The 240,279-nt window shown below is 42.7% G+C and overlaps 4 protein-coding genes and 1 long non-coding RNA gene across 17 annotated transcripts; 3 read left to right on the forward strand and 2 right to left on the reverse strand.

Annotated features, from left to right (window-relative positions):
• Positions 1 to 20,533: 20,533 nt before the first annotated feature.
• On the reverse strand, positions 20,534 to 21,387 carry LOC134148311 (uncharacterized). Its single transcript, XR_009960194.1, has 2 exons — positions 21,072 to 21,387; positions 20,534 to 20,853 (listed from the first exon to the last, which is right to left on the reverse strand). It is a non-coding gene; the product is annotated as an uncharacterized LOC134148311 (long non-coding RNA).
• Positions 21,083 to 49,161, forward strand: AMN1 (antagonist of mitotic exit network 1 homolog). The gene is made up of 7 exons (XM_062590258.1): positions 21,083 to 21,296; positions 25,926 to 26,058; positions 29,456 to 29,600; positions 32,868 to 33,085; positions 40,788 to 40,844; positions 41,928 to 42,039; positions 46,104 to 49,161. Exons 1-7 carry the CDS (start codon positions 21,235 to 21,237, stop codon positions 46,175 to 46,177), a joined length of 801 nt encoding a protein of 266 aa, XP_062446242.1. The 5' UTR covers positions 21,083 to 21,234; the 3' UTR covers positions 46,178 to 49,161.
• A 681-nt stretch (positions 49,162 to 49,842) lies between these two features.
• ETFBKMT (electron transfer flavoprotein subunit beta lysine methyltransferase) lies at positions 49,843 to 57,471 on the reverse strand. Its single transcript, XM_062590248.1, is given in 6 exon segments — positions 49,843 to 50,426; positions 50,429 to 50,767; positions 51,481 to 51,611; positions 54,608 to 55,053; positions 55,423 to 55,522; positions 57,422 to 57,471. Coding segments are annotated over 4 exon segments (813 nt in total). The 5' UTR covers positions 54,928 to 55,053; positions 55,423 to 55,522; positions 57,422 to 57,471; the 3' UTR covers positions 49,843 to 50,403.
• Positions 57,472 to 71,141: 13,670 nt separating this feature from the next.
• Positions 71,142 to 188,333, forward strand: DENND5B (DENN domain containing 5B). Of its 9 annotated transcripts, none has more exons than XM_062590278.1 (24): positions 71,142 to 71,263; positions 117,861 to 117,926; positions 126,340 to 126,449; positions 131,591 to 132,257; positions 144,607 to 144,794; positions 148,270 to 148,806; positions 150,209 to 150,440; positions 151,236 to 151,322; positions 152,583 to 152,733; positions 162,097 to 162,190; positions 163,169 to 163,279; positions 165,390 to 165,521; positions 166,348 to 166,500; positions 166,959 to 167,037; positions 168,486 to 168,567; positions 173,665 to 173,793; positions 175,403 to 175,524; positions 177,329 to 177,474; positions 179,148 to 179,266; positions 180,427 to 180,614; positions 182,282 to 182,364; positions 182,530 to 182,656; positions 183,480 to 183,654; positions 184,477 to 188,333. In XM_062590278.1, exons 1-24 carry the CDS (start codon positions 71,152 to 71,154, stop codon positions 184,658 to 184,660), a joined length of 4,074 nt encoding a protein of 1,357 aa, XP_062446262.1. In that variant the 5' UTR covers positions 71,142 to 71,151; the 3' UTR covers positions 184,661 to 188,333. The 9 variants fall into 9 exon arrangements, with proteins under 9 accessions (XP_062446262.1, XP_062446271.1, XP_062446280.1 ...); XM_062590287.1 differs by having other exon boundaries at positions 168,489 to 168,567; XM_062590296.1 differs by having other exon boundaries at positions 151,236 to 151,301.
• Positions 188,334 to 207,334: 19,001 nt separating this feature from the next.
• On the forward strand, positions 207,335 to 225,805 carry SINHCAF (SIN3-HDAC complex associated factor). Of its 5 annotated transcripts, none has more exons than XM_062590361.1 (7): positions 207,948 to 208,054; positions 213,881 to 213,977; positions 217,825 to 217,972; positions 219,826 to 219,925; positions 220,891 to 221,017; positions 222,564 to 222,714; positions 223,520 to 225,805. In XM_062590361.1, the coding sequence occupies exons 2-7, from the start codon at positions 213,950 to 213,952 to the stop codon at positions 223,680 to 223,682; spliced, it is 717 nt and encodes a 238-aa protein (XP_062446345.1). In that variant the 5' UTR covers positions 207,948 to 208,054; positions 213,881 to 213,949; the 3' UTR covers positions 223,683 to 225,805. The 5 variants fall into 5 exon arrangements, with proteins under 5 accessions (XP_062446365.1, XP_062446345.1, XP_062446348.1 ...); XM_062590353.1 differs by lacking the exon at positions 207,948 to 208,054 and adding an exon at positions 210,521 to 210,549; XM_062590381.1 differs by lacking the exons at positions 207,948 to 208,054; positions 213,881 to 213,977 and adding an exon at positions 207,335 to 207,355.
• The last annotated feature ends 14,474 nt before the right edge of the window (positions 225,806 to 240,279 follow it).

Consider the following 240,279-nt stretch of genomic DNA (forward strand, 5'->3'; position numbering starts at 1 on the left):
AATACGCAGATTTTAATGCTTCAAAAACGATACATGTAGCTTTAGTACAAAGCACTTCTGAAACACAGTATGAACTAATGCAAGGCTGTGGTTTCTACCAATCAGAGGGGGTTCACAGGTTTAATGCTGCAGTAGCTAATGCAACGACACAACCAAGGAAAGCTCTAGCAAAGTCTTCTACTATGTTGTCCTCACATAAGTTATGATATATTCTCGCATGGGTATAATATATTGCACATGTCATGAAGCTATCTAGACAGCTGCATTACTGGTATAGATGGCATGGTTATTGAAGAAAGAGGTTTGTCACACTTAAAATCTTGTCATGTACAAAAGAAAATGTCTTACATGTAAAGTCCAGAATGTATTGTTAGTGTAAATTATAACAAGCTAATCAAAATGCAAGTCATTATTAATATTAGTCTAGTTTCAATGATACTCATATTCAAAGTCTAAATTTTTTAGTAATACAGAGTAAGTCTCACTAAGAATACCAGTAAAACTCTTACACAAAAGCTTCCTAGTATCTATCCCCTTTTTTTCGGTGTTATGCTCACCCTTCCATTACCCCTTTGGCTCCTAATGTCGCTGGCTTCAGCCTGGAAGGGGGCTATGAGAGATTGTCAGGCTCCCATGCCCTTCACTGCAAGGAGTAAGATGTTAACAGTGGACAAGAGGTCTGACAAGAGGAGGAGGATTTTCAGGGTTTCTTCTTCCTCCTCGTAGAGTTCATTTGGCACATTTTCTAATATGCACCTTGATCCTTCTCCTTGTTATGCAGCTCCATGTTACATTCAAATTTACTGCATGTGTTACATTTTAGATTTGATGGGTGCTTGCTCCTTTGTCCTCTTTGTCCCCCCTAAAGTTGGTTTTGCGCAGCTCCCAAGTTTCCCCATTCCTTTAACTATCAGTAGCTGGCCACTGGCAAACAGTTTATAGCTCTGTTCTGTGCACCTACTTTCAAGGCACTATCATGCCGTGCCTCCTCTACTCTACAGGATTGTGCTAGGATCATAAATAGTTCACTCCACACAGAATTTGTTACTACTATCTGTCAAAAACTCTATGGTTACACTGCATGAGCATACAAAGCTAAACAAAAATTAAATAAATTGGGAAATGGCCAATTGGTTATTAGAAAACTACTATTACAGCTAAAAAAGCTGAAAGAAAGCTCCAAGCAAGCCATGAAAAGCCCTGAGAGCTGCATGGCTGTCTTAGAACAAAGCCTCTCTCCTGTTGCTTGTGAAGGCAACACCATATTTACTGGGCTACAAAGCTATAGACTCATGCATCAGATAACCTTCAGTGACTTCCACTGACACAGAATCAGAATGACAGCAACACAAAGGTGCAAAAAGAACAAACAATAAGGTAGTCCTGAGCTTCTTCATCTCTTCATTTAGTTCAGGAGATTTGCTTCAAATTAGATCTAATTTGCTATTAGATAGGGTTTGAAACTTTTGAAAAGGAAACCTCAAAACAATCAAATATAAATACGTACCAATAACATTGCTGTAAATAGATGCTAATAACAAAAAGATTAAGATTCATTTTAAAACATATATGTGTGTGTGTGTGTGTGTGTGTGTGTTGTTTCTACCACTGTTGTGTGTGTGTTTTATCATGTGTTGTGTTTTACCATGTCATTGTGTAATATGAATATCCAGGAACCCTGTGAAATCTGGGAAGTCTAAACTAAGAGTGGATACAAGACAAAGAATGTGGTAGGGTTATCTTGAACCACACCTGGAAAAACATCACATAGATGCCACAACCCGAAAGAATCTTAGTCTGCATCTGAAGTAAATAAACCAGGTTATCTTGATTAGCAAATATGCATGAAGGCTGGTAAGTACTTTGATAGGTGGTCTAGAGAAAATAGAATACAAGTTAAAGAGAAAAGCAGCCACTGGGGGAAAATCAGCCATTCTCAGAGCAGACATGGAATCACTCCTAGACACCTTCTGTGAAACTGCAAGAAACACCACTTGGTTTCCTGTCTTCTGCAGAACTGGGTATGCAGAACTGATCCCTCTGGTATCCTCACTGGTGTGACTACATATGTAAGTGTTGTCCTATTATCATTGGAAAGGAAATGCATTAACTGTATTTGGTCACATGTTCTGCTGTTCATGCTTGGTTGGCCTGGTTGTAAAGTTCAAATGCAACACTTTGCTTACTGCACTGTAGACCCTCTCAAGGAGGCAGCACGGTGTCCTACCATGTCATAGAGATGAAGTTGACACACCAATGCCTATGCATTGACCATATAATTCTTACATGCAACATACTATTTCCTTTTTGTTCACCTTCTCTCACATCATGTTCATGTTTGGTGTGATCCTTCCCTTTTTAGTTTCACAACCATCAGTTTGTCCAGCCTATAGCTATTTTCTTGGGTCATAGGGTGCAATTTTTAAACAAAAAGTGATATTTTGATGGGTATGATGTGTTCCTTTGTTATTTCCCCTCCTTTGAGAACTAGTGACACTAGCTTTTGTTTCCCTTTTAACATTCTGTGTTTTCAGCACTTGTGCCCTTGATCCATACTGACAAGTTCCCTCTTCTTGGTTATTCCACACTGAGAAGCATGTACTAACCCATAATAGAATTTTGAATTTCCACATAACCATTTTGGTTGTTTAGTATCACTCTTCCCATGTGTCACAGGCCCACAGGTAAGAATGGACCTCTTGGGTAGCACAGCTCTTACTACTGCAGGATGCAATCGTGTGTCCCACCAGCCAGCAATCACCTGGAGCATATGGTGCCTGAGACATCACACTGCAGCACTGTGTGAAAATACAGAGAGAAGAAATGAGATGACACTGCAGAAACTCTCAGCTCTGGCAGTACCACGTGGGACTATAGTGATAAGAAGTAAAAGCAAAACAGTCGTAAGGGAACACCAGAGCCTGGTTAGATAAAAAGACAATCAAGCTTGTGCTTGGTTTAAAGTGCTGCTTTGGTGGGAAATTCTAAAAGATTAACATCGTTCTACGCAGTGTGGTGGACCTGCTCCAGAGCTGAACTGAGCTCAGGACTCCCACCCAAAGAGGAGGGGATGCTTCCACCCCGATTCCTCTGTGACTGATGGGGCAAATTAGACTGAGCTAAGAGCAAGTAATAATGCTTATTTGCTTGGGGCCGTACCACGCCTATAGTCCTTGCTCTTTTACAGTCCCCCTTTAGTGAACATTCAAAAGAAGTCTTGGAGCAGCACCACTGGTGCAACACCACAGACAGGAAACTACTCACTGTTGGCTCCAAAAATGTAACAAAAAGGCATATCCAAACCCTGCCCATGGTCATCAATCTAAGAAGAAACCTAGAGAAATGAGGAGGATTTGACAGATGGCATTGCTTGTCTTCCCTGTCATTGCAACAGAGCTTGGACCCAACATCTGGACTGATGCGTTGTGGTGCCTGGCTGCTGGTCAGATGGCTCATGCACCCTTGCCCTGGGGCATGATCACTGGGCAGACTCCTTAGCCATCACTCATTCTGGTGCTTGTGACTGTGACAGTGTGCAAAAGTGAAACCTGTTTTGTTTCAGTTTTTATTTTATATAAAAATCACCTTCCCCTCCTATAAGGTCTTGCAAGGGTATTTGCTACATTGTTCATACAGTTTTGCACAAGTATTTCCTATATAATAAAGTCTCTTGAAGTCAACCCAATCTTTCTGCTGTCTTCAACTTAATTGACTTCAGAGGAGCCATTTCCCATCCTGATTACACTACCATTATTCCTATATAATGTTTAACATATTATATAAAACACATTCATATTAGACCAGCCATACTACTTTTCTATGACTTACTAAGCTTCTCAAGTATTTGCAATGATTTAATCACCAACAAGACTGATTAAAGATATATCACTACTCTGACCTTTTCTTCTAAAATCCCATTGTGAGATGATCTCGTATCAAGGACTCTGTTAGTATCCTTTGTATTCAAGATATCAGTACGTTGACTTTAAGCTTTTTTTAGCATTTTGTTAAGAGTTTGAAATGGGTGAGGAGAACATACTACTCAGCTGCACCCTATCAATGTGCCACAGTGACATCTCAATGTGTTGATTTCTCTTTAGGATTGAGAAGGAATAGAGGTATAACAGTCTACAAAACCTCCATAACAGTTCTACCTTCACGTATCTGTATTTCTGACATGCTTTTCTGAGTACTCTTTATGCTAGCCCAGTGTTATATATCCTTAAATACTTCTGACTGTGTTGTTCTTCTCTGTATTTATGCTCAACTGCATGAAATAGCATGTTTGCAAAAAGCCTTTCTGTTTGTGCTTATATGTATAATGGAAATACGCTACTAATAGAACTTATCTGCTCTTGGGATTGCCCTACTTTCTTGATGCCCTGCCCCTGCTGGGCTGTCACCCTTGGTGCCTATGTGGGGCAGGTGTCCCTACTACTCTGTGGCAGTACCCTCGGGCACTGCTCTGGGCGTAGAAGCCACCTGAAAGGAGCAGGCTTTGGGGACTCCAAGCTGTGGCCAAATTTATATTTTTGTATTGTTAACATAAGGAGACATTCACTAGCCAAGTTCAAAGGGAAACAAGGCAAGAAAAGGTATCCTGTAAGTTTATACTTAACCCTTATGAATTCTTGCTTTTAAATGATGGAAAGATGTATATCACATCCATCTATACATCCAGACAGTGGAACTGTCTGATTAAAAAATATGACCTTATCATTTATCCTTGACTTCTATTTTGTACAGCAGGTGCCATCTGTTACTAGTGTTGACTCCTGCTGCTTTACACGACTTGTCAGTTACTATGGTTTAATTGGTGTAAGCACAAGGGATCAGATAATGAGGCCCAACCACTTCCCGAAATTCAGTATGTAGAGGGACTTATCCATTGCACACCTAGCAAACCCTTTTGCACTAGCTGCATTTTCATTCTGTTCCAACCAGTGATCTCGGTTCTGCTCAGACATATGTTCCCCATATTCGCAACAACTGGAAAATTGCACAAATTCCAGTGCATCACCGCAAACCTTACCTACCTTCCTAAAATCTAATTTCATATATTAGCAAAAAAGCATGGAACAGGGAGAAAACAGACCCCAAGAAGACCATAGACCTTGTCTACCTGTGCATTCTGCAATCTTCTGTTGTAAAACATAAGTACAAACATCTTGGGGCCTGTGATGCCAGCCAGCAATATTAAATGAGAAAGTGAAAGAGGCAAGCACATTGCTGGGTCCTGCACTTAGAAATGGGGAGAGGGTACTGAAGAAAAGTCATTTTCTATTAATCTGTATGTGCAGTTTTATTAATAGCTGTTTGAAGCTATAGAGAAAAGCAAAAGAGAACAGGTGTGCCAGTTGTACAACCTTTCTTTCTCCCACGCAACAGAAACAGCATGATCAAATAACGCCCTTCTCAGCCAGAGAAAGAGACTAAGCCAGAAGAATCCATCCCTGATCTTACAGGGAACCCAGTACACAGGACAGTGGCTCCTGGCACTAAATCACTTCAGTTGCTCCTATAGTAAAGTTCAGACACAATCAATAAAACTCATCGATCTTCCTCACACTATCAGATGCCAGTTGTTTGATTCAAGGTGACCCACGAACTATGGAACAGATTGAAAAATGGTTCCCCACTTCTAAGCCATTTTTACTATATGTAATAACGGTTAAAAAGCAGTTAAGAGACTTACAAGTAAAAGAGTAATTCAAATATCCAATAAACTCTGCTCTGCAGTGATTATAGTTCTATTGATCAATCTTCTGACAGTTCATTCAGCAATAGAGAATAACTATTTTAATGGGTGAATAAAATGTATTTAACTTCACTTATTACTTTTATTGCACTCATAATAAGTGTCAGGCAAATCCACTTATAAGTGAGAACTGGCCAGCAAGTCAGGTCCACTTCCCAAACTGTTAAACCTATTTGAAGGCTTCCAATTACTGCAGGGTATATTAGAGAATATTTGTGTGCACTATATTTGTTTTCTCATAGTTTAAGAACACAGTGCATTTGTTCTCTCATAATTTAAGAATGAATGCAATATTTCCTCTAAGTTTTAGACACAAAATAGTGTTCTAAATAGATAAAGCAGCCTTGCATGTGAGAAGACTAGGCAGCAGGTAGCATAGGAAAGTGAGAGAGAGTCTGTGGGTGGGTTCACTGAGTCGTAACACTAGACTCTTCTGAAAAAAGTTTTGCAAAATCTGTTCTAAGATAGAAGTAACCTTTTTCCATTTTGTTTTTGTGGTCAATTTTTGTAAGCTACATTTAGTTCTTTTTTTTTTCCCTCCCACAAAAGAGGAAGGCAACAGATTCTTTTTGTTCCAGTTTCACTACTGTATAACTATGTACTTAAGTGAAGTTGCACTTGATTTAAGCTAAAATAAATCAGCCAATAAATTCTTATAGATCTCATAAGTGTAAAGTATTCTTGAATTGAGACAATCAGGATTAGGAAGAGACTAGAATCATTTATTTGAATAAAATAAATACCATATTTATGTTAGAGTAACCATTTGTAAGTGATGACAAACCTTTGAGCTCTGCTGAGAAACCAACAATTGTCTGAGAAAGATAGGGAAAAGGTTTCCCTATAGGGCAAATTATTTGTGAATTGTTGCAAAGGGATTTCTCCCAAGTGTCCTCTGTAAAAATGAAAATTGACCTGTCAGAGACAAGATCTTGATTAGTTTTAGCCAGTTGCTAAACAGAATAAGTACTCAGGAAACTGCGAAAGGATTTCTTTTCTTTTGCAAAGCACTAAGATGACAAGAAACAGTTGATAGTTTAGAGAGAGACAGAAAGCAACCTTAGAAGTTGTGGTCATGTTTCAGGAATAACAGCAATATCTATTAGTGAAAAAAAAAAGTAGCTGGGGATAACAATAGGTTATTGAATGCCAGGTCGCTAAAAGAAGACCAGAAGCTTGAAGAAGTGCCACAACATGGGGTGCAGTTATGCTTGTAAAGCTGTCAAGGAACAGCAGCTGAGAGCATGCACAATTATAATGTTAAATTTTGATAGTTTAAGATGACAAAACTCATGAAGCAAAAAAAACCCAAACAAAACAATGATTCAGTAAAATATTATTGCTCTTTCAGTTAAGAGCGCTGTGTCATCAAACTCAAACCTGCCAAATGTATGCTCAGCTAGAACTGCATAGTAACTAAGCACTTCTTTACTTTGTATATTTGGTATTCTTGCGTATCCATACTCCAACAGTAAACTGTCAAATATTGGGAGATTTTTTGCTATATCTTACATTTTTCTGAAGACTGTGCTCAGAATTTTACCTCTTCATTAAAGAAAATGAAGATTTATACCAAATTCTCAGATTTACCTAAAACCAAAACTAGAAATAAAATATCACTCCTGAGCATTTTAGTAGTATTAGGCATCCTTTGCATTCCCAGTTGCCAACTATGTTAAGTAGATGAGAGAAAAGCCTTTTAAAGCATCAATTTACGGAGCTAATGATCCTTTTATCTCTGAAACCATAAAAGCCAAAATATGAACAGTGATCACTTGTTGCTTTTCAAACCTTCCCAAGTTTACATACGCCTCTTCTAGACCATCAGGTTTCCCAGTGCTCGCAACATCCATAGTGGGACTGAACACACATGTATAAAGTCCAAAGAATCACATTCTCTGGGTGACAGTTTCTGTATATAGACTTAAAAGCAGATTGCACCTCTATCTCAGATCTTACACATCTGAAATGAGGTGAAATTAATCCTCCCCCATGTATCTGGCAAACCTGGAATTTATGGCATCAAAGATTAACACAGATTGGAAGAGGCCCTAGAAGATCCATTAGAAGATCAGGTCAGAACCTCTCTTGTTTTCATTTATGTCCACCTAAAAGTTCACAGAAAGTAATCCAGAAGACTGCCAAGGAATTTTAGAGAAGTGTCTTCAGAGCATGGGAAAACTAGAGACCAGTGAAGGTGTAAAGCTAGAGAAGAGTGAAGCAGCACTTGTCTGTGATTTAAAAGGCTCAGAAGATCAAGATGACCAACCTCAATTAGTTTATTAATTCTAATGCTAAGCCATCCACAAGACAGATAACATCAGCCTAAGAGAAATGACTGAGCAGTTGTAGCTATCCAAGGAAGCCAATTGACATATTAGTATTGCGATTAACATTATGATTAAAGTGATTAATGTTACTTAGGAGTATTAATAGTTTATGATCCCTTGTCCCTTAACTGATTCGTCACTCTGAATGTTAACCCCAAAGCCACACAATTCACAAGTCTGTTGTAATCTTATAATGGGACCAAAGCACCATCAGCTCCTATCACATGGGGAAAATCAACAGCCTCTGAGGACTTAGGGGTCCATGACCAGTCAAAAGACTTTCTTCTTCAGAGCTCCATCCTCAAGCATCTGGCATCTGTTATTTCTTTCCCTGAGAGAGGCACTACTCTGATGTCTTCTGTCTGATTTAGGATAAGCTACATGGTTGTTGACCAGTATCTCCCAACTGCTTTTCCTACAGCAAACATACTAATGAAATACTCCATGGAAATTGTTTCTGCATAGTTTTTATTTTGCTTTAAACAGAATATTCCAGAAACTCAAAGCTTAGAAATGTATTAAGTTATTTGTATTAAAGCCTGGCACAAGATAGTTACTTCTGTCTGGCATGAATACGTAAGATCATTTAACTGAAATACACAGCAGGAAGAGCTAACAGGGTTTTGAAGAGGACAACAAGGATGTGATATTCACAGACAGGCTGGCAGTCTCAAAGCATTAAGCTTAAGCTAAGCAGAAGAAATGCTGCTTGTGGGATTTGCTTGTCTCAAGTAAAACAGAAGAACTGTGGTGTAAAGACAGATGTGATGGAAATATACAAGTATGAGAACTTCTGGTGACCTTCTTGTGAAACCAAAACAGAAAGTGAAACAGGACATGGAGGAGTTTTCTGGAAGGATAAGCGGCTTTTGATTTGTTTTGATGGACTTTTTATGTACTTGTGAGGAGCACCCATTGTACTCTCCCTGAACTCTTTGGCACCAGATAAGTGCATTGTATTTGATAAACAAATAATCTAATGTAATCAAGAAATGTCAAAATGATTCTTGCCAAATATGCTATTATATGCTCTCACGTGATCTACAAAGACTCTGCAGCTTGATTGCAGCTCGTAAGTACGACCACTTCCGCAATAAAGACAGACGTTCTCTAGCATTCACATTGAATGTGTGGTGATGTCTCATTTTCTTCGCAACAGCTGCTGTGGCAAAGCAGAGAGAACAGGGGAGTGGAGACACAAATGCAATGACTCTTGATTGATGCTGTCCTTAGGGAGGCAGTGAAGTTACAGATCAGGTTTCTCTCCTTCCCATCTGCGTCCATCCATCTTGGTCAGCCGCCAGCAGAACACTTGCCTGTAGTAGCCCTGAAATCACTGGTAGACTCCATGGTATTTGATAAGAATTCAGTTTATTTTAAACAAATAAACTGGAAATATTAGAGAATAGAACTTCATTTGCAAGAATTTTCAATGTCACCTTTGATAAAGTTTCCCAAATGAGGCACAAAGAACAGAACAAAGAAAGGATTCATTGCAGAGTCTTTGGTTGCAAGTGAGTTACTTTGATCAGTAGCAAGTTCTCAAATTTCTCTCTTCAACAATGCTCTTCCATGCTGCTCTATAATTATATCCCTTCATAAGAGATTTGCATTGTTCCAGTTACTCTCCCCTTCCTTCACATACCCATATGCTTTGCATACCCTTCAGATTTTAATTCGAGAGCCTTGGTATTATATATCCAATCATCCTTGCTCCATGTACAGTTCCTAACAGCAACCTGGTATGTCCTTTTCCCAGGAGCTGTTTATGTTACACATGGTCTGAGAAGCATTCTCCTGCTCATCCGTTTTGCAAGGCTTAAAAAACACCCAGAAGAATTATATATGCTTCACAGAAGTTTTCATAACTGCTGCCTCTTCTGCTTACTTATCACTCACAAACACTTTAGCAGCAAGAGCATCTCAGTCAGCCAAAATTACCCACTTCAAAAAACAACGACAAGCACTTACATATTGTGGCTACACTGGCAAAATCAGGAAGCTTCCACAGACATGTCTAAGGCACAAGACTTCAGTTGTTTATTATTCGGCATTGGGACATACATTCACCTCTGGCAAAGCTGCTTCCTACTAACAGGAGGAACAGCACTTCATGGAGCTGGCTTCATACTGGTCCAGGGATGCGATACAAAGCTCCAAGGTTCCCACCACAGCGTGGAGGGTAAGTGATACACGTCACCACAGCCTCAAGCCCTCACTGAACACCCGAAGTCTTTTAAAGCTCGTAGAAATTTACCTCTACCTCCATGTCATCCCTTTTCACCTCTAGCATCCCATTTACACCATTTTTTTTCAAGTTTGCTATCTTTTTACAACATGCAAAATTAAATTGACATTCTCACTGTATAATGAGCATAAATAAAGTCTTAAAGCAATACAGCCTTATTTTTTCTCCACACTTTATTATAATTCGCAAGTTGGAAAATGCTTAAGAGGAGACAAAAGGGGCCATAAATATTGATTGGATCATTACGAGGAGATGAAGCAAAAGGCAACTTGTGTGAGGAATGTCTGTGCAACTCAAAACTGCAGAAAGGAGGCAGGGCACAGCATGTCCGCCTGCCAAGTAGCACTAGGAGAAAAGGGTGAAAATAAAGTGAGAGAAAAGAGCTACTCTGGGAGCCCCCCAACTCCACCTACTCTGAAAACATTCTGCCACTGTGATGCCCCTCACTGCATCAGGATGGCTCATCAGCTCTGCTCAGCAAAGCCTTCACTCACTCCTGCCTTAGACCCCTCTCAGTACCCACTTCTGGGCTGTGCTTGGTCTTGTCTTGCTACCCTTCTCCGCACCAGCCTCAGTTCCTTGGCTTCCTGAGCTACTCCAGCCCTAGCATCATACCTGAACTCTATCTGCAGTCCAAAGTTAGACAGCTCATCACTGAGAGGTCTCCTGTTGTGATGGGACAACTTCACCTATATTTATCACTAGGAATTGCACAGTATCTCGCCACCCCTATCACATCTGCAAAATGGGCAGAAAGAGGAACTCTGAACTTCCGCAAAATGAGTGAGAGAAGGAACTCTGCAATGTCACCAAAACTGGACTAAGTGGAAGGTCTCACACAGTTTGACCACCTGAGTAGCCTTGCTCTTGTGCTATTCTCCAGTCAATTACCAGCTAAGTACTTGACTATGAGGACAAATACTTACACAAACATATAAATGGGAGCCTGAAAGAGAGACCCCTTTGAGTTCTCCTGCACGGCAGCAGGCTGCACAACAGCATTGTCCCTTATGTTGGGATGCCACTTAAGGTTACTCCTCGAGGTTGAGAGATCCCTTACACTTGGTGAATAGAGGTAAGAGACAAGCATAACTTGATTCCTAATCTATACTAAAAGCTAGCTAGATAATGATGAAGTGAGTGCTTGTGTGAATACCTTGCCATCAACAAATCCTACAATGGTAAAGATCCAATGTGTTGAGCGTAACCTATATACTAGCCAAAGATTATAATATTTTGGCCTAAACTACTCTTCTACACAGAGCTACTTTAATTAAGCAAGCTTGTAGAATAAGTACAGACTGTACCTATTATCTAATACCCATTGTTTAAAATTCACAATATGCACGTTTAGCCACACTACCAGGCAACCACAACTTTCAAAACTGTACCTACAAAAAGGTTAAAATCCCACAAGAGCTTCAATGCTAGTGACATTATACTGAGTCTTCAAAGTAAATATTACTTCCTCGCCAATCTGATGGCAATTCTTGCCAGCATAGTGAGTTTCACAAGTAGAATCTTCTATCCACCCTATGCAGCAATCTCTCCAGCTTCAAGCCCTCATCTTAAGGGCTAAAGACTCTAGCATTATAGATCTCTGATACTTGCCAATTAACAAAGCAAAACACATTCCTGACTCTAAGCTTCTCGCTCTGGGTATCAGAGACTTCAAACTGAATCTTGCCAGTCCCATGCAGAACACATCAAGCTTACTAGCAAATCTTGCTTTGCTGCTTTCAACCTTCCAGGAACCTCCTGCTGTTTATCAAAACATACCCATTTGCTAAAGACTCATTCCACTAACAATATGCAGCTGCTCAGGCTGTAGCTGAACAGGGGTTTTTTTCTGTGATGCAAGTAGCCATTAATCATGGTAATAGAAAGCAGGCACAATCCTCAGTAATGCAGTGATCAATCATTCAGACCAATTTCCACGTTAGTCAAATAAAATCACACACAACACACAGCCTACCTTCAACATTGTTACATACCACCCCAAATTTCATATAATCACATTTTCATTCTCCACATTTCCTGTTTATCGGAACTAAAGAGGTTGTGGTATGCTCTTTGATATAATTGTGCCTACTTTGTCTCCTCACATTAGACCATGTCTGAAATTGCTGGAGAGAAATAGCAAGAAAAAACATGTGTTTTAGTTCACTCACACTGTTTCTCACCATTGCTTTTGCCCTCCTAAGCAAATTGCATATCAACTCTACTTGTGAAAGGGGGGCCATAGAAGCCATGTTCCCCTTACCTCTCTGTTACCTGTGATTTGGACCTGCAGTCAACCAAACCAGACTGATGGGTATCACAGATGAGTAATGCACTTCACTCATAAGAGGGAAGCAGCAATAGGTTTTATTGAGATCAACAGTAAATAACAAGGTTTAACAAGATTTGATGGTAAGGTACACTCAGTTATTTACTACATAGAGGACACGGTCAGATGAAATCATCAAGGAGACACTCTCATTGAGTCACGAGGTTCAAAGTGGACCCTCTTGCTTTCCAAACTTTCTCAGAGAAGTCTGCATGTAGCTGGATCCAATCTTAGTCCTAGACTTTGTCAACTGTTTATGTCTAAAGGATTATATGCACAGTCAATCTGAGACGCAACTCAGCAAAGTCTGCAAAGTTTCAGCGTGCTTTTAGTCACTTACCATGGATCTGTTGCAGGTAAGGGATCTCTCGGCATCAACCTTGAGAGGCATCCCTATTCAAGGGGAGATCCTAGCATGCAGCTCACTGCCATACAGGAGAGCTCTGGGCTGTCCCCTATTTATAGGGTAAGATGATTGACTCGTAGACATTTTTGCATACCAGATGTATTTTGATTGGTGCATGCTCAATTACCCCTTGGCTATTGTGCTGTTATCTGTCTCCCCAGAGTACAAATTGAGCCAAATGCAGCCGTCATGACTGGATGCATCCATCATGACTGTCACTGGTGATTATCGCTTGAGCAGCGTTAGGGGTGGAAGGTCAGGCTAGGGTGGGGGAGAAGTACACCATCACAAATGGGAATCAGGGCAAGTATTTTGGAAAGGATTTGACATTTTTAGATTGCCTTAGACTGTGTATCATGTGATAGTTTCTGAACAAGAAGTACAAAGGCTAATGGTCGGGCTAAGAAAACGTTTGAGATGCCTGAGCCCTGCTGGGAGATCCATATAAGCCAGAGTCAATAGAGTGTGCTCTGAATAGATGAAAGGAGCTAGGGACCATGGGCCTGAACTTTTGTTTAAAAAATCATTATATCTCAGTGCCACCATTGTAATAATGGTGAGAGAGTGGCCAGAGAACTGTAAACACTGTTTTTCCTCTTTTTTTTTTTTTAAGGGAAAAAGCTTTACTGAGTTCTCTTTCTTTGAAACCTCTTCATAGCTGAGTGATGCCTCTCTTGAAGCCCAAGTCATAAATGTGCATTCAGCAGATGTAGTGTAATCAGGACAAATGTGATTTTATCTGGACTGGAAATGGTAGGGCTAAAAAGATACAAGAAGTGATAATGGATAGAATTAGGAGACTGATACTTACAGGTACTGAGAGTAGGTTCACAGTAAGCAATTAGGCATAGACTGACTGTATCTATTTTATGTTATAAAAATAAAACTAAACTGCTTATTTCAACTCTTCCTTTAAGCACTGTCTTATAACAGCATTTCTAAGGGTAGTGAAGACTGCCTTATAGAATCATCAGGCCAACAGAGCCACAGCATGTGACAAGCATTAACAAGAACTGTGATGAACTGTGCACAGGAAGCATTATAAATGTTATTTTTGCAATGAAATTATGCAGCGCAGACTACCTTGCTTAAACTCAAAGCACATAACTGAACATGTTAACTAAACACAGTGTACCAGCCTGAAGAACTCGGTGTGGTTTTATATGAAATAGTCAAAGAAAAATCCAAACTTCTAAGGGAAATTAGAATTCCCTTAAGAATCACAGAATTGGTAAGGTTGGAAGGGACCTCTGGAGATCATCTAGTCCAACCTCCCTGCTCAAGCAGGGTCACCTACAGCTTGTTAGACAGGGTTGCATCCAGGTGTGTTTTGAATATCTCCAGAGAAGGAGACTCCACAACCTCTCTGGGCAACCTGGTCCACTGCTCTATCACTCTCACAGTAAAATTCAGATAACAGCATAAAAATTTTCTCCTCATATTCAGGCAGAACTTCCTGTGGTTCTGCTTGTGCCCATTGCTTCTTATCCTGTCACATGGGACAAATGAAAAGAGTTTGGCCCCGTCCCCTTGACACCTTCCTTTATACACATTGATAAGATCCCCCCCTCGGTCTTCTCTTCCCCAGGCTAAACAGGCCCAGCTCTCGCAGCTGTTCCTCGTTGGGCAGAAGCTGCAGCCCTCTGATCATCTTCATAGCCCTACGCTGGGCTCTCTCCAGTAGTTCCATGTCTCTCTTGTACTGGGGAGCCCAGAAGTGGACACAGTACTCGAGATGAGGCCTTCCCAGGGCTGAGTAGAGGGGCAGGATCACCTCCCTCGACCTGCTGGCAACACTCTTCCCAATGCACCCCAGGACACCATTGGCTTTCTTGGCTACAAAGGCACATTGCTGGCTCATGGTCAGCTTGTCATCCACCAGCACTCCCAGGTCCTTCTGTGCAGAGCTGCTCTCCAGCAGGTCAGCCCCCAGCCTGTACTGATGCATGGGGTTATTTTTCCCTAGGTGCAGGATTCTGCACTTGCCCTTACTGAACTTCATGAGGTTCCTCTCTACCCAGCTCTCCGGCCTGTCCAGGTCTCTCTGAATTCCTTCGTATATGCCATGGATTGAAAGGCATTACCTAAAAAAATGCTGTATATGTAGATATGCACTGAGTAGATAGTGAGCAATCACAACCTCTGTAGTATAACTAACAAAATGGAAACAATTCTGAAGATTCAAGTTGAGTATGATGAATAACAAAATGAAATCTGCAGTGTAATAAAAGTCTGCCAGTTGTAAATAAATGATCAACTGAAAATTACTTTGGGATATCCAGATGCACTTTTTGTTACAAGGCTGTTCAGCCAGATGAGCTTATCTGCGTATCTTATTCTGAGACAAGGAAAGATTCCATTCTTTACCATGAAGTCATTAAGGTACTAGCTGTGTCTGAAGCCTATAGTCTCCCATGCAGAATAATTGTATCAATCATTCTGAAGCTCCACAGCCATGCTGGTGTGACTAGAGCACACCTCTTCACACTGCACATATGCTTCATGGGCTCACAAGAGGGAACTGAAACTGTAGCTGTTTTAAGAATCCAGATCACTGCTATAACCTTGCTGTCCTTCTCACCTTTACTGTCCTACTCTAACTGCTGGATACCCTGGCTAAAGATCTGCAGTGCAATATAAAACCTCTGCATTAGAAATCATTGCTGTTTGCTTCCTGCTTCTCCTCACTGTGGAAACACTGCAAGAATGCAGGCACCTAAGTGGGATGACAAAACCAAGGGGATTTGTTGTGTGTTTCTAATTATCATTGCGAGCCAAAGACTCAGCTGCTGCCATTATAGTTTTGAAGCAGTACCAGCTCTTATAATGATCACAGAACAGGGAGAAAGGAATCATGGACTATTTAGTAAAGTGGCTCCTGCATAAGGATGGGAAGGTTCCCTGATAACTCCCTGAGCGTGTGTTCAGTCTTTATTACAGCAGCCACCTCACAGTGCACTACCATGGGTACACACACAATACCACGAGCACCTGATCTAGGTGCTGAATTCCGCCATGAAACAATGATTTGTAAGTGAGAAAAGATACAGTCAGTTGCATGTGGGTGTCAAAAATTTGTTTATCAAGTTAAAAATGAAACTCTGAAAGACTCATCTGTTAATGCACCTAAACATGTCTGAACTCAAACATGTAATTACTTCTACATAATACTTTTACAGGAGAGGCAGTCTCCCTTGCTGCTTCTTATGTCTTTGGAAACCTGTGATGTAGTTGTTACAGTAGCTTTATACAGAATCATTTGTTTTGAGAAAGGAAAAGCAAATGGAATTTACAATTGTTTGCTAAGGTACATGTGACTCCTTGCTAGAGCTATATCAAGAACATATTTTGGGAAACATCCTCTGGTATCTTCCTCTTCACGGAGGAGGTTTCAAAATCTCAAAATTCAAAATTCAGTACTTTCAAACTCATTTAAAATAAAGTCCTCCCTGAGAGAATCCCATCATTCCATATGCTTAGAGAACCAAGTCATGATGCTGTGTTACTCAGTGGAGAGAAACTGCTGTCATAAAACACACAGTTGAAACTATAGATTTTTTCTACTGATATTCAAAGTCATCTGTCAACCTGTTTTCTTACAATTCAGTGACCTCCTGGCTCCTTAAGTACTAGCAACAGTTCTGAAGTGCAAGTGAAGTAAGATTTATGATTACTAACTTCAACACAGGCCCAGCTGGTGTTGTAACTGAAAGGAAATCAAATTCATTTAAGTAAACCATTTTGATTAATGTAACAGTAATGGTGCCATAATTAGACAGATATTAATAACAAACGGTAGCAAAAACATAATGTACTTATATTCTTTTAATGAACCAGTGTTTTGTAGAACATATTTTTAATGGTTCTAAGACAGGAATGTGTGCATGACCTATTCATTGACCCTAGAACAAGAATCTACACTACACAGGAGTAGAATGTGCTACAATTGTCAGGAGGCCACATCTGGGAAATATTAGTTATGTTATCAGAAAACCTTATCTTGAAAGATATTGAAGAAAACCAGGAACAGCCTATTCGAAAATCAACCAACTGCTGTATAAGAGTCGCAATTTTCACACGTATGTAATTATATAGCTGTTACCTATTGAAGCAGAACCATCTTCAGACCATATGCAAGGCTGCAACAAAACTAACTAGCTGTGTGGGTGCCGTTGTTTCAGGATCAAGTATGCAGAATCCATCACCGGTAATCTTTAATGCTACATTTGTAAGTTTATCTTACCATTATTAAAAGAAAAAAGAAAAAAACACACATGCCTCTGTAGGATCTAGTCTCCTACTCTTTAGGCCTCGTTGCAGTATGGATTATGCACTGCAGATGGCAACAACGGATTATGACACCTTGGGACTATTGTCTAGTTTCACAAAGCAAGTAAATATTCTCTTATAGCTATAGTTTATATCTCTTCAGTTTTACCTAAGAAAGTTTTTCAGATGGAGGGACTTTATATTCAGATGTCAGCACAGGCTGCCAATCAGATCAATTCACAATGATATCATGGTATACGTTTAAAGCAGCTTCTGGTATGGTTCTGCAGGGGGAAATTCAGAAATAGCAGGAAGTCATGGACCCATGACATGGGAACCATTGTGCTGAGATGGGATGGTAATCAGATTGTCAAGCCAGCACAAACACATTTCACATTGTTGTGGTGAGATTGAATCATTGATTTAGCATAAATGTATTCAGCATTTGGTAAGATATACAGTAAATAAAGAAGTAACACAACAGTTAAGTGGGCTGCATGAGAAGCGCTAACGAGTTCTGTCAACTGTCTTTAATCAAAGATGCTTGGCATTTTTTGTTTCAGCTGACCCCAACTGGGGGGAGGGGTAGCCAGTGTCTTTTGAGCCCATGCTCAGGAGATGCCTATATACCAGCTCTCAGAACAGCACCTGTTTCCTCAGCAGCGGTAGGCAGCACTATGGGGCATAGTCTCCATTAGCCTTTGAGGTTGCTTTCTCTGCAATATCAAATGTTTCTGCTCAGATTGGCCTCCAGAAGGAGAATGCAGGCTGCAAAGCTGGGGCTGAAGGGGTCCCTGGAGCCCTTTCCTGGGGTAATGGGAGATGATCTTTTAGCCTGCAGAAGATGATTGTTGAAGATCTGTGTCAAGCTTGGGAATGGTCCATGCCAGTGAGCAGAACATTCTGCAAAGGTGGCAGGAGGTTTGCAAGGATGAACAAGGCACTCCTGACTACACTCAAGCATAAAATTAAAGCACGTGCAAGCAGGAACAGGTGATCTAGGAGGAGTATAAAGACACTGTCTGAGCATTTAGGGATGGGGATAGAAAAAACAAAGTCTATTTGGAGATGAACCTAGTAGGGGATGTGAAGAGCAATTAAAAAAAAAGAGGTTCCTGCAATATGTCAGCTGCAAAAGAAAAACTAGGGAAAAAAGTAGGCCTGCTGCTGAATGGGACAGGGATCTGGTGATAAAGGACATAAATGTTGAAGTATTGAATGTGGCCTTCTCCTTGGTCTTTACTGGTAAGATCTGGCTTCAGGAATCTGAAATGGGAAGCACAGTCTAGAGTAAGACTTGCCTTCAACTGTAGGAGCATCTAGCTAGGGAACACTTAGGCACATGAATAAGTTTGTGGAACCTGATGGGCTGTGTAATAAATTGTAACTATTTGTTCATTGTTTAAAAGGAGGAATAAGCCAGTGGAGGGGGAGGATGAGGTTTTACAACAACCTGGGTTGAGACATGGTGTTAGGCAAATAAACTATGGTTAGCACAAAAAGCTTATATGACCCCTTGTGGAACCGGTGTCGGGGCCTTAGCTATCTTGCAGGACTATAAAGAGCTGAAGTAAGCAACAAGCTGCTCAGAGGTCACCAAGAAGGAATTCCTTTGAAGGCAAAAGGATAAAGAAGAAAAGATAAGCAGGCGCCTGTAATTACTCACAGGACAGCATCCCAAAAGGGAGTCAACACAACAGATAAGCAAACACCTGTGATCACTCACAAGGAGACAAGCCAAGATAAAGAGATGGAGGAAGACTACGGCCTTCCTCTCCGTGACCACCAGAGAACTTCAGACGACCCCCCTAGCAACTCACACATGCGCAAAACGCACCAGGATATTACAACGCGTCCCAAAACTAGCAGACTATAAAAGGGGACTGTATGTGAAGGAGGCGCACGCCATTGGCGGAGCTAAGACTCCCCGGCCGCCCAGCGCTGTTTTGCTTGTGGCTGCTTACTTAATTAAATAAATTACTCACATGATTTAACAAACTCTCTGTATGAATTAACCTTCAAGAGAGTAACTTATGACAGGCTGCAGCCATAAGAGTTGAGGGAGCTTGCTAATGTGACTATGAGGCCATTCTTTGATCGTCTTTGAAAGGTCATCGTGATCAAGAGAGGTTCCTGAGAACTAGAGGAAAGCAAGTGTCATCCTTATCTACAAGAAGAAGGAATTAGGGAACTATAGGATGGTCAGCCTCACCTTGATCCCTGGGAAGACAGTGGAGCAAATAATCCTGGAAGCCATTTCCAACCACTTATAGGACAAGAAGGTAACTGGGATCAGTCGTCATGTGTTTATTTAACCACCCTGATGGCATTCTGTGATGAGATAACTGGCTTAGTGATGTGGGGAGAGCAGTGAATGTTGCTTATCTTTGCTTCAGCAAGGCTTTCAACACTGCCCATAACATTCTCAGGCAAGTTGATGAAGCTCATGCTAGCAAACTGAATAGATAAGTGGACCGGAATCTGGTTCAGTGGGTCAGAGGGTTGTAATCAGTACCATGAAGTCCAGCTGGAGGCCAGTCCTTAGTAGTGATATCAACTCCAGAGGTTGATAATAGCTTGAATGCAGTTGAAAATCCTCATTAATGACTTGGATAATGGGACAAAACTCTGAGGAGTGGCTGATACCCCAGAGGATTGTGCTGCCATTCACAGGGACTTCAACAGCTGGATATATGGCCAGGGAAGATACTCATGAAGTTCAGCAGGACTTGCACCTGGGCATAACCCCATGCATCAGTACAGGCTTGCAGCTGACCAGCTAGCTGCAAAGGAACATTGCAAAAAAAGGCCTGGAGGGAGGGTGTCTGTGGGACAAGTTGATTGTGAGGCAAAAATGTTCCCTTTTTGCAAAGAAGGCCGGTAGCATCCTGGGCTCCATTAGGCAGAGTTGGCAGAAGGTCAAGGGAGCTTAGCACTGGTGAGGCTGCATCTGGGATTGCTGGATCAAGTTCTGAGCTTTCCAGCACAAGAGTGACATAGAGCGACTGGAGCAAGTTTAGTGAAGGACTACCAGGGTGATTAAGGAGAGGCTGAGAGACCCAGCACTACTTAGCCTGGAGAAGAGAAGGTTCAGGGGAATATCAATGTGTATAAATACTTGGTGGGAGGGCGTACAGAAGATGCAGCCAGACTCTTTCCAGCTACACCCAGGGACAGAGCAAGAGACAATGGGCACAACTTGCATTTTTAATGGAATTTTTTGTATTTCAACCTTTCTATTTTTCCTCTGTGAGGATGGCGGAATACTGTAACAGGTGACCAAAGAGATGGTGGAGTTTCCATTCCGGGAGATAGATTATCCAGGACCACGTCCAGTCAGGTTTTGACTGCTCCAGTTGACCCTGCTTTGAGCAGGAGGATTGGACTAGAAGGTCCCCAGAGTTTTCTTCAACTTTCAGCTTCCTGTGATTCTGTGTTTTCAAGCTCTTCCAGAATTGCCAGTTAGAGTCTGAGGTTTTACTGGTGCATCTTCTCGTGGTATCTAGGAGGTGCCTGCAGGAGAGCAGCATGTAAGCGCTCCCTGAGGCAACCCGCTGCCGGCTCTAGCTTGGTAGCACAGCACTGATATATGCATGGCTTTGCAGTTCACAAGCTGTTTCAGAGGCAACTCAACTATGTGAACTAGCTGAAGGCAGTAGCCAGGCTAGTGATTACCTGCAGTGCACGAGCTGGGGAGCAGTGAAACCCCATCGACAGGGCCCCAGCCTTACCTCAACCGCTCCCCGCCCGGCGCCCGCCAGGCTCCCGCGATGGCGCCGCGCCTACGGCTCCCGTGATGCCTCCGGCTCGAGGAGGCGCCGCCGCCATTTCGGCGCTGCCTCCCGCCGCGCCCGGGCCGCAGCAGCAGCGGCGGCGGCGCCGCGCTTGGCCGCCATGAGCCGCCTCAGCGGCGGTTGGGACGGCGCCGGCGGCGAGGTCCGGCTCCTCCTGGACCTGTGAGTGCCGCCGCCGCGCGCGGCCTCCGCCGCCCCTCGCCCTCCCGGCGGGGCGGCGCGGCACGGGAGAGGCGGCAGCGGGCCGCAGGGCCTCGCAGCGGGGTGGCGGGAGTAACGGCTCGGCAGAGGACGGGGCGGGGGAGGCGCGACAGGGAGCGGAAGGGGACGGGTCTGGCGGGGGGTCCGGCGGGGAGACGGCGTCTGGGAGGTGGCAGGAGGGGGAGAAGTCTCTTCCGCAGGGGGGTTTTAATCGGCGTGAATTTAATTTGCCGTGATCTGATGGCATTCTGCTTCTAGACAAGGCTCTGCGGCAAAAATAATAGTATATCGCTCTTCGGGGGCTTCCTCCGTGGTTCTTTGGCCGGGCTGCGGCTGAGCCCTGCCCCGGCCGCTTGCGCTGGCACTGCCAGTTCTGTGACTTCGCAGTTTTTATTCGGGTGCGTTTTCATCCAGCTCAGCTGCCCAGTAGCGCTCAGTGTGCGAGTCTGCGGGGTTTAGAGCCGGCACGAGGGAGGCGCAGTAACAAGTGGTTGGGGAGGCGAGGAGGATGGAGGTTCCCTTTTCAGCTTCAGTCCCGGCTTAACATCCAGTTGGAGCGCTTTGCAGTGACAGCTGAACACGCTCACAGAAATTAATTAAAAGGGTTCTGTTTCGGTAATAACTTAGTGCTTTTGCAAAGCTAAAAGAGTGCCCATAGTTTTCTGTTTTACATGATTAATCTGTTAAAATAATGTTTAAGACCTGTATTACACTACATGCACATATTCTCTTGATTAGCCCTAGATCTTAGACTTAGTAATTTTTCATTATGTGTACTTTAGAGCTTGATACTATCAACGTTTTCTACTTCTGATTGGTTACTTACCTTTTTAATACTGCTTGCTTCATTCTGTTGCAGCAATTGTCTGTATTACTCTCTATACCAGTAAGACTACTACTTGAAACTAATAATTACATAGTTTTTAAGAAATGCATGTAATTCTAGTGTACTTTTTCTTGTCTCATACAATTCAGCTGATGGCCGTGTATTTATGCCAAGCTGCACTTTAAGCTTCGTACTTGTGCTCTGAGGCCTGTTACTTAACTACCAACACTTACAGCCAAAACTAAAAACCAAAATGAATGAACTAGTGCATGATGGAGTAGTCCTTTTAATAAGGTAATTATTTTTTTTAAGGTCTCCAAAGTGGAAAGTGAGTTTACAAAGGAGTTTCTCCTGCTGGTTGGTATCTGTAAGGGCCTTTCCCCTCACCCCAAAAGAGCAGTTGACACTCACATGCACAGGAGCATCACATTGGGAACATTTAGAAACTTTGGTTTTTGGTGAGATTATGTCCTATATCAGCTTTTGTTTTCAGAAATTACTGTTCCCAACAGGACAAACGACCAAGTTACGCACGCACTCCCAGATGATGCAGTTTTCAGGCCAGTATGCTAAGCTAGGCCAAAATTGCAATTAGTTTACATAATTATGCTTGGTTGAAAACTGACAGCATAGGAGGTGGAGGGTCTGCTGTGTAGGGAAGATGCCTGGCAACAACAGCAACACTTGCTGGAGTGGTGGTGAAGACAACAGGGCAGGTAACAGCTTTAGCTGACATGCTTTTAGGAGGCTGCTATTACAAGTCTCTCAGAGCTCTGGCAGGTGTTTTAATATGGCTTGTTAATGTCAGAGATGAGCTGGGAACCAAGAGGGTTTTGGTCTTCAAAAATGAGACACTCAGAGCAACACAAATGACCAAACAAATTTGAAGGTGTGTTAACTGCTATTGTAACTACATGGTGAAGACATTTCTGCACATGTAAGTTGTAATAAGTGAATGTAGTTAGATATTGCTGAGGTTTGATTGTTCAGTATGTCACTGATAGCTCCTGTGTTACTGACATCATTAACAGGTGACCAGCCTATTACAGACAGGCTAGCTTAGCCTTAGTGTTGTTGAAAACTAAGGTGCTTCTGTGTGAATTCTGTGTGAATGAAAATTGAGTACAGAAAGAGAGCTTCGGTTTCAGAGGAGAGCTCTCTTTTATGATCTTACTGGGAATATAAATTTATATCTTCCTGCATTCTTTAGGATTGGTATCTATTTTATTATTTGCCATTAAGCTTGTTTTAGTATCTGTTTTTCTGTTTTGTTTCTTCTGACATGTCCCACTTCTAACATCTATTCTGCTACTCTATCTCATGTGATACAACTTAGTGTACATTGTACTTTGGTGTAAGTTAGGCTATTTTTGCACAATTACAAAGATCTAGTTTCTCTAATATATATTAAAAATACGTATTTAGGCCCTGAAGGTTGAAGGTCATAGGCCTCTTCTACTCTGTACCCTTGATGCTTTTGAAACACTTGAATATACAAACAGGTGGTGTAGCAAGTCTGATAAATGAACTGGGGAAAAATCAGCTGGGCATTTGGGGAAAAGAAATAATCTTTTGTGAGGTCATTACAGGAGTAAAGTGTTACTTAGTTTTCTGTGTCCGTGAATAACAGAATTGATAATACCTTTCAGTAAGATAGATTGTCTGTTAGTCTTTCTGCAAGGTGAATACATTTGAGCAATGTTTCTGTATACTGTTTTGTTTACCAGACTTAATTGTTTCTGGATCATAGAAAAACATAGGTGCCAACTACAGTAGAGGGAGTTACCGCGTGGTTACAGTAGCAGCTCTGAAGGTGGGTTCATGGAAAAATACTGATTACACAAATGCAAGATGTTGTGTAGGACTGTAATGTCATCTTTCAAAATTCTGGACTGGATTTAAAAAGAAAGGTTGGGGACAGGGATGTTTGGAATATACTTTGGAAATATAATTCAGGCAGTTATGATCTGTAGACAGTAGAACCTCCAGAGGCAATTCAGAGCTCTCCACTGCTTATATGGACTTCCATGTTAGGTTTCTAAGCAGCAGGGGTGGGAGATATCTTTCCTCCCCCATTTCAACTCCCTCAGTTTTAGCTTTGTTGTGCTGTAAGACTTTTTAAAGTCTTGGCATTTCCTAGAAGACAAAAATGCTGTCTTTTCAGTTACCTCTGGAGGTTGGTTAGATTCACCCTGTTTTATGTTCCTTGCTTACATAGGAACTTTGGTTTTTGATAACAAATCTGCTCTCAGAAGTTGCAATTCCTTCTTTAAGGAACAGCAGTTGTCCTTTACTGTGTAAATGGGTGGTGATTGCTCTGAAGGTCGATAAACTCAAGATGCTTAGAAACTGTAGAGAAGCTTGTCTAGTAGTTGCCTTTGGTGTTTAAATGAGCCTGTGACTGTAATTTCAAATTGTAGAAGTAGGGGCATTAACATTTTTTGTATCCTGTGATAGGTAGCTTAGGAATTTAAAAAGATAGGACTGTTTGATTGTTGTCCCTCTATAGTACTCAGTTGTAGTGAGCTGCTTGACCTAAGTCCTATGTGTTTGGGATTTGTTTGGGGTTTCTCATGCAGCAGTATATAGAAATAGGAATTTTGAGTAAAACAAGCTTGAGTATCTGGAAAAGTGAACAAATATCTCAAAACAGGGAAACAGTTCTGACCTGAGAGACAAAAGGTTCCCAGAGAGCAAGTTGTTTATGATATATAGAAAAAGCAGGTGAAACAGTGTATGTTGGTATTATTGCTGGTTCAAAATCTGTACGCCAGTATGATAACCAGACTGTTTCCTTCAGTTTGATGAATCATTCTGAGGAATAAGCATTTTGGTGGAGGGAGGAGCCTAAAATACTGGTATTAAAAGCAAGAATGGCTGCACTGAGTCAAATCATCCAGTGTTGCTGGTTGCAATAGGATTTCAACCATCTATTCCTCTGTGTGAGACCTTCCTTCTCATCCTAGGGCAGCTTAGTTCCTTCAGCAACTGTTATTGATGGGTCTTGCTGAATGCCTTGTAGAAATCCACATAGATCATATTATTTTGAGTTGTGTTGTTCAGGCTTTGCCGATTTCCTTTACAAAGTGTGTTCACTTTCCCTGGATATGCTGTATTTTCCATGTGTTCACTAATTCTATTCTTTACTAATTTTTTTGGTAAGATCACAGGCTTGTTGATCTGTGATTTGCTGGACCCCACTAAGGCTTAAAAATTCCTAACTCAGATGCCAGTCTTCTGCTATCAGATCTAGTTTTAAGCGGAAGTTTACACAGATTCTTTCATATTAAGACAGTATTACAGACTAGACTGTAAACGAAATATTACATCTGGAAACATCTCCTTAATGTTTTGTACTTAAGTGAGGTGAAAGAGAAGTGTCCCTTCTCTGGAGCCAACTGTCGGAACTGAAGACTTTTACTATCTACCAACTGGAGACTCAGCTGGTGAAAGGGCTCCTCTTAGTGCTCACAAATGAACCACAATCGAAGTTGTTTTGAACTGGATTGGTGATCAGAGGGAATGTGGATGGCTTCCCCCTCACTGCAGTTAACTGGGGAATATGTGCATATGTGCACCAAAGATTGGTTGATTGACCTGAAAGGGCAATAACTGAGCTGGTGGTAGCATGGAACCACTGGAACTGATAAGATTTGGAGTCAGCGATTCTAGCAGTGCAGAAGATGACATCTTATGGCTTGATTGTTCTGTTTTTACTAAGTAATGCCTTTTCTTGACTGTTCTGTAACTTTGCTTTATTTCAGATGCCTTCAGTGTTTGACAAAGAACCTTTCCAGATACAGTGCGGATATTAAGTCATTGCCACCCAACATAAAAGATAAACTGATTAAGTTAATGAGTAGACAAGGGCAAATAACCGATTCAAATATTGGCGAGGTAAGAACCAGTTCATAACTGCTCTCTCTGTGGTAGTTTAATACACAAAGATAAGCTAAACTAAAACTCTGTATATGAGTTAGCAGATGGATTCAGGGCTGCTTACACTGTCCACATCTTTACAGTTCATTCATGTATGTATTTCTAAGCTCCGTAATACTAGTAGTCCTGTATTAGAAATAGTAAGACTATGCTTTTAGTGACAAGTAAATTAAAAACATACTCCAATCAGTGATGACTGACTTCTTTTTAATCAAATGACATACCATCCTTTTTCAGTCTGGGAAACCAGACTGTTGCAGTCTCCTGTTATTTTGTTTAGTCTCAAGGGAGACATGAGAATTGAGGAAAGCGAAGGTTGGCCTTGGTGGAACAGAGGAAATTAATGACTCCCTGTTCATTCCTGCTTTGATCTATAATTCAGAACAGACAACTAATACCAGTTTTTGAGTCATAATAGTAAAGTTGCTTCTGATTCTGCCTATAGCCTTATTGTGGAAAGTCTTATCTTCAGGAAGCTCCATTTCTCTTTTTTAATTAAAACTGTTTATATAAACAATCAGAATCATTGTATTCGTTTGTGTTATTTTGACAAGTTTGAGTTGACACATTTTTTTTTTTTTAGCTATTTTTGCAATATAAGTCTTCCTAAACATCCTGAGGACTCTGTATGAACAAATACATGTGATTGTATATGTACAAACACACAAAAACTAAGTTAGACTATTAGGTTAGATTACCTTTAGTCTGGTGAGAAACTAGAGAGTTTAAGTTACAATCTTTTCCATGGGTGCTCTATAAATCTAATCTTGTTTTCATTCAGCAGTTGATCAGTGCCTTCTCTTGGAGCCTGTTTTCCAACTAATATTTAGATATTCTATTTTTATTCTTTCTTGTGTGTTTCTCTTTTCTGTTTTTTTCATACTTCCTGCAATTTTGTCCTTAGCTGTCATCACTTTTGTTGAACATATCATGCCCTAAATTTTGGTGCTAAGTTTTTGGTTTTGTTTGTTGCGTTTTTTTAACTGGTAGTCACCTTTTAGATTTTGAATACATACCATTTCTCTGCACCATTTCACTATTCAGCTTTCCTATTTCATCTTGCTGATATTCTTCTTACTGGTCAGTGTAGCAGAATGGCATGTGTTGCTTAGCTCTTCTCATTATTCCTTGCCCACATTACGTATAACTAAAGTATTCCACATACTCCACATTTGCAACACGTCATGTTGCAAGACATTTGTCTTCTGTATAGATAATGGATTTTTTTTGTATTTGTTACTGCTTCTGTCCTGCTTTTGTCTTTCAGTCTCCACAGTATTACTGCTGGATCTATTTTCTTCCCAATTTTTTATGCTATGCTATCTCCTTGGTATTTGTGCACATACTTTCTTTGCTGTTGTCCCACTTTTTGCATGAAGTTTAAACTTCTTGCAGTCAAAATTCTATTCATCAGCTTTTATATGAAAGCTTCTATTTCATCTCTTACCTCCCTTTTCTTGTCCAGATTTGTGTAACCATTCATTTTTTTCTCTTTGCTATGCTTTTTGCCAATAGTAGCCTTGCCAATAGTATCTTAAATTCCACCTTCTTTGAGGTATTAGAATTGTATATAAATATTCAATGAATATGATCTCTTAAGGGGGACATAAAACAAACTTTAATAATTTAGTCATTGAAAAATCATTGGCTGGGGAAGCTTAATGCTCAAATTACACTAAATGAACAATATTCTCATAGTACTGTTGCTTGTCATGTAGATTTCCCTTCATCTAAAGCTGTTCCCCTACCCCTTTTTGCAGTCCTAATTTCGCCTAAGATTTCTCATGTAGCTTCAAAATCGGCAGCTTGCTCACTTTTGTTGTGCCCAAGGCAATCAACAGTTGTGAAAGAAAAGCAGTAGTCAGAGAAAGCATCTGCAATAAGGTTAGATGGTCACTTTGGCTTCAAGTAGGTCATCTTTGGTTTTTGATGTATTTTCTTAGATACGAATTCAGAAGTATCAGTGAAATAAGACTCGGGTGTTATTCTTTTGAAAATTGCTCACAAATATAATATGGGATATTTGGGTGATTTAATGGTATAAAGGGACATGTTTGAGGCTTTTGGCTTTGACAGCTCCCCCCCCCCTCCAAGTAATATCTCACATGTCACTTATTTTTGTGGAAAGATTGCAATTGTAATCTACTGGAAGTTGTTGCTTTTTTTTTAGAAGGCTTATTTAACTATTATCAGTAAAGACTTTAGCATTTTGTATATTTGCATAACAGAAGAACAATATCCTGTAATATCTATAGTTCAGAATGTAGTTCAGAATGGTGAACTTGAAAAAGGAATAAGCTTTTAACAAGCCTCAACTATGCTATTATCTCTGCTTGTGTGTGGAAATTTACCATAAACAATTACCTGAGTGAGGTGAGGGAGGGAATGACAGGCTGGAGAGAGATGTTTGGGTAATACGATAACTTGCTCCAACATCTGGTCTAATGTTTGGCCTATTTGTCTGAAGAGCAGGTCAGCAAAGATATGTGATCATTTTCATGTGGTGAGACTTGGACTGGAGAGAGAGGGATATAAGTAGTTTTTATAAAAAGTAACAAGAGTTCTTGAAACTGATATTAGAGGTAAGTTGTGTGGCCTTCCATTGCTTGGTTCTTAATTTCATAAAAGTTTTCTTGGGGAAAATTGTACAAGAACTCCAGCCTATGGTCTTATGGGAGTGAAAGTGCCTATTTAATGAGGATTGGATACCTCTTTATGGTATGATAATGAGACTGCTTGTTTATGAGAGAAGGAGTGTGTGTGTGTGTTGTCTATAGGTGAGAAAAATACTCTGGGGTAAAATATTTTTTCGATCTTACCTGTATCTGTTAAGCAGATTTAAGTTTTGACCAAACGTAGTATTTACACTTGAGACTTCTCCCATCATAGTTGTGCTAGTAGGCTTGAGGGTATGAGCCCTGGTAAACGTGTGCTAGCAGAAACACCAGTGTTAACTGCACCACCAGAGTGGTGTTTTCACTGACTAAATTTGTGACTCTGGTAGTGGTTGATTTTTTTTTTTTTACTGAGGAGGTTACAAAATACAGCTTTGCTCTTATAACTGCATCCAAACTAGGAATGCTTTGTCAAGGTAGTATATCAATATACTGTGGTGTTAATGTGCTTTTATTCTAGATGTGATCACAGAAACTGAACAACATTTACATTGGAGGAGAACTGTTTCTGCAAATATAGCGTATTAGCTTTAGCAATTTTTAGTTGCCAGGTCTGGTAACTCCATGTGCTAGTGAATATTTTTAACTTCTATGTGATGTCTAATGTAACAACTATTTCAAATTAAAATATATATGTTTCATGACATAGGGTTGACTGAAATGCTAGCTTTTCATTACAGGTATTGCACCCTGCTGTAGAGTCTCTAGATCTCCGGGACTGTGATATTTCAGATAATGCATTGTTACAGCTTTGTAACTGCAAGCAATTGAAAAAAATCAACTTAAATTCTTGCAAAGAGAACAGATTGGGAATCACTTCAGAAGGTATGTGATCTGTTTATAGATAACCAGGATCTTATTTCTGGTTTATTTTTCTTGTAAGATAGAGTAAATTGCAAAAATATGTAGGGTAAATATATTGGTATTGCATTGGGGACTTCTTAAAACAATATTGCTGAAGTGACTTATAATTAGTCAATTATAAACACAGAGCACTGATCATCTTACAAAAGAAAGAGAGCTATCAAGTTACTCTCATGTTAGGTTTCTGGTAAAACCGGTACACTTGATCATATTTTCTACTTCATCTTAATTATTCCTTGCTCAAAATTGGTTTCAGAGCCTTGTCAGTACCACTCAGGCTCAAGTTTCTGATTTGGTGTTTCTTAGATCATTTTTTTCCGCCTTTGTCATTTAAATATATTTATTACTCTGCAAGCATCCCCTAACTCAAAGCAAGGAAGTCTTTCAGGACTTCTGACTTCAGGTATTACTCAAACTTTGTTCTAAAGTTGTATCAAGAGTTGTTGGTTTAAGAGTGTTGAGCTTACTGAGACTTATTTCCCATTTAAGTTTTGTTGCATCTTTTCATTACACTTATTCCTTCACTCTGTCATTAACTCATCTTCATTGAAAACTGAGGCGAAATACTAATTTAGTTTTGAGTTAATACATACCTTATTTAGATCAGCCTTGGTCTGTATCGTTTTTGCTCATTGATTTCTGGAAATTTTCACTTCATCCTTACGCTTCTTCCTAATGCATAGATTGCAGTAGTCTTTCCTCTGTGCCTTCATCTGTCCATTGTTTTCTAACATGGTTTATAAGGAGCTAGCTAAGCCTAGAGCTCTCTTGTGTATAGTTTTCTTCTATTTGGATACAGATTCTTGATCACTTTGCAAGTAAAAATGGGAAGTCTAGTTCTTCTTTACTGGCAAGTTTCTATTTGCCAATTCACCTTCACTAACTTTCCTACTGAGCCCCTTTTAATCTGAGAATCTAAACTGAGAAACATCACAAAGCCTTTACTTTTAAGCTGTATCAATTCTTAATCACCCATCTTAATTATATACACACACAAAACCAGGAAGAAAAAAGAGCAGTTTAAATTGGTGTTACCTCCTACTAACTCAGTAACAGTTTCTTCTGGGGGGAGAAAAAAAAATGTTGGCTACTACATCTAAGACTATCTGAGCCCTATCATTACTAGTAAACACTTACTCTGTGGGTTGCTTGTGGGCCATTTATTTTCCTATAATACAATATCCAGTACTATTTATTCTTCCGTCTAAATTATTGCCCAGTACTGTCTTTTCTGCTATTCTTTCCAAAGTGGTTTTGACCCAAACAAGTATTCCTTGTAGATCTTACACAGTAACATATTTTACCATGTTCAACTTTTTATTTCTGTCTTTCCAGAAAGTGATGTAATATTCTGTACTGTTGGAATCATGATGTTTCCTTAATCCTGGCAATAAATTCCTTTCATAACTTATATCTATAGTTCATGTTCTCTTGTTGGCTATCTCCTGACACTTCTGTGCAAATATTTCAGTTGTTACTAACTGTCAGCATTCTGAGGGCATCAGTAGACCTTAATGGCCCTCACCAGCCTCAGCTGGGACCTGCAACCCACAGCTCCTGTCCATGGACTCAGGAGCTCTGTTTAAGCTCAGGCCTGAGCTGTCAGTCCTGGCCTGGCCTGAGCTATGTCATAGATGTACCTGATCCCACTCTTACCTCTGAAATGTTTTGGTTTTTTGGATTGACCTTGGACCTCACCTGTTGTCTTGCTTTTCCTTGCTGATCGCTGGACCATTGTGGGACCTGATGCTAGCACCAGTCTTCTCAGCTTGCCTAGTTCAGGTGCTGTGGGACTGCCAGGTTAGTGAGGGCACTGCCTGGCCTGCATTGTGGCCACCCTAGGTCCCTGGCTCATCTTCCCTTGTGGAAACTCTTCTCTTGCTGCTCCCTGACACTAACCACACCTTCATCCCTTGCTGGTTAGGTATAGTCGTCTTACTAATTGTAGTGCCACACTGAATATTTTTCTTGTCAGACTTAATTCTCATTTTGTCTTCCTATCCGTTGATATTCCCATATACACATCTAAACCTTGTTTACCTGAAATGAGTGACTGCATACATGAAAGCCCAGAGAAAGTGGAAAGGATAGGAATATAGGAATAAGTTAATGCAATAATTAAGGGTAAAGCTTTTAACTTTTGTTTTTCTTTCCTTACTATTCCCAGATGCTCTTTCCCTAGTCACTTGGGCAGGGTCTGTTTTAAGGAAGATTGCTTTTCTGAGGAATGTTTCCCAGTGGTCAAACATTCCAGACCCTACAGCTGGCGTATTCCTTCAGGAGCCAGCAAGACATTGCTTTAGTTTCCCTGAGCCAGTGCTTCTTTCTGTGTCTGCCAATCTAGCATAGTTATCCTTGATTTGTCCCAGTAAGAATTTTGCAGTTTCATTCACCTCAGCTTGAACAGCAGATTTCTCCCTTTAGAGTTGTGTTCTGCTTCACATCCATGTTAAAGGTCCTGGCCTCATTATACATTGTGTGCCTTTCTGTTTTGCAGGTTTTTGTTGGTGACTGCCTTCTCGGTGCTTCTTGGCAAGGGCTTTCCTTGCACATAGAGTACCAAAGATTTTTTTTATTATTATTATTTTCACATCTGTCCCTTCCATTCTGCTTTCTTTAGAAAATTTCCCACAGTTCTTTCGCTGTCTTTTCCCCTTTCTTACTCTTCCTCAGATTCTCCAATCTCTGCCTATCCTATTGGCCGCCTCTTCTTCTGGGGCAGCTCCCTCTGCCCTTCTCACTGTCCCAGGATGTTGTTCCATATTCAGTTTCTGTAAGTTTCACAAGCCCAATCCTAGCACAGCATAGTATTCCTTCACTTCATTTCTCATCTACTAGCTAATCTTTCCCTGACTTGCCGTTATGATCACATGCTTCCACAAATCATGTTAGACCTATTGTCTACATAATCTTACTGACTAGATGCCTGAAATACTTCTGTCAGGTATCCCTCTACACTAAGGAATGGAATTCAGCACTTGGAAACCTTTATCACCTCTGGTATTTTTCAGTAGTACTGTTTTTCATTTCTGGTGTTGTGATTTTCTTTTTTCTTCCCATTAAATTAAAAGAAACCAGCAACAAAACAATTTTTCCCTTGCGGAATCCCAGTGGTTTGGCATGAAATGAAAATTGAGCAGTCAGTAACCAGTGTAGCATATTGGATTCAGCATGGTGGTTAGTTTAAAAAGAAAGGTTAATTTTTTATTTGGTCTGTTTCTTCGACAGGTGTCATAGCTCTGGCTTTATCCTGTCCTTACTTACGTGAAGCGTCTTTCAAAAGGTGCTGCGATATAACTGACAGTGGAGTCCTTGCTCTTGCGCTTAACTGCCAGTTCTTACAAATAGTGAACTTAGGCAGCTGCTCGGGCATCATGGATGCATCCTTGCAGGCACTAGGAGAGAACTGCAGATTTCTTCACAGTGTGGACTTTTCATCTACTCAGGTAAGTAGGGTGGCAATGGGCTAATTGATATTTATTTATTTATTAAGACTAACATAATAGAATTGAAAGAGGATATTTTTAGCTATTTTTGGCAAGTTTTTAGGATCCAGAACCACAGTTCGTTTTCCTGAGAGGAGGAAAATTGGAAGAGAGAGGTTATAGTTTGTATCTTGATAAGAAGAATTTCAGTATTACAATATTTATTGTTGATCAAAGATAAACTTGTCTCATTAGGGACTACCTATTAATGGAAGTGTTTTTTTCAGTGTATTTTATTTAGTTTTATTTTCTTCAAGTTATAAAACATTATGGACTATTTCATATAAAGAAAGTGGAATCTGGGACAAATTATTTTCTGCTTGTGGTTAGGACAAACTTACCTGAATAATAAAAATAAAGCATGTCAAACAAAGTAGATCCACGGAAGAAGTAAACTACATAACTAGTTCTAGTTCCAGAGTGACTGTGCTTTCTGGATGGCCTGTCATAGTCATGTTATGGAGTCAACAGGGAAAGAATGATATTAAAAATATTAGACGCTTTAGCACTAGTTGGTGTTTAGTATGAACAGAGAGGGGCATCAGCTCTAACAGCGATATTACAACAGACTTCATAATTGCAGTAATGTAATGAGGTTGAGGAAGGGAATTCTTGCGATAGTGAAGTATAGCATTCAGTTGACTCTGGTGGTAAAAGATTATTTTGTGTTGAATATGAGTCGGGCGTACAGCATTCATAACAAAGTGTCAGATTTGAAAAACTTGTAACAGAGTCTATATTTTAGATGATGTTGTTCTCTTTTCAGTTTTTTCAGAAGTAGGACATCAAAAGTCATTTCAATCTTTTATTTGCTTTTTTTTATTTATTCAAACTACTTCATGATTTTTGTTCTCTTCCCTTTCCCCCCCACCCCTGTCTGAAATAGATATCTTTTCTACCTGAGTTGAGGACTTCTTGAGTAATTAAATGTTTTGGTATCTTTTATTCCTTTCTGATAATCAGTTGTGTGGTGACAGTATACTAGAGTTCAGAATTCCGTTTGGCTAAAATAAACAGAAATGTGTATTAGATGTCAGTGAGATAAGTTTACAATATATCTCTGACATTGACCATACAGACTCGAACTATGTACTCATACCTGTAGAGATTGTAAGGCCTAACCATATGCTTGTGTTTGAATGCTTTAGAAATATCAAGAGGAACTTGCTAACATGTGTGAAGGAGTGAAGTAAATAAGGAAGTTGGAAATAGATGAACATGCAGAGAAAGGGCATAGCTCACTACAGGAACAAGGAAATAAATTTAACTGAAACTAGAAAGGGGCCAAATACTAAGAGATGATGAAGCCAGTTTTAAAATAGGATGATGTGGTGAATCCAGACAGATGAAATGCAGTTAAGTGGAAGGTATAAGGAGTGATGCAAAATAAACGGAAGAAGGGCAGGGGGAAGGAAAGGGAAGGATTGAACTAAGAAGGAATTACAGTCTTGGGAGCTTGGCCAAAGAATTCTGCTGCATTGGCTCAGAAATGCATAAGAATTTAAGCACATTTATGCTTATGTATCAATATGCTTATGTAACCGCTCTGACAGACGTGTTTTATACGTAAGCCCTGTGCTTATTGCTCTATCTTTAGTCTGTTCCATGTACCTGTAAATACTGATAATGCTGCAGGTGGAAACCCAGGTTTGGTAGTCCGAGAGCTGCACTGGTTAAACAGTAAATTTCCTCTTTAATATCTGTTGACGCAGTATATGGCAAAAAATTGTAAGAACAATGTAGCCTTAACTGGCTGTGCAAGCTACAAAGGTAATTTTATGTAGGGTGTGGGGCACTTCAATGCTCTGTAAAATGTGTTAGCAAAAGCAGGAGGGTTGTGCTTTAGCCGCTGTCTGTCCAGACACACTCCTAGTGTAGAACAGAGCTAGGTTGCTTGAACAGTGAACTGTGGGGACTTGAGTATGTAAGCCTTTGCTAGATGAGCAACGCTGTAGTAACAGTATGGCAATGCCTAATGTGTGCTCCTAGGGGGAAGGGAGATGATTTTGTTTTAATACAAAACTGCTCTCACTCATGCAGTCATAGTCGTATACTCACAAGTGTCAAGACACTGGTATCTAGGTGGCCTGTCCAGTGTTTGGGCACCAACTAGATAGTCTGGTCCAGGTTTGTTTTGCTGACATGGAGGGCAAAGGACACAGGGTATGTCAGATCATCATCACATCACTTGGTTTTTTCATAGGTTGATGGCCATGCACTGGTTTGGGATATGTTTTTTTTTTAATACCCTTTAGGAGCTGACAGTGATTGGTCTCTCCATTCTGTCCCATCTATGGGAATTACCCGAAGTTATTAATTTACTGCCCTTTGTATCACACTTGGGTACCCTGAGGAGTAGATGCACTGGCATCTTGATGACCTGTTAATATAGGTACTGTCAATACCTGCCATTCCCATAGCTCTTCTCTCTCTACGCCCAGGCATTCCCATTCATTTTCCTTCACTCCAATCTTACCATTTCTGTTACACTTTTGTACTGTAGACTTGTAATAGAAGGCCAGTAGGGATAATTTGTGCAATGGAAATAATCATATTGTTAAAGAGAAATGGAATATGTAGTGTATGGATTCTAGCTGTCAAATTTTGCTGAGTATCCCTGTTTGCATACAGCAGTATGCTTGACATATATTATAAGATCTATGAAAGAAACTGTGTAATAGATCTGCTATCTAAGCTAGCTTTTGAAGAGGGGAGTAGGCTTAATGAATTTGGTTGGTGGAAGAGGAAGGATTATAAATAAACAAGCATCTGATTGTGGCCAATGGATAAGCAATTATGCTTTGTACTACCATTAGTGGGTAAGAATCCTTAGAGAGCTACAGGTGGCCAATGAAGCATGTGAATTCCTTGACATGATGCAGGAACTAAAAAGTCCAAAGAATCTGTCTCAAAGTTCAAAAATTTAAATGATTGCATTTAGAAAATATTACTGAAATAGTTAGAATCAGCACTGTACTAAATACTTGGATTATGGTTTGGGGTTTTTTAATAAGTTTAACAGACAAAAATTAGGTTTTATTTGATGTTACAGTGTCTGTTAAAGATAATGCCTTATTCAAAGCTCAGGGATTAAGTTGCAAAGAAGGAAAGGTCAAGTTAGACTTTCAAGGGGGACCTTAACATAGACAGTGTTCCTCTAATACAGAACTTGTCTGAAATGTCCTCCTTTATCATCTGATTATTAGTACTGAAGTGCACACAGATATGCCTGTTTTTTTCCCCACTTAGTCCGAAACAAATAAAATCAGCTTCAGCCTAATTTTTGCTAGTTACCTGAATTTTACTAGTGATAGTTACCTGAATTTGTTCTTTAAACCCTGTAGTTAGTTAATTATCAGAAGTGAAAAGTCCTACTTCCGCTTAAAAAAAAAAAAAAAAAAAAAAAAAGGAATTTTTTTTTTTAAACCTGTGACCACTTTCTCTAATCCTACATCCCCTGGCATTCTAGGCCAGCTAGACTAAAATTACAAAGGTATAGAAGAAGACTATAGGGCTTCCCAAGGCCTGCTGAAAGGTCTAAAACAGCAGCAGTTCCACATCTCTTCTGGCCTTCTATGCATGCGTACAGCTTCCTCTTTGGAAGAGGAGTGCTCTGCCTGTGCAGTATTCAGCACAACAGGGCCTTCGAGCATGACCCTGTAGACTTCTGTGTGGCTCAGAGACCAGACTCAGTGTAGAAGATGACCTAGCATGAAACATCCACTAGGAATTAATTTGGGTGATAGCATTTCTCAGACCTGCCAGAAAGGAGAGTACAAATTTGGTCACATCTTGAATTCTTTATCATGTTTGTAAATTGGAAAATCTGTAAAAATGCAGACTAGAAGAAAAACTCATCTTCTCTTCAGAGTCTTACTATAGGAGGGATAAAATCTGCTTTTCAGTCCTGCTTCAGCTGCAAGTGTCTGTTAGCTTTTCTGCAAAGTTATCTTCACTAACAACTACATGTTCACTTGGGATTTTTTTTCAGAGAAAAACAAAGTTCCAGTGCTAAATAATAAATAACAAGCTCAATTTGTTTGACTAAGAGCTTCCTAGAGATAACTTAAGTCTCTTAAGAAGGTTAGGTTATGTTTTTTTCCTCCCCTGGGTCTTATCTCTGCAAAAAAATTTCAACAGTTTTCCCACTGTTGGACCTACAGTGAGTACATCTTTTCCTGTTTATCAGCAGCAGAAGCACAAGTTGAGGACCATGGCCAACATTTTTATCAGTAGGGCACAAACCTTATATAAACTCTATCATGGTTTGTTCATAGATGTATTTTGGCAAGGCTAGTGGTGAGAGAGACCTGAATGCTTTCAAAATACATGCAGCACTAATACTTCCTCTGGCTAAAATATGTTGCAGAAAATATATCCCATTTCCTACATGCTTTTCTGGCAAAGCATGTTATTTGTGTGCATCAAAACATAGAGTTCCCAGAAGACTCGGATCAGACTCATGCTTTGTCTTCTTCTATCTCAAATTAGCAAAGTATAAAAGCTTTTTCTTCTCTGAAAACTATGGAAGAGAACATCAGCATGAATGCTAATTCTTAAAATGAAAAAAATAGAATGGAAAAGCTTTTTAAAAGTTGTCAGCTCTTGAAAAAGACGCTATTTCAATGTCATCTGTAATGCTAAGCTACAGATGCAAGCTGTGTGGCAAGAGAGTGCTTGAATTACCGCTTTTAATACTGTATTTTCACCCTTTAGTTGCTGTGGGTAAGATTTTGCAAACTCTTAGAGGGTTGCAGGCAGGAAAAACGCTTATCCCACAATTACCAGAGGCTGCAGAATAGATGTTTAAAAGTAGCAATCTCTGTATTCTTTCTCTGTGTTAGAGATGCTGAATTGGTGAACATCTAGCTGTTCGAAACCCCTACCAGATCTGAACACCTAGTCACCTAGGTGTTCAGATCACTGCTGCATCCATATTCCCAATGTGACAAAGCCTAAATAAACAGATTGAGTAAATTAGGCAAATAGCTCAAGAAACCCAGGATCTTCAGAAAAGCACTGAAGATACCTGAATAAACAAGGTTCTAAAGTGATTAGGAGGGATCTCTTTAGCTGGCCTCACTGGTACAAATTGCAGTCTTGATAATTTTGGTAATTATAATTTCTTGTGTAATGGTACAATGCTTACCCTTGCTAATCTCTTATTGTACATATATGGGGAAGAAGTATATATCTGCAAAATAATAACTGGAACCATTACTCAATAAGTATCCTATTAGGTGAGACTCCTGAACTTAAGTTCAGAAGTCTCAAAGGGGGAATTGTTGTGGATAACTAGGCCTTGAAGGAATTGTTGTAGATAACTAGGCCTTGAAGCTTCTCAACCAGAATGTAACTGTTAAGATAACAACAAGAGGTCTCCACTATCAGAACAGACCAGTTTGACCTGAATTGTAAAACCAATAAGCATGACAAAGAAGAGGAAGAGCCAAGTTGAGACTTACATGGAAGTTCCAGCAAAGAATTCAACTGAAGGTCATCCTGGTATGACACTTACCTGCTGCTAGAAACCCCCTGCAACCCCGAAAGACAACCCCTCATAGACTGAATGTGCACACGTAATGATATGTAAATATATAAGCGAATTCCAGAAAAGTAATGAATTCCCAGATTAATTCCAAGAATTGTAATGAATATGTATGAGGAGTATCAGATATAAGCTCAATGACTCATGGTTGCGGGGTGTGGGGGGGAAGGCAGTGTATTAGGTGGAAGGATCCCCTTTGTCCCTGGCACCTATTAAAGGAATGCCTGCTTCTTGATGCTGCATTGGTGTTAAGAAGTTTTATTTCTGGTTTTCAGTAACAGTTTCTGGCATTACAGATGGTATTACAGATGAGTTGGAGAACATCTAGGACTGAACAGTGACTGTGCTTATGCAACAGGTGACATTGATAGATCAACGGAGGTACAATCCATTGCAATACTTATGTGAAATGAGGCCTTGCCTGCACTTAGGCAAGTGGCTAAATACTATTATTTAGTCTTGTATCTGAGAATTCTTGTGGTGGCATAATTCTTACAGCTCCATTATGCAAAATAAGTCTCTCTTTAAAAAGCTCTGTCTTACCCTTAGTCCAAATCTTTTAGGTTAAATTAGTTTTAACTGTCTGATGTATTTTCATTTGAGTATGAATGTGCTTAATGTTGCAGAGTTTCTATGCCTGTTCAATTTCTACATTGTATCAGCCTCACTTTCCCCCAGAGTATTATTTTTCCAGGGCCAGACTTCATAGTATTTGTCTTTGCTCAGACACAGCTCTCTATAAAAGGTAGTTGTGTGTATATTATAGGATTTTAAGAAGGCAGAATTTGCTTTGGTATGTAAGTAGGAAAAAAATTCAAAGGATTTGTTTAAATGGAAATCAATACAGCCAACCCGACTGTAGGCACCCTGTATTGGTCTTGTTCTTTATTAATACAAAAACTCTGTTGTATGAGTAGTGTTTTAAAAGCTAAATATGATGGCTGTGTCTTGTTCAGGTTTTTCTCTTTGTCTAGGTTAAATAAATAGACAGACTGTATACATTCTTCTGAAGTCTTAAATTATCATAAGTTTTCTGAAGAAGTACATTCTATTTGTTCACAAGTAATGGAGCTGATCTCATTGCTCACCCCCACTGTGGGGGAGAGATCTCATTGCCTGTTTCTCTGGTCTTTGCTCTCTCCTCCTCCTCTCTGCCATATGGTCCTGCCTCCTCTGTGCACTCTCTAGTAGTTAAGAAACCTTTCTGAATCACTTCAACTCACTAATCAAGAAAAACCTTTTCTGTCAGAACTGAGGCCATAAGCAGGTTGCATTTTACTGGACAAAGAAAAAGAATAGGAAATAAACACCTTCCTCGTATCGATGGGCGCTTTGGCCTTGTGTCGCATATCTGACGTTTCCCGATTCTTCCCAGGACCCAGTCTGAGAAAGAAGATTCTTAGCCACTGGAAAAACAAATATAGAGCAAGTCGATACAACTAGTGACACCTGTTCTGAAAAGTGACACCAGATAGATATATTTGGCCTTTCTTGCCTTTCTGAGGAAAGGAGAGTCCTTTGCATTTATCTGGCCTCTTACAGGTTATCATTGCTTCATGGCTGTCTATAGCTGCTTTAAGCTTTTTAGTGCCAGAATATGACCAGTTCTGTAAGACTACTTGTTTGGGTGTATTTTGGCTTATAAACTGGTTTGCTTCAAGATGAGTAGAAGTAAGACTACAGATAAATGACTAATTTATCTGTGATTAATTTTCTACCCAAGACACAAACACTGCACTGGCAGTCCTGGAAACAGAGGGAAACTCATCCAGGTAGAGCAGAAGTGCTTTAAATCATATGAATTAGAAATGCCTGTGTCCTTACCATTATAGTGCACCCACTGTTAAATTAGACAGTGAAGCTCAGGAATAGTAGCTACACAGCTAGAGGGAGCTTGGCTGGATCACATGGCAATGAAATACAGCAGTGTTTAGTAGACTGAAAAACATACTTGGATAATCTTTACAAGCTTAGTGAGGAAGAAAATATTGTAATGTTAAATGTAGTCAGTGACTGCAGGGAGAGAATAAATTAATACGAAAATCTTTTCCAAATAGCCGTTCTCAAAAAAATGACTTTTAATACATTCTATGAATGACAAAATTTTTTTTCTAGGTAACAGACGATGGTGTCATAGCCCTAGTGAGTGGAACATGTTCAAAGAATTTAAAGGTAACTTATCTAAAGTAATAAAAAGAAATACGAAAAGCAAACATTTTTAATTATTGTTTCTAAGGGGTGTTCTTTATCTTTTGGTCATGAATCACTGGGACACTGCTACATGATTTGTAGCAGTGTCCAAGACCAACTTTTTGAGAACTGCAGTTTCTTTTCAAGATGAGTTTTCTTTTACTGAATGTAGCGTGCTCATTTTAGCTCCTTTTCTTTTAGAAAAGTGTATGACATGCAAATGATTGCTTTTTCCATTTATTTATTTTGATTATTTCTTGACTCTATTGAGCTTTTGGGCACATTCTGTAATGTGGAGAATTTTGTGTATTTAATGGGTGGATGCCTGTGGAAGCAGTCTTAGGTCAGGAAGAGCTTCTTGGGTAGCTGCCATAAGACCCCTTTCATGCATAAGGGTTAAAGAAAGGTGCCTGGTAAACAGTGTCCAAGAAGAACTAGAAATTCCAAGGACAGAAAGAAATGCCTCTAATGCCCTGCAGAAGAGAAGAGGCAGACACTAATTATTGGAAAATAGAGCAAAAGAGTACAAGGCAGTCCTTTGGACCTGTGGAGACCTCAGTGGAGGAGACTGCTGCATGGCAAACTTTAAACCTACTGAAAATAGGCTTCGTTATCTTAGTTAAATTTTTATAAAAACTCTGAAATATTTGATGGCCTTAATGAGTTTATGACTTTTCCAAAAGTGGCAGAGAGAAGCAATTATAGGTAAAGAAAGTAAAAGACAATAGGAATTTGTTTGGAAAAGATTTTAAAACAAAGAGTATCCGATTGTTATGATTACTACCAATAAGAGGTACAGAGGGATCATAAATATGATCAACAGTGTGAAAATCCTCAGTTTATCTGATAAAATGATTTACATCTGCTAGAGCTCGAGAGCTCCATTTATTAGTTGTCTTATTTCTATTTAATTTCTGTTTAACTTATGAGGATCATTTTAAAAGTGGCCAAGTGTAGAGTCTGTGCAAATCAATTTATATAAAAAAATCAGACTTTCTTGTCCCTTGCCATACAATGTTAGAATGTTAAAATGTTGGCTTATCTTTCTACTATTCTTCATAACAGGAGATCCACATGGAACGATGTGTGAATCTGACTGATGTTGCTGTGGAAGCAGTCCTTACTTGTTGTCCAAAGATACACATTTTTCTGTTCCATGAATGCCCATTGATAACAAGTGAGTCAAATCATGTCTGACAGCATCTTCTTGCTGCCTGAAAAAGCAAGTTAAATTTTGTAGATACTGCCATACACATAATAAATGATTAGGTAATGTAATCATTATACACTGGGGTTTTTCAAAGCAAGGTGAGAGCTTTGCCTTGAAACCTGACAGCCTTCAGAGAGGTTTCTCTCTCTCTCAAAATGTTGATGGAGATCCAAAATTGATGAGGAGACTTCATGAAGAGATCTAAGCATATTAATCACCTACTATGTTCCAAAAGTATAGAACAGCTTTCATTGAAGAAATAGTGAAATAAACTAGGATTGATCAGCCTGAAAGAAAGCAACTTAAGGTTTGTGATAGAGATCTGAAAAACAATAAGTGGTATAGCAGAAAGGATACTGAACAGTATTTCTTTGTATGAAAGAATGAGGAATATCAAACAAAATAGTGGGAACTGAATTTAGAAAAAGGAAGAACTCTTCACGTAGCAGATAACAAATCTGTGGAACTCATCGTGGAATGATGTCTCCCATGCTAAAACTATAGCAGCCCATAGACTGTGCCAGTACTTGGAAGAGAGATTCTTGGAAGGTTAAACATGTGGAAACTACGTCTAGCTTAGGAAATTTCCCTCAGCTGAAAGTAACTAAAGGATAGAAAGGATCTGGGGAAGGTGTCTTGCATGCTCTGTTCTTAGACCTTTGAGGGCACCTACTCATAATCCGTGTTAGTCTTGGTAATTCACTAGCCACAGGGAAGTCCATTCTCAATCAATCCTCAGTCTTTTCAAAGAAGGAAGGGCCAAAGAAGACAGGAGAAAAAAGAATAGATGAGTTTTCTCCAAAACTAAGAAAAAAAAAAAGAGGAGGGTGAAGGTCAAAGTGATGTCAAGGCCTGTGGCCACTAACTTGAGTGCAAGCAGTGGTCAGAAGTGCCATGCTGACTATTCATTTACCAAGCAGAAAATAACCAATCAGAGCGAACAGTAGTTTATAGTATAGTGGTTTGATGTGGTAATGGGAGTAGGAATAGTTAGGAGGAAGCAGATGTTTCTGTTGTCAGATCACTATTTTAGCACACTGTCGCATTGCTCAACATTGTCAAATGCAGTGTTACCACAAGGTTGTCTTCATGTGTATCCCAAATAATGTTGATACCAGTGGTTAACATATAACCTTACGTTTCCCTTGCAATGAAACATCAAACTTATGCCTGACAGGTAAGCAAAAGTGAAGCCCACAAGACTCTTGAAGAAAAAAATCTATCACGACTACATAAATCTGAACTAGAACAGACAAAACTGACCACCCAGATCTCATTTCTCCTAGTGAAGAAGATCGCACCTAGCCAGTGATGTGTGTCAGCTCAGTTAATTCTGTGTGTGGGCATATTAAGCATCAGCTGTAAGATCAGCCAGTCAAGACAGAGAAAGGTTTCGATGACTGTGGCGTTGAGATGGCTGCAGAGATGGCCATTTTTGAGGCACTCTTTAGCTGAAGTCCACAGGCTGAGTCAGGATCTGCTCAAGCTTGACCAGCTGTTCTGCAGCTGTGCATAGTTCCTGGAGGGATCCCACAGAGCAAGTGCCAAAACTGGATGTCCACAGGGTGTACCCTGTTAAATGCTGTCTCCTTTTTGAGGGCAGGAAGTGAAATGACTGACTGCCCCCTGGTAGAGGTCTCTGGCCAGATAAAAAGTTGTCAAAGGTTCTGAGGCCCAGAAGCTTTTACAGAGAGACTGGGACAAATGCTGGTGTTGTGGTCAGGGCATGGTTTTCCCTCAGTGTTTCTCTGTACCCCAGTTTTCCTGCCATTTCTTTGCTATAATACTGGGGTTTAAGGAGGGAGATCTGGGGAGAGAGTTTTTTTAGAAGAGTTCCAGCTCATCAAGCAGCACTGCAGGAGAGGTCAGATTGGGGGTAGGTGTAGAAAGGAGCAGAGAAGAGACTTAAGAGAGGGGAGTGCATGTTGTGTGAGGGAACCTGTGCAAAAGGAAGCAGAAGAAGAGTGGAAAAGCACCTGTGTGCCTCTTTTTTTTTTTTTTTTTTTTTTTTTTCTCTTCCCTCTCTCCTTCCCCCGCCCCTTCTGCTTTTCTAAGGAGAAGTGGAAGGAGGATAAAGGAGCAATGGGAGTTGGGAGAAGATAACGTCCGCTCTCTCCGAACAGCTCTTGGTGAGGCTGCAGTAAGCTATTGCACAGTCTGGGGCAGGAGGAGTAGGCAAGGTTCTGCTGCACCTAAAGACATTGGATGTAGCCGTAGCCGCAGAGCCCTGGAGAGGGGAGAGTTTGGAGCTGGAGGGTTAGGAGAGCCTAACTGCTCTATCTGCTGGCTCCCGTTGGAGGCAGGATACCGAAGAGGATGGACTCTGGTTGTTTTTATGCACCATATAAAAGTGGAATTGTATGTTGAAAGGATTTACAACAAGTGAACCTATACTACTGCTCCAAACTCTGTATTTTTTTACTAACATAAAGTGTTGTTGCAGTATGATTAACAGAGATTGATTGCAGATCCATAAGCAGATCAGCTTTCTCTGATTATTCTGACTTTCTCTTTTATTCTCAGTTTTCCAATACATGCTATACTTCCCTGTTTTTGCTTGTTCGGCAACTGACTTTATAGAGATTAATACATTCATTTTATGAAACTAGATTTTTTTGACCTTTACATCAAAGTGAACTACAAGAAAGTCCAAAGAAATTGCAGAAAAAACAGACTATTAGTACTATATACTGTTGTGCATGCTCAAGACAGCTGAATTAAAACTGCTTTGGCAACCATAACTTTGTATTTCCTGAGACTTGCGTGATTAAAATGGCTGTTTTTTTAAATTTGCATTAATTCAATGGTCATGTGTTTATTGGAACCGATACCAAGAGAAGCTGCTTAACCAGGTATGACTGAGCAAACTTGATTTATGGTGCAGTCATAATCAATGTTGATCCAATTTGCCTCTTCTCTGAGAAAGATGGAGCGGGAAAATTTCTTTCAGGGAAATGAACTTAAACTTACCCTTTGATTTAGAAAAATACCCTTATGCAAGAAAGTGTCTAAGGTTAGGGGTTTTTGTTTGGTTTGTTTGTTTTCTTAAAGCCAGATGTGGCTTACATTTTTTTGTTACTTAGGATGCTTTTATTTCCTTTTATAAGATTAAGTTTCTGTTTTGAAAATAAGACCATGAGATTATTTTCACAACATTTTAGCTGTGAGTGTGGGAATATCACTGTTTTTCTTTGTGGGTGCATCACCTGGACAACGTGATTCCAATAAGCACTAATTTGAAGATGTTTAACCATCAGACAGTGCTGATCTCTGATCTTTTCATACTCTAATAAAGCAGATGACCTACAAAAAATTGATGTTATTAGTAGTCCAAAGAAGTTAGTATTCTAGATTTTAATACAATCTTTTTGCCCATCTTTCTGTATCATTCTCTTTCCCATTCCCATCCTTATGTTCTGTGACTTTTTTTTCAACTTCAAATTTCTCATCTTTGTCATTAAGGCTATTAATAGTGCCATACCCCTTCTGTCTTCTCATTTCTTTGCTTTCCTTACTCTTTTCTACATCTCGTCAGATTATCAGTTGTAGTAGCCTTATCTTCAGGTTTAGATTTTTTTTTGTGACCATCCCAATGCTTTCTTCAAATGCCATCCTATATACTAGTGTTGTCTAGTTAATTCATGTTTCCTCTTTAAACCTCTGAAAGATGTTCTTCTATGATTCCTACTAAATGTAGGCTAGCTAGGAATGAGCAACCTGAACAGAACTTAATCATAGTTGAATATATTTGTGAAATTCTAAAAGGAAGAAGAGACATTACCCTCCCTTTTTTTTTTATGTGTTGGGTTAAGTGATGGTACTTCACAATTATGACTGAAGAAATAACTGAATGGTTTGGAATTATTTCAGCTGTACCTAAAGTATGACCATCTCATGGAAAGCTAAGCATAAATACAAATTGAATTATTTTATTGTTTACCTAATTTCTGTATACCACCTATATATATCTGTATGCATATGTATGTATGTATTATGAATGATTAACAAGAAATTTCTTGTTTCTTTTGCAGATCGCTCCCGAGATGTTTTAGAGCAGCTAGTTGTATCGAACAAAATCAAGCAAGTGATGTGGACTATTTACTGATTACTTTTGTCTGTGTGTATATGAGTGTAAGGTTTACAGATGAGAGCTGTTTCAGAAAACAGCCACCTCTGGAAAATAGCTGTCCTGCTGGTGACTTCTGTACTAGCAGATGGCTTCGCTCCTTGTTCCCGCCAGAGGTCTCTGTTGCCATTCCAGGCCTCACCCTGTGAGTTAGGGCTTCATAGTGTCTTATACATAGAACCTGGTCGGTCTTTGCAACACTGATCAAATTGCATTAAGAAGAAAGTTGAATTATAATCCATATTACTGTATCATCTCTCAGCTTCCTTGAAGGATCAAATTAGGCTACTACTTAACATCTTATTCTTAACCGCTTATACAAACATACTTTAGGTAAGTTCCTGTCCTGAGTTTATAATTTGAGAGGGTAGTTGCAATTAAAAATACTAAGCTCAAACATAGAATTAAGACTTACGCAGAAACATCTGTAAAGTTGGGGCTTAAATCTGAAAAATCAGATAAAACTAATAAATGGAGGTAGAATTAATGGCAATGCAAGTATATTTTAAGAAGTAACAAGTAGTCTCCTTTCATGATGTATTTTGCTAGGTCTGGAGGTTATTGATGCTGCAGGTTTCTTTTTTATTTACCATCAAATACTTACTGGAGTTTTACAGTTGCAAAAGTACAGTCTTCGAACATAAAAACAAAATTGTCTGTAAATTATTGTAGTCTCATTTATAGAATTTCAGAATAGCAGTCATGATATTACCAATAACAGAATTCTGTATGTTGGCAAATACTCACTTGCTTTGGCTTTTGCCTATATTCCTATGTGACAATTTTTAACAGGAATAAAATGCTGCTCCTTGTAAGCATAGCTGAGAGTGAAACAGGACCAGACACAGGCTCTGAGCACATGAATCTCAGGACAGTAGAGTTCAGCAGGGTATGTGTTCTGCTGTGTGCAGTTCATTACATCTACAGAGGCCTACAGAAGTTGAAAATATTTCTATTTATGTATTGTTCAAGTGTAGTCATATTTAAAAGCAAAGTTCAGTTCTTGAAGTGTAAATGAGTTTATTACTTGATGTAGCAGGGATCTCATCACAATTTTAAGTTATACTTAGTGTGTCTGTTGAAGCAGGAGACATATAGTGAGTCTTATGATTTCTACATTAAGCTTAAAGATTAAGCTAGTCATTTTAGTGTTGCACAGGTTGAGGGGTAGCATACTATGATATACTCCGTATCTGGAACTAGCAGGACTTGGGGCAGTCTTATATGGATCTGGAGGCACTTAGAAACCTGTGAGTTTAGGCAACCAGTAGGAATATGTTTACTTTACATCCCACACTGTCACAGGTCACACTTTAGGTGTCATAGAAATAAAAACTTTCTAATTTATTTAAAGTTCATGCCAAACTGCATAGAAAATAGTAATATATATATTATTATGTTACTATATGTATGTTGCATCCAGTAATATTAAATGATATTACAATGTCTGACGACAGTCTCTGTTCTTCTATTGGTTTTATGAGTTAGGGAAGAACAAATTCTGTTTACTAAAAGTGCTAATATGTAATCATTTTTAAACTAGGTGTCTAAATTCCTAACTCTGAGTCTATGCAGTATTATGGCTCAGTGCAGAGAGGACTGTGTTCCCAAAACATAATGCATCCCAAGATATAATTGCATCTATGCAAACCAGTCCTGCAGACAAAAGTTTAGTTTTGCTATATTAGTGTACATATCAACTAGCTCCTGAAGGCTGTAACTGCAGCAAGTCACTGGACCAGATAAAGACCTAGGAACCTAAATGTATACTTAGTTCTAACCATCCAGGTTTGAAAATTTTTTTTAATCCCCTTTTTTTTTGTTGTGGGTATTTTTTTCCCCCTACTGTTCCTGTAGTTCAGTAGATAGCAGCACTGACATGTTCAGTAATCTGGTCAAACAAACACCTAAAGCTAGCTGTCCTTGCTGCAGGAAGTGTCCTGTAAAAGAGTAAGACTTTTAAGATAACTGAGGTTGGATGGGGCCTCAAGAAGTCTCTAGTGTAACTTCCTACTCAAAGTAGGGTCAGCTCTGAGCTCACACCACATTCATCATAGCTTTATCCAGTTGGATCTTGGAAAAAAATGAAGAGGACACAGCCATGAACAATTTCTGCAACCTGTTCCACTGCTTGACTGTTCTTACAGTGAAAACTCTTTCTTATGTCTAGTCTGAACTAGTTCTGTTTCAGTTTATGGCCTTCCTCTCATGTTTTCCTACCATGCACTGCTGGGGAGAGCTTGGCTGCATCTTTTTTCCAGCCTCCTTGTAGGTATGGGCAGGCTACTGCTCTGTCCCCCTGAAACCTCCTCTCCTAGAGGCTGACCAAGCCCAGCTCCTTTAGCCTCTTGTTGTAGGGCATATAGCCATAATATAGAGCAGTAATGTAGTCAGATTGCCATTTTAAGTGCTATATCCAGAAAGAAAAATACAAATGGAGATAAAGCAGCTGAAGAGAGCAGACCACTAGAGTTTCTAACAGCAAAGGAACCTTGTTACTGGAATCTAGGTTTGTTATGGTGATGGCAAATGCAGTTTACATTCTTTCCTTAAAAATGCATGCAGATGTGTGTGTTCTCTTATCAGCCCTTCCTAAGTATGTAACTTTGTGGTGTATCTTCACCTTGTGCTTAAAAGCCTATACAACACAGAGATGAATGATAATGTTGTATTCTTAGGTTTGGAAGTTTAATATACCACTTTGAATCCTTCACTGCCAGAGATTGTCTGCTCTCTCATGGGTCTGGTACTAGCATAATTCCACTGAATATTTTTTTGATTCATGTTAAATCAGAGTAATATTCAACAAATATTTATGAGCACTGTTAAAAGTGGGAGAAGAATATCACACATACTTTTATTACTTCATATTCTATATTGTATTTGGATATTGTTACCTTTGTAAATAGCTGGGTGAGAATATTCATGTATTGTTTTGAAGATTAAATTGTGTCTCTGACTCATTCGGGTAGTTTTAAAAGCTTGTTACATTATATATTTGTGGCCATGTACATCAGCATGAGTTCATAATCCTCCCACATTATAAATACCATGGTTTTCTGAGTGATTGACACAAACTTTTTCATGTATTTAAGCTTCTACTCTATCACCTAGTATTTGGATAGTTGTTGATGAAGTGTTTTTCATCCTTCAGTTATTAGTTCTTCATCTCTGCTTGTTCAATAGTTTACTGCAAAGGTGCTAATTATTGGAAGACTGCTCTGAAAACTTTGATTTCTTGATTGAGTTGATGCATACACAGACACTTACCTGCGGATCAAGTTTTTTAATGCTGTAGATGTTTCTTCGCAGTTGGTTAGGATCATTCGGGAGAGCGTTGTTCAGTATCTCCTCAGGAGGAGAAGAGAAAAATAATTGTATCTGACTTTTCTCTTATTCCCTGTTCAGAAGCTTCAAGAAAGGAAAGATTTCTTCATCCTGCACCAGGTCCCTGTTAGGATGGGTTGCCATTTTTCCCTGCAAAGTTAGGCAGTCTAGATCATTTGAATGCCCTCTCTAAATGCTAGATTTACCCTACAGCTATTACTATTTAGTCATTCCAGTTGTTAGTAACTTTTATTTTGACCAGAGTCAAGAAGCATGTTTTATAATTATGCGTGGCTCCTAAATGATCACTCTAGGGCTTAAAGGAAGAGTTGACTTTATTTTAAAGGGGAAGGAGGAGACCCAAATTAGTTATGCTTAGAAGGGAGATCCAGGTAAAGAAAGAGCAAGGCACTTTGAGCACAATATGAGCTAATGATCTAGCAGAGAGTTTTATGGAGGACAGCAATAATTTTCTTTGTGAACAAGTCTTGAGAAGGGAGTGCAACTATCTTTCAACCACCATCCTCTTCTCTCCTCCCAGCTGTATAATGGAAGTCTGAAACATTTCACAATACCATCAAAGAGTGAGATTAATACATTAACATACGTGAAAGATGACAAGCATGTAAACTCATGAGCATAATTTATCTTTGGATTAGCACTTCAGTGTGGATCCATTCAAATAAAGTTTGCCTGTAGTGTTAACCTCAAATTGAGCCAAAGCCTTGACAAGTATAACTATACAGAAGAACAGTAATCTACTGTGCATCAACATATCTGTGCCATGTTAAAGTCCTATTTTCATTTTATACACTTTATTAAAAAAAAAAAAAAAAAAAAGCCAACCAAGTGAGGCCAACGACATTATAAAGTTAGCTTTAACAGCTTTCTAAGCTATTTGAGGTCGGTAACTCCAGACAATACTTGATGTTAATCCACTGTTTTCTTGTCTAGTAGACTCAGGAAGTGAATATTCTACAACTTTGTGCAACTGACTGTGAATTCTGTGTCTTAAAAACTCGTGCCTGCCAGGGTCACCAATCAACACTTCAGTTTGCCGTATCCTGATGCATTCTCTCAGCCAGTGATGAAGACCATCAGCAAGTTGTTCATCATAAAACATATCCCCTAGAACAATGAGGTCCCAGTTGCCCACCTCTGAATTAATGATGTTCTTAATGGTGATGGGGAAGGGATTCAGATGGTTCAGTTCACAATTTAAGATCATTGCCATTCCTGCAACTGAAAAAAAAAGTTTTAGAATTCTCTCTTTCAGCCCCAATGCAAATTTCAAATACTTTGAATAACTTTCAATTTCATCTCTTATTTTTTTTATCCTATATAGTGGCTTCCACGGCTTTCATTATGCATCAAAATAATAGCATAAAATGGTGGAATTTTATCTTCAACACACCACTACATGGAGAAGAGCTATCCCATATTGGAAACCAATGGCACTCCTGGATCAAAATGGAATACTAACAGCCCTATCTGTGGGTACATTTCCTCCCTAATCAATGAGTAATTAAATTATAAATAAACTGAATGTAGAAGTCATTTAAGAGAAAATAAAATCGGGGAAAAAAATAGCAAAATCTAGGCCCTAACACAGAACCTGCAGCTCATACGCTACACTCAAGTCCTAGCGAGAAAGCAAGTTACCACTTACTGTTGGAGCTTTCTTCCAAACTAGCTGTGATGATGCATAAGAAATATTTGATAAACACTTTGCTGTTTATTCATTCTAAAGAGCTGTTCACATGGAAATCACCTTGTGTAAGGAAGCCTGGTACAACCCAGCTTCTAATGTTGGCAAAATCCATTAATGTTTTTAGCATTCTAAATTAGCATATTTGGAGACCAAATTTATCCCAAATGGGTCAAAGAAAAGTTAATGCTAAATGTGCTTTAAAAATTAACAGAGCTTTGCAGAGAGTTTAAAAAAAAAGGCTTACTAGGGTCAATGTCGTTAGCAAGGACTTGGGATGCACCACTCATCACAGCAGCAATTGCTGTTGCTCCACATCCACTTCCAAGATCCAAAACTGATCGCCCTTTAACAACACATGGATTATCTAAAATATACCTGAATTCAAAAGGAAAACTGTTAAAACTATGAACACATTTATGCAGATTTCTCAGCTTTGCATGAGTGTTCATGTCATACATTTACTGAAGCGTGATATGCTACAAGATATTATTATTCCACATATGCTGCTGGCACATAGCTCCTTCTTTGTCTTTGCTTATACAAAAATCAACTATCTTTCTCCCTTTCTCTTGTCCCACAAGAAAAAAAAACAACTGAGTAAATAATGTTTGATTTCAGTCAGCTCACTCCCTGACAGGTGAGCTTATGTAGTAAATGGACACAAACTGCAATGCAAACTAAGATGGACGCAAACTAAGATGCTTGGTATCAAAAACAGGAAATGGAAAACTGTTCATAAGGATTTGTAGAAATTGCAAGAAATCAGCCTGAAGAAACATGAAAATGGATTTGCAGTGAATATTACACCCTCAAAAGACAAGACCTCCCAATACCCTACATTACTGTTTATACAACTATTTGGAAGATCATTTTCTCCTCTTCCTTTTTCTAAGTCAGGCACTTAGGTGTGCAAATACTTCTAGTCTGCTTAATGTTGTTCCTGAGTAGCAATAAGAAAATGAGAATACAGCAACAGTGAGCAGAAAGAATATCTTGACCTGGTCACCGATAGTAGCCAAGAAGACTCAGCAAGCAAAGCCTCTAGGATGGAAATGCACAGGAAGACTTGACACAAGGCAGACAGTAGTTATTATTAAACACTATGGGTCATATTGTCATTACTGAGTGTTCAGAAATTAACCAAGAGCCTAGAAATTCAGTCCTTTGTAAAGGTGCAAAGCCTTAGGTGACATAAATTATTGTTAATTGCCATTATGTCTATTAAACTAGAAACATGAAAAGATTTTGCATTTGTGTCATCTCCTAGCATGGAAGATGATGGCTGACTGTTGGCACAGTCATAGGCTGCTGGTGTTCTAATGTAGAGAACTGTAACAGAAATGTTAAAATTAGTGTAAATGGCAAATGAATGTGAATGTCCAGGCACAGAAGCACAAGAAGGAACAGCAGAAGTAGACCTAGTAAGAATGTCAGGTGTTGCTGGCACCTAGATGGCACATCTATACGCAGCTTCCCAGGAAACTTCTTCCCAGCACATTGAGAAGGAAAAAAGATACCCTAGCCCCAGACTAAAAAAATGGTAAGACATTAAGAAATAATGGAAGGGAAGCAAAGACCACCACTGAAGCTATAAAATACCCAGATTAGGAAACCAGGAGACATGATGAGGATTTCACAGACCATGCCTCTCATTCCCTGTGTCATCACAAACATTCTTGATCAGACTGTGTGTTCGGACACATAGAGCTTTGTGCTTATGAGCACGTGGATCTGAAGTGAGTGAGTGAGAATGGTTTAGTTTTACTAAAAATTTCCTTCTTCTTCTCCTCCTCTAAGGTTTGGCATTGGGCTTTACTACGTTGTTACTCCAATGTTGCAGCACTGTTTGCTACTCTTAAGATGTACAGAGATACCCTCTGACTCTGAGGGCACCTAGGAAGGGCATTTGTGCAGAGGCTTAGCAGCTCAGCTGACTGGCAACATTCCTCCTGTGGGTTTTGGTCCCTTAAGGACAGCCCACAGTTTGCAAACAGGCTGGAGGACAGGGATGGGACCTCCATGGAAAGTGCCTTCCTTCCTCTTCCCATGGAAAGGGACTGTACTTGTATTTGCAATGACTTTCCTGGAATACTCTGTTTAGAGCATGATTTAACCTAATACTGTTAAGTAAGTGCCCTGTTTCCAGCTGAATGGTTCCCAAGCTACCTCTAATGATTATGGCAACTGAGAACAGCTGGAACCTGCTGTCTACCCAGGGACAGAGAGAGTACATTATGCTGATGCTAGAGACTGGTGTCAGACATGCTGGGTTAACAAGGTGTCTTAGGTTACTCTGTAAGGAATAGTCTGAAAAGGTAATAGTTCTGATGATACAGAAATGCCAATTGTGAAATAAGCATAGCTACAAAAGCAGCATGTTTTCACGCTCCTTTTATTTTCAATTTATTTTTACTTTTCTAGGTTATGTGAGTAATTTCTGACATTCCCATCTCCTCAAAACAAGTGTATAAACAGTAGTCAATCAATTAGTGTTGCTACCCAACTACCTGGGCATATGAATCCTAATAATAAAATGTATAGATTACCTTACCTAATTTAATTACATGATATTTAAGAGCACTCTAATTCATCTAAATGGCAGGCTAATCAACTCACAATTTGGAACTGTAAGACTCTTTCCTGGTTGAAAAAAACTTTCCTGTTTCTGCTCTCTTGTAGAACAGTAGTTCAGATCTTTACCTTTCATCTGTACAGGGATGACTAACAGTTTGTTCTTTTCTGTAACAAGTAGGAGCTTTTTCTGCTATTTGAAGTGAGAAGTCTGACTTTACAGGATAAAGGAATTCCAACTAGTTCTTGGGAAGCAGGAATATCAAAAACATTTTGATAGTAAGTGACCAGAATCAAAATGCAGATTCTTGTGTGATGAGAAGACAAGGAGGATTCTTTAGATACTCATTTACTGATTCAGGCTAACCAGCACTACAAAGTGCATCAGCATAAACCTACTTTTCTCAGCAGAACCAGACACACGTCCATACACCTGTTTGTCTCCTACACACACACACACAAAAAAAAGAAGAAAAGAAGAAAAAGGAAAAAACATAGTGTTATCACAAAATAGAAATTTTGGATTGACAATGAATGATATAATTAAACACCTTGCTAGGTTTTGATGGCAACTGCTTGGCTCTCCCACAGATCCAAATTCAACCCTGTTGTCAACACATGCAGCTCCACTGAAGACAACGGGTTTCAGCTAATTTAAAAGCCCGAAGTTACTCTACATATAGCAGATGCTGAAACTTCACTGCCAAACAGCAGAGACTGCTGCTCTACTGCATAAGATCTGACATGCTTGCCAGTAGTGGCCTGAACTTATCAACTTTGGTGGTCTGTGTGCTGCATACCTGGACAGGGCTTGACCTCCTGGCCAGTAAATTGCCCAGAATGGGTCCCCATAAGGCCACAGATCAAGCTTTTCATGCCAGAACCTGCAGCGAGGGGTGAGGAGGCGCAGTTGTATCTCTGGTGTGAGGTTCCCGCTGCTAGTGACCTCTGTGTTCTCCTCCAGAAACGCTCTCATCTCGGGGTCCACAGACTTGCCAGCACTCCAGTGGCAGCAGCGTTTCCAACCCAGAGAAGGGCTTCCCTTCCTGCTCCTCCAAGCTTTGGCAAAGGTGTTCTGCCTGCCCAAGAAGAGGAGCCGCTTCCAGCCATGGAAGGCCATGTCTCTGCCAAGGATAACTGTTCCTGAGAACAGCTTGGAGCACAGATTATCTGATGCAGGTGATGAGGGAGAAAGCTTGAAACAAACTCACAGGATGCTGTTTTTCACAGTAATAGGTGACAACTCCTGAAATTGAACAAGATTATATAAGTGACATTTCAGTGACTTCAAGGCTACGCACCACCAGGACTTTAGGAAGAGGAGGTTGACATGCTGTTATACAATCTTGAAAGAGTGTTTTGTCCCTGCACTAGAGAGCCTTTGAACACATCCAGTGAGAAACAACCATCTAGGGGAAGAACTGACGGGGGTAAAAATTAAACATGCAGCCTTTCAGCATTTCCCTCCCTCTGCCTTACAGAGGTGCACAGAGCAGGCAATTCGCATATAAGGTTTTCCAATCAAATCCTTAGCTTTTACAGTAGGGCTCTGGTATTACAGGGGCTATGGACATAGCAAAGGTTGTCAGAAGGCTTTTGGGGGGGGAATACTTACATGTTTTATAATAGTGATGATAAAGCATCTTCTTATATTGAACTTAGCAAACAATGAAAGGATTTCCTCAAACAACTCTTCTTCAAATTTGTCAGGGTGCCTGCTCAAAAATGACAAAACCTAGTCTCAATCAGGATACTCTCAGATAGTTTCTCAAGTTCCCAGAGGTAAGCATGGCCCAAGTTGTCTAAAGCAGCAGCAGCAAGTGAATCCAATACATTCCAAAAAAGTGAAATCTTTAGAAGCTGAGGTATTAAGACTGGATGAGTTCAGACTCAAAGGCCTTGTGATGCCAGTCAAAGCCAGTTTTAAAGTCGCAAGTAGTGAAGAAAAGCAGAATGGAAAGCTGACATGCCAGAGTTTAGACTCACTCACGATATAAAAAAATGGCAGTCACCACACTCAGGGGAGAGATGAATGAAGAGCAAGATTTACTGTGCTCTTCTCATCCACCATGTCATGAAGTCTCTGGGTCTTTCTTACGCTCTGAAACCGAGAGCATCTTTACCGCATATTTTTCCTCTTGCTCTCCAATTTCTTTTCAGTAACTTGGACTTAGTTGTTTCAGGGCACAGCTTTTGAACCTCACTCAGAGCTAATGACTAGGGAAGCAACTAAAATCTGTGCTTTAAATAGTACTCTGGCATAAGTTTTCCAGGTTTTGGGACATTCAACAAGACAGAAGGAAGGACCTCTGTTTCCACAACAGCAAGACTACAAGAAAAATCAGGCATGAGACAGAAACTGTATTCTGTCTTTGCTGTTGTTTCCTCTATTCTGCAAAGAGAATTTCAAGAAAATACAGAATGATGCATAAAACAACTTCAGCCCTTTCCAGCCAATTTTGTCACAATGCAAGAGTTGTGACCAGTTTCACAATCTTCAACAATATAGACTGTTCTTACAAAAACTACACAGATAAAAGGATGACAGCAAAAAAATTATTAAAATAAAGCCTTCCTTCACGCTTCTTGATATGATTTGATTTTTTGTTTTCTTTGTATCATTATTAAATTTAATGTGATTTTAGTGGCATTTTTTGTTGTATGCTGGCTTCTGCTTCCTGTGCTGATTTTAATCTGATCGCTTACTAGAATGGGTAGTTGTGAACTAAACCCCCGTGATGCTTTGATACTTAGGCTGACAGTCAAGCTAAATCTTTGCAAACTTCTTGCACTTACTTTACTGTTAGATTAAATCACTGACTAAAAGCTCTGTGTTCCTATTAAAACTATGTGACTGAACGCTTTGCATTTTGCCACATCTGAGAAGCCCATACAGCAGTCACTAGAACTGATAAACACAATTAACGAACAGCTGCCTTCCTGAAGGCAGAAGTAGGTAATCCCCATCTGCCTAAGGAAAATGTGAAGTTAACTGACATCAGTCAGGGGTATAAATCTTCTCAGCTAATGGCATATGCTTTTTTTTCCTCCCCAGCCACCCCCCAAATTGCTGCAAGTAGCTAAGCAGGGCTAAGTTTTTGGTAGTATATATTTTGTATTCCCTGTCACAATAATCTTCATAGCCTTCATCTGCAGAATTGACAAGCTGGTTGATTAATGGACTGATGCATTGGGTTTCTGCCTTTGAATTCATCTTCTGCAGGGAACATGCCAGCCTGGAGCTCTGTTCTCAAAATGCCGAACTGAATTTAACCATTTAGCGCAGAAAGGTGCCAGAATCCGTATCGTTATGTTTGACATCCTTGGCCTTCCCATTTTATTGGGACTGAAATCAAGGCGCAAGCAGAACATTTTCCTCAGAGGACACCCTCTCCCCACAAAAAATAATAATAAAAATTAAATAAAAACGATAATAAAGCTTTGGAAAGAGCAGCAGGGACCTTGCTTCCTTCCAGCCCGGGGTGACGGCGCACGCAGCGGGGCCCGAGGCTGCCCGCTGAAGGGAGGGCGCAAATCCGACCTGGCGCCGCACTTTCGGGTCCGTAAGTAACCTACCCGCCCCCGGGGGGGGAACGAACCACGGGAAAATTTACCCTTTTCATTCAAAAACTCCCAGCTGCTTCCCTCCTAGAAAGGCTGGCGTCGGCCACGGCGAGCGTTAACGGCCGGCCGCGCCGCCATGGCCGCGCCGCACCACCCCTGGCGCAGCCGGCGCCGGCGCCCGGGCTGCTCCGCACCTACCTGCTGCCGGCGGCCGCCGCGGTGCGCGCAGGCCGCGGCGGGCCAGGCCGGGCCGGGCCCGCCTGCCTCCTCCTTCCCTTAAAGCGGCAGCGGCGGGCGGCTTCGCCCCCGCCGGCTGCGCGGGGCTCGCCCCCTCGGCGGGGAAGCCGTTGCGCCGCCATTGCTGCCTCTCGCGGCCGCCTGGGGCCGCTTTCTCCCGCTCTCCGTTTCCGCGCCGCTACCCCGCGAGCGGCGCCTGGCCCTGACGAGGTTTCCCAGTCTTCTCCGGGCACCAAGGGCTGGGGAAGGCGCCGAGCCGTGCAGGGCCAGGCGGAGGCCGGGAAGGCCTTCTCCTTGCCGCCCGGCGCTGCGCTGCGAAGCCCTGCCTTCCCGCAGCGTCCTGCCCCGCGGGGAGCGGCCTCGCTCTGCTCGTTAGCCGGGGGCTGCAGAGACCCCCCCCAGGCTGGGTCTCTGCCCTCCCTGCCGGCCCCGGCTGCTGGGATTTAGGGAGCAGAAGGAGTTTCTGACAACGCGAGCCGCAGACCGTGGTTTTCTCTAGCTTCCCTCTGGCGCCAAGTGTCCCAGCTTTCACGCAGCGGCTTTAGAAAAGGCCCTTCTGCGTTGCCTGAGGTGACGAGCAGAAATTCTGCACCTCTGCGGGTGCCAGGGTTTTGAAAATAAATCGGGTGATCACACAGCCTAAGCCTGGATCTGCCCAAATTGCTTAGGCTACGAGGCCATCTAGTGATCTTCTGGCTTAGTACAATTAAAACGCACTCTCCAGGTGTGAAAGCCGCTTACAAGCAGGACCTTTCATCTAAACGTGGATGAACCCACGGGTCCTGAGAGAAGGTGGCCTTCCATCCTGGGCTACAGAGAGGTCTGGATGGAGGCAATGCAGCAGAGGCAGCGAGGACCCAGCAAGAACCTGGTGTCCCCTCACTGCATGAAGGTCCACCAACATATTACATAATAGGGACGCTTACATGTTTTTTACATTTGCCTTTTGTATACCTGTAGAGCAAAGCAGAATACAACCTTCAGGCTTTTTAGAAATGATGCCAAAAGTGGATATCGAAGTGTGGACCGTTGTGGGTTGGGCTCAGGAAGAATGCTACTTCCTGGAGCCCTTACAGAAAACCATGGAGTTTCAAAACTTCTGAGTCTTTCAGCAGCTCTGGCTGGCCCTCTCCAAGCAGGGAAACATTGAAAAAAAACTATGCATAAAATGTACAGTTCAGGATTGAGGTCTTTGTGCCATTTAGATACTCAACAACTACGTTAGGAATAAAGAAAACATTAATGTGACAGAAGAACCATTACCAACATCAACTCAGGATGCCAGGCCTGTGTGAGATGTGCTGCTGGCTTTAGGAACACTGACAGGTGATGATACAGCTCTATTGCACACATTTGATTTTATGCCTGAAAAGAGACCTGCAGAATAATACTGATGCTATTTGAGGAGTCTCAGAGAAATTTGAAAGGAAAGTTTTCTTCACTTTGATCTTGAGTTTCTTTGATCTGCCATTTGAACAAGTAATTTCTCAGGTCTAGTTTTTCTGAAGTCCTGATATACGGTGTTACTCAGTAGCTATTTGAACCTCAGTGAAGACGCTACCATCTATCAGACCACTACCACACTGGGACAGTTAAATATATACATATATATATATTTCCTAGCTCTTTCTAGCCCAGGGACTGCTTTGCTGAAAAAAGAGGAGTGAAGTCCTTGCTTTCCAGTAGTATTGGCTAGGGCATTAAAAACAGAGATACACTCTTTCTTATTTAACTAAAAATGGTTAATTAATATTTTACATACTCCTAGTATGACATAAAAAAGTTATGATACCAATGATAACCGTCAACCCTCACACAAATGTCCAGGTAAATCACTTAGACTTTCAGACTGTGCTTTTTGATGATTATTTCAGGGGAGGTTTCAAAGGTAGTCCCTTGTAAGAAAAATGTTTTATTTACACAGGCTTTTGCTTTCACTTGTATGGTAACATCTTGAGAATCTCTGCTGATCAAATGTATGATGTAATTTGTGGCCAGCTATGCTAGAATTTGCTCTGAGGACAAGGAGATCTTTGATCACAACATAACACGGATTTTGTCAATCATGGAGGGGAGCTAAACTTTCAAAATGCAACTGTAGACTAGCACATGGTGGACTCTTGTGTGTCCAAGGGAATTACTGGATTATTGACTGATAATTCAACTGTCCAGGTCTCTGGGGAAATCTAGTCTGAACTAATTAACAAAAAAGAAATGGAACTGCACAAAGAAAGAGATAAAAAAAAAAAAAAAGGAAAGACGGAGAAGCTACCTTTGCATTAATTAGCCAATGACTCATAATTCATCATAGACACAAAGGTTAAACAGAAGGGAAGAAAGGTCGGCAGTTCAACTGACAGGTGACAACCGCAGTTCATTCCTTCTCTTCTAGCTTTTAAAACTGAAACTCCATTCCTCTTTTCCAGATCTCTTTTTGCAAGGCCAACTGCCACAGCTTGTTGCATCAAAAGCACCTCACTGGAAAGTCACCGAAGGGAAGATGGATGCATCTGGAGTGGTGTTGATTTGTAAAAAGCATCCCAACAACTCAGTATTGACAGTCAGTGGTTTTACACATCAGGATCAATTTGTGGTTAGCCAGAGGCTGCCGAAGCAAGATATTATCAAAATGTAGCTGGCATATTAGGTGGTAGCTAAGGCAAAATTGAAGATGAGTGCTCTGGCCAGGTAAAAGAGAAACAATTCAATTATTCTGTTGTGCCTTCAGCTATAAAATCCACACCTACACATTTCAGAATCACTGTACATCTTTTACAAATGAGGAATAAATATCCTGACAAAACAAATCACATATTACATATTGCATGTCCTGAAAGAATTAGGTGTGTTTTACATAGGTTTACTTTTCCCTGCTGCTTAGCCAGCTGCATCAGGCTAGGAGCAAGAATGAGCAGCAGCCAGCAGAGGTAAAGGCGCCAGTTAAGCTCTGACAGCAGGTGGGAACAGGGGAACTGCAAGGTGCTGCTCACTGCTAGGTGACGTGAGCAGAGGCCTCATTAATCTGATCCTTGCTCAATGCAGCCTCAGTCCTCCTGAGGTGAACAGTTCCCACAGGGGTCCCAGGGGTGAGGCCAATGAAGTGAAGGCTATCATCTCTGAAATCATTCTGGGTGCATTTCGTCCTTGTCCGCACATGCAGCTAAACCACGCTTGGCCTCAGCTGGCTGCTTATGTTCACATACAGGCAAATCTGAGGGCATTTGTGTTGCACAGGTGAAGCCTTGGGATACACAAAGACTCAGATGCTTCATGCTTCTCTTCATATTCACTTGTTTTCAGAGAAAATAGTTTCTTGATGATACAGCTGATACTCTAGATTTGGTTAACTGCTTGAGCAAAGGTATTGTCGTGTTAAAACTAGAGGATACATATTTTCAACAGCATTTGATTGCTTCATAAATAAAGCCTGGAGCTACAGCACATTTGGTTATGAGAGTTTAAGGATCCTGCTAAGAGCTGTTGGCACCAAGGATAAGGTGAGCAGATCAAATTTTTGAGGAGCCACATTAGTTCACAACACAGATTGATTTTATAATTCACCAGTGCCAGAGAGCTACATAGAATTTTTTAGTTTCTCTTAGGTGCTTAGAGCCTAGCCTAGTTAGACATTACCTACCCTCTTCTTTTGACCTTCCTCATGGTAGCCTGCCAAACATTTGGACTCTTGCAGGGGTCTTCGGACAGAGGAAAGGATGGAGATTTGAATCAACTGCAAGACTGACAGGTGGTACTTATTCACTGGAGAGGTCCCAGGGGCAACTTTTGCCTAGAACTTGGTGCAACACACTTCTTTGTGCTAGTGTTTGCTATTGCATCTCTGAAGCATTTCAGATCCTTAGGAAACTTAGTTATGAGTCAGAGTCATGCTATTTCAGGACCTCTGCTCTTCACTGTTTTGCATTAGTATCCAGAGGATGTGGAGAACAAGTGATAGAACTGCAAGGGTGCCCAGAGGAATGGAAATAATAGTTCCCTTGCAACTCCAGGCAGCTCATTCACATGATGAATAGTATGGAGTTTAATTTCAGTGAAATCAAGCACAGAAGAGCTACTATTTATGCATGTGGAGGCATGGAAAGGTCAAAAGAGGCTTGAGAAAGACTCAGTCTTTCGTCCTGCTATCAATTTTCAATGATATTCTACAAAATGTTAGTTCCACTGGTTTACCATCCTTATTTAGTCATGCAGGCATATCCTCCAAAAGACATATGGCACCCGTCTTCTTAGGATACAGATGGGCAACTGTGTTATCGTATCAGCAAGTCTCACATACACACAAAACCAGGTCCATGGAGATTGCTCACAGAACAGGTTAAACTGACATTAACCCATATGTGATTTCTTGTTGTGTTTCAGGCTTCTTCTGTGCGTTGGCAACACACTGCAACTTCCTTCCCCTTGGCTGAGGACATAGGGCGCAGATACACCCGAGTGGCTCCATGGCAGCTGGCTTGGTCTCAGCAGAGCCCGTTTTCAGGCTCAGCACCTACTGTCAACAGGACTGGGCAGTTTCCATATGGAGCCACTTGGATGTCCCCTTGTCACAGTCCCCAGGGCTCCTAATAATGAACACAGCATAAGAGACCCCCAGATTTGCTCTGTGAGGAGTCGTCTCACATCTAGGAGTTTTTATCAGCTCAGGCATCAGGTTTCATGGAAGGGGCTGAATCCAGATCCAAGCTGAATGTGGAAGCAGTGTTGCTTTAATTGTATAGCTCCTGGGCTTGGCTGCTTTGAGCTTACTCTGTGGGAAACCAAGATAGGTGTGTCCACACCTGCAGGGAGCTTAATCCTCAGCCTGAATAAAAGGCCCAAAGATAACAGAGCAGACAGGCTGTTATTTTCCAGACAGGAAACTAAGCACTTCAGTGAGTGAGGTGTTGAATCAGCACATCCCAGCTGTACAGGCTGGCTGTCAGGGCCCTGAGGGCACTAATAGACCTTAATGGCCCTGACCAGGCTCACCTGGAGATCCCTCATCCTGACTAGACCCAGGAGCCCATTTCAGCCCAGTCCAGAGCCAATGGTCCCTGCCCCATGATACTGCAGTGATGCTGGTCTCCAGCTCTGCCATGGATCGTTTCACCCCCTACACCCCAAACCTGACTGCTTGGCCTGGCCTCATCCCCATAGTGATGCCCAGGGCTGGGGCTGCCCTACTCCCTTGCAGGTGGTGTGATGGGCCCTGCCACCATGGGGAGCCCCTGCCAGTACCAGCCCTGGGGAGCTGCTGGCCCATGCAATGCCCTGCAGGTGGTTACAGCATGTGCTACTGATGTGTTGTGTGAACTCCTGCTTCACCCATCACCACTGCCCTTTGGTGGGAACTAGCAGCTGGATGGAGTCCGTTGGACTTCCTGAGGAAGACTTGAAGTGGCTGGACACAGCTACAGGGCTGGTCATTGAAAACCGAGCTGCTCATGGCTTTGGCTCAGGTGGGAAGAAGCTTTATTGGAATTGCCCAGTAGTACTTGCATTTAAACCTGCGTGTAGGCACTGATGTTGAAGTTTACCACATCACACAGTGTGAAATGCTGCCACTTGCAAAGGATGTGCATCTGAGGAACTGGTTTGGAATTGCTTAGCATGGACCCTGGCTTAAATAAAATGTGGCTACTCGTTTGCAAGGAAGCAAGTAATATGATCCTCAAGTACAAGCAAACCACTTTGAACTCTATCCCTCTGTTAGATCTGACCTGGAGCTAATTTCCAATATTCCTAAACTAAAGCGTGAATGCAGTAAGCCAGTAGAGAAAGCCTACAATCTAGCTGTCATCAGTAGTAAGAATCCTAAGCAGCAAGTGCTTCAGGGCAATTCTTTGGTTGATCTGGCATGAAGAATGAGTGGCAAAGAGAGATGGCTGAACAATAGGATATAAATATTTAGGCTTCTGCTAAAAAAACACTGCCTGTAATAGGGAAACTGAAATAGGGCCTTTAATGCTTTGATTTGCAAGAATTGCTTTTAGATTCATAAATTAACATCATTGAAATGATCAGAGCATTTATACACACACACACACACACACACACATATATATATATACACAAATGTGCGTGTGAGCACATGCATACACATGCACACATGAGCAAAGCAGCAGCCATAGCAGCCTTTGCTAAATGGTGAAAACAATTCATTGTGCGTATTATTCCAGGAAATACTTTTCATCTGTCCTTGATCTCATGTTGTATATTGGCTATGGATTTGAAGGATTTGGATTTCTTTAGCACGCCCTTGGGCTTTCAAGTGTGTTAGGAAGCATTGTAATGTAGATGTGGGGTGTCTGGCACTTCTTACTGAGTAGGGCTTCAAAGGGAAGCTGGGAAATTGAAATCAGGGAAGTTGAAATCAGACTCTAATTACGCTTGTACAGAAGCCAAAGGCATTTTAACAGAGAGCTTGTATGTTGTTCTTGGGCAGATTTTGTCCAGAATGCATGAAAACATAAGGTTGGTTCATGTTCCCACTGATGTCAGCAGATGTGGGACTGGACTGATTTTGGGGGACAGAGACAAAGGAAAACAGTGTTTTTGGCTAGGCTTTGAACACAATGCTTTTACTCAGGTACACGCGATAGCTTGAGTGCATCTTCTCCAAAAGCTTACCCTGTGCCAGCAATCAGCTAACCAGCAACACAGACCAGCAGCACAGCTACGGCTAAATCCCTTGCTGACAATATTGCTATAGATTGCCAAATAGCTGCACAGAAGCTGCTACTCCTGGCTTTCCCCTTGCCTCAGTATGTACCAGTGAAGCTCTAGAGGGTTTTTTTTTGTTTGTTTGTTTTTAAAGGAGGCAGGCAGGTCCCTTTTCTCAGGCTTTATGTGGGCAGAAATTCATGTGGGTGTGTATTTTGCAAAACTCCTTTCCCTCCTTAGGTCTTTCCCAAGCAAATGAATTCTGAGGTAACTGGCATCCTTCTGCCTTAAAACCAGAAGAGTAAGATTTTAGAGATGGGGAAACAAACACCTTTAGCAGAGTGCACACCCTTAGCCCAAAACTTGCAGCCAGCTTCAAAATGATGACTAGCCAGAGGTTTGCTGTCCAGATCAAAATACCTTCCACATCTCAGGCCTGGTGTGAAAGGTGTCTGTCAGCACATTACTGTGCTGGGGCACAGGTGCTGGGAGGACTCAGCGCTGGCACTGCCTGCCGCCTGTATGGAGGTGCATCTGCCTCCCGGTATGACGCCGGTGGGGCCAGCTTTGGGAACAATAGCGCTTTGTCCCTGGCAGATGTTTGGGGAAGCGGAGACGCAGCATTTGCTTTATTTTCCTAGGAGCAGCTGAAGAATAGGGAGTGCACTGACCTGGTTTCCAGGAGGCTGATGCTTCTCAAAGTCGAGCTACAAGTGACTTGGCCAAGGTCGTGCAGCGAGTGAGTGATGCTGTCAGAGATAGATGGAAATCTCTGTGTGGGTGGTTTTGCTTGATGCTCACAGCACAACACCTCCATTAGTGTGTGACATGCTAGTGATTTATCCAAGCAGAGTACTTTGCTGATTAGGTTTTATCTCGGTAGCAGCTGGAACAGGCTGTGCACCTCCTACGACCAAAGAGCAGAAGGTGTACCTTGCTTTGAGCAGAGTATGGTCTCTGACCTCCACATCTTGGCAGTGAATCACAGGAAAGGTAATGGCTGCATGTGATCCTAATCCTGACCCTGGGGGGGGAAAAGGAAAGCCCACATAAATGGTTGCTTGGCAGGAGAAGGTGTGTCTTAGAAGCTGATATAAAATCAAAGACAGAAGTGGAATGAAATGGTGGGCAGCAGATAGGGATTTTCGCTGTTTTACACCTCTGAACATCTGCAGGAGATAGGACAGGGTGGCCACAGGACAACTATCAGAAACTAGGCATAGCAATTGTTGGGCTCATCTGGAAGTTGTTTATGAGGCAGTGTTTGAAGTTCATGTGCCCTGCCTACTTGGGATGTTGTTGCCACTGCTCCTTTGGGATGTGAACCACTGAGGGTGCCACTCAGAGTCGGGGAGAGGGGTGAAATGTGGGTGCTCAGGCCAGCCCTGGAGCAGAGGTGCCCCTTCGGCAGAGGGCCTAGCTGTGTGCTGTAAAGCTTGAAGGAAAATGGGCAACCAATTTCTATCCTTGCCAATGCTGTAGGGTCACTCAGCTATTAGTCTAGAGACTGGTGGCTATGGGAAAGCCCACAAAGGACTGTTTGCTGCTGTGGTTAATGCATGTCTGAGAAGAACAGTGCCTCAATCCTTATCTAAAAGCTGAAGCATCCATCCTGCATGCCACAATCGCAATACATACCCCGAGACTCAAAATACCCTAACATTTTACCCCTTCCTGATGGAGTGGTCCTACTCCCAGCCATGTGCTCACAGTCTTCCATTGCATCCGCACTTGATCCTGCAGTGAGCCAATTCAGCTTGCTAAACTAGCAGGAACTGTTCATTAGGGAGCAGAGGAAGGGCCATCAGTTTTCTGAAGGTGAACTGGACCCATTCACCAAGGAGGCAGACCAGGCTGTAGTTTTTCTGTGAAGGGAGCAGCAGGAATGCAGGGCTAGCAGTGAGAGGCAGTGGGAAAGAAAGTGCAGTTAGATCATTGCCATTGCTTTGTGAAATCTCTCCCCTAAGATCCTCTCTGAGTACAGATAAGAGTGGAGTGTGTCTATATGCGTCTGCAATGTAATTGCATGCCTATGATGGATGGACATAAAATTAATAAAATGCAAGGAGCTATAATAGGGAATTAGAGATTTTATATCTAAATTTTAAATCACAGAAGCTTCAGAGCTCCTATGGCAGGGATGCAGGAGAGTAGTCATCTTTTACTTCATTATCTATAATGTTGCTCTATGAATAATTATTGCACAACATGGCAGAGGAAAGCCATGTGCTTTTATTCAGGCTTAGTCTTTATAGATATGAGGCCAGTACAGAAGATGAGCTACTTGCTTTAATGGTATTATAATTTGATTTAATATTAAAATATGTGCCTGCAGTATCTGCTTTCTAAGTAACGATGAATTGTGCTGGAGGAAATGTTCTTTGCTTTATGTCTTATGGCTAGTGATCTGGTTTGTTTGGTTTTAAACCCTAAGGCAGCCAATACCTTTCCAATGCTTTAAGTAGCTCTCTTGTATAAGCCACTGCTCAGAGAATAAAAAGTGCTTTCTTCAAGAACCTTGCTAGAAACTCTTGTTCTGCTGTTGTTTCTTTCCTCCTTCTGCTTCATGCTTTTCTCTGCACAGAATGACTTAGACTTTCAGTCTTAAAGTCCATCCTTATAAGCTGCCTGTTGCTTTCAGCTAAGTATTCACGCTTACCTTCTTCTGAGGTAGCTCACAGCATTTTGAACTGCTCAGCTGAGAGTAAGTCAAAAGTAGAAAATGGTTATCCTGAGTGTTATGCACATTCACTTTGCATCTTGTTTGTTTTGCTTCTGTTCCACTCTACAGGATCTCATGACTACATGGATATTAAAGCAAAATAAAAGAAGTTTTCAATGGAAAATCAAGCTTGGCAGTAGGTAAAAGTTCTTCTACAGGAAAATGTAAATCTGTGGTAAGCAGCCCATCACCAGCAGCACAATTTCCAATTCATTGAAGACTTCTGAAGAAAATAAAATGTGAAGCAGCAGAGTCACAGCAAGGAGAAGCAATGTAACCTTTAAATAGCAGGGTTTTTCCACCTCTCTGAAACATCAGGCATTGGCTCCTTGCAGAAGTAGGACAAAGAGCTTGACAGACCTGTAGTCTGATCTTTTATGTCAGATCCTAAGGGCAAGGGGGACTGACACACTTGTTAGCATTTGACCCAGTTTAAACTAACAGATTTTGAAAAACAAAGAGTAGCTGTGAGATTAAGCAGAGGGAAAGCTGAAACAACTTAATATTGCAGAAAAATATTCACTACAACTGAAGATACAACTACCTAGGGAAGAACAAACCCACCAAGCCAAAAAATCTTCCTCTGCAGTTCCACACAGATGAAAATCCAGCTGGTGATAGGACAAAGCTATTGCCACAGGAGAGCAAATTAAAGTGAAAAGGTCATGTGGCAGATCTGGTGTGCAGTACAAAGTGTTTTTTTTTTTTTTTTTTTTTTTTTTTTTTTTTTGGGGGGGGGGAGGGCTTGTCCCAATCTGCTGTTCTCAGTCCCACCATACTCCTGTTCCCAGAAGAGTTCCTAGCAGGAAGAAGTGTCAGAGAGGTGGGAGCTTCCTACTGCTATGAACCGTGCTGTCCAGGGGCCAAACCTAGTAACCCTGTTATTACTGTTAATGTACTTCGAATGGGGGGGCATCCGTCACCCCTTGTGGAGCTTTAATGCACTTTTACGGTGAAAGGAAAAAATAGTCATAATCCCTCTCTGGTGCTACCTCTGGTCATAGCAGATGTGCCTCACAGCACAATTCTACCACTCACTGCTTCTTTCCAGGCCAGAGAAAGGCTTTTCCACAGCATTTGTTTAGCCAGTAAATATGTGCAGCAGCTTATGCTGTTTTGGGGACTCATCTTCATTATCCTCTCACTCTGTAAGTAATTCCACATCCACCTTCATGGACCCACCTGCAGCTGCAGTGAAACTTCAACAGCAGGTAGAGCTGAGAGAATGTTGAGCGTTCAGTCTGCCTCTGGAGCCAGGCAGCCTCTTTAGAGAGGGCAGCACCTGTGCAAGGGGTGTGTAGATCAGGAAAAGAAGGCAAAAAATGCCTAGATCCTGGAAAAGACAAATACCATTAAAAAATTGTGGTATGGAGAAAAGGGAAGTGTGGATGTTGAGGGAACACTGCAGTGTTGGTGTGGCGTATGTGGAGATGGCATCCTTTGCTCGACCTGATGTGGCAAGAATCCAAGGTATGAACAATAAGACTGGGTGGGCTCTCGACCTGGCAGCACAGTGTGCTGCTAGGAGCTGTAAGGCAGTAAAACGCAGCCTGGCACTGCTTGTCTGGGCACACTTGTTTCAGTTGCAGGCAAAAGCAGTGTCTTGCCTTTGCTTTTCTCTGTGAGGAGTTGTTTATACATGGATGGAGGAAGGAAAGGGCTCATAACGCTTGGTTATGTTGTTATCGACTTATGGCATAACTATAAATCAAGAGGGAAAGAAAAATAAAAATTAGCTGTAAATGGAGTATCCAGTATCCTGAAGTGGCATAAGGTATTGCTGCTGTGCAGAAAGAAAAGGTTCATGTTGCAACTAAGATCCTGCAATCAAAGTCTGATTTTTTTTATTACACTTGACATTGTCACCCAGTGAGCCAGTTGTCAGCTTACTTTCATTGGTAATATTGCCTAAAAGTTACCAGTACCTTGAGAGAAGAGACAGGGAGTGGGACACAAATGAGTAACAGAAGCTACCCAAGGGCATCGTGCTGTGTCTAAAGCTAGGCCAGCTTGGAGGGAAAAGCTGGAACCTAGGTGGAGAAAAATCCAATCTCAGGGGCATAACGTAACTTAGCAGAGCCTACGCACCTTTGGCACAAGTGCGGGAAGGAGTGGCTGATGGGCTGTGCTGCCATTCAGAGGAGCCTAGATGGGCTGCAGAGTTGGGCAGAGAGGAATGTCGTGAGGTTCAACAAGGGCAAGTGCAGGGTCCTGCACCTAGGGAGGAATAACTCGATGCATCAGTGCAGGCTGAGGGCTGACCTGCTGGAAAGCAGCTTTGTGGAGAAGGACTTGGGAGTCCTTGTGGACAAGTTGACCATGAGCCAGCAATGTGCCCTTGTGGCCAAGAAGGCCAATGGTATCCTGGGGTGCATTAGGAAGAGCATTGCCAGCAAGTCGAGGGAGGTGATCCAACCTCAACCATTCTGTGATACTATGAAGTCTCCTGGCACTGCGAAGGAGCTGGGTGACCCTGTTGGGGTCATGCTAGGCCCAAAGATCTATCTTATTAGGAGAAGAAATCACTACCCACATGAAACTCCTGGAGAAGTGTCTGTAGGAGCTGTATGTAAAAAAGCGGGAGTGAACTTTACAGGTGCTCCAGGAAGAAATGTGAGTTTATTAGATTTTTATACCTGCAATTTCATATGTTGTGCTTCAGACTCATGTTTAATGCTATATTTATTCCTGGTCTTGTTGAGATTGAAATATCTGTTCATCAAACAGTTTATCCAAACAAACAAATGAAAAATACTGTCCTGCACAGAAGAAAGCTAGAACAAAGCAATATAGAACCATACTCTACCCAAGAAAAAGGTCAGGACTGTTGTGTTAAATTTGAGGTCTTTTACTTTTAGAGGGTCCTAGCTCAGGCATCCTTCAGAGAGAATGATGCAGCCCATATCTTGGATTTCCAGCTTTCTGGAGACACCCAAGCAGTCCTGCCTCCAGTGGAGAAGCCTATAATAAAAGAATAAGATGGTGCTTTTCCACAGTAAGAGCAATTACTTTTGAATGAGGGTTGGAGGCTGACTTTACTCTAGTAATCTGACCTATGGCTGAATGAACACATAAGTTAATAAACAATCCAAATTAAATAAAGTAACCTCGCTCTTAGTGCAAAAAAAATAACCAGTCTCTCAGCAAACTCCTGCTTGGATCTAGCAAAGTTCAGCTTGTTACGCTACAACCTGCAGAACCAGTGATCAGGACAGAGAACTCATGTTCTTTTTTTCATTAGTATTTGTAGGGGAGAAATTGGTTCAGTTCTCATCTGCTTTCTGTAGAGCACTACAGGAAGCTGAGAAGTAAAATAATGTTTAAGAGGGCATATAACTTGTTAATTCAAGGGAAGAGGGGAGAGAGATGCAATTCTAGGTTGCTTGCCTACAGGTAGGAAGGAACAGTTCTTCCACATACCTCCCTATAATGAGCAGCTGAAAAACAGATTTTTGCAGGCACCTCATTATCAAAGGGGGCTTCTTGAATAAGGACGAACATAAATCACAGCAGGCATGAGCGTGGTGGGCTCAGCATTGCTAAGAGATAACTGAAAGAGGTCAAAATCCACAGTAAACGAAGGACGAGACTGAAATTACTACACACTGCGGGGACCGGGCAGATAAACGCAGAAGGCTGAAACTGCCCGTTGAGTTCTGTAGATCTGGAGATGGTCGGATCACCACCTAACAAAAGCAGGGGTCTCGCCAGTTCGGCTAAGGCATCTCGGGACTCCAAAATGATCGCATCTGCCCTTCAGCAGCAGGTGCCACCCCGGGTAGATCTGCTAGTGCTGCGGCTCTGTAACGGGAGGGCTTTGGAGAGCCGGGGCCCGAGGAGTCCGTCCGGGTGCCCTCCCGGGCGTGCCAGAACGGCTGGCCAAGCTTTAGGAAGCCCTGAGCGAAGCAACGTTTCACGTTTTGCTTCGAAACCGAGGGTAGGTAACAAAGAAACAGCTGCGCGGCCGCCGGCAGCCGCGCGCCACGCGCGGCGGGAATCGCGCGCGGCCGCCGCCGCCGCCGCCCGCGCGGGGCCGCCTGCGCGCCGCCGGCTGGGGGCGGCGCGCCGAGAGCCGGCCGCGGGCGCGCCCCCGCCGCCGCCGCGCGGAGCCGCGCCGCGCTGCCGCAGGGAGCCGCCGCCGCCGCCACCGCCGGAGCCGCGATGAGCGGGAGCGGCGCCCCCGGGCCCGGCGCGGCGCCCTGCCGCTTCGCCCACTACTTCGTGCTCTGCGGCATCGACGCCGAGAGCGGGCTGGAGCCCGACGAGCTGGCAGGTGAGCGGCGCGGACGGAGGCCGCGGCCGCCCCCGCGGCTCCTCCGCGGAGGGGAGGGAGGAGGGAGGGAGGCAGCCGCTCCGCGGCGGGAGCCCTCCTCGCCCGGGCACCGGCCGCCGGCGCCGCGGCGGCCCCGCGGGGTGGGCTCGGCTCGGCGCGGCTCGGCTCGGCTCGGTGCGGCGCGGCTCGGGAAGGCTGCCGAGGGTCACGGCGCTAAAAGGAGCCCAAATGACGGAGCTTTGTGCCGGAGCAGCTGTGCTTTTTGACTCCCTCCTTGTTTGCACTGGAAATGTGTGTGTGTGTATGTATATGTGTCTGTGTGTAGGATCTGGAAGAGCTGCATAAATTAATGGAATCGCATCCTTATTTATGTCATGTTTTTTTTTCCCCACATCTTATGTCTGTTCAGAAATGCTCTTCCAGCACCTTCCCCCTCCTCCCCCACCGCGGGTGCCCTCCCCGGTATTCTCCAACAGAATTGCTATTGTAGGGTCTAGGAGATGCTCGCTCATTTGCCAAAATGCTTTTTTTTTTCCTTTTCCTTTTTCTTTTTCTCTTTGGAGGGCTCGTGATTGGCTCCGAGCTGATTATGTTTGGAAAGTCAGTGTTCTTCCTTAAATGTCACTTGTGTTTATCTAAAAGGAAGTGTATGTGTCTTTTTTTACCAACAAAATTACAACTCTAAGCTCAGCATAATTTAATTGCATAAAAGCTAAGCGTTTTGTCCGAGTTGTGAGTTTGAAAGCGCTTAGGCTCGTGTGTTTTAGCTGCTCGTACGTGTTCCCGCTGAGGGCACCTGAGCTGTGTGGGAATCACGCTGAGCGTGGACGCAGCTGGCGCTGGAGGAACCTCTGCCTGACGGTGGGATCCCAGCGAGGTCCCCACGAGCATCGCGTCGAGAAGTGTGCCATCCCCTCGTTACGTAAGGGAAGGACTCTGGCATCTGCGTCACTGATCAAGTAGAGCTGTGTACCCTGGCTGGAGTTCGTGTGTTTGTCCCCTGTAAAAGTGGTAGATGCCCGAGGCTCCGCGGAGCTTTATCTTAATGTAAGGTACCGAAATCCCTTCCTGGAAGGAGCGTTGTCTTTGCACCACGCATGTGTTTGCAGTTGTCTGGGATCTCAGTTTTGAGGCATTAGCCAAACATGCTCTAAACTCTGCTTTTTCACAGGTACTGGTGACTGCATTTTTATGTTTCGGTTACGCTAATTTTAGTAGAAAACTCCTGGCTTGTGAGCTATCTCACAGCTGATGCCATGCAGCATTTCTGATTTGCATAATATGACCTACTGGGGCTTCAGCAACTTATGCTTTGAGTCATCTCAAACTCTTCTTTCTGAAAATAAACTATTTTTAAAGCGGTGTTGGCTAGCAGGCTGTGCCTTCAGCGATGGCTGCCTTCCCTTTAAAATTTGTCCTTTGCTCGCTTCTTCCGTCTTTCACAGTAAGGTGAACAGGGGTGCTCTTGAGGAGCATTGGTCAAGGATAGACCAAAAGCAGTGGCCTTGTGCAATATAGACGCTCTGCTAGGGGTCTCGTCTCTTTATGGTAACTTAGTAGGATCAGCTGAGTAGCTCCAGCAACCTTAATCAGATTTAAAAGCTGAAGGAACTCTCTCCCTCTCTTTTCAAAATTAAACACTTTTCAGTAAAAGGAAGACATTTTGACACATTGAAGATATTCACATGTACAAAATTGAGTGCAAATGTGAATGCTTTTAAAGAGAATTTACCAAAAGCAATAGTTTCTAAAATAAGTGAGGCTTCACTTTGGATTTTTTCTCTTTCTAGGAAATAAAAAGTAGGAATTGCTTTACAGCTAGCTTAAACTAGATAAGGTCCAGCAGTAAGGTTTGAGCATGTGAAAATTGCTGGAGATACAAATTTTCCCTCCTTCCAGATCCTCCTCCTCCTCCCCCCACACACATACATACACACACACATACATACACAAATTTGGGAGGCATCCTCAATACCTGGGAGGACTGGGATATCACAGAGGAAAAACTGGAATAACAGAAATATGATGGGACCTCACATTACCAGTGAGCAATGTTATATTTTTAGGGACTCGTGACAAAAGCTTTCTGCTATCAGCTGGGAGCTCAGCAGCTGGAAACAGTAGAGAAGAGCAGGGATTGCTGCAAGCTGCAAATATAACACAGCCATGGAAAATTTAACCCTGGTTCTAGATGTAATGGAGAAAATATTTCTGCTAGACCTTGGGGAGTATTAATGCCACTGTAGATGGCACTTGTGAGATCTCATCTCAAATTCTGCATTGTAGGTTTCAAAAACCGGGCTACCAGAATTGAATTCCGAACTGGAATAGGTAGGGAGAGAGATGCTTGAGGGAACAGAAGAGCTGTTGAGTCACAGGAAACCCACAAATTAAGACTATTTGTTTCTGAAAAATGCTTTCAGAATGCTTTTGAGAGAGAGATGATCCTCTTACTTCGATACTGAGTAAGATGCTAGGACAGCTACATAACTATGCTTGTATTTAAAGAGGCTGTTGAGGTAAGTCATGGCTTCAGATGAAAAGTTGCCATGGCTTAAGCTGCCACACAGATCAGCCTAATTTAGCAAAAAGTAATTAAGAACCTGCTTAACTCTAAACATGTGAGTCTCTTAGCAACCCCTGTACCTTGCTTAAATGGGGTTTGAATAAACTGAAGTGATTTGGGACTGAGTACTGAGCGTGCAAGTTGGGAAGGAAGGAAGGGCAGGTCTTCTGCCCTGTGGCCTCCACTGCAAATGCAGGAGCAGAAGTTGCAAAATCAGGATTTTGCAAAAAATGCGGGGTTTTGTGTTTTTAGCTGGAATTGCTGGTGGCCGGCTGAGGCATGGACACTTTGCAGGGGCATGTGGCCGGCCCAGGAGCTACCTGGCTGCTGGGGAAATGGGCTCCCCGTGGCTCTGCAACCCGCTCCAGCCCCCGGGCTAGCCTGCAGGTTAGGGTTGCCGATGTGAGATGCTTTCAACCCCTGTTGTCTTTGCATGCAAACCTTTTGCACTGGTGTAAGGCATCTGGCATGCACTAAAACAACACTATCAAAGGCAGTGCAAATAACTGTCTTTTTGAGGCCTTTAAATTCTTATTGTAGGGTTATTAGGTTTGATCAGTAACAAACTAAGAGTTTTGATTTTGTTTGCTTGTTTTTTAAGGTCTTGACCTGCTTTTAGAATTCTTGTTCCTGCAGATACTGAGTACTTAAAATAAACTTGGGAGATTAGAATTTTCTACCGTGCAAATACCTTACTTAATTTTCTTTTGTATGCTATTTTCTACTACAGATTTTCCTATTTTTTTTATTACATAGGAAACTAAAAAGTGTCTATTTACCTAGTGCTCAACTTGGTAGTGTCCAGCCAAATATGTATGTATGCAGCCAAATATTGTATGGATTGTAATCCTGTGATATAGTACTTGTGGCGCTACCGCAAAGCTCTTACTTTTCTCAAGAAGAGCGAAGCTCAAAAGCTCAAAGTTCTTCCTCCAAAGATGGAAGAAAAAGTCTCCTTTCTGCGAGCTGGAGGGAGGAAAGGAAAAATATTTAAGAGTTACTAGGCACTTAGTGTGAAATGAGTCTTGAAAAGCATGGAAATTTCAGTACTGGTTTCTGTATCTTGGTGAACACCACTAAAATAGGGCAAAGGAAACTTCTCTCAAGTTCCCTAACGGAACTGACGGAAAAACTCTTCAGTTCATTTTCATCTGCGTGCCTACTTTTTTCAGGTAAAAACTAAAGCCGTTTTGCGACTGTCAGCCTTGGAATTGCAGGGGCTTAAATGAACTCATTACAGTAAATATTTAACACTGCCTTAAACCAAAAGACCTAATAGTTCATTAAATTGCTTTTAATATATATTGTGTGATACTGTATAAACTTTGTAAGTATTTGTGAAAGGCACAAGGTTTATCTGGCTGTAGCTACTTCCTCGTTTTACTTTAACATATTTAATTTTGTAATATCTTGTTGCAGAGTATTACAATGTATGGTTTAGAAACATCCAGCGCATGTATGAGTTAACTGAAAACTGAGCTTATTTTAATAGAAAAAGTAATCTAGTGTCCTGGAGGAAAGTAGGGAGAGGACTGCAGACGGGTATTTTGGTTACAAGTGGAAGACCTGGAGACCTGGTCTGAGCTCGCAGAGGGGACGCTTGCCGGGACGGTTTGGAGGGAGAGGCGGTGTTATTCAAGGTGAGGATGCTGTAAGCCAGCTCTGGAGCTTGGGCCTGAGGGACTGCACTGGGTGACGCCTCGCACGCTTTAAAGCGTGAATATTGCTGTAGTTGTATTAGTCCTCTCTCTGTGCCAAAATGAAGTGTTTTACAGTTTTTCCAAGCACTCTAGATGTTTGCCATAACCCTTAAAATATTACTTTGTTATTGTGCTCATAAGGAGGAGCAAATCTAGTTCTTACACCTCCTCTAGGAACCTATTTTGCACTGTCTAGTTTTGGCTGCTACACAAAGATTCACACTGTCTTATTGTCCTGGTTCACCCTACACACTGAAGCTCTGGAAAGCTTTGCTACTCCTCAGACCTGCCTTTTTTTTTTTTTTTTTTTTTTTTTTTTTTTTTTTTTTTTTTTGCTAATATGACCAGCAATGCAGTTGCCTAGAGTGCTTACTGGTCATGCTTACCAAAAGTATTGAGTGCCACAGGGGAAATAAACACTACTACTGCCTCTTGCTGTTTTCCGCTAAATAAACAGATACTGGCAATTAATTTTCCTCTATCAAGGAATCACCACTACAGTTCATAACAACCACTGAAAAACAGTTTATGTTGCAGTTGGACTGTTTGTGCTTCTTGTCTAGTGGGCTCTTATTTTTTTAGAAAGGCAAACAATTTTTTATTTCTTGAGTGTGTACTTGGCACCTGAGCACTTGCTCATTGCAGTCTCATTTGATCGAGAGCTGTGGTTTGTTGCTAACTCTCTTTATGCCAAATCACACTGAAGCACTAGGATTCATGGTGAAGAAAAAAACTTGGTGACATTATTGCAGCAATGCAACTTTTTGTATATGTGACTTTTCCAAAAAATAAGTAATTGTGTGCTTTTCTGATTTACCTGAAATATACCAATAAATTTCCCTTGACCAGGGAATGTCTAAATAGTTGCAGTTCATGTTCATGACTTACTCAGTTGTCTCAAATGAAAAACGGGCTATAAAGTTTTGCTTTTTGGTTTCTGAAGCACAATCCGAAGTGACGTGAACCATTTGCAGTGGGACTGTCCAGGCTGAGTAACCCAGACATGGATGAGAGTGGGATGGGCAGAGGAGAGGGTGGCTGATGCTGTACAGCTTGGTAAAACTTAACTTACCCCTTAGAAGTGGTTGTAGTAGGTTACTTAGGATTTTTGATCATTAGATGGCTTCTGGAAGGAGGGTGGGGGCTCAAATATTTCCCTCCATACCCTCCTTCCTCTTAGCGAAGAGGAGATGCTCATGCGCAACACTAAGTCTTCAGGATTTATGGCTGGAAGGAGGAAGTTTCATCGATGAGGGATTGAATGGGGTATCTGGTTTGTTGAAATAAACATTTTTCATAATATAAATATACAAAGAAATATTGGAAATACATTTCTGAAAACTTTCTGATAGAAATTAAGCTGGGTTAATATGTTGTTAGTGTGAAAACAAATCTTTTGGTTTTGATCTGCGTAAGTAAAATGTTGCTGTTCTAGTTCAAGGGAATAGGGAGATAATCCTTACTTCTGTGTGACCTTGACTTACTGCTGAAACAGAAAGAATGTTTCTGCTCTCTTGTACAGCTTTGAAAACGGTGGCATGGACAATTGCCGTAATGACTTATTATTAAATACATATTTTTTTGCTACAGGGAGGAAAAAGAGAATTAGTGTAATACCACACATTGATTTTTGTAGTTTTCTGAATTATATGTTAAAGACTTCTGCTTCTCCAGGGGAAGACTCCTGCAGCCAAAGGAAACAAAATGTTCTTTATATAGAGTTGTCAATATTATTGACAAATACAATATCCAGCTACAATAACTTTTAATAAGGAATGACTTTCTTGTTTAGCTGGATAACAGATCACTTGTGGAATCACTAATGGCTACGACATATTAATAAGCTTTAATAATAGCACTTTCATTCTCTTCCTTTGTGTATGCCAGAGAGATCCAGAATTCAGATGCTGCCCACACCCTGATGCGACTATTCTGTTATGTGTTTGCCTTCATCCAAGTTTATATATAATATTCCTTTGAAAATAAGGCATTGATTGAATTGGAGAAATGTCATTATTTGTATTGATATCACTGAATCACTAATACTGAACAAAAGAAAATTTCATACGCTTTTTGCCAGTTAAGCTGCTGTTTTAACTCCCACTTAGAAAGATTAACCTTCATGCGCTCTCAGAGGGCTGTTTCACTGTTAGCATCTGCTGCAGTAGACAAAAGCAGAGAGCACCCAGAAGAGCATGCACCAGCACAGGTGACTTCCCAATTAAAATTTTAGTGACTCGTCTCTTAATATCGGAGCGTGTGACTTCTTCCCTTCACGTAACGTAAGCCGCAGTTGTAATGAAATCACTCGCAGGCAAAGTGTGTGAGCTGTGAAAGAACTTGCTCCCAAAGCTTTGCTCCATGCCAGCTCATGGCCAGCTAGCACAGGATAGTGTTTGTGTCAGCAGGGCCCTGGCCGTGGGGCTGGATGCAGATGGCCTGGAGGCTGAAGGACAGGAGAGCCTAAATGAGGTGAAGAGCATTGAGAGGCAGGGTGTGCAGGAAGGAAACATCTTGAAGATTGTAGCAATGCCAAAAGCTTGCTTGTGATGATCAGACCTCATCAGGGAGGTCTGTAAGGTCTGTGTTAGTAAGGGAAGTAACAGAGATTGTGTTTTGAAGCCTGCACTGACAGTGAAGATGTCTGTGGCCAGCAGAGAGGTATCTGTATCGTGTGCTGCATCAGTGGAGCTCCTCACCTGTCTGGGGGACAGGATTGGTGCGCAAGAGGAAGAGGTGGCTGCTGCTCTGAACATGAGGCATGGTAGAACAGAAGTAAACGTCAGAATTGTGAAAAGCAGTGCGTGGCTGCAGTATTGATCGCTTTGCTCAGCTGTTTGCCTGAGAGGCTTTCTTGTCTTCTGCTGGGAATGACTGACTAGTGTTGCAGGAGTGGTGCCAATGCCCAGAGCTCTCATATGTGAGTAGGAAGCTCGCAATGGAAACACCTCCAAAACACACCATCTTGGAAGAGGCTGAGGGGCATGCAAGCCACCAGTGCAAAAGATGTGGTGGCTCTCTTGTCTGTCAGTTTTTACCTGTTTGTCCTTGGTTAATCAAGTAGTCCTCAATGCCAGCTAGTCTCTGAAACACCCTGGTTGCAAAGTCTCTGAGTAGTCCAAGCTGGCATGCTGCTTCCTGCTGCAGTTGCTGATACAGTATGATGACTGTTGGAGTGAACGAGAGGATACTGAGAAATGTGAATGAAGGAAAAAATAAATGGCACTTTGATCCAGCTAGTGCTCTGACTTGCCAAGCTTTAGCTGGTGATGTTTGGCTGTTACTATTTCAGATCATATATGATCCTCTGCGTACATCAGAAGAAGATTTACAGATAGCTTGTTCAGTCATATCTTGTGCATAGGGGGAGGAACTGTAGCACCTCAAAATACATAAAGCTTCATGTAATGAAAAGTTTTTTTTTCTTTTTTTTAATGAAAAGAAAATTTGGAGTTCATTTTATCTACATTTTGACCAGAAAATAGCAAAATAATTACACTAGGAAAAATTACATGGAAGAAAAAATTGGTTAGCAGACAGTGGGCCTTCAGCTGTTTACATATTATCAATGACATACTATCCATATGTGACCAATATGCTAATGTGACCAAAATCTCAAAAGTAATTAGGGAAGAAATGGCAATGGGCTATTATGATGATGGGTCATCACGATAGAAAACACTAGGAAGATGGCTAATGCATGACAAATTCCTGAAGTATCTGACACTGGGATGGTTGGAAGAAGCTTTTGTTGTATTTCCAGGATGAAAATGTAAGTGACTTTTGTCAAATGTGAGTGAGTTACAGTTTTACTCAGCTGTCCTATTGTTACAGCTACAGTGAAAACCTTCTCTTTAGGATATCCTAGGTTTCTTGATGAAAGCAGTTGGTTGGAAATGTGAAGCCATACTCCTCCAAGGTGTGGGGGTTTGTTTCTTCCCTCCGCGTACCAAACAACTGAGTTATTCTGAAATGGTTAGTGAGCATGCTGTGAACTTCTATTTTATATCCTGTTTACTGTGGAACAGTTGTCCTATGTCAAATCCACAAAAAATAACTTCAGAACATGAAAACAGATACCTGAAGAGTGAAATGGAAAGAATATTCCCTCGCTAATGCTTACTCTGTGTAGAGTAGGCTGAGGGGCTTTGCTAGATCTCAGTGACCTGCTTTGAGTGATGGTGCAAAAACTAACTCTTAGCAGAATATAATTTTGGGGGCGAGAGGTTGTTTAGTTCTGGTGGATCTGTAAAGAAAACTTGCTTTCTGGCTAGAGGACAACCTTCAAAATTTCATATAAAAATGTCATTGTTCTTGTTCTGTGTTCAGCTTCAATGTTTAAATATGTCACTCTTGGAGAATGAACATTTTTCCCTTAGAGCATGAACTTGGCTTTGCTTTACAGTTGTATTCATCAAATTGCAATAACTTTGGGAGAGAGTAATTCTTGTGGGGTATGTGTGGGGGGGAATGGGTTGTTTGTTTTTTTTAAAAAATAAGCTATATATCAAATAGCTTCAAAGCGCATTTTATTTCTATGTGAGTAGTGGGCTGCACAGCATGGAGGCTGGAGTCCTCTCTCCACCCCCTTCCTGGTATTCCCTTGTCATGTTAAAGACGATGTGGAAGGAGTGAGGGGGCTTAGTCCGAAACACCATTCTCTGTTAACAATGATGGGATTAAAGAAAAGCAAAGCTAAACTGTCACGGGTATGTAGTGGCTGCTGCTTTTCATGGATGGCTGAAATTATTTGTATAAATTTGCATTTTTTTTTAGTATGTATATAAATTTGTGCTTATTTCCATGCATAGCTATTTTCCAATACAAACTGGCAATGCAGTGGCATGCAATGTAATGCAAAGTTACCTATATTAGCATCTATAGTTACAAGGAAAAAGCAAGTGTCATTGTGGATGCTTCTTAGATTGGGCTGCCCAGGTGTAAAAGGTGCTTGCAGTGTCTTGTGCCTGAAGATAAGAGAGCTGAGCTGTTGGTAATGAAATCATGAAAGCAAGCACTGGCTTAACCGATAACTCGTCAATGAAATATTGATCAAATGGGCCGAGCAGTTTGCTTTTGACTGACTGAGATGGTGGCTATAGCTGGAGCCTGCTGGGATAGGAGGATGCTGCCACTGTCCAAGTACGTATTGCTTGTACTGATTTGTGCCTATCTAACAGGATTTAGAGGCCGGGTTTGTTAACCTGCAGATGCCCTGGAGGGACATGCCAGCTTTCCAGGTGGAGAATCCCACCTCTTCTGCCTCTTGGTCAGATTGCTGCTGGGGTGGATTGAATTAAGTGGTGTAAAAACCTGCTGCTCCCCCAACAGCCTTTCTTCAGAAAAATGAGAGCTTTTATTTATTTATTTATAAAATTCAAACTATGACGTATGTGAGCAAAGAATGCAATATATAATTGAGTAAATATTTGGCTTTTCATTGCTGAGGGAGGGGAGGTTTTGCTGATCAGTTGTTTATTCATATGCTATTGTGTTTTTTTTTAATCCGTATTCATACTTAGTATTCTTCTTTGCTTTATGCCATGCAATGTTTTGACATGAATTTTAAGCACAAAATCGTTTTTAGTTTTAACAGCTCTATTAACATAGACTTTGTGTCACCTGTGGTGCTGGCTGGTGTAAGAGCACTGAAAAGCTGCTTCAATCTCTAGGAAGGGACCTTTTAATAGTCTGGATGGTGTGCTTCCTCATTTTGTTTCTTCTTCCAGTACATCGGTCTATAAATACACCAGACCAAGTATTTCAGACAGAACCCTCACACTCTATATTTAAGAAAACAAAAACAAAAAGGCCTGAATTTTTACATAACAGGTGAAGATGAAATGGTTGGGCATGATTCGGTGCTTAAATTCTCAGATGCTTTGTAACACTACTGGGCACGTATGTATGCTCTGTCACTGAGCTATATATAGCGTGCTCCGCTATATGCTTTGTTTTGTAAACACTTCACGAATATCAAGGCTGGAGGAATGGTACTAAAGTGTCTTTAATGCACCACTTTGCAGGTTGTCAACCTTGGTCTCTAATGACTACTGTTATGAATCTATTAAGGGAGAATATTTATCTCTGGAAATCAGGATAGCAGTTATTCGGCACAGACGGATCAGGTATTTACCGTTTTTCCGAGGAACAGGCTTGTCTTATTAGTATTTGCAGATATATTGACTGTCTGGCTTTACTGAGTGTGATAGCAGATGTTGTTTGACTCTCTGAATTCAACCACGGGTGTGTAGTCTAAAGTTTCTATCTTAAATTGAGCAGTGACTTAAGGACTAAAGAATCTCAGAGTAAGGAATGTTATTAAGTAATATTTTGTTCTTGTATAAATATGAACATTTGCAGCTGTAGTGCTGCAGTGGGACAGCTGTAGCTGTGATCTTATGTCATGCTTGTAAGCAGAAAAGGTAGAAGGGTGGTTTGGTGGTTGGTATCAACTTCAACAGCAGTAGATGTGGTTAATAAGTTCATATCATTTCTGTAGTTGTCTTTTGTTTTCTTTCTTCTTGGAGCTGCCCGCAGGGTTGTGAGGTGGAAAGGGAAAGAGTCCTGTTGCCAACTGTTCAGCCAAAACAGTGTTTAAAAAAAACCCAACAGTGACTAAAGCCCCTACAGCTCCCTGTGTGCTGAGCTTCCCGGGAAAACCCAGCTGGACTGAGCAGGGCCCGCTCGGCCGGCTTCATCCCGGGTGGTGAGTGAGAAGGGGCCAAGGTCCCCGTGCCCGGCTGGGACCCGGGGCTCCGGCGATTAGTTCAGCTCTGGTGCTTTCGGCAGGAAGAAGAACGAGCGAATGTCCCGTCCCGCGGCCACCCCGAGGCGTGTTCACCCAGGAACGGGGAAAAAAGGCACCGATCCGGGTCCTTCCGAGAGCTGCAGGTGAATTGTTCAGAGTGACAGGCGCCGTGGTGCGTCCGAGATGCACCGTACGTGATGGTGGTTAAGATCCGAAAACTACTTGCGACTCAGAAATTGTTCTTGGGTTTCGGTTATTGGTTAATATCTTTGTCATAACTTTGTGATGTTCGCTTCTGCATGCTCCGAGCCTTCGCTTGCGGTGTGCTGCACAGCTAAAAGGAGAAGTTCGGGCTGAACAGGAGCCCGGCTGCTGTAAATGTTGCAGCATTATCACGCTCAAAACTAAGGTTTGTGTGATTGATAATGTAATCGCTGTAGACTTCTTTTCTTTTTAAAAAAAGTAAATAAAACTTTTTTTTTTTTTTTTTTTTTTTTACTGACTTTTGAACCCTTAGGTCAACTTCATTCTCATGTGCCACAAGTAAAATCTAAAAAATGTGGGATTTTTTTTGTTTTGCAAAGTTCCTCTAGCTAGTACACAGATCCCAGTGAACCTCCTGGGAATACAGAGGTCGCAGAAAAAGGAGCGCCTCGCTGGCAAAGCAAAGAAGGGCCGTGCACGAGGGGACAGCGGCGTAGCTCGGACACAAGCAGAGCGCGTGTTGGCCCTCGTGCATCTGCTGGTGCAGGGCATGAAGGTTAGCTGGAGGTTTTGCGGGGTAAGGAGGAGAGATCGGAGCCAGCGGGCTGGCGTGAAAAGGGGCGCGCTGAAGATGAGAGGGCTCACGCTGCTGCGCGGCTGGCTTGGCCTATGAGCCCTGGAGCTCTTTGCCTGGACCTGTGAAAATGTGCCACTGTGTTTAGTGCCGTCTTAGGCTTTCCCTCACCATCCCCAGGTAACCACCTCGTAGAAGTCTCTGCACATTGATGATTGTTCGTAGCCTGCGAAGTTTGGAGATTATTCTACCGTTTAGCGAAACCATTTGAGGAGGGTGCTTAGCTTTTGCAGGGTTGGTCATCTTTTATTTTTCCTTCCTGAATATGTTTTTTAAAAATAAGATTCTGGCTGAATTTAACTCAAATCTGCCATTCTGGACTTGAATTCTGCTTTTCCTTTCTTGCAGTGGCTTACTGCTAACTTCTATTTAAACTCTGCTCCTTAAAAATGTATGATCTGATTTATTTTGTGTGAGGTCATCTGTTTCACAATATTGTTTAAAACTGAAACCAAATCCTCCTGCCTACAGCTGCAGTGTTAAATAGAGCATCATTGTCATGTGATGAGCATGGCTGTCAAAACACTTGGGGCAAAGTGGGTAACATGAACAGTTCTTGTATGTTAAATATTTATAGAAGGAAATGCAAACTCAGAGGAACGCTGCCAACAGGCGGTCTTAACTGCTTAGATATTGTTGTGGTGGTAATGACGTGGATCTTCATACTGTAACTTTAGGAAGAATATAGCAAGCTGTTTCTACTCGTGCACAATCTTAATAGTGTGCTTTTTCTGCATGTAAAAACACGTGGAAAGGAAGGGGAAGTTTAAAACTTCTGAATAAAATGATGTTTTTACATAAACAAATAGCCAGCTGCCCCAGAAAGCACCGGCTTTCTTTGCTCACCAGCCTTCTGCTGGAATAGCCATAGCAAAAGCTCAACACAAATGATCTCTTGCGCATCTAGCCTCTAAGTCCAGCACATCTTTATTTCAGGTCCACAAGGGATGAACTGCAAGCAGAAAAATGCTGAGGAGAAAACCGTGTAATTAAATCTGGCATCATGGTATAATAAATCTTCATTGTCTTCTGTAGCTTTCTAGACGTCTTCCAAGCAGTGCACAATGGCTGTGATTAATATGGCTATTGTACTGCCTTAAATAATAAGGTTGAGCCGTCAGATAGGTGACATAACATAGCCGTAATGAGCATCGGCTTCGTGCGTTTGATCTCAACGCTTTGAATTTCAGCGTCGCTGTTGCCACGTCCTTGAGAGACTGTTTTATGCTTAAGGAAATGAGTAAAGGGAGGCAGGGGGCAATTTCTATATAAGTGTGAAAAATCGAGCTAGTATGTTCCTCTGAGGACAAAGACTTTTTTTGGTTTTGTTATTAAACAGGCAAAATGAAGGCCGTTGGTTCATTCATAAGCTGGACCCAATGTTATTTAGAGAGATCTTTTCTTTGGCAAATGCATTCTTTGCTGGGAGGTACCTGCTGACAGTACTGGTGATGGGTATTTCCTTTTGCGTGGTGAGCTGTAACACAGGCACATAGCGAGGAAAAGGCTCATCTTTCCTTTCCCCGTCCCTCATGTTGACTGCAGGCTTCGGTGTCGCTTCCTTCCATGACCGAAGGCAGCAGCTCTTTAATACGAGCTTCTGTCTCTCCACGTGTTTCTTTCCACTACCTGGACTTGGCTGGCATAGGGGACAACAGGAGGGAAAGTGTGTGTGTGTGGTGTGTGTGTGTGTGTGGTTTTTTCCTTCCCTTTTTTTTTTTTCCTCCTTCTCCCCCCCCTGCTTTGTAGTTACCTGTACAGAGCTTTCCCGTTTCCGTGCTGTGTATCTGCACAGCTCTTCTGCAGAGCTGGAGATGGAGGACTGAGAAACTACAAAGCACACCAGACCTAATTATTCATCTAATACAAGGGCTTTGCTTTCCTGTGCTGGATATTTGCTCTCGACTGTGTGGGTAGTTTGAGTGACAGAGGCTGCTAACTTCAAAGCTGTTGCACAGAGCTGCACAAATGCTTTACAACATCATCCGTTGTCCTTAAAGCAGCCTGGCTGCCGTGGGCAGCCCCAGCGGCAGGTTTGGCACAGTTCACAAGCGAGGGGTCGGGCAGAGGCTCTCCGCCCCACACCGTGTGGTTACTTTCGGGGGGGGTGGAGGAAAGAGATTGGAAATCTCTCGCTCTTTCCTATTAAATCTAACTCATTTTGTTGGGTTTAGCATCGTGGTGGAAAGAAACATAATGAATTTGTTAGGGTCAGTGCTTCACAATGTGATGGTTGACTTTGATGGGCAATAGGGCCTAGTTTGCCATGCCAGACAAAGGATTCGTAGGTCTTGCAGGCTGCCATCTGTTTCTAAAAGCAAGGTTTTTCTGGTGGGGAAGTGATGCAGTTTGCATGCAGAAAAAGTTGGGTTTTGGTTGAGAACTGCTGAGCCTTTGTATTTGAGCTTTTAATTTCAAAACTAAGCACAGTTTATTAATAGCCAGTCTCCCTCCCCGTTAGACAAGATGGACATCCAAATCTCATTAGTGATGGCCTGACATCTTCTAAAGTGCTTGTATTCACCCCTAAATTGTTCTATTCTTATATCTACGCCCCACCCATGCTATGTGACATTTAGTGGCAGATTGCATTCAAGTCATTTGCATGTATCTTAATACATACATATTTAAGGAATAGATTGCGAAAGAACAATATTCAGCAGTCATTTGATGCTTTTTTTCATTTATGCTGAAGCTTTGGCTTATGCTTTCTTAAAACCAACAAAAACAAATGTTCATATGCCGCCTCATTAATCCTAGCTGGAAAGTCTTCCTTTCCTGCAGTGATTTTATTGCATAGAATGCCTTAAAATGGTTAGCCTACCTGTACGGCTTAAACATGCTGATGAGTACAATCAATTTATGTACCATGTGTTAACCTGACTTGTTAATTGGTTGTTTCTGTGTATAACTACCAGCGGTAGCACAGAACTGCACAGTCCATGTCTAGAAGGCGGGAGAACATCCTACTGCAGGACTCAGCGAAAATAATGAACAAAGCCTCTGCAGCGTTCTTCTTTGCAACCAGAGAAGAACGCGACTGGCAGCGCTGATAAGGAGGTCCTGGCTTGCAGTCCTGTCTGCTTGTTTTTTTTAGCCAGTTGCTCTCCTGATGCAACCGTGTGGCCAGGGTTAGCTTTTGTGCCTGCTCCTCTGCAGTGCTGCCAGGGCACTTTGGGACAGAGCGGCTCGGCTGCAGCAGCGCTGGAGCCTCAGTTTAACTGCAGCTTAATCAGAGCACAGCTACGTGCTCTGGCCAAATAAGGGGGGATGAGGCAGGGCAGCATCTCCTCCCCCTGAGCTAGCAGCAGAAGAAAGGTCCCCTGTTCCTCCCTCTGAATTAGATGAATAGGGCTTCCCCCTTCTGGTTTCTTGGCGGATGCTCGTATGCGTCAGCGCGCTTTTATCCTGAAGTGCCAGCTCCAGTGCTCTGCCTGCTGCTTCTCTGCAGAAGGGACAAGGCTTGTAAGTGCGGATGGAGCGAGACACCCTGCGTATCCTGTGCACTGAGGAGACAGCAGCTGGGGCTGTGCAGATTGCCCCTTTGCTGGGCCTGAGACAGGGTGATTTTGGGCCTCTGGGTAACGGTTGGCTTAGCATGGAGAGAAGCACTGAAAAAGGACAATAAACTTGGGAAGGGTTGATCCAGTCCTCCTTTACGCTCTTCTGCTTTTTTTAGGGAGGCTATTGTAGCTGAGTGACTAGTGTGGCTGCTGCAGCTGTGCAGGTTTATACACGCATCTCTGAATACGGGGCTGGAAGTGCCGTGCTCGTCTGGTTGTGGCAATTGAGTTAATATGCCACTGATGAATGCAACATTGTTAAGATTGTAGTGGCAGCCAAAAGAAACCAGTGTCTTCCATTTGACTCCAGACTCAAAAGCTGGTGCATCTTGCCAGAAATGCCTGCTTCTGTAGCAATCCTGGGAACTCCAACACCCTCCTGCAAAATAACATTTGCTACCTACAATTTTGCTTTGTCGCCAGTCCCTAGCAGAAACCTAGCAAGCTGCGTGGAGACTTTTATTCTCTTTGCCATTCAGAGTGTCTTATTTTTGGCCATTCCTTGAATTACCTTTTCTCCAGACTTGCACCCTGCCCCCCCCACAGGTAGCACAGTGCTCTGGGTAGGCCCAGGAGTGCAGGTTCAAGGCTTGCTCGTTGTTCCCAGGGCTCTCGCCCAGGTCCTGCAACTCAAGGAGATGTTTTAGCCATTGGCGGCTGCCAGCTTCTGGGCAGATGGAAGAAAACTCTGTCAGCTGGTGAGCAGCAGAACAAGCTCTCGCTCCCTAGCCTGGCTTTTCTCAAAGCTCTGTGGTTGAGCCTCTAGTGCTGCTTAGGAAAGGAGGGCTTTTCTTTCCTGCAGACAGGTGATGAATGCAGGAAGATTTCTGAGGGCATTAAATGAATAAAATGAGTGCCTTTGTGATGGCCTGGTTGTGTACCATGCTCTCTGCCACTGGAGGTGACAGCCTGCCTCTTAACCAAACTCTCCTAAGTCTATTAATAATGGATTCTGCAGAGCAGCCCATGACCACTTGTGGAAATTGTGTGAATAGCATGGCTTTACTAAGGACAGTTTGTTCCTGTTCCTAGCTTCCGTGATCTTTCCCCAAGAGTGGGGTACTTCAGGCATCATCTGGATGGATGAAGACAACCTCTGTATTCCTTGGCGATCCTATCTTCGAACACGTCAAGAAAATGTTTGTTGGAGAGGAGTGTCCAAAAATGTGCAGCATCTATGATGAGAAAAGGTTATTTTCAGTAGAAATCTGTATCATGCCTCATAGGAGCTGAAATCTTTAAAATCTAAAGGACACAACGTGCCTGGGAACACTCCAAATAAATTAAATACTTAAGGCCCAGAAAAATGGCATTTCTGGTCAATGCTCAACTCTGAAAGACCAGAGATCCTATGAAATAAGCTGTCTGATCACAGGCCACTTTTGCTAATGTGGACTATTAGGTGCTTTACCAGGCCAATTTGTAGAGTTTAAATATCTTATTATCATGGGGTGACTTACTAGGCCCTGCCACATAACCCAAGCATCTCAGGGTAGATGACGCTTGTGGTTTTCTTTGGAGATACGTGATGGCTCAGCTCTCGAGTATGTGCCTTTTCAGGCTACTGCCTTCATAAGAAAGCCAGACAAACCATCTCTCCCTCTCCTTTCAAGCAGGAGAAAACCTTCCTGTCTCCTTTCAGATGCAAGGGTGCCATGGTGTCGAGTCCAGGTCACCTGTGTGGGGATCGGAAATACGCTTGAGGAAACAGAAGATAACTGCCAAGTCCACACATTTTGTGCAGTTTCACTTCTAAGTACCGCAGTTGAGAATTGCTTGGTTTTCTTCCATTGAAATACAGTGTGATATAACAAGCTTCATAGAAGTGTCTTAATTCAGTTCTAATCCATTCGCCTTAAAGGATTTTGCTTAAGGAAAATCTTCAGAATGGGATACAGTGGTCAACAAGGTATGTCAAGTACCTGGTGATTATTTTATCACTACATTTTAAATGAGTGTTTCATTTAAGAAGTCAGCATGCTGTTTATTGTCCATTTGCGGTTTCTGGGCTTTTGGCAGTGTGCATGTGTTTTTATATATAATAATCTCCTGCTGCTTAGGAGCCATTGGACTTGTTATAGTACCAGCTATATGATCCTCTGTATCTTTACTTTTGTCTTTTATATGTGGCCTTTGCTTCTCATACAGCTTTGAAAAAAAAAAAGATAAGGTAATTAAAAGTAATAGAGAGAAAAAAGTGGAAACATCACTCTTATAAAGAGCAGTCAATTTAGGTGGCTTATCCAACAGATCTTTGCCCCTGTCAGAGTAGAACAACTCTGCTGTAATTACCTGAATTTGCCAAATTGGAACAAGCCCTGGCATAGCAGTTTCAACCCCTGCCTTTGCTGGTCAGCAGCATTCAGACCTGCAGAGAGGGGAAGAAAAGTGCTGAGCAAATGCTCAGCAAGCTGGAGAATCAGCTCAGAAATGCCTTCTTGACCTGGTGGTGGTGATGGGTCACTTCCTTCTGAGTCAGTTTGGGACATTTGGGCACGTGTCCAACCGAGCGTACAGTGTTGGTTGCCACTGCAGAAGTTTTGTTCCCTGCAGTGGCTTGTGTTTGCACTCAGTGCTCTGCTCCTGCCATCCAGCTGGGTGCCTGCGCTCCTCGGAAGAGTACTGCAGATTTGATTTGGTTTGGGTTTGATTTGATCCTCCTTTATGGAGAAAGAAAACTGAGATTACTTAGGAGCTGGGAGATGAATCCAAGAGTTTTCATATCCTGTTTCATAGGAAGTTATTTGCATCTGCAAGGATACATGTATCATTGGGGATTCGGAATCCTGAATTTACATCCCGACTTGCTGTTGACTGTAGATCCTGAGGAGCTTTATCTTCTGTCTTTCCTGAAGTCTACTGAAAATAAGTGCTATTTGCACAGGACATTGAAAGTGCTAGCTATGAAAGACTTGTTATTTACATGTACAATAGTTTTTTTTTCTTTTCTTTTTTTTTTTTTTTTTTTTTTTGAAGTGCTGCATGGTTTCAGCATTCCAAGTGGGGTGATGGGGGATTAATGTCCTACAAAATAAGTTATCATTTTAATGGGGAAAGAGAGGAGTTCTGTGCAAATGATTACCTTCCACTTGAGTTCATTTGGAGCGGTAGATGTAAGAGCTGCTGCTTTTGCTTGATAAACTTGATAAACTTAATCTGCTGTAACAGTGATTTCAATTGAAGGAAGATAAATTGAGGTGGAGAAGGAAATTTGAGGGCATAGACTCAAGCCTGAGCAGGAAGGCTGTTTTAATAACCTTGTAAAATGTGTACTGCTTTTATTCAAGGTTAATGACAACTCTTAAAAGTTTTTAAGGTAAAAAGGCAGAGATTCAAGTTGTTTAGGTATATTTGTTTGAATGTGTTTTAGATGTCTCTGAGAGGTGAGCCAAGTCTCAAACAACAGAGTAGGATGGATTATCTAACCTCCTTGTGGAAATAGGCAAGCTCTCTGTTGGCTCACTGCTTGTGCTCTCAATCCTAGATGTTGGATTTTCTCTTTGCACTATCCAAAATACTGGTTAGTCAGGTGTGCTGAAATAAAGGAGGAATTTAATACAGGCACATTAAGAGTGATGGGAATATCTGGCATATCTGTGGGCATGTGTGTGCCTCTGTGGGGGTGAGAGATTCCTGTCCTGAATTAAAGGAGATTGTGTGTGTGCTTCTGTTGGACCCAGAAGAAATGATTTGTAAAGTGCCGTGAATAGCATTTTGAGTATCAAGAATAAAAGGCAATGTACACAAGTCTCCTTCTAACTAAAGATTGTCTTCTGGGCTTATTTTTGTTTGATGGACCACCTTAAGAAGACCTAGATACAAAGCTTGAGGTTAAAAAGCACGCTGTAAAACTGGAACAGAGACTGCTGTTTAGAAAAATGAACTTGCAGAAATTCTTTAAAAAAAGAAAGTTTGCAGCCTAAGAAATAGGCAAAAAAGATAAGACCTGATAATTTTGCAAGGTCATGAAGGAAAAGATTGCTAAAAAAAAGGAATGAGGGAATATACTTGGTAACGCTGAGATTCAAATAGTGTTACACCACTACTAAAATCCTTAAAGCAGAGATCAGCAGTGCCTGGGGAGCTGAGGATGGCTGGAGTGTTTTTTTCCCCCACATCAGTGGGGACGTGTGTGTGACCTGGTGATGTTTTCCCTGGAGGCAGCGAGACACCCCCTCCTCAGCAGCGGGATGCTCGGTGAAGCTGCAGGGCTGCTGGTGCCTGTGGCTGCTCCTTGGTGGGCTGTGCCGGTTCCTGCCTTGTACCACAGCTTCAAGGGCCCTACGTAACCCGGGTCATTAGGAAATGCCATTCCTGCAGGCTCTTGGCGCTGGGCCCTTTTCCCTCACTAGCCTCCCTCCATAATTTAGAGGAATTTTTGGGTGGTCTTGAATTAGAGAGAAGGAAACTGTATAGCCAAGGGAGAAAGCTCCAAAGAGAATCACGGGAACTGAGCGGCTTCTTGTGTGAGGTGTTTCTGCACCAGACCAGGGAATTAAATAGCTATAATAATCTCTTGCATGGCGTGTTCAGTGAATAACTAAGAGCAAAGCAACCTGCTGCTGGTGCCAGGGTCCTTGTGGATGAAGCTTGTGAAATGACTTCTCTAACAGTACATGACAGCTGATCCTAGTGCTTGGTCAAGGCTTTCTTAAACATGTCACTCCACCAGGACTAGTACTCTAAATCTCTGTATACTTTTCACTTACATTAAGAATAGAAATCTTAATGTCCAGTTCCTTCTCTCTGTCCCTCAATTTACTAACAAAGTTTGTAGAAACATGAAACAACAAAATCTATCTATTTGGGGAGGGGAGGTGTCTATGGTACATCAAGATAGCATTCTTAACTTCCTGAAGACTCTTAAGATCCATATTGCCGACTTTGTGATGTAAGAAGTGAAAATACAAATAGAGGATTCCTCTTCGTAAGTGTCTCTAAGAGGATTTGTTGAGGTGGGTGAAGTATATGGATTACCCCATATATTCGTACTACAAGCTGAGCTAATATTAAACCTCTGACAGACCAAATCAAAGTATTCCTTAAACGGATACAGCATTGGTGTTTTCCCAAGATGCGGCTCTGATGGCAGACTCATTTACCACAAACTTATTCAGGAGGCTGGGTTTTTGCTATGAGAACACAAGCTCCATTTCATCCATGTTCACCAAAAAGTTTAGTGGTCTTGGTGCTAGCAGACCGGTCTGTCATCAGCTAGTGTGTCACTGGGGGCTGTGTCCTCTGTCTCTACTTTGCAGGTACTAAACTGTTCTGCAAAATGGTGAGTGTGTTCTGGAATAGGTGTGGGCTGCAAAAACTGTCTTGCTATTGTAGTGGTGGCTGAGGACTGAGTTATCCGTTTCAGTACCCTCATGATGGTTACTGCAGTAGCAAAGCCATGATCTGGGGAAGACAAAGTTGCAACCATCCATGACAAATTTTCTGGAGGTGTGTGACTTGATCAGGACTGGTCAGTCTGATGGCACTTAGCTACACAAGAAAGAGTTAGTTAGCTGACCTATAGAGCTACAAATCTAGTTGGTGGGAGCATGGAATGTTTTTTGACAGTTTTCAAAAACCTAAGTTCACATATTGATGGATGAACTTTTTTCAAAAACAATTTGCAAAACAAATTTTCTTACTCTTCATTTTTTTAAAAAAAAAAAACTCTTGTATTGGAGTACTAACAAAAAGGAATTGGTTATTTTAGGACCTATATAAACTTTCTTTGCAAGTGGGGAGTATGCGTGGTGCAAAAAGGCTGGAGACTGTTGATCCAACAATAGTAGGTGCCCTTCAGAAGAGTCTTCCCCTCTGCAGGCACGTCTTTATTCACAGTACTTAGATCAAAACCTATCCAATAGGCAAGAGAGTAGACAACTTTTTTTTATTATTATTTTTTTATTTTTTATTACCTTCTCTTAAGCTCTTACCTTCCTATTCCTGCAAGGAAATGTAGTTTCCTGTTCAAAACATAGCTATTCAAAGTAAGATGACCAATGGTGGTAGCTGCCATATGTTATATTACCGGGCTAAGCTTAGTTGGCAGGCTGAATTTAAAAGCAGGTTGTCTCATTTGAGTAGTCCCATGTGTTGGTTAAGTAGCTTGAGCTGTAAATACTACTCCATGCTGCATACCAGTATCAGCCTTGAGTGCTAAAGGTCAGCTTAATGCCTTCAGAGACCTTCCCATTACCCAGTAACTCACATATGACAATTCCTATACTGGTCAGATTATTTTCCGTCTTGTTCTGCTGGGCGTATGTGCTATGGATGGCCTGAGAGATACAGGCAATGGCCACTCAGCTTTTTATCGTCGTATCAAAAGAAGTTTTTTCTGCTCTCTCCTTTGTGTCCAGAATTATTCTTTGCATGAAGGTTCCTCAGCTTGTCAAATAATGCAGGTGACAGCTATATGACACTATTCACTGTGTTAAATTTGTGTTGCAGCCTTTCACCTTGCTTTGTAATTGACTTTGCTGCTGCCTAGTTGGCTGAGGGGGGTTTCCTAGCTTGTTGAGACATAATGATATTTTTGGAAACGGGAGAGAATATGATGTAGCTATTTGGATTGTTTCATTGAGGCTGCCAGATTGACTCTCTGAAGACTGTACGAGTGTAGGCAAAATTGGCATCTTTGAAAAATATACTTAATGATCTGTCACATAGTACTAGTACTCTCTTCTGGATCGGGAAGGCGTTGGACCCCTCCAGTTGTCTAAGGAACTGCAGGAGCAGTGTGTGCATAGCCCTTGAAATGGCACCAGTGCTCCCTGCTGTTGTGGAAGCCTGTCCCAACTGGTACTGCAGTCTCTCAGTGCATGATTACTTGTGCTCAACAAACTGCAGTCCTTCACACTGAGCATAGGATATGAAGCAATAAAATATAAAGCAGACTGAAGTTCAGTGTAATCATTGCATTAATGAAAACCGAGCTGCTATTTAGCACAAACAGTTGAAATGGCCTCATCAGTAGGGATTTCATTCATTTGCAAACAATTCCATCAATACTTTGCTCTTTGTATTAATTTTATCCAGTTCACTTGTTATGTAACTGCTATTTCTCACCAGAGGGTCTCAGCCCTGCGTTGGAGGCAACTTTCTGTGGTAAGACTAGCTTATGAGCATGTTTGCTCTGTGTAGGTCTGCCAGTGAAATCTACAGATAGTTGCTTACAGGCCATAGGTTTATGCTTGGCTATAGCAAATAACTGGGAGAGCCACCAGAATCCCATTAGGAGAAGAAAAGTGAAAACAAAACCTTTTTTTTGTATAGATTTTTATGTTAGCTGAGGATTCAATGAGACTGAATCTTTGAGGCACCTGGGCATCCCCTCCCAAAACCTGCACGTGGGCTGCCGTATTACAACTGCACACCCTTTTCTGCCGTTCCCTTCTCCTTCCCTTTTTGGACAGTACCTTTGAGTTGTCCCTCAAGGGGAGTGGTGATATTCGAACCTTGTCTTCTGATGCAAATTGATGGTCAGGACCTGTGGGGTCAAGGAAGGAAATTGCTATCTTGCTAAAAAGAAAGCTTCAGGTCACGCTATTTAATACGGCTGACCACTCTAAGGAAAAGTAGTAAGAGCGCATAGCGTAGGTAGGCCTGGATGTTGGGTGGCTTCTGAGTAGCTTCTTCGGAACTAGTCATTGTTCGTGATGAGATAAAATATCTTTATGGTATAAAACATGTTAAGGTGATTCTCTTCTTAATGTGATCGTGTGGTTTGTGATGCAAGGTCCTATCACAGGACAAACCTTTTGGTTCTCCTGCAAGGCTACTAGCAGCTACAACGGACTATCTAGAGAAGTGCATTCTCCTAGCACAGTCATTGGTTTCCTGTGTTTTGGAAAATTTTTGTATCTTGATTTATTAAAAAAAGGCTGTAAAAGCCTATTTGATACAGCATGAAATGTTCCCGTTGTTCTGGATTCAAAGCAAGCCAACAACACTCCCCCAAAACCCTAGATATTTTTGCAGTTCGCTAGTTAATGTAGCACACTGAAATATTAATGTTGAACCTAAAATCTTGGTTTAAAAAATTCATGTTAAAATTTAATTAAAACAAGCATGGTTTAGATACCTCATTAAAATAGCAGAGCTTCATGTTCAATGTGTGAGTTCAAGCACAAGTAATTATCCTGAAATACAGATGCAAACATGATTTCCCCCCTCCCTTAACAATAACAGGGAAGAAGCCATCAGAAAGTGAAGTATGACATTAACAGTGCCATTACAGAAACTGCATGGATTAAGTCACTAAGCTCATATCCATAAAATAACTTGCCCCGGGAAGTAAAAGGCACTCGTTCACTGCCTTCTGCTTAATGGCGCCTGTAAATCTCTGTGACTCAACGAAAACTGCAGAGCCCAAGAGAATATCTGATTCTGTAACCCAGTTAGGTTAGCTCAGCATGAGAGTGAAGAAGTCCCTGTCCTTGCTCCCAAGGTCTGTCTCTGTATTCTATCCAGTTGAGGACTGGTCAGATATTTCATGTTAGAACATGGAGCTGGAACCCAGAAGTCCTCCCTGTCAGATGAGGAGCCTCACTAGGGAACTACGGGGTCGCTCTCCCCTTATGCGTGTCCTCTGTAGCCATTTAAGGTGCTCTGTAAAATTGGCAGTCCCTACATCTGATCTTACAGACTTTCTTTTTTTTTAATATATACATATAAGAAGTATCAAAAAGAATGCAAAATCTCTAGCTCATAGAGGAGGTGAATATTCCAAAGCAGTGCAGAGCCTCAGGCTTTCAGGTGCAGGCTTTTCTCACTCCAGTAGTTGCCTTGAGGTAAATAATAAATTCAGTAGTATCAAGCAGCAATATTACTGGACTGCCATATAGTAGCTTGTATGTATGAGAGTGCAGGGGCGGGGGGCAGAAACGAACACTATTCTTCTAAGAGGAAGTTGCTGGCTAAACATCTGGAAAACCCCACAATTATCCCTTTGTAAGCCACCTTTTGGTAAGGTAGTTATGGGGAACTGTCTTTCAGAAAGAGGTAATTATATATTTTTCATCATCATGCATCTCAAGTTAGTTTTCATGGATTTCATTCTTCCCTTCCTTTCTTCTCTGTGCAAGTACTATTGTTTTGGAAGTCTGGGGTCTCAAATGCTAGATTTATTGATTTATTTATTTATTTTAAAATCAAAAGAATCAGTGCACACTGAAGTCTTTCTTCATTTAAAGGAAAAATTCCACTATTCTGAAATTTAAAACTTTCTTTGCCTGTGAAATCAGCAGAAGTTTCACTGAACTGTCTCAAGCAAGAACTTATCAATTCCTTTTTCCCATATGCTCCCCATCCTCCAGGTGGCTTTTTAAGAGAAGAAAGATTGAAACCTTCTATGAAGCATTACAAGCTTAGCATGCAGTCCAGTGGGGCTTGTGGAGACTTTTATATTGTAATTAACTCACAGATGTTTAACATGAAAATTTAATATGTAAATCTGAATGCAGCATCGTTTACCATCTGTAAATAAAACAAGGACAGGACTTTACAATAATAATGAAACTCATCAGTCAAAATGAACATGAAAATCTGAAACAGAAAAGTCGGCGATCCTTTCATGGAACTGTTAATAAATCAACTCATTAGTTATGCAGGTGCTTAGAGCAACAAGAACATAGGAAATGTCAGTTCCTCTCTTGAAATAATGCCAAAATTGCCTAAAAACACAGATAAATGGTGCTTGCTTCCAGGCAGTATAAACCTTGTCGGTAGACTGTATATAGTCTCTCCTGTTGCCAAGGGCAGAGCAGTCAGTGCTGCCTGTTCAGGGTCAGCTGTGCAGAGCTCAGAGTGGTGAGGACCTGCACTGGCTTCAGTTTCTCCAGTGAGACAGAGGTGGGAATTCTGAAGCTCTGGTGGCACCTCTGAGGCTGCTGAAGGTGACTGACATAAAAGGACTTTGTCTTTTCCAAGTTACTTGTCCCATCATCTATACCTTTGCTGGGAGCTGTGGGGGTCCTGAGCTCTGCTGAAAATCTGATTGCTATAAGCAAAGATAGTGAGCTGTGGTGAGAAAGCCTAGGGCTGGTTAAAATGCATGCGAAATACAGACAGTGTGCGTGCGCAATACAAACTGATAGAAAGTGGACCCCTGAAATCATGAAGATTCAAGAAAAGATAGGGGATGTGTTTGATCCTTGCTAAATACTTGACAAGTTTTATTTTTATATATATATTAATACATATATGTATATATGTGTATATATATTTTTATATATATATAATAAAACCCATACATTTTAAGAGATTTTAAACTTCCTGCTCCTAAGTGCTCCCTCTGACGTGCGAAGTCTGCTTGAGCTATGTACTTGGTTGGCTATACCAAGCCAACAAGCTTTCTTTTCAGTTATTCCTGTGGCTCGATTTCTTTTGAGGTAGATGATGTGTGCTTTTTCATAGTTCTTTAAAGTGGGATAATGATTCAGAATTGAGTAATATCCTATTTTGAAGGATTAAGTAAAATATGGATTATTCTATTTACTGGTTGTGTGATGGTTGTAGTGAAGTTGTCATATTACTGAGGACTTTCACTAGTCATTCGGGCTTTTTGTTGTTATGTTAAACAAAATGACAACCAAGGAAACATATGGTTTCAGTCTTTAATGACACAACATATTAAACGCTTTGGGATTTGTGTTCTTAACCTGTTTATTGGGCCTGATTTTGGTAACCTCTGTCAGTCGGGTTTGTTCGTTTTTAGGGTCGTATGTATGAGGTTTCCCCTTGCCAATTTACGTGCAGGGCACTCTGGCTGTTTACTCCACAGATGTCTGTCTCCTACAATAGTCATACAGTTCTCATTCAAATTGATCTTTTTTTTTCCTTTGGAGCTGTTTGAGAGTTTTTAATATTCTAGCCCACTACAGTCTCATAACTTAACCTACCAGCTGAAGTGAAGGCTTTTAAATGAGACTCTTCACTGCTGTTTCTATGGCTACACTGGAATAGAAACCTGCTAAATACAGGGCAGAAGGGCCCAGAAAATGTTCTAGTGGCAGTTGCTATCATTAATGCAACTTCACAGTTTCCAATTTATTCTTTCATTTTCTTTGCAATATTTTCTCTTTAAGTGGAAGCATATATTTGGAGGATTAGTGGCTACTGTAATTAGAAAATAATGGTTAGGAAAAGATGGAGAGGAACCCCCTGGAAACAGCTTTTTGTTTTGCTTGCAAGTGGATTTTTCTCTCTGTCAGAGTCAACTTAAATTGCACAACGCTTTTTTTATGTGCAGTTCTGGATAGATAGTTAGAGGTGACTTGCATGCAAACTACAAACCTCCTTCAATGTATGTGCTCCTGTCAGATGGCAGAGGAAATAAGTGGAATGTTAACTGCTATTGTGGGGAAATAATACATATTTAAAGGAAACACTCAGCAGTTCCTAGAGCGCAGGAGCTAATGGGGCTTGGGTCTCCTGAGGGTTTGCCTTGCGCGTGATTGATTTTTTTGCTGTGTATGAAGGAGCGCGAGCCTTTTCTTGCAGCTTGGGCTCTTTGCGGCGTTTTGCTGCATCTCTCTCCATCCTCCTGGCAGCAGGGAGTCCGCTCTCCAGGTGCCCATCCCGAGCGGGCTCTCCCCTTTCCTCTGTGTGATTTCGGCTGGGCAGCAGGTTCAGGAGCTGCCCCTTATCTCACTAACGCGGGTGAAAGCCACCGGTTTCCGCTGGAAAGCAAGACAAGCGGTAGCCGAGTGCAGGCGTGCTCCTCGCTTGGACGTTGACCCCCCGGCGCTCGTGGTTACTGTTCGAAAGCGCTGCCCTTGCTGAAAGCACGCTCGAGCCTTGTCGCCTAACAGCCGGCTGGAATCCGCTTTCGCATTGCAAAAGGCTTCGGGGTGATGAAGCATCTGTATGAATAACACTTGAGGACACGTTAAAATAGAAGACTGTTTATTTTAGCAGTTTTCTAGATGTTTGAGTGTTGCCATTTTTTTTTAGATGATTGAAAGGGGCAGTTATCAGCTGGTCACTAGGAGAAGCAAAGATCAGATCATTAATCACATAGTGCGAGCTGAGCTTTCCTTCTCCTTGCTGCTAGTGCAGTGGGTGACCCAAGTCACACACGTTTTGTGAGAGTTGTCAAAGAAAAGGAAAAGCAGAGGACAGAAATACGGAGCTGTGACAGAGCTGGTTTGGGGGGAGGGGGACAGAAGGGAAAGCGGCAGCACTACAAATGCCAGTAGGGTTAGAAATGGCAATAAACCATTGGGGGGTGGAGAAGGGGCAGCAGCAAAGCAACAAACCTTGGCAGCGTATATGCATCCCCAGCCACGCTTTGGGATGAGTTAGCTGCTCTCCGTGGCAAACTCTGCCCTTAGGTCAGCAGCTGAGCTCTGGCTCATGAACAGTACCTGACACTTGTGCTGGAGGCTCGTTGGGGTCCAAGTGCTCTCACCCGCTGTCCTCCTGCTGCTGGGAGCCTTCCTGGCGAGCGCTGGTCGTGCGAGAGTGGCCTGCCATGTGCAGCCTGCCCCTTCCTCATCGCTGTTGTGCTTTCTTCAGGATATCCAGGGACAGGGGGTTTGGCATGGAAGCAATGCCCCAGCGCCCGCATGTCTAGGCTATCCTCTCTGGAGAAGGGGGAATGTCTCGAGTCTGTCACATGGCTCAAGATCTTCTCTACTGTAAATCAGCATATGGTAAATACACATTTTAAAAAAAATGCAAACCTGAAAGGTGGACAACAAGGTTGCAAAGCTGAGGAAAAACAACTGAACAGGAATAAAAAGAGACTAGATGTTTGTGGGTTTTTTTCCCTCCCTGGATTCTCTGGATTGTCTTTTTCCAGCCAGCTGACTGCCTACCTCTGCTCTGAAGACCCTGGTGCCCCTCTAACACCCTCGATTACTTCTCCTCTACCAAGTCAGGTCTCTGCTGGTCCGGCGCTTGTCTAAGCCTTGTGTGCCAGTGAGGCAATGTTAGAAACAGTAGTGTTTTCCTTAGGAACCTTATAAATGTGTATGTGGTACAGCCAGCTAATCACACCCTACACGGCAGCGCAACTGTGATCAGTGTATGCAGCACGTTACGAAGTTTCACTTGAGACCTGCAGTGATGGTAGTCAGTCACTTGGGGTGAAGATGGATTTGAAGGTGACTTGTGCAACCTAGTCACAGGGAATACCTTAGCGAAGTGATTAACAGAAACTCATTTTGCTGCCTGTTCTCCGAGGGACAGTGGAATGACAAACGTGCTGCTTGTCCTGTGTCAGAGCTGAGATTTCTGCGAAGCGTCTTCTGTAATCATGTTTTAGCAGAGATGAATTTCCAACAGTGATGCAGCAAATAACTCCGTCACAGTAAAGTTACTAAACTATTTAGTTATGGCTATTGGCTACTGGAAGAGTTGGTCTTTTTTCCCACTCTGCTGCTGTTAGGAAAGTGAAATTATTTTTCCAGAAACTAGGGGATTTTTTTGGATGTTCATCTTAATGTGCATAAAATTTCCCTTCAGTCTTTGATATGATTGTCTTTTTATAAACAAAATAAGTCTTGGAAGTGAAACTGGAGACTTCAGAAACGCTATCGACTGCATAAATAAATTATGAATTTAAGATTAGTTACATTTCTGTCTTGTTAGTACATAGACATATTCAAGTTCATTTTGTATTCCTCCCACTGCTGTGTCCATAGCTGCCGTTTAACAATTATTTTCTCTTTCTTACTATCATCAGTAGGACTGACTTTCTTTTCCTGTTTTATAAAAACTGTCTGTTTAATGAAATACTTGTTGAGATAGAAAGCTATTTTAATTGGAACCTGCAACCAATTTTTCATAGCCACGTCATTCTCCACTGAGTTGCCCAGACCTTCAACAATGATTTTAAATGCAAGGTTCCTTTGTTCTACATCTAGGTGTTGTGAACAGGAGTGAGAGGTACCAATTTCTTCTGTTTTCTTACTGGAAAAGACTTAAGCCTAAGATTAACCAGCAAAGAGTTCACCTGAACTTCTTATTTTGGAAGCATTTCCATGTGAGGTTGTTGCTGGGGTGATGAGCTAGCAGCCTTGGGAACCTTGTTGTAATATTGAGGCCTCCGGCTTGCAAAGTAGGACTTGCCTTCTTGTTTTGTAGGTAGCCAGATGTTTGGAATATACTGTTTATTGTCAAAGATAGCTGCCAAAATCCTTTTCATAAGCACAGTATTTGATTAAATTGACTAAAAAGATAACCTTTTTCCAAAGTGCTCCAGTTGTCCAAAAACTCGGTGTCATACCTGCGTGAAAAGGAGGGACAGCTTTTTCAGTTTTTTAAAGGATAGGATTTAAGAAAATAAATTGACTAATAAAACTTCATGTTTGACTCATTTATGTTTGATGTATGTAAAGCCCCTAATGGTTCTGTACATAGGTTCTGAACATAGGTTCTGTAGCCCCTAATGAACTAGTAAGAAAGCTTAACTGGTGCATTTCCATTTCACTCTTTCAAAGACGCAGTTCCTTTCCCCACCTCACTCCTCCTTCCTGTGATCTCAGATTAGATTAACAAAGAGACAAATCTCTTCTTTCCTTGTTCTTTCTGCTGTTTAAGAACCTCTGGGATCCAAATCAAGACTGTTAACAGGGGGGGAAAGCTTTTTTAATGGAGTTTGTAATTAAGGTGGCATATCCCTCTGGAGGGTGGTAAATGACAGATGAAGCAGTATCTTTCCGTTAGTCTCTGGGATCTCCTTGCTCTGCACAAGCTAGACGCATTACGTGCCAACGTATCTCTGGAGCCTGTTGCACAGCTTTCTGGATTGCAGCTCCTGCTCTTGGGGGTTATTGAAGGGCTGTTTAGGAGGTCCCCATGAGTGGGAATCGAGCAGTGAGCACAACTCAGGAGCATCCGTTCACTGACTGCAAATTTTATGATTCTTCTCATATATCTCCTCCCACGGGCTAATGGTGCGTTTCCTTTCTGCAGAGTAAGCCATCTTCAGCTGATACCACCTTTTTTTAGAGGTGAGAGAGGGAAATGTAAACTTAGTCTCTATCCCACTCCAGCAAGCACAAAAATGTAATTGAACACAGATCTTTCATGCCTGAAAGCAAATGTTTCACCTTTAAACTGTGTTAAAGCTGACCCTAGGTATTCTCTTAGAAAGTAGCTATAACTGCATTTTGTAAGGCTGCTGTGCTCATAAAACACATGAAGCTTGCTTGCTGGATCAAGCCATACAGGGACTTAAACTAGGCAAAGTGATGCCTGAACTCAACCTGAGTTTGGCCAGGAGCCGTGTCCCTGGCTGCTCAGGCTGGAACAGGGATGAGAAGGACCATCCTGCAGAAATGGAGGTGCTTGAGGTGTTTTCAGGCCAAAGGAGGAATTACCTAATGAGTCCATAAACCCCCAATCAGTGAGCAGCAAACTTTGCAAGTACAAGAAGACAGACTTCATGTATATGTACAAGAAAAATCTTATGGTGCGTGAATCCACTTCTTGATGTGAGTTTAAAGTTTTTCAAAGGCTGGAGAACTCGGCATGACTCGGAATGACTCCTTCATTAAATTCATTTTGTAAGAGCCTGAGTAATACTGGCTTTGCTAAAGATAACCGTGTGAAAGCAATTCACATGCAAGTGTTGACTCGGCATGTGATGCCTCAGGGGGTATGATGGATGCTGTAATTCATGTCAAGAAAACTGAGATGATGCTTCAAACCCAATCAATGGATCAGTTAAGCTGTAAACTTTCTAAACAGGATACTCTGCATTTTAAAAGCAGACATTATGGCTGATACAAGTATGTAGGTATTACTGACAGCACGCCTAGAAGCGCATCTTATTTTAGAAACTTTGGTAGCTTTATAGATGCTCTTTGGACAACTCTGAAGTTGGTGAATATCTTTTGCATGTGAAGAGCAAGACCATATTTGCCCAAGATGCTCCCAAGAAGGAGGGGGTGGGAAGAAGGAATAGTGTATTTAAGTAATGACAGAAGATTTTCTGCAGACTACTGTTGTACATGAGCAAACGAGATAAGGTATATCTTTAACTTTTTGCTACTTGGGAAACTTTTGAAGCTAAGCATAGTATGATTTTAGCCAAAACAGAGAACAGGTGAAGAAGGAAGATAAGTACTTTGTTGAAAAACAGTTTGGTTCCTTCTCCTCTTCTCATATTGAATCTTTCTCAACTTTTTCTTGGTCTTCCTTTCCCTGTTTCCTGACCTCTAAACCAAAAGCAGCAGTCATCCAAATGAGCTTTTACTTACACTATTTCTCTCAATCCTGATGTATCCTAATTTTAGTGTTTTGTGGATTTAACAGCATACTGTCAGTCTTACTGCTTTTACCCCTAGAGACCACCTGTTCCCAAGCATACACTAGAATGACTTTAAAAAGTGTGTTGGGTTTTCCTCTGGCAACAACCTGGAGATGCCTATGTGCTTGATAAGATGCTCAGTATCTATGGTGAGCAGTAGTGTAAAACTTAACTTAGTTGGATAAATTCAGATTGATTCTAGTCTTTTGGCATCATTCAGAGTAGGAGGAAAAATAATTTGTGGGAATAGAGTCTGCCACTAATTTAAGAGAACTAGGGCTGAAGGCTTCTCTGTTCCTAGAGCTGGAGGAAAAGGGAGGGACGGGGGAAACATGCTCAATGTCAACTATGCACTGACTGTCACTCTGGCTCTGAAAATTGAGGGCATTTCCCCTTCCTCCTCCCCACCACTTTCTAAAACACCCACATGGGGCAGGTGCACTTTGCACAAGGCTTATGCCTGCCCCGTGCCTTATTTGAGTCTCAGCAAGGTGGCCTGGTGAAGCCACGTCTCTCACCTTCAGACTAGGTTGGCATAACTGCCTTTTAGGATTTGCTCTATCCTTCTGTCTCATGCTGGGCTAATTTAGCCTCATCTTGGTAAACAAGAAAACGGTTCTCATTCAACAGATTTGAGCTGGAGTGACTGCAGCTGTCGTCTGGCCTGCGCGCAAACCAATTTTGTTCATTCCCTTGCCTGGCAGGAAGCCTGCACCAGAATTGTGTCGGGACTAATCAGCATTAAACCAATGTCAGAAGGGCTGCGGAAAGCTGCCCTGTAGCAAGGCAAGAGCAACAAGGCTGTTCAGGAGGGATTAGCATAAGCACTGCCTGGGATGCAGCTGTGCAAGAAAAGGCACAGAAACTGTACGGGGTTTTTTCTTTTTTTTTTTCTTTTTTTTTTTTTTCAGGCCTTGTTGCTGAGAAAGTCCCTAGCCAACTGCAAAAGAGGGGCTTCACAGTGAGTGTCTCACTGCAAAATCAGTGTGATTTACTGCACATGACCATAAGCACAAAAGCAAGAGAAGGTGCAAAATCCCTGAAGCTGTATCTGGGAAAATACAGGTGGTGCTTCTAAACATGCTGTGCTTTATTCTCCTGGAGGAGCAAGGCAGGGGGGAATAAGTTCAGTGTGTGGTCTCTGGTCAAAAGATGATGCTAGTGATGCTGCTGCTGCTCTTGTATGCTGTACAATAATAGACTTGTTAGTAAGGCTGGGAATTTAAAATATTTCTAGTAGTAGACTTGAGGCTTTGCAAAGGGTGATTTGCAGTTCTGATTGCTAAAAATCTTTATTTTCTTGCCTAATATTTATGCTGCAGGTTCATGAGTGCATTCTGGTTTCTACTAAAAGCATTAAATAAGAGAGATCCTAACTTTGGATTTTTATTCTGGAGATGTTGAAATGTCAAAGTCTTATTCTGCTTTCCTCTCCCTATAGCTATTGAATAGTTTTTACAATTCTTCCTTTTGAAAGTGATTTCTGTTTCTCTCAGTCCTGAGCAACACAATTTTACTTTGAAGTGACTCCTGCTTTTAAGGGGAGTTTAGACCACATGATTTCCAGAGGTCCTTTCAAGCCTAATTATGCTAATACCCTGAACCTGGATCACACTACATAGTTTACTTTGAGCATATCTTCTCACAGATGCACATTTTTGTTAATGTTTTATCTAAAATCTCTAACTTCAGCTCAAAATCTGTTAGGGCTCTGTCTGCTTGCGTAGTAGATCAGTGTCAGTCATCCCTTCTTACTGTAACTAATAACCACATATAATTGATAGGTTCTTACATTGCCCAAAGTGGGCACAGCTATGCTGTAGGTGCTTTCTAGCCCTCCTAAGCTTCTAGGTAACTCAGGGCCTGTATAAGGTTACACTTCTGTCAAAACTGTTTTGGAGGACCAAGCTAGGCGTGTGTGAACTTTTGAACCATGTCCGTGCCAAATGTTAAGCTTATTGTCATGGGCTGGGAAGCTCATTTAGGGTGAGCAAGCAGACCTTCTGGTCTAAGATGCCCCAATTAATTATGAGCCACACAACTTAAGAAATCTTCCTTCTTAGGGAAAAATCATCATCAACAAACCTGTTTCAGATAAGAGTTTGAAGACCCAGGAGCTGAGCAGCTTTTTGAGCGCTGTCATCATGAGGAAAATCCTGCAGGTCTCAGTGAAGAAGGCCCAGAAGCACCCAGTCCTGTCCTTAGTCGTATGTGAGCTACCACGGACAGGGATCTTGGGAAGATCTGTGCCTTGCGTTTCTGTTGGGTATGAGCATGTGTGCGAGATGTAGAGCTGTGTTACCAAAGCTCATTTAACACCTGAGCTCTCCGCTGAGGTCTCAGGGGTGGCATCTGACAGCGCCGTGCGTTCGGCTGCATGCGGGGCCACTAATGAGACACCACGGTAGCTGCTGCCAACTGAGTTTTCTGAAACATAGCCTTCCTAAAGGGAGGTGAAAGGGGACAGAAGATACTCTTAAGCAAGAGTAAAAGGTAAAAACCCCACATTTAAAAAAAAGTTTGGTGTCTGCTAGGCACTCAAAAATGATCAGCCTTTCAAAGGAGCCTGCGGTGTGGTCCCTTGGGTGGTTACTGAAGTGTTTGGTCCCAACTGTGAATGTGCGGAAAACACAGAGGAACCTCTCAAACTCTGATATCTCTAATTTCTTTGCCAGGTGGTTGGTCACGGTTGAGAGGAGACCTGGCTCGCGTGGGAGCTCTGCTCACGTGAGGGGTAGCGCAGGCCCTGGGGAGCGGTGGGGTGGCCTGGTCCCCCCCTCACTCCATGCACAGGTGCTGCAGAGCTAGCCTGCTTGGTGGGTGCAGAACGTGCCTCCTTTCAGATTGCCTTTTTTTTTTCCTAGTCATCTTCTGCAATGTCTTATTTGCTATGTTCCTGCTAATAATGTTTTGTGTATTTCCCTCTGACAAAAGTGATGGAAAATAGCAGTTTAAGAGAAGGAAGGCCAGTAACAGAACCTAGATTTGCTATAACTGGAAACCTCCCACAACTGTTTTTTTTTTTTTTTTTTTTTTTAAGCCTTAAAGACTGGTATTTTCTCTAAACAAATTACAAGTTTTTCAGAGCCTCTCTTTTACAGATCTTCAAGAATGAGTTATTCAAATGCAGTGTTACATTTGGATTCTGGAGTCTGCTTCTTGTGGCCCCTTAAGCATGTCCTTAACCACATGCAATATCTTGCTCTGCTGAGGGCCAGTAACTTCCAAGTGGTTACCCTGACGCTGGCAGCTCTTGCCATCTCTAACACGGGCGTGCGCTTGTTCTTTGCAATTCGGGCCATTTGACAAGTTTGAGGCACCTTCCTGTGGGAGCGCAGATGGCAGCTAAACGGATGCTGGAGCCATTCGCCGCCTACCTTGGTGGTGACAAACTGGTTTCCAGGAGAGAGCGGCGAGGTTGTCTCCGCAAATCTGTTTCAACAGATCTCTTACCCCTAACAAATGTGGAAGAGATTTGATGCACCCTGTGACTGCTAGTGCTGTGGTCTGAGGTTTCACCTGCTTCCTCTTGTTGTCCTGCTTGAAGGTTATGGCCGGGCCTCCTCTCCTGTCCGGGTTTATTGGTTTCTCAATTTCTAATGCAGTTCTGGAGCCGGCTCATCTCATGTTAGGTAAATCCCCTCTTGGGTTTGTGGGTTTTTCTTTCTTTGCATTGTACAGGACTCCAAATGTCACAATTGTCTCTTAGGAGGGGCCTTTTTGCATTTGGTGACCTTTTGAAGTTGTGAGATGATGGGGGAGGAAACTAAAAGCAGCCCTTAAGAGGAAACGATCTGCTGCAGAGGCTAGAAGGGCACCTAGAAAGGTTGATCTAGAGCTCAGGCTGTGAAGAATGTGCTAGATAAAACACGGCTGAAGTCCTGTTGAGCCTGTGCGCATGAAGTCCTGGCTGGAGATCCCTTTTTCACGAGTGTGAAGGGGATCACCCAGAGCTGACTCCGAGACTCGTCCGGGAGGAGCGGGACTGGCGTGTACCGCATGGCTACCTCTTCTGTCTCAACCATGAGAAGTGCAGAGCTGCCCTGGTAGTTGGGGAATTAATTATTCATTGTCTCACTGAGAAGAAGGGCTCTTCAGGAAAACTTGGCCTGGTGCAGCTTGCTTCTTCACTTTAACTTGAAATCCTCACATGGGTCTGTTGTATGTCACGCGAAGCAGGGATTTAAAGAAAGGAACAACGAGGAATTGGAGTGCCTGGAAACACAGCAACTTGCAAGTTAAAGTGGCTTGACTTGCATATTTTGCTTTCTAAATAATACTGGGGCAAAAGCTGTGGTCAAAAACTTTTCTGCTTAAAACTGTATATTGTAAAATAAAGAATACACATATACATGCTCATTTATTTTTCTTCCTCTAGTGTGCTATTGTTGTTATTGCCTAGCTTTTCTTGAGCTCTTCATGAGCTAGGTAAGCTGGTGCTTAGAAGTTCATTTTGTAGATGCACAGAAACTGAGCTTATTTTTCAGTTTTTGAGGTGGTGTATTTTTTTCAGATTTGAATGTATTCCCTTGTTCTGTGGGTAGCACCAGCATGTACAGTTGCCCTTCCTCCTGTTCTCCTTCACCTGCTCATTCCCACCCTTCAATATTTTTTATGCAGATATCCTAAATTGGATCAGGAAACTAGCCCAGCTGGGCCTGGAAAACATGCTTTACTCCTGTTATTGGTTCCTCCGTTCCTCCCCCAGATATCCTTCAGCTGAATGGGTTCACCAGTATAGTTCTCTGTGAGAAACACCTGAGCTGGCAAAAATGAAAGACTTGGTGTGGGGCTGAGAATCAGGAGAGGTAAGAGGAGGAGCTGGGAGCTTCTCATGGTGCCTGCAGCATCACTGAGGCTGCTCAGAGTTGTTGACTAGCAGTGACCGAGTGAAAACCTGGGAACTGCGTGGGGCTGAAGCAGCACATGCTCACTTGAAGTTGTACGATGCTAAGAAATAATTCATTGCAATGTTTCCTTTGTAGCCCCTGAGAGTAAAGCTGGAGAGAAATTTGTGCAATTTCCTTGCCTTTTTTTTCTGCTAATTACAGGTGTAGGCTGTTCGTAGAAGGCACTGTAGAGACTGCCTGTTGGGTGTCTTTGCAGTAGCTTTGTATCGTTCGGTGACTTCTACTGTATGCGCCTGTACGATGCTTCTACTGTAGTTTTCTCACAAATCTAGGACTGCATAGGGTATGATCTTTCTCCAAAGAGCATGATTTCCAAAATATTAGGTAAAAGGAAAGTTAAGGAAAGAGGGGAAAATGACCTTCTGTCAGCACAGAATATATATTGAAATACAGGCTTTTGCTTCTATGAGTTGTCACAAGGTTGTGATTATATGAGTTTTCAAAGCAAAAACTGGAAAGGCTGAGGAAGCATGAGTTATTTTAGACAATGTTGATTGCATGGATTCTTAGATATGCTCTGACAGTTCAGGGAGATGAAGCAATTTTATCATTTGCCTAAGGAAGCGCAAACCTCTATCACAGCATCAGCCTTAGACAGCTATTGCAGAGTCATACGGGCCTAAGCATTTTATCATGTGGCTATAGCACACGGCTGAGCCACCACGCTTTGATACAAATGGCAGGAGTTATACCTATACAGAGCTCAGGTTTTGCTGCAGTTAAGTCAGGTGCTCTAGATCTATTGCTGCACACTGTGGCAAACCCCACATTTTTAGGGAAGAAGCAGTGAGAGTTGTGGGAAGCTGAGATGGGATAGTGCCACAGTAGGACTTTTTACAAGGGCATCCTCCATGCTCTCTGCAAAGCAGGAGGTGTTGACAGCCTGGATGAAACCAAACTTAATGCTAACATGCAGCCTGAGCCAGCTTGGTCCTTGAGGGAGTGGGAGAGGTGAGCAGATGTGGCACCACCTGGATAAACACGCCAAAGACGGACAGTTCAGCTCTCAGCAACACATGGCAGCAGGATGCTCCCTAATCCCTGGGGGGGAGTTAACCAGCAGCAGCACTGGAACTGGAGCAGTATTAATTTTATAGCTTACTTAAAATAACTGGTTGCTCAAGCTGTCTATAATCGATATGCTGATGACACAAAATACAGATTTGAAGTTCAGTGTATATTAAAATAAATGAGGCTGTTGTTGGTTTAGAAACAGAATAAGCCTTGCTGAAATCAAAGCCTAGGATGGAGTCCTACTTTAACAAGCAACCTTTTTCAGAGGCAGAAGTGTATTTTTGGAGCTTAGTTGTTTTTGTTGAAAAATAAGCTGAGTTGGAAGTTCCCATGTTTTATAATGCTGTTGTGACCTTTGAATTGGTTACTGTAGGATCTATGTTAGTGCTCAGATTCCTTTAATCTGGTGTACATCCACATTTGATTTTTTTAAGGGGGAATTCTGTTCCCTACGTGCATTGCCTGTTTCTGTGAAGGCTTTGAGACTAGCCCTGTTGGACTGCTTCTCTGTCTATGTGTGAAGCCTTTGAAATATTCACAGTAGTCTGCGGTATATCTAATATCAGTGAGTCACCTTACAGTCCTTTTCAAGAAGGTATTTTTTCAGTGAAGTAATAAAACTAGAGGCTTTGTTATATGCAAATATCCAGTAATACATGTGCTCAGCTATGCTTTGCTTAGCTTATTGCTAAGTAGACTTAGAGTACTGTGATTGCTAAGATTTGCATTATTCGTTGTCATAAACATTTATAGTTTGAGACTTTCCTTTTGTATGTGTTGGAGGCTTTTCTCCTCCTAAGAGGAGAAAATTCCTATGTAAGTATCCCCCCCCCCCAAAAAAAAAGGTAAATTTGTTTCCTTAAGGTAAATATTTGATCCAGTGTACATAAGCTTGTTATAACCATTGCATTGAGGTCGTATCCGGCAGGGACTTTCCTGGTGTATTTGCATGTTACGTAATAAATCACCAAAAACCTGTCAAAGCCAGAAGAGGCATGGAAATGCTTGTGTCGCTTCATTCTTTCATGTGTGTATCCTGTTTGATTTGAAATGGGAATTCTAATCCCAGGGGAGTGCTGCAGGAACGCGTGACGCTGCTGCGGCGTTATGAGGAATTATGTGCCAGCTGGTGTCCAGATTTTCAGACCATCTCTGCTGCTGCTGTTTAGGCAATTCAGTTAGATGGGAAGAGCCCCAGCTGCAGGGAGCAACTTTTGAACCCGTAGCAGAGCCCTCCTGCCACTCATTTCTTCCTGGGAGAGCTAGAGTGTGCACGCATATATGGTTATGAATAAATATATGTGTACTCTTTCTTACAGAGAATAATACTCTTTCATTGGTAGGCTTATATATTACAGGGAATATTAGTGGCTGGACTGTAAAGCCTTGTCTCTCTGCACCATAAACAACTCTGTAGCCTTGATTGAAGGAGTAAAGACTTCCTCCTCCTTGCAAAATGATCATACTCTTAACTGTTTTTATAATTTCATGCTCAGATTTAGCTGTCCCACTCTGCTACCCCTGCAAGTGCTACCTTTGCTTTTAGAGTCATATTGCTAGAGCCATATACTTCGGTAACTATATTTTCTGTGTGCGTTTTCCCTGTGCTTATGAGATACCTTCCAGACCACGGTATGACCCAGGGTGCTCAAGTGTGTTCAGCTATGATGTAGTCTGACTAATCCAGCCTTCATTTGCTCAATATGAAATATTTAGCTTTTAATACATGCTGAAGGAGTTTTTGAACTCTTCAAAACAGCACAGCATGGCTTACTCCACTATATGAAGCATTCCATTAAATTCTGCAAAATTCCCCTTTGTGTGAAAGACATGTAAAAATATTACAACTCCTACTATTTTTGCATGAGATGTTTGTGCCATGGCTAGAAGATATATTATATATTATAAATATATATTTTTTTGAATTAGCCTCTCTGTAGTTAGTGACAACTCACACTTATTTAAAAATGAGAGCAGCAATTACCTGCCTTCTACCTGCGTATTTTAGTGTACCAGTCAACCTGGGATCCAGGCACTAAAAGATTAGGAGTAAAGAGAAAACTTTTTCTTAAATGCTGGGTAATTTTAGGGCTTTTCAGATCTCTGTTCTGCACTGCTCCAATCTCTACTGGCAGGGCACTAAAATAACAGGCAAAATATACAAGTGAAGAGCAAGTGAGGTTCTCTCTCTTACACTCTCCTTGTTGTGTCTCTCTCCATTTCCTCCTGTAGAGCCCAGGTGACTCTGCGTAAACCTGTTTCAGACCAGGAGGTGTGCCCTGTTCCTTTTTAGTGGCCCTCTATAGTCCTTTTACCTCTAAGGTCTAAAACTTCCAGAGGTTGTGTCTGGTTGTTGCATGGTATCTGCTGCTCTGTAGTGGAATTTACATGGGGTGGCTGTGGAAGTTTGAGGGGAGAGGGGACAAAATGCTCTCTTTCAGCGTGGAGCTTTGGCAGAGGAAAGACTCATAGGAGACAGAGCCCTTTGCAGGGACCCATTTGTCTGATTGCGTTGGACTTCACCTTCACTGCTGAAGAGATCTTGGTGGTGAAAGTGGAAGGCATATTCTGAGTTGGGTTGCTGGAAGAGCAGGCAACACCAAAATATGCTGGAAGGGGAATTTGGTAGAAGCCTTGAAGTGGGATTTTTGGGGGGGAGGGGGGAGAGATTTTTTGGTTAGTAAAGCCCTTAGGCAACTGCCTCTGCTCTCAGGTATCTGCGAGGATATGCAGGACAAGGGAAGAAAGGACCTGATGTGCAGTGGCATTTGCGAGCTGAACCTAGAGGCAGTTATTTTTCTGTCCCTAGTCTATTCAATAAAGATTCGGCTTTCCAAAGAAACTTTCAAACCTAACACTCTCTAGCGCATTAAGGCAAATCAAAGGATTGGCTTTGGGCTCTCCTTTGAAGGGATGGGAATTAAATCTAGAAGCCTGGTAGAAATGTTGTTGTGCTCTGAATTTTCCATCTGGAGTACAGTTTGGATCCAGAAATGAAATTAGCAGTATGGGTCCCCGCCTTTGGATTTGAATCCTGACACTTTGTTGTGGTATGGTGACCGAGCCCTGGTGTAAGCCTTCTATATTTTCACTTGGACTCTGGCCACAAAACAGTCAGCAGTTATAAAGCATAAATCTGATTGTTTATGCTTTGTCAGAAATATGTACAGTTCTTCTGGAAAAAAAAAAAAAAAAAAAAAAAGCTGTATCTAGTCACGGTTTATTTAAAGCTTAGAGAGTATTTGCCATGTGGCTTAGGTGTGCAATTGCTCATAGCTTTTCAATGGCCTCTTGTGCCAATTCCCTGGCAGCAGCCTGATCTTCAAGTAGTTTCTTAATATGAGTGGTATTGACCAATACACAGAGGTTACTGCAGAGATGCTGGTGGCAGAAGAGGCATTTTAACTGAAGAGCTGCCAGACCTGATCTTCCTTTCAATGTAAAGGTACTTGTTCCTCCTAACACAATGTTTTAATGTTTTTAATTGACAAAACTCCATTGCTGTTTTTTGGAGAGCTAAGAGGAAATGTCTCATCGAGTGCATTGAAGCTTTTACCGAGAAGTGTTCATCTCCAGTCACTGTAGCGCAGTTGCTCTCAAGCATCTGAGAGCATCCTCTGAACCGAAATGGTGTCTCCGGTGGTTCTGACTGAGCGACATGGTGGTTGCGAGGACCGTGGTCCTCACTCCTCTCTCCGCTCGTGGTAAGCTGGAGCCTGGCCTGCAGGCAGCTGAGACTTCTCAGCATGCGGAAAGTTTTTCGGCATTTCTTTTTCTGAAAAGGTGCAGTTACTGAAAACTGGCAGAGGACCGGCCCTTGGAGACAGAGGCAAGGACAGTCGTTTATTGGCAGCAGCTGGGACGGCAGTTTCTCAATAACCCTTGAACAACGTCTGTTTGTGCTGCACAAGGGCCTGTTTCTACTTTATGCCGACCGAAGAGCTTTCTTGATTGCAAGGTGCAAAGTTCTTTCTCTGTTGGATCCTTCAAAAACATATATAGCAAAGCTTTCGTAATGTTTAGCAGGTGCAGCCTTGGACAGCAAGGGTTGCTGTGCTGTAATCCTTTGGCAAAGGCTATGAAAAAGCGTAACTCAGTATAGCACAGAGCTAATTCTGCCTCCCGCCCTCTCTAAAGTCCCTTCTCGCCCCACTGATGGGATCAGGTGTCTGAAGGGTGCGGAGCTGTCGCTGCCCCAGGTGTGAGGGCCACTGGTGGACTTGGGATTTGCCACTTGGTGCAGAACTTTTTTTTTTTCTTTCTCCCCCCCAGAAACTGGGGATAGCTTCCCTCTCATCACTATACTAATGTATGTAAAAGACAGCATTTTGCAGGCTGGGTTCAAAGTGGCCAATTTAAAAAAAAAAAAAAAAAGTCCTTCGGATCCTTTTTGTGTCTCAGCACATCAAGGGACAACTCTTTGATCAGAAAGACAAATTACATCAGAAAACAGGGACTTTCTTTGAAACAGAAATGTGTATTGCCCAGTGTAACAGTACTAAGAGCTGAAGTTTGTGTGAGACAAGTACAAAAAAACCCTTCCAAAGCAAAATCTAAAATCGGGCATGTCTGACTGCTTGAGCTCTGGGATGGGCATCTCTGTGCTCTGTTTATGTCAACGTTGATTAGCCTTGAAAAAAGTCCAGGACAAATTAAGCTTCTTTCTTTTCTTGTACTGATTTGCCAGCCACACTTAAATACAGTGGCAGAAGGTGTTACCAGTGAAGTTATTCACACGCTACTGTCATATCAGCACAACTTTTGGAAACTGCTGTTGACTTCCCGTAACAAAAAACCTGAAACTTGGCGTCCTGATGAGTAAGGGGAGAGGGGATTAAATATCAGAGTGTGATGTGTAGAGTGAAGTGACTTAAAAAAAAATCTGTCTGAATACAGTCCAACTTTAAAGATATCTGAACATACTGTAACTAAAAAAACCCTTGTTGTTCTCATACTAAAAAAGCCCCAGAGCAAAATTTACTGGAAAGTTCCCCTTCTCTTCCCACATTCTTGCACATAAACCTAACCAGTAATGCCATGGGGATTTTAGGATGATAAGATCTTTTTTTCTTTTCTTTTTGGAGATGAAAACAGGAAAAAGAAACCACAACTGTAGTAAAGCAGATTGTGAGACAATTCTTATTACCTGTGCCCTGGTGAAATAGAGGACAATATCTGTATTAAGATTTTATCTATCTATCAGTCTATCTACACATATATAATTGCTCTGTGTGTGTGTTTTCACAACCAATCTGAGAATGCCATTGTGTTTTAACACAGAAATCTGTTACATTTGATCTTGCCCTTGCAAATGGGTAGAAAGAGCAAACGTCAGAGGAGTTTGAGCTGGGTGCTTCACTCTGTGTTCAGTCTACGGAGGGAGTTAAACCTAGGAAGGGAAATGGCTTTTGCACTGAGCACAAAGCCACCTAAACTTCGTGGCGGAGCTGCTGGCCTCTAAAGTGCCCTTTCTTCCTCAGCAGGTCACCGTGAGCCTGTAGGCAGCTGCCTCGGTTGGCTCCCAAGCCCGGAGCTGGGCTGGTGTGGTGCCGTTGGTGGAGGTGGCGCATGGGCCCTGCAGTGGTGACCACCCTTGCTCAGCAAGCCGGGCCTCCATGGGAGACTTCCTCGTGAGCCTCCAGGTCTTCTCCTTTCCTGCCTCAGACTTGTTTCTGGTGGGGCAGGTTGATTTCTGATTGCCAAATGGGCACCTAAGCCCCCCCAAACACATACTTGCTCCAGTAGGTCTGCTCGGAGTACACCCACTGCCTGCAGGATTAGGACTACTGCTGCCATTGGCTTGGATTGCGCCTGCTTGTGATGCAGCTGGTGGGAGAAAAGGTGAAGCTGGGCTTTCCTCAGCAGCCAAGTCATTAGTGTGTTTCTTCAAGTTGAGGTTTGGCTCCAGTCTTGTCCTCACCATGCATAGAAGATGCAAACTCGTGTTTCCTGCTTTGTAGGCAACAGGCTAATCTGAGAAGCCTTCTCCTTGGAGATATGGTCCGTTACGTGATGAAGAATGCAAAATTAATGGAGGCAGATTTAATACAGACATTTAGGCTATTGACTTCAGAGCAGGGGAAGAGTCTCACATTTTAGCCTGTCTTTGCTATACATATACATATACAATGTACATATACATATACATTGGTACATATACATATACCAATGTGTATATGAGTTAAAAGGAATTTAGGAGAGATTAAATTTTCAGAGCTCAGGACATATTTTTCATTCATGTGAGTGCCATCATTAATGTTTTCTGGGAACTGAGAGGTGGATGAAACCTTTCCGTTTCATACTGTCACATGCATTATGCATTTGCTATTCTCTAACCAGAAGGTTAAAAAGCAATTTCAAAATAATGAAGCTTAAATTAAATTAACTTCAAATTATTGGTAAAATTGTTTTCTAGATTGGTGCGAATACTTCTTCGTTGGATAACAAGTATCTAAATATCCAAGTATACAAAATGAATACCAGACTTGAGTATTACAGTGCGATAAGGAAATAAACATTGCCCTTATTTTATATAAACAGGGCAGACCAAAGATTTTTGGGACATGCTCTCTGTGTAACGCAAAGCAGTGACTCGTGAGTGCGTGCTTGGAAAAACAGCTTGGCAACGTGGAAGTCGTGAGTGAATTCCTTGCATCTCCATTTCTGGAGAGAATAAAGGCTTGAGACATAGACAACAGCTTTCCTCCCTACATTTTTAAGTACAGGTTCAGTTTTACATCTGTTTCACAGTTTTCTGCTAATCAGTCCAGGCCTTTGGGTCAGGCTCCTTTAAGTGCTGTGCCTCCCTATCTATTTAGTAACATCCTTCTCCCCCCTCCAGCCCTAAACCCACGTAACTTGAGCCAGGACCCTTTTTTTTTCTTTCTTTTTTTTATAGGAGAGTGACTGGATTATGACACAGTTTTAAGCAAAGCGGACTAACTCCTGCTTGTTTTCCCCTGTAGTGGGACAGCTTTGTTGATCTGTTGGCGTCTGGGAGCGTAGCTATTTTAAGAAGCTGACAGCCTTGGTGCTGTATAATGTTACTTGGTAGGCAGATAGTCGGTATTTTAATCAAGGTCAGAAGGAAGAGATGATGGGCAAACTAAGTTGCTCGTGTTAGGTTTTTTTGTTTTTTGGGGTTTTTTGTTTTGTTTATTTTTGTCTTTTCTCTTTATTTAGGCCTATGCAGTAACTCTTTTAGACAAACAATTGTCCTTTTAAAAAGGATCGTTGAAATATTAAGCCTTTTCTGAGGGCAGCTATTTTATTTTGTGGCAGTAGCTGTTGTGTTTCCCTACGGTGCCTGTGTGTGAAGGACTAGACTGGGCAGCCGCGTCTGTAGCTCTGCGCTTAGCCTCTGTTGTTAACGAGCATCTGCTATTCGACTTCTTGCGCCGGGGTTTCCATGACTTCTGTGACTCCTTAGCTGTGTGATTGCTATAAACAGCTAAAATACCAGTGCGGGGAGCAAAACCAAAGTGCCTGTCCTGGCACGTCTGCCTGTCCCAGCCAGGCTCCGTTCCCGAGCTGTTAAATCTCTGCTGTTCACTGCCTGCTCCTACTGCGGAGGTGGTGGCTAGGTGTAGGGAAGCTCGGTGCCTTAATTCCCTTTGAAAGACAATTTTGGGAAGGACTTTTGAGGAGAGCTGTGCTGGCAGCCTGTCAGAGAGACTTGTTAAGGCTCTGTGGTTATGTGGTGGTTAACAAGGGCGGTCACCAGCTTTGCCTAACAGCTTTTAACCACAAGGGTTGGGAGTCCTGCGGCCGAAACTGAGACATGACTCTGGGTCAGAAGTCAGATAAGCTTTTTCTGTTCTTCTGGACTTGAGACCTAAACAAATGCTCTGGCAGCCTGTTACCACAACAGCTGTAGGCAATTGCTTGTTTTGTTCCCTTTACATTAATATTTATGCAACTTTTAAATTCAAACAGCTCAAAAAATAGCTTGACACCTGGAGCAGAAAGCCACTGTCCTGCAGGTTTGAATATGAGCTGTTTTCAGGTCTCTCCGAAAGGAACAAGAAAATTATTATCCTAAAGCACAAATTCTAATCTAAAAATTGTCGTTGGAAGTGTTTCTCTGTTTTCTGCAGAGGGCTGCTTTTCCAGAGAATTTGTGCTTGACGGAGTTCTCTGGGTCCTCCAAACTGCTGCCTTGGTTAGAACAGCTCCAGTAGAAGGGTAGTAGTGGAAACCTGCTGTCCAATTTACACCTAGAAACTGAAAGACCAGAGAGGTCTATGATATTGCAGATATATGCTTCGGGTCTGTAAGATAAACTTAACTCAAAGATGACTATGTAATGCCTTTACGTAGCATAAGACCAGGACTTTTTTTTTTTTTTTTTTTTTTTTTTTTTTTTTTTGACCTGTGGTGTCTTTAAAAACGTTTTTGTTTTTCTGCAGGAGCTGGGGTAGCTGTTATGGGAAGATTGTTCATCTAAGTTATAAACATAGAGCTTATCTATTTGAGTCTTTGCCTATAAACACCCTATTAAGAGACAGAAATGATGAATGTAACTATTAGGCAACTTAGCAACATGGTTACAGTATTATACTAAAGAAAACCTCCTAGTTCTAGTTTGACATCAGTTACTTATTTTTTTTTTCCCCTCAGAGTTTTGCAGGCTCTGGAATGGGTTAAGCATGAACCAAGCTGTCTTTCGCAATAGGGAAACTGTGGCAGCATGCTGTTTGAAGTGCTTAGAATTTAATCTTGTTACTAATTTTGACAGGTATTTCCACAATGTCTGTCAATGTCTTCAACGGCTTTACACTAATACAGTCACTGAAGTCTTTATTTATCGCATGAATTTACCCATTGCCAGTATTGGGGGGGGGGGGGGGGGGGGGGGGAGGAAGGTGCTTCAAACAGGAATGCGTGCGTTCAAACAGGAATGTTTTGCTTTTTTTTCCCGTTCCCCCAGTACATTTGTGTATTTCTTCATTTTGTTCATACTTTTTTTTTATCTCTGTTTGTTATGTTGTGTAGTCTTGTACAAATGGCTAGAAGCAGATCTTCATGGCAAGAGCTCAGATGCTACAAACAAAGCTGCAGGTAAACAGGGGTGTTCAGGACAAAATAATCACCAGACCTGCTGTGTCTCTCTATTTTCCGTCCTCCAATTTCCCTCGAATCAAATTAAGGGTCAGATTTTAAAACTGCACCTTTCCATTCTTTTACTTAATTTGAATCAATATCTGGTAAATTTTATTCTTCTCCCTGAAGCTCTCTTGGCAGACGTGTTTCCCCTGCCCAAAGCAATGCCTCTAGCACTGTCGGATATATTGATGGATGTATGATACGCTGAATGTTGTGTGTGACTGATAAAGCCAAAGGACATCTTGTGTGAGGTTATATTAGAGGATACTTATCCCAGCTAGGCTTAGTTAGGTAGATTTGTAGATAGAGGATACTGGAAGATCCATCTACACCAGTTCTGCTAGAGACTCATTCAGACTCGGTTCCTGAAACCTCACGGAAGCATATTTTAAATTTTAGATACAAATAACAACATCAGTCTACATACACACAAATAAAAAGCGTAACAGCCCAGATGTATTGACGGGGTGCACAGCCCATTATGAATTCCTACTTAAATCTGATCTGTCGAATCTTTTAAACATTGAAATGCAAGTGTTTCACTAGGTTATTTAAACCCTGCCCACCCCCTCAGTCCTGTTCCCTACTCCACTTCCAAATCCCCCCCCCAAAAAAAAAAAAAAAAAAAAAAAAAAAAAAAAAGCAGGTTTCCTGCTGAATAAACTCTGATCTTAAAATTTGGGCAAGAAGACTGTTTTGTCTGCTTTGTGCCTGTCCTCCCCTTCATACCGCTTGCCGCCTCCACTGTAAGATTATGGGGATGTGTGGTAGGAAATACGGCCACGGTTGAATAGTGACTCGTGACCCACTGGTTCCTCTGTGCAGTGTTGAAGCACAGGAGGAGAGCAGGAGAGCCCAATTTCAGCACTACTCAGAGTCATCAGCTCTGGAAGCCGGCAAGGAGCAGCTTAGGTGCTTTCCAGCTGAGCATTATTTTTCCTGGTTTTGGGGTGTTTTCTCACTTGCACCTTGCAAACCGCTTACTGCTCCTGCGGGGTCAGGCTGATACCCAGGAAGCCTCACAAAGTGCAGTCAGCAGTGGAATGACATAGCTGGATGTGCTGAATGTTTTTAATTAGAAATAGCTATCAAAGAGGCTGTCACCATGATATACAGTACTGTGCATATTCATGTTCCCAATGGATTCCTCTAAAGGAATAAAAGATATTTTTATTTCTGTGGTCACAAACATTCCTGTCGACGTTCCAGAACATGCAAAGGCTACAGATAGTTCACATTCCCTGGACCAGAGGGTGTGGAGAAAGGACGCCTTTGCCTGTTTAGTACATATGCCTTTGGAGCTCTGAGAGTTAAAATATATCTGCCCAAATCTTAGAATTTCTAAATTTTTACATATGGTCACTCACATGAAAGCAATCACGAGTGACAATCTCATAGCACTAGCTGCATTTCCAAAGTAATGTTAACCTTTACCCAAAAAAGAAAAGACATTTGTTTCCTAGTTTTAAGAGTTTTTTCTCCTTTGAAATGAAATTAGCAGAGTTTTGCTCGATCTACCATCCATTATTTCAACATTTGCTTTAAAATAGAAATTAAATTGCCCTTTAAAAATGAGTGCCTTTAAGGAAAGATGCAAGTTGTTTAAAAGTATCATGACGTAGGATATAGTATCCAATTGAAATGAAACTTGAATCTGACACATTTTACACTATTTAAAAAAAATGCATTTTTTTAATTCTAAAAGTTAAAGAAGTCTATTTGAAATTAAACTTTTAATTTACTTCTGAGTGGCAGCTTGTCCTATGAGATATGCTGTTTACATGAATGAGTATCATGCATCAGATATGATGTTGTATGATACTGTCTGTATTTGTAGTGCTGCTTTTGTCCATTAACATTTTAGAATATGGATTCAATTCACATTTGAAACTTGCTTCATTTTTAATGTGCTTTGCTAATTCTATTCTACAAGTTAGCAAGCAAGCACTTAAGAGTGTATAGTAAATTCAGTCAAAAGTCACTGTTTGCCTAAAATACGAACTAAACAAATTTTGTCTGTCACATGTGACTCAGTGGCTCACAGCCACCAGTGCTGAGGGCTGATAATATAAAGTACATTTCCAGTCTGGATGCCCTTCCTCATGTTTGCCAAGAAGGTTTTGCTTGCTGTGGGACTCTCTTCCAGCTGCTTGTCAGTGTGGATCTGGGTGTCACGTGCTAAATCTCTCACCTCATTTCAATGGCAGTTGTGACGTTTTCTGGTAGTTTGGCTAACTGATGACATTTCACTCTGATATGCAGGTTGCCTTCTGTTATATCTTTGTATTTTTTCTTATCTGAATTGTGCAAGCTCTTTAAAAGCTTACCATGCCTGGCTTTCCAGAGCAGTGTTGTGTGTGGGGTGCAGTGCTCTGTGCTTTCAAACTAATCACTGACTGATTCACTCCAGTGTGGTTTCTTGGCTCTTCTCTTTTGTACTGTGATTATTGATAGAAAAAATGGTTTTTTTGTGTATGTGTGGCCTTTTTTTAAGACACTGTAGTAATAAAATGAAAATCCCGCAGAGACTCTGCAAAGGTAAGTTACTTGTGCCACTTACTTTCCTGGATCACGTGAAGTCCATGTTGTCACTTTAGTAAGACATTGTTACTGCTGTTTTTGGAGAAGCCAGATTTCTTAAAGCCAGGTTTATTTCATAAACAATGCTTTTTAGACATCTCTGACATCTAAATGACTGTACAAGTATTTGCAGTAGAATACGAATTACTAATCATGTCCAAAGGCTGATTGAAACCCTAAGTTTTTTCCTGATTAGCATGGCTTATTGGCAAATATGCCTTGTTTTTTTTCCAGTTGTTCAAGATTATGCTAGATATTTTCTCTGTCGGATTGATGGAGGGTGATTATTAGGGAAAAGGAGATAACAGGCAATCAAAAAAATCATTTGAATATTCCTAGTGATGTAATACTAAATCTAATTTGGAAACAGAAGTGGAAGGTACAGCTGTATCTGGTGGAGTTAGTAAGTGGGCCACCTACTTCCTATGAAAAAGCCTTCCAGGATTGATCCACCTGTTTTTATGAGCAGTCCCAAAGTGTTTCTGGAGCCTGGCAGTGCTGCTTTGGTGTCATAGGACTGCTTAAATGCAAGATAGCATCTGGTCCCATGCAGACGTTAACTCTTCCTTTCTCCCTCTTCACCTTCATCACAAACTGAGACTATCCAAAAGGGAGCCTACAAAGCTCCTTGCAAAGGGGGTCTGCTCTCTGCCCCAGGATGGCACGTGGATTTTGTGTAAAACTCCCGTTGGGTGGAATAAGCCAAGGCAGGGTGTTCTTCCCATCCTTGCCTCTCCCCTGCTTGCACAAGTCCTGTGCTTACAGCGTTGCTGTTGATGGGCCCCCGGCCTGGTGGGAGGGTGGCCATGCTCCCTTCACCAACAACGTGATACTGATGTGAGCCCCCAGCAAGGTGGCAGCAACCTTTTGCTTCTGCTGGGAGCCTGGAGAGGCTTTTCCTGTGCTCCATGCTTCCACATCTGACCTGTCTTTTTTTTTTTTTTTTTTTCCTTTTTTCTCCCTGCTCCCCTTTGCACCTCTTTACTCTTTTTTCCCTTTTTTCCTTGAGTCTGCATCAGTTTTCATCTGTGCAAGGAGTGCCCAAGGGAAATGGAAAACACTATGCACAAGTCTTAGGAACCTACAAGTAAATAAAGGCCTATGTTCATTTCTCTTACCTATGAATTGCTTTGCAGACCTTGGATACAAGGTGCTTTGGAAATCTTGTGCTCAGGAACAGATGCCGGCACATATCAGTAGTTAATTACTGTCAGACAAAACCTCTCAGATGAGCACCTCTATATTCCATTGCTTCTAGCAAAGCAGCAGTGTTGGGACTAAGACAGCTCTGCCAGTGATAAAGAAACGTCATGTGCAGCCTTAAACCCTGTAGCAGTAGGAAGCAGTGCTGGGATGTCTGTGTGAGCGGGGAGCTGAGAAGGCCATGCAACTAAAGCAGCCTCTTTTGGGCTATCTTTGCAACTTGTGTGCTTTTGCTCTTTTTTCCCCTCCCACATGCTTTCAAGGCTGTCTTGAAAAACCATGGCTTTCAGTCAAAAGTGTTCAGTTCACTCTGCTCTCTTTAAGTCTTTTATGTGTAAAGAGTCAGTTACTCGCTATGGTGGAGGAGATGCAAAGCTGACTGCCTGGAGGTGTGAAGCACTGATAGCTCATGCTTTCTTTAAGTTAATAAGGCTTTGGGAACAGGCTCCCTCTGCCCTTACTTCCTAAAAATGAGGGGTAAAGCCTCCAGACTGAATTGATATCATATGATCTGTCTTTTGAACGACATGGAAGTGTCAGTCCCGTGGCCCAAAGAAGTGGCAAAGTCAGGCAGTGGCAAAGCAGCGGACTTAGCTAAATGTACTTTTTCTGGATTTCCCCACTCTCCTCCCACCCCCAGACTACCTCTCATAAAAACCCAGACAATTTCACAAAACCCAGACAGTTGTCAGCTGAAATTCTGATGGGAGAAACCACAAGCCTGATTTCTGCTAAGGGGAGGTTGCAGCAATTCTGTTTTTCATTTTTTCTGAAGAATAAGGGGATGACAACATGATCTTCGTTTGACAGGGATAGCCCAATACTGGCTAGCTTGCTGCACTATTTGAGCAAAATACAAATATAAGATGAAACTGCAGTTAAGGGAAAATGAATCACTTGAAAAAATGTAGCTGTGTTAAGGATCCATTGATATATATGTGTGTGTGTGTATAAATATATATATGTATTTCCCCCCTCTGGTCCAATCCTGCATACCAGTATAGGATTTAACTCTGGTTCCTATACTGTTTCCACAAAATCTGTTTTAGAGAATGAGCTGAGAAAAGCGATTTTGGAAGTGAATCTTTAATCAGAAAAATGTATCTGTTTCTTAGTTTCATGACTGTCTTCTAAACAGAGAAATGCAGCTACATAAAACTTTGTATTTTGCTAAAAATTTTTAACACATTGGTCTCTCTGATGTCTACAAGTGAGCACAAGAACTAGAACAAGTAAATGACATCATTAATATGTATTGCTACTAGGACTCCTATTTACAGCTATGCCCCACTACTAGATGATTAATCGATTCAGCTGTTGACTGTCATCTCTATGGCCTATTTATCAAGCAAAAGGTGTTTTTACAACACCTGTGTAATGCAGATAGGAAAATTGTCCCCCTGAAGAAGGGCTGGACCTGTGAGCTGTAGTGGTGTTAGTGTTGCTAAACCTCACAGGCTGAGCAGTTAGTTCAGTCAGGTTACTGCAATAACATTTTTCAGTGACAGAAAGATGAACTCTCGCAGGAAATTGGACTGGCTTTCTCTTAGCTACGGAGAACTTAAGGAAATCTTCTAGATGCTCTTTGAAGTTGTAGTAGAAGCAACCAAACAAATTTACTATCAAATATCTGCATTTCTGCTAGTTCTCAGGTCTAAGGTGAAGATACGTGAAGGTGCAATTAAGAAATAACCTCCTGCCTGTTTACTCGATCATGCAAGTGCATTAGTTACTGTGTAATGCTCAGAACTAAGTACGTTGCCGAGTATGTTTAAGTGCCTACCTGGAGAGAGCATGTCTGCTGGCTTTGCTGGTTGAGATTTTTATCTTGTAGAACTTGATACCTCAACAAAGAACTTACAGGCAAAAGTAAGAGCTTCTACTGCTGTGCTCTATGACGAAGTAATATTCCCAGAGTAATATTTTCTGCACTGCAGTCAGCTTAGTAACAGAGCAGGAAAAGGACCCTCATCCTGTACTCTGGCCTGCCATGGAAGCTAGTGCCAGCGCTTGTCCAAGTGGAAAAATACAGTGAGCTGATCAGCTAAACCATGGGATGTCTTTGAGTTTGATCCAGTTTAGCTGATACCTCCAGTTTTTGTTGCCCTTTCTATGATGCATATGCTTTTGCTAGATTTGGGGGTTGCCTCAAGCAGAAGCAGGCTGGATTTCCCTGCCAGAGCTCCTTACATTTTAACATTTGTATTTTGTCCTGCCCCAGGAAATACGCCTGTAGCAATCATCACCTTGGACTTTTTTCCTCTCAGGTACAAAATATCATTGTAAAGTCTTGTTTGCTTTCTCCTTCCCCTCCATGAATATCCACCAAAATTAAACAAAACGTATGCAGTGCTGGAAAAAACAATGCAGCAAAAATACTAGGTAGGTGACTGAGCATGTGTCTGGTAAAAATGAGCGTGTGTCTAAACAGCGTGTTAAAAATAAGCTATTGCATAAAAGCACCTGTATCCTTAAAATCCCCAATATGCCTTGGAAGAAAAAGGTTTTAAACTACTTCTTCAAACGTGTTTGCTATTGGGGCAGCATCCCTCCGCCCGGCGCGGTGGCTTTCGGGGCAGGGGAAGCGCGGCGCCGTCGGAGGCGACTCGCGGATCTCGAGGAACTTCCCGCCGCCGCCGCCGCACGGGAGGGAGCGACGGCGTGAGCCTCCGCTTCCTCCTCCCGGCCGAGCAGGAGGGTGGCGAGGTCGGAGCGAGAAATTCCCGACCTTCGCGTCTTGCTCCTCCACCCGTTCCTGCTGTGCTGGTGCCGCAATTAGGGCATTCCCGTCCGCGGGGTCGGGGAAGGTGCCCGCCTTTTCTGGAGGCGAGGAGGAGAGCGCTCACCCTGCTCTCTAAACTGAAGACATTTTAAAGAGTTTCTGTGCATTTGTTTTTCTGGTGCACGTCCTTTCCTCCCCGAAATCTGAAAAAAAAAAAAAAATAAAATCCCTGCAGCGAGGAACTTTAAAGCAGTATCTCAGATAGCAAAGGGTTCCTGAAGCTTTGCCGGGAGCGGAGCATTGCAACTCTGTTTTCCTTTTTTACTGTGTTTTCCTCTCAGGCGGCTGCAGACCTCGGCTCTACAAGGCAAGGACTGAGAAGCATTGCTCTAAGCAGCAGTTTGTGCGGTCATTTCCTTAGATTAATGCTGATTCATAGCTTTCCCGTATAAAGAAGATTGTTTTTTAGCTCACAGTGAGCCAGATGACTGTGTTGACTGTGCTTCCCAAGGAGCAAAGGGCGCGTGCCAAATGGCCCTGGCCTCAGAAAGCATCGCGTAACTCCTGAACTCTGATTTTGCAACATCATTTAGGAAGCTGTTAGCTGTGCAAATGTTGTATTGTGACATGCAACTCAGCAAGCAGAGATTACATTTCCACGGTCCGCTTTGCCTTCAGAGAAGGGCAAAGTGACATTAGTAAACTCATAGTTTTTATTTTTCTTGCAGGAATGGTGGGTTGCCTTTACAGCTTGCCAAACAGTTGAATTTTTTTCATGCAAAATAACCTCTGGTTTAAAAAATTTGAAATCTTGGTTTTATTTTTAGGTATAAAGAGAAATCAAAATATTTCTATTTTAAAGAAAAGAGATCAAATTCTATTTCATAGCTTTTTATTCTTTTTTTATTTAAGTATCTAAGCAACACTGAGAAGTCTCAAAGCAAGCCTTTGAGTGCCAAGTAAGTTTTGTTGAAAACATTTGCCGGTTAAGGATTTCATCCTGTTCTCCTCTCCTAGGTGAGAAAGGAACAGAACAGGAGATGATAATTCAAGACCCAAATGTGGTTTTAAAGTAAGAAGACTGGAATTAGTAAGCTAATATCTTAATCAAGAATCAAGGCTGGAAAAAAAGTATAACGTATGGTAGTGTAGTTAATAGATTTTAAGACCTTCTTATTTTGATTGCTATGTTGCGTACTGTAGACTTTCCAACAGTGGAAACTCTGTTAACAATATCACCTTGAAATACACTATTTGTATGCTGATAACTGGATGCCTTTCTGCTTGAAGTCTTATTTCAATCTTTCTCTTTGCACTTTCTGGCATCTTTATGCGTGGCAAAAGTCTGTCCTTGAAATTTGTCATGGAAGAAATACATGTTTAATGCAGGACTTGTGATATAAAAAACATGTATAGTGAAGCCGTGAATAATTTGTAATAGCTGAGAGGTGCTCATACCTTTTATGACCTTCAGACAATTTCTTGGGCGCTTTAGGGAAAGAGCTCTTTCAATGTTTAAGTAAAGCTATCTCTAGGTATTCAAACTGTAGGGAAAGGTGGAGATTCAGATGACTCCAGGGTCTTTTCCCATAAACTCAAGCATTAATTTTTCTCTTACCAAAATATTTCCATGCAGTAAATACTAAGTTGGAAGCTGTGCTGCAACTGTGGTAAGATTTTGGTGGGAAGGAGGGAAAGATTTGAGTGAACGTGCATCTTTGACGTTTCTCCTTCGAAAGTGTCGGGAGTAAAAAGGCACTTGGGATTTCGCGTAGCCATTTGCTAGTGAAACAAAACTGTGCAGGTCGGCTCCCGCTGCAGCATCGCTGCTGCGACAAGTCACCGCTTCTTCCTTTCTTGCAGGAGAGAACTTCGACCAGAGTCCCTTGAGAAGAACTTTCAAGTCCAAAGTTTTGGCTCACTACCCGCAGAACATAGAGTGGAACCCCTTCGATCAGGATGCCGTCAACATGGTAGGTGGGGAAATCCTCCTGTTTCCTGGCAGTTTCCACTCCAGAACGGTTCCTGGGTTGTTTACCACCATGCTCGGTGGTTTAATTCTGTTGGGACTAAGGGCACCCACTAGGCGTGCCAGCTGAAACGGCACGGAGGAAGAGGTATCGTAAATACACAGAAATACTTCTGGGCAAAACAAAGGTTAGATACTGGACTTCTCTCATTAGCTCTAATTAAATCTAGTGTGTGGTGAAACGAGTCCCAGTGGCTGGGTGAGAAGGAGGGGTAGTCACCTTGCATACACATCAGCAGATTTAAAGGAGATTTACTGAGGAATTTTTAAGACACTAGTAGCCATGAGAAATTTCTGAGGATCAAAGTTCTTGTTGCTACATATGAAGAGAGAGAGGGGGATCTTTGATCAAAAGCTGGAACTCACCTAAACAGCAGCTTTTGTGGGGTTTTTAATGGCATCTCTGCACTGATGCATGCACTTTTCTGTACATCTCTTCCCTGTCAGCAAAGTTTGAGATAAGTTTGTTTGTGTGGCTGAAGTCCCATGAATAGGGCAATAGGAGAGAAGAGAATTTCTGCAGTTTTATGTGTGTGCAGGAGAATTAAAAGACCAAGGATCCACTGGAAATTTTCCCAAAGAGCTGATATTCAAGGGTGTTTCCAAAAATCACAAAGTCCTTGTTAAGAACATATGCTGACAAGAACAACTAATTACTGTCATATGAGATAAGCTTCCCGGTACAGAAAATGCTCTTTGTTTTATAATTGTGCCATCCCGCATCTGTCATTATGTTTTAAAAGTAAGTAGATGGAGTAATAACATTAAAGCAGTATTACCAATGCCAGCTGTTTTTGAAACTATGTATTGGATCTAACTCAGAATTGGACAATTAGGGAACTCCTTCTCCCCAGTCTAGTTTAGACTTGTCACATCTTAGGAGAGTAGGATTAAATAGTAGCTATTTCAAAATAGAACTAGCCTGAGCATTTGTGGAAATATTAATTCCAGGTAATCCCTTGACCTTCACCCTTTTGCAGAGATAAGGAGCTAAGGAGTGGTTGCCGTTGGCCTCACTTCCTTCACTACCACATTAAATAGCTATTGTAAATGCAGTCCGAATTACATTTAGTTCGTATTTTCAAACTGTTCTCTGCAATTGTGAAGGTCTAGAAATCTCCAAATATGATCTCAATTTTAACTGTTTTTTGATGCGTGTGCTAAACTGTGCCAAAAATTCAGTGTGAAAACGCAAGCTGGTAGTAGCAGTGACACTGGGAGTTGATACTGTGGTATGGCAGTCATGCCTAGAAAGGCAGAGATGCCCCCGATGCCAGCATTAGTCCCCCTGCCCACCAGCGGCTGGAGATTTTGCTCTCTCTGCTTCCAAGTGTGCACCGATGGAGATGGTGTAATACTAGAGCAAGTCTCCACGTTTCTTTGGATAAACAGAAGGCACGAAGGAATCAGAGCAAAGGCGAGAGACACAGCTAAGGTGGTAAACTCAGCTACTTAGGCAGCTCCTGCCATTTAGTTAGTGGAGAGGCAGGTTTGGGATTTTTCTGCATCGGCAATGTGAGAAGAGGAGAAGTGAATGAGGGTGGGCAGCAGGAATACAGCAGCAAGCATCAACAGCTAGAATTGCTGCGTTGGTTGTACGTCACATTACCGTTGAAAATGTCTAGTATTCAGTAAATGTGATCATATTATCATACAAAAATAGAATATTGAAAACCAACAGGAGACCTATTAAAACAAAATAATTGGTCTGAACTGCACTCAGACGAAGTCATGTAGCTGAAGAACACGTCTTTCATTTGCAATGTATTTGGGAAAAAACGGCATTTGCTAACAGCAGCAGCACTTAATAGTCTTTTAAATTATCTTCTGGGAAACTTTTTTTTATTGTTTTGATCCAAAGAATCATTTAAAGTAATTCCCACCTCCCTCAGAATACCCACAGAATACCCTGAGGCAATTACTGGCCTTTCTGATCTCTCCTTGCTGTATTAGTTCTGCCTACAGTTCTGCCCATGTGCTTTCGGTGAGTTTTCCAGAAGCAATTTCCCTCAGAGAAGAAAATACATAAATCCTTGAAGGGTTAACTTGTGGGAGTTCTGGCTTTGCTAGATGCCTAAGGAATTTCAATTGCCTTTTGAAACCATTCTATCACTTAAAAAAAAGTACCTGTAAGTCCTGAGAAATCACTCTGCCTACCAGTCATGTTTTATCTCCCTTTCAAAGTAGTATAGAGTTCTATTTTATAGGGAAATACTTTCTTTTTTTCCACTGCTTCCACCAATGGGATTATCCCTGCCTGATGTCTCATGCTATTTTCTGCGGCCATTCTGTGACAGTCATGTGATATACCAAATTGAAGTTTTCGTTAGGAAGGAAAGTGAAATTTTTAAGAAATAACTCCTGTTTTAGTCCTCTAGGTCAGCAAGGTGCATAAACATTTGCATATATTTCTGGAGTCCGAGGCAATATTGCACGTTCAAAAAGATCATGTACCCAAATAAAAGAATTAAAGGATACTTGGTGTCATTTTAGAAGAGCAGATTTTAATACAAACTGAAGCATCTCTCTCCACCCTCTCACCCAAGGCACAGTTTAGATGTAGAATTTGCTGATGCAGCATGTTTCAAGCATGGAAAAATACGCATGGATTAAAATGGGAAGTAGAGGGTCTAGTGAAGAGTAGGGGATTCTGGTGATGCTTTGATCCAGAGGGAACCTTTGGCTGAGGAACATCTGAAACTGATGATGACCCTGTTTCTGCACTGAGAAAGGGGCATCTTCTGCTCTTTGCTTCTAGAAACAGGATGCTGAGCTGTCTGTATCTTCTTCCCTTGCCTTGTGCAACTGCTTTGGCTTTGACAAACCCTTGTTGATCATGGGCCCTACTTCAAGTAGAATTTAATCCCACTTTTTTCCTGCTGATAGAGATTCTTAAATATTCCGGTGGCTAAGTGCTCTGAAAAAGAAGACGGTGTGCTTTGTCCAGTCATCTCAGATCATTTTGTGTTTCTACACTGATGCAATAAAGATGATTGACTGTTTTCTCACTAGCCAGCTAGTCCGCTAGCTTTAGCAGCGCGCAGAGCCTTCAGTCCCACTAGTGCATCCCAGGCTGCTTTTCTCCAACGCTCTCCTGGAACATACGTAGCAAGCACAAATGAGGTGGAAAGTGATTGATATTCCAGACACTGAGATGAAAGTTTTTATTCATTAGTCTACTACAATTTTGAAGCTTTGTGTGTTGCTTGAGAATGAACATTGACCCTTTCCTTTCAGTTTCCGTATGAAGCTTGCTGCCTGAGTGACTCTTGGTCATTCTCCCCTTCCTGTCCTGGCTTGTTTTTCTCTCTGCCTTTCCTCTGTCCTGTTCTAGGTCTAATAGCGACGGCAGTCTTTTCGTCACGTCACGTCACATAGACAGAAACTTAAAATGTTGAAATTCAGCATATATTAGGCTATGGCTGCAAGTTAATAGATGGGTGTTCTTGTGTGTGTGTGGAATGAGTAGACAAGGAAGGAGGGAATAGTTTTTAAGGCTTGGAGGAGATCTGATACAGCCTTCTGAAACTGTCTCAATTGGTCTGAACTTCCTTGATGCTTATCTGCTCTTGATTATTCCGGTGCATATAATTTGCTTTTCCAGGTATTTGTCTGTAAAACCAAGAAGGTATCATCTCTGACTGATAGTGTTGCGGTTAAAACCTATGATTTCAGACTGATCAGATTTGTTAAGGCACTATCAAAAGCTCACATTCTAGAAATAAAGTTTTATTAAATAAGTCTGCCAAAAAGGAGGTGGAGAGATACTTATCATACGGAATAAATTTAAATGAAGTGTGAAACAAGGATTTTCTATTTCTGCTTTGTTGGACAATTTCAACATAGCCTTAACCATGGCAATGCTGTTAATGCCTCAATAATAAAAACTATAAACCTTTTGAATGAAAATGTGGCTGCTGTTCAAAAATGGCTCAAGCTGCAATTTCATGGCTTGTGTCAGCAAAGCCTGTCAATTGAATTAAATCCTTCTATCAGCTACTGGCCACTTCTTGCCCTGTCCATTAACTTCTAGAGCAACAGGTAAGAGCCTACATAAATTAGAGGCCTGCTAGTATGTTGTGAATTTTAGAGTCTGAATCACAAAAGCTGAGTATTTTTGTGTGCTGTTTAAATGAATGAGACAGAGCCTATTTGCTAGTGAAAATAATTTTATACAGCTCTGAAGGTAACATTGCAAAGTTTGCTACTAGTGCTCACCATTTGGAGCAGCAGGAACACCTGGAAGTCCCTTTCTTCCCCCCCCCCCCCCTTTTTTTCCCCTCCCTTTCTCTTGCCTCAGTTGGAAGCTTTAATGCTTGGCTTATAGACGTACTAACTGGGTCAGAATGTGATGAGTTTCATGCTGATGCACATCTAAACATATTTTGCTGGATATTAGTTATTTTGTATTAGACAGCTGATAGAATTCCTGAGGAATGTCTGAAAAAATGCCTCAAGTTATCCCTAGGGGTATGTTTCAGAGAAATGCTTCAGTGTAATAGAATTACTGCAAAATATTTTGCTGACTGGTAAATCAAAACTAGCCTTACATAGATTACTTTTTCTGTTCTTTTTGCTGCTGATCTAAGCTATTTTATAACACTTAAGAAAGAAAGTAGTGGTAATAGCTGCCTGTTAGTTATTTTATTTTCTTTTAAGAAAATTAGGAATGATCGAGCAATTTCATTTCAAGGATTGTGCCTCATTTGAATTCAGTGATACAAGATGCTCCTCTGACTCACTGAGTTTAGAGTACAGTGAGCACGAAATATACTGAGAAAAAAAAGTGAATATTTTTGTATGGTGCTTATATAAATAAGAGCCTATTTGGTGGTGAAAACAATTTTACAAAGCAATGAAGTATTCACAATGACATATTAGATGGATAATTTTTGGAGGCTGTTTTCCTGGTCATGACACACACTTCTGTTAAGTAGCACCAGGCTGTTTGTTCTTAGGCTTATTTTCAGGGGGACTTTGAGAATAGCTTGTGTTGCAGCAGGAAAAGACTCCTGTAAAACAAAAGTAATGACAATAAAATTGTTGCTCAGAAAATTTTATCTCTTTCTTCTCCTCTTCCCCCAGCTGTGCATGCCCAAAGGGCTGTCCTTCAGAACGCAGGCGGATAACAGAGACCCGCAGCTCCACTCGTTCATCATCACCCGAGAAGATGGCTCTCGTACGTACGGATTTGTGCTCACTTTCTACGAGGAAGTCACAAGCAAGCAAATCTGCACAGCCATGCAAACGCTTTATCAGATGCACAACGCTGAGCAGTACAGCAGCGTCTGTGCCTCGTCCTCGTGCAGCATGGACTCCTTGGCCAGCAGCATTGACGAGGGAGATGCCACTTCCCTCGCCAAGCTCCAGCGGTATAACTCCTATGACATTAGCAGAGACACGCTGTATGTATCCAAATGCATATGCCTCATCACTCCTCTGCCCTTTATGCAAGCCTGCAAGAAGTTCCTGATCCAGCTCTACAAAGCAGTTACCTCCCAGCAGCCACCACCTCTGCCCCTAGAGAGCTACATCCACAACATCCTGTACGAGGTGCCCCTGCCACCCCCGGGCAGGTCACTGAAGTTTTACGGGGTTTACGAGCCCATCATTTGCCAGAGGCCTGGCCCCAACGAGCTCCCGCTGTCTGACTACCCATTGCGGGAGGTCTTTGAGCTTCTGGGACTGGAGAACCTCGTCCAGGTTTTCACTTGCGTTCTCCTGGAGATGCAGATCCTGCTGTACTCCCAAGGTGGGCCTTCTGCTAGCGGCTCGCGCTTCTCACCCTGCCGGGTAGTCTCTAGATAGCTGCCATGGCAAGAGCTTCACTAAAGCTGTTGATTTTTTTCAGTGGGTTTGTGAAATGCAATAACATAATGAAAAAAATGGAGGAGAAATGGATCTGTCCTAATGAAAGCACTAAATAATTGTTTCTTCCAGGCAGTCTGGGTGTCTCTTGTTTAATTATGCATCGTATTTATCACTTGTGAAAGCTAGCAATAGAATTCTCTTAATTGTCATCCTTACGTTGCCCTTGATCATGTTGCAAGAGAGCATGAAACTAATCTTACCTTCTACAGGAAATACCAACATGAAGTAATACATCTTGCAGAAAATATTCTTCCTACTTTCTTTTTCAACTTTCAGTAGCATGCTGAAGTTGAAGGAAAATTTATTTTTCTTGTATGATGGGATAAATTCTGTTTAAAGCAATGACTTTTTTATTGCTTGAAGGCCAGAGTTTTCAGTCGCCAATGAATGACAATAAGGCATCCCTCTTCAGCCTGAGATACGGAGAATTTTTCTTACATGGGTACTGGTACTTTTTATATTTTGTTTTATTTATTTATTTAGAGAAGATTGCAGTTGGCAGAGACTAGTTGCATTGGCAGAAGTAGTTTGCACAGAACCAGTCTGTACTGAAATATGCTAGCAAGCTTTTAAAAATCTGGCTTGTACCTTTTCTCTTCCGGTTGTATTTTTCTGTAATAATACAAGTACGTTGTTACAGGCTTCAAGAATATGGAGTTTGTGCTGGGCATGCTTTGAGGTTTAACCCTCTTATTACTATTTCTTTCCTGTTGATGGTGGTTGAATCTGGCCCCTGTGGTATTTAGGGGCCGAAAGCCACGTGTTGCAGCTGTTGCAGTACAATGCACCAGAGAGCCATAGCAAGTCAAGCTCCAGTTTCGTAAGGACATTCAGGAATTTGCCCAGGCTTTTCAGAGGTTCCTCGAAGTCTCACTGGATGCTATACGAATTATATGGGTTCCTAAATATCTTCTATGATGCTGACCCCAAAATTACTAAAACATGCTCTGCATCAAAAGTTAGGGAGCTTTCATTAGACTAAAATGAACAATAAAAAGCGAGGAGTTAGGCATGTTTTAACAAACACAAGAGAAGATGCTGAATACCCTGACTTCTTAAGAGGTGTCGTTCAAGCAACATGTCAGACAGCTTGAGGTGGAGAGGAAAAAGAGGATGGTGAGTCACCTAAAACAAGTATGAATAGTGAACCTCAGGCACAAAAGTGAATATTTGGGTTTGTCATATAAAAAGAAAAGTTGATAAGGGTGTAGTAATAATACTAATGGATAAAAGACTGAGAATGGAAAAATGTTCAGGGAGGTGGAAGGAGGGTAGCTCTTCTGAAAGTGCCTGGATTCAAAGAATTGCCTGCTCTTTGTAGAGTGCTTCTCCACGCGTACTGCAGGGACTGGCTTTCAAGAACCGAAAGTGAAAGGCTTTTATCTGTTCTCAGCCTGAAGTGTGAGCAGAAATCCTACTGTCGATTGAACTAGGCTGGTTTTCCACTGCTTCTGCATATATGTGTGTGTGTGTGAGAGAGAGCACGTGCACGCTTACCTCTTTCTGTTTGTTTTGTTGCCTTTGCCACTTGAAGCTAGAGTTTGACATTAAGCAGCAATGCAGTCAAAATGCCTCACCATCTCCACCAGTCATTCCCACACTGGTCCCTGGTTACAGATTTGCTAAAAACTAGAAGTGTTTTGCGTAAGCTAGTAGCATTAGCGAAAAAAAATCCTGCTTGTCAGATTACTTTTGAGTAATATCCTGTGCAGATGGAGAGCAGCCTTGATATGCATTACTTTTGCAAGAGACCTTGAAAAAGATACTAAATATTCACTAAATAATTTTGATTCCACTTTCAAAGTGGCACTAGAAGTTAATTAAATAAATGTGGTTTTCTTCTAATTATTGGCTATAACTTAAGAGATTTATTGTTTTCATTGTATATTTTTCTAAAAGGAAAATGTGATAGTGAGAATTAATCCCCTCCATTCCCTAAAGTTCTGATAGTTTTTTTTTTTCCTTCTTCTATTGAAGAATCTAGGGATATCCTTGACATGACCTTTACCTTGCTATCTGATTTAGACATATCTTGATGGAGCATGAGAAAAAACACACATTTAGATGTATTAGGCAAATCCTGTAATTATGTAAATAGCATCATAATGCTCATTCCCAAAGGTGAAGAATGCAGAGTGGAGGGCAAGTGCAAAGCTTCAATATTGGCATATCCTGATAGCTGATTGCTTGGTTAATTGTGCCTTTCTTTTGTATGTCATTTTTTGTGATTACCAAAAGAGAAAACAAAACAGCTGTTTCTCTATTTAATACATAACTAGCTAGATACCACTGAAGTCTCTTCTCTGAGCTCTGAGGTCCACCAAGGAGAACCACTTAACTACAAACTCTTTCAAGGGAAGAGGAAGGTTTTGGGCTTGAATCTCTGTTACTCCAAAGTAATGATGAGAGTGGTCGTGCAAATATGTCTGTCCCTCCCTTTCCAGTGTGAGGAGGATGGACTAGCTGTTACATTTTCCAGCGTGGTCCAGCCTTGCTGCAACCTTCCAAACTCAGCCAGAGATTAGAGATGGTCTTGGGTCCACAGGGTGCAATTTCAAGCGAGCAGTGTTATTACGTCCAAGTCAGAATTCACTGAAATGCTACAATTGCTTCTCGAGAAATAAGAGCACTGTACCAAAGCCTGCTTCAGTTTGCTGAACAGCTTTAGTCAGAGAGCTGTTAATAACATATGTACGGGGAAAATAATGACCTTTTTCATGGTTCTCCTAGCCCATTTGGAAGGAAGCTTTTCATTCAAACTTGCCAAAGAGGATTCCTTGTATATTTATTTATTTTTGATAAAGTGTGTTTTGGAAAGTTGTATGAAAATATAAATAGAAATTGTTCTGCAACCCTGACCATCCAGTGAACTTCCTGGCTGGCTACTGAGAACCTTGAATTTTCTCTCTGAACATCTGGTCGTTAAAGACAGATAAAGTTTTGAGCCCAGGAAAGAGCGGGAGGAATATGAAAACTGCAGACGTACGTCAGCTGACCAAGCAGCTTTCGCTCCTGGCTGTGTAGGAGAGCAGAGCTCGCAGGCAGCCGGTGGCAGGGCCGGCAGTCGAGCCGAGGTGCGCGTGGCGAAGGGCTGGGAGGAAGGTTACGCTGCGACGCAACTGGCTTTTCCCTAGTGAGTTAGGAGGTGCTGACGACAAAGTTTTGTTTTTCCCCATGTAGCCGCGGCGGGACGTTTCCAGCCGCCTGCTCAAAGGCACCTGCCTGCGCGAGGAGGTGAGGGTGCGCGGTGACTCTACCCGGCGCGCCCTGGACTCGTGCCTGGCGCGGTTCGAGGGTGTCCGGCACAGCTCTGCAGCGGGACAGGACCCGTTGGTAGCTATTTCTAGCTGGGGCAAAGGAAGGGATTGGAGCAGACTGTGATTTCGCTTTGCGGCTGTGGCAGGGAGCAGCAGGGAGGCGGAGAGATTAATGCAAAAGAAGGATGAGCTCATTTTTTTCAAACTACTTGGTTCCCAAACATTTTGGACTGCAGGCAACTACCTTAATCCTCAATTTGCCTCAGGCTTGCGGCTGAAACCGTAAAGCAGTCTGGTGCTGCAGAGCTCTTACTGTGGCTTTGGCAACCACAATTTGAGGACTTACTCTAACTAGCACGAACTGCTGGTGTAGATAATTGTGTCCTTCGAGTGCGAAAGCCACCACGAGGAATGAATTTCAGTGCGGAGATGTGAAATAGCCGGGTTGCTTGGGAATGGGAAGCTGCGCTGCGGCACTGCTAGGGCAGAACTCGGGCAGTAAGGAGAGGACAGCTTGACAACTAGCAAGGACCTGTGCTTGCTCCTTAAACGACAAGACTCAGAAAGCAGGTCTTTACTTTTATTGGAGACAATGTGGAGTTCCGGGGAGCTGGTGAAAATGGTTTTTGGTAGATTGATGTGATAGACTGCCGTAAGTGCTGACGTGGGCATGCAGAGGTGATGAAGGAAGCCATACCTGAAGCACAGTTCCTGTGACTCCAGGTTATGTCTTTCTGAGAATACTTTTAAGTTTTGCCAAATTTTAACATTGAGCCTCTAAAAATCAAGGAGAGGGAGCGATTGGGTCCTTCCCCAACCCGTTCTCTCCCCACACACACTTCTTCAGGGTGCATTTGGACTGCAGACTTTCAAACTTCAGCTTGTAAAAATTAACGCTTGGATTATGCATTATTCCTATGCCTTTCAGAGGAGGAACATAAGGATCGCAAGACCATCAGTAACATAGAAAAAGCTGGTGCAGAGAGTCATACTTGTTACCACTGAACAAGGCACGTCATACAGCACACAGCTTGTGGCTTACAGACTTTGTGCCTCAGACCTGCTGTTGTAATTTTATCATAGTTTATTCAGTCTCTAGAAAATAATACCTTTTCAAGAGCTTTTTTTTTATACTTATTATTTTTTATTTTATTGAGAGCATGGATTTCCCATGTGACTGCAGAGATGCAGTAGTACCACGAACGTCCAGGCTCCCAGCAGTTGCCATTGTGTGGTAGCTGCTACATTTTTCCCAAGGATCAGTAGCAAAATGCTACTGGCATGAGGTGTCTGCTGGAGGAAGATGAATTAAATTGTGGGCTCTGCGGAAACCTCGTCAATCCATTCTGTATGTCTGCCTTTCTAGGGATTTAAACACGAGAGGGTACATGTGGATGAGCCAAAGATAAACTTCTTATGGCTTAGGCTGTTTCTGCTCATTAAAATTTTGAGCATTTCCCAAGCTGTTTTTCAAAGGACTTGAGTAATTGCTCCTCAAAGATTGAAATATTCTTTGCATTATTTTTAATCTTAGGAATTATAATACAAATGACTATGCATGTAGAGTTGTGGCCTAGAAAAAGTTGGTAGCTGAAAGATCTTGCTTTTGCAGTGTCTTTTAGGAGGAGATTTTTTAAAAAGAAAATATTTGCATGCTGTGTTTGCCTGTTTAAGCATTTTTACAGCAAACAGCTATGTAGAAAATATTTTTTACCACTCATTATTTAAATAGCTGCACTTCAAACTTGTATTCATAAAAATGTATTGGAACCTATTACAGAACTAAGACTGGACAAGTTATGTGGGGACAAAATGTTTGTATGCTGTGACAGGGGCCAGTGTTGAAAGCCTCAGTGGTGCCATGGTCATAGGAGACTGCAGTGCTTGTTCTCTTAGAAAGGAGACAAGTAATTGGATAGAATAATTGAAGAATCAAATATCCTCTTGGTTTTCAACTTAAGCGAAAAGCAAAGTCAGTTTTCATTTTAATATTTTTTATTTTGTTAGATGAGTCAATATGGCCTGGAAAAATGAGTTTCTAAAGCAGTTGAAAACAAATAATGTATTGATAAAAGCTCCTGTTTGTATCAGTATAGAGGAAGAGTAGCAACTGCTTTTATAACTCCACATGCACAAACACAGTTCATCATCCATCAACTCTTTTACTTTTTTTTATTGATCTTATGACTTTTTCCATTATAAAAGCATCTTTATCTTTTGAGATCAGGAAAAAGGTAAACTAGGCCTTTGCATTCCAAACATGGCAAATGCCAAGCAAATACTATGGCAATCAAAGGTGGTCCTGAACAAAGCAATTGCCTGGTATCATTGCATTTATTTGTTTTGAGAAGGATGTCTGGTGTTGTGGAGCTTTCCCCCCTCCCCTCCTTCTTCTATTTTCCTTTTCCAGCTGGAGTAATGGTAGGAACGGGAGCTAGTTTGGTGCACAGCTTGCAGTAAAGGTGGAAGCTGTGCCCTTCTCGTCATCCTGCTCGGTGAAGAGTGACAGCCACCGCTGCTGGGAGGGGAGGCTCCACCGGCCCCGTCCGCCAAAGGGGAGATGGAGAAGCCCCCTGAGCTGCCAAAGCACATCTTCACGTCTCAGATATTGTCCTACTGCCTTTTTGTGAGCTTGTTGTAGACTTTTACCCTGCTCTCACAGGCTTAGCCAAGCCAGTAATGGGAGCTAATACAAGTTTTCCTGTGAATTAATTCTTAGGGTGGCTCTTAGTCATAAATTAATTTATGCTGGACCACTGATGGCAGGCTGTGACACGGAAGAATCATATAAATGGAAATTTACAGAAGTGGAAGTGATTTTTTTCCATTAAGTGTTTGCCAAAGAGGGGGAAAATGGCAGGAATTGGCCTCAGCAAATATTGGCCTCTGATCATTTTCCCTTAGGGCAGAGCTGACCCGCGGTTTAGGAGGCTAATTCCTAGTTTGGGCAATTAGATGCACACTTGTCTTGATAATGCCGTTAGCTTTAAAAAAATATGTATATTCAGATTTGCATAAATTGCTGCTCTGCTTTTATCTAGTAATTGATGTGCTGTGTCCCTGGCTGGTAAATCCACTCTCCTCCCTGGGGTAGGAGGCACTGAGCTGCTGCGTGGTGTTACCCCACGGCGGTGCACTGCTTACAGCTCCCTCTCCACAGCCTGTTAGAGCTCCTCCAAAGCAGTGCTGGTACGAGGAGACTGCTATGGAGAAGAAACGTTTCCTGAAGCAAATACACACTTTGTTGAGCTTTATTTATTTATCTCCATCCCAGTTGGTGAAAATCACCTGGTCTAACTTGTCAGTCATCACAGCTGCGAGGATCTGAAGCAAGTACAGCTTGGAGGTTTCCAGGGCCCTTTGAAGTCCTATATAAGGCATATATGCATTGCTGCCATGGATCTATTGAAATCTGATTTTTAAAAATTTACTTTCATAAACAATGTTTGTCTTGGAAGTAAATTTCAGATTTCCTTTTTGGTGTGCAGTGTATAACCATTACACATCAGCAGGCACCAAGCCCCTGGAGAGGTCTTGTAGTCATTGCGGGGGTTGTTGTGCACCTTTTTTGCTCATGCTTAAAGTACAAAACAGAATATTAATTTTTATTTTCCAGTTTTCCCAATATACCTAGCTCAACAAATCAATGTCTTGTGAAAGTAGGTGTTGAAGCAGCATTTGTTTATAATATTTTGACTCAAAATGTAGCATATGGAAAGGCTTCTGATCACAAAAATATTTTAACGCTGATAGAGGTGTTTCCCTTTGAACAAGTAGCCCTTATTTATTAAGGTCCATTGAATTTGTTTGTTTGTTTGTTTTTATTTTAAACTACTATTTAGAGTTTTGTTCCTTTTGATCAAGTACTATGTGTGAATATGTTCTAAGTATCATCTTTGAGGATGCATCTTTGAACATGTCATTTTACAAAGATTCTGTTACAATTTATGCATGTTCAAAAGCAATGGAGAAAATGAAGTGGTTTCCGGGTAACCCATCTTTTCAAGTATTTCCAAGTGTTTGCAAATTGCATATAAAACAGTGTTTTAAAAGGAAAAGAAAGAGGAACCACAGCCTATTTTTAAAGCATCGTACTGGATTTAAAAGATCCAGGTTCAGACCCCAGCTCTTCTGTAGGCTTTCTGTGTTATCTTGGGTAAGTTACTGGAAGAGATGATTGGAAAACTGCCAAACTGATCTTTCATCGGAAAGACCGATGTGTTGAAAGTGGAGTAACAGTGTACTGGTTACAACAAGTGTGTGTGTGTGTGTGTGTGTGCTCTTTCCTACACATCCAGTATACTCAAAAATCCTGTGGTTGGGCATTTGCTGAGAAGGTCCCAGGTGAAACTCTCTTCTGTTTGACTATGCTGTAGAATTGAACCCATTTTAGGGGTAGCACCTGAACTAGGCAGATCTTGGCTGCCTCTTGATTTCTCTTTGCTGCAGCACGGAAAGGATTTGGAGATGCCAGACTACTTTGTATAACAGGCAAAGCATTTTTTTCCTTTGGGCTTCATGAATTACTTAGCATCTTGGAACTTCTGTTTCTAATCTGTAAAATGAAAAGAGGGATTTCTTTTTAGTCTTCATTTTATGCATTTGTGCTGCAAGCTCTTTGGGATAGAGACATTTTTGTATGCACAGTATCTGTTGTAGTATCATGCTGATTGGTTATGGTTCTGTTGTTATATTATGATGAATCCACATCAGGAGCAAATATTTGACATATACTATCCTCTTGCAGAAAAACATTTATAGTGAGTTGATGTTTAAATGCTAAACCATTTCCGTCTCCAGCACAAAATAGTCAGTCCTAGTTCTGTAGGAATTTTCAGAGTTTTGCATTTTGGCCATTATGCTGCATGTCTTGTGAGCCGTGTGAATATTTCTGGACGTTTGTAAAGGGTGGCTGAAACGCGGGGTGCGTACGGCAGATCTGCCAGCATGCCTGGAGCGGGGCAGTCCTGCCGCCACTTTCCCCGGTGCAGGGCAGTGAGATGCAGGGGCTTGCCCAGAGGTGCCCAGCAGACACTGCCAGAACCAGGGATGGGTCCAGAGTGATTCAGTTCAAATCCGCTGCTCCAGCACGAAGGATAAGTATGAAAGAGAGATGGGTGCCAAGTCTGCTAAGCTGTTGTTAGGAGGCAGCAGTTGCAATAGGAGCCACTTTGCCCCAGGATTATCTGCCTTAAGGGGTTTTTCTTGGAAAATGCCCTGTGTATAAATTAGAGATTTAACTTTGAACGTGAAGAACTTGCTGGAGGCTCTGTGCTCACTGGCGTTGCCTACCCTGAAGAATGTATCCTGAGAAGGCTACAATGGAAATAAGAGAAGAAGAGCAATTGGCTGGAAAGGCAGATCCAGGGTAAGAAAAACTTACAGCAAAAAACTCATCTGCACACTACAGAGAAACAGGGCTGGTGTCTGGGGTGTTCAGCAAGTCTCCAGGTCCCATGGGTCCTTCCACCACTGCCTCAGGCTGCATGGCAAGGAGAAGGGGAGGGCCTGCCATGGGTGTATGTCTCCACTGCACACCAGGATGTAAATTTTGCTTGTATCTGTACCTAGGGGTGATTTCATACACATCAAGCATTTGCTCTGGTGGCAGCAGCTGCTGCTGTTCACTGTGGGCTGTCAACCTGTTCGTGTTTTTAGAAACGTCCATAGTAGCCTTGGTGGCATCACTGGGTCTTTCTTCGCAGTCCGTGTCTCGTGCGCGGCATGAGGTGGGTGAGCCCTGGGGAGAGGAGGGCATTTATTTCACAGGTTTGAGGAAATTGCCTTGATAGGAGCCTCTGGTCATTGTGAGTTTGTGACTTTTCATAGATAACACCCAAAGAGTATTCTTTCTTTTTGTACCTTTTCCAGATGTTTTTTGCTCTCAGATAGATGTTTGGGAAATGGGACTGCTGTATGCATGCTCTGCTCAACAAAAAAAGCCTTTCTCAAAGCACACTTCCAAAGCTGGTGAATACTATCTAACTAGCTATTCTAGCTCTAAAGGTTGGAGTAAGATGAGAAACTGATTTTCCCACCTAGGCTGTCATTCATAAAATATAACTGGCAAAACTTGACTTACAGTTGGGAATATTTTTGAACACTAATAGTGCTGGCAGGATGGGATCTGGAAATTCTGTCACCCTTGACACAACTACATGCTGTCTGTACATATACTGATTTTTTCTTCCACTTTCATTCTTTTCCTCCTTCCTTTTTCTTTTTTTTTTTTTCCTTTTTTTCCTCTCTCTCCCATTTATTTCTTTGTTTTGAGGAAGTGGATTAGTCTCTTATTTCCAAGTTATCCTCAGTAACCAGGTAAGCCTCCCTCAGATGCTGATGGGTACAAGAATCTGTCTGTTAAAAGGGACTTCGTTTCTTACAGTGAAATTTAAGAAGAGAAGATGTCTATAGGCTTGAGAATAAGCACCAACTAACCAGAATTTTTTACTTTTTAAAGAAATATCAGAAGGACCATCTGTAGGTTTTACTTTTCTAGAGGAATCTGAGGACTTCCTTCTCTTCACCAAAAGAAGAGAACATGAGTAGTTTTTATGTCTGCTCGTCACTAATAAGTGATCCTAAATGGTAACAATTGGCCTAATAATATGGTCATTTACCTTTTCTATTTGTATCATTTTAAATTATTTTTCTCCCAGTAAATTGATGACAAAATTTGTATTAGTGAACATGTTGAATCTTAGCAATAGCACTAAAAAAGATGAGCTCAAATTTCCAGTATTGAATGTCTTTATCAAAAAGATATTTGCAGTCTTTTTGTGAAGATCTATCATTTCACGCGACCATGAGATCCCAACAGATTTTGAAATCTTGTCTTGTATATACTAACACATACTTTCTGTATTTTACTTTTTTAATTTCTAGAACTCAGAATCGTGAAATGTTTACATAATATCATAACTCCCAAGACCCCTAAGCTTCACCACTAGGTGTTGAACATTGATTTTGTATAAATGCACCTCAACAAGCTAGACCAGTGGATATATATAATTACGTGTCATTTCGTGGGGAGAGATTCATAAATAGCTGGTCTTTGGTGTAAAATTAGTAGCTAGGAATGGTTTTGAGGTGTAACCTTGAGGCTACCTTGTATGTATGAAAAACACTTTTAACATTGAATGACTAGCTATTAGAAAGACAAGATGAAAAATGTTTTTGCCCTGCCAGCTGACCTTCTGTAGATCAATGCTGGTTTTCTGCAGAGAGGTACTAGCAAGAAGGAGAAAGGTTATGCAGTTTGTTGTTTTGATTTGCATACTTATTCAAGTGCATCTTCGCCGTGACCCCCCGGAAAGCAGTGCAGTCTCAGATGACAGCACTTTCACTGTCGCTGATGTCTGCCAGCGTCTCAGGCTGCCTGGCTCAGGAAAGGAGAAGAGCCAGACTGAGCTCCTGTCTGTACGAAAGCAGTCTATGGGCTAGAGAAAAGGCTTCCTATATGACTCAAAACCCACGTGTTTGTATGTATATCTTTTAATTTCATAGCGTGGTGAGGAGAGACTGGAAGAGGTGTGAAATGCCCCAGATATTAGCAGGGATCTGAATCTGGCCTCTATGACAGTGAAAACCTTTTGCTTGTTCAAGCCAAAGCTCTTGAGGTTTGTCCATCATGGATGAGAATTTCTATTTTTGCGTACAGCCACAGTGGAAACGTCCCGTCTGTCACTCCTCTAGCAAATTTTTGATTAAGTACTTGTGCACTGAAGGGGAACAGAATAACTCTTTGTGAATAGTAAAGAACGGCTTTCTTAAGTAGCTAAGCCCCAGAGTAGGAATGAGAACTGACTTCGGCTGTTGTCTGTGCAATATACCTTGCACAATTTCAAACCCATTTAAAAATATTTACGCTTTAGTTTTCCTGTCTCTAGCCACTGCCGTTAAATGGGGGCATGCTGCTGCTTCATGATAAGTCAGGATTCCTGTGGAATTATGTTTTAAGTACTTTTGTGTTCTTAGAAATTGTGGGGAAGTTGTTATTCTGGATACATAGGCTGCTTATAATTTTGAGCAGAGGCAATCATCTGTTTTCACGTTCATTAATGCTTGCAAGACCTGGTGGTTACCTGTTTGCTGATGGATTGTCTGTAGGCTGAGTTTTGCCATAAGGATGACCATCTCTTTAATAGCTATGTGTGATTTTTACCATGTTCTTAAATAAACATTGCCTCATTTACACTAAAAAATAGGCAGTGGTGTTGCATCAAGCCAACCGAATGTTTGAGAAATACTTTGCTCTTATTCAACTCCAAAATACTCTTCTGGCTCAGCTGGATCTAATTAAATTTTAATTTAAAATAAAATGTGCAGTGCATTTACTTGAACCAGAAACTGTATAAATCAATAAACAGATGGACTAGATATGAATTTGGGGAAATACTGTGATATAGGCATGCTAGCTGTAGAGGATATTTTTATGAAGACTGAATTTTTGTTAGTTTTTTATTTTATTTTACTTAGAAGTGCTTTTGTACACTTAGGGACTAGATACTTCTGCTAATATGCAAGCAAGATGTCCCTCCTGGAAAAATAATACTCAACCTTAGAAGTAGTAGCAAGTGGAGTAGAGGTAGACAGGTATGATCAAGAGAGAAAGCTTGTTCCTTTCTCCTCCTATTCACTTATAAAAATATATGCTTTTTATAGAATCAGATTATTATTATCCTGTACTGTAGAAAGAACTTCTGGTATCCTTTTAATAAATGAATTTAATGACAGAATAGATCTAGATAAGATATGAATATTTATGTTCAGCAGTTTGTTCCTGGGGTAATGAGTTTTGATGAATTAAATAATATTTTAGCTTCTAAATACTGCAGTGCTGTCTTATTTTCAAAAGAACATCTTACCATATAAGCATGCTTTCTGACTTGTTTTGTCGTGGATGTCCTTCTAAACCAGATTTCAAACATGAAACCCAGAAAGATCCCTCAATGTCTTTCCTTCTCCATTCAGATTACCAGAGACTAATGACGGTAGCAGAAGGGATCACTACGCTCCTGTTCCCGTTTCAGTGGCAGCACGTTTATGTTCCCATCCTTCCTGCTTCTCTCCTGCACTTTCTGGATGCTCCTGTGCCCTATCTGATGGGCCTTCAGTCCAAGGAGGGAACTGACCGCTCCAAGCTGGAGCTCCCCCAGGAGGTAGGTCCAGCCTGCAGTGCTCAGGCTTTGCTCTTCCTGCTCTAAAGAACTGATGTTACTAATATTTATGTGAATCCCTGCTGGAAAGTGTCATGTCCTGTGTAATGAAGCTTCCCTGGCACTGATAATTCTGTTTGCAGAGAAGCTGTAGACCACAGTGTGTTCCAGTAGGAGGGAGGGAGGGGGAGACATCTCTGCAGCATTTCTGGATCTGCTTGTGGATTTAGTGAGTGCTGCTAATTATGTTGACTTCTAAATGCTTCCTTCTGTGTCATTATAGTTTCTCTGCTTTCTTTCCATTGCACACTTCACCATGTTTTGTTATTCTTTGTTGGCGTTACAGTCCTCTTAGCGAAGAAATACAGAGCATTTCATTTGGAGATATTTTTAAGGAAAACTGGACTTCGGGTATACTTTCTGTATGGGTTAAATTAGTCCCTGTCCCCACTTCACCAGCAGGAAGTGTGCCTTATCCTCATCCCAGGAGCTAGGGATGAACGCTTGTGCTCCTGACTGTATCTAGGTCTCTCACGAGATCAGCAGCCTGGCCTCCAACAAGCTTGAGCTGCGTTCATACTGTGACTGTGAACCGCTTTGAAGCATACACACACATACATACTTTCAAAAAATTGACTCAGTGATGCTCTTTTGGACTGAAGATCTCATCTTCTCTTATACAATGGAAAGTGAAATCTTCCTTTCACATTGCCTTATCTACTACTTTTTCCCTGGGTGAGGAGGGAGGAGGAGAACACTTCCTAATCTAGATGTTGAGATCACTGGCGGTAGAGAGTGAAACAGAGATTTTGCTACTTGATATTTGACCAAGATGATTAAAACTGCTTCTCATTCTAACCTGGCCACTAAAGGCTAGTATCACTGATTAGACTTCCTGCTTTGATTGATTTCTTTGGGATGTTGTTAGCCTGCTCTGTGTTCAAGGTGGCAGCAGTGCTTTAGAGCCTGTTCTTGAGCATGCCGCACATTTTAATGTGAGTTTCCTCTTAAAATCAATGGAAACCCCAAGAATAACTGTTTGTACTGCTGTAATGTTTAGTGTCTGTAGCACTGCTGTGCTAGGCTCCATGTCAAAACTTCTTCCAAGCCTTGAGAATAGGTGCTCCTACCAGAGATCAGCAGTAAGGAGCCAAGTAGAGAAGGCCAAAGGCCGTTTCTGAGCGAACTCATACATGGAAGTGGAGAAATAAACAAACGAGGGCAAGGACAACTTGATTTTTAATAGAGACCTATTTTAGGTGCTAGGCAGAGGTGACTGCCTAGGTGACTGCCTTAGCCCAGGTGGCATGTAACAAAGCAAATCAGGTCTTAGCTCTTGGATGCAATGGCCCGATCATGTGAAATTTTTACTGACTTGGAAATGAAATCGGTATCTAGCTATGCTTTTCAGTAACTATGCTAATGTTACACAATTACTATGTTTTTTAAAGTTATTAGTCATGTGCTTTTACTTAGCAGATTAAGCTGTCATTTTCCTTAAATTAAAATTCTAATGTGATGGGTTTTTGCTGGAATAACATCCCCAGTGAGAGAAAAGTAATAGTGGAAGAAAAAACTGTTACAATGTTTAACAAAGGAATAAAAAAACATCAATCCAGCCTTTATGAAAATTGCGGTTCAGATAACTGCATGAGAGGGCAAGAAGGGTATTGAACAGGGATGATCTAGATTATCAGATTCCTATAGACAATAAAAAGTAAAAAGTCCTTTAACACACAAGCAGTGATGAAGCACTGTTCGTTTTAGCATTTTTTTGTTGCTCAGGCCAGGGGAGAGCTTTTCAAGCTCTTGGTCTAAATGTAAATGTATGTTAGAGATAAAAATTCTAACAACTGGCCATCATGCTGTCTTAAGGTTACTAATCACTTTGCATTAACTTTAATCGTCAGATGTTTTTGAAGAGAGAAGTGAGACTAATTCCCTGAGGGTTTTCTGAATTGAAATCTCATTTTTCAAATTTTGTAAATGATATGCAGAGCTGAAATTAAAAAGCCTTTGAAATGAAATATTGATAGATAAGAAGACAGTCCCTGAGCTAAACAACTGTACCAATGCATACCACAACTCTTTAATGTATGTTAAGTAAAGCAAATTGTTTTGTATGAAAAAATGATTTTATTTGTACGCTTCAAATTTATTATGAAAAGTGAGCTAAAGGGGCACTTTTACTTTGCCAAATGAATCCTAATACCCTATAAAGTATCTGTGTGAAATGTGATTAATGTCAAACGCTTCCCTGAAATGTCCAAAATCTAATAACCATGTTGACTATGGGAATATATTGCCCTGCTGAAAGTTAACCTTCCCAGAAAAGGAGGAAAAGTCCTTTCTGTCCACACAATCTGAAGCTGTCTGCAGCATTCTGTTAGAAGCGAAGTGCCGTGAAAGTGCCATCGAGGAGTCGGAGTAATGGCAGAGCCAGCTCAGCAAAGGCCTGCTGCCCTGTGGGTATCGGCATCTCCTGCTCTGCAGCTTTATGCCAGGTTAAAACCCTTCAGAGCCCGGTACCTTGGGAATCTGACCTGATTTAGGATTTTATTCAGCACAGTGCTCTCAGCCAGTGAATTTCAAAGGTAAGCTGCAGTTCAGAAGATCAGTTGCTGTTTTTCAGTCTGCTGTTACTCCTGAGGGTGCATTTGCAGTGTAATTAATATATATGCAAGATTCCTCCCTTCCATCATGGACACGTTCCTAGTAATATCTTCTCTTCTAGATTCGCGTCTCCGTTTGGGTTTAATATTGTGGCTGAAATCCATTCACGTCTGCAGAAAAGCTGTCTAAGAGCTTTTTAAGAACTGTTTAAATCCCAGGCAGAAGAATTTCCAAGAGTAGCAGCTTCCTTGGAAGCAGAGTGGAGAGAAGAAAGCAGGATTTGACCTCCAATGGACAAACTATACTCAGACATGATCCCAAAGCATTTGCATGGGGCCATTTTTTGGTGGCTTTGCTCCCAAGTAGCATCATCTTCCTCACTGAACATCTTATTGCTTGATAGCACCATTGCAGAGGTGTCTTGCAGCTGAGTTGGCTCCTGATAAAGTAAGCAACCTTGAGATGCAGTGGTTCATGCAGCTAGTGTTTGCATGGGCTGAGATGCAGTGCTGCGCATCCTCCTGGCAGGTGCATCCCTGGCTGTTCCAGGAGGGGATATCCAGTTTTTATAGCATGAAGTGTAGGATCTGAAAGGCCTGGGAGAATTGTGAAAAAAAGGTTGATTGTTTGTGGGGAGCGGGAGAAGTGTTGGATCTTTGTTTTGTTTTGTTTTAAACCATTGCTATTCGGTTGGCCCCAAGCTTTTCCAAAGTCTAAAATGTCATGCACTGGACTACACAGCTTCTTGCAAAAGTGTGCTGTGATGCTGCTGTCTAGAAACATCCTGGGAAAGTATAAGTTACTTAGCAGAGAAACTAATTCCGTGCTGAGTGTCCATTTTGAAAATTTTTTCTTTGTATTTCAGGCAAACTTGTGCTTTGTGGATATTGATAACCATTTCATAGAACTGCCAGAAGAATTCCCCCAGTTCCCCAACAAACTGGAATTCATCCAGGAAATCTCCGAGGTTCTCCTCCAGTTTGGGATCCCCCCGGAAGGTAACCTGCACTGCAGTGAAAGTGCCACCAAACTCAAGAACCTGGTTCTCAATGACTTGGTGAATGACAAAAAGAATGGGAACATCCCCAGCAATGCCATCAACATGTACGAGTTGCTAAAAGGCAACGAAACGATCGCCCGCCTACAAGCTCTAGCCAAGAGAACAGGCGTCACAGTGGAAAAAATGACCATCACAGCTCCCCTGGCGGAAAAAGAAAGGGATGTGAAGCTGCAGTGTGAGGAGGTGGAGCTGAGGGACTACAAACTCAACGTGCAGCTTCGTGAGGTTTTTGCCAACCGCTTCACCCAAATGTTTGCGGACTATGAGGCTTTTGTCATTCAAGCTGCACCCGATATGGAATCCTGGCTGACAAACAGGGAACAGATGCAAAACTTTGACAAAGTAAAAATAGCTATGTCTTTTTATTTTATTTCTTTCTTCCATCTGAAAGGGTTTTCAATGTGGGTGGGGAGGGAATAATTGTATCATGTACCTATTGCCTAGGTACTCTTTTAATCCTCCATTCCTCATCTGCCTGGCAGACAGATTTGTCCGTTCTGTTTATACAGAACCAGATCTTCTGCCAAAGTAAACTAGTACAGACCCACTGAAATGTAATGGTCAAAGGCGTCCTGACCAGCACTGAGAAGATACACTGCCGAGCTGTTGATAGGGTTTTACCTGTGGGTTTGGTGGAGAGGTAGCAACGGAAAGGGACTTTTCTTTCTTCCCTGACAGGAGAGATTCACACGTAAGATGAAAAAATAAATCTAATTTTTTGTGTTTCTTGTTTCCTAATCTCACAGTAGAGCTTAATATTTTGTTGCTGTGTAGCATCACTCCACAGCAGGCTACATGAGAATCCTACTGTTATGACTGCATTATAGCGTGTACAGAAGAGTGACACACAAGCTGATATTAGAAGTGAGGAAATAAATAGTCTGTAGGCCCGCAAAAGGAACAAGAAATATTCTGAAGCCTGCACAATCTTTTCCCAGTGACTTTTCAAAGTAGATCGTGCCCCTAACTATCACCTTTTTTAGATGCAAGACCTGTAAGGAGAATATTCAGGAGATCAGCGTTAAGGAACAGGCTAACTATTGATTTCTGTCAGGTTTTGATCAAATAACGCTGTCCTGGCTTTTTTTGTTTGATTGTATTCAGATACTGAACAATGTAGCATTCAAAAACTGGGGGTTGCCTATGCAATCTCTCCTAGCACTTCTGCAATAAAGTCAGCTTGTAAGGTTAGGGTTTTCAAAGCTCAGTTAGATTTAGGCATACCACTTGATGTTTTTGTTTGGAATTTCATGATTAACTGCTCCTCTTTGAAAAGAGCGGAAGAGCAGTAGCTCAAGAGCATTGTGTGTTCTGGTATCTTAGCAAGTCCTTAAGACCCAGTCCTAAGCCAGGATCAGGAGACCAGAGATTCCAAGAGGACACATGTGGTGGTGGTCGGCCACAGGTCCCACATGGTTGCCTTCCTACACATATTAGCTGCTATACTTCTCTGGAAATGCTGGCAATACATGAACCACTTCCATATATCCATATTCTCTTTACTCTAGTTGTCACAAAGCCCTCCCCTGACCACTTATTTCTCATCACTGTGACTGAAGAGATGACCCATGAGGCAAATGCACTTGTAGCTGGCTCCTGCCATCCCCACGAGAGCTGATTTTGTGGTGGGGAAGCCTTGTCCAAGCCTTGCTGTTAGCTGTTGCAACTGTTTTCTCCCATAGGAAGGCTTTTCATGTTGAAGTAAAGAGGGAACATGGCACTAATTAATTCTTCTGTATTTCAGGCTTCCTTCCTTTCGGACCAACCCGAGCCTTACCTCCCATTCCTCTCACACTTCATTGAAACACAGATGTTTGCAACCTTCATAGATAATAAGATAATATCTCAGTGGGAAGAGAAGGACCCTCTTCTGCGAGTTTTTGACTCTCGAATTGAGAAAATAAGGCTATATAATGTAAGGGCCCCTGCACTGCGGACATCCAACTACCAGAAATGCAGCACTTTAAAAGAAGCAGGTATGTTCAGCTGGACTAATAAAATATTCAAAAGTACAGTGTCAGCTACAAAGAAATATCATTTCTCGGTCATCTGAGAGTTGCAGCCCAGTGAGGAAGTCCTAGAGTTACTTGATAAGTACTTAGCAGTGTCCTTATTTTCCCTAGGTAAAATCTTCAGTGTTCCTTTAAATGCTAAAAATAGAGGGAGCCTTTTACCCTTTGGTTGAACTCTCTTGGGTTGATGCCTTTAATAAAACCAAACCGAAGCACAGAGTTGCACACTGAGACTTGCTCGTTCTCATTTCACGCAACTCCTGTTATCACAATGAGAACTTTCCCTCACTTTAGCTGTTGGTCCAGTGCCACATAGAGGAACTGAGTCCCTGTGTCTAGTTCACCGACCTTGTTTCTCCCTTTCCATAAAAAGACTTGCACCATTTGGCCAGAGCAGTGGGGGATACTAGAGACATAATCCTGTATGGGACCTTGAGTAGCTCCAGCACTAGAAGTTCAATGTTAATGCAGTATATGGTGTGTAGTGAAGATCTGGATTTTTTCGGTATAGTTACAGGGTGTATTTTCAAATAATAACTGAGTTTCTTATTATGAAAGTATTTATTTTGTTTCCAAGTAATACAGTGGAATAATACTCTTAGATTTGGGTCACATATTAATGAATTGAGGCAAACGCATTTCTTTTGAATTTTCTTTTTTCATTCCTTCAGAACATTTTACTTACTACAAATATAGCAGAAGCATGAAAAAATCTTGTATCTGGTTATTTTTTGCTATTAAAACCATTCTAATTTGCAGGTCGACTGTCTATGCAGCGCCTAGTTTCAGTAGACATTGTGGCACCAGAACCTCATATTCTGTATTGTGAGAAGCAGCAAACTGATAGTAATGCCTGCTTTCCTTCACGTTTACCAGTCGCACATACATGAACCAAGCACCAAGCCAGCACTTGTTTGATTAACCTGCTATTTTGGGAACCCTTCAGACCTCCTCTCACCATACTACCCAGGCCTTTTTAGCTTCCTCCGAAAGAAAGCAGTACAAAGCTGCTGAGTTTCTAATGATAAGATATGTAGATTTTGACAGTTCTTTCACATCACAGCTTTATAAAATAGGTCATGGGCTCTCGGTTGTTCTTAGCAAATGGAAAATGAATTTAGCTTCTACATTTTGCATATTTATTCACTACCCATGATAGGCTGAAAGAATGAGCCTGTCTGTTAATGGATGGGCTATAAAAAAGTAGAATAATCACGTTGTTAATTAAATGCTGATTCCACCATACACCCTCCTTTCCCCTCTTGTTCGCGGTGTATTTGCCTCGGTGTTAAGAGGCTGACAGATTTGTTTTCGGTCTGCTAGAGATTTGAGATGAAATCCTCATGTCACTGAAGTAAATGAATAAACTCCATTAATCTCAGTGGAGCGCAGATTTCCAGGAGGGTCCTCTCTGTCCCTGACACAGCCCTCAGGGCTCCCCGACTTCTGTTAGTCGTCGATGCCCCTCTTGCCTTTCGGGCAAGTTACCTATGACTTTTCCAGGCCTATATAAGAAGGATTGCCCTGCTGAACACGCTGCCCAGCAATAGCGTATCCAGTTGTAGGAGGAGGATTTCATAGTTGCAAGGTGTTTGTAGGATTCACGTTTCGCTCCCCGCATGTCTGTCCATGGAAACATATCCCGGGCAAAGCGAGGTGCCCAACCCTCGTGGAGAGCACTGCTCCTGTCGCAGCCAGCCTGAGAAATCTCTGTTTTGCAGAAAGAGCATTAAAGACAACCACCTAATTGCAGGGAAAGATTTCACAGTTCTTTAAAAATATTTGTACCTATCTTATCAAAATAAAATAAAATAAAAGGGTTGTCCTTCAGCAATGCATCTCGTCACCATTAAGCTCCCTTGAATACCTGCTTGATTAACTGCTAACTTGTTTGTCCCAGTACTAATTGTGTTCAGTAAAGAAACTAAAAATGAAGTAACAGTGCAGATGCTTTTGTTTGTTTCATAAGTGATAGATTTCAGGCACTAAAATGATTATTTAACTCCTTAGCTTTCAGGAAACAGAGCATGACTACTTTTGTTGTTGTAGCACACGTCTTCAGGTAGCTCGCTCACGTGGTTTTTCACTTGTGAATGTAACTTGCAGCCCAATCTATCGAGCAGCGGCTAATGAAGATTGATCACACGGCCATCCACCCACATTTACTTGATATGAAGATTGGTCAAGGGAAATATGAACAAGGATTTTTCCCAAAGTTGCAATCAGATGTCTTGGCAACTGGACCTACCAATAACAAGTAAGCACAGTTTGTATTTTCTGGACTTGAAAGTAAGTTTTTCTTATGAAAAAGCCACATCAGTGGGCAACAATCCTAATTTTTAATGTTTTCCTGACTAGTCTAATTAAGCAGCCACTCCTTCCATGTCTGCTTTGTAAGAGCTGTGATTTTGAAGTTATAGCCATAGTTTGGGTGATGCTAGAAATTGTTAGCTCTGGTTTTGAGACGATTCTTCAGTAATATTTTCTGTTGATTTTAGCAGTGAGGACTGTGTCTTCTCATGTGTATTTTAAGTTTTACCATTGCTATAATAAATTTAAAATGAATTTCTTCCTTAGCCACTGAAAGAATTTGGAAACTCAAGCAAAAATTCAGATTTTGAAGGAAATCCTGGTGTTGAAGATACCTAATCCTGTAGAATGAAATTAATGCTCACTGTGTTCCTTTCTGGCTTTTTAACTGTTATTACATGCCCCAAATATTTTTATAATGCTCTTTCAGTTTCCAAATTAGAATAGCCTGGAAGAATAACTCAATAAGGTTGGGTAGAGAATGTGGTTTTGCATTTGGGTCACTCTTCTGAATCTGGTTAAGGTCCTTAGTGTATTTTGGTATGATGGTAAGGCTACCTGTAAAAGCAAGCATATCATTACATTACTACTTACCTAATCCAAAATGAGAATCTATAGCAACTAATGTACATTAGTTAGAAAGTAAGTACTGAAAGTCACCTTCCCTCTTTCCCTCCAAGCCCATGTAAGAGATTTTTTTTTCTCCCTCAAAAAATGGGAGATTTGCTGTCAGTGATTACTTCATGAAATCATTGCCTTGGCCCCCCAACTTCCAGCATCAGTGGCATGTCCAGGTGGAGTGCAGATAAACCTCGGAGCTCCAAAAGCCAGCTGTCTACATTTGGAAAGTTAGGTCTTGCTTCAGAAAGCAGCCTGCACGCATGTTGCTTGGAGCTCCTTGGGGAGGTGCTCTGAAGGCCCACACAGTCCTATTTATACATCTTCTCAGCCCCCCAATGCTAGCAAGTCCCATTTTAAGAACCTATTATGCATAAGACTTGCAAGTGACAACATTCAGTGCTTAAGGATATCTTATTTTTAAAGAACTGCCGTTAGTTTTTGAGCTGATACTCACAAAAATAAAAGAAGGAATGCGTTTTTCAGAGTTCCTTTGTTTGCCGTCGTCTTGCGAAATCAAACCAACACTGAAAGTTTACAGATAAAGCTCCCTTGAGAAACTGGGAGTTTCTTCGACTTCTGGAAGGCTGCGTTTAGCAGTCTGCTCCTTTTCCTCGTGGTGAGCTTCTGTTTTACAGTGTCATTAACAGTATGAGCATGCTTGCCTGCTCAAAGTTACTTACATGTTTTGGCTACATTACAAAATCTTAGTGGATTTGTGAATTAAAGATTATATTCAATACAGGCGTCTTTGTGCCTTTGAGCTGCTTCCTTTAGATTTGGAACTATTCTAAAATGTGACTTTAACTCCTTGAGTGCTAATTTTGATTTAGATAGCTGGTTGTGGTCTTCAAATTTGCAGCATGTTTCAATTTGTAAAAACCAAAATGCCATTACTGACCACAAAGTGATGTCAATGTGACAAATGCCTGGAATTCCTCCCATTGTATATTGCCAAAAAGGTTTGTAATTGGAAAATCTCAAGACCATCTGTTTACATCTTTTTGCTTCCTGGCATTTTATGTGAGCAGCTGAGAAGATTCCCTCTCTCTCATTTAAGACATAATTCTGTTGAATCTACACCCACATTATAAAATAGATAGCCTTTTCATGCTATCTGCAAATACAGCATAATTCTTTTGACCACAAAATCAGTTGAGCTGCAGCCTTCCATTAATTTGAATTTCCCGGTGTGTGCTTCTCAGCTGTACGTTGTGCTTGCAAACAGGACTGAGCCTTTGCTAATGGGGCCGGGGGAAGAGAACAGAACATCTTAGCCGTGTTCCCAGGCACTTCAGATATAGCTATTGAGTGCATTCGTGAGATTAACAGAAGGGATATTAATGTAGTCTGATATGTCAATCGGAATGATTTTTGCAAACTTCAGTTTATGTAGCAAATTTTGTCCTGAATGTTGCAGGGAGGAAAATAATAATAATTCCCTTACTCCAGTCAATTTTTGTTGTGGTGGTTGCACAGTAGCAAATAAACCAATTCAAAACTACTTTAATGAAAACCTATCCTTGTTGGACAGCAGTCAGATTTTTCAGCTTCCCTTTTGGGAGAAATGAACAAAAATCTGTATCTAGAGCTCGTAACATTATTCAGCTGTTGCCTTCCTGTATCCAGGCAGAACACTGGAGGTACTTCTCCCACAGTTACTAGGCTGTGATATGTATAACTTTGATATCTGGGTCAGGAATGTAATGCAGAGAAGAAACAAACTCTTCAGTTGTGTTTAGTTCTAAGCCCAGTCTGTCATTTTGGGAAACTAGGTGGCTTAGAGAACTGTAAAAGGCAGAAATTCAGTTTGGAGGAGAAGGTACCTGGTCCTTGCTTGCAGGGCATGGGAAGCGGGCCGGGGCCGGGGGAAGGGTTGGCAGCAGGCTGGATCACCTCCATCTAGACGCAGCTGGCAGCAAGTGTTGATCACAATAACACGTGTAACTGCTCAAACACTGAAGCGTGTCATGCAGGTGGTAATGAGTTTCACCCGTCAGCCACAGCCGTGCGCGGCTTTGCCTTGCTCCCGTTGCTCTGCTGCCTCCTCCCAGCCAAAGATGTTCTTTCAGAGCCTGGCCAAAGGGTGGACCCGGGCTCCTCGCATCTTAGCGAGCGGTACGGTTCTGGCTTTAATGCTCGGCTGCTTCATCACATGTGAGTCAGGAGTATAGCTTTCTAAAATTTGCTCCTGTTTTGGCCAACTCATTCAGGCTGCAGGTGCACAGTTGGTGTGATTTGGGCTTTTCTTTACCTCCTCCGCTGTGGTGGCCAAGAAATGTTGACAAGTTCAGCTAGCAAAAACTTTACTGGAACTGCCTTTAAGCTCAACTATATTGGAGGGAAGAAAAAACCCAGGGGAGTGGGAAGAAAAGCAAAGAAAAACCAACCAACCAACCCAAACCCAAGAACTCCAAAGAACTGGAGAATAGGTTCCCAGATATGCGGTTTCCCTGATCATCTTTTTGATCAAAACTGCCAGAGCGTGGAAAGACTTTATGTACAGAATACGTAGACCTAAACTTAAGTAAAATGTGATAATTATCCAAATATTTCTATAATTATGTTAGCAGCTCTTGATTACAAGGCAAACCTGAAATACAGGAATGCATGGTTTTAAATTATCTTGAAGTCTTCTCTACGCATGGACATGTGCTTTTTAGCTAGAGATATGTTAGTATTAAAAATTAGATGGCCAGATCCCACCCCGGAAAGTTTCTTCGTGAAGTTTAAAACAAGATCCAAAAATGGATGCCAAGGTGTTGCAGGGGTGACAGTGAAGCTCTCGGGAAGCGTCACGGAGTTTGGACTATTTGCATGTTGATGTCTTACTGCGTCTGAAAGGAGGACGAGGTACCTGGGATGACTGGTTATCGGGTAATGGGACGAGCCTGCAGGCTTGCTGCGACTCCCAGCAGCTATGGCTGCGATTTCTAGCACTGTCACTCCAGTGGACGACATTTTAGTTGGTATTTGAAGTCCAATGAGCGAAAAGACCAACCCTGCCCAGCTGACAGCAAGTAAAAACCCTCCCAAATTCTTCTGTATCAGGCAGCAATGCCCCACTGGTGGGATGCGCTCTGCGCTCATCTCCGTTGATATGGCCCTGCTTCAGGGGCACGGAGACGATGCCGTCTCTTATGGCCCATCCAGCTTATTACAATCTCATATGACAGTGGCTTCCAGAGAAGCCCAGCTGCAGGTCGCTTTGGCGTTTTGTCTGCCAGCCTGGAGTAGGGCAGCGGTTTCCTGAGTCCCGCTTTCCTGCCAGGCTTTTAAAAAACCCTGGCGGGGACTTTGCAAACTGATACGTTTGCGATGATTTGGGCAAGGAGCCTGAATGGCAAAAAGCAAAGCTACATAAGCACTTCATGGTTTTTGATGAGCTAATTGTTAAATTACAGTGAATATGCTTACAGTGCAAAATTTAAACAACTAAACAAGCTGTGTTTTGAATCTAATTGATTACCTTGTAACTTAATTTGTACTAAGAAGCTTGATAAATGAGATTAAATACTGCAGAGGAAAATGCTGATTGCACATCAAGCATGGTAATGTATTAGCATTTTGGCAATTTGTAGTGAATGCCTACAGAGAACAACTAAATTGACATTTCTTTCATTGATTTCTTCTGCTTTTTTTTTTTTTTTAAGCAAAGGTTTTGCTTTATTCCACATTTACTAGGTGGCTGAAATTATCGTTTTTGGAGGATTTTTTCCCCTCTCCCCTTCTCTGTATTTAGCCCTGTTTTTCACTCTCCTCTCTCCACCTTCTTTATCTACATTTTGCTTTCCTCCTTGCTTCCTTTCCTGGCTGAAGCATTTCCTCTTCCCACCCTGGGCCCTTCTCTTTCCTGAGTCCTTTCGCTTGTGTTCTGGCTGCTGTGAACTTTGCGCTTTTGCCTGTCCTGTGCCCTGTGTTCCCTGCCATAATCCTCAGCCGAGGGTGCAGAGCAAGCCTTCGAGCAGAGACCGCTGTACACGTGGCCTTCCAGCCTCAGGGTTTAGCTAAGCCACATGTTCTCACCTGTAAGGCCCATTGCAGAAATATTATTTGCTGCTTTCTCCAGGTGTTTCTTCCTGTGCTGTGTTTTGACGACCTCACTGCTGTTCTCACTGGAAGAATTTGCGAAATCGTGCTATCAGGAATGTACTAAGCTGGTTCATTTTTGTGGCTCAGTTCATGGCACGGCTCCATGGACCAGTGTGGGTGCTGTCCTGGGGCCTCTGTCCCCTCCCCAAATTGTGGATTGCCCAGGGTTTGTGTATCGGTGCTCTGGTTTTCCTAATTTTTAGATAGAGCTGCTGCTTGCTTATTCACTCACATTAGCATGGCTAATCTTTTTAAATAAAATATCATCTGTGATGTATATAATACAAAGTGGTATCCTTTTTGTTGGATACCATGATGGAATTAATTCTGGTTTCAACTAAACTAATTTTCGTATTCCTCTGGGAAATGGTCTGTACGTCTTATATTGAAGGATTCATATTATATGTGTTTTTTTCCAGTTCTCCTCCTCCCCCCCCCTCCACTGAGTACTGTTTTAAGGCTGACTGTCTTTAATAAAACTTTTTATTTTTTTTCAGTCAAGCCAAGCAACTGTATTTTCATGTAATACAGAGCAGCATCGCTGCATTGCATCTGAATGAGTCAGAAATGAGTCAGCAATGAGCTACCCTCACAAAATACTGATCTATTTAAACTTTACAAATACTAAAAGTACCTTAACTTAACCTAATATGGCACAATGTTGACAGGTACGATAAAAAGGTTAACTGTTTCTGTCCAAATACACTCATTTTCAAGAATAAAATTTGCCTGACTTTGATGATGTGTGCTCAAAAATGGTTTCTGAAGTAGGAACTATGAGCTCAAGTAATTTGGAAGCTGAAGCGAGTCTTTTACATACTGATCGTTTGCTTAACTAGTGCAAGGTGGTCAAAGAATGTTTTACTACTTTCAAGTTAAGTCATTAAAAAAAAATCTATACGGAATTAAAATTCAGAAGAAAAAAAAATGTGTGTTGAATCCTTACCATGCCCATTTATTTATTTATTATTTATTATGCCACTCCCACTGTTCAGGAGCGCGTAACATTGCTGCTGCACAACATTTTGCTCTTTTTTTTGGTTTGTTTTTGTGTTCGTGTGGGCTTTGTTGTTGTTGTTGTTATCCACCCTATCAGCAGTTTTAGAAGCTTTCCTGTTCAGTCCTACAAAAAGAAGAACAAGGCCTGTCAGGAGACTATCTGTATGAGGAGGCTCAGGTTCTGTCCCGTTCTGTCGCCTTCTCCCTCTGTCTTTGCTGTCAATATATTCGTGATTATCAAATGATTTTCATGGTGATGGTGATAAAATAAAATCGGTGTGACTGAAGTTGCCTTCCAAGAGCAGATCTCCAAAGTTCTGGTTCCCCAGCAGCATGTGGCATGTACCGCGGTGTGTATCCTGCCCTGTATGCCCATGTCTGGTCTGGTTAGACCTCATTTGTTCTGTCACCGTGGAGCTTTAAAGAGGGAGAGAGGGGAAAGAAGGATAGGGATGGAGATTAAGGTAGATATAGCTATACATGCACACACATGTATGCTTGCAGTTCAGCTTGTCCAGTCCTTGGTATGAGATTGCTGTCTGTCAGGAATGGCGTGTGACAGCCCAGCTTTGATGTTGACTTTTGTTATACAAGTTAAGCATTGCAGGAGAAGTGTCACCTTTCCTGAAGGAACATTCTACCTCTGCAGACTTACTCCTATGCTTGTTGAGCTGAGTTTGGCATTAAACAGTACTGAATTCACCGTCCGCCTTACAGCCTTCACCAGGCAACATGTGGGCTGGGGCAGCGCGTCGCTCCGCTCCTCCGTGCCAGGCCGCGGAGGCTGCTTCTCCTCTGCAGCAGCAGCAGCGGGGCAGCTGGGTGCGTCCTTGCGTCCTTCTCCTCCGGCACGGCTCTGCAGCATCCCATACTGGATGGGAGGTTTCCTTGGAAAGCCCAGGTGAAGGGCTCAAGGCCAGGCCAGATGCGCCCATGCAAGCGCAGCTTTCATCTCCCCTTCGGCAGCATGAGGGCAGAGGTGTCACGTTTGCGCCGTAAGGAGCAGGCTCGTGGGAAGGGGCCGGGAAAGGGCTCCAGCATCCGGCGTCCCCTTCGGGCGGTGGGAAATGCAAGGGGAAGTGGCCTGGCCAGTGGGAAGGGCATTGCTCCCCATATTTAGGGCTAACAGTAAACCCTCCCTGAGTCGCTCGGAGCGACCGAAAGGAGAAGAGTAATTGCAAATCTAATCTCTGCTGATGAAGGGGGAGGGAACGGTTATTGTCACGTTTAAACGTTATTTCAGGAGAATTCTGTATGGCCCAGAAAAGAAAAGGCTTAAAAAGATTTAGCTGCTTAATCCTGCTTGTGTGCTGATAGAGCTTCGGCAGGCCTGCTGGCGTGGTCCGATGTGCCAGCCGAGGGCACGGCACGGACTTCGGACCTCGCCACCTCCGGGGAGCTGCCCTTCCTCGGGGGAGCCGCTGGGGAGGAGGGAGCCCGCGGCTCCCTTGGTGGGTGATTAATTGCTCTGATTAACGAAAAACAATCTTTTTTCTTTCTTTCCCCCTCTCTCATAAACAGCCAATAATCTTCACTTTTGTATACTAAAAAATGTTCAGATAGTCTTGATTACTAAGCCGGGGCCTGAGCTGCGTGCTTCCCCGAATGGGATACAGGGCTGGAATTAACTGCAAATGCTCTGACTTACCTGTAATTATTCTGCGGGCTGTATTCTGCCTTCACTGTCAGTGAGATGTGTTGCCTCAAAGCAAGTCGGCAGCAATTTTTAAATCTTCCAGTAACTGCAAAAAAAAGGCAGGTGGAAAGGAATCAAACCTTGGTCTAGAATTCAGAATGTATAATATGAATTGGAGCAGAGAAAAAAGCGGTATAGTCATATAAAATCAATAAATTTGTTTTCGAATGTGTTATTAGTGTTCCATTATGTGATGTGTAGGCATTATAATTTGCAGTAAGTAGAAGATATCTGGAGACCAGTAGCTAAAGTTATTTTTACTTCCACTACCCTTTATTTGAGGAGGCAGATTTTTTTGCCACATTTCTGCTTGCTAAGATAATCAAAATGTAACACCACCACCACCACAGTTAATCTCATCAGACATTAGCTGCTGTTTTTGAAAATGTGGTGGCTTACTAAAGTCACGGACTGTATATTTTAAGAACTTCTGGTGAGGTGCAAAGGCGCTTGTGTCAGTAATGTATTCTTCGGAGAAGGTGCAAATGTTTGCTCCTCAGACATTTACTGTTCTCTTTCATTTAGTTACTAAGAGACTTGAGGTTGCATTGCTTTAAAAAAAAGAAAAAGAAAAGCAAAATTTCATGTCCTGTGGGATGATGAAGTGCTGAGCCGTAATTACATGCCGACCCCAGTGCCTGTCTCTTGCACTGTACTTGTTTTCTTGATGTTGTTTGAAGCCTGGGAAGGGACTTTGGCCGTAGAAAGTTTAGGTCCCGCGATTTAGGCCTTTTGACCCAGACAGTCAGTCAAAACGTGGTCTTTGGTTTTCTCTCGCAGGCAAAGCTTTGCTCGCGCATGCGCTGTCCGACACCAGAGCGTGGTGCTGGGTGGGCTTCGTGTTCTCATCTGCTTTGGGTTCGCTCTTGAACCTCTTGAATCATGGGAGAGAGGCAGGAGTGATGTAATGAAGCAGCTGAAAGGCTATGCACTTAGGGATTTTTTTTTAATTTATTTATGATTTTTTCACTGTATTTAAAAACTTGTTCGTAAACGCAACCACAGTAAGTAACATCACTTTGAAGATGTAGATTTTGTGGGCATTAAGATGCTTATTTTTAAGGCTTTATAGATTGCTCTATAACAATGTTTTTTCAACTTTCTTCTATAAATAATGTATCAATTAGTTTATTCTCTGCACCAGTTGAACTTCTTGGTTTCAAGGATTTGATGGAATTTTATGGTACTATCAGAAGTCGTACGATCACTTGAGACTTCATGTTTTTGGGGACGGAGTTCTCTTGTGCTGTGTTTTATGCATATCTGGCGTAAAGGAGCTTGGACACTTGGGAGCTTTAAAGCTGCTCTGTTTCATATCAGCTTACCAAGTGGCTACTTTCAGGTAATAGCTTAAGATGAGAAAAATTGAACTGGACGTAAATGAAGATGTCGTAAAAGTGCAATATTTCTGTGCTATTTAGAAACCAAACAAAGAGGGAAAAAATGGTAAGGTCAGCAACGTGATTAATCCCAGGAATCTTAATATCATCTGTGTCCTTTAAATGTAGGTTTACCTATATTGTAGCACTTACTGTCACAGCAGCAGCGTTCCCAGGAGTAATTCCAACCACAGAAGTACCTAGAAAGCCGCACAAAAGAGAGAAAAACTGTCTGAATTTGTCACTCGGCATACATCATCATATTTTTTTCGTTCATATAGGCACCATTTTTAGCAAACTTCAGCCAACGCAGCAAATAAAGGCAGTAAGGGGGGTTTGCCTGGTAGTGGCATCAACGTTGCACGTCCCAGAGCGGGCTGGTGGGAAGGGAGGCCTCGAAAGGAAGGCCCTTCGGTGGGATGTGCCGCAGATGCTGCCTGGGGGAGGCTGGCGCGGGGGCTCCCAGGCTTTCCCTCCCGGTCTTTTCCCCTCACGCGTGGCTCGTTGTTCCTCGCTGTCTTTCCAGCCGCTGGGCCAGCCGCAGCACGACGGCGCAGCGGAGGAAGGACCGCCTGCGGCAGCACTCGGAGCACGTCGGGCTCGACAACGACCTGAGGGAGGTAGGTGGCGGCGCCGGCTCTCACCCCTGCGTTCAGACGAACGAGGCTTCGAAACTTCTTCCAGCAGTTTCGTTGCTGCCCGGGAGGTTTCCGCGGGTCTCTGCGGCCACCGCGGATGCTTGGATACGCTGCGCAGCTTCACAACTCAGAATATAAATAAAATAGCTGCGTTCCTCTAATAAGAGAGCCCCCTTTTCCATCAGGAAAATAGCGTGTTTGCTGATTTAGAGCCCAGTCCTTAAACTGCATGAAGAGAGCAGAGCCCTGGCCCCAACGCAGGCTCAGCTACAGAGCTGGCCAGCAGGAAGGTCTTGCAGAAGTCAGGTATCTACCTAAACATCAGCTCTTTAGAGGTGGAAGAGGCAGGACTCCTTCTTCTTTTAAGGGTTTTTCTTTCTGGCTTTAAAGTAGGTTACTGACAGAGGTAAGCCTGTTTGAAAGGTTGAGGGTTTGGGGCCCTTTTAGGCCTAAAGCTTGGAGACTCCCACACATCCTCTAAATATCAGTCACATATATGCATTTCTTTCCTATCTTTTCCATTTCTCGTCCTTCGTTAAGTATTTTCTGCCGTATTTTTCCATTGATGTCCATGTGTTCCTCACATATGTCACTAGCAAAAGTACAACATTCATGCTGCTTTGGGGTAAATCTTGCTGAATAATTCTGACCAGCGTCATCGTTCTCGGCTGAAAAGAGCTTGAACGCTGAAGCGCACCCTTGGGTCCCAGCTTCGGGTGACGCTTCGCGGAAACGCGGCGGAGCAGCCTCTGCAGATGTGGCCGCTGTTATTTTTGTTAACGTGGCGTTGCAAGCGTATCTTAAACTTTGCCGTGTGTGTGTCTCAGCAGAGCCTTTTTGATGCCTTGTCGTGGTGTTTTACTTTCTTCTTCCGGGCTGTGGATCACACGCATGCTTCTTTTGCTTTGTCTCCTCCTCCTCCCTGGCCGTGCGGCCGTTGGGGTATCTGCCCCCTCTTAGCCATCGGAGGAGCTTTTGCTTCGCCAGAACTCGATGGCCTTCTGGGAGTGGGACCAGGGGCCGCCCCCTCCTGCACGGCCTCCCAAAAAATCCTTCTCTGAGTGCTGCCTGGTACGTTCCCGTTTTTCTTGTCCAAAGCTGCTTCCGAAGTGTCGCTAGCGCGAGGAACCGCTGCCTTCGGCACGTCCCGAGCCTCTTCCCCTCCCCGTAGAGCACGTCCCCGCAGGGATCCGAAGTGCGGTTATAATCGGAAAAGTAAGGGGAAATGAGCTCTCGGGCGCCCGCACCGGCTGCCCGGCGAAGGGGGCGGTTCTGAGACGGTCCGGGCAGGATTTTGCCTTGTTTCCTTCTGCCCTGCGGTGACGCAGCCTGGGACGCCGCGTCCCCGAAGCGCGGCCTTCCGACCGCTGAGGGTGGCGCGCAACGTTCACCTGGTTTTCTCAGGCCGCCTTCGTCCTTTTGCTGAGCTTTTAAGAGTTAACTACATTCAATTTTTTTTCATAAAATAGCAAAGCATACAATGAATAAAGTAAGGTTGTCGATTTTTTGCACTCTTCAGACTATAACCGCACTTTGCATTTCTTTATCCCGTCCTTTTAAAAAGAATTACTAGATTTCCTAATTAGTTGTTCCTAAGATTGCTTTTTCACTGTTTTTATTGCTAATTTGTGCACTAAGTTAGATGAAAGTCACTTGCGAGTTTACTTATTGAACATCACGCTTTCATCAGCTGTGATTTTTTCTGTACACAGTAGCTTTTCAACTATTTTTAAGTCCTTACAATGAAGTTGTAATTACTTCACTGAGCACTTACTAACTAGTTGAGCACAGATTTCCATGTCAGTCCTACATTCCTGTCTGACCTGTTGAACTGATGTTAGGTTGCCCCTGGCCGAATTTTGTAACCAAAAAAGCCAGAGGAGTCCAAATATCTCTACACTTCCATTACGAAGAAATCGTGAATAACTGCAGTTACCTTCAGTGTGTTTGGATTTTACTTTTGCTAAATAAATGATTTTCTCCCCAAATAGAAGGCTCTAGGAGGGCTGCAGTTCTCCATCTCCGTGTGCTGCTCCTTCCTCAGAAAACCCACCCGAAGGGCAGCACTAAGTGCCGGGGGCCCTTGGGGAGAGCAGTGCTTGCCCCGTAAGGTCCCTCGAAAGGGGCAGCCTTCACTGGATAAAAGCACACGGGGAAGATCACAGGGCTTGCACGAAAACACAGATCTCCGGCATCCAAATACGAGCACTGTGGGTTTTTTTGAAGTCTGTTGTACTTAGCAACATTATATCTACTCTTTCTAACAGACAGTTTTTGAATAACATTTGGGCAACTTTTTAATAGCCTCCACTTTTACGCTCCTGAATGTGGCCAACTTTTAGTTTTGCTGAGTGTGTAGACCTCTTACTGACATTAGGAGTAGCAGACACTTGTTGAAAGGTTTGGGTTTTTTGCTTAACACCTTCCCCCTACCAGAGTAATGGGAGGAGTAGAAGGTTTAAAAGGCTTTTGTTAGTTTGGTTCTTTCTTAAACAGCATGACCAGGTTTTTTTTGTCCATACTTCTCAATTTTCATACTTCTCATTTTTCATCCTACTGATTTTGTCCACACTTCTCAACCACCACCCCCCAGTAAAAACATGAATGATCCTACATGCCAGTTTTGTTTAAAACAAGCTCCACTTGTAATTATGAGTTGAGATAAAGACAAGTCTGTTTTTTCCCACATAAACTATCCAGATGAAGGTCCGTTCAAAGGTAACGCATGAAATCTTTCTCCTTCACTAGGTGTAGTTCTGCATTTTATAATTACTTTAAAAAGGATTTTTCCATTTATGTACAGTTTTTTTTCTTTTTTCTTTTTTTGCTAGTGAAAATCAAATAACAATGGAAAGACACTGTAATTGGTGTTTTGACTTTCATGCTGAATGAAAATATCACACTTTTAGGCACTTCTTTTGGCTAACTTTGTGCTAGTGGTTAACAGCACAGTTCACTAGCTAATGTTGGTGGATTTGGTACCACACAGGAAAATACCTTGCTTTTCTGCTGTCATAAAAGACTATTCCACTTTTCCAGCCCTTAAGTATCAGACAAATCACAATGTTGTTCCTGAATTAACAGTAGCTCATTCCTTTTTGCTAGCATTTGCTTGCCTAGGATTAGGATGAGGAGAATCCCTGTGACTTGTAGTATCTAAAATAATTCTCTTTATTTTTAGAAATACATGCAGGAGGCGAGGAGTTTAGGGAAAAATCTAAGGCAGCCCAAACTCTCAGACCTCTCTCCAGCTGTGATTGCGCAGACCAACTGCAAATTTGTGGAAGGGTTACTGAAGGAATGTCGGATGAAGGTACCTTCTCCCCCTCCCCTGTGCATGCTCTCTTGTTGCTTAAGCTGAATGTAAATAGCTGCTGCAGACTGTGTCCTGAAACTCCTTCACAGCTGGAGCAATATTGGTCTGTTGGTATCTTGCACTATTGCAGAGCAGATACTGCTATACTGCTTTGTGTTATAATTTCCAACTGCTAGAAAATAAAAAAATATATAGATTACTCTTCTGTTTATGTTGTCAAAGTTGATGGAAAGAATAAAAAGGATGGGAAGGAGAATCAACATGAGCAGACATCTCAGGGAGAATTTCCTTTAACTGTTCATATTTAAATGTAGCATAAACATTCTGGGCTCGAAACCCTCTGACAAAAAGTTCAGCACATGCAATGATTGTGTATGTTGTTAATGTAAAACAAATGAAGTTATTGCCGTTCTTACTGTTAAAGAAGTTTTGGTAGCCACAAAAACGTAATTTCTAAGTGTCTTTGTATCAGTTGCAGATGGTGAAATACTGTATTACCTATGTTTTAAAGTTTAATAGCTGTAACTTAAGCACAGTGACACTGGCTGAACTTAAAAATGCATCTAGATCAATATTCTACCTTTGATACAGGTCGGTAATCTATACAGGTATGGGAATAGGACATTATGGAGTACTAATACAAACTTTTTTGTATTAGTCTTTTTAATGTACAGTCCCTGTAGAAAGATTTGTTTTTTTCTCTAGATAGACCATTAGAGATAATCTCTAGACCACCTTCCCTAAGCATGTATAAGTAAAATCAATATAAAAGTTCTGCTCTTAGTGGGATGAGATGCTTAGAAACCTTTTGGGATTTTTTTAGACTAAACGCATGTTGGTAGAGAAGATGGGCCATGAAGCAGTGGAGCTTGGACATGGAGAAGCCAACATAACAGGTCTGGAGGAAAATACGTTAATCGCTAGTCTCTGTGATCTGCTAGAAAGAATCTGGAGCCATGGTCTGCAGGTCAAGCAGGTTGGTAACTGGAAACTTGAGACTTCATATAAACAATGTTCTTTAGAAAATACCAAATGCCGTCTGTGCCTTTTAAGCTGCTGCTCAGTGGAGTAAGCTCAGTATAATGTGAGAGGTATCTCTGGGCTCAGAGAACCTGGTTCGTACTGTGTGAGTTTTTTTGAGAGGCACCTCACAGTGTTGTCAAACAGGTTCTTGGTTTCTTCTCGTTCAGCCTTCAGAGGGGAGGCCTGGGGAGAGGACTGAAAGAAACAAGGCAAGCAGCATGACTGCAAACTCAGTGGGGCTGTCTTCCCTCTTCTGTAGGTCTCCTGACCTGAAAGAAAAGGAATGACTCTCATCACCCAACTTCTGGCCCAAAGAAATGCGAGGCCACCCCATTATCTTGCCTTGTTTATTGGTCTTTCTTTTGTCTGATTTATTTAAACCTACTTTCTACATATATATTCAATTTTCAGGGGAAATCGGCTTTGTGGTCCCATTTACTTCAATACCAGGAGAGAGAAGAGAAGCAAGAGCATAGTGCAGAGTCCCCAGGTGGGTACTTGGCAATTCCCTCCATGTGAGATCCCATTACACTGAATGAACTTGGGGCTGGTAGGAGCAGTGCAACCACGTAAAATCCATGCAGTACTTTCAGTGTATTTGCTTATGACTCATTTAAATTTTGAGACCTTTCATAATCATTACGAAGTTGCCTGGACATTGTTCGAGGCAAATGAACGTACTTATTATCCTTGTCTGGAAAATCACTTCCTGTCTGTTCGCTGTCTTTATTCCATTTTAACTCGCTGTAAGCATTAAGTGAGGTGAGAGAAGCAGTGTTTCTATAGATTATTTCTGAAATAATTTAAGTCTGGAGCTGTGACTGCGACAGCTGATATTTTTTCATTCAGTTACCATGCGGCTTAAAACTCTATGTGAATACATCCATCTTCAATAAATCTCTGTACTGGTGGACAGAGTTGTGTAATTAATCTCTATCCTAGGCTCTCAATTTTGCTTTTATTTGGCCCTTTACAGTCACTAAATTACCTCCCTGTTGTGACAGAGGTTGGGTTTCTGATGACCTTGAGATTGCCCTGTCCAGGGCTGCTGCTGAACATTGCAGTAAAAATCTCTGAACTTAGTGTGTCATCTTCCAGGGACTCTGCCCCCTCCAAGTAGCAGCAGATCCAACTGGGTAATTCTCATTAATGATACTGAACTCCTCTTAGCAATAGTTACTTAGTTACAGAGTGCCTTTTGGGATTAGACATTTCACAAAAAACTTAAAAACTGAAGTATGTGTTCAGGGCATGAGTGTACATATCCTGACCCTCTCTAGTTGGCTAATGGAGAGCAGCCATTTGGAAGGGGACCGAATGTCATCATTCAGCTTTCTTCAAAATCCTTCAAATCCTTCTTATGGGAACATATACGATCAGTCCTAAAAAACGTATCTATGGATAAACTGATCTCACTTATTAGAAGTCCTTTAATAATCTTCTGTGAGTAATGCACTAAGCAATCTGACTGTCAGGCACAAATTCCTGAGAGCAAAATATGTCACCACAAAGCACTTTGATCCCAATACCAAAGGACAGAAATGCTCGACATTCTTAGCGTCTAATATGCTGTTGTATCTTCTTTAAGTTTATCGTGCCGTTCTCAGCTGTTTTCCACAGGAACATGAGATTTAATAAAATTCTTCATTATATATCTATATCTGTCTATATATATATATATATATATATATATATATATGTATTTGAATGTGTTGCACATACAAAAAAGGAAGCTTTTGAATCTCCAGTTTCAGTGATGGATTAAGGAAAGATAACATCATTTTGTCAGTGTCTGTGTTTCCAGGATAGCATTAATGATAATGCACAGAAACACTGCAGTTCTCAGTGACTTAAGATTTTAGTGTTTATGTAAAATAAATGCATTGCAGACCATTAGTAGAATTTCATATTAACCTCATGAATTTTTTTTCAATACAGTAGCTGTTGGAACAGAAAGAAGAAAGTCTGATACAGGAATTACTCTGCCTACTTTGAGGGTTTCCCTAATACAAGATATGAGGTACGTAATTTGATTTCTAAAGCATTAATAGTTGTTTTAATTGGGTAGTATAAGGTAAAGATCTTCACAGGCTTTGGATTTACATCCAAAAGCATCTTCAGTGCTGCGTTCAAATCTGGAGAGTGTTACCTTTTTATTTTACAAATCTTCTCATGTATTTACTTGATTTATTTTAGCTAAAAGACAAGGAAAAATGCACTGTTTTTCTTGGTTTTGTTTTCATTTACCTTAGGGAGTTTCTTCTAGTGACGAAGCTATCTTCTACAGATAATGTTTTTACAGAGGTGTCGAATTACTTGGTACCCTCTGAGTTTGTTTCTTTTTGTTTGCTTTTATTTGAGCAAACAAGTATAGCTGATAGACAAAGCAAAGGACATAAAAATTTGCTAGTGATGTCTGAGCAGTATTCTTCTTTTCAGTTAGTATTCCATGAGAAAAGGTAATGACTATGCAAATTATAAATGTAAATAAACGCTTGAAAAAATAGAATAAGAAAAAGGAAAAAAAGAGCTTGGCGTACCCTAGTGGCTGCCAGCTGGAGGGGGCAGCTGGCAGGCTCTGCACTGAGCAGGTTTCACGGCAGAGCTAGAAAGGAAAACCTCTGCAGTAAGGACTGAGCTTCCCGGGTCGTCTCTTGGGTCAGGAGGAGCGCACCTCTCGGCCTTTGGGACAGAGGGAAACTTTGATTTTTCTTTAATTGGTGTAGAGACATTGGCTGCTTTTCAAAAGCCAGCGCTCCCAGGCTTCTCTGCTGTCAAATGTCTTAGTATTTCAGGGAGTTTAAAGTTGAATTATGAAGTACATGAAGAGCTCTGTAGGAGACCACAGTCTAGCCTCGGCGAGCATTTTCCAAAGTTTTGTTTGGAAACCTGGCTGACTGAAGAGCGGGAAGGATTGGGGGGCTGATGTGACGGTACCGGGCAGTCGTCCTCGAGGGCATCTCCTCGATCTAGCCGCTGCCAGATCTAGCCACCGTTTTGATGCTTCGCTTGTCGTGGGTAGGCATTTCAGCTGAGGTTGAAATGCCACAGAGACGGGGGAAGGAATAACAAATAATAAATAGTGCTCATCTGCGAGGAACTGCTAGCAGTGTAATGTGTGAGGAAACGTGAGCATCGCTCCTCGTAATGCCACTTCCCTCTTCCATGTAAAAATAAGGCACAGTAAAGAAACTAATTGTAGTTAGCTCACAAAACATTGATAACAATGATGTGATTTAACCGTGTGTGTAATTACCATTTTTTTTCAGATGCGAGAGCACACGGATTAGTCAGACTTCCCTGAAAGAAAATGACTTTTCTTCCCACCTGTAGTGTGTAACTAATTTGTGTAATGTAATGTGGTTTAAGCGTCTCACACTCGGTTTTTGAAGAATATGACGTGCCACGTAGGGCTAAAACGAGGCACAAAGGCGGAGAGAAGAGGAAGGAGAATTTCTGCAGTGTAATTAGGAATATAATGCCAAGAGGTCGTTTTGAGCATGTGCCTGTCATCTCAGCCTCTCTCCGGGGATTTGGCAGCTATTTGCTTAGCGGTAGCCCGCGAGGCCGGCGGGCCTGTCGAGGGCCGGTTTGGGGCAAGGCAGCAGAGGGGTTTGGAGCCGAGGCTTGCGCGCCGTGCGAGGGGAGGCGGGCAGCTCCTGATGCGGGGGAGCGTGCGTGCTCGCGGGGGCGGGCAGGCTTCGGGGGTTCCCGCGCAGCTGCGAGAAAGTCCGCTGCAAATCTGAACTCTCTTGCTTGAATCGCGAGACCGAGTCCGCCGCTTTTCGTGGGGGAAAAGCTCGGGGGCAGAGCACTGCCTTTGTAGCACCTTGTGTGTTTGTGGCTGTCCGCGGGCAGCACGTCAAATCCCGGGCAGATGGTGAGCTGGATAAGTCGTACGTAATCCCGTGGCATACTTTCCCCTGCCTGCAAGGACCGCTGCTTAACGTTCGCTTGCGCGCACAGATGCACGCTGAAGTTAGAGGGACGGGTTGTGGTGCTCGCTGAAGTAGTGGCTGCAGGACGAAGCGTTGCCTTCAGCACGGCTTGCTTTTGGTGGCTCGCGCGAGGTTGCCTAAACGGGGAGCCAGCAGGGAGAGCGGGCTGGCCACGGGGTTAGCGGGGACCCCGCACGAGCGATCACCCGAGCGGCGGCACGCTGGTGCCGAGCAGGGGTCCCCTCCTCCGCCAGCACAGCTGTTTGCAAAGCGTGCTCCTCGCCGTGCCCCAGGCTCGCATCCGACGGAGAAAACGGATTTTTCTTTTTTTTTTTTTTTCTTACTAATGGGATTAAAAGCTAGTCCCAACCTCAGGAATCGCATGGAAATTGCTGTTGAGTGCGCTGACAAGAAGAGTTTGCTGTGCGGTGGAGAGCATACAGTACTCACACTTAGGTCACCGATAAAAATAGAGCTGTTCTGACTCTCACCACTGAGAATTAAATAAATTTGAGTTCCTGAATGTTCTGTTAAACTGCCTCTGCTGACACCAAGACTGATCACTGAATCTTTTTAACATTTTTGTCGAGCTGCATGATTGCAGAGCCTTATTTTTCCCAAATGCGCAATTTATATAAATATGATCTGAACCAGAAACAAGTAATGAAGACATAGAGAGCATGCATGGAATAAGGCTTGGGTCCATCTGTATTTGAACCTACTCACAGGAGAATAACACAGTCTACTTGCTTTTTATATTAGATGTAATTTAAGCCAAGCACTGCGGGGAGGGGGGAGAATCCTGTTCTTTGATCTCCCCCATCTCAAAGCCTTTAAATGTCTGAAGAGAGTGTCTCAGCATGATGTAGTCGAGTAAAGTGCACATCCTATTTCTCAAGGACCCTCTGATCGCATGCCCAGCTGTCCGTGCTGGAAGGTCTAACGCTCGCTGCCGTGCTCTGGGCCGGGAAGGGGGTTGCTTCACAAAGTGCTTTCCCGCGGCAGCAGCAAGGAGCCAGACAGTGATTCAGGCAGTAGGCATCACTGCCGGAGGGGGGGCATCGCTGCTGGACTGGCTTATAAAGGGCAAGGACTTGCATGTGTGAGTGTAACGTGCCCTTCCGGTGCCCTCTCTGCAGTTCACCGAGAAATAGAGCTTCTCATCCGTTCCATCAGAGAGCCGTCTGCGCGCCGTGTTACAAAAGAGGAAGAAAGTTTCTTTTTAAAAAAACTCTTTCTTGTTTTGTTTTGTTTAAGGGAGTTTGAACTAACCTGAGTTTTGCCCCTGGCAAGCTGCGGTTGTTCCTCTCGATTGCTTATTCCTGACGGCGATGCAGATACGTACCTGCAGCCCAGGGCAGCGCGACGCAGACGCCTCGGCTGGTACTGCGAGGGCGCTCCGATATTCGGAGAGTTGGGGTGGATGAGCCTGGGCAGAGAACAGGGCTGGGTGCTGCTGAGCTGCCTCTGCTATCGACCTCGTTCATTCAGAGCTGACATGCATTTCTGGACAGTGCCGCATCGTACGTTGTAAATCTGCCTTTAAGGCTGTAGCCCTGTTACGTCAGAAGCTCTGTAAACAAGAGAGTGTTTTTCCCAAATAATGCAGAATCTAAATATAACGCAAAGCATGCGCTGGGGTGTAACAGATGGGAAAAAGCACGAGACAGTGACACTATACTAGTCAACGTAAAAGCATCAGTCACAGCATGACTTTGTTGGATTTTCTTCAGAGTAAACATAGCCAGATTTCCTAGCATTCTTCAGTGTACGGAAGGGCTTAAAGGATGATGTAGGAGTTGGGCAGCAAATGGCAACAAAGATCAGTTCAGACTCGGTTGATGAGACTTTAAGCCTGCTACAAAGGTTTGGTGCTGAATTGCCTGTGCGCTTAACATGCAGACTGAGTAAAAATTAAGAAATTGCAGCTCTTTCTTTCCCCCGCTGGAAACTGTTACTCATTTTTCTTGCTATTTATTTAACTAAGTAGGGGGTTTTTGGAAGCAGCATCAATCTGCTGTGGCAGTTCTCTTCCTCCTCTAAAGCTCCTTGTGCTCAAGGACTACAGCTTCTGGCAGTCTCCAACCTGAAATAAGGGAATTTTTTAGAAAGACGGGCAAAACCAAAGAAGAAAGCCCCTATGAAATGGTTCTGCTTTCCTACAAACCAAGCATGTGGAGCTTGTAGTTAAGCTTGGAGTTTTAGATAATCTCTTATGTGAGAGTCTGTTACATCCCTGGAAAGGGGAGAGATCTTGCAACAAGTGTGTTCCTTGGATAAAAGAGCTAGTGTTTTAAGGCAGTCTGCACTGTTTCTGCTGGAAGGACTTTGTTTAGACTCCCAGACCTGTCTGATATAGGCTGGCTAGGACCAAGGTAATGTTAAGTGTTTCTGGAGCGTGCCTGTCACTTGTTTCTTCTAATAATCCTCTTTTCCTGGAATTTCCCATTGCTGCTGCTATTTGAGGGGTCTGTTAGAGCCAGTGAGTTTCTAATCACTCTTGTATTTAGACTTATCTTCAGACTACATTGTGGTTTGGAGAAACTTTTAAGATGCATGTCCTCTGCCCTCACAGAGGTGCCTGTTTGCATTGGCATTTGAGGCAGCTACCGCAGTGTAACAGGACTCATAAGGTGGCTGCATTTTTAGCAGCGTAGGTAGCGTCTGTGGGGGCGTCCACCCCAGGCAATGCAGCGATGTGCCGATCCACACAGCTTGCTTGGCCACACCAGCTCTGGGAGGCGAAGCGGCCGAGAGGTCCCACAGGCGTGCACCACTGCATGTCCCAGCTGCCCGCAGCGGTGCCCAGGAAGGGCTGCACGGTGCCGTGTCCCCAGGCCAGCTGGAGGATCGTGCTGCCGAGCATGGCACAGGGGCTGGAGCGGACCCGTCCATGTTTAAGTTGGACTCAAGGCTTCTTCCTAAGAGTACAATTTCTTTAAGAGTTTTATTTCTGGGGATCAGCTTCTCTAGAAATTGTTTTCACCAAGGTTTTGGGAATTACCAGTATTTGTGTGAACTGCTATTGCACTTTCTGGGAAGTGGGGTGTAGCTCTGTCTGCCGTGCTGCAGCTCTTGTCAAGAGATGTTTCCCAGCTCGGCTGCTGTGTCATGCTGGATGCCGCTACTTGGAGTACTTAGGATTTCTGTGATTGATTTATTATTTCCCCCCATTTCAGGCACGTTCAGAACATGAGTGAGATAAAGACAGACGTGGGACGAGCCCGAGCCTGGATAAGGCTTTCCCTGGAAAAGAAACTTTTGTCTCAGCACCTGAAGCAGCTGCTTTCCAACCAGGCACTCACCAAGTAAGTCAGCTGTTGTTCTCAAAGCTTTACTTTCACATCTGCAGGTATCTCAGGTGCTGTGGTTTCTGGCTAGACAGGATTGAACAGCAGAGCGTGGCTGATGAAGGAGGTGTTAGCCCACCCAACAGGGCAGAAGTCTGCTAATCTGCCTGGAAAACTAATTGCACTTTGGAGGGAGGAGGGGTTAGGTTTTGGTCAGATCAGTGCATTTGATCCAATTCACTTTACAGCCCTTCAATCACTGTGTCTTGCACAAATGAAGCCGGAGGGTCAGGAATGCCCCGTTTCTCCCAGCAGCCCTGCGTTAGGCTAGCTCAAGCAAATTGCAGGCCTTCATCCTCACTGCAGAGGAGCTGGCTTAGAGGTCAACCCTCCCACTCTCTTGGCTTTCCCACTTTTTCCTCCTTTTGCAAGTGTGTACACACACACACTTAAAGCTTGCTGTGGTCTGCCAATGTAACTGCTTGTGGAGATGTTCCCCTGACAGCAACCCCTTTAGAAAAAACAAATCCTCTGAAAAGATAATGTCCAGGCTGAAGCATGCAGCTTGTAGAAGAACTGGCTTTGTGATGAGTTATGTGGATGATTAGATCAGAAGCTAACAAGTACTCAAATCTAGTAATAGCAGGAGATGAGGTGATGTGATGGCATCTCAGAACCGAAGGAGTGGAGGGATGGTACCTAGCACGGTTTCGTGCTTTCTGTTTTTTGATGCCTTCTGTTTAGCTTTCTGTGTTGGAGGGTGGAGTGGAAGGAAGATTAGGGTATTAGGCAAGTTTATTTCATACCATATCATCCATGGGGATGATAAGGGGAAAGCCTGAATGGGCTTAAATGGGAATGCTGTGTGTTGGCTCAGATCTGCTGTTGTGAGTAGTACTAGTTTATATCTGTGCTTTGATACAATATAAACAAAACTGATGCTTTAAAAAGATGAACTCCGTGGTCTGGCCAAGGCACCATGGAGCTCAGCGTGGTCTGTGAAACACATGCATGGTGTAGAGGGTAATGCTGACCTGGACACAGCACTCAGCGTGGCACTTGGATTAGCATGGCACTAACTCAGGTGCGTCCATACTTCAGAGCCATCATGAGACTGTCTGCATCGCAGATGTGCCCTAAGTCTTCTGTACATTTAGCATGGCACTTATTTTGATTGGGAAGGCCATTGCGTTCAGAGCTACCTGCATATCAGATTTCTAGCTATGCATAGGCCGGTGTTGCTGCAGGTGAATAAAGTTGGGAATAGCCAGCAGGGCTGAGGAGCTGACATATGTGCCCCTTTGCTTGCGCAGTCATATGCGTACACTCCCTGCCCAGTTAATGTTACTCTGTGCTGGTGGTCCTGGCCTGTGGGTGTGGAGGAGCATGATCAGCGTCTCTATAAGGGGTTGCATTTGTTAAATAAAAATTACTAGAAATGCAACTGGCATAAATAAGTGTATTTTTATTAGCTGCAGTGGGTTTCCAGCAGCTTATATTAGTTGAGGGTCTCACTTTTCATGCTTCTGGTGAAGATCAACTCCTCATCTGGTATTCCAAGATTCAAAGGCCTGTTAAGATGTGTGCTGCTTTTTCAATGAGACAGCAATATATTTGTTTCTATCAGGAAACTTTACAAGCGTTACGCTTTTCTGCGCTGTGAAGAAGAACGAGAACAGTTCCTGTATCACCTACTCTCGCTCAATGCTGTGGATTACTTCTGCTTCACAAGTGTCTTCACCACAATCAGTGAGTTGGAGAGTCAATTTTACTCCCCTTGAATAAAAATTAGTTGTTGTCATGATGTGTATGAGAGGATATTGCTGTGCTGTTGTCTAACTGACTGAGCCCTTATCTGGAAACCTTGGTGTAGCTGGTGGGATCGTCAGGGCAGGGCGTTGCTCTGGGAAACCAGCTGGAGTTCAAGGTTGTGTGGGAGTGTTGTGGATAAGAGCAGAGGAGAGTAATCGGCAGAGTGCTGTAGCACTTGGAGTTTTTCTTTCTGAGATGGTCCTCTTTTATCTTTCTTCTGAGAAAAGCCCACTACACCCTCATGTTTCTTTCTGGCCTTTACTAAATGTACATCCTAGCAGCCTGCTCACTGCAACCTGAGAAGGAGATGGAAGTTTTGGAGGATGAAATACAAGGCACTTTGTGCTGCCCTGTATATTTTTCATTTCTTCCTCTCTCATTAAGTGGCCAAAAGATTTCCGTCCCACCGCCTTTCCTGTGAGAATGAGAGGAGGGATTGGATCGAAACCTGGACACAAATCTTCTTGTCCCTCTTACACTAGACACTGCTGAGAAGGCAGAACCCCATGACATGACCCTTTTTTTTTTTGGATTGACTTTAGTTTTCATTTTCTTATCAATTTTGAGTGAAGTGAAGCAAGTAATTCTTGGTTGTCAGACTAGTTGCTCATTCAACTTTTCTCCTCTTAAAAAAAAAAATCCCCTCCAAACTAGCACATGCAAGGAGGTTTATTCATCCTTGATTACCTTGTTCCTCTGGGCCATCCTGCTTGGCAGCTTTCTCCTGTAAGACAAGTGCTTGGAGTTTTGGGATTTCTTCCTGAGTGCAGTGTCAACATACAGCACAAAAAAAAAAGGGGGGGGGGGAGGAGGGGGAAGAGAGAGAGCTCACTTATTTTATCCAAAAGCAGCTTTTTAAATGTAAGAACAGTCTTGTAGTGCTAGCATACAATATCTCACAGTCAAATCGAAACTAGGGTGGAGGGCTGTTCCTGTTGTCTGAAGCACATTTGAATGGTGCAGATTTAAAAAAAAAAAAATGCATAAAACAAAACGGAGATTGGGGATGTTCAGAGAGACGCCTCAGATTTGAGCCTTTGGTCTGACTATGCCATTACCAGCCTTGCCAATATTTCTGTTATTCCCAGTTCCCCATATAACCTTCTGTGTGCCTCACCCTCACCACACAGGGCTGGCTTGACGCAGATGAGATTTATTCCCCTTTTTAATTTAATTTAGTCTAGTTTTTCTCCAATAAACAAGAAGGTCGCCCTTGCTTTGAACAGCTTTCGCTGCAAGGTGAACGCTTGCGCCTGTCGCAAGTCTGCAGCACCACCTTGCGGCACCCGCACCCGGCACGCTGCGCCCCGCTACCCCGGTGCCCGCGCCAAGCCGCAGCCTCGCTTAGGACCTCCTGCCCCGAAAGCCCCCCCAGGGCCCAGGGGTGGGCTCCCGGGGGCTCTCGCCACAGCCCCTGCAGAGCTACGAGAGCCGCCGTCTCCTGTTGGCAGAGATTTAAGAAGCAGCTGCGTGCAGGCGGTAGCGCGTGCGGGAACGACCCGCAAGCGGCACTGCAGACCAGCTGCTTGCACACCGGTTTCGTACTGGGAACGCCACGGCAGGGCACTTGGTTGGTTTGTCTCACCCTTTACAGGCAGTACCGAGCAGGAGTTTTACTTATAGCACTGCTGAGACATGGAATTTATGTCCAAGCATGGTTTAGTCTATAAACTGTGTTTACCAAAAAAAAAAAAAAAATGGTCAGGACTAATTGTTTTTTTTTCTGCTCTCCTGCTCTTAGTGATCCCATATAGGTCAGTGATAATCCCCATCAAAAAATTAAGCAATGCAATAACCACATCAAACCCATGGATTTGTGTTTCTGGAGAACTAGGAGATACGGGCATAATGCAGATTCCTAAAAACCACCTAGAAATGACATTTGAGGTGAGTGCACTCTCATTCTGTTTTACTTCCAAACGTGCTTCCAAATAAATATTTTTTTGGTGAGGATTTACTATGTTAAGAACACAACATTTCACACTTTCTCCAGGTTTTCCAGGTTGCAAAACATAAAAAAAAGCAGGAAAATAGGGCTGCCTGCCCCTCCTGTGGCAGACGAAAATTTGTATGAGCACATAGCAAGGTTTCCTGCTGGCTCCACTGCTCTCCCTGTCCCAGCCCAAGCCTACTCTTCTCACCTCACTATGCTGTTTCTACTTCTCATTCCCTTCCAGGTCTACTTGCCAGCTATTCTAATTTTCATTTTCTGGGCATATTTCTGACTTCTAATTTCCTTCCTAGTTTCTGTTTCCTTCAGTCTGTCTCCCCAGTGACCTCCACCCTGGCCCCTTTTCCAACATACGGCCAATGCCAAATTTCCTGTCCTCTAGCTCCTTGCTGGAGGTCGCTCCCATCCTCCCAACGAGCCAGTCTAGGCCTCCTACTTGGCAACTTTCTGGCTCCAGGTGAAACCCTCTGCATACTGTAGAGCTTCCATCCCCAGGAGGCTCTTCCCTGCTTGCTGAAGTTTTTTTCCTCTTTGTCTTGGACTCCACCCTGTACTCCCAGCCCTGGGTAACAACTCAGCTTCTCTTAAGCACTGCTAAGGAGGGATTATTTAAGAATATTTGCTACTGAAATTGAAGTTGCATCTACCAAGCATATGCAAACTGATCCAAAGCAACAACAAAATGTAAGTGGATTTTGACTGGGATGGAGAAGATGTTTTCCTCTTCAAAAGCTGCCTCCTGCTTAGACATCAGTATTTTGTAGAGAAGATCTCAGGCAAAATGACAGACATTTCTAAGGACTGTGGTAATGCTATTCTAGAATACTCTTTAGGCTGAAGTTTTCCCAAAATATTGACTTAGGTAGCCACCCATGGAAAAAGTCAGCTTGAACTGCTTGTTTGTCAATGCTAGAAGCAATGAAAACCAAGGTCTTGTAAGGGAAGTGTTTAGGTGACGTTAATAGATGTTCCTGCCAACCGCACCTACAGTTACGTATTGCACTGGAATTCACAGTCCTTGTTTTCCTTGTGCCTGTCTCTTGGAGATCTTAATTCCCATATTAGTGATTTTTGTCTTGCCCAACAGTAGGCAAATTGATCTTTGACAACAATAAAGGATGTAGGGACTGCTTCTTAGTGTGGAGTGATCTTGTCTTAGCAAAGGTCAGTATTACAGATGCTATTTTGAGAAGCTGTTTGCACTGAAGATTTATTTCTTCTACAAAAGCACACCTTTTTATCACCTTAGCTCAGAAAATTGTGGTTAACACAGAATTATTCAGGGTGAGTTCTCACGACAAAGAATATATTCCCTTCACGAGGTTTTAACAGGTTTATTTCAAGGTACTTCTTTTCTCCTGTCTAACCCCCAAAACAGCAATTACTCTGCTTTCTCCTTTTCTTTCTTCTTCTTTTTTTCTTTTTTCCCTCTTTTTTTTTTTTTTTTTTTTAAGTGCTGTGTATTTGGTTGAAAGTGCCTACTATATAAATCAAAGTGACCTGAATAAAAACATAAATTTGAGATCACCTGTGTGCATGTGGTAGAGGGGAGAAGGGGGGGAGTGGTCTGTTGTTACTTAAATGGAGTGAAAATTGTTCTTCGTTTCAGTGCCAGAATTTAGGAAAAATGACGACTGTTCAGATTGGTCATGACAACTCAGGGCTATTAGCCAAGTGGCTGGTTGATTGTGTCATGGTCAGAAATGAAATAACAGGACACACGTACAAGTAAGCAACAAGTTTCATCTGTCTTCTATTTTTCCGTGTCTGAAATTTCTAGCAGTTGTTTAGGAGGTTTACCAAGAAAGCATTTGTCTTCCCAACTGGGCAGAGCTACAGGGTAAAAGGGTGGACTGATCTGAGTACCGAAAAGGGTTGTGTTGGGTTACCGCACCCCCAGTTCTCTCATTTCAGAAGCCCTACTCGAAGGCAAATAATTGAATAAATATTAGATGAGACCTGAATGTTGTATTTTCTTCATATCATTCTGAAGTGGGTCAGACTGTATGGATACTTTTGAAGAGATTTTACATTTCTGTCCAGTAATAAATCTCTTGATTTTAAAATAGTGTGGTAAAATTGTGCATAAATGAACTCTTTAAACACCAAGAGCTGGAATGACAGTTTGGGGGAAAACCTTTGGAAAGGAGCCAATAAATGAAGCACTTGCATGCCTAAATACTCTAACAAATGTGTAGAAATTTAGATTTCAAGAAAATGAGATTTTGATGACTTCTTAATTTTCTATTATGACTACACACTTGTGTAGAAATGATCTCCTAATTCTTCAGTGATTTTACAAAACATCTGGCTAAGCAGACTTAATTCTTTTCCTAAATATGGGCTTGGAAAATTATCAGTCAGAGAGATGGGCTCCAGAGCTTGGGGTTGGCCACAGTGTATGGCAAAAAGCAGGAAAAAATGGGTACAAGCACTGGTGGTCTGTGTACATGTCCATCAGAGTTGACTGGGAATTCAGTGGCACTGTGGATGGAGTCAGGAAGTAGAGCAATCACGTGAGAGGTTTGGATATAGATATAAGGAGACATTATTGTTAATTCATTAAAAGCTCATTCGGGGTTGCAAATGAAGAATAACACTAGCAGAAGTCTAAGCATGGCCCATTCAATACATGTATAACATTTTCTGTGTCTAGTGCTTTCATATAAGCTTTGCATAGTTCTCTTTCCCTAAGGATGAAGGGTAATATACTGTTTTTGCCTCTTTAGTAGTGTTGAGGTGAATGCTGCCTGCTCAATTCTGGTTTGTGAAAAGTTTTTCGCTGCAGAATGCTTTCTGCCCGTTAGCAGTGTTTATGGGTGATAACTGTCTCTCTAGCTTTGAAATAAAGCATGTGACCAAAGCGCTTGTGCTGGCTGGTCTGGCAGGTTTCCGTGCGGACGGTGGCTGGGGAAGGGAGTCGACGATGGCAGTTTGGAGCGAATACTTATTGGGGAGCTGGTGTCCTCAACGTCCGATGAGGAGCTGGGAAAGCAGTGCCGTACCCCACCCCAGCAGAAGTCTCCTACCACAGCTCGCAGGCTGAGCATCACTTCCCTCACCGGGAAGAATACAAGTAAATCCTTCCCTTTTCTCCCAGGATGGGGCAGCAAGTAACTGCTCAGAAACAGCCCCTGTTAACAGGGGAGCTCCATGTGGCAGTGAGGCTTGGTAGAGCAGGCGGTTGCCAACCTGATGGACAAGCTTGCTTCTGCCCCATCTCCAAGTCCACAGCTTGCCCAGTGATGCACCTTACCTCTCTGAATTTCCCCATGTGGCAGCTGAGGGAGAATAACCTCTTTCTCCTGGAGCACAGGGGTACAAGATAGAGGAGGAGGAGGAGGAAGCAGGTTTGGCCATAGCTAATACTACTCAGCTTCAAAGACTCTCTTTGCAATCCATGGAGAGACAGCCTCTCTGGAGGGCACTTCAGAGCCAAAGCCTGATGTGGATGCTCTGAGCTGCCTTTTGGAGGAGCCTTTCTCTGAAGGGAGCCTGGGAGGGATCCACTTTGTGTCCCTGAAGTTATTTTTTGTGAGTAACTCCACCTGGCTACAACAGGGCATGGGACTGTAAGGGCTGGGACTCCATGGGACATTGTCAGCTCCAGCATACAGATGAGCCTAGTATGGATCTTGTTCGTAAATCTGTCCAGCTCTAGTAAAATTAGAAGTCATTACTGCTAAAATGTTAAGTGAGGAAAGATAAGCCTCCAAGAATAATGCAGCTTCTAAAAACTGTCGTGGAATCACTGCAGCTCCTTACATGGGCAAGTCTGTATTAGCTCAAGGCATGGGGCACCATAGCTACTTGCAGAGCATTTCTTTAGGTCTGAGAAAAGCAAAACCTGATAATTCAGTTGCCTTTGAACCACACAAGAATGTATTTTAGATGTGCCAGAAACTGTGGAGGTCATCCCATACTAAAATGATACCAAGTTACACCATGCTTCCAAAATAATGATTGTAGGACAATCTCATGGTAACCTATGTATGTCTGAAAAACTAGAAAGAACTTACAGACGAGCTAGGAAATGATTTGAGGTCTGGAAGTATTAAGAGCTCAGTCTGTTTTATCAGAAAGCAAATGAGGGACTTGAAAATATTCTGCAGGCAGCTGCATGGGAAGAGCAATGGTTAAATTAGCAGGTGGAGGTGTAGCATGATTCAGTAGCAACATAAAGCTGAAGAAAGAGCAGAAATAGGGCATACATTTTAACATTGAAGATAACTTAGACTTGGATCCAGTCCAAGCATAGAAATATATTATTAGCTTATACTCCCTCACACTGCTGTGATGACTAGACATGTCCCTAAAATATGTAGTTCTTGTGGCTCAATAAAACCTTGTGGGTTCAAGCCAGGAATTCATGGGTGCAATGCTTTCCAGCCTATGTTATATAGAAGTGAGTCCATGGGCTATAACCTTCCAGCCCATGTCTCTTAGCAAGAGAATTGCTGTGTACTATGTGATGGGCAGGATATGATTAACTGAAATAAAATATTGATCAAGGCAGATCCTTCAGTTGTGCATTTTTTAAGTGGGGCAATTTATTTGATTATTCCAAGATTGTGTGTCACTTGCTTATACTTAAGGCTCAGGTTACTCATGACAAATGATTCTAGGAACTCCTCCCTGTTAAAGACACAGAATGTTTCCTAGTTCAAGCTATGTCATCATGACAATTCAGTGGCTGTTTTAAAGTTGCTGTCTTCTACCACTGTGCTCTCCCTCGTTTTATAGAGCCTAATGCGGGACAGATCCAAGAGGGAATCGGAGAAGCTGTGAACAATATTGTGAAACATTTTCACAAACCAGAGAAAGAGGTACTTCCTATTTACCATTACCTACTTCATATCTACAATGGATGTAAATATTTTTATAAACAGAAGTGGAATTGAAGCACTTTTAGGGACTGTTAATATTTAGATCTGAAACTTCGGGCATAAGAAGAAGGCAAGTTGTGCTTACAGCCTCTCCCTTTCCTGCAGAGAGGGAGCCTTACCATCCTGCTGTGTGGAGAAAATGGTCTGGTTGCAGCTTTGGAGCAGGTCTTCCACCACGGATTCAAATCATCTCGCATTTTTCATAAGAACGTCTTCATCTGGGATTTCATAGGTAAGCAGTTGTATTGTTCAGAGGCAGAAGGAGAAGAAAGATGAGGGCAAAAACACTACTCATGCACAGACATCGGGTCCTTATCAGCAAGGCTACCACCTGCTCCTGCCTAGCAGTCACTCCACATTACTTAAAATGACTGAGAAACAAGATGGATGGTGAGAAATGATAAACTCTGTATAAAGGACGAATGTGGATCTATGCAGAAATTTAAGAGCACGTCAGATTCTAGTCATTCACTGAAACATGAGTGCTTAAATAGCTGCTTTTCAGTCCAGAAAGAAGGCAGACTGGAGGCTGTGGCAGGATAGCTACTGATGTGAGGGAGACTGTTGGGAAAGGGCAGGGAGCAGAATGCTTAGATTTCTAGTTATTTGGGAGAGCTAGAGAATCACTGAGAATTGCTGGACTGGTCTTCGGGTGATACTTTTCTGTAGGCCTATGTTGAGGTAATGTAAAACTTACTTATTCTCATAAAACATGCTCACAAGTTGAGATTGTTTGCCTGAGGGTAAGTTCTCATTCAGAAAATGAAAAATCACAGCTGATGGTATCACTTACGATTAAACCATTGACAGATGCTCTTGTGTGGCTCATTAATGTTACATGGCTCTGTTACACATCATGACCACTGCTTTGTAGCAGAGGTGGAGTTTTCCAGCTACCTATCTTTTTTTAGAATGAGGAAACTGTGTAAAAACTGTGCAATAGCTCTTGGCAGGCTACTTTTTCAAGGGCTCACTTGTGCAATTCTGAGTTGCAATAAGCTACTTCTAAAAGGCACTTTTTACTCACTGGGTTCTGATTTTCTTTCCTACCACAGAAAAAGCTGTTGCTTATTTTGAAACCAGTGACCAGATCGGAGACAACGAGGAGGGCCTTTTGCTTCAGAGATCTTCATGCAAATCCTTCTGTCATTATGTGACTGCCATCAATACAGCTCCAAGGAACATTGGGAAGGATGGCAAATTCCAAATTTTGGTTTGCCTGGGGACTAGGTAACTAACTATTCTTCTTTACCTGTGTCCTCTTGCATTAGACTAGAAGAATACTTTACACCTTTATTATATATCTTTGTTTTTCTATTTTAAGATATTTTATACCTGTCAGTTATCCAGCTCCTATTTTAGGTAGCTTTAATAGTAGACATCAAATTGCAGCAAAGGAGCAGTAATAATACATGCCTAGTGTCTATAGCTCTAAGAATGTTTTTGACCTTTTGTAATTTTCAGCTTGACAGTTACAGGTATGAAATCTATCTTGAAATTGTACCTTTGAAGTGCAGGCTTTGGGAATTCAGAGTTGCTTTACAAGAGCTGGTGTATTTCTAGATCCTCACTGCATCATTTTGCATACGAAAATGGAGTGTCTGGTATCGTTTTTGGCGAAACTATACTAGCTGAGTCTTTCTTTCTGAATGCCTTCAGTGTTGAGCTGGGGGGATTGATTATATTTGAGGAGAAGGTGGTATATCTAGAAATAAGTACAGGTTTTATCTTATCTGCTGAAACCCAGTTGGAAAACAGTCTTTTGCTTGTTTTTTTTCCTGGGTTTTACTTTCCATGTTTCCAAATTCTTCAAGTTATTTGTCCATTTTTTGCTGATATCTTTCCATCTTCATTCCTGCAGTATGGTCCATTATTTCTGTCGTATTTTGCTAGCAAAATTAAGAGTCGGGATTACACAGGAAGCTTTTTTCTTTTTTTTTGTACAAACACTGTGCATCACACACACACACAAAAGAAAGATCTATGTTTTTAGGTTTCAGTTTGAGATCTGTTGGCCTTTGTGTTAAAATAATTCCTTTTGTGCCTTTGCAGGGACCACTTGCTGCCCCAGTGGATCCCGCTGCTGGCAGAGTGCCCGCCCATCACGCGGATGTACGAGGAGAACGCCCTCCTGCGGGACCGCATGACTGTCAACTCCCTTATCCGGGTCCTACAGACGTTGCAAGATTTCAACATTGTCCTAGAAGGATCGCTCATTAAAGGAGTGGATGTTTAGCATGGCTCTGCCGAGAACTTCATTATTCCTTTCCCGAGCAAGCGAGCTGCAACCAGAGACCTGTCAGGACTTGAACGCAACAGTAGCGCACCACTGCAAGGCCAAGCTGCCTGCTGGAGCATGAGCGGGAAGCCCCGTTGATGCCAGATCAGGACTGTCCTCTGAAGCTGCAAAAAGCTAAAATGCAGTATTGTAGTTTATTTGAAACAGAAATTTAGTATAAAATAGAGTATTTTCATGTGTTAGATGTGTGTAAATATGCTATCTTCTTTAAGAAATTATATTGCTCTAAGAAAATTTTCTTAGACTGAATGTTCCTGTTCTGGATATGAGTAGCTTAAGCCCAGGGGGAAGGACTTGGGGGAGGGAAGGACCGAGGTGGAAAGGGAAGAAGCCAATCAATGTGTAAATACAGCGCAAACTCAGCAGGGCTTTTTTCAGGTATTGCAAATGAGTACAGCAAATATCCGTATGTAGTCGTTGTGATCGTCTCACTCTTGGAAATGTTGTAAGCGTGTGCTGTTTGCCCTATTGTACATGATCTCCCTTTGGGTTTTTTTTGTTTGTTTGTTTGTTCGAAGACCCAACTTTTTCCACGCACGAAAGCTGTGAGTCGTCAATTTTTTCTGTAAGGTCTTTTGTGTCACTTCTGTTGATCTCCAGAGGAGAGACAAGTGTTGAAAGGCCAAAACACTGGAGACGGGAACTGCTGAGCCTCAGAGCCCCAGAGGCTCCAAGACTTGTTTAAGCTGCATGGCCACAGCCGGAGGTGAGGGAACGACGGTTCACTTGGCTCCTTGGTTTGTCCCTCACCTGCCTACATGTTTTGATGACCCCTCCTCACATCATCTCTTCCACACCAGTTTGTGTTGTGGATGACTTTTTTTTTTCCCCATGTTGAGGAATTTGGTTCATGAGATGTACCAAATTCTTGCTGTACTTGAGAAGAATCATTGCTGTAGAGCCACAAACACCGATGTTGCTGTGCTACTGAACTATCTCAGCTGGTTTTGAAATGCTGACAGGTTACTAGTCTTCCTCTACCCTGCAGCATACGTGCTCCTAGGAAGTATAGGATCTTTGGTTACTATTTTTTCTCTTTTTTTTTTTTTTTTTTTTTTTTAATTATCCAGCTACAAAACAAGAATGAAGTAAAAAGAAGGAGAAAAAAGTCTCACTTCGGCAGTTTGAAGCTCCTCTCCCACAGTCTTTCAGTTAATGTGTTAGCAATACAGTACATTTATATGGATCCACGTCTTGAAGAGAAACTGGAAAGTGGTGAAATCCTGTACACTAAGAATGAACAGCAGATTCCATTAAAATCAGCTTGTGGATACCACACAGCAAATACGGGGTGTATTTTCCTTTCTTGTAGTTGAAGAGGTCTGAAGGCATAGTAGGCTTCATTTGTTTTTATTTTTCAGAGATTAGATAGGTATGTTTTTGCTTTCACTTGTTTATTCCCTTTGATCTTGGCCAGTTCTTCCGTGGACGTGGACATCTCACTGCTATAACCGTCAGCTGTGGCTTGCAAAGGCCCTTACCTGGTTCTGCGAGTGCATTACCTTGTGCGTTGCTCTCAAATGGCAACAGAAAAGATTTTGGGGTGCTGGGCAATAGTACGTCTCTGTATGGTATGCACGTAATGGAGAGGGGGATGAAACCTAAGGCAAAGGAAAGAGCATTAAAGTTAGGGTTCGCTTTCTCATTTGCCCGTTGTCCAGCTTCTTCGCTTTGCTGTGGTCCTTCTGCTGTACAGATAAGAGCACTCATTCCGGTGCCAAGTTTTGGATCGTGTTCCTGGCCAGAAGAAAATTCTTACTGTGGCCCGATGTCATTAGAAGGGAAAGCGCTTGCACCTCCTTAACCTGACTAAACTGGTCCCAGATACCCCAGGCAGCGCTGCAGGGTCACTGCTGCGGGTATGAGTTGTGAGTAACTAATGCAAAGGCTGTGAATGGTGTAACGAATTTGTAGCCAGAGCCCATGGCTGCGTGACCTCTCCCTCGCGTGTCCGGAAAGGTGCAGCTTGAGGTGTTAGTTTTTTTGAGCAGCCAGGCAAGTCTGCTTCAAGTCAGCAGAAGATGCATGACAAACCTTCATTAGCAACTGAAAAATGCATTTCTACTGCTTTATCAATAAATTATACGTTTAGTACCAGAAACCATATGGCAGCGTTATTTGGTAATGACTGCTTAGGGTGTTTTGCTTTCTGTTACTTACAATTCAGGCAGTCTATGTCTAATAACTGCTATACATGATTTCCTTGCACCCACCCAGCCTGGTCTAAGTGACTTTCATTTTACTGAGATAATAACCTCTTCAGTCACTGGATTTCTTTGCAGCAGCATCTGCTAGCTGAATGCTTTTTCCTTCTTCTCAAAATAAACGTATGGCTTAAGCATTCATAACATTCACCCAACATGACACAGTTCGAGTGGAAGCAGGATAAAGTAAAAACACAGGCCTCTCTAAAAGTCAAGCACAGATGAATAAATTATATACACAGAAGGCAATAATGTCTTAAAGTCTTTTTTTAAAGAGTAAGTTAAAGAAGTTAAAGGCTAAGTCAAAACCTGAGAAATTTGAAAATTCAGAATAGGGACTTCTTCTGTTTCAAACTAGATTAAGGAACCTTTAGCACTTAACTTTAACACAACTTCACATCAGTTCTTTTTAGCAAGTGTTGACTTGTTTGTTTTTGTCAGATTTCACATCACAATGATTCAATAAAAAATGATATTTGTCTAATATTTCCTTGTAGGCAATAAAGCACCCTAAGGTGTGTTGAAAGGGGCACAGCTGAGTACCTCTCATTTGTAGATTAGTTCTTTGACAACCTTGGGAGTATGGTTCTTTGTAGTGAATTTCTATTCTTTCTTTCTTTTTTTTTTTTTTTTTTTTTTTGGTAAATTACTTTTGGTTATTGGAAAAGGTGAGGGATTTTTTTGTATGAGGTTTACAGAAATCATTCTGTCTGCTAGAATGGTTAGAAACCCATCAGGATCCTTCTAAGCTGACACAGTTTTTACTTCAGTGTTAAAGCACCTTCATTGGTTGAGAAAGGGAATCTTGGAAAAGACCAAAGCGCTCTGCTTTTGCAAAGTTTCCTACCCGGTATCTGTTTGCAAATGTTTGCGTTTGCATAGTCCTAGTATGCTGACATTCAATATAACTTGAAAGAGTCAGAGACTCAAATGCCTCACTGTGTACAAAACATGTATTTATAATTCTCTGAAACTGATGAAATTGTATTGTTCAGTGAAAACTCGACTCATGTTTGTTTTGGGCTGGCATGTGTAGCTAGGTATCGTTCAAAACTATCTTTTTAAAATAGTTGTGTAAAGGCATGTTTGAGGAAATTCCTTCTTTCAATCAAATGAAGGTGTGCATCTTAAGGGGAAATGCTGTATGTTACACTTCAAATGTACAAATGTGCCGTATAGCTCCAAAAGCCCCTCAATGTCTCCATTAAGTATATTTTGTCTTTGCATTATTACTAACTGAATAAGAACTGGATTATTTTCAAGAAGATGACATTAGTAAAAGTATTGTTATATCAAGCACTTTAACATACATATCACAAACTGACATGTTTTTTTTCAGGTTTTGAAGTACATTGAAATACAGCTTTTCATGCTATGTCCTTTACAAATAAAAACTGTGAGAATAACAGCTTGTGTTGCCTTCTCATTGCAGAACAGGAACTGAAAGTTTCGGGTCGTGGGCCGAAGAGCTGAGCTAAAGCGGGAGCCTGTGTTTCGTAAACGGGATGAGCTGAACGACTCCAGTTTAGCTCAGTTGGTTAGAGTGTGGTGCTGCTAATGCCAAGCTCGTGGATTCAGTCCCTGTATGGGCTACGCTGAGGATTGGACTAGATGATCTTCAGAGGTCCCTTCCAACCTTACCATTCTATGATCCCCAACACCCGCAGCAGCGACGAGGGGGCACAGGGCCTCCCTGTCTCTTAAAACCTCCCCCAATGCCAAAGTCTGACCATGCTCTGCTCGCCCTGCTCCTCGTTTCACAGGCTTAGGTGGAGAGCTTGGCTGAAAGGGAGGACCTGGGAGCACCGGGAGGTTTAGCTCCCAGGCAGGTATTCGCTAAGTAGCCTTGGCTGCTCTCCAGTGACATCTCGAGTGCACAGGGAGGAGAGGAGACCGGGGCTGGGTCCGCTGGCAGCAAAACGGGAAGCGCTAGGGATTACCTGCATCTGGGGATCCCTTTCCTCTCTGCAGCTGCTTTGCCCCTCATCCTCAAACTTGGGGTTAAAAAGCTTGAGTAAGACTTTTGCCATCCAGTCTGTTAATTAACATGCGCTAGAGTTGGAGAGGTTGGTACAGAAGAGGAGATTGATACTAGCAACAACAAAAATGCAAAAGATGATAGTTAAATGGCCATGCTTAGTAATTAAAGGGTTTTCTGAGTTGGACTGGATTTTCAGAAATTCCCCCCACCGTGTTGTCCCCAGCCCTGGCTTTGCTCAAATTGACAAAAATAGGAGAAATTTTGAAAACTGCACATTTGAAATGCATTTACCTGAATGTGTGTCTGCAGCATGTCGTCAGGGCGAGTCGTTCATTCTAACTCTTGATTTTGAAAATGAGAAAAATCTCAGAGGAGGATTGACAGTTTCAGGGCCTGGGGACTTTACGTGTGAGAAATCTCAGATACATCATTGGATGGTACACGTTCATCAGCAGTGTAATACCACAACTACCAGCTCCCGTAAACGTGAATAAAATCAGTAGAGCTTGTTGCTGACAAACTTCAAAAGGCGAAGTGACCATGCTGCTTTTCCTTGCTAAATACATTAGGCTTATGTATCTAAGCTAGACATAGTGGAGTCTGATTGGCTTCCTGAAGACAGTAAATACTCTAAGTAATGCAGGACTAAACTTGTCTAGATGAGGAAGTACAAATAACTTCCCCTTCAGTATACCATCATTGATGCAACCTGGAAGCACTCCAGTGCTTTTTCTATGAAGTATACATAGAAGAAATCTGAGAAAACTTGCACAGGTGGGAGTCAAAATTGCTTGCTGATCTGGTTTGTTGCTTTTCCGCATTTCGGGTAGGCTTGTTGGAACAAACTGTGCTCCAGAGAGTGGCTATTTCTCCATCTGTCAGCCCAGCAGCTCAAAAATTGAGGCTCGTGTCAGCGCAGCCAGGGAGCATTTCACTGCCGGCTTTCGTATTCCCTCCTCTGCTGATCTGCCAGCCCCGGGTCGCTGTAAGTGGGTTTGAGCCAAGGGGAGGACGCAAAGAGAATGGGAAAAATCTCTGCGCTGGTCTGCTGTAAAGTGACTGGTTATGGTAAACTAATGGCCTAAGCCACTGACAAGCTGATTTGTCACTGGAAAGCTACCGTTCTGCAGAGGGGCTGGACACCTTCATGGGCCACCTGTATTCTGCTGCAGACCTCGCAGGGCACCTCTGCTCCTTGGGAAGAGCTGACTCTGTCAGAAGACGACGCAGTGGCTGGACAAATTGTTTTCTCCTTTAACCAAACCCACCTTTGTCTCAAACGGAAAAGACAACCAACCAGCAACAACAACAACAACAAAAAAACTCCTAATGCTTGTACGCTGTATGTTCACCCAAAATGTTGCTGTAGCGGTCATGGTTGCTGTATGATCAAGTGACAGCCTTGATAGCACTCAGTGACTGATTCAGGGGTAAGTCATAAATGTAAAATAATTATGGTTTGTGTCAGCGAGGCTCAAGCATTCTCAAGAGTTACTCTGACATAAGTAATCAATATGATGTTGTTCCTGCGGCTTGTAGTGGATATCCAAGTCTACTTGTCTCATATGGGGGGTAAATGTAGAAGATGATACCCAAAAATTTTAGCTTTGTCTCTTTATAGAAAGTAACTGTCCTCTCCTTCATACAGACCCCTTAGTCCTATATGAGCCTTTTCCTGTATGATCCATTTACCCCTAGATCTAACAAAGATATAGTGAGTTAAAATGAGTAGTCTGTACCCCAAGCCTCAAGTGTTTAAGCCCTGCTGTAGGGTAAATACTGACCATCCAAACATGGTGAATGAACAGTTGAGTTTTATTTCCAAAGTGCATTTGGCAGGACTATGCAGCAGATTTAATTCCCAAGGAGCTTATCACATAGCATCTCTTCTCCCTGTGAGAGGCAGGCATGGAGAATGCAAGAGACAACCCAATGTTCACACCGCATGTTCAGAGCCAGGCTCCTTCCCACTCCCATGGCTGGCTGATACAAGCCTAGGCTAACATAAAATTAAATTTCTCCCTCAATAGCAGCCAGATGTTGGGTTTGGAGCTCTGCAGTCCTTGCATTCTCCTACTCCCAAAGAGAGGTTTTCACAAAAGCTGGTATCAGCCTAGGAAAGTCATTTTTCTTACACTGCCTCTGCAGTGCAGAAGAAAAAAGATAGGCTGCTTCAGTAAGCCATAAGAAGAGAAACCTAACTTGGCTGCTTTTAATTATGTCTAGAGAAGTCCAGCAGAGCCAGCCTGAAGAGGCCAAGCTAACATTAATCTTTATGAATATCCCCCTCAGCATCATACTCCCATACTGAGTTCAAAGCCGTGGCAAATCTTAGTGATGTATGTTCTTTGCACATTGAAAAAAAATAAGCATTTACAGGCAGCGAAATTTAAGTGGTGGTTAGTGGCTGAGTTAGTGGTATTTTTTACAATATATTAACACTTTAGATATGAAGACAAATTCTTCATTCCTCTCACACAGGCACCAGATATAGAAACTAGAAAATGTGGCTTCAATTCCTAGGTCTCTCTGACTTCTGCTGAGACTTTTAAGCACCTTGCTTACAGGATATCCCATTTTGCAGTCAGAGAGCTAAGGTACAGCATGGGTGGGGGGGGGGGGGCTTGGGGGGCTTCATTTTGGCTGCTCTTCGCCTATGCAATTCAGCCTTTAGATTTGCAACTGCTTGCCCAGGGTCCACTGATGCGTGACCAAGAGAAGTTTTCAGTGCTGCTGTGATGTAAGTACCCTGAGGTCTCATCTGTGGTTAATTCCAGTTGAAAGGCATCTCTAAAACCTGTTAATTTGTGGTATGTGGGCATGTGTAAGTCTGCCTAGCTGTGTATGGTTAGAGAGTTTCCTAACTGTTAGGGCAGAAGAGCAGGTTTTCTTCATACAAAGTTATAACACAGTGATTACAGTTGCTATCTGCAATGAGATTAAGCATTACAAAAATGCATAGAAACACATGCTTGGCTATTGCAGATTCCCTACCAAAGTGGAGGAAGAGAAAAAGATATGGTATGCAAGAGCAAATCTGTCCAGCTTTTCATCCCTGCTCCAAAGATTTTCTAGGAAGCACCAACCTTCCTAAGGTCACTTCAGAAACTGTGGCTACTGGGAGGAGACAAGCTACTGTGACCAAGAAGCAGTACATATGTTCGAGTGGAGGTATAGGGATGTCCAGAAGCTTAGCTTTTCCTAGACTGGTTTTTAAGTCATTTCAGAGACCTCCTTGCTGTGTGTGGCTACATTAGGTTAAGCCTATCTCCTCTCTGTCCCGTAGCATGTTATCATCCAAATAGATGATCAATGGTGGAAGATATTTTAAGTGCTATAAATGATGTCCAGTAATGGTCAGAATACACACAACATATGTTCATCTTCATTGTTTAAAAAAAGAAAAAAAAAAGAAAAAAAAAGCATGGAATTAACTTCAAAGGAGCTGGGATGTCAGCCCAAAGGTTGTGTCCTGTACTTGAGATAGCCATGAACTCTTGCATTAACCTCCCTAGCCTATTTCTTCTGATCGGTGCTCTTACCAGACTTAACCTTACCCATTCTGCATGTGTGCAGCTTTTGAACTGTCATTCCCTGATGAGATAAATGTGATATGCTCTAAATCAGACTATGTAATACGAACAGCTTGGATTGCCTTGGGTTGCCAGAGATTTAACCCTCTTGCAGATGGTCTGTGGCTCCTGATTGCATAAATAGCATGAAGATGGCAGAGAGTGGATGTCATGCACAGGGCATTTTTTTTTTCCTTCTTAAAACAACTTAAAAAAAAACCTGCAGTCAGGGAACTTAAGTGGAAACACCACTGAGTGGCTCTATCCACTCTTCATGTTCTGAAAGCCATGAAAAAGGTTTCTATCTGTGGTAACAGGAACACAGAAGAACTGAGAAAAAACTTCCAGACCAGAGAAGCTATTTAATTCATCCTCTGAATCAACTTTATTACCAGACCAGAATTCAGATGTCAGCATGAATTTGTGCTAGACAGGGGTCATGCAGGTAGCTCTGATGAGGATATGTGTTCCAGGCTCAGACATTTCTATTTAACTGCTGCAATGCAGAGAAGTGAGGAATGAACAATACAGAAGAGCTATGAACTATCCTACCTTCATTTCCTATATGTGTCCCAGGAGGTGCACATACAACTTGGTCCACCATGGCAATCATATCTTGGCCTTGCTGAAGTCAGCGGAATTTCCTAAAATCATAGAGTTTAGAAAGACATTCATAAGCACCATAGCCTACTAATCTATTAGTTCGTGCACAGAAAAGGAGCAGCTCTTGAAAGGAAAAACAGTAAAGTGATTATTGTTGCTGCTTGCAACACTTGATATTTATTAAGTCAGTCCTGCTGTTGTGCGTAAGTTTGCTTCTAGGAGATTTCAGCATTTCAAGCACAGTTTGTTGTCTCTTCCTCCTCTGTGCTGTGCTTATCTCTGCGAAGGGCCAGGCTTGTGCTCATGGAGATCTTTGAGAGCCCTGTGTTCATCTCTTTAGGTACAGATTGAGAGCCTGTAAGAGAGTAGCGGCAATACGCGGTGTCTGGCAAGTGGGAGATTGACTGTAAAGACTTCTGGAGTATCAGCTCTGGGTAGAGCTGTGAAAAACACGTTTTTGTCTTATCGCTAACTGCAGGATGTACTGGATAGATCCCACACGGGACAGCATCCCAGATGATACTTCTGCGGGCAAAGCGAGACCTCGTGTTCCATGGTAGGGGCTGGAGCTGGCAGCACAAGGAAGCAGCGAAGGCAGCGAGTCCTTCACCTCCCTCCCGCAGCCCTCGCCACACTTGAGTTACTTCACTGGCTGGAGTTTGGACTCCCCAGTCCTTTTTATTTGTGCTCAGCCAAATGAAGCTTTCTCCTGATGTTGAAAGTTAAAGCTCTTCGCGATGGGCCTAGCTCCTGCACGTGGCCAGAGTGTCGCTAAGCATTTGTCACAAAACGGTGCTGGGGTGCCGAAAGCCTTCCCAAGAGCTGCTCTCCTGCCGCCCTGCCCCAGCTCGGTGCAGCCCAGGGCGCCCACGCTCTCCGCGGTGCCCCTCGCGCACGGCTAGGCTGAGCTGCTGGGTGAGGGACCTCCTGGGAGAGCCTCCAGCGATGTCCCCCTTCCCCTAGACCTTGGTCCATTCAGGTTTCCTGAGGAGGAGGACGCTGAGCAGCTTTTGCGGTGAGCTAGAGGCTAGGAAGGGCAGGCGAAGGAAGCTGCAGTCAGCAGCAGCGAGACGGGGAAGGAACCAGCCTGCAGGTCATTGAAGCGGTTCTCGGTTTCCACCCAAGGGCCTCCCCGGACGTCCCCCCGAAGCACTGCCCGCGGCGGGGGGCAGGAGGGCTCCTGCTTCCTTCACCCCTCCTGGGTATAAAGAGACTTTCTGCCTCTGGCTTCAGGAAAAGAAAAAGCTGTTGAGCACTCCAGGCAGAACACAGACCAGAACCTCTTTATCGATTTCTCCCCCTTTCCAAAATATTTGCCTGCAAGAGCCTCTCCTATTTTTTCCCTTGATCTAGCTCTGTTGGCACAGGAGCCGTGCGTAAGGAGCTGGTAGATGATGGTAGCAGTTCTGTTTGTGTCTGTGTAATTACTCATGGCTCTCTTTCTCAGTTAATTAAAACTAAAACCCCTCTAGCTACCCCCAGAAATATAAATAGTGTTTGTTAAAGCATTGTTCTGTGGTAAAACCAGTACCCAAGTTACAGAAAGACTGTTATGAAACAGGATTTTGCTTGTGAAGGAGTGGATGGCTGCAAATCAAGCGAATGCCACGCTTTCTTCACGAAGGCATTAAACTGGGGACAAGCAGAGGTGCGTCCAATTAAAAATGCATGAAATGCACAAAGACAAACAGCTGGCAGGGACCAACGCTGCCCAAACACCTCCCCAGCGTGCTTTGCCTATCTCTGTGTTTAGCACCCATCTCAGGGTGTGGGATATGCAGCAAGAGCTTTCCAAGGCCATCCTGTTCTTAGCACAAGTAGGAAGGAAATAATAGGAAGGGAAAACACATTAAAGCAAGAGAGTAAAGTTTTGATGAGACAGAAGCAGTGCTTGTTCTTAAACCTCTGGCTAAACACACAACGTGTGCTCAAGAGCAGATTGGCTGTAACGTAAAATAAAGGGACAAAATGTGAATGTGAAGCCAACAGCAGGGCTGAGTCCAAAATAAGGGCACGCAGCTTCCATGGCTTCACATTTATATCAAAAACCAAGTGTGTTTTGTATAAGCATAAAACAAACCCTTTGGGCAAAACAAGCAGTGAAGCGTATTGGCTGCGCCGTACACCTGATAAGGATGTTACAGAATATGCCTGCTTTAATTCTTCTCAAATTGTGGCAATGTAAGTCTGGCACGAAAGGACTCACTCCAACTTCCAAGTACTCTCATCAGAGTCAGCAAAACCTTTAAAAGCAAGTTTAAAGATAACTTAATGAAGAATTCTGTGGAATTACATGAATATTTAAAGCCAAGTGTATACTATAGCCTTTGCAGAGCTGCACAGCCTAAGCTAGAGTTTGACAATTTTAAGTCCCCTGTTCCTGAAATGGAAATCATGGGGAAATGGATAGAGGTTGTTTTGCTTTTATGTAAATCTATACAGATAAGCGCGGCTCACCATAAAAGTTGCATGTTAACTACATTGCCTTATTCTTGTTGGGTTTTTAGATCTGCATGAATAATGCCAAACTCTCAGATCTGACATGTGCTCAAATTTATATTTAAATATTTGCAACTAATCTAGCTGTGCTAGAATAAATTAACCTTTCTGCTCTTTACCAGAATGTAATTCTAGGTGGCAAGTAAATGCTGGCTTTTCCACACCTCCCAAAGAATCTTCTGGAGTTAAACTATTTTGCATCTGTATGTGGAGCAGTCTTGGCTGATCCCAAAGGTTAGCATAGAGCTGCCATGCCAAGGAAGGATAGTGAAAGAAGTGGGATGGCCAAACAGTTACTGAGGATGTAAAATGAAAAAAATGTAGGAAGGCAGTATAAGTCAAAATAGAAAGTAAGAGAAGGAGATCGGAGCAGAAAGGCTCCTCTGGTCTGCAAAGAAACAGACTGGATAGGCAGTAGCTGAGAGGGGCTGTGAACAAAACAGCAAATGGAAATAATCACCGAAGCACAAGGAATTCACCTCCTCCTCCTCCAGTGTTGCCCTCTAAGGCCTGACATACCCCTCGCCCACCTCAGCTCATGCCAGAAGGAAGCTGCCGGACATCTCCCGAGATTTGAGAGGGCCATGGATGGGCAGTGTGTGAATGACTAGAGGAAAGCAGAGCCAAGCCTCTCCAAGGCAGCCGAGTGGCCACAGCTGCGGTGCTCTGAGCATAGACCTCACCTGCCCGGGCAGCACAGGGGCTGGGAGTCCCCACAACCTGCTCCAGCCTGTTGAAGCGCGTGGCTCTGCAGAGGAACTGCCAACTAACGCTGCCAGTGAACTGTTCTGTCAAGCTGAAATAAAGCCTTTCCCATCTGATAAAAGGTCCTGCCATCTCGTATTAAGGTGGGATACGCGAGTGGTGTAATTAATCTCATGGCACAGCCTGGAGCCCAACCATGTGGACAGCTTTAGGCCAGCCTGTGTTGTGGTGCAGAGGTGGCTGGGGAGCTTCTCGAGGGCAGAGGCATACAAGTGGACAGCCAGCACTCTCACAGGACATTGTTAAGGTGAAAGGGCCAGAGGAAAATAAGGTTTTTATCTTCAGCACCCCCAGAAAGGAATACAAGAAATGTATAAGAGCTGCAGGGGCCACCTGTTTTTGCTGACTGGTATGGGAGACCTAGTGGTACTGGAAGGCCCCAGCTTTCTAGGGCTTCATGATAGCTGCCCTAGAAAGACCAGGGCCTTAGGAAAGAGATCTTCACCCAGTGACTACAACATACCGTCTTCCTAACTCTGATAAAATGTCAGCTGCTCAATAAAGCCTGGGGAGACCCCCCCCCTCCAGATCAGAGGCTCAGAAGCAAAATGTTGGGTGTGTGAGTTTGGGGCTGTGCAGAAACAGCACAAGAGCAGTAGGGAATCTAGAGAGAGAGGTCTCCTGCCACCTCTGGGCTTTGAAACGGGAGGTCAGAAGATGGTGACAGCAGTAGTGCACCGCTGATAGGACAGCATACTAAATGCAACTTCCTAACTGCTCGGTAGAGGTAAGATTTGAAGAAATCTCCCAGATCTAGAGAGTAAGAGAGAAGGACTTGATGGGGACTCTTCCCACAGGATGAATTTTAGCACCAGGGACAAGGGGCCTTGATCCAGCAGACTCCTGGAGGCCCAGCAGCTAGGAAGAACTGGGGAAGGAGTCCTTGGGGAAGGCAAGACATAGGCCATAGCATAAGGAACAACCAACAGCTACAGTTGCCAGAGATACTACCTGGCAAACGCCTCAAGGGAACAAAGTGGTGCCAGGAGGACAGGAGAAACACTGGACTTTTCTCCCTCCTGCTGTGCCAGAGCATGAGTCAAAGCCTCAGCAGAGGCAGGTGCAGCCAGAGGAGGAAGCTAGAGGCCTGGTTGCAGGGAAGACGAGTTCGTCATGGCTTTCAGTGCTGCGTTGTGCAGCTGTAGTGCAGTGAGTCACAACCAAGTGCAGCAGAGATCATATAAACGTGCTGACAGAGGTAGCTGTGGAGCCACAGCAGCCCCTCCAAGCAGGAGGAGAGGACCAGGGTGAGGACTCACCTTTATATGTTTTCCCCAATGGATGAGCAGTGGTGCAGCATTTAAGTGAGTCTGTTTGAAATGCAAAGAAATAGTGGATGTAAAAGTCTGCCTTGATGATAGGTGACTAAGCAGGGGTCTCATGAGCTTCAGCTTCAGAATCCAAGGGTGTAACTGTACCTGAGAGACCAGCTATGAGCTCAGCCTCGAGTGAACAGATGTGTGGTCTTAGCCAGAAAGGTTACTTGGCCACCGAAGTCGGAGCCACGCACACCTGACTCTACATTTGAAATAGGAGCCTGCAGCAGAGCTAGCATCGTTTCACAACTGAGCTGACTGTCTTGAGGGCATAGGAGGAAGAAGGATGTCTCATGCAGGGAAATCCCTTTTTCCTCTTACCCATTTGTTTTCATCCTGCTTACCACAACATGACACTATCTGTCACGAGGACAATCATTATAGCACAGTCCAGATTTGTTCTTAGCTGAAAGGCCAGCATCCAAACCCTTACTATAAAAAGGCTATGTAAAGTTTCTTTCCTTTAAACGGTGGTCACATACATTATTGCGGAGGGAGGTGCTACTCTGACACCAGTTACCAGGTGGGAGATGAGTGGAGAATGGCAATCCTCCAGTTAGGACCTTTTTGGTTTGGGCTTCTGTTACTGGTCTCACAGGCTGATTCAGCTTCATGTCATTCATTTTGAATAGGAAGCATTCACCCACGCTCCGTGTTGGTCTCCACCCCAGTAGTAAACAGCTAGCATCAGCCTCTGTGGTACTGACAAATGCTAAGCCTACATACTGATTTAAGAGGCCATTTCTGCTCCCTACCTTTTGAATGGCCTGCAGGATTGTGCAGTAGGTAAATGTGAACCTATACACTCCTATGATTGGATGCAAGTCATTCATGAAGAGTTTAGAAAAGTTAAAGGTGAGAATGGGTGTATTCAGACTGATTTGCTCTGAATAGTCTAGGAGTTCATCATGTTATATGACCTTAAGTTACTTGTCCTAAAGTGGCAAATCCACAGTCACAAACATCTTATTGTATTAACTGTTTTGCCATCTCATGCGCAGAACAGAGCCAAAGATACTATCATATCCCATTGTGAAACCAAGAATTTCACTTTCTGTCTTGTTTTACTGTTGGAAGCTGGTCCAAAATGCTGCTTTCTGGTCTGAATCCCACTCTGTCTAGTGCTCTGCATTGCACTGCAGCCAGCGGGAGCAGGCTGCTCATGGAGATGTTATGCAGCCCAGCAGCAATACAGGGTAATAGTTATCAGCTAGTTTTGTTCTATCATCACATTCACTTTCTGGTTCATCCTAAGCATTCTGCTCTGGTGGATAATATGGGATGTAAAAGCAGGCAAGTTTTATGCCATTTTTACTAAGCCGTAGTTGACTGAGGGGGGATCTTATCAGTGTGTATAAGTACCTGAAGGGAGGGTGTCAAGTGGACGGGGACAAACTCTTTTCAGTTGCCCTGTGTGACAGGACAAGAGGCAATGGGCACAAACTGAACCACAGGAAGTTCCGCCTGAACGTGAGGGGGAATTTCTTCCCTATGAGAGTGACGGAGCACTGGCACAGGTTGCCCAGAGAGGCTGTGGAGTCTCCTTCTCCAGAGAGCTTCAAGGCCCGCTTGGATGCAACCCTGTCTAACATGCCCTATGTGACCCTGTTGAGTGGGGAGGTTGGACTAGATGATCTCCAGAGGTCCCTTCAAACCTTACTGATTCTACGATTCTGTGATTCTATGATCTGTTACAATCTAAACCAAGTGGTTTTTAGCAAGTCAAAACAGTCTCCAGTTCCTTAGAGGAGAATAACTGGAACGGGCTTAGCTTGCTCTGCAACGGAGCCAGTCTGTATCAGTATGAATGCTGCTTTATTCCTTCTTCAGAGGATAATCCCTATTGGCTTTAGCTATGTGGCAATGCTGGTTGAGGACACCTCACAACCTTATAGCAAGGGGCAGCCTCTATGCCAGTTCCAACTTCTTGATAAGAGATCAGGTTTTTTTGCTAGACACAGTGATGCAATTTGCTTTCCCAAGACAAGAAATTCTTCGCTCTCCTTCAGAAGCTGTGCACATTTCTATAGCTCTTCTGACACATGGATTGGATGTGGTGATTCACTTGAAGAATGCTTTGGAAGGTAAGTGTTTTGTTGTAAGATCATTTTGCAGACTATATACTATGCACTTGGTTAGATCCATGTATTTTTTCTGATTTTCCAGGAGTGATGGTACTATGGGGGTTTTCACTGCTACAAGATAGAGAAACAGTTTTCGTGCAGCAGGTTAATGACTGACCCCAGAATATAGGTGAGTTATAGAAGTGCCCAGCATCAACAGAGGACAGGTAGGGAAGGGAATGTCCATCTTCTTCGAGATGGGTGGAACATTTTTAACTCTAAAGGACCCTATCACATCAGCCTGAACACTTGGTAGGGCTTCCACACTGGTAATAGATTGCACTTCAGTGACTTTGCCTAATTTTCTCTGAGTATAAGTAACATGCTGAAGCAGGCTACTGTCAGTGTTATGGCAAAGAAGAACCTGTATGTATTTCACACAGACGGGTGACAGTCTCTGCTCCTTTTTGCTTACAAAGGAAAGGAGACTACAGCATGGAATGGAGCCAGTCCTCCTGAAGCTGGCCCTTTGGCCTCCTGTACCTGGGCCAGCAGGCCTGGCTCTATCCCTAGCCAGATCAGGATCAAGCATGAACTGTTCAGGGATAGACAGATAGAAACGTGCTACTGATCTGAACTGGCCTCTAGAGTTTAGCAGTTAGGATCTGTCCCCCGGGTCTCCCAGTATACCCACAAAATGCTATTTTCAGTGCCTCAGTCTGCATCTATGTACTGACACAGAGTAAGGAGCATAGCAGTAGCCTATTTACCACAGCACATGAAGGAGGCTTTAAAGGGCTGCTGCTGCCTTAAAGAATGGTATGCACAAAATCCCTCCTGTTTTGCAGGCCTCCTATGAACAGCTACTTACTCCAATTTGCAGCAGGATGTGTTTCATAAGAAGTTAAACTTGGTACCACTATTCAAGTGCAACATACTTGTGCACTTGTAGATCCGCATGGCTGGGGCAGAGCAGGGCCTTTGCAGCATGCGGCCATCTCTGCTCGGCCATCAGGCATCAACATGTCCACGTGTGTGAGGGTCACAATCGAGTCACTGCCCCCCCGGCTTTGTGTGTCTAAATGCAAGCGAAGTGTTAGCCCTTCTGTTTTGGAGTACTTGAGGCTCTAGAAAAAGAGAAAATTCTGGACCAGCCACATCAGCAGCCTTGTGTCTGATCAGGATGGTGGCTGCTGCCAGATATCAAACCAGATCATGCCAGAAAGGAGCGCGAAACCTTGAGCTGGTCTGCTCTCCGTGGAACAGTTAGCAATTGGCCTAAGCAGGAGGGCTTTTTAACCCTTTCCCAAAGTTTTGTTTGTATTATGTATCATGAGTTGGATGTTCATGGTTTCCCAATAATTCCTCAAAACTGCATGTAAGTACTCAAGCTCAGCTTCCCAGGGCAAAGAGGGGCCAGCTCAAGAGGTCACTTCTATAACAATACAGTTGTCCAACCTCCATCTTTCAAATAAAAAAAATCAAACAGTAAATATCGCTTTGGCTTTTGAAGCCTTGCATTGGGATTAGTTTAGTCACTGCTAAGAGTAGTTGTCCTGACAAGAAAAGTCAGTCCATCCAGCTCAGGAATGGATAGAGATTTGTTTTGACAAAACACCCAGAATAGCATCTCAGAAACCACACTGCTAGCTGGTTTTAGAAAGGCCAGTTTTTGAAGTGGTTCAGACCAGTCAGCTTGCTTCTCCGTAAATAGCAATCATTTTGTTTAGCTGTTTTTCAAAGAGTGCCATGGCTGAGAGTGATGCCAACCCAGGGCACCTCCCCATGGCCTGGCATGGCCCTGCAGATTGCTCTTGTTCAGCTTCCCCAGGAGCCCCTTGAGCTTGTGAAAGGGATAGGAGCTTACCTGGGGACCCCACCATGCAAAGAGACACCCCACACACGCTCACTGGCCTTCTGCATTTCCCAGCTATCCCCTGTGAGTCTTGACCTGGGCATCCCCCAAATCCAACCTACCTTGGTGTGCTGCTGCTTAGCTGGCCCCAGACTGTTTAGACTGGTTCATTCCCAGCTGGAGTATGTTTACTCCCATGTCAGTCCTAACATATCCTAGATCAGCCCAGTCACTTCAGTAGAGGCCAGTGGTGGGAAAGAGAAGTCCAGCCCTTCCCCATTCACTCTCTAAAGATATTTATTTGAGGCCTGAAAAATACATGGCCTGGATGTCCCAAACCCTCCTGCTTCACAAACTATTGCTGGCAGCCCTCTTCCTTCTGGGAGGCTTCATACATCTTCATAAAGTTACAAAATACCTCCTCCAGCCTTGCAGGGCCTGCACCATGTTGCATCACTTCTCTCTTGGATCTTTCCAGCACTGGTGCTAGCTTCCTGGGTCATCTCTATGTCATGGGGTCAGCAAATGCAGAGGAACTTTCCTGCTGACCTCAAAAGGTCTATCAAACCACCCTAGGCCTATATAGCACAGACCTCACACTGCCTACCAGCTGTGTGCCTGAGGCACTGCCACTGGTGGACTGGATCCCTTGACCTCTTGGCAAGCCATAATTTGCAATATGAGTAGACAGGTAGTCTGGTGGGAAGTCACTAAGGTCAGACATGTGCTGGTTAGGTTTATACAAGTCTCTTTCATCCAACCTGCAGAGCTGGTTCCTGACCATGAACATCCTTTACAGCACCTAGCTTGCCTTTGGCATTATCTGTGATCAGCACATGCTCAAATTTTGCCTGAAGCTTCCCACGCCTGCTTAACTGAGCCTGTTTCTGTCCTCCCTCTCTCCACATGCTTTAGTGAGTGATACTTCCCCCTAGAAATATCTTTCATCTTCCCTTATCTTCATTTCATTTTCAGAACAGGATGCCTCTGTCCTGAGGAGGAGGATGGATCCTACAAACTTCCCACTACCTTCTACTTCAGTGCTGCTTTCTCTCTGCATGCCCTTTTCCTCTATCTGCCCTGGCTTGGTTTTTGGAGGAAATTAAATGTCAAATTTGGTTGATTTGTTGCAGTCCAATTAGCTGATTCAATCCAATTAAGCTATCTGAAGTTATCTATGTAATGGGGTGGCTTTGTTAGCTAACTCTATTCCCTCTTCCCTTGCGAGGATTTTTGCCTCCAGCTCCTCCCTCCAGATCTCGGTGGAAGATCTCCACTTTTTTCTTGGCCGCTTCATCAGAGCCAGTGATCTGGGATTCCTTGCAATGCAGATTTCCTCCAGGGTGCATCTTCTCCCACCTGCCTCCTTCCCCTGGTTAGCTAAGGCTGCCCACAGCTCTTCTTCCACACCAGGTGACTTGTAAATACTGTATGCAGCATTGGCAGCTTAGCAATAAGGTCTAGAGCCTTCTGCCTTTCCTAGGACTATCTCTGTGTTAGGTTGATCCTATTCTTCAGCCAGCTCCTGCCTGACCTAAGAATCTCTCTCTCTCTCTTTTGTTTTTTTTTTTTTTGTTTTTTTCCTCCTGAAAATGGACCTTGTTGACCTTTGTCCTGTCTCCCAGTGCTGGAGTTAGAAAGAGCTGTCAACTGAGAACAGACCTACAGGCTACAAAATCTCCAGCAAAGGGCTGGTGATGGGTGAAGACTTTAACCCGAACAGGTACTGCATCAGGCTGCTCGTGTTTATGTAGTGGAGTTCTGGGTGCAAGTGTGGACCATTTACACCTGCAGGAAGCCCCTCCTGCCAGCTGCCCTAAGGGATCCTGCTGCCCCTCAAATGAACCATGCTGACTATTCCCTAGCAAAGAACTTCAGGCACCAGGGGATGGCGTTATCCTTGACACACAGCAAAAATCCATTAGCTTCCCTAGGTGTTTCTACTCCCAGGCACCCCAATTATCTGTTTGATTTCTGAACCAGCATGTGGAGAAAGAGGTCAAGAGAAAAAGCCTATCACGCTGTCACATTGCTTCCTAGCCACCACGGATGCTCTCCTGCCTAGCTACTCTTGCTTTTCTCTTTTTCTACCCAGCTACACCTGACTTCGGGGCTGTGCAGCAGCAAACACAGCTAAGGAGATGCTTTTGATAGGAAGGTTAGGTTGCTTAGGGAGCTTCAAAGACCCAGTTCTTTGCCCTAAATTGAGCCCAGGCCTACACAACACTGTCCAAAGCAGTCCACAGCTCCCTCTTCCCTAGAGATTAGTCTCAAACTATAACTGTAAAATCTTGAACTTATCCCCACGTGCCTGGGAAAGACTGGTCTCCAGTTCAGAAGAGAGATCTCCTTTGGGTTTGCAATTATTTGCTCTCCATATTCAGAACTTCCTCAAATGACAGGATAAGAGGGGATAACTTCCTTGACAGGGAAGAGCCTGACAGGCAGAGAGGGCTGATCTTAATGGCGTCTTCAAACTGCCTTAATATAAATCCTCATAGAATAGCCCTATTAGCTTTAATAAGGATGAAAGCAATAGCATTGCAAAGAAATGAGTAGTGCTTGTGAGAACCTGCACTAAAGATTTTTGAATAGTAATAGAAATTGATCTTTGTGCTAAAGAACTCGAGCAATCCTTAAGAATTTAAGAGAATTATGTTCCTATTAAAGAATTTTAAATACGAATTAAAAAATTATTCAAGGTTATCAGTCTCTATTAAACCATTGGGGCTTTCTTATTTTGGATGAACTATAAATGCGCTGCCTTGTTCATAACAGTGAATCAGCTCCGGGGTCCTGCCTTGCCGATCTGCAGAACTTAGGTGCTCCACTGAGTACTTCACTCTGGCAGCATGAGTACCTATTTTCACTATCATCAGGTTTTTGCTATCACTGTATATTTGCAGCCACTTGATGTTTGGCCTAAAGCACGATGGAGAAAAAGATCACATTTCTTTATTATCCCGTTTGCTTTAAACTATCCAGATCTATGAACTTTTGTACCTTTGGAAAACTAATATGTGGTTACTCATTCAGACAACTAGTGCAAGTGAGCACTGCAGAACTGATCTGTTGGTATCTCTCCCTTAAATTTTACCCTTTGGCAAATCTTATTCAGAATTGTAAGTTAATCAATGCTTTTGTTCCTGAATGAACTCCTAGTAATTTTTCAAAATCTTTAAACGGGCATTTAGCCAATAAAGCAAATTTTAAAATGACTAAAGCTGTAAAAATTTGCAGGGAAATCTTCAAGCAGCAACAGCTGCCTGGGTTTGGTTCTGACAGCTGCTTTTCACCTAATAAGCAGCCTATTCGTGTTTATTCATTCATATTGAAAAATAACACAACAGAATCAGATGTCTTAGCTGACAAACGTCTTTCTTTTTCTCTGTGTCTCAATATTCATGACATATGTATATTTGGTATTAAAAAAACCCCTGTGGTTACGTTTATTATTACATTGGCATGTATTAGCTTCCTAGCTAAAGCAATTAAGATCCTCTCCAGAAGAGGTACTAGTTTAACGGGAAAACAGCAACAGTCCCACAGCTTTCCAGGTACCACATGAATACTTAAAGGTAAATGCTTTTAAGTACTGTCCTAGATGAGAGCAAATCCTCTGGCCTAAGGCTTATATTTCAGGTCACCTGGGATCTCTGTAGAGTCCCATATTCCTCCCTTACACCAATCTCAGAGTGCACATGTGCTTAATTTTTTAAAACATCATTACAGCTAAGAGCCTTGTCAACCGAGGCTTTATCTGTACTGCTGGCCTCCCTAAAAAACAGGAGCAGGTACTGCTCCAGATGTCTGCGTTTTTCCAATTAAACTCCTTCGGGTTCTTCCAAGTTTGGGGCAATTTTTCATCGCCTTCTTTCTGCGCAGCGACAACAGACAGGGTGTCGTTCTTTTGTTGCGGGCAGCATGAGCAGCTTGCTCGAGGGGAAGGGGCTCGAGGAACTTCGGTGGAAGCTCACGAACTAATTAAATACCTTTTATTTATTTGCAAGCTGGCCACCAGCCAAAGCTGAAAACTCAAACCACTGTCGAGGAACAGGGTAGCCCTGCAATGTCCTCAGCAAATGCTTCAAGGAAACCTGAGACATTTCAGAAGTGAGGATTTTTGGACTAGGTTTTCATTTCTGCGTTCCTGTTTGGCCTTCTGGGGGAAAAGGAACAGTTCTGCTTTGAGAGGGCAGCAATGGCCAAGCTGCCACAGGCCAGAGCAGTGCCACGCTGAGAGCCTCAGATCCTCCCCGAGTTACACCGTCAGCTGCTCTTAAGCACTTTTTTCACTACAGTAAGTTAGAAGCCCACGTCCTCCACTGCACTTTGGACTAAATAGGAGATTTGGAGTGCAGAGCTGTGAAACAGGTATTTGAGCAGTCGCCCTTGCCCTGGTTTGTGGGCAATCCACGTCTACTTCCAGCTACTCCGCTGCCGTTCAGCGTGGTTGGGGATGGCGGGCACCAAGAGCTTGGTCAGGTTTTGTCCAGCTTGGGGCCAAGAGGCAGCACGTGGCTCGATACTCTCGCACCCACGGCTCAATCGCTTCCACACCCAAAAAGAAAGTGGCAGATAAAAGTGGGCAGATGTTATACACAAATGCCATGACACTAAATAACTCAGGTTATTCTTGGTGGCTCATGCTCGTAGATATTACAAGAGTTGCTGAAAGAGCTGGTACAGTTTCTGGGATTAGTTAAAACCAGTAAAATTAAAAATATAAACATTTGGGGAAATCATTTTGCGTTGGTTTGCAAAACACACCTAGAGGTGAGGTGAGAACAGAGGTTTGAGGTGAGAACTAAGCCCAGGCAGCGAGGAAGCCACACTGCGACCGTTCGAAAAAGTGACCTGCCTCGCAGCTGAGCGGGGCCGGCGCGTCGGGCGGCGCGGAGGCGGGAGACGGCCTCCCGCGCTCTTGCGCCCAGATGGACCCCTTTGCGCAGCGCTGAGGAAGGAAACGGCCTGGCGTTACCAAGGATTTGCAAGCAAGCAGAGCTGACGTTGGGTGCTCGGCCGGACATGAAGGGAGGTCGCCGGCCCTGCTCTCACGGGAAACCTCCGAGGTGAGCCAGGGCTGCCGCAAGCGGCGAGGGGCTTTCGGCAAAAGTTCTGGGCCGTTTGCTAAATCTGTGCTTAATTAGGTCAGGAAGGTCACTATCAAGCTAAAATAATTTCTTTAAAAAATTACTCATTACCATTGTTTTTGTCTTTGAGTGTATTAAATAAAAAAATTGCGCCCCGTGCCTGAGCTGCTGCAGATTTTGTGGGAAACTTCTGCATTTACCTAGCTAGAAAGAAAGCGGTCAGTGTTAGGGCTCGGTTTGAATGTAAGCCCGAAAGGGAGTAGCTTGTGGTTTTATTCCAGTCATACGCCATAATGGTGCTAGGTAATCACTGCCTAAGCGTTACCTTACATATCACATTGGTCTTTCTGACGTAGTCAGGTCTTTGAAGGAACTGTTTCCACACAGTTCACCCGATGCACAGTGAGGCAGCTCTTCTCAAATTGCACAGGGACTACAAGCAAAAGGGCCGCGACCGCGTGAATTTTTAAACCACTCATTCTGACACACCACGGAAAATCGCATGAGCCACGCCACGCGTTTTCACAACGCGTTAAAACCAGTCCTACACAGGAGGAGGGAAAAAGGAGAGAAAAAAAAGAAACCGTCCCTCCCCTTAGCCCAGAAGACGTGACCCTCGGCCAATGAAGTCATTGCGTTTTATCACTGGTGTCAAGGGCGCCTGGGAGAGGAAAAACCTAGGTGTGTTTTGCAAAACGTGAGGCTAGGAGTGATTAACCGCGCGGTTTGTTTACTGACGAAAGCGTCAGGGTTTTAAAAGAGGAAGGGGATACTCGGCGCAGCGCTCGGCGGTCTGACAGCCCTGCTTTCCACTTCTGTGGGGGTTTGTTTTGGTTTTGTTTCTTTGCAGGTTGCAAAACGCTTCAGGAGAAAGGCACGCAGGGCGCGAGCCCCCCCGCGCTGCCGCCGCCGCCGCGGCCCGTCCCCCGCAGCGGGCGGGGGCAGGTGTCCGGGCCGGCGCCACGCGCGCGCGTGGGGCAGCGCGGGACGCGCGGGAGCCGCAGCCGCCGCCGCGGAGCCGCGCGCTACCCGGCGGCAGCAGCGCGCGGGGCCGGGCTGTTCGCGTGAGGTCATCGCCTGTCGTCACAATGGGCACCGCCCCCCTCCTCCCCGGCTTCCCGCGCGGCCTTTCTCCCTTAAAAGGACAATGGGGCGCGCGGGTGTAAGGGCTCGATTGAGTAGAATGGGGGCCGTGGGAACGGCGCGTGCGCAGAGCGGCGCGCGGCGCGCGGCGGGGCGGGGAGGAGGGGGGCGCGCGCGCGCGCACGCGGGCTCGGCGGTTGCATGCAGGCAGCGGGGCGCGACGGGGAGGCTGCGCAAAGCGGGCACGGCACGGCACGGCACGCTCGCGGTCCGCCGGCGGGTGCACGCGGAGCTGAGGTGGGTGAGCTCGGAGGGGGAAGGAAAGTGCGGGCAAGAAGAAGCGCTGGGGGCTCTGGCTTGGATTTCTCTTTTTTCTTTCTCTTTGCAACAGTCGGTGGTTGGTTTCCAATACAAGTTAATCCCGGAGGCTGTCCTTAGTTCTGCTACTGTTTCAGGCGGTAAAGTGTTTTCGCCGTTTGACACGCATGCCTTCGATGCGCGGCGAGCTTTTTTTTCCCCCTCTATTTTTTTAAACTGGTGGAGTTTAAAGCAGCCGCTCCGCTCGCGCAACGCCTCCCGCGTTGTTGCAGACCCGTCTCGCCAACTCTGCCCCCCTCACAGCGTGCACGCACGCACACGCGCTCCGAAGTGAGGTGGAAGCGTTAAACCCCCCGAGAGGAAGCGCAGCCGAGTTGCAGGCAGTTGAACTCCGCGGACGCTGCGCGGGGTGCGGGGGCGGCGCAGGTGCGGCGCGGCCCCGCGCAGCGCCCGCACACCTGTAGCGCACAAGTTGCTGCCCGCCCCGCAGCGGAGCGGAGGGGGCTCCGCGCAGTGGCCTCCTTCCGCGGAGGGGGGAAGAGAGAGCGGCTTTTTTTTTCTTAAAAAAAAAAAAACATATATGTGTTTTTTCCTGTTATTAGGAATATGCCTAATCCTAATTCGCTCCGCAAAGGGGGGAGGCGGGGGGAGTGCGAGTTACCGGCTGGTTGCGTGCGGCGCGGACGCGCGCGGGTGACCCGCGGCAGCTTCTGCCCCCGCTCCGTGCCGCACACCAGCGGAGAGTAAGTTGCATTTTCCGCGGGGTTTGCGCGCTCGCCGCCCGGCGGCTCCCGCTGCCGCGGCGAGGCGAAAACAAAGGGCGCCCATGTGCTGCCGGCTCCGCGTGTGCGCCCGGCCGCGCCGGCGCGGGGGGGGGGGGGGGGGCGGGACGGGGGGGCACGGACCCCCCCCTCTGCGGTGGGGGAAACTGTTTTAGAGGCTGTCTGCAGCTTTGGAAGCACTTTGCAAAAGGGTGTTGAAACTTTGGATGCGCGCACGCTGCTGCGAGGTAGCACGCTGCGTGCATGGAGGAAGAGGAGGAGGAGGCGGCGGCGGCGTGCTGGTGCGTCCGGGAGGAAAGCCCCGTCCGCGCTGCCCGGCCGGGGGGCTGCGGCGGCGACCCGGCCGCGGGGGTACGCGGTGCCGGGGGTTGGGGGTAGGGGGTGGTGGAGGAGGAAGGGGGGAAGGAAACCTGCCCCTTGTGCCCTTTGCAGCGGGACCGTTGCCATGTTTGAATTACGTCAGGGCAAAGCCATGAGGAACCAGCGCCGGGCGGGGGGCGCCCGGGGCCGCGCACCGGGGACCATGCGGCCGGCACGGAGCCCCCATCCACCCACCCACCACACCCCGCGGGGCAGGGCGCACGTCCGTGCCCCGGGGCTTTCCCTTCGCTCTGCTCCTTTTTTTGAAAAAAGTATTAATATTTATTTACTTGGGCTTTCGGATTTTTATTTATTTATTTAGCAATATTCATTTACTGGGGCTTCGTGGAAGTTGCGCGTTTCGCAGCTCGGCTGCTCCTGCAACTCCCGGCCCACCTGATGGGGCGGAAAAGTAAGTGGGTCGCGGAGTCCGGGGGGGGTCTTTGCGCGGGGCCCCGGGACCGCGCGCGCGCCGCCGCCGCGCTGCCTCCGCGCCACGCGGTGCCGGGCGGAAAAGCGGCCGCCGGCAGCGCAGCGCGCTTCCCCCGCGGGCTCCGCCGCGCATCTTCGATTACTAACTACTTTCTAATTACTGTTGTTGGCTTACTTGCCGTTTTCAGCCGGGGAAACGCTTCCTCTCGAATCTCTCGCTTTCGCTAGATTAAAAGTCGCCGTCTGCTTTTATTTGTTCTTTACGCCCGTCTCCGGATGTGTAGCTGGAGGGATTTAAAGGGACCTGCGAAACCCGTTGTTTACCGTGCTGTGCGTTGGCGCCGGGCTGGATCCCGGCTGCCCTGTGGCTCGCCCAGGCCGGGAATAGCCCCAGTGCATTCTGCGATGGGCTGGCCTTCTCTCTGTCAGCTCCCTTTCTGGGCATCGAATTGCTCCATAATCATTACAAATGAGGTTTAAAAAAAAAAAAAAAAAAAAAAAAGCTTGCAAGCTGTTTGCCAGCACGGTAGTTCTGTAGGTGGTTGGTGCAGGAAGCTGTCCCTCAACCTGTGCACGCATACTGCGTGCGTTTTTGCTGGGCTGAAGGCAAGGCCCCTGCCACCAAGCCCATGTGAGTGGGGAGAGGAGAAGCCCCAGTGTCCTGAATGGAGTCCAGGACTTTCAGAGCTCTGCATTTGCAAGAATGTATGTGAATGCATCCTGACTGTAGTGCTGTTTTCCCCTTCTTTTTTTTTTTTTTTTTTTTTTTTTTATTTTAATTCAGTGCTGGTGGAGGGGATAAGTTGACAGCTGAAGTCCATTTACCCTCAGGTGAGGCAGAGCAGGAGGTTTGAGTGTTGCTCAGCAAGCCCAGCTGCTCCTGTTTGCTTGCTTCTGAAGGTGAGACTGCTTCTACCAAGTGCAGGGATGCACTGTGAAAACCCCCTTCTCCATGTGCACACAGCCAGATTCACTGTTTAGTTTAGTTTTCTTAAATGAACAGAGAAGACTGCATACTCTGTACAGCATGGGGCAAGCAGTGACCTAGGGGTCTTTCTGCTGCCCCTTCAATGGACACCAAGCTCTTTTGCTCTTTCCTACTTCTGTGGTCTGTAGTAGTGAATCAGTAAGTAACAAGTCATGGGATTTTCAAACACATTTACAGGCATGCAGTATCCAGCTGCTCCAGAAATTAGGTGTGATTGACTTCCAGAGCCTCTGGGGGGGATAATCCTTCTTGCTTCTCTCCCAGCCAGTAGGAGATTCTCAAAGGAGAGCTAATTGCTTGCATTTGCAGTCTTCCCTTTAAAAGAAAACATCCTTTACTGCTTAGTAGAGGAAAACAAGCTGATAAATTCACACATGTTAAAAATGTTAAAACTGTGCTGGCTTGTTGTCTTAGTCCTGCTGAACAGCTCTTTCTGGGTCACCAAACTGCTTTGCATTGATTCTTATTAACACTTCTTGTCTGTATTAGACAGCTAATAAATACCTTTTTCATAATGAGATGAACCACATGCACAGTCCTACTTTAAGTCAGAAGCAGAAGTTAGTTGTACCTCTTCTAGCACTTGCTTTTTTAACACAAGAAAGAAGCCAGCAAGGCTGGGGTGGGAATGGAGGGTTGAAAACTGGGTAGATAAGCAGAATGGAGGTGCAGGACTCCATTTCATGACTTGGGCTCTTGCATTTCTTCAGAGTGTGCTCAGTCAGTCCAAAGTCCAAATGAAATCTCTGGTAATACTTAAAGGATATGTTTACAGTATCCTTATAATCTAGTCACTCCAGTCATTTTACCAAAGTATAGTGTTATATATCCTCTTCCTCATTTGCTGTCCCCCATCAGGTATTTTATCCTCCTCTAAAAAGAGCTTTTCAGTGTCTAATGACCTCAGATGTTTGTTGCCTCTTCAGCAGCAGGTGGATACAAACAGCATTGTAACAGCTGCAGTCACTGCTCTCAGATAAGCAGTGCAGGCTGAACTCCAGCAGGTACTTAAGAGCATCCCTGCATTTCCTTGCCAGGCTCCTGGTTAGCAGGAGGCTTGTGGTATTAGTTATGCAGTAAGTTAAAAAAAAAAAAATCTGACTTCAAGATGGGATTTCTGCAGGTGGGACAGGTTTGGGATTTTTTTTCCTATGCAAATTTTACTGATTACTGTTTTCATTCTTTGGCCTATGCCTTCAGGAGTACTAATCACACAGCAGTGTGCAGGAAAACCCAGGTTGTTTAGCCTCTCACTTTGCCTAAATGGGTTAGGTACTTATTTCCCACTGAAGATGGGAGGTCATAAGCTCTGGAGGCTCCTTTGCAACTTGAGAGTGCTTTTGGAAACTTCAGTGGGGATAGCCTGACGCTCAGCTAGAGTGCTGTGGGAGCTCAGGCATGGGAAAGAAATGTCAGCTTTGATTTCTGGTACACAGTCTTGTAGCTGCTGCTGGTCACGTTTGGTTTGCCAAGTTTTCATTGCAGCACAGAGCACACAGCAGTAGCTGCAGAAGGCTAGCAGTAAAAGGGTTAGCTTACTTATTTTGGCAGAGGAAAGATTCCTGAAGATCTAATGTGACCTAGCTCAGCTTGTCAAGTGAAAACTCCATGGGATGCTATTTCATTCTGATGTGCCTGGACTGTACTAGTGGCCAAATACAGCTTTCCTCCAAATGCAGTTGTTTTGGGTGGAGAGAGGAAAGGAAGCTGAGAGGAAAAATATGAGGATATAAGGGACCAGAAAAATACAGTACATGCAGAATTCTAGCTTTATGGTTGTCAGAAATCAGTCTGTATGTTTTGAGCTATAAGGAGAGATGTTAATGTAAATTATTTTTGTGAAGGTTCAGGTTAGATATGTAGACAACACCAATTAGTTTGATCTGTTTTTTTTTTTTTTCTTGAAGCATTCTGGCTTTGGACATGTTAAGATAGAGTTTTCTGAGCTCCTATTCCTAAGCTGCTTTGTGGGCCATGTAAACTTGGAGTGTGTTTATGCTGAGCCTTTGATACAGGTTAGCTCCTTTGCTGATGTACAGTTGTATTGCAGATCACTTCAGCAGAGGGACAGGCCCAAGAATTTATTAGCTAGACAGCTCAACTCCTGGCACCCTAGACAGCTCTGGAAGCATTTTTTTCTCTTGTATATGCATGTGTCTGGGTGTATGCACTTGCAGATGTAGAAGTTGTAGCTCATCTATCTGTATTTCAAGGCTTTTGATTCCTCAAAAAAAAAAAATGCAATACTTCTGATTGTTTTAATTCCAACGAAACATAGAGATCGATATTGTGAGATTTGGCTGACAAGAACCAACTGCATCAATGTATGTAGGCAAGATCTTTGTTTGTTGTAACTCTGCTTCAGAGAAGCTGTGCCAAGGCTGTTTTGTACTGAGAAGGAGGAATCAAATTAATTGCAGGGGTTGTCGCTCTCTGGCGATTTACTGGATGTCTTGGGTTGTACAAAGTGCAGGTGATCCAGGATCAGAAGGAGGATGTGGGTAGTGAGGGAGATGTTAAGTTGATGGATTGCCATCCCACTGCTGTCCTGTAACCCTAGGGAGTTTGTGTCACAAGAAACAGGTGAGCATGTTGCTTTTGAATGGCTTGATGATTTTGTTACGAAGGGAAATGTGCATGTTTTCTAGGAATTCCTTCCTTTCTATTATAAGTTTTTCATTCTTTTTAGGTGATCAGAAAGAATGCAGAAGGAATCTGGAAAGGCAAATGGAAGCAGCTCAGCTTCCTTTATTTTAAAAATCTAGAGAGGTCAGAAGTTCTTCCCTAACCTGAAAATCTAATGAGCATTTGAAGCAATACCTCCTTTTGCTTTAGATTGTCAAATTAAATTTTGCAAACAGAGCTGAGTTCCAAGTTCTGGTCCTGACAGGTAACCAAAGCACTGAACAAGTCACACATGTGATGCATACTGCTTTGCACACCAGCCTTTCACAAATGCATGAGGAGGACTTTTTTTCCCTTCTGCTACTAGTTTACTGCTCTCTGCTTGACTCAAAATGTGTGGTGGGGGGGTGTGTGTGGTGTGGTGGTTTCTTCATTTTAAGAGGAGTTTCTTCTTTTTAAGGGCACTTCTGATGCTGCTTTTCCAAAGGTGAGAGGGTAGAGGGATAGAAAAAAGTTGTCTGCATTCTTTTCTGGGTTTCGGAGTCCATTCAGGTTGCTAAAGCAGTTTTTTAAAGCAGGACTTGAGGAAATAGCAGTTTCTTCTTCTGCACTTCTTAGACTAGGGATGACAACTCATCTTCTCCCTGACTTGGAAGTTCTTCAACATAGTCACTCAAATTCTGCAGAATGGCAAATATGCTTCTGAGTCTTGCTGGTGAGTGATTCCTTTCACTTCTGTGCAGCTGCTCATTTAAAAGACTACTTATATTCAAGTAACAAGTTTAAATCTGGCAAAAATCTGTTGTAATGCTTTAACTTCTGTGGAGTTACATTCCTACCTGTCACCTTTTTTTATGCGTCCCAAGTTGCACAAGGTTAGACTTATAGTGCCTAGATCTAGGCACTGTAGAGACACTATACTGCATTACAGTAGCTGGCAATTTAGCTCCCTATTTCTAATTTGAGACTGAAGTTGCAAAACTTTCGAGTTAAGCCTTTCAAAGGGCCCAGTCATATGCCATTTTTAAGTACACTTAAGTCTATAGAAATGTAGTGTCAACAGCAACATTGACATTAGACACATAATTACAGTTTAGAATGGAAGCTGAGACAGACTGCTTTGAGTTTAGCAGTGCTGGTAAGTACTTATAGACTCAAATGCAGTCTCTATTGACCATTAAGCTTTCCAGCTGACAGAATACTTAGTATATAATGGATAAATGACAACTGTTTAGGATTAAATGTGTAACTGGACTGACGCCTTCCATTTATAACTACAACTTGGTGCAGTTGTCAGAAATGTGTTTTACTTGTGGTTTTGCTACTAGTTCTTCCTCATTCAGGAATGATATATGGTAATACCGCTGCTGACCATTCATCAAGTGGGAAACAGATGGCACTAGTTTCCCTTCTATTGAAAGACTGTGTTGAAAGGCTGCTCCTGTGAGAATGGCAGCAATGATGCAAGACAAAATATTTTCAGAATATACGTGTCTGATGCCAGGCCTTTTGGAAGCACGAACTGTAAAATGTGCATCTTGTTCTCTTATGGTACAAATACCAGCTGATGATAGATCATCTCATTAGCATTCAAATTTCTGAGAGGAACTAGATTAGGAAGTAAATCAAACTGTTCTTGCTGCTTAAGGTTTGTCTTACTGATGAACCTAGTTAGTCCTTTTTTTTCCCCGAAGAAAAGCACCAGGCCACAGACTTAACATTGGGTAATCATAAATAAAATTTAAAATAATTGTTTGGTAGTTGTAAATTCCCAGGAGAATGTGCTATTGGATCTCCAAAGGCTTGTTAAATGCAATACTCTCAATAGACTGTCTCTTTCAAAGAGACATACTGGATGCTGAGCAGGAAAATACGTACTCTACATGTCAGCCTTGACACGTCATTTACTATAGCTTGACAGTCCAGAGCTATGAACTAGATTTGGCTGCGCAGTCAGGTTCTTCGGTTAAGTGCCTCTGAAAATATGGTCAAGCAGTAGAGAGTAGTTTTGAGTCCGACAGTCTCTCTAAAAGTCTATTCAGCAGGTCACTAGTCAGACTTTTTTTTTTTTTTTTTTTTTTTTTTTTTTGCTACAGCTGCTCCTGGCCTTCAGGCCTGTGCTGTGCTAGTGGTTGTGGTGGGGGATGATGAGCCTTGTAAGAAGCTGACAGTATCTGGGGAGACTTTGCTGTGTGTGTGCACAAGTCGGCTTTGGGGGAGCCCAGCCCTAGGTGAGCTGCTTACGCTGCAAATGGTGTGTGAGGAGGAAAGGGATGTAATGCTTCAAACTTACGCCAAACAGCCATGCAGTAACTTGGGTTGGGACAGGAGAGAAGGAAGGATTTATTTCCTCTGTTTTTTGCTGAAGCCTGGAGAGTCTCTTTAGTGTTGAGCTTTTGCGGGTTCCTTGTGCTCAGTGGGCTGAGCAAGGAGTCTGAGTAAGGCAAGCTTTCTCGAGGGTAGATATGTGTCTTTTTACGTGTTTGTGTAATTGCAAGGAGAGAGAACCCCAGTGGGCACCAGGTGGTCTTGCACTGCAGAATACTAGACTGAAATACATATGTGCATTTTCAGCTGGATAAGGGTTCCTTGATGGATTTTGGTCAAGAGTACTGATCAACAATATTATGCAAGATTTTCAATGTTTTTCTTAGGAGCCCGGGTGCCTTGTGCTTTTGCTTTGTAGCGCTGCCTTGTTCTGATGTTCCCCTTTGGTGGGGGAAGGGCTGATACTGGGAGTGTTTACAGCTTTGTGTGGAGGACTATGACTAAGCAGAGGCAGTACGTTAGTTCTTGCTTTGGTCCTACAGAAACATATAACACCTTTTCTCTCCCCCCCCCCCCTTGTGAAATCTCTATTAGTAAGCAAAGGTGCTGGATATGGCTGTTTTGTGGAAACATTTTCAATCTCACCTCAACTTATGTTCCAAAACATTTTACCTTTGCAAAGATGTGACAACGCTTAGTGTTACATACTGAACATTTCAAGTTAAACTTCCTCTGTCCATCTGGTGGAAATTAGAACTTTGTCTTCCTGCTGGTGAATATTTGGAGACAAGACCTGCATGCCTCGTACCTTCACTGGTGACCCAAAATCCCTTGGCAGTCCCTTGGACTGAGAGGTGAAAAAGTTCCCTCTCCTCAGACTTGCCCACAAGTGATGGAGATGCTGCCCTTCTGAAAGTCCTGCCTGAGCTACTGAATCTTTTGATAGGTTTTTGTGGAGATAAGTAGGTTTGGGGTTTTTTTGGACAGTTTCTCCAAGAATGAGTTGGCCTTTTAGTTAAGGGAAGGGGGAAAATCTTATGCTACTTGCATGGCTCTGTCTGCTAGTTTTTACAAGCAAAATTTCTCAGAGGTGGAAACCTGTTTTCATGGAGCTACATGCTGACACTGATTGTAAGCAGCAGAGGTGGCTGTTTGTTCCCTGCAGTGGGTTGTTTAATAAACCTTGCAACATTATCTGCTTAGGAGAAGCCTTTTTGGAACAGCCCCTGTGTCTGTTATGACATAAAAGTTAAAAGTTGTGTGTGGCCTGTAAAAACTTGTCTTGTGTCCAGGCCCAGAGCCAGGAAAGCACCAGCTTTGCTCGCTTTGGAAGTGCTCTGGGAGGAGGAGGAGAGGCAAACCTCTAAGAGCACAGGTCTAGCCCACGCTGAGTTCGCAGAGCTGGTGGTTAAGGATAAACAACTCGTTTGTAAACGGAGCGTCTTCTGATCTGGTGTCATTGGCCAGACGGTGCCAATGGCAGGGCTGTGCGCGGTAGGTGCGTGCTGTGCTGCGCCCAAGCCTTCTGCTCACTGAGCCCTTTTCTAGCGCACGTAGCTGTGTTTCCTTCTCTGGGGAAGGCAGGAGGGTGAGAACTGAGCCTGTGCTGACACGGAGCTGGGATGTGGCTGGGATGCTCACCCAGACTGGGGAGATGAGAAGTGCTCCTGGGTCCCGCACTGCAGACTAGGCACCGAGAGCTCGGTGGAGCTCCACCCTGCCACTTTCAGAGCAGCTCTTCAGGTATGTCTGCCCTACAGCCTAGAGGTATGGCTGCAGCTCGTTTGAAACAGCTCCTGCTTGCTTTCAGCCGGGTTTGGCAGGGACGTTTCCAACAAACAGTTGGTGATGGTGACAGCGTAGTTCCAGTGACCTAGGGTTCAGCTGCCAGCTGCTTGTCCAGGGGCTCGGGCAGGTTCCCACAGCTGGTCCTGCCTCATGCTTTACCACAGGTATGACTTTCATTAGCCGAGTCAGCTGTGTTTGTACCTCTGGATTGCGCTATTGTAGATGTACCCTTAGAGTAGGACTGTGCAGTAAATGACCTTGTCACGAGTTACGCTGGTTGTTGCCTAATATTTCAACTGTTCTGTTGTTGCTGTTCATTTTAAACAAGCAGCAGTATTTTAGGTGCACCTGCTCTTCTGAGGTGAGGCAAGGTAGAGCTAAGTCCTAATGTAGCAGTTTCCAATCCTGAATTATAATCTAATTTTGGAATGCCTAGTGAATTGCACAGGTTTTCCTTTCAGTATCTAAAAGTGATAAGTAACACCAATTCCTGTTTGTTTTCACAGGCTACAGCAGGGAGGAAAAGATGTTTGGCTTTCACAAACCGAAGATGTACCGGAGTATAGAGGGCTGCTGTATTTGCAGAGCAAAGTCTTCCAGTTCTCGTTTCACTGACAGTAAGCGTTACGAGAAGGATTTCCAGAATTGTTTTGGGTAAGACTGTCCTTTTTAGATCATGCTGTGGTCAGTCATGCTATCCACCTCTAAACTTTGAACCTGACACACTTGCCTGTTTTTCTCAGAGTGAGAGACTGAGAAGATCAGACTGGCTTGGGAGGGAGCGAGAGGGGCTGGTTTTGGTTTCCTCTAACTCCTGCTGCAGGCCAGGCGAGGAGGGACTAGGCACTCCGCTGCTGCATTTGATACCATGTGGTTACCTGTGTATTGTTGCAATTGTTCCTTAGAGGTGTAAACCCCTGCACAAAATACAAGACAGTACAGAACCATGGAGGTTTTCTGTGGACAAATCTCAGTGGGTTTTACTTAGCAATTCTAGCAGATTTTTTGCACAACTGTTATTTTCAGGTATTATTTCAGGTATTTAGTATTCTGTTTAAATAGGAGATATCAATATATTTTTCAATTGCAAAGACATTGTGATGGAAAGCGAGTACCCAGTTAGAAGCTTTCAAGTTAGGTAATGTTGCAAATAATGTTACCTGAATATCTGTATAATTTTGATGAATTTGTACCAGCTTCTATGACCTTTTAACTTTTCAGAGCTTTTAGAAAGTAGTTTCGAAGCTATGTCTAAATTTGTCATCAAATTTTCAAGAAAGCAAAGTCCTGTGTGACAGCTTATAATTATTTTTTTTTTTTTTTACTATTGTTTATTTTTGAAATTTGGCTGAGGTAGTAATTTCTCCTGTTCATGCTGTAGTTTTCCATTCAAGTATTTTCCCTGGAAACGTGTCAAAACCGTCAGTTTTCTGCTGCTCTTTCTTCCTAGTCTTGTTGGAGTAACTCTCGTGACAATCTTTGTCCCATTCGGAAGTTAGGTGTATCATATTAAAAAAATATATATGCGTATAGGTACTGCTGCTGACTCAAGTGCTGAATTGCATATATGTAAGACTGCAGCATTTGTAAATCTCTTCCTTATTTCTTTCTCTCCCCCTTTATCTAGAAACACTTATTTTGTATATAGCTTTATAGTCCTTTGTATTTATTAACCATGGGACTTTATGTACATAAATTTGGTGCTGAGGACTTTCCCTTGCATGTTTTTTGGCTGCTATCCTTGGCAGTGGAAAGACTGTAAAGGCCCATTGCATTTTTATATAAACTACAGTAAAGAAGCTTGCAGTATACCAGGGCTTTTGATTTTGCGCTTTCTGAAATGTTTGCCAAGGTAAAAATGCAGTCTTAACACTGAGCAAACACTGGCTTATCTGAGCCTGTCCCATTCCTCTATAAATGCTTCAAAGTCCTCCCATTTAAATGGCTGAAAAATTCCATGATGTATCCCATTTCTGTATCTTGTAAAGTGGTTTAGCCATAGGGATTGGTTCTGAAGAAAGCTTGTTAGAAGGGAGCAAGTACTGCTGCTGTTCCAATTTTTGAACCTTTATCCTACGCGTATGCAGGAGTGTGATAGGTGGTATTTGTTACTCATCCTTGAAACTCTGAGAAAGTTAAGAGCTGAATAAGCTTTTGTCAGCTCTCCAAGGTTTGTTCTCAAATGTGCATTCAAGGAATATGATCATTCCTCCTTCTCAGTCAAACCAACCAACCCCCTGGAACTATAGTTTGGGGGTGGGGAGAACTGGAGGAGATGGAACTGTTTTTTAGTGTCCTTTTGGAGGCACTCTTGATGCTTTATTTCAATGTAAAAGGGTGTTTTCTGAAAGTGAAAACCCCTGTTTTAGATGGCACTTTTTGAGCACCCCCCCCAATTGTCATGTCTGAAAAACAGGACTTGAGCTCCCCTCTCCAATTTTCTTGCTTCTTGCTCTGTTAAAGAACTGAATGTTAACAAACGATTTTTTTTGTTGTTTTTTGGCCAGGCTGCATGAGGCCCGCTCAGGAGATATCTGCAATGCCTGCGTCCTTTTGGTGAAAAGATGGAAAAAACTGCCAGCAGGATCAAAAAAAAACTGGAATCATGTTAGTTGGTTGTTATTCTGTTTTTCCCCTATCCCTGAAATAATTTGTTTTCTCATCCTGCTAGAAAGGGAAGCACTAGGATGGTTTTGGGGTTTGCTATTCCCCCCATGACACACACACAGCATCCCTAAAATCTGCCTGGAATATTTCCTGTTACATAGCTCTTGCTTGCTGGTTTATGTGCAACTTGCAATTGTGCAAGCCTTGGATGGAATCATGGACTAACTTACCTTGTAATTCTTTGTTTTCACAAGCTCATAACTTGGTCCAGAAGTCTCTTATACTCAAACAATCCAGATTTGGCCTTTGTCCAGAAATTGGTCATCCTCCTCCCTTTTCTTTCTCCTTTTTTTAATAGCTTGAACAAGCAAGCTGACTTGCTCAAGCAACATATGAATCAATTTGGCTTGGTCAGATAATTAAAATGACTAATAACTTACAGCCATTCCCACTCATATTCTGCTTTGATATACCTAATTCATTCTGGGCCTGAGGCTGGGAAGATGATCTAGATTCTTTGTGTATGTTACAATCTTTTCTCAGGAGGCCTTGATGGTAACAGAGGAGCCAGAGCTATGGTCATTGCTAGCACTAGCATTTTTTCAAAAGTGCAATTGATTTTAAAAAACAAAAAACTCCAGGGCAAATGCTTGGTAGATACTTCTGAGCCAGCACAGATTCAAATAAACAATAGTTGCTAAACGGAGCCTGTTGAAATAGGAGGAAGGCAAAAGTTTAACTGAATGTGCTTTTTAAACTATATTTCTTTCCTTTCCTGTGGACTCTTCCTGTAGACTCTGCCTCTTATAAACCACATTTAAATAAAACTTTGTCAACGTACAGAAGGGCCTTGGCTTAACTAAGCCAGTCCTGAACACCTTCAGCTAAATCAGTTCAGGTTCTTTGATTAGTGCAATATCTGAGCATGATGCAGAAGTTTTAGGTACAGATTTTCTATGTTCTAGGTGGTAGATGCCAGAGCTGGACCCAGTCTTAAAACAACACTGAAACCAAAGAAAATGAAAACTCTCTCTGGAAATAGAATAAAGAGCAATCAAATCAGCAAACTGCAAAAGGAATTCAAGCGGCATAGTAAGTTGATTCGAAGAGATTTTGGCAATAAACTTTTGCCTCCCCTAAAACAGCTTATTGTTGACCGGCCAAGTTGAATTACTGTCTAGATTCAATTGTGTTCTCATACATTTAGACCTTCTCTTTTTGTAACATTTCATTCCCTGTCTGCTTTGGGAGGGGGTGGTGGAATGAAGAGGAAGAGCCTGAGAAGCAGGATGGGGTTGTGTTGGGTAGGGAAGTGGCAAGGAAAGGTTATGGAGGTGGGACTGGGGGGCCTGGCTTGCGAGAACAGGCAATTGTAGTGTGTGTCCCATGCTTAAGCAACCTGTTTCTGGAAAGCACTTGGGCAAAATCCTCATTGCAATTAGAGATGGAATAGTTCTCCCCTGGTCTCACTAATGCACAAGGGGTTTTCAGCTGTTTTTTCTCAAGGAAGACTGTTCTACTGATATCACTGCCAGTCTGTCTTCCATATAGGTTTTCAATCTAATTTTCAGTTAGATTCGATTTCAATCTAGGCTTTCTATTTAGCCTAGTTTATTTTTTCTCTTTAAATTCTTACCATGTTTCCTCTGTAGCAGTTTCCTTACACCTTCCTTTGCCAGTGTTGATTTCTTTCCACTTACACTCTTCAAATAGATTTGGATTCATAGCTTCTCAACAAAGCCATCTACCAGTCATGCTGTAAATGTATGTCAGCAGTTTAGCTCTTTTCATCTACAGCACACCTTCCAGCCTCTTAACTGCTGCTGTCTTAGTCGTCTGTTTCAGTTATCCTACCTGACCTGAATGAAATGTGTGTGAAACAGATCCTACAAAACTAAGGGATTTTTTTATTGTTAAAAAGCATTTATTGTACTGAACAGAAATATCTCACCTAAGAAAACTTATAAATATCCTGACTCCTGAAGAGTTTGTATCTCTTCATCCAACACGTTGCAATTGATCCTTAATTGTGTTACCTTTGGTGTTAGAGAACTAAAATGTAAGCCAGTAGTCTCTCTGTTTAGGTGCACATCTGCACTGAGTTTGTAGTTCACAGTCTTGATACAGCAAAAACTAATCACTAATTAAAGAGCTTTGGAAGATGTTAATGGGATGGATGAGGGAAGACTTGGGGGTGATGGAGGAATTAGTGGGTCTGAAGCATAGGTCAGGATCATCTGCAAGAATATTACTGTGATTCCCAGAGAGGGACTAGGATTTTGTCCAGTGTGTGACCTGCACAGGCTGCATTTGAGAGCTGGGAAGTGAAGCCTGAATCTGATCTACTTTTCAGTCCTTTGGGTATGAGGACACCCCTCCAGCTCTAGTAGACTTCTCTGCTAGAAAGTGACTCTGTTCACTCTGGACACCTGCTTTGCTGCCAGCATGTATTCTCTTAAGGATCTCTTGAAATTGGCAGGGGAAGATAAAGGGTGGTGGTGTTACTCCATGCTCCCCCTTCCCCCAAGCTTTTCTCTCCTGTCTTAATCTAAATGTGACCTTCCGTGGGTGAGGAGGAGAATGACTGACTAGTTAGATGCATGTCTTGATTCCTGCATTTGTGCCTCCCTCCCTACAGATTCTGATGCCCACAGTACCACCTCAAGTGCCTCCCCAGCTCAGTCTCCCTGTTACAGTAACCAGTCTGATGATGGCTCTGACACAGAGATGAGTGCTGGGTCCAGCAGAACACCAGTTTTCTCCTTTTTAGATCTCACGTATTGGAAAAGGTAAAAAGCAGTGCCTGTGTTCTGCACAACCAGCAATTTACCTCATTTGCACAGTGCTGGATTTTACTTTATTGGAAATTTGCAAGATGCTGTTGAACTTAATTTGTGTTAAGGATGTCATTTAAGCCACTGAGTATTAAACATGAAGGTCTATCTTTGGGAAGAAGTGCCATGTACTTAAGACAGTCTCCCTTCTGTTCCCTAAATGCTTATAAACTTGCTGGATAAAATTTGTTTACATTTTGGGAATAGCCAATAATGTTCCTGATTGTCATTATCTTTGTCTTGAAACTATTTGAAACTACCACTGTTTGTAGATGTGATGTGTTATCAAATACATAGGTGCCCTCAGCTTGGCAGAAAAACATAACATTTGATTTGGTTGATCTGTGATGGCAGTCATAAAAGAAAGTGGGAGGAAAACCACAGGATTTTCTGAGCTGGTCGGTTTGTTATCTTTTATTACACCTTGTGACACAGTTATCCCTTGTTTAGCCAATGCTGTATTGAAATTGTTGTGGCTTTGCCTCTTCTCAAACAGTTTTTGCAAGTGTTCTGCTCAGATAGTTGTGTATATGAAACCTTTCGGAAGAGAAATGGGAAGTTTTGCATAGGCATAGATTTTTTTTTTTCAAGGTAATGTTGTGGATTTAGACTTGTTTTCTCTTTCTGAGCAGCCTTTCCCCTCCACCCCATCCTAGTCAACAGTGTTGGAGATTTTTTTGCATTTCTGTGACTTCTGTTTATTTTAAACACACAAACCTCTATCTCACCTGCCTTACCCCCTCCCCACTGTTTTCTCCAGGCAAAAGGTTTGCTGTGGAATTATTTACAAAGGGCGTTTTGGGGAAGTCCTCATAGACACTCATCTCTTCAAACCTTGCTGTAGCAATAAAAAGTCTGCCACTGAGAAGCCAGAACAAGAGGGATCACAGTCTCCATCAATCTCTACCCAAGAGGAGTGGTGACTTCCTTGGATAGCTGCAGAAGGTTATACAGATCCTTTTATTCTCTGGAAAAATACTAGAAAGTGACTCTATTCACTTTGGACACCTGCTATGCTGCCAAAAGACTATTCCCTGGAACTTTTGGGTTTTACTGCTACAATTCCACAAACTCTGAAGCCAGTTTGTATCCTTTCAGAAAGACTGTATATAATATTTAAGATGCTATGGAACACTTAGCAAAGCTGAATGCTGCTGCAAGGTTGTCCCTCTAATATTTTTCCCCCTTCCACTTTCTTCACAAATGAACTTGGGGGTGGGGTTTTGTATATTAAAGTATATGTAGTTCATCTTTCTGTATTGAAAGAAGCAGTGGTTGTCAGGCATTTTAAGTTTGTTGGTAACCTTCCTTAAATCCCCAAGAAAACATTTCATTTAGACATGTATTAGTCAATGAGATGAATTAATACATAGAAATGTTATAAGTCACATCTCTAGCTATATAAATATATATATTTTTAAAGGTGTGGAGATCTCACCCTATACTACTGACATTGTAAGAAAGACAAAGATTGCATCCCTCCTACGTGACACTGACTGGTAACTGTAGACATCTCTAAGTAGTAGTTATCTGATAAAGCCCCCAATGTAAAAATGTTTTGAAGAAGGGGCAGCAGAGCTCACCTCCTTAGCTAAGGCGGAAGATGCACCTAAGAACTGAACATAATGACATGAGAGGCTACTTCCTTTTTGCCCAGCAGCAGACATCCTAGACCTCCTGTAGTAACTCTAGTGATTAGAGGTGGACCAAGGCAACAACCAAGTTAGCCCAAGTTAGGTGTAGATGAGGGCCAAATTTGAGTGAGTGGTATTTATTGGCCCAATGCAGCTGAAATGTGACCATAAAACAGACTTTTTGTTGGCTTTGAACCTGACAGAGCCAAACCCCTGGCTAAACAAGGCAGGTTCTGGTCTGGGGACATAATCCAGTCCTACCTTGGGGGTCTGGATTCAAGATTTCTGTTTGAAACCATTCCCCTACACTGTTTCTGTGTTTCTTCTAAACATCCAGCAGATCATAATTTGCAGTAAGTCTAGTAAAATTATTGAAGAATGGTGCTGTACTGAATAGAGGCAGCTCTGTTTGCATATGAGATCAAAAGATATTTCATACACATTCCCAGTCAAACTTGTGTGCAAACTTGTGTGCAAACCATTGTGACACTCCTTCATACTCTACTTTGCCTTTAGGGTGAAAGCAGCTTCCTGGAAGAGTGTGCTGCAGTTTTAGCTCCCAAGTTCTTCATGTTCCTTTTATGAAGGTTTAATTTGTGTACCTTGAATTCTGCTTTTTGTTTGTTTTCTGTTTTTTTTTGGAGGGGGGAATTTTTTTATTATTAGTCTTTTGGGATATTCTGCAATGGACTGCTACAAGCTTTTTTGTGTGAGTTGTCAGCGTAATATTTTGGTGGGTAGGGCTTAGGACTGGATTTCTATGTAATCTCACTTCTTGAAATGGGACTGGTTAGCAAATGAAAATATGGGTAGGGAAAGATGCAGGTTTAAGAGGAGCCTCCACCCTCAAAGCTCTTTTTCCTTCTATTGGGAAACCCAGCCTCTGAAGAAAACATCATGGCAAATGGAGCTTTGATTTACCACAGCCTTACAGCTTTCATTGCTGTTGTTTTGCTTTTGCTAAACTCTCTGGGATTCTGAAGGGAGAATAAAAGCTACATACTATGCTTTCATCTGCAACCAAATAAATGGATACTTGCTTGTGTAACTGCTTAACTAGGTTGGTCATGTCTAATAAGGGCTTGAATAAGTCCTAGCTGTTTTGCAGACACCTTCCATTCGAGTTTGTTTTCAGCCTTGATAATCCTGTGCACCTAAGGCTGCAGTATTGGTGGTAGGATGTGCTCTGATATGGATCATCTCTTCTGTATTTATTTATTTATTGCTAGATTTCAACCGCCAACTGCTTCCCCTACTCCCTCCCACCTCTTCCATTCCTGGTAGTAATGCAAAATGAACTGTATGTAGTCATGCACTTTGTATTAATGTATTAGAAATCTATGGAGCCTGTTTTGTACTTTTATACTGTTCAGACACTTGTAATCCAAACTTTTTTTACTAGGATAAGGAATAAATTTAGACTTATTTAGAAAATAAACATTTTCTCCTCTGTTGATTTCAATTCTATTGCATTAATTAGACTCCATGTTTGAACCAGCCCAGGCAGTCCATGTTTCTATTTGAAAAAAGACTTAGACTCTTATGTGAAGAAAGGTGACTATATTCTTTGAAACAAGTGATTTCTTTCTTAATTTGAAAGAGGAGCAGAGCAAGGGAAGGTTATTTTTACTGTCATAGATAGCTGTCTTGTGGCAGAATTGCAAAACTTACCCTTGGCACTACGTGTGCGTAAAGCATTTCTTTACTTGAAATGTTGATGCTGAAATTTGGTGCCTCTAGGAGGGCTTGCTGTCTGTCTAGCTCACCGATATTCAGTAAAGACTGGTCTTTGTCAGCAAGTGGAAACATTCCTCTCCAGATCCAGCCAAGTCTGTGGAAGAGACTAGTGCTCCTGTACTGAAGCTGGAGCCTAGAGTGTTTCTTCTTGTGACAGGTGTAGTCAGCTGGATAAGCTCTAGTGGACTGGTGGGAGCAAGAACTTCTGGCAGAAGATGGCAGTAAGTCACTAAGCTTAGAAGATAAGGCTATTGCCTGACAGTGGGGAAAGTGCAGCAACCTCAGTGTGATGGTTTGTTGCAAGATACTAGTTTGGACTTCAGTGGAGCAACTCTTGGTTTATTCCTGCTGCAATACTGGCTCTTTCCTATAAACTGAGCAAGATGATATCCAGAGGTTAATGTCAAAGTTTATTCAGTTTATTTCAGTGACAGCCCTTAATAGACTGCAAGATTAGTGGCACATGATTTTAGTACAACAGGTTTATTTTGGGCATATTCACATTATCTGCTTAGATGATTTGAAGCATCTTGGGCATAATTAGGTTCACCTAAATGAAAAGCTTTGCATAGAGTTATTGAAGAGGTTACATGTTTTAAATCATCTATGGGTGCACTTATTTCTCTAGTATGAATTCTTCACAACTTCTGCCATCTTTCAAATAACAAATTCCTTTTCTCTTTACTGTTGCTTCACTTCTGTAACTGCAGGTGCTGTCTGAGTAGCCTCAGGGTGCAAGTATCAGCTTTAATGGGCAAAATATGTCTTGCACAAGGCAGATAACCTAATGGAGGAGTGCAGCAGTGGAGAAGGAAGCTGTTCCTATGGGGACACTGGGGTGCCAGGACTGGCCATCCTTGGAGCAATGTGTGATGAGGTCAGGAGGCAAATTCCTAGGTGAAATGCTACTGTATGTCACCTGCATCATCTGTCACAAGTGTGACACCTACTAAAACAATAGCTTCCAGTGCGAGTGCTATAAAGATGCCTTACAAAAGATTGTGTTATATCAACTTAGAAGACAAGAAAAAGGAAACATGTACTGCTAAGGTGATTTTTCTGAAAGTTACAGATAGACCAGGAACAGACTGCAGATTTCCAGAGCCTGAGTGCAGTGCTTTAACTATGCTGTCCGTGAACAAATTTGCTTTGTTTCTGTATTATGCTGTATAGTGACTAATTTTTATTCTGATTTGTATGCTGTGGAGATCTCTTATGACTTCTACAACACTTGAGTCTGTAACATGCTTTCTGAGTAGATGATTAGGTGCTATCCAGCCCCAGTGACTGAACAGTTTGTGGCTCTCCTAATATGAGGTGGTTGAAACAAAGCGTTTGTCATTCAGAAAAAAGGGAATGGTTCTCATAGCATGTAATGTCATTATTTAGGCAGTCTAGATTGGAGGTAAGAGCAGTCGACAGTGTATTCTGCAGACCTGGTCCCATGGTTGCCAGTATCAGAGCCACAACTCGCTTTTGGCTTGTGTTTCCTGCTTCCTTCCCTTAGAAGTCTGGACACGAGGGGGGAGATGGCATATGTCCATGTTTCTTTGCCAGACTTGGACACCTGGAATGGGCACTGGGGGAATGCTTCTGTCTCCCTCAGTGTGAATGTACCCTACAGTAAGCAAACGTGAAACACAGGCTAACTTGCAAGGGCTTATCTATTAGGCTGGTGAAGGTGGTGTAAGGTAGCTGTTTCTTTCCCTGGTTTCAATTGGCCTTGGGTATCAAAACAGCATTTCCTCTACAGCAAATAATATTGTGCTGTTTGGAGAAGAGCGCAATTGGTATTCCCACTGCAAAGTACACATTTGTGTTGATTTACAGTGAGGAGATAAGGTGGCTCCACAAAACTGGAGGGCCTGAGGTTAGAGGGGGAAATGTGAGGGCAAAGAGGTTTAAAAACATCACTACCCAAGCGCAGTTCAGAAGGCAGCCGCCCCCTCGGGGAAGAAGGAAGCAGCAACGTGCTGATGTGATTTAAGTCCTTTTTGTGCCGCAAACAATGTTCTCCTGGTCCGGGTGCTGCTGTCGCCCGTCTTCATGCAGACGTAGCGTTGGTCGAGACTCTGCTGTCTTGGCCCTCGCAGCAAGGCAGCAGCTGCCTGCGCAAAGCTAGTGCCGGGGGCTTCTGCTAGGCGGGGTGGAGCGGCGCCGCCGCCCCGACGTGCGTGTCCCCGGCGGGGCCGCGCCGGGAGGGCCCGGGCGGGGCCCCGCCCCACTCCGGCCTCGGCCCCGCCCCCTCACCGCAGCCAGGCCCGGGGTTTTTCCTTGAAAAGCGGAAATCGGTTGTTTTAAACTACTGCAAAGCGGCTCCTGCGTGAGCGGGCGCAGATGACCTGGTGCATGCAGGGGCGCGCGTCTCGTTTTTATGCATAATCGTCTTTTCCCAAGTGACAGTAACGGCGTGTTTTAGAGCTAGCCTGCTGAATACGTAGGCAGGAACAACCTTCTAATTGTTCCTTCTAGGTCCTGACTCACTTGCTCGTCAGGCTTTGGCAAAAGCTGAGTCACCTATTAATATTCAGCACTCTATATTCCGCTTACACAGCCAGCAGGCTCTGCTTCTGACTCACTAAAAATGAGAATAAACCACCCCCTGCTTATCTCCCTGTCTCTTCTCCTTCCAGAGACGCAGAATGAGCAACGAGGTGTGAGAGAGCAGGAGCTGTGAATGTAAATTTGAAAATCAGCCCTGTTGCCCTCAGGAGAAACTCCGGCAGGCGGCCATCCCCCTGGGTGCTGCTGGGGTGCGCGCGCCAGCTGCCAACGCTCCTCTCGGCCGTGGCAGCGCTGCAGAGGACTAGAAGCACGCGGAAACTGGAGAGCTTCGCCGTGGTGGCGAAGGGGCCTGAAGGCTGCGGCAGGCTGACTGCGCCTGTAGAAAAACATGTGCTGCTGGGGGGCCTGCTGGACTGACTGCCTCTGACTGCTGAAGCAGCGTTCGGCTTACGGTCTCGGCTGTGAGTATCTTCGTGTTCTTCTTGGTTTGGGTGTTGAAATATGTTTTGGATTAGACTATTTAATTACTTTCCATCTTGGCGAAGTGCTGCTCAACAAAGAAATTAACATACTCTTGCCTGGGCAAAACCCAAGCGTCATACAATTGTGGGGCTTTGACCACCTGGTGGTTTGAAGACGCTAGGAAAATCACCTGATAGATAGGCCTGGGAGTTATTGAAAGCCAGCCTTTACTGTTCGTGGCTTTTTCTTCCTGACCAGATTAAGAAAAGTATGCTGGAGCGAGCGCTAGAGAGATAACGTGCCAAAGCCTGAAGAAGAGATGCAGAAACAGAGGTAGAACATCGCGTTGGTGTAGGCAGCTCTTTGCTTGGATCAGCACGTCTCAGCAAAGCTCTTAAGCTGTTTCAGCTGTCTCCTGCCGAGGAAGAACAGCCACTCAATGTGTTTAAACTCTAGAGAGTTTCAGGGGGACAGTGAAGAGTGAGGTTCTGTTTCTGAGAAGGGGGTGCAGGAGGAGTTCTGGGTACTTAAGGAGTGAGGCCAGGGGGCAAAACCAAAAGCAGCATTTGGAGCCTCTTTGGCTGCAGGGGAGTTTAAGAACACTTGTATAACCAAATGTGAGAGCCTGGGGAGCCCAGCAGAGGTGATTCAACTGTGGCAATACATAAAACACTGTCACAGTCACATGTACACCTCTGGCTGTTGCTATTAAGAAGGTCTGACAACAGCTACAGGCTATGGGTAATGCTGCTGTGTTGCGTTGGAAATTTTATACCCTGTTTGCAGAATAAAGTGACTGTTTGGGGTGTTTGTTTGTTTGTTTGCATTCTGTCTTACTGATGGTTGGTTGTTTCTTAAGTGGCTTTTATTGTGGGCATCGTCACGGCTCCAGCCTCCAGAGGAGACATGAAGAGGGAGTAGAAAGCATTTTAATTTGGACAGTGTCCTGCGCAGGTCGAGGACTGATCCCACTTAGCCACCATGAATTTGGACACCATGAGACACTGCCTGTTCAGTCAAGCTCAGTGTTGTATCCTCTGACTAACCTGTGTATAGGTGTTTGGTGTAGTGGTGAGCAGGGCCTTCCAGAGCATGCTCTGACTGGCCTGGCGTTACGTGCTGTGCTTCAGCTCTTCCACGTGCATTAAGAGCTAGAAAATAATAAGAGGAGAAAAAAGACAGCAGTGCTCCTGGTCTATCAAATAGGTTGTGTGAAGTTTAGTGACAGTGAGGGAATTATGTGGCAGGGAATTAAGAGACTCGATTGGTGATGAAACTCTCCAAGCAATATTCTTCATGCCCACCCTGCCATGTGCTACCCTGCCAGGCACGACAATTCCCTCTACTTTTGACTTAAATCCTCCCTTTAACCCCCAGCCATCTGCATGATTGTTCTAGGGCTGGTACCTTTGCCAGGCTGTTACCCTTTACGGAGAAGCAGCTGGAACAGCCTCTTTCTTCACCCGAACAGTTCACTGACTGCCACTTGCCCGTAAGCAAGCTGTTGAAGAGGCTGGGGGCACTACAGCACTCCTTCTCCCCTAGCTGCAATTAAACTCTTAATGCGTACAAGATCCTGATAAAACATAGAAATATGAAAGACTTATTTTCTGAAATTGGAGGGACTAGAGGCATTATTACAAAATAATAACAATGCTATTATTTTTGAAAGTCATCATCCAAAATTTCTGTACTGTAGCAAACCTCCCTTGGCACCTTTAATCTAATGAGGAGAGGAGATCAAAGCTAGGAATACGGAATCATTAGTATTACAGCAATGCCTGTTAGCAACATTTTCATTAAGAACCTCTCAAGTGTTTTCACATAAGCTCCTATTACAATCCTTTCAGATTGTAAAACAGTCATAAAATTCACCTCCTTGCTGATACTAGGTACGTAAGGTCTCAGATTATCAGCACTTCAGTCAATCAAATTTCTGGGTAAAGCAGAGTGCTGAAAATCCTCCCACATATGCTGATTTGAATTTGCATTTTTATGGTCTCTGTACTTTAAAATACAGTGTAGCTCTGAGTGAAATTGAACAGCCATGGAACAAGTACACTAGTAAGGAGAAGACAGTGCTTGCAGCTAGGTGAAAATGCATTGCCAAGCTGGGGTTTTGGGGCAAGTTTTTTTTTTTTTTTTTTTTTTTGGCTCCCTCAAAAACTCATATTGTGAGTATTTGCAGTATCCTAAAAGAAAAGGGATTATGATCAACATCTTCAGGTTGCACAGCAGAGGAACTAAGGATGATGATAGTTTGTCTAAAAACAGAGACCTACGGCATGCATGTCTCCAGGTAAAGCTTGGCTTCATTTATAGTCATCTCAGTTTAAGCACAATTGTCTGAAAGAGACCATTTTAAGAAATACTTCAAAAATCTTGTCTTGGGAACATTTTGAGAACCTGAAATCCAACTGTCAGATACATTTTGAAAAACATCTGCATGGCATCAGTCAGAGCCATCTTGAAAAATCTTCATGCCTGCCTTCTCAGCAGAGAGTACTTTGAAAGTGTCTAAATGGTGCTGCAAGGTGGAGCTGGCTAAAGGATCCCTTATGCAGTCATTTCAATATGCCTTATGGTCCAGTCTCATGACCAAATTGGAAATGCCCCCTTCCTATCTGAGGATCAGTGAGGGAACACAGGAAGTCCAGTTTGCAAACTACAAAAGGATTTGATTGTCAGTGAGTGTAAATCAGTGTTACTAATTGATTCCAAGCCAGGTGGCACTAACTGAAGATTTGGCTGCTAAAAGTAGTTGGAAACTATAAAGAAGTGGAGAGGAATTACTGCCAGTAGGATCTTTTAGCAAGGGAAGAGACTGATGTTCATACCTGCCTTTTACCATTGCTACTGGAGCACTCTGCAGTAATGTTAGAGCTACAGCTGTGTTCATGGTAATACTTGCCCCTGGTACTTTTGTTCTCTTTTGTCCTACAAGTTTGCAAGAGCAGGATACCGTTTGGCTGCCTTCCACAGTAAAATAGGCCACAATCCCAGCACCCCTGCAAGCTGGTAGATGTGGAGGAAAATTTTCTTAGAAGCTGGTATAGAGATGGTAGATGAACCTCCACACTGCCACACCTGTTTTCAAATATTTAAACTGTGAAATAGCATGATACTGTAGCACTTGGCAGTGGCAGAACTTATGCTGCTGGACAATTCACTTTCTGACACCAAGAAAGTAATTGCTGCCTGATGACACAGGTTGATCTGGTGTAGTTGGGCTGTCAACATTCATTTGCCCCCAAGAAGTGATCTGTGTGTCCCCTTCTGCCTAAAAGGGGGCTAACCAAGGACTGTTGCCTCTTCCCCCCTTTCTGTAACAGTAAGAGAAACAGTTCTTATACTCACCTACAGTCTCTTTTCAACTGTCCCTAAGGGAGAATACATGTCAGGGCATAAGTCAGTAGATGGGCTGCTTTGCTGTAGATCGAGAGGCTCTGGCATTCTTCATTTTCTCTGAGCAACTGGTACCTGTTGGGTTTTTACATCTTCACAAAGCAAAAATGTTGGACATGGAGCTCTTGTAGAGGCCACCAAGTATCAAGAACCAAATCCTGCTCAAGGACACACCATTTCAACAGAGTCAAAAGAAGCCCCATTCTTTCATCTGAGAACAGATGCAACTTAGAATTGCCTGTGAATTTTGCATCTGATTCTCAGATATGCCATAACTAGAAGAATCACCAACTTTTCCACTCCAATGAGATTTCACAGTTATGTGCTACTGCTGCTTATCAGTATCACCTTAATAAGGCCATGGGTTACACTTGAACAGCAGTAACATGGTAGTAATTACAGCAGAGTTTTGGTACAGAATGAGCAGGTCATCCACATGCTTCAGAAATCCCATTGAAGTGATCAGAAAAATGGAGTGGATTGAGTCCAGGTGAAACATCACAGATCTGTTATTAATGCCTTCTAGCAGGGATTGCTTTAATGGCAAGACCACTTTGAGAGGAATCAGAGAGCAAACTGCTGACAGTCCTTTATAAGAAAGCTACCTCATGAAGGTGGCAGAGGACTAGTTCACTGGGAGCTAATTAGTTCAGTGTAAATAATTAGTGGTGAACACAGCCTCCTTTTTTATTTCAGAATGATCAAACTCCCTGTGCCAAAGAACTGCACTGGAAGGAATTGGGTAGTATCGCTACGCAGTGTGAAACAGTGTCGCCTGCCATGCAGATAGAAAGTGTATCAGCACTGACAGTCCGTATTCAGTGGAGCGTGCTGTAAGTGTGCGTGCTTCAGCCTGCCTGGGGGATGCGGGGGTGGTGGTGCAGGAGAAGCGAGGCCATACAAACCCTGACTGTCGCGCAGCCGATCCATGGGCTCCTGCTGATGTAGCTATAGGGGCAGAAGTAGGGCAGGCATTGTATGGCATGCAATTGTTCCTGAAGCTATTGTAGCATGGAGAGCTACTGTAGTTAACATGTGGTTTTACATCCTAAAGGGGCATAACGTTTATTGTCTTCCTTTGTGCTGGAATGAAATAAACCATGAATTTAGGAACCTCTTTGCTTCTTCTGTAATTTTTAATGTTCAAGAATTACATAAATTCTAATATTTTAAATTTAAAGTAGTCATAAACAGAGGTCAAGGTACCCTAGAAAGAGAAACTGAATAAAATCTAATCATGTTGTATATAGCTCCATCAACATCATCTTCTCTTTGCTTCTTCTGTAATTTTTAATGTTCAAGAATTACATAAATTCTAATATTTTAAATTTAAAGTAGTCATAAACAGAGGTCAAGGTACCCTAGAAAGAGAAACTGAATAAAATCTAATCATGTTGTATATAGCTCCATCAACATCATCTTCTTAGTCTAAGCCTCACTTCTTTCATCTTTTTTGATCTTCTTATTTTTTCTCTCTCTAGTAATGTTTCTGTCCATTGTGTCTATCCCAATGGCTCTGATTCAGGCATGTTTTAGACGTATGGGTGATAACTAATCATGATGTCATTGCTGTGGTTTACACCTTTGGGAGCAGAGGAGAGTCCTGATACAAGTTGAACGTGCAAGGTAAAGACCAAATGGAAAAAGAAGAACAGATAGTATGCAAATGGGTTTCAATAAAGGAAGACTGAGCAGAAAAGGCTCTTAGGGAAGAAGTGGAAGAGAGGAGGGTTTCTTCATGTGAAGAAGGTAAGTTTTCTAAAACTAATAGATGGCACTATTATAATGTAGTTTACTGCTGTAGATGCAGAAAAATGTGCCTTTTAGGAAAGGTCTGAGAGAGTATGGAGATAAATCTGAGTGGGGAGTAAAGGGAGAACTGAGAAATACATGGATTTTAAAAGATTTTCAATTGCATTGACATGCAGTCACCATCAGTAGTCATTTTTGCTTTTGGAAGGCAAAAGATTTCTCTGTCAGCAGACAGGAAGTAGGCGTTTGGCCTCGCTGGTATTATGGGCTTTCTGTGTGACACAGCCTGTTTGCTAGGCAGGCATTTTCTCCTGTTTTGAAGGCGGATGAGTAAAGAGCCCATCCCCACCACATCGTCTCTGATCTTTTATACAAACTAACCCACGGGTATTGTTTGTGCCTATGTGAATATTGCTCTGTGCTACATTATGTATGGCTCTGAGGTTTTAGATGGAAAGCTTATGAGCAGCAGAATGGCTGTGCAGTGACAACATGGGCCTCTGGAGAAGTTAGACAGCCAAGTTGAGATCAGCTGGAGTAACACTATGGAGATCTCTAGCCTCCCATATTTCCTTCCCTGTAGGGAATTTCTGACAGCAGTTCCTATGTATATTCCCTGAAGGGAAAAACTCCAAAGAAACCCCAAAAGAATGATTTAATATCTGTGCACAAAAGTGCAGGCTTGGAGGGGCAAGGGAGAAGTTAGGAGATGAAAGTTCTGCAGTGGAGTTTGGAAGGAGAGGAAGATGATTCTGGTAGTCTGGTATATAGTTAGATTAGGTTTAATTTTCAAATGTAAAATCATGAAAGTAGGTCTGTCCCTTGCATGTAAAGTTTTTGCTTCCTATATCCCTTGGGTAAGAATTAGGTTAAAGCAGTGGTATCTGCAAACTGTGAGCTGTGAGGTAGTTTTCTCTTTATTTTGTAATTTGGAGATTATGTATGTGCAAGTTGGCCAAAATAAAAGGTCAGTGTTTATATATGGGATTATGCATTCTGGTCACCTGTGACAGCAGGGGACTCAACTCAGTGACCCAGGAATTCCCTCCCAGCCCTATATTCTGAAATGAGAAATGAGATGTGATTTTAAACTGTGTAACTTATTGCTTGCCTCCTCGTTTTGAGTGGTTTGTGCAGTTGCCACCGTGTTATTGGTCAACATTTGCTAAAAGAGAGTTCAAAATGTATGCTGTCACCTCTGCTTTTGTCTGAACTGGAACAAAGTGAAAATTGCCCATCTGTTTCAAATTTTCCCATCACTTCAGAATGTTTGAACATATGTAGCTATTTGAAAATTTTAGAAAGACACAGCAATCTGATTTCTGTTTACACTAACATCACAATACCTAGTATGACAACATAAACGGGCTGTAACATAACACTGACAACATAAAAATGGCTGTTGAGTGTGCCCGTAAAACTTGCATAAACACTGATTTACTATCTGTAAGGCCCACTGTTGCAAAACACCACAGTGTAAGTTATACACATGCCCACATTGAAGGGGAGTTTACCCAGGGCCTCTGCTAACTTCTGAGCGGCTTCACTCCCTTCCTCCTGACTTCAGACTGCCTTTTCCTTTCTTTGATTGCATCTGTTTTGGGGTCTCTACAAGTTATCTGAGAGTATGAGTTATTCAGGAGTTAGGATAATACATAAAAAGAATGTAATAGACTTAGGGAATGTTTAAGCAAACTGCACATGGACAAATTCATGGGACCTGACAGGATGCACCCCCAAGTGCTGAGGGAGTTGGTGGATGCGATTGTGAGGCCACTCTCAATTACCTTTGAAAGGTCATGGCAACTGGGAGAGGTTCCTGAGGACTGGAGGAAAGCAAATGTCACCCCTATCTTCAAGAAGGGCAAAAAGGAGCATCTGTGTAACTACAGATCAGTCAGCCTCACCTTAATCCCTAGGAGGTGGAGTAAATAATCCTGGAAACCATTTTCAGACATATGAAGGACCGGAAAGCCACCAGGAGTAACCAGAGCTAATTCACAAAGGGGAAAGCCTGCTTAACGGACCTGGCAGCCTTCTACAGTGAGATGACTGGCTTAGTGGATAAGGAGAGAGATGTTATTATTTTGACTTTAGTAAGGCTTTTGACATGGTCTCCCATAACATCCTCATAGACAAGCTGATGAAGTATGCGCTAGATAAGTGGATAGTAAGGTGGATTGAAAACTGGCTGAACTGCTGGGCTCAGAGGCTTGTGATCGGTAGCACAAAGTCCATCTGGAGGCCAGTCATTAGTGGTGTCCGTCAGGGGTTGATACTGCATCCAAAACTGTTCAGCTCTTCATTAATGACCTAGATAACAGGGCCGAGTGCACCCTCAACAAGTTTGGAGATGATACAAAACAGGAAGGAGTGCCTGACACACCAGATGGTTGTGCTGCCATTCAAAGGGACCTCGATGGGTTGGAGAAATGGGCTGATATATTATGTATTACTTTGAGCTCATAGAGCTCAACAAAGGGAAGTGCAGAGTCCTGCAGCTGGGAAGGATTAATCTCATGCACTAGTAGCCAACTGGCCAGAGAGCAGCATTGCAGAAAAGGACCTGGGGATCCTGATGGATACAAAGCTGACCGTGAGCCAGCAGTGCACCCTCACTCCAAAAAAGGCCAATGGCCTTCTGGGCTCTGTAGGAAGAGCCTTGCCAGCAGGTTGAGGGATGTGATCCTTTCCCTCTGCCCAGCATGAGTGAGGCCGCACCTGGAATGCTAGGTCCAGTGTTGGACTCCCCAGTACAAGAGACACATGGAAATACTGGAGTGAGTCCTGTAAAGGCCAAGGAGATGACTAAGGGACCAGAGCACCTGTCATACAAGGAAAGCCTGAGAGCGCTGGAACTGTTTAGCCTGGAAAAGAGAAGGCTCAAGGGGGATCTCATCAATCTGTATAAATATCTGATAGGAGGTTGCAAAGAAGACAGAGCCAGACTTCTCAGTGGTGCCAGTGAAGGACCAAGAAAAAAACGGCACAAACTGAAACATAGGAATTTCTGTTTGAACATAACAAATTTCTGTTCTTGGAGATGCTCAGAATCCAACTGGACATGGCCCTGGGCAACCTGCTCTAGGTGACACTGCTTTGAACAGGGTTGGACTGGCTGACCTCTAGAGGTGCCTTCCAACCTCAACTACTCTGTGATTTTGTGTTAATGATATCACATGTCCTACTGAAAGGTTATCCTTACTGTGTTACAAGAATGAGTTATTTCAGTTTGTCTTAACCACTTCTGAAAACAACACACATACGAACAAAACTCCGATATAACACAGAAAGTATCTCCTTAGTGAGGTGGTGCACAGTAACTACATAGTTTTGTGTTTCCAAGTTTGCTGGGCTTAGATATCTGTGCATTGGCAAACAGATGAATTGTTTGAGATGTTACTGACTAATAAATTACTACAAGCTTATTACAAGCTGCTGTCAGTGTTTCTCTGCTGGGGGTGAGGCTGCTGAGGGAAAGGGCTGTGTGAGGGGAAACATGGCTGTGGTAGCACATGCAGAAGGTCTAATCCCCATTTTGGCTTGGCAGTCATAAGGACTGAAACGGTATTATGACTTCTGCTCCACCTTCCCCAATATTTTGTTTGTTATAACAAAAAAAATTAAAGATACCAAATTTAGGACTTGAATCAGGAAACACATCATAGCTGTATAACCATTTGGGCCATATACTCAGTTGTAAATACCTGCAGAATTAAAGCTGTATCTATCATGGATCTTTAAAAAAAAATACTTCTGGAAAAGTCTTAAAATCAGCACAAGTAAAATGACTTGTTAGTAAGGGCTATTGTCAGTAGTATGAGATTAAATAGTAAAGGATGATGCAATACTGGAGACTCTCTAGAACCTCTGCTTAATTTAAAATTTCTTATCCCAGTTTTTCTAAAGGTTTAGGTTTTTTTTAATAAAAAGCATATAATATTGACTATTGATATTAGCTGACCAGTGCAGCATACTTTCAATCATAGTCCTTTTCTAAACACAACACAAGGAGAAAGGAAATTTCTGTTTTCATGACTGTCTGTCATCTGTTGTAAGTTAAAAATTCATTTAAATTTTCAAATTAGTGGAAGCCTAGCAGAATTAATAAAATAGGTTTGGCTTCTTAAAAAACACATTCATCATCATTTGTACCTGCCTTAATATTTAGATAGCAATAAAAAATGATTCAGTCTTCAGTATATTCGTTTAGTAATTATAATAATTCATTGGGTTAAAAGCGTTTAAAGGAAATTAAATGTGCAAGTAATATGCCTCATGACTATGCAACAAAGTAAGAAATTTTCAAATCACACAGTTCTTAAGCATATGTGGTAGTTCTCTGTTCTGTATTATCTATTTAGAAATCAGTCACAACTCTTATTAATGTATGAGGTAAAAAATAAACGTATAATAATTTCAATCGACTTCATAATTTTTTAAAACATTGCTTTTCAACTCTCTATTATCACATGCAAAATGACAAAGTCAATTCCACTTAATTTATTTCACATGTTATTCTGTCAGCATCACAAGCAGTTCATTGTTACACAGCTCTCTAGATAATGAGTTCAAGATACCCTTTCCTTTGCAAGTCTCCCCTCATCTGCGTGCTATGCTTGGTATTGTGCATCGTCTGATCAGGGAGGGAAGCAGTGAGCCCGAGGTATTAAAACGAAATAGCGTCAATGAAAAAACACAGGTGTTATTCCATGGCCAATGGACTACTTGGAGGATGACAAGAAGATGGAATAATGAGACTAATTAACAGATGATTAAAAAAAAAAAATCCATTTTAGCTGCCCTCCCTCATCCAGATGCTACACATCACCACCAGTATTCTCTCTCAATTTGGGAAACTTCTCGACAACTATCAGCTTCACACAAAAGGTGCTGGATAAAATGAACTAAGCTCTGTCTGTGGAATCCTGTACTTACAGGAGCTGCTGGAACAAAGATTAAACTGAGCTTAATAAGCCACTTACTAGCTATCTACTTCAAAAATGTCTACAGAAATGTAGAAATTAACTGGAAAAGTACCTAAGCATATTTAAAATTAGACTGAAGTCGGTTGAATTTCTTGTATACTTAAAGTATGTGCTTTGCAGGATTGGCAACATAGTAAACACATAAACCACATTTATGAAGAAATTGTGATACTTCTCAGTCTACCAAGCAAATGTGAATTCCCTGTGCCACAAACATACTGAAGCCTATGTACATCTTATGATAATTGCAATGTAAAATAGCAGCAACTTAGTTTCAGACAATTGTGGTGAATAAAACATGAAAGTTTAAATACAATTATAGAAAACATTATCAGGATCTGGCTTCAATATTTGCATTTCTATTCTTTTAATTCCTCCTGTGGCAGCTCTGGGCTGGTTCTCAAGATGAGAGGAAATAGGGTATGATTCGGAGGTAAGAACATTATTAGCACTTTAAGCATGCTGCTCTGATGCAAACATGTTGATGCTTACAGCAATTTGACAGTTCAATTCCACAGTTTTCTGCAACATCATCAGACACAATTCTCTGCTCTGTTCCTTCCTCTTAGAGGGAAAAGCTGCTTGTAAGGCTGAGGCATTTAGTCAATTTGCTCATGTTAAATATGCTACTTCGCATAATTTTTTTGGCCTTGAGACCAATTTTGAGGGACGTTCCCGTGTTTCTATGAAAAGTTTGGCTCAATGAATGGTGTTCCTGTAGGCTTGAATAATGTTCCTAATTATAACAGTAACATCAGCTAAATCTAAAATATAAAGTTAGAAAGGTTTTGTAGTCCATTAATTTTTCAGTGAGAAGATGAAGTCTGTTTTAGAATTTCAGAGTAAATATATCTTAATTAGCTGTGAGAAGAGCTCATTTGTGGGGGGAAGGAAAGCCTCAGAAAAAATTTTCTTTAACTTTGTTTGGAAAAAAAGAAGGCAAATTAGGCCACTAATTTAGGTTCCACCTAAATTTGTAGCAGCATTTGTAATTGTCAAGGTGTGGCATGTTGTGGTCTCTGCTACACCACAGCACA

Source organism: Rhea pennata, chromosome 1 (assembly GCF_028389875.1).
Source record: "Rhea pennata isolate bPtePen1 chromosome 1, bPtePen1.pri, whole genome shotgun sequence".
Lineage (NCBI taxonomy): Eukaryota > Metazoa > Chordata > Aves > Rheiformes > Rheidae > Rhea > Rhea pennata.

What these genes read in the sequence shown, in the direction of transcription:
- AMN1 (XM_062590258.1), top strand. Translation starts at nt 21,235, where the DNA reads ATGAGCCGCCTCAGCGGCGGTTGGGACGGCGCCGGCGGCGAGGTCCGG. An exon ending in CCGATTCAAATATTGGCGAG is followed by an intron (nt 26,059 to 29,455) that starts GTAAGAACCAGT and finishes TTTTCATTACAG; the next exon opens with GTATTGCACCCTGCTGTAGA. An exon ending in TGAATGCCCATTGATAACAA is followed by an intron (nt 42,040 to 46,103) that starts GTGAGTCAAATC and finishes TTTCTTTTGCAG; the next exon opens with ATCGCTCCCGAGATGTTTTA.
- DENND5B (XM_062590278.1), top strand. Translation starts at nt 71,152, where the DNA reads ATGAGCGGGAGCGGCGCCCCCGGGCCCGGCGCGGCGCCCTGCCGCTTC. An exon ending in AGCTGGAGCTCCCCCAGGAG is followed by an intron (nt 144,795 to 148,269) that starts GTAGGTCCAGCC and finishes TTTGTATTTCAG; the next exon opens with GCAAACTTGTGCTTTGTGGA. An exon ending in TCCAACCAGGCACTCACCAA is followed by an intron (nt 173,794 to 175,402) that starts GTAAGTCAGCTG and finishes TGTTTCTATCAG; the next exon opens with GAAACTTTACAAGCGTTACG.
- SINHCAF (XM_062590361.1), top strand. Translation starts at nt 213,950, where the DNA reads ATGGCAAATATGCTTCTGAGTCTTGCTG. An exon ending in TATGCTTCTGAGTCTTGCTG is followed by an intron (nt 213,978 to 217,824) that starts GTGAGTGATTCC and finishes TTGTTTTCACAG; the next exon opens with GCTACAGCAGGGAGGAAAAG. An exon ending in GATCTCACGTATTGGAAAAG is followed by an intron (nt 222,715 to 223,519) that starts GTAAAAAGCAGT and finishes TGTTTTCTCCAG; the next exon opens with GCAAAAGGTTTGCTGTGGAA.